This window comes from Poecile atricapillus, chromosome 4 (genome assembly GCF_030490865.1).
Source record: "Poecile atricapillus isolate bPoeAtr1 chromosome 4, bPoeAtr1.hap1, whole genome shotgun sequence".
Lineage (NCBI taxonomy): Eukaryota > Metazoa > Chordata > Aves > Passeriformes > Paridae > Poecile > Poecile atricapillus.
In genome coordinates this window covers 27,243,983-27,532,340 of record NC_081252.1, presented here as the reverse complement: position 1 = coordinate 27,532,340, position 288,358 = coordinate 27,243,983, and the positions used below count along the sequence as shown (strand labels likewise).

General features: G+C 39.7%; 1 protein-coding gene across 1 annotated transcript; it reads left to right on the top strand.

Annotated features, from left to right (window-relative positions):
* Positions 1 to 65,471: 65,471 nt before the first annotated feature.
* PPP3CA (protein phosphatase 3 catalytic subunit alpha) lies at positions 65,472 to 238,605 on the top strand. The gene is made up of 13 exons (XM_058838219.1): positions 65,472 to 66,130; positions 137,763 to 137,963; positions 187,909 to 188,033; positions 196,611 to 196,722; positions 197,924 to 198,069; positions 199,978 to 200,117; positions 206,540 to 206,617; positions 208,442 to 208,536; positions 216,548 to 216,673; positions 219,312 to 219,386; positions 226,970 to 227,054; positions 230,851 to 230,948; positions 236,855 to 238,605. The coding sequence occupies exons 1-13, from the start codon at positions 66,073 to 66,075 to the stop codon at positions 237,046 to 237,048; spliced, it is 1,533 nt and encodes a 510-aa protein (XP_058694202.1). The 5' UTR covers positions 65,472 to 66,072; the 3' UTR covers positions 237,049 to 238,605.
* Positions 238,606 to 288,358: the final 49,753 nt, after the last annotated feature.

The following is a 288,358-nucleotide window of genomic DNA, read 5'->3' as shown; positions in this document are numbered from 1 at the left end:
ATGATTACTTCCTTCCGAAGTTTGCAAGACCAATAAAGTTCACTTTAGCAGTTTTTATCATGAGGCACTTACATGAGGGCTGAAAAGGAAACAACCATCTTCCTACTGATTTACATTTACATTGCTGATGCTGTCCACATTTCTTTTGCATCTGCTATTATGCTTTGCAGAGCTGGAAAGTTTAGTGAGTTTAGTCATTTAGATTCCATATCAGTACATTTGAATGTTTGTCCTTTGCTTTGAATGGTGGCTGTGTGGACCACACACAACCCTTTTTTTTCTTTCCTGTTTGGGGTAGACTGTGAGAGGGATCCAGGATGAGCCCTCATTTGTTCAGTTTGCAGTACAGATAAGACATGATTAATAAAGCAGGGCATTGCAATATTGACCAGAATAAACCTCTCAGGGCATCTTGAATGCTTTCATTTCTACAGGACATTGTTCTAACATTTTGTTCTTTGTACATTTTTTCTTGTGTTATGTAAGTTTTAACAGCAGAGTTCAAAGTCTGAATCTAAATTATGAACCACTTCTTTGTGTTTTTAGGCTAATTCAGTGTCTATTAACATCAGTGGTCCTCATCAAAAGTAAATCATTCTCTTATATAACATATTCAAAACAGAAAATAACACCTCCATTCATATTTTTAGAACTATAAAGTATGTTATTATTTTTCCTACAGTGATTTACTTTTACTCTTTGTATCTAGTAGTGTAGAAGTCAATGTTTCAGACCCTCTACCATACTGGAGTGTATCAACAGACATTTTGTTAATAACTATAAATGCTGTATTGGCAATTGTAACAGAAAAGAAATTCAGGCTTCAGATCAAGAAGTACATGTCATTCCAAAAAAATATGTCAGGAGTCCAAGGTACAAGAAAAGCAATTTAACCTAGTGAAAGGTATTTTGTAGTGGGTTTTTTATTGCTAGTTTTTTAATTTCCCTAAAAATGATGATGTTAGTCCATGTCCTACTAAGCACAGACTGGTGCTGCATTTCCTGTAGCTGGCACAGCCAGTGGAACAAGTCTGTAGCAGAGCACTTCTGGGAGAGGATGCTCAGCCTGCCCAGGGTGGGAGATGAGGGGAGCAGACTCAAGGGCATGACAGAACTGTCAGGAGACACTTGCACTCAGGCACTGCAAACCATGCTTGGGCACTGCACTGGCTACAGCTCTTTCAGAGCAGCACAAAATGTATGACTTTTGCCCATATTCAGTGGAATTCACCCCAGTGGTTGCCTGACAGCCAGGATCAGCAGCCTTGAGCCTGCAAGTTAGCACAGCACTTCATGGAGTGACATTGCTTTTGTGAGTGTGAGGACAACTCATCTACTTTTGCCATTATAACCATCCTTTCCTCCTGTCACTGTCATCTAGAAAAGCAAAAGCAAACGAGCAGACAAACAAATACAAAACCCCCTCACCAAAGCAAACAGCAATTGCCTCTTTTCATAATTTTGTTGTATAGGGCATCCACTGTAAATTGGTTACTTTGTATCACAAGTGATGTGAAAGCACATTTTACTTTGGTGTACACTGGCACGACTTCAGAGAGCTCATTTGTGAAATGACAGCAAAATTCTGATTGTGGTGAATCCACCAGGTATGAATAGACTATAAACCAGACTGAACAGTCCTGAGGTTTTCGTGAAACATACTTAAGAAGAAATTCTAGGGGGGAAATAACAAAACTGAAAGAGTATATATGACATTTTTAGTCTACATGCTGCAGTGTTTCTGTAATGTGTCTAGGTTTGTTTTATGAGAATTTTGCTTTGCTCCTAAACTCTATTTTTAATGAAGCACAAAGTATCATAAAAACAAACCTAGAACTATAGTGTTTTTTAAATTCTAGATTAATACTTAAGCATGGGCAATAATTCTGATGTACAAGGATGAATTCTGAACATTGCCAAAGCTTTTACTGTATGTTACAAGAAAGTTTTGTTTTCCAAGCATGTTAGATCTCTGGTTGGTTCGTAGACTATTTTGGAAAAATGAATGTATAAAGCCATTAAGTCCCAATGAGTTTAAAATAAAGGTAAATATTTCATCTCCTCCTTTCACTAAAACAAAGGAGACAGCAGCTTTGTGTGGCAAAGGATCATCTTCCATGGTGTCCATCAACGTGTTTCCATACTCACATGAAATCTGATCTGCATGTCGAAATAATTCAGATGATTTCCACCAATTTCAGCAGCTTCGGGACAGACGCCAAACCTCCTGGTTGAAACTTACTTTTTCACAATAATGGAGTTCTCCTGGCACTTAAAAGTCTGCTGGGATTAGTAAAATCTAACATATTTACTTCTATATTCAAAACGTTTAAAGAAACAGAGTGAACTCCAGAAAACCATCAGCCAGGGCCCACCTGAGCTTTTGTTTTTTACTTCTAGGTCCACAAAAATCTCATAAAGTAATGAGCTGGCTTGCCATAACCTATAAGAATCTGAATATGGCCTACAGATCTTAAGCAATTCAAAAAGGAACATTTCCAATACATCTTAAAGTCTCTTCCACATGCTGGCAGAGGAAGAGAAATTTCTTTGAAGGACTATATCTAATTCCTACTTTTGTGAGGGTTTATGAGGCTGAATGCTATCAGTTCCAGCTCTGCTAGGTGCAGTAACTTAATTTACTACTTTTGCAACACAAATCAAATTCAAATCAGAGTCCTGGTAGAGTGGGCATATCTTCTTTGATAATCTAATAAAAAAGTAATTTCCAGTGGAGATTAAAAAAAAACCAAAATTGTATGTGAGTTATACAGTTATACAGAAGGAAAACTCTTATCTATACTATGTTGAAACCTTTCTTAAGAAAACCCTGTGTGTGGCTGTAGTTCTTCGTTCTGTGAACAGAGATGTATTAAGAAGAAAGCAGGGGAAGTCACATCAAAACTGCCAGGAACAGCAGGAGGACTGAGACAATTTTGAAGCTAGTTTCATACACTCACTTCTTTTTTAATTGCTTTGATCTTTTGAAAAGTCCATGTTATGCCCTGAAAATCTGGAAGACAAAGCACCCTTAGCATGAATTTATCAGCTGTAGGAGAGCTGATCAGCACTGGTGTGTGTGTGTGTATACTTTATGAACAGAAGACCATGAAAAGGTGAAAGTAAATATACTTTTATTAGAAAGTTAGACTTTTTGTTTTATGCTGCATTATGAAAAATTATTTTCCTGACTGTAATGTGATTGGCTAGGAATGTGTTTTTTTATGAGATAGAAGAACAGGGACAAGAAGGGGATATAAATGCTAGTGTGTGCTGCTCCAATAGTATTTTCCCAGCAGCATAGCAGCACCACTTGGTTGCTGTAACTGGCACAGGGAGAAGCACTTCTGATTCCTGCATGGCCTCTGGAGTGGCATGGGAAAGAGAACGCTTGGTTAAGCAGCAGGCTGAGAGTATTTCTGAGACTTGCTGTGTGGCAGCTCCAGACTTACATGATGTACCAAAAATAATTGCTGTCAGAGTGTTTTACTGCTTGTTTGCTTTGCCCTCTACTATATCCTTGACTGAATTAACATTGTATGACAGGAAGGAAAAGGTGCCGCCTAACAGGTAGAGCACTGTTTATTAAAGGGAAAGGAGAGGCAGACATGGGTTCTTGTCCTTCTATCCAGAATTCTGTATTGTTTCATGAAGGTTTAATAGGAAACTGCAGAATGGGGCATTTGAGCGGGGTCTGGGCCTGTAACTGCTGCAGGATTGTGTTTGTTCCATAGTCTCTTTCTCTTGCTGTATTTTGAAGATGAGAGGCCATGCAGAAAGCAGTCAGCTATCAATACTGTAGTGATCAGCTCACTCTTAGGAGAGGGGAGCATCTGACAAGCTTTCCAGGCGTTCAAGAATGTAGGAGACTGCCACCAAATTTCCAACACACAATGGGACCAAGGTGTGAGGGAAGGCTGAAAAAGTATATACCATGTATTTTATGAATGATGTGCCCTAGGAGTGTATTATTTTAAGCAATGTACCTGCAGTAATGCTAATTAAAGACAGAAATTTGAGCAGAAATATCAGGCAGATAATAATTTGCCAGGATTTGTGATGGTAGCCTTAGAGTGCACAACTTACAGAAATGCATAATTACGATCAAAAACCTTTTTCTGCACTACACAGGTCTGAAGGCATTCTTGCATCACCTGAAAAAGCATTTCTTTCAAATGCCAAGCACTGACTGAAAGAATATAACCATTCAACATATTTTTGGGTCATTGTAGGGACCTATAAATCACAGCAGATAGGTCATGTGGAATTCTTGCTTGAATCACAACCTTTCCACTTCATATAAATCCTCTAACCACATGATTCCTGGCCAAAATCAGAGAACACATGAGCCAGGCTTAACAAGCAAAAGTTATGAGGGATCCTATTTCTTTCTCTAGGGAACAAACGAATAAGCCAAGAAAACAACTCAGCAGGTCGCAGGAGAGCAGAACCTGGAGGAGTTACCACCTGTCAGCAGATATCTTGGCTCACAGCTAGAAGTTGTAGCGTATGTGCAAGATCAGCATTTGGTAAGTTAGCCAGAAGACCACCTCATTCTCTGTCAGCAGTTGGATCACTGATTTAGCACAAGTAATTTATCAAGAGTACTTTAAGAAAACAGAGGAGCATTAGATCAGGAGAGAAAAAAGAAAAAAAAACAAGGTAAAATGGAGGTGTTGTGTAGCTTTTAGGCAAGATGCTAAGAGGGTGTTATCCTGCAAGGGGTGGTCTATGGAGCATGCTCACCTTGCAGGCCAAATAAATTGCAGAGAATTATCCCACAGGGAGCAGATGGTTTCCTCCAGAGAACAAATGAGAAGATAAGGACAAAACAGAGTTTCTAAAGAGGTAAAAAAGAATTCTCTAATGAAGAAATAAAACCAAAGATCTGACATTTCATGTGGATGTATAAATCTTTAGGACTGCTTACAGCTTATGCAATAGACAGCAACGCAAGCTAGCACGAAAAATAAGCCTTTTTGTAAAAAGGATGCCTTCTTGGATGCGCTCAACCACCTCATGAATCTGGGAGCACTAAGAGGAAATATTGCCAGCTAGTATTGCTGAGGCCTCCCATGTGCAAGGAAGGGGTTTGCAAGCCTGAGTATCTAAGTGTTGTCTTGCAGTGGCAGCTTTTTCTTATCTCTTCTCCATGGGCTCATGCTGGGAATGTTTTAGAGAAAGGAATGAGGTGTTTTATTGGCTCGAGTTTTTGGAATGCTTTAGAGGTTTTTGCTGTGGAATCCAAGCCCTGGCAAAGAGTTCTGTGTCAAGCTATGCTGAAGAGGTGATGATGCAAAGTGGAATGTGGACTCTACAGAAGGTTGGGGAGAAGTGCCATTTTCCTGCTAGATGAAGTAGGGGAGAGTACCACCCCTGCCTCATTGAGACATGGAATGAAAGTCTTTAGCCCCCATGGCTGTCATGAAGGTGTTCCTACAAGTCTCCCAAGCACATAAATGAAGAACAGCCTCTAAGTAAGGCACAACTTTGTGAAAGGTTGTGACAGGTTATAGGAGAATAATCACATTCACTACAGTTAGACATTCAGTATAATTCTTTGATCAGAATTAGTGATTACAATTCCAGGTTTGTGAAGCTAATTGAAACTGCAGCCTAGCTAGGTCTTGGTTGTTTTGTCTTCTTGCTCTGTTTGGCAAAATGAAATTTGCAAGATTAATTTGCCTCAAACATGCTAAATGTGCTTTGTTTTTGCACAGCTGGGCAGTTCCCGAATGGCTGAAGGCACTGAGCCCTCACTGCAGCACACACAAAATGTAAAGAGACAGCTGAGTAACAGGCAGCCCATTAGGCCTTGTTGCTGTGTTCTCTCCATGCACTGCAGTCATCCTAAGTACAAACCTTTGATAATGTTAGAGGGGCCAACATACAGTGCACAATTTCATTTTGGAAGGAACAGAAAGGAATCGTTCCTTTCAGAAAAAGGAGTAAGACTAATAAGTAAGACTAAATTGAGCTAGAATGGACTTTTTTTTCTTTATTCCTTTATAAAAGAAGAACAATTAAAAAACATCCTTTCTGCAAATGAGTAAAATGATATTGTAATTTACATTCATTATTAAGCTCATGCCAACTGGTATAATAACAAACTTTATAAAGTAGTCCTTTTGGAATTGTGTCACTGTTTTAATTACCAAACTCATCATGCATTTTGGTCATTTGTGTCTGTATTATATATCAGGAAAAATGGGCTTCATCTGAAATTGCATAACTGGTGATTGTTATCTATAATTATTTGTAGTAAAAACAACTAGTGGGCAGTTCCAGTCTGTTATTACTGTAAATCAGATTATTTCAGCTAGCACTCCTCTTGTTCTTGATCTCTGTATTTGGGATGAAGTTTTGGTGTGCTTTTTTTTCCAGAATAATTTCCAAAATACATGTTTGGGGCAGGGCATGAAATGATAATCCAACTATTTATAATAACAAAGAAGTAATGGTGTTAAACCTAACAGCGAAATTCATGAGAATGAATTGCAGTTTGCAAAAAACAGGACAACATTTCTTAAGCATGTGTTTAGAGGTCTTCATTCACTTCTACATGATTATAAATACACTGTATTCTGATGTTGTGATGTTTTCTGACAGAAGGTCTTAAAATCTGCAATATTAGGAAGATTCAGGAAGATCTGTGGGCTTCAACAACTTAGTAACAGCAGCTATTGTAAATAAACACAGTAGTGCTTATGTAGTGTAAAAGAGTAAGAATTAAGTTGAAATATATACCTCAATTATATTATAATACAAAGATACAATTTAAATTTATGGGAAGATACAGTTAAGTTCATGAAGTAAGGAGACACAAAACAGATCTGTGATCCTGCAGTGGATTCACTCAAGCCAAACAATGTTGCAGACATAAGCATTTGGAACTTTCCAGAGGTATGATAGCTTCTTGAAAGCTTGAACCTGACCTATTTTGTTCACTGCAATTTAAAACACTTGAGACTGCAGAGGCTAGATGAAAGGTTAGTGTTTTTTAAATGATAACATTCCAGAGCTGCTGAGACCAGCAGTAAAAGGTAGACCTTTAAGATAGGGCCTGTCAGGCTGCAAGAAGTTTCTTAGGGAGATCGTTTCCATTTTTGTCTGTCAAATTGCTTCTGCTGCTTCTGCTTCCCTCACTCAGCTCACCAGCTCCTGCAGGTACACGGACCTTTCTGGTGTAAGAGCTAAAACAAACTCCACACCTTGCCCCTCCTGAAACAAACTTGTATGAATGTAGGAACACATGGTATTAGTCTGTGTATGTTTGCTTTATGTCTGTGTTTAAAAGTAAGTGTAGAGATGAAATGGCAGACAGAAAGTAGGCATTTTAACCAGTCCAACCTGTAAGGAAAGAGCAGGTTCCTTGGAAGTGCAAGACAAGGAAACAAACATTAATGCTATGAATGCTCCCAGGCAAAGTGACCATGGTTTGTTTGCTTGTTTGTTTGCTTGCTTCTTTTATTGGACCTAAAGGGTTATTGAGGTGCTGGATACAGATAGATGTTTTCCTCAGCAGTTATGCCTCCAGAGAAAGGTTTTGGCTTATTCCCTCGCATGTTTTACAGCTTATAATCAAATTATATCACTGGTAGAAAACAGACCAAGCCTAGTTATCTCCAGTGGGGATCCTGTTGGCTTTAGCAGATGTGGTTGTTCTGGAGGCATAAAGGAAAATTCTTATTGGAGGCTTAGCTCAGGTTGGTGCAAGCTGATTGTCTGAACCAAAGAGTGTGATCTGGGAGGCACAATTTTCCATTTGGAAAAGGAAAATTTTCCTTTCAGCTTCAGAGAGCACAACCCTTGGTGCTCAAAACAGCCCAGTGCTGCCTACCAAGAACCATGCTTAGTGTTTCAGGGGAAGGAAATACAAAGCCTAATGCCTAACTTTTTCTATAGAAGTGTAAGTCAGTATTTTGTTGCAATTAAGAAAAATGTCTGACAGGAGCACTGTGATACAATCTGGGAGATAGTAATCCTAAAGCATTTTCATTTCAAGTTATGTATTTGGGTAAACTGAAATACCAAATATTCATCCAAAAAGAGAGAGAATTTGGAATTATTTAAATAAGGGATTTGTTACCTACACTTAGTTTTTATTCATCTCAGCTACTGATTTAATAGCTCAGTCAGAATTCTCTAACTTTAAAGATTTAGTGAATTTATGGATTAAAATATTAAACTAGAATGAAACAATCTACACACTTTGTAATTTCACATTGTCTGAGGGCAGGCTATTGCAAAAAGATTGGAGGTTTCTTTTGCTGCTTCACTCCTCAGGTGAGAAGCTGTGTTTTCAAAGTTTGTGACTTCGGATACACAGGATTGGTAGGGAGCTATTAGTAATAGTGAATAAAACTATCTTCTATCTGCTAAGCTAGCTCTTTCAAACACAGTACTGATCAATATACTTTTAATTCCTAGGCTGGGGTATTGATTATATGATTATACTATCACAACATTAAACTGTGAAACCTCAGTAACTCATGTCGCATCCAGAAGATGGATTATGTATCAATAAGCAGATTCCCTGGCAATGTCGATCTGGCTTTCTGGTTTCCAGTGTGCTCAAATACAATGAAAACTAAAACCTTAGTACTGATCTTTTAAACAAATCACCATCAAACCCAACACCAACAAACACCCCAAACCCCCAAAAAACTGCCCAGGGTGTCCCAAGTTGCCACGAGATGAAGAGAGAAGAAACCCATTGGTGGAGTGAAGTGGGAGTGTGTGTTTCAGGGTGTTTTCTGAAAAAGATATGTCAGCCTTCTGTAATGCCCTCTGGGCAAATATTTGGCCTCTGTAAGAACCTTTGGTTGTTGTAAGAATCGGTTGTAAAGAAAAGAGAGGAAAAAGAATGCTTCTGAAAAACATTCTAGTTCAGCCACATTTTCATCACTGTAAAAGGAAAGACCACCTATATGGTCCACCTAATTAGCTCTGAATTCAACAAATCCAGTTTGCCATCACAGATAACCAGTTCAAACACCTCAAGTTTAGGTAATTTATCTATGTGCAGGTATGAAACCAAGGCATCTTGTGCATTTTATATGTTTGGATGGATGCTCACTGTGTCACAAACCCAGCAAGGTTCTATGCCTTTCTGGACTGATTGCTAGAAGCTGTAGGAGAAGAATGGATATCCAGACACATCTAATGAGTATCTTTATACTGATCCTTAAACTTTGCTCTAGTGTTTGAGAAACTCGACTAAATCAACCAAATAGATGAACACAGAAGCTCTTTCCTTCTAGTGCATACAAACCAAAAGCATCTGGGAAATACTGGATCTCTGTGGGAAATGCACTCTGCTCCTCTTCCTTTGGAAAACATTTTCTGCTCTGCATAATCAAGAAGACATTAGGGCAGAAAGAAATAGTGGGATTATGTTCACTGGTATCCAGTGGTATCAGCTGTGTTCCATCAGTCAATGAAGTCAGAATTATCCTCTTTAAAATATCAAGGTACAGTTAACCCTTGTCATAGTCTCCCTTGTGTCAAAGCAAATCAAAGGCTTTTGACAGGACAGAGATCTAATTTGAAAATATAAGTCTGCACAAAGGAGTAAAATACCTGGTAAAATTGACATCTATGAATTTGTGTTTAATTGCTGCTTAATTGCTTTTTTTTTTTTTTTTTTAATAGACAGCTCTGTCTCTTGTAAACCTTTACAGTATAGGCTAAATTATATTAAGGAAAGGGTATTTTATATTTTCTCTTCCACCCCTGCCTTTCCATTAATTACACATTAAGTGTCATCCTTTGCACTTGCTGTTTCTGTTTGTCATAGACTGAATGTGATTATTGACATTTTAGGGCTCTGAATCTCAAACCATGGGTTTTGTTACTTATGTAGTGCAGTTAATATCTAGATGGGAGATTTTCAGTTCTGTTGTTGATGTTTTAACAGGGTTAGTCATGTATGCATGACTGAATCCATCTCCTTTCAGGTTAAATGCAACTAATATCACATCAAGGAACAGATTAACATCCCTAGTAGGGGGAAAAATGTAGAATTCAGCTCTTTAATAGAATTACACTGGAAATTCAAGATAATCCCTTTCATCAAGTTACATTTGAACAGATCTTTTTCTCCAGATCGGTGGATGAGTGCTTTATAAGAGCTGCATATTTACTTGTCCCATTTAAAAAGACTAATTTTAACAATGTGTGTATTTATGCTTCACTGGCCTACTAAACATGATTATCTTGCAGTTCAGTGACTTTTAGATGTGCATTACTCTAAGACACTTAATGGTAGAATTTGTTCAGTGAACTCTCAGTCCTTTATAAAACTTAGATACATGTCCTAATAACTTCCCCAAAATCAGCCTTATATCACACAAATCAAGGAAAGGTCGAGCAGTGAATACCTGGAATGGGTATTATGTGCATCCATGGTGTTTTGCAAGAATGACTGAGAGAAATTTATCCATCTATAGGTAATGTCTGTGGCCCAATATATGATGGAATAGCCATTTTTTGTTTATGATGATGCCCTAGTCTTTCTACATGCTTTGCTAGCTGCTAGTTTCTGTAGTCTAAAAAGAGCTATAAGGTGCATACTGCTGTGTATGCCTTATATAGACCATATCTATATTTGTCATTGTCTAAATTGCTTCTGGAAGCATCTCTGGCACTGTGTTAACACCTTCAACATCCCTCAAAATGCTTAGGAGAGCACAAGCTACTAAAAGGAAAATCCATGCTGGGTTCATTTTAGTTAATCATCTGTATAGATGAGAAAGAACCAGGCTTAAAAACATCCTTTGTCACTTCTTATTGTTTTTAGTATAGACTTAATATTTTAACGTTCTCATTGACCTGACAGGAAGATTGTGAAAATGTTCTGCCTCAAAAGAAGTCCAGTCTTCCCCATCAGCTTATGGGTGAGTTCAGAGAGTAGGGGAAAGACAGTCCCTGTATTTTTCTCATTCTTCTTTATGTTTTTTCATTATCTCATTTGATGGACTTATTTACTAAACTGCTTTAATCTGTGTAACATATACAGTCTAATGTGAAATGTCAAGATTCAACTGCAGTTGCAAGAGTTAGCAATATCTTCTAGTATTCAAGACATAAAATAGGGTTTATTTTTTTATGACTTGCCCAAGCCATGCTGATGGCAGAAGTTAGTACATTTACAATTAAGTAGATACTGAGAAGAATTGAAAGACTAAATAGCCACAGTTTTGAATAGTCCCTTGGAATTTCTGCAAAGAGGTAAAGACTCCTTCTTTCTTGTAGAATATTAATGTTTGAGCCTAACCTGTTCTTCCTCTTAAATTTTCTAATGGTGTTGTGCAGAGCTGACATGTCAAGCCCTAGGAGTTTACCCTTGCTGTTCCACATCTTTGTCAACAACTCAGTCTCTATCCAGGTACATTTACTTGTGTTACACTGTCTTTTCTATTTTCTTCCCCATCTTGAGGAAGAAGATAAAGATATGATAGTGGGTTCCTTCCTTTATATTCTGAATTTATTTTTGCAATCATCTTACGGGATAGACAGTCTTACTAGGAAACCAAAAAGAAAAGGAAGGCAAAGTTTCTTTGAACTATTTACCAAAGTTAGTAATAATCATAACAAAGTAAAGAAGGTGTTTAAACTTAAGTGAAAGTCTGTGAGTTTATAAAATCATGAAATAGTAAATATATTTAAGCATCAAAACCTTAAGCAACAAGCACAATTACTTGTCTACTCTTTATTCACAAAGTGCATACCAGATAAATGCCCTTACAATTTTAGGGGAAAAAAAATCTATGAAAATGTCATTATTTTCTTTTAATAAATTTACAACATGAGAAAGGTTCTAATATTAATAATTTAACTATCTTCCTACTGTAGAACTGTTCAAAATTCTGCTTGGTTTCTCTCCTGAACTTAAAATACTTTTCATGTCTTTTAGCTCACACACTATCTCAATTCCTACTGTTCCCTAAACCATACTCCTTGTTTTTTTCAAATTTATAAAAAGAACTGTAGTTTTATGGATAGATAGATATATTTACCTGGATATCAATCCTGGGTGTCATTTTTATTCCTTGCTCATTGGCTCTTTTGTCTTTAATTTGTCACAGTTTCTTCCACAATTTCTCCTAAAACTGGATGTTTGACATGATCACCAGGACCTTGGGTGAGTTCTCTCCCTTCTTGTTTCTGAAAGATTAAGAGGGAGGAATAATCAATCAAATATAGGGGTTAGAGTTCATAAGCAAAGCTGTTCAGTAGCATAAGCCTGATCCCTTGTACCAGCTAGCAGCCTTGAAGAGTGGTGGAGCAGTCAGGTACAGGCCAGATGGAGGGTGCCAGGCTCTTTCCAGAGCTATGTGGCTCTGCAGAGTAGTAAGTGAAGACTGTTGTTCCTGTCTTTCCTCTACAGTAGTTAATTACCCACTGCTTTTAGATCTGGCACAGAAAGCTGAAGCACTGCTTCAATATCAGTTTTAAGTCTTGTTTAGTTTTCACAGGGGTGTGATAACCTGTACAGAGGTTGTTTCCTGGGTGTTTGGATTTTTTTCTCTGACGATCAATAGAGGTCTGAAGGAATGTGTTGTTGAATCTAGCATTACTTCTGCACATCAGGAAGTGAAATACAGTTGGAAGCCTCATGACTGTGCTGCATGAAGCATGCAGGTGACACCCTTGCAGGTTTGAGAACAATTGTAAAAAATACAGGCACATACTCCTCATTCATTTTCTTATCCACAGACCAACTCAGAAAACAGTCTCCTTCAGAGAGTACCAACTGGTCTAGTCAAATCAAGAGATCACCTCTTGGGAATTTAGGCTAAGAGATTTTCTCTGTTCAGATTCTTTGGCAACATGAACATAAACTTCCCCAATAGACAAATTAAGAATTATTGGAATAAATGGCTTATAGTTGAGGTAACATTTCTTAAGATGTTTAGAGGGGAAATGAAAGCATAAATTAGTCATATTGCCAGTAAAGTTATTCCCTGTCACAGCCTTTCCATTTCTCCTCTAAACCACTAATGAACACTCTAGCTGTAGAAGAAGCACAAACATTGTACTCCCTAGTTTGTGCTTTTGGCAGTTCATAATATGTCAGTGTCTGCACTGTCAAATTCTGCTTCAGATCAGTTGGCCACAGATCTGGCACTAAGACAAATATGTTTAAATTGCACACAGTCCAAAGAAGTGGGGAAGTCTCTGCAGGCTTAGGTATGAATACAGCCCTTTCTTCTGTCAGGTGTTTTGAAATTAGAAGTTTTCACTAAAATTACCCGCATAATCCCTGCTACAAATAGTCTCTGTTTCCTCTCTGTACTGGTAAGGTGCTACTCCCAGTGTATAAACAAACAGTGATTCATTAGCACAATGACACAGAACAACAGATGACCTTGCATATGAATAGGTTATTCTTCTACTTCAGTTACCACAATGAATCATTTCCTTCTTGTGCTCCTCCTTCCCTTCTACTTGAGTACATTTCTTATTATTCAGAATTCTCATCTTGAAAGATCAGCTGTCCCTGGAGGTCAAGAGGGGAAGGATCTTCACTCACAGAGCGCAGAGGAACACAACTCTGCTGAGTCATCAGGAAGCCTCCTGGTTTTTCAGGCAGTTCTCTGCTTATCAGTGCTATATTTACTGCTTTACATTGGATCATACTTTCCTCTCAACAGTTTGTGTCCTCCTGACACAAGGTATGTTTCACAAGTGAAAGTATAAATTTTCTACCAAAATTCTTTTTTCTTCTGTGGAGATCTCATTGTCTACTGGAGACTGGGTGAATGTAAATTGAACATCAAGATTGTCCACTGGAAAATCCATTAGAATGAGTGACTTTTGTCAGTATTTAGAAAGCAGTTAGCACGTTTCAATTTTCTTATTCTCCACCCCATCTGAACACAGGGAATCCTTGTTCTGAACTTGCTATCCCAACAAGCCCTTATGCTTCTTAAAATACCTCTATATGAAGATTTCCTGTAGGGCTTCCAAAAACTGGTACTTAGTAGTATCTGGATAATTTTTCTGGAACTTTTTTGCTTTGGTAAATGTTAAAAACAATCTCACATCTATACAGTGATTTGGCACCTGGCCAATTGTCCCTGTTGCAGATCAGTGGTAGTCAGCTGAGTTGGCTGACTTTTACATACAAAAACATCCTGTTCTAGCTGAAGCTGCTGGTGAAAAGACATCTGAAAAGTCTGTTGGTAAAAGCTGGCAATTGCAACAATCCTGTTCCTAGAAGTACAATGGCTGATATTAACAATGGCTTTGTAGGGCCGAACACTCCCTTTGGCAAGGGGATATAAGTGTTGTGCCACCCAGATGGATGAAGCATGAGTTTACACACCTGGACTGTTTAAATAATGCTGAGGTTTGAGGTGAGAAGAGTGGAGAGTCACTGATATTCTTCAAATGCTTAGCGACTTGCTGCAAAAGAAGGACAGTATTTCAGAATCCATGCTGGATAAGACAAAAGTAACAGGCTTAAGTTATAGTAAGTAAGGCTTAGACATTAGGAGAAAAAGTGTCTTCCTAAAAATTTTCCAAAAGATAAGGATGAATTAATCATAGGAACCCAAGGGTAGATCAAGCCCATGGGACCTGATGAAATGCTAAGCCACTATTCAACATACTAGAGAAGTTGTGTCAGTCTGGTGAAGTTCCCACCAGCCGGAAAAGGGGAAACATAACCCCCATTTTGAATAAGGGAAAAAAGAAAGGCCTGGGGAACTACAGGCCGGTCAATCTCACCTGGTGCCAAGAAAGATAAGGGAGCAAATCCTTCTGGAATCTATGCTAAGACACAGGGAAAATAAGGAGGTGATTGGTGACAGCCAACATGGTTTCATTAAAGGCAAATCAAAGTAGTACCTCAGAGGCAAAGATCTTTCCTTACTTTCCATATATGAGTCACAAGCTGCAATAGTAATGAGCAAAGAGAAAGTTGTCATCACTGCTTCTACCAAGGACTTCCTTCAAGTGCTCCACTCATCCTCATTAATATTTTTTCATTTATGTTTATTTAATACTGATTATTCTGATACTGCAATTACAAGTCTGTAGACCCTGAGAAGAATGAAGTGCATCTGAAATGAAATACATGACTGTCATATTTTAATTTCTGGTAATTAGAATTATAATGATTTGTTGTAACTGTGGCTATCTAGCTATTAAAAATGTATTTACTGTCTATAATGCGAAAATTAGAAGGAAAAAAGTAGTTCTTGTCTACGTATCATAAATAAGGTAAAGTATATAGATTTATGTTGTACATATTGAAAACATTTCTCCAGAGTACCAGGATATCATTCTAAGCAGCTTAAACATGTGGCTACATAAATCAATGACATTCTTCTGAGAAACAGTTGGATGAAGCAATTTTTTATTTTTTAATATCATGTGCAGCCATTCCAAGAAAAAGAGTGTATTTAAATCAATTACAGGATTAATCTGAAGAGAAGCACATTAATAATCTGAGAAGAACCGACTAAACAAGTACTACTTTGATTGCCAGCATCAGGCTCAAATTCACTTTGCAATTACTTTGTCATCATTTAAAGGTTTCTATGGTCATACGGAGAGCTCTAGGCAGCTGCAGAACCCGACGTGTGAAAAAGAGTTAGACCAGTGGGTGGACTCAGTCACAGGAATTTTTTTTTCTGGTGATATATATAGTGTCCTAAAGCATCGCAGCTTAAAGTCAACAGATCCTTAAGAGACAAATTCTAATGGGTTCAGGTAAACAGACAAGAAAGCAGACACTGTGTCCAAACAACATGTCAGAATGATCAATAAAAGTCAACCTTTGACCCTGCTATTCATTTGTCTCTTTTTCTTATGAAGAGAGATTAATGGAAGAAGTTACAGACTGGACTGAAAGTATCGACACCTCTCTGTTTTTTCTGTAAGGTCATATGCACAGGTATCTGAAGGAAGAACAAATTAATTTAAAATCAGGTATGAGGAAAGTCCAGAAGATGAAGCTAGGAAAATAATTGAGGAATATAATGTGAAATTATGAGAAGAGCACAGAAATATCCCAAGTTCTGCTTTGACTTGCACCCCAGAAAAGCCAAATTGTTTAGTGAAACATGCATGGCAGTTTTGTCCCTAGAAGTAATGTTTATTTCAGTTCAGTAAAACATGTTTAAAGTATTATTTAAGTATTCAAGAAAAAAATAGGGAATTGTTCTGGGTTTTTTTTTTTCCTTTTTTCTTAAGCAGTCATTTTGTTCTGTGTAGAAAAGGAGTACCTTCAAAAGAGAAATATGCTGTAACAAGCAGAGAGTCAATTTAAAAATCAACTTGAGTCATACCTTCAGTTTTAGTAGGGTCCTGATTTAAAGTAATTTGACACTTGCCATGTTTATAGATCAAATATTTAGATTAAATGGTATGAGATGCAAAAGAAGATTATCCAAATATGTGTCAACCAGATCTGCTACATTTTGGAGGTTTTGCAGTGCTCACCCAACTCTGTTTACAGATAAGGAACATTTGCCATGTGTATTCCTTAAAGTCAACTTGTCCAATATTGAAACTCTCCCTCTGGTTTTCAAATATTCTGCATTTCCTCCAACTTCTGTGACCTACTCAATCAAACAGATTATCCCTTTTGTACTTCCACTTGCATTGGTTTTTCTTTTGTGGATTAAATATTCACCAAGGAACTTGACTCCCGTCAGATGAGGAGTTCCTTACTTGCAGGCTGAGCAGAGTAGGCAAACTCCAAATGCTGATCATGGTACAGGTAAATTGAAAAACTTCAGGAGACGTGCATGATTAGGTAGGTGACAAGTGGAGAGGTTGCTGGGATAGAAAAAGGGCATGGTTAAACAATGGACAGCAGATCCATCCTTTTCTCCCATGGTGGAATGCAAGACACTACAACTCAGAAGAGGTTCATGTGGAATATTTGGCCACAGAGAGTGTTTCTGGCTTTACCAAAACTCTAGGAAGTTAATTCCTGAAGATTATTCTGCATACCAAATGTTAATGTAAGAACATGAAATGCATGGGGGGGTTTGTGGGGGGGAAGAAAAGCACATTACTGTGACAAAAGTATTGGGAAAATCTGAAGTAGGTAAATATAGAATCAGTGCTGCAGTGGAATTATAGGTGCCATTCTAGGATGATGAACAGTTACCTGGGCTGCTGCTTAAGCTCAGAAAAATGAGAAGAAACTTTGTTTGTCACATCCAAGAGATCAAAGTGTATGCTTGGATGTAATCCAATCAGCAATAAAATCATTACAATTCTTTTTCTAGCAAATCCAGTCAATATGTCGATCATACAGATTAACACTCCTACGACAGCAGATGACAAAGATGCAGTTGATGAATTCTATCAACAGCTTGAAGAGACATTAATTAAAAATGAAGCAAAGCTATCACCCTTGCAAGTGAGGACCTAACTGTGGCAGTTTGGCTGTCAGATGTTTGGCTCGCCAAAAGAAATGGGAAATGACTACTTATTGTTGTTTTTAGAATGAAGGGGCATCTGGTTGAACTTTCTTGCCTTCATGTTCATTCCCTCTTCATTTAACACCTAAGCTGAATGTCCAAGATATTTGTATAGATGGTTATGGCACAATGAGTAAGAGCCAGGCAATGCTGAAGGATGAATATGCAACAAGCAAAGAACACCCTGAGTCCGAAGATAAATTTTTGGCTTCTAGGATGTCAAAATATGGATATTCAGCAGCGCATTGCTTCTTGTCCAGACACAGAAAAATCTATGTGATGTCTGTCCAAAAGAGGTTGGTTGCATTGGCATGAAGGAGCAGTCAGTTAACCCAAATGGGCTATGAAATAAAACTGCCAAGTACAACGTACCAGTAGACACATCCTGGTAAATCAGGACTGTGCTCTGAACATCTGTGAACAGCAGCAAGCAACCATTTCATAAGGCAGCATGTGAATAGTAACATATGCTGCCCAGACTTTTTCAAAATGTATAGAGGATTTTCTTTGAGAAAAGCTCTGAAAGAATTTGCGAACTAAAAAGGAAAGTCATGTCCCACTCCCATCCCACCCCAGGAAACAAGTCAGATGGGTCAATGAGATGACAAGGCAAGCTGCAGTCCTAGATAATCAGCAGCATATGCTGGAGTTAGTGGAAACCCATTAGTGGAAACCACATTACGGATATTAATGTAGGAGGGAATGAAATATCTCTATACTGACCAAAGAGCGGATGCAAGCAAACTTTGCCTAGTGATCAACTGCAGAAGAAATAGATAAGGCTCAGTTATTTGGAAACTTTTATATCCAACCACAAAGGTGTTCAAAAGGAAATGGAGGCAGAATTCCAATTCAGCTGTATCTTCTCACAGAAAAAAGCATAAGAAATCTTAGAAACATTTATTAAAGTACAAGGTTCAACTGGTGCAAATAGGAATGGTTGAGGGAGCTGGGATTGTTTAGCCTGGAGAAAAGGGGGCTTGGGGCGGGGGGATCTCATTGCTCTGTACAACAACCCAAAAGGAGGTTGCAGCCAGGTGGGGTCAGTCTCTTCTGCTGTGTCTCAAGTGAAAGGATGAGAGGAAATAGTCTTATTGCGCCAGAGGAGGTTCAGATTAGATACTAGAATTTTTTTTCACTGAAAGAGTGGTTAGGGATTGGAATAAGTTTCCCAGGGAGGTGGTGGAGTCACCATTTGAGGAAGTTTTAAGAGATGTGTAGATGTGGCACTTAGGGATATGGGTTAGAGGAAATTAATGTGGGTGCTGGGTTGATGGTTGGGCAAATGATCTTGAAGCTCTCTTCCAAAAAACCTTATTTTTAAGTCCAAGAGAATGAAGGGAAGAAAGCAGATAAATGCTTATTCTTCACCTAATTTTCTTCCCATTGTACATGGATCAATACCTTGATAGCTTAGCCTGTGTTCCAGGTCTATCTTCTAAAATATCAGCAAAAGTACTGCCACAAGCACTGACTTCACATAATTTATATAGATCTTACTCCAAATTACTTAAGCTGGCACTAGAAGGAAGTATTAATGTCATCAGGTGCAATATCCACCTTTTGGCAAATGTCCTCCCAGAGAATATCAGGTTAGTTATGTGCTACATGACTCTAATGGAGTAGTACTGGGAGGCAACAGTAGTTAGCCTTAACATGGATAAATCTCCTGTACTTTTAGATCTCTGAAATCCAGTTATTATTTTCTTTTTACCTCACTGCTTTTGCAACCTTTTTATATTGCCCAGTTGTATTTTTCTGAGCCATACCTACAGTAATTTAAAAAAAAAAACCCAAACAAACAAAACAACTAGTTAAAAAAAAAACTAGTTTTGCTTTTGATGGAAAATCTAAATAGATCAAAATACAGCACATCTCTGCGCTCTGCTGCTTTTATATCCAAACTTTGAGCTACAGTCACTGAGTTTATCATGCTCATTACATTTTTTTTCTACTTCCATGCATTTCATGTCCTACAGACTTAAATACTACCCCTAAGTTCAAGAAACCATAAAGATATCTGAACTCACAGATTCAATAGGATAAACTAGCTCTTGTAGTACTTTTTTCCCTGCACACCCTCCCCATCAAAGTAAAACCCCCAAACCACCTATTCTATTTCTGAGTTCTGCAGTATCTTCATCCACCATTTCTTTTATGCATTTAATTGTGCTCTTTTCCTTCTTTTGATGCACAGAGAGATCAATTTAAACTGAGCATTATGTAGTCAAGGCAGTGTTGGTCTTTGTTCTATTTGTTTCATTTGAAGCTGATCCCATATTCACAGAATCACAGAAAATTTACTCAGTAGTTGGAAGGAACCCACAAGGATCATCAAATATAATCCTCAACCCATCACCCATCACCTTGGCACTATTAGCACCCTTTTCTAACCAACTGAGCCAATCTCAGGGCTGATGTTCATTGCTTATGGTTCAATCTAGACAATCACTTTTTTTTAAATATCAAACTATTTTCATGCTGTGAGAAAGGAATCTCTAGATTGGAATTCTCCCTCCCAGTCCTTGTTTTCTACATCCTAAATTGCTGGTTTCATGCTGAATTACAGAAATAGCTGGAGAAGGCTTCATGGTCTCCAGAATGTAATGCAGGATATTAATTCTCTGCTCCTTCCTCTTACATTTATGATTTTTCAGTCTTTGAAATACAATGCAGCAGTCATTTTGATGTTATTCATGCTCCTCTCTTGTGTGTTTTATAGGTGAAAAAACCACCACCAACTGCTTTTTCTGCATTTATTCTTGAAAAATTAAAACAGCATAATACCACAAAAGGGAAAAAAAGACAATGTTTGATGAGCAGATCAAATGCACAAAATGATAACTTGGGATTTTTCCAAAGGACATTTTCCTTTACCCAGACATGCTTTTTCTCCTTGTTGCTGTCATGATTGATTAGTGAAGCACCAAACAATCCATGTAATTATTCACCAACTGCAGACCATCTGGAGTTAGGAATTTGCAGTCTCTTTCTAGAAATGTATCTGCACTGGGTTTGCTGCACGCTTTTGAGCCTAGTACTTAATCACTACATGTGGGAGGTGTTAACTAGGGAATTGCCTTTCCAGTCTAACTACATTATCATTTATATTGTGCTGTAAATGTCTGTAATATTTAAAATCCTTTTCAAAGGGTTAGAAGTGCAACACACATAACAGCTTATACCCCAAAGAGCATCGAGTTGAAGTGCACAAGTGGATCCCACAAAATAAAAGGCAAATTATGGGGTAAGAGTGGCTGCAAGAGAGGTAAAGGAACAGATGTCAGAAATTTTTTTGGAGGAGGAGGTGAGTGAGGAGGAGGGAAGTTGTTCCCATGTGAAAGATGATCTAAAACGGGGAGTGGGCGAAGGAAATGATTTGGAGTTTCTTACAAGTATGTCTACTGTCCTATCAAGAAGTGTTTGCGCTTTTGAAAGGATGGCTAAATTTGACAGGAAAAATAAACCTTTTAAACATACTAGCGTAAAAAGAAATGTAAAACTGTTGCCCATTGCATGGTTTAGACATCCTATGCACTACAAAATAGCTGTCATCAAAATAATGCATGTCTAACAACCAGAAACTTGTAAACTCAACCTGAACTGTATCTCTCATCCTTCAGAGACCAGGAAAAACAGCACAGCCTTAAGAAAGACCCGAAGGTCAACAATTTGAACAGCAAGGTAAATATTCTGGCTTTGTGGAGATTAGGCAGGAAGGAGGGAGGCTTGTTCCTCCACTGGGAATACCATTGTGAGTGCCAGACTCTGGCCATTTACAGTTAAACCAGCGACTGCCCACGTTTTTCACTGTGGTGCTTCACATATGCCCAGTTATGACTGGGAATGCCACACCTTAGCAATATGGTCTTTTTGGCTGAGACTTGAGAAACAGCTCTGTCGTTATTGTTGAAGCTATAAATAGATGTTCAGAAGGAAACATTAAATGTGAAAGGACATCTATGTCTGGGATAATGTCTCAATTTTCCAGGGGGAAACATCCACCCTGCTTCATGCACTAATATGCTTCTTCAGAGCTGGTTTCTGCAGCTCCTATAACACATATAGTGGGGCTACTGTCTCTGTGGTCTTAAGTATGTTGTTAGTATCTCAGTACAGTATCTGTTCCTCCTTCCAAGACCCAACAACAACTTTATTTTACAAAGAGGGGGTATGGGGGAAGTTTGTTGCATATGCAGTTTGCCTCCAAAGGCATGCCACGATGCACACGTATGGGCTGCATCTCTTTATGCTAATCAACATCATAAAGCCATGGCCTGGGCTCTGGCAGAGTTTTAACTATATAACTAAGGTCTCCTCCTATAATCTGTCCTTGCTACTCAAGAAAAATGGACCTTGTCCTAGTGCTGAGCCATGCTGTGTCATTGTCTGGGGGAGCGCCAATTCCTCTGGACCAAATTCAAACCAGACCGTGCTAACAATTCAACAAGATAAATGGTAATGTGCTGAAATTCATTCCCTGTTTAGACACTTGGTCCACTGGCATAGGCATAACAATAGCCTATGTATATTATGAATAACAATTCATAACCATTTTTAGGCAGCAGATAATGATCAGGAAGCCTCCCTAACACCCCTTTTTCCTGGTTTCTTACAAACTGTACCTAAGAAATAGGAGCCACCAAGCAGGCTGGAATAATCTATCTCTTATTGGGATGTCAACTACTCCCCATATTTTGCCCCACTCATTGTGTCTGGTTCTGTCATTCATTCACCGTGATGCACTTTAATCTTATCCTTAAATAATTTTCCATCCCTTCCCAGCTTGGAGCTTCTTGAGTTTTTTCTCAACAATTTCCATCCCATATAAAAATAATTAAAAATAGTCATTAATATTAGTCTCAGATCCCTGTGGAATCAGTCTTGATGCTGGGCCACAGTTAATGAGCAGATTTTTGTAACTACTTGCATATGGCAAATGAAGGGGCAGGCAAATTAGGTGAGGAATGATTCTTTCTACAAATCCTGTAATTAAGAAAAGGTGAGAACCAGTAAATATCACCAAAATTGTCATATAAGTCTTAGCAATATTTTACATTCTATCACACTTATTCTGTCTCTCTGAGCAGGCAGCTGCTAGACTTAACTACAGTAAGATAATGTCAGAAAACAGAAGCAAAATATTTTGATCTGGGGACTGCAGAGCTGTGGGTGGTGTTAACTGTGGCCTCCTTGTAGATCAGAGACAAACCAGGAAGAACTTCTAGAAGAGTGAGAAGCTAAACTATGCTGTTACCAAATTAATGTGCTTTTCTTGCTTAAGTCACTGCAAGGTTCATTATAGTCTCCAGTGGAGTCAGAATTTCCTCTCCAGTACTTAAAATTCTACCAGGTTAACAGAAAAAGACACAAAGAATGACTTGCTGTTCATTTTTGGAGACTAGATATATTTAGATGTGTAGTTGGTGTACTCCACTTAGCCACATCCCAGCTCCATGTTGTAGAATACTCAACATTCTTTAAGTTTTCCACTGTTTGGTGCCTTAATTTCTACTAGCTGGGAATCTTGGCATATGTAATGGATAGAAATCCTGGTCTGTGCTGAGCTTGTCTCTAGTCTGGATGATCACAGGATACCCAAGAACATCATGGCGCATATCCACACATCACTTCAGATGCAGCCCAAGAAAGTCTCTGTCTTCAGAATGAAAGAGGTAGGTACCAACAGATGGACAAGTCTATTTACTTCCAGTCAAAGCTCAGTCTTTTTACCTGGAGATCCTGCTGTTTCATTAAATAATGCTCATTGTGTCATGCTACTTAACACAATATGAAAGTGCTTTAACCGGGCTGGAAGGTGAACAGTAGAATGATCTGCATTAGAAAGACAGTGGAAATCATTTGGTATTACCTTGTCTGATTCAGTCTATTCTTCCTATGTAATTTTTATTACTTTTTTGTTAAATTAACACAGGTCCAGCATGAAAAGGAAAGAGGGGAATGAGAAGGAGAAACAATTGGCCTGTCAGGTAAGAGGAATCCCACCTCTATTACCCCTCCAGGATGTTTCTTCCCGAATACATTTAGAAGTCCCATATGCCAAGGAAACAGATGACTGTTGGGGATATATCTGGGCTGTGTATTTGCCAAGTTGGGAAAAAAAAGGGATTTTATAATCAGGTCTACCAAAATCCATGTTTTAGAGGAAAACTTCATCACAAGCAAATTAGGTGGTAAGGCAAAATTGCCTTCATGTTTTCCAGAAGCACCCTACATAGCCCTTAAAGCAAGTAAGTCCTGTAGTTTGGTGTTACTCATTCCTAAAGGAGAACTTTTCTTCCTAGCACCCAGGAGTGTCCTCAGGAAGAAGGGAGAGTTTGTAATCTGACCCGTAGTCAGTAGCTCTGTCCTGCACCTTTTGCATACCCAGTAAGTGACATGGTCACTTTGTCACCTTGGCAAGCTGTGATGAGGCTGTATGGCCACTGACATTTTGTCTGTCCAGTCTCTTGAAGGACTCTGTATCTGTGCCATGCTGATCCATACACATGAGAGATGATTTCATGAGTAAGGGACAAGGAAGGCAGGCAAAGATTTTTAAAATTGGGATGTTTTCCTGCTTCCATCTGAACTAAGACTAGTTATCAAATTAGTTCATAAACAAATCAGCTGCTGACAGTTACTTGCTGCTTCCAGATTAAACAGAATTCAGATCAATCACCAAGAGGCGAAGGGTCTCTCACTCACTAACAACCCTGGGAGCCATCAGTTTCCCAAGAGCACCAGGTTTTATAGGAATGTCAGGAAGTACGCAGTAGTCATGGTATAGTGTATGCTTGAAATATTAATGAATTTTCTAGCTTAAATGTACTTGACTTACTGTAATTAAACAGCAGAAGACTTCTTTAAGATGCATTCCTAGAGCAAGTTAAATACTGTTTCTGTTACATGTCATTCTTCAAAGACAGCATCTGAAATAGGTATCTGAAGTGTAGCATTTGAACAGTATTTCATTTACCCCAGACTTCACTGTAGCAGCCTTCCCTGAATTTAATAAGTCTGCATTAGAATGAGCACTGTCCAGAGTCACCTGAGTCAATGAAAAGCAATTTAATTCACTGTATGGAGAGGCACAAGGTGTCTCTCTCTCCCCCTGCCCCCAAAGTAGATTAAATGAAAAGCTTTCTTAGGCACTGAATGAATGCTTTCAGGATTGTGTATCATACTCTGATCTCTACAAAATCTTGTGTAAATGTGTATATTTGGGTCACTGTGTATTTGTTCAACGATGGAAAGGTGATCTGAACATAAATTAATACACTACTCTTATCATACAGAAAGACAACTATTTAATTCACTGAAATGGAATAAAAATAAAAGGAGCAAAATATCTGAAGCGCAAGTAGTATAAATACGATGGCTGTGATAATCTATGCATATGTGGTTTTATTCTTTGCAGCTCAGTAACACCTTCAATGTCACTTATACAGGGCATGCACTAGGAGATCGTGACACTATTGGGCTCTTTGGTGACATGGCAAAGTGAAATATCCTTGGCTGGTGTAAATACATGAGACATGTTATTTAACATGGCAGTAATACTATTTCTGATGACTGTACATTAATGAAGACCATGAAGAGTGGGCCTGTACCTCACCATCCAGCCACAGCACAAGTTGGTGTTCTTAGCAGAGGTCACCAACAGATACCATCCTTCGCTGCAGGTACAGAAGCTGTGTGTTTGTAACAGTGTTTTAATCTCCTTTGAGCTACAGAAATTGTAGTAGGTTGTAAGATGCGCTTTTTTTTCATGTTGGTATTTGATGTCATCTGTTATGTCTATTTCATATATTCTGGTTTTCATGTTAAGGTTTCTGATAGCAGTTTGCATCTTCTTGAAGTGTAAATGTTACAATCATATGTCCGAGTGTAGAGGTCAGCATTTGTTATTATCTGATTTGGCCTGTACATGTTAACATTTAACAACAAAACTGAAATACATAGGATGGAGCACTAAGTAGTTTAGTTCTTCTGGCCTAGAGGGCAACTCTACTTCATTTTTTTGTTACCAAGACAACAGTTTAGCTTCAGAAAACAACTCATGAAGTTACTGTACATGCTCATAGGAGATTAAGCTTCTTCAGAAAATCAAACTATGGCACCATGTGATTAGTCTTAAGAATGAATTAATGTAAGAATTGCAAAGCTAAACATAATCTCTGTAACACTAAGTTTACTTCTGTCTCTAATAAACTAAGTTCACATTTGAGAGACAAATTAAAAATCAACAAGCTTAACTTCTCTGGCAGTAGAAAAAAGGTCAGGAGAAAAGTGAGATTTATTCAAACAGATGTCCATACTTTTCTTATAAGTAGGTTTATAGGGACAATATATCACATTTGTATTCAGTATTTGTTCATCAGAAACTATCTCACAATTCAGAGTACATAATTCCAGGTATTGTTAACATCTGTACATGCTATAAACAACTAATGTATAGTTAAATCATACCTTCTGCTGTTAGAAATTGTTATGGATCAAGTTTGATTAGCTATTTTGGAAGATATACAAGGTTTATGCATCAGATGTGGCTACCCTACTCCAATCTGCTGTGAAATCCATGGCTAGAAAATGGAAAAAATATTTGCCATGTGCTGGGAATAGGTGAATTATTTAAATAAGAAATAATGGGCTGGAATATTGCACTGTGCATGTGCATGAAAAAGATAGCAGTACTTATCTGTGGAAAGAACTCCCAGCAGCTATTTACTGATTAAATTGGTTTGTGAGTCAGTCAGGACTTTTACTGCTAGCGTGCCATACAGCTACAGTGCTTGGGAATCTCTATAACTTTTTGTTTGTTTGTTTGTTTGTTTTATTTGTGAAGATGAGCTTCCAAACCAGTCCTGTGTGTGCTGTGCAGGACTTGAGCAATGTTTGGGCAATGTGTGGGCAGCCCTCAGGGGAGGCTGAGAACAGGGCAGGGCACAAGAGTATGGTGTTCTGTAGTGTGGTTGTGTGGGGCTGGTTGCTGTGCAATGTGAAGGAGCCACATCCTTTTGCAGCAACAAAACTCCAGGCAGTGTGCTGGTGGGGACCCTGAGCTCCTGCTTTCTTTTGCATACTTCTGCCTGCATATTCCATGGGGAAAGGATCTTTGTGACTTATCTTTTTCATATTTTATTTCAGGTAGAGCTGAAGCAAAGTTAGCAGGAAGAACCTCGCAGTATATATGTGCATATATACACACAAACATACATATTTTCTTTTAGACATTCTGTATTGAGCTACTGCTCCCTAGAACTAGAATTCAGTTTAATGGCTCACATCCTCTCTTACTTAGCCCCATGTCTTCTGTGATGAAAGAGCAAATTCTTTCACAGACAAGAAGCATTCCCATCAATAAAAGAATTGGGACAACTTTCAGCAGACATGATTTTTACCCTGGCTTTCTAGCCACCAGAAAAAAAACCAAACCAGAAAGACAACTCTGTGTCATCCCCATCATCACCTTTGTACCTTTTTTCCCATCCAGTTTTATTTAAGAGACCTAAGTGGAACTTTGTAGGAGTGGGTAGACAAATATAATAAAACATAATAGCACAGAGACAACAGGGACAGATGATGGAGAGTGTGGGCTGACTGTTCATTCTCCCTTTTATCTTTGTGAGAAAATCTTTAACAGTATCCGAATAGCAGGAAAGTATTAAGAAAGTTCAACAGCAAAAGAGAGGCAGTCAACATTTGAAAAAAAACTTGAAATTTATAATTATGTTGAACCAGCTTAATGTGTCTCAATGTACATATGCATCCTGGGAGAACTACCAGATTATATTTGGAATTATCATCCCTCTCAGCCTGGCCTCTACAAAAGGATTTAAACCTTGAATAATTCACCCCTTCTCCACATCAGAGTCTGCAGTAATATTTTCATTATAATATTTATATGAGAACGTACATGAGCTGATCCACTATTCTTGTCACCTGGGATCTCCCATGCAGGACCTTCTTCAGTCAATTCAGCTTCCAAATATATTTTGTGACTCAAAATATTTCAGTATGAGAAGCCTATCCTTATCTGATTTGTTCTCCCTTCTGGTCAAAGAACAGCTCCAGGAGAGATATTCATTGAAGATTCTTTGGACCAGATACTCTCTCCATTCCATCACACACAATTCTGTGGACCACACTAGGCAAAAATTTTTTTTCAGGTGCTTTTGGCTGTCCTTCCAGCCTTTCCTTCTTGGAATGGAGTTTAAGCCTCACCTTTCATAAGTACTCCATGAAGTTTCAGACACTCTTGGTGTGCTGTGATAAACAGAAACTCTCTCACTTGCCCTGAAATGAATTCAAGATTCTTAAGTTTGATTCTACTAAAAATTCTCATAGTCACTGAATCCTACAGAATTTTAACGGGAAGCATAATTTATTATACCCCTTATTACTCTAAAAAACATGACTACAGCAGAGATCATCACACATTTGCCTGTGATTTCTTCTGGTTTTACCCCACAGTAACTAGATTAGAAGAATTTGTCTCCCTTGTTAGATCCATATCTGTGGCAAAATCTCTTGTTGCAGATAAAACCTCTCTGAGGATATTAATCAATGATTCAATTAACCTTCCTCTGAAAAGTTTGTTGGTAGCATAGCGAATTAACCTATCACATCTAAATTAGGATTTCTCTTCATCCTATTCTACTTTTGACTTCTAATGAGTCAAAAGTTACTCTCTTTAGATAACTTTTTGGATTCTATGGCTCTAATAAAATATTAGAATATCTATTTGCCCTCTTTTGAGTAAACAAAAAAAATATTTCACCTGCCTCTTATGACAAATCCTTTGCTAAAGAAGATAATGCTTTAAATCCAGTAGAAAAAAAGAGGATGTCTTCAAAGAGGAGTTTTTGGTTGCTTACTCTCTCTTGATTCCCAGACTGTGGACAATATGTGTATGTCATATAGAATGCACTTATACCTCATTTTTAAAATCAAGGGGAATGATCTTCCTTGTTTAATTCTTTAAGTACATATTCTTCTTTGTATCTGATAATATGTCTGTTAGAATTTTTGTGGAAATTGTTGGAGTTTTTTTCCTCCAAGAATTAAAATTCCTCATGATATTAAGCAAGAGTCTTGTTTTTATCATCATTGTCTGGTTCAGAATTGAATCAGGTCTGAGAAGTCCTGCTTAATGATGAAACGAATGTTGAATTTTGGACATGAAGATTTTAGTAATTTCAGTTGCTACTGATTTGTATGCAAAGACAAGACTACTAAAGAAATGAAAATTTGACATTTATCTCCTCATATAAATTGAATGATTTATTCTTTAAATCAAAGTAACCTACTTTGGTTACTTTGAAAGCCTTTCTTCATTCTATTCCAGCATCTGATTAAGGTACCTTTTTCTTTAGCAAAGAATTTTATGTTCAGTGAGTTCAAGTTTGCTCAGTCCTGACCTTAGAAACTCATTTCTGCCTAGAAAGTTATATTTCTGAAAATAAAGGTTGACTGCCAGTAGAAACCATGGGTAAATCTTAACAGATGGCAGTACATGCTGGAATTATATGAAATTCCTGCGCAGAAGTGTACATACAACTTATTATGCATAGTTGTTGGGATCTGTGCAACTGAGTATGAATACATAGTGTGTGGGATTAGTTCTGCATAGAAAGAAGAGCTTGTGTGAACTGACATGGTGACACAACTGCATGTGGTTTTCACATGTGCCTGAACCTTGGAAAAAATTCCACAGAGCCTGCGAGGCAATCCAAGGAGTGTAAGTGTACAGTGTTTCCTGCCATGGCCCTGTGATGTGTTTCTGAGATGGTTCATGCGCTCATATCCATGAGCTGAGCCTGTTTCAATGGTATTTTATACTGAGATGTGTGTACAGATGGACAGAAGCATCTGTGGAAAATTTGGTCAACAAGAGAGCAAGTAAAGAGCTATAGGTTCTTAATAAGGTATCTGTCCTTTTTAAGGAATTTGACTTGTTCTGTTCTGCTAGGGTTCTATTATGTTCCGTGTCCCCAAGACAAGGTTCAGGTAGTATAAAATTACCTTATGTTCCCTCTGAAAATATTCTTTTTACAAGAACTCTGCTACCTGATTCATCGCCAAGAACCTACTCTACCAGATATTGTGGCAGCTGGACCAGAAGGACAGTGTCTCGCTCACTTTATTTCCTTGGAAATTATTTCTGTCTGGCTAGGGAAAGAGCTGGATGTGACTTGCTGTGGTAAAATATAATCAATCTTGAACTCCAGAGGAAGCTTGAGTAGATTTTCAGAAGCTTAGGTGGATCAAATCAGCACATCCAAGCGTGTAAAACTTTTCTGTTTTGTGAAGTATGGGGGAACACTCAATACAGAAAAACAGATATTAGCTGAAAATATCTAAGAGGAAAAAAGGTTTAAAGTGTTTAAACAACCTCTCTGCAAACTAAATAGTTGCTGGCTAGCATAAAAGAGTTAATTACAGCTCACTTTTCAGTAAGTAAGGACTTACTAATACCTGCAGGTGTCCAGTAGATTCTTTTATATCAGCTAGCCATAAGGGGTAACGTGATCCTCCACTGTATCCTTTTGAGTGGAGGTAGGTGCATTTTGTAAGGTAATAGAGAAGATTAATAACTACATCTTTATTGAAAAGAAAATGAACACCACACAGAAAAGCCTTTCAACTCTTTGCAAGTTCAAACTGGGTTCCAGCAGGGCTCTAATCTGCCTTTTAACTCAAACTGAAACACTCAAATTGGAGCTGCTTTGTATGTTTGGATCATTGCTATACAGCTGAGCTTCAGCCCTGTCCTGTTGGAAATCCCCATGCCCTGTTGGTCTCTGCCTGCTGTATCCTCACTGTTGGATATGGCAATCAGCCTTGGCAGCCCTCAGTAAAAGCCAGCTACCAGCTGTTTCCTGTGACAGAATGAAGCCAGTGCTCACTGCTGATGCTTTCTTTAGGGCTTTAATGCCTTTTGTCAAGAGTTTTCTTTTTATTAAGAAGACTACTATGGCAGTGCACATACAAAATTCAAATAGCTTTAAGTAAGGAAGAGACTTCAAATGTTTGGTATCTTGGTGTCAAAATGAGGACAGCAGTGACAAGTGCATTCAAAAGCTATTCTGAGGTAATGCTTTTGCTGTTCTAATTGTGAGCCCATTAAATCATTTGCAGAGGACTGCATTCCCTCTGCTATATCCTGACACTTTTGGAGAAATGAGGGATTGAATGAAAAAACCTTTCTTCCCCAGCAGCTACATATCTTTTGCTGAGATACTTCTTTCTCTTGTCGATGTTCCTGACCACAAGGAACACCTCTTGACTCTCAGATGTCCAATGTCCTTAGAAAACAGGCTAATAGCACTAACCAAAATACTGCCAGTACATTTTCATCTGAAGATATATTCAAATACAGCATTGCTAAATTGTACTATAAACTCACTTTGAGAACCTTCTATCAGCAAATGGCCTGATACAGTAATCATGGAACTAAAAGCTATAAAAAGTAATTTTATCAGTCATTAAGCAGTTCTAGGGAGGCAGCACATAGCAAAAACCTCAGTAATGCTAGGATAGCCATCCTACATAACAGTGTAGAAATTACTAAATTTCCTCTTTATGAAAAGCACAAACTGAAACACAAAAAAGAGAGGTGCTCTTCTACATCAGGAGTCTGTTTTCCTTTTGCATTGTCTTTTTGGCCTGTGTTCACACATTATACTGTTAATTATTTTGTCCTATATGTAAAGTATCTATGAAGTGCAGATGCTTGCAGAAGCACTTCTTAAAATTCAGGATTTTATTTAATTAGTGAGATAGACTTACACATGCTAATGCTGTGTGCATACCCACAGCCATTGGGAAACACTTCAATACAAGAGGGACCTATGATCAATATCCCAGGTATGTTGTCATTATTGACCTAAATGAATAAAGTCAAAAATCTTCAGACAACTCTACAGCAATTCTCCCTTTTCTTGAATGTTGCAACACCGACTAAAGGCAGGAAACCTATGAGGTACCAGGACCTGATTCACAGAAGGCATCTAAACAAAGAGTCATACAGAGGTCTAGTTGACTCTTCAGAGTACGTAACATTCTGTAGGTTACAACATTATAAGCTGTCACAGAGATTCCAGCTCGTCTTCTCTCCAGAACACTTCTCTCCAGCTCCTTCAAAAACTACCAGACATGGAGAATTCACTACAGCCCTTGACAATTTGTTCCAGTGCTTAGTTATCACCTGCAGAAATACAACTTTATTCCCCATCTAGACCAGTCCATCTGCCTCTTTTCTCCTGTTACACTCATGTCTACTAATCCAAATGGCCTTTTACTTCTCATGGTATTACTCACAGAGAGGGGTTAAATTGCTTCTTAACCTTTTCCACTGTAAGCTAAATAGACCAAGCTTTTAGTTCTTCACTGAGGCAGGATATTTTGTAATCCTTTAAAAATTCTCATGGCTCTTCTCTAAATTTTTTTGCATCATTTGCATTATCCTCCTTAAATTGTCAGTATCACAACTGGAGATATTCAGCCTGTAACTGCAGCAGGAATGCCAAATGAAGGGGTTATACAAGCTTTCTGCTCCTACTAGTTTCTCCTCATTATCTACCCAGTCTGTTTCATATATTGATACTTTTTGACAAAGGGAAGTTAGAAATCTTCTATCTATCGTGAAAGCTCTCTATGAGCCTGAACCATTTCTACTCAGTGCTGTGCGCTTTGCTCATAAAATGAGTGAGGGAGTCGCAGGCTTTTGCAAATGCAAGCCAGCCACCAACACAGAAGATCCCACTTTGGGCATGTTTTAAAGAAACAGTTGTTTTAGGGTCTGATGATTCATCTTTTCCTTTACCTATTAAAAAGCCTGATGACAAATATGTGTTAGATTCCCAAGGATATGGTCTCAACATCAAGCGATGAATTGCAATAATATGAAAGGTAGATCTTGAAAGCAGACAGTGAAGAACACATGCCGTAGCTGTGTTCATCCCATCGTGCAGGGGGCAGCTGGCCAGGTGTGCCAGAGATGAACATTCTTTGTGCCTCCTGTGTAGGGATCATGTTTCTGGATGCATCATGTGGCTGTGTGGGGTGGCCTTTCAGTCCCAGCTGTGTCCATCTCTCAGGATAGATACTGAGTCGCACATCCATTCCTGCACATGCATCTCATATGCACAAGCCAGTATGCAGGCCAGTAATGCTAATGCAAAGTCGATGGCTGTTAACAGGTAAACCTGGCACATTTAGAGCCAGGTTAGGATAACAAACCCATACTGTGCACCACTGCATTCTGATAATTAATCTTGGAGATGGGCTGTGTGATTACCCCCATGTACCAGTCTGTTTCAAATCGTGCTGATACTTTGAGAATTCTGAGTTTTGGAGACATTCTCAGGGCTGGAGCACAGCCTGTGGTTTGAAAGAAGGCAGTGGGAAAGCAAAAAAAGATGGAATAAAGTAGATTTTTGGTTCAGTTGGCAGGTTTATTTTCGTTTGTTGGTTGATTCACCCTTTTTTTTTTGAAGCCCTTTGCCTTAGTTACTTTTTTACACCTCCTACACTGTGGCATCTTCACAAACATAAGACAAATTGTGAAGTATAACGCAGCAAAATTATGAAGCATGTGACATCAGATAAGATATACAAATGAAAAACACTGAAATTACTCATTTTGTAGCTCATACACACTTATGTCAGCAAGGGATATATGAGTCTATGTTTGTGTGTGTGGTTTTAAACAAGTTCCAGAATCTTACTCTTAACTTTGCTTCTATTGTTTTCTGTAGAGGCATTCTAGCTTTGGTAATACTTGGGAAATGTTAACCTTGTGTTATTTGGGAAATAGCCACAAAATTAATCTGATGCATCTAGAGTATAAATAGGAAGTCCAGTACTCCACTGCACTTAAACTAGGCTGAGGTGATGGTCTAAGAAAAAGAGTTCAAAAATACCATGGAGATGTAATAGGACATTTAATCTCTACAACAAAGTGTCTAACACTAGGTTTGGAGCATGAGGCTGAAATGAATACCAAGAGGACAGGTTGAGTTTCCTAAGTGGATAGTATTCAGGAGTTTAAATTAATTCAAATAAACTGACCAGGTGAGAAATAATTAAAAAGAGAAAGATATATTGATCATAATTATGGACAGTTATGGCTGTATACACAATTTAGAAGTTTCCATTTCTCTTTCTAATAGGGAGGGAGGCAATGGGTAAAACTGGTAAAAGAATTTCTAGAATGAAGCCCTTTGGAGAGGAAGAGAGATGCAAAAACAGTTATTTAGCCTTTATCACAGAAACTGGCAAAAATTCTGGGAAAATTTTGTTGTAAATAACCTGAAAGTTCCAGAGTAAATTGTATTTCCCATGGACTTAGGGATTTTAGAGTTTCATTTCATCCTTTCATTGGTCACCCCATAAGCATTTTGGTTTCTACTTTCCATATGATAACATTCTCACTACATCCAAGAGATTTAAATGATGAGTTTACTATTGACTTTTGCAAAGATGGTCTTTGAGGAAATATTTTAAAAAGCCAATGTAGATGTCATTTTTCAATTAATGAGAGAAATTATTATATGATAGAGGCACATGCAGAGGAAGTATGAGTAGCAACCATCCTCCTTTTATATGTCCAATTTGTCATTCTGATGCCAGATGTCTTTTAAGAAAGATGTTCATTAACACTGAATCTCATTCTCCGTTTCCACATCCACAGCAAAACCAGCGTGCTTACATTTTTCTTCTTGCATATGTGAGCTGAATGTGCCTTTGAATGAGCATTACTGAGCTAGTGCATAATCTTTGTGAACTCTTGCTGTAAATACAGACAGGCTTTTAACTTCTACATTGTAAAGGAAACCTGAGTGTAATTTTAGGAGAAGTTTCATCAGGTGACTTCTGCCTGCACAGAGCAGAAGGCAGCTCTGTATAGGTCAGTGTGGGCAGAAGCCAAAGCAGGTACTGCTGCTGCTGCAGAAATCTTGAGGTGATTCACAAGCATTGGATTCAGTCCGTCATGGAAGCTCACCCCATTCCCTGTCTGTGGAGGAGGGCCCCTCTAACCTTGCCATGAAGAAGTCATGCTGGGTTTACCATTGAGGACTCTACTGTCAGCCTTTTAAAGAAGTCTGAGAAAAATGCAGACAGCGGGAGTAAGGATAAGGAGACTGAGAACAGAATTCCAGAAGCATACTCCACATATAATTGGTTTTGGCTTTTTAGAAAGTGTTAGAAAATGAATGAACTTGCACAGAAACTGTTAGAAAATGAGTGAATTTCCACAGAAAACTGTCAGCATAAATAAAACCCATTAGCACTGCTAATGTAGATGCCTTATTGTCAGCCTCAGCAAGAGGGACTGATGGCAAACTTTCAGTCTTAGTCTGACCACGGTTCTTCCACAGATGTCTGTGCAGCTGGTGTTGTGCCCACCAGACGAACGTCATTCTCCAGTACTTTCAAACCAACCTCTCCTAAAAACTCTATGTTTAGCTCTAAAAATTACATGGAGTTAAATACAACCAAATTCCAGAACTGTACAAAGTATATGCTCTTAGAGATATAACCCAAAGTTTTATATATGTATATAAAGTTTGGTTTTAATTTGCTATAAGTTTAAGGAAGTTGATCTGGTCTGGTTTGTTATGTTATTTTAGTAAACAAATGCAAAATGTTTATTTAACTTAGAGCAGCTCTGAAACTTGCCTACTGTAACCCATAATCCTCTGATATTTATAGATAAATGCTTGTAGCCCAGACACCATGAATGCAACAGATTCTACATAGCCTTCTGTGGTTTTGTAGCATAAAAATAATCTAGGACTAAACAAACAGTAAGGGAAAAAAAAATAAAAAAATAAAACCCAAAACCACAGAACAGAACTATTTCTACAACTAGAAGAATTGTGTCATGTTGTTAAAAAAAGTTCATGATTTCATTTTTGTCATATGGAACTTTTCTTAGCAAGGATCATCTAACACTACTACTAGAACTAACATGCCATCTTGCCTGTGTGGTATCGAAGTACCTCTGTGCAGCTAAGTACAGCTGCCTCTCACAGAGATTCACAAAAAAATACTGAGTCCTTTATCCAGCTTACATTTTTAAAGGCTGGACTTGCTCACTTGAATAACAAGAACAATATCTAGCCAAATAGGATAAAAATTTAGGAAAACACTCTCCCTGCCAAGAGTGCCAAAAATCTGGAGGTGCCATCAATAACTCTGTCATCACTGAAATGTATCAACAACTCAGAATATGAAAACACACATCTTATACATTTCTATTCACTAGTCTTCAATGCCCTGTTATGTATTTTCCCTTTCTTATTTCCTCTTCCCCCATCACCCCTCCTTGCCTCTCCCCTTCCCCTGCTTTGCAGCTCTCAGGAACAGTCCAGTCATCATAACACACACCATTTTTTTTTATTTCCTTTCCCAAAACCTGCATTTCACCTACAAGTCTTTTGCATCTGTGTAGCTGTATAATTAACTGGCAGTCTCAATTTTTATTTATGAAAATGAAGTCATGTTTCTGCTCATTACGGTTGTAAAAATATATAAACCTCAAAGGTTTTAGGTCCAAAACAAATATTAAGAGAACCCTCCAAAGTTCAAGAATTGTCATTTTTGAAGCCAACTTTTGTATGTCAGGCACCTTTTACTCATGTTTTCAATGTTCATATTTAGAAGTACTACAATCAGGAAAATTAAAGGTTATCAGAGGAGCATTTTTTAAAAAAAATTCAATGCATGGCTGTATCAATGCTGAGACCTGGGAAGGTTTCTTTCTACCCCTATAAGTTTCTGTTTGGAAATCTCCAACCTCCAGAAAACACAAAAACAAAACCCACAGATTTGGAAACAGAAGGCACTCTATGCAGAAAAAAAAAATGTTTTCTAATCTAATAAAACTATTTTTGTGCATTTAAAAGCAACTGAAGATGTAGATTAGCACATACTAATACAAAAGAAAATACAGTAAAGACATGCTCCAAAGAGGGAGTGGAAGGTTTTCCATTGAAAATAGAGAGTATGAACAACTTTATCAAATATGTTGAACTGAGGATTTGTTCTATTACTGTCTCATCATGGCCTATCTGCATAGCACAATATCCATCGATAAAAAACCTCACTTATACTGCTATTGTGTGTCGCCCTGAGAATCAGACCTTTCGATATTGTTTTCATAATTTCTAGACACTTTCCCAGGAAAGTAACTATAAACATAGGTATTTATACATTCCATTAAAGATATGTCTTTTGGTGGACGTTTCTCTCGACTAGTGTGGTTGGGAAGGTGGTAACCTGACTATCCAATCCCTGGCCGTTGTTGAAAACCTATAAATACTGAAAGAACAAATAAACCTTCTTCTTCTTTCATCTCACTTCGAGCTGCATCTGTGTAAATCATTTCGTGTCCGACAGTGACAATTGTGTATTGCCTATTTATGTTGAAATTTCCCTAGAATAGTCAGTTTTTCTGCTTCACTGTTCAAACCACACATGGTTTAATCTTTCAGTAACATTCAGAGGAAACACACATTTTCAGCATAAAATTGGCCTCATGCACCTCTTACATGCATGGAAGAAAAATCTACATACAGACTTCAGGCCTATCATATAAAATACAGTGAAACATTTTTATTTCTATGAAAATACATGGGAATGCAAGGTGTATATACGGTGTATATAAGGCATAAAGGTGTATATAAGAAATATCCTACACAGTGTGATCCAGTGTTTTTATGGACACATAGTCATGATAGACTTAGCAAAGTCCTGCTAACATGACTGCTGATTAAGCTCCCACTTCTTTACTAGTCTCAGGCATCTCAAAGAACTGTAAGGTACTTCACAAGCTGCTGAATTTCAAAAACCTAATGAAATATACTTGCTCCATCAATACAAGAGGCAGTAAGTGCTCATTCATAGGCACACCCTTATTCCAAGACTTACAATGTTGTGCACAATGTCAAAAGGCTTTAATTTTGATTCTCCTGGCACAATTATTTTTTCCTCATAATTAACCAACTGGGTATTTAGACATTTACCCTGATTTGTTCTGGCACAGAACCAGATTCAGCACAGATTTGATTGAAAAATTAATCCCCTAGTTACCCATCTGGACTACAACACTGTAAACTACCAGAAAAATATGGATCAATACTATACTCAAGTCCATTCTGATGTCCAGCCTGATGACACAATGCATTGATTGAGCAGAAAACATTGACAAAATAAAGCAATTAGTTTAAATCTTGAAATGAAATTTCCAGTGTTTTTCTTCTCATCACTCTCAACAACTCACTTGTGTGTGTTTTCTGTGGAAAAGTGTCACATTCCTCTAAGTATTTAGGTGCTAAACATATTGTGAAAAAATGCAGTGGGGCTCTTTCCCTGGGGCTCTTTGCTGAGCTCTTTCTATCTGTAATGAAGCATTTACACATAAAACATTAGAAACCCAGGTAAAACAATTTCTAGTACCCATATTTCAAGAATGTCTGACTGAAAATGTACTGCTGTAGGTCTGATCTGCAGAACCAATGTTCCACTCTTGTCAGGTCAACATTTGCTTTACTAATTACTGTTTTCAACAAAATGTTCACATCAAGATCTTAGAATGGTTTTAGGAAGTAGAACAGGAATTCCAGTGTACTCTGAAATACTGGCAAGGCAGGAAAATGCCATTAGTAGTGCTCCTAGATTTATGCAATGTATTAAAGTTAAATAAATTAATGTTAATATAAAAATAAATCGTAAGTTTGTTTCTTATGAAATTACTTGTTAACAAAGTACAGAATCATGTCATTTTTTATGTACCCTTTTTTCAGCTGATCATGAAATCTGAGTCTATAGCATTGCAAGTAATTGCCCCAAAGGATTTAACATTTTTTATAAAACAATGGAAAAAACAAAAAAAACCCAAGAAGATGCCTTATGTTACACTGTTATTCAGCACTTGTTTATAGTACCACCTCAGTATCTCTTAAGATTTGACCACATACTTTCAATTCTGCTAGCACTGCCTGTCTCTGGCTCTGTTGGAGCAGGGCAGCTTCCATGACACACCTTGCAGCCCTGCCTCTGTCACCAAGCTCCTTTCGGCTCCTGCCTGCCAACTGCATGTAGGTTTGCTCTGCAGGGAGTCAGAGTGCAAAGGGCTGGGAAGAGGGTGTGAGTCTGAACACACACTCTTTGCCCTTGTGTGCCTGGAGGCCAGGAAGTACTCTGGTTCCAATAGGACAGTGGGAGATTTTAGTCTATTTATACAAAGGCTGACATTTCTGGGACAAAGTTGCATCAAATTAGGAAGAGCAAGGAGGCAGAGATGCTAAGAATCAGGGACTGAGCGAAGTTTGAAAACTTAGTCAAGAAATGATAATTATTATCTCCTATTACTGAGAGTTTATAATGGCCTAAAGACAAAGATTTAAAAAGTGTCCACGTACAACTTTCCTTGCTTTGATGATGGTTTTGCTGCATAGATCTTACTGGCTGTAGTAGGAGTTAGGCAACTCTGGGGCATGGAGCTTTCTGCAGCAGTATTTTACAATCTCTCTTGAAATATGGATAGAAACATAAACTACTATTGCTTTAGTTATATAAATTTGGTGTTAAAATTTAGCAGTCATCCTTCTCCTAAATGAAATGACTGACTGCTCTTTGAGGCCTGCAGACCCTGAGATAGACCAGTGCGCTCAGATGTTTTGCAAGAAGAATTCCTTGACCACAGATTCTTCTGTAATTACTGTCCTGCTGTAAAATGAGATTGTGCACACCTGGCTCACACATGAATCGCACAATCTTCTTTGACTTCTCTAGGCCTTGATGAAAAGATAGACATATTGCTACAGTTCCCATGTCTAAAAGACTACTGAAGTTATTTAGGGAGTGTTATGCAAGTTATGATTTATCTGGAAGATAGCATAGAAGTATCAGCTTATTTTGCAAGGAGCAGGGTAGGGCAGGAGCCTGGCTTGCATTTACAAACATTATCTCTATTCTGTTGGAAATTTTCTTTCAGTTGGAAATATATTGATGTGACATGGGAAAAAAGGGGAAAACCAACCTCATTAACAGTTGTGGCATGGTTGCCTTTATTATGAAAAAGAGGTGACTAAGGGAGGTATGACACAGGCCTGTAAAATGATAGATGGTTCAGAGAAAGAATGTAGGCAGTGATTACTCACTATTTCTTACAGTATAAGGCTTCTTCAACACTTGTGCTATGATGTGACTTCAAAATAAACAAAAAGGAAAGAGTTGTGCAGGCAACACAGTGTTAATTCATGCAGCATGCTAATCCATGGCATTATGAAGACAAGGAACTAAGAATGCCAAAGTAAGGACTGGAATTTCTGTGGGAGACAGATCAGTCAGTGGCTATTAAAAGGTATTTCCAGGTGCAGTTTTCAGCTTGGGAAGGTGGTTAGGCATTTGGTTAGGAAGGTGGTTGAATATTGAGAATTGCTGTTCATCTCATATTTCTTCTGTAGATAAATGCTAATGGCCACTGGCACAGAGTGAATAGTGGAGCAGCCTTTATGTCCCTTTTTCCCAAACTTTGTTGTTTTCCATAATGTAAGCTGTTCACAACAGTAAAAAAAAACTTTAATTTTTCATGGCATTTTCTTGGCTTTTACCATCTGATAGGACTCTTATTCATGCCAGCACCTGGATTCTGATTTTGCCTATGTACTGGCATTTGTGATGAGCTTGAGGGACTGTCCTGTCAAAGTCACTCTTTCTGTAAGCAGCAGTCAGATACTTGCAGTTCTAAAGGAAGCCTTCTCATAAATTGAGACTTGTGTGAGGAAACCTGATTCAGATTTCAAATGCTCCCGTAAACTGGGATTAAATACCAAATTTTCTGTGGACATCGTGATAAAGTTGTGCTATAAACTGGAGCAGTTTTGTCATCAGTCTTCTAATCCAGAAAGGACTTCAGAATTCCTTCCTGTGATGGTGAACCACTAGGAATGGATACATTTTCTAGTGCTACAACAATGTTGTTAAAGTGGATAGTATATTTTTTCGCCACTTCTAAGGTTAAGTTCATTTGCTGCTTAGCGAACTCTTTAAAAATGAACCAAAGTAGGTATTTAAGGTATTTAATTACTTGGCAGTAGGTAGTAGTAGGTAATGGGCTTTAGAATGAGCAATGGTAGAAAAACTGAAGAGAAATATTTTTTTCATTTGTAGGGCTTCTGCTTCCTGCTCCTTAATTTACGTACAGAAAATGAAATGTTAACCGACTATGAAAATGTATGCTAGAAGCTAAATATTGGGTGCAGGATGTACAGAAGATATTTAAGTAATTACTTCCTGGAAAGCCAGTTTTTTAGTAAGTATACATGCTTAAATGTGAAAGTTAATGCCTCAGCATTGTACATTTTAATGCATGATGACCTTCCTTGAAACTCCCAAAGCAGCTCTAGATTACTTTTTTACGTACACATTTCCCCAGCTTCAAGATTCAACATGGACCCAGAAAATGATAAATATATATACTTACATCAATTTTTCATGGCCATTAAGCATTAAATAATACAAGTGACTATTAACTCCTTTGTTACCCAATTTATATACCCTGTACATAAGAGATTTTGTGCATACAAAGTTTTTAATGTATTTCTGCCACCACTGTATTTCTTCAAGTTTAGGCTTATATTTCCAGATTTCAACAACATGCCCATGAACAGACCAGTGTGGAATTCTGTCTGATACTGTGCCTGAGAGTCTGAAGATACATTATATTAGAAATCCATGGGAGAAAATCAATGCTATGATTGGGAACTATACACTATAGATTAATTAAGGCCAGAGGAAAGGGATTAAACCCAGCACAATTCTTTATTCGGTTTGATTGCAAACACAGTTGTGAGCAAACTTCTCTGAGACTGTTCAAAGTTGAAGGTCCTGTTGGACAGCATTGACAAGGCTTTTTGTCCACCAGAATTTCAGAGCATCTCTCAGTCTCTCTATGTAGCAAGATACTGTGATGCTGCAGTCATGTGAAAAACTGCCAGTGTTCCCTGTGCTGCTCTGATGTGGAATGGCATGCCATTTGTGTGGTAATTTTCTCCAGATTGGCAATTACATTTTGCATTTATAAATCCCTAGATGTATATCATGGTAAATCATTGTTATCAGTGCACAGATCCCCTATGAGGGAACCTTTCCCTGCTGGACTGAGAATTCTACATTATTACTTGTCTGTATGACTTCTTATGGTAACTAGAAGAACAGTTCTAAGTAAGTAGTACAAAAAGTGACAGAGGGATTGATTTGGTTCTTCCTTGGACAGTTACCAACACAATCCCTCCTGCATCCTGCACAGAATGCCCTGCTGTCATCCTGCCTCATTGCTCAGATGTGGCAAAACTACTTGCAGCATTTAACCCAATGACCAGTAACATCTTTAATTAATGCAGCAAAATGTTGAGGTTAGAAGCTTGTTTTTTTTTTTAAAAAAAAAGGTAAAACCAAAAAAGAGTTGAAGACTTTTTCCAGCTTCAGTCCATTTGAAGCAATGCTCAGCTGGCAGGGCGGCCAGACCCACTAGAGTAAGGGAAAACACATATGGTGTGAGCATGAATGTTCTGATAAAGCAAATAAAATCCCAGCTGCAAGCACATGGCAAACCCTTCATTACCGACCTGATCATCTTCATTTCATGGAAAACACCAACTGCTACAAATCTAGTTAATGATTGTTATGGCCAATTAAAGTGCACAAAGTCATCTATTGTTATAATCCAACGCAACTAGGAGCAACTCTGTATATGTAACATTTCCAATGTCTCAATGAAAATGAAGCATCTCAAAGCAAGTGCTGTTCCTCTGATGCTTGAAATGCAGCTTTCCAGAACTACATTCTCTGCTGAATGTTTTTGATGATGGTGGAAAAACGATCTTTGATTTTAAGAACTTTATCAGCACATCCCTGTGCAATTTTAGTGCATTGCTCATACTCCATATAAAGTAGAAGCATTTCTATCTTTACACATCTCACACCTACTGTAATTCCAAAATATCTTCCAATTTACAGAGCTTCTGTAAAAATTACTCTCTGCATAGTCTTTTCCGGGTCAAGCAGTTCTTTTAAAATAATTAATTAGCTCTGTTTTGGCTAAACAATTATTCATGACCGAGTCTCAGTTTCCCTTTGCTTTTTTCATTAATTGTAATGCTTACCCAGATAGTCCCACTAAAAACTATGGTTTGCTTGGGAATCACTCGCCTTCACTGTGCTTTTATATTTGTTACCAGTGCTAGTCACCTCAATTATCATGGGATGTTTTTTATTTTCTGATTATGTAGTTGACATTTTTATGCAAGGCTTTCACAAATGAGTTCTGCTGTGGGAGATGGGGATATAATTATGTTGCTGAAACTATGGGGAGGCTAATGGGGACAAGCATTTAATTAGCAACTAGAAATAGTTTGAATACTTCAAAATAAGAAAGTTTTGCATTGCTTACTTCAAACAAAATACATTGTTTTGTTAAAAATGCATTATCAAATTGAGGATTAGACTTGTGTTTTTATGAGGAGGTTGAGACTGTCAGTCACACCTGTGACACATGCAGGCACATAATCACAGCATTACTGTGTTGCTCAGTGATGTCTGAGGACAACACAGAGTACTGAACAAATTTTACCTGCAGCACAGGAGGGGCCAGAAACCACTGTCAGCTTAACTGAGTGCATAAAACCAGGAATTCTTGAATATATGGGAAAGGAACAGCATAAATAAAATGTTATTTCCTAGGAGAGAAAGTGGAATATATCAAACAAACTTTGAGTGAGAATGAAACAATCATACTATGGAATCTCCCAGGAAAAGAAAAGGAATTTAGCTTCCCAAGATTGTTCCAGTTGGTGTTAAACTCTTATTACAGTGCATCATTTTACCCAGCTGTCTTCATAAATAAATCAGCACTGTAACTTCTTGGGATCCAGTCTGACTGGTCTAGAAATACCTTTATCTTGTACTCTGCCTTTTTTTTTAATTGGACAATGTGCTTGGCTGTCATCATCTTTGTTTACAATAGCTCACTGGGGACCAAGCACCATTAACATCCCTCTGTGGTTTGATTCCCAGAGCTTGTGTCTGTCAATTTAGTTCCAGAGACTTTGCAGTCACTTTTGCTATTTTGTCAGATGTGGCTCCAGAAATCTCTTCACCTCTCTGCCCCTTTGCCTTTCCAGTCTCCAGCTACTAAGGAGCCTCTGGACATCAGAATTAACTTTGCCATGTCCCATTAAACACAGTTATTTTAGCTGTCTTGTAATGTTTCTACTGAGTCTGTTTAAGCTGATGCATAAGGATCTCTTCAGACACCTACTGATTGTGTCCCGGTAGGTTTTGCTGGTTTGTTTAAGCCTTAATAGTAAAGTCCTAATCTTGGGCCATGCAGATAGTGCAGGGCAGTTCTGGACTGCATCAGGACTGTGGGGCTGCAGAACGTGTGCCCAGCTGGGGTAGGAAGCACAGCTTTCTCCTGGGCCTGTCCCCTGCCACAGGAACCCTGGCAGGTGCACCCCCAGCTATCTCTGTGTAAGGCATAAAGGGCATATGCTGTTCCTAATAGAGTGAGGAACGTTTTTATGCTAAGGAAAACACAGATTTTCCAACGGTAGGGACTTGTTGAAAGTGTAAGGAAGAGACATACTTTGCACATTCATCAACATAAATGTGCAAGCATTTTCTACCTGCATGCGCAATAATGGATACAGTAAAATTAAAGCTATTTAATGGCTTCTTTTGTAAGGTACCATCTGCTTCAGTGCAGTATTTAGCATTCAGGACTCTATTTATAAACAGGAAGAGGTGTAGACTTCAAAGCTGGATTTGCACATCCCAGCACTGTGGCCACCTCACAAGCTATATATATATTTAACATGATACAGCTCTACAGGCCAAGCCTTGGATGTTTAGCTGAAGGAACAGAATGTGAAAGTGAAGGCTTATACACCCTCCTCCCCAAGCTTAAACTAGAAGCAATCAGTGGGCGATAATTCTTCTTATCATTCTATTTCCATTAAATAGTCACCAGCATGTGAAAGTATATTGGCAAAATAGAAATTACATAACTGCTTTGCTATGATATGGATGTATTTATAAATAGACACCACAAAATAATTACTATTATATTGATCTAACAGTTTGGTTTTAGTCTTTCCACCAGAAATTGTTCTTTACTGGTCAAAATATAAAACTGGTTGTCCAGGACATGTTTGCACTTAAGGTATTTGGATTTTAACCAGTTTCTGCCTAAACCAAGTAGCTGAAAGAGTGAAGGAACAGTCCAGAGAGATTTGTGGCTATCTTTCAGAGCTAAGCTATGAAGCAAAGCAAGCCAAGGTTTGCCTGTTTTCTACATGAAGGCAAGAGAGGAGGCTAATACTTATCAGCAAAGTAGATTTGGGGTTATGTTATGTCTTTGTATGCTAAAGATAAATTTTTCTGTGAAGAAAGGACCTTTAAAGAACACGGTCATGGTTTTTGCATCCCTGCTTTGTGAAACAGCCTGCCAGGCATGTCAAAATATTCACTGAAATAAGTAGCAATTTCTTTAATTTTTTTGGTAAAAATGATTTCTCAGAATCTCCGTCTGTTTTTTTCTGGAATAGCTTTAGAATTGGGAAACACGGCTATAAATTTTTGTTTCAGATATGACCCGGGGAAAAATGAGTAACTTATACAGGTTTACAAAAAAAATTAAATTCTTAAGTATGTTCTCATGGTTGCCAGGAGTATCATCTGCTAGCAGGTTTGGTTTCAACCTCTTAAGTCAGACAGAACTCTTGGATCACTGAAAGAATGGTAAGCATTGGAAGGCTCCTCAGGGAAGTTGTGGATACACCATCCCTGGAAATGTTCAAAAAATTAGTAAATATAGAACTTTGCAATATGGTTTAGTGGTCATGCTAGTACTCAGTCAAAGATTGGATTTGATAATCTTGATGGTCTTTTCCAACCTTAATGCTTCTGTGATCCATGTAAAAAAATTAAGCTTTTATTACAAATTCAAATGGGTTGCAGATGTGAAAAAACCCACCTTTTTGATACACCCACAAATAAACTTAAGATGAAATCTAAGTGCAAACAAATGCAATAATTTTTTGGATAGAGAATATGAGAGCAAAACTGCCTGAATTTTAATGGATTTATTTTCAGAACTTATGTTTGACATTCTTGTCTGAAAATGAAAAGTAATTTTGACACTCACGTTGAAAAGGTACATTTGCTTCCTGCCATGGTTGGCTTACACTGCCATCAATGTGAACTACATTTTCCCTCAGGAAGCAATGGACAGTGCAGACCTCCTGCTTCAAACCTCCCTCTCAATAGAACCATGAATCTGGGCCTTTATGTAGATTTGGAACCGGAAATGATGTAGAATTGCTTTGTTAAAGTGTTATATTTTAATGTGTCTTTCATAAAGAAAATTACATGGACATTTAATCAAAAGTTTGAAGAGGAAGGAGGAGGTGGCTATAAACTTACCCGTGCATATGTTTACTTTGAATCTCATTGGATTGTAAACCAGACAAGAACAAATCCGTGTTCCAAGGAGTTAAAACATTAAGTAATGATGAATTTAATTGTTAAGATGACATAATCTCTCCACACTGTGTATATTCTGTCTGTCCTAACTGAATCATGATATTTGTCCACAAAAACATTGAGGTATAAAAGTGATTTCCTTGGAAATAAGGATTGTATCTTCATACAATTGTGATATGATTAAAGACTATAAAATTGTTGCTAAATGCAAAGAAAATTGCCACCAAGCTAGGAAAACAGAAATACCTAAACACTTCAGACTAACTTCCCATATTTGACAGCACAGGTTATTTATCTCCTATTTTATATGCCAGAATTGTGTATGTGCATGTTTATGGGTATGTACTAATCCGTTTATGAAGAATGAAAGCTATTTATTGCCACTAAGATGAACATAAAGATAAGATCCCTGCTCAGTGACTCAAAGGTCTTATATGCGAGGTTTTGAATGCACAGAAGAGATGGGGAGTGTCTCCAAGTCTCTCCCATTGAATCAGTGGGAGGGAGAAGCTTCTTTAATTGCCTTGGAATCTGCTCAGGTTGTTGCAGATCCTAATAGGAAAGACATTAATATATATTCAATTCCACAGGTGTACTAAGTCTACAGACACATTGGCTGAGGAATAAACCTTTTCACAGGTTTGGGGGTTTTATGCATCTGGTGATAGACATCAGTGAGCCAAGGTTGATTGGATTATTACAAATAATTCCTGAAGGAAATTTGAGTCTGCTGAGTAAGACCTGGGTACAGATGCTTTTTCTGGAAAACTTTCTGCATACATATATATTATATATATATATACATATATATATATATGTATACATAATTTGGGGGGAGGGTTAGAAATGCCCTTATATTGAAAAAAAATCTAAAAAAACCACAAAGAAATGTTAATTTTATTCAGATAAGACATTTGGCCAAGGGATGAGCAAGATTCATTGCAACTGAACAAATGTAAATGCAGAACTGATGGAAAGATTGCTCTTTCCTTGCAAATATTTAGATCACTGGTTTCAACAGTGGAAGCTATATTCAGGGTCAGTCTCTTTATCTGGGTACAAAAGAGAATACTTTAAAATTCTTCAAAAACCCCAAATATATTCAGAGCTTTTATATATTAAAATTATAATATAATATAATATAATATAATATAATATAATATAATATAATATAATATAATATAATATAATATAATATAATATAATATAATATAATATAATATAATATAATATAATATAATATAATATAATATAATATATAATATATTAAAAGCACAGGAAATACATAATCAACTCAAATTTCAGAGAACCAATAAATTTCGAATTGCTAAATTTTGGGAGGAATTTTTTTCTGGAGATATGTCACAGAAATTGACCACTGTGTAATTTTTTTGCCTGTATTAATAGAAAAATTCTATATTAGATGAACAACAGCATGTCTTGATTACTCAAATAGCCCAAAGCTTTAGAGTAGATAGCATGCCTTAATTTTTTTAAGTACTTGAGAGTCTAAGATTGGTGAAATCTTCTAAACTGCTGGAACATCCAATAAATAAAAAAAAACAGTAAAAAATTAAAGGGATTGTTTTCTGCAATGTTCTGCTTCTGGGATATCTAAAACAATATTGAAAGCTGATGTAAATTACAAAAATACTACAAATTGTCCACAATTCCTGCTAACGCTTATGAATTACTATTGTTTGGTCATGGTCCTGTTGTACTTAGATCTAAGCCTAAGATATCCACACACATACATGTATCATGAATCATTTTTCTTGATTCAGCTCTTTCCAAATGCTGCATGAAATCCTTTCCCCTTTCAGGAAAAACCTCTGACATCAGTAGACAAGGAATTCACCCACCTCATTAGTGCAGAACTACTACTGAATGTCTAAATTCTAATTAAAAAAAAAAAAAGTAACAGAGTTAATTTTACCATGAAGAGCACTTGCACATACATGCATATACATATATATGCAGGCACAAGTATCACACAGGTTCATGAGATACATGAGAAAGGTTTTGTCCAATTGTTTGTACACCCAGTCTTTTCAAATTGGTACTTGATCATGAGGTAGATACCACAAAAGTTCTACGGCTGTAAATAATGACCAACTCAGTTTCACAATGATGACACTTCATGTATAATTTATCTCCATCATCACTTTTCCTTGCATCCATAGCTATCCTTTTTTCAAGTTTTGGCACCTGGATAGCTGGTAGTAATTTATAATGAAGAAAGACTAACTAAGAAATGCTCCCATGTACAAGGAGAACTCGAGTAATGATTTAAATGTGAAACACAAGTGGTACAATGATAATTCTGGTCATCTAAAATTTCTTGTTTTAAAATTAAATCACTTGCTAACTCAGTCTGACATAATAGGCCAAATTTTGCCTCTCTTATTTATCCTATATATGTGGAATGTGAAGTTTGATTAGCAATGAATGGAGAAAGGATAAATCTTAGGTGAGATATTGTGCAGTCTTTACCTGAAAGAGATGTTATGGGCCTTCTATGGAATAACACAGACTTATGAACACCCAGTAGTTGTATTTCTACACTTAATCATATGTTTAGAGGCCATATTCTTAGAAATCCAATTAGAATATTTAAGAACCATATTAATTGATAAAAATGTGTCCTTGGACCATTATTATTTGCTTTACCACATAATACATCCAGTTCTTGCTCATGGTTTGTTTCATCACTTGACAGTCACTATCCTGGGAGTGCACTGTATCGGGCTCACATTTTCTCTCTACCACTCCCTGACAGGAGGCTGTGCCCAGTGGGGGTCAGCATCTCCTCCTGGCAACTGGTGACAGGATGAGGAGTGACCTCAAGCTGCACCAGGGAAGTTTCAGGTTGGACATCAGGATTATTTTTTTCCACTGAAAGGGTGGTCAGGCATTGGAACAGGCTGCCCGGGGAAATGGTGGAGTCATCATCCCTGGAATTGCTGTAGGTGATTGGATATGGAACTTAGTTCTGTGGCTTAGTTGGGATGGTGGTGTTCAGTCAGAGGTTGGACTCCATGATTTTGGATGTATTTTCCAACCTTAATAGTTCTATGATTAGTTTAGTTTTATAGCAGCACACTTTTTGATTTACAAGTGGTGAATCTCCATTGAAACCTCCTGATTGCTAAATTTATAATACCATCTGATCCTGACAATTATTTTTGCTAATACTGGCCCTCGAAGCCAGTCAGCCTCCTCTGTCCTATCCTTTCTGGCTGCCAAATCCCCATTTTTTACTAAATGTTGACAAAACACTGGTGCTACTGAGTGTCTATTTAATTTTGACTGATTTTCCTGCTGTATGAGATCACTGGCAACTGCTAGAACACATTCTTGCTTTCCCAAACTTTGTGTTTATTTCCCTGAAGATCTTGCCATCTGCTGTGCTCAGCTGCCCAAATAAGTAAAATTTTCAATGTCTTATAATTTTTTCCTTAAAATATTGTCTGATATCTCAATATTTCCAGTTTTCTTCAGGTTCTTTATGATCAGGTTGCCTCTAAATACCATGTATCATAACAGGCCATGTTACCAAAACCAGGAATATTGATTTTGTCAGAAAGACAGAGGTTGTTGAAGCAACATTCAGTAAGTGGCATTCGTGATATTATCTAGAGGTCAGCCAACAGAACTGCGCACAAGAGGTTCATATATGATGCTGTTCATGCAGTGTATATTTCTTTGGCCTTACATAGCATTCACACCTCATTTATTTTGACTGGCCTACTGTTGCCAGCCCTGAGTGCTCAAAATCATGAAATTGGCTTGAAAGTGATAATGCTTTAACCAATAATACATTTAGAAGTTCTTAACCCAGAGTGCTTGCACTTTAAGCATTCTTCTATAGCTAGCAGGAAATGTGCTTTCTTGGGGGGAGGGCAGAAGTGACAGGAGGTACTCACACAAAATACTGTGAACCCCTCTGATCTGAGAAAACACAAAATATCTCACTTTTGAGAACTCCTTCATGCTGGCTGAGTGGCTGAGTTACACTTGATTTATAATATCATAAGTAAATCAGAATACTGCATAAATAAGTAACAAAATGTATGCAACAAAAATAATGCATTTTTTTCACCTGTTAGAACTTATATGATCACTGCCCCCTCCTACTGGCTCCATATTATTTTTTTACTTCAAGAATCAAGAAAAGCTCTTGGAGACAAAAATGCACACAGTGCAATTACATAGAGAACTGAGGCAGTGAAGACATCTGTGCTGCTAGACTGGTTAGTTCTCATGTTAATCTGTTTATGCCCATCATCTCTACTGCTTAATGACATCACAACAATACTCTGAGCGTACCTTGGGTCAACCTCACACTTGAAGCCTTTGCACTATCAAAATGGGAATTGGCTTTGATTGAATGAAAGTACTCTGAACCTTTGCCTTGACATGTGTTCAGAAATAGAAATGTGGCATTGCAAGGCAGGAGAAACAAACAAACAAACAAACAAGCAAACAAACACCCCAAATTTTGAATAGGTTACAGTCAACCCTTTGAAAACTAGAACTGGGACACAGAGCAGAGATTTCTTGTGAGTTTAAACTCTATTTTTTTAAACTCTATTTTGTCAGTAGCTTCACCAAGCAAGAGTTTCACATTCTTATACCCGGGTCCTGATGTATTTTTCTCTCTTTGGTGATTTCTAGTGGGATGAGAGTGGGTGGTTAAGGGAAAGAGCAGTACAAAGAATGAATGAGTATTGCTCCATGAGGATCCTGGGGACTCCCATAAAATCTAAAAAAGAAACAGTGGAGGAGGAAGTTGCTGGCTGCTGAAATGCACTGTGGGCTACATCCTGTCTGTGTGGCTGAGGCAGAACTTGCACACCCTTTTGGTTTGTGTGTGTGCGCTGGGTACTGAAATGACATTGGCCACAGCAGCATGTGCAGCTCATACAGAGGCTGTGCCTTGGCACTGCACCCTCCTGCCCATGTGCACACACAGAGCACACCTGGTTTGGGAATCATCTGCATTATACAAATGGAAGGCTCACGTGAACCATCACCTTGTTATAAAGATGAACTTTCCCAGGTGAAGGCTTTTCCTCCAAGACAATGTTGAATTTTTTGTCCTACAGTGCAGCATTTTCCTCCAGCTCTGTAAAACTTTTCTGAAATGTCTTTATATCATTTTGTGTAGTTCAGCAGAGTGCAAAATAACCTCTTGGTGTTTGCTTTAGTTCTGTCATATTCTGTTTACAAATTCAAAAGGACCTAACATAAATAGCTGTCAACACTTAGATATTACTGTGATTCACTGACTTCACTACAAGAATTTTCGTATAGTGGCAGAAAGAGCATCAGTATAAAAATCTTATCTTGAAAGCCACTGCAGTTGTTCATCTGTCTTTCAGTGAGTGTGTGCACAGTGAATCTAATTATGCTACTTGAGATATAATTACACAGCTGCCAGAACAGGACATCAAAATGATACCTCAGCAGTAGTGTGTGGGCCTAAACAACTGAGAGTGAAGGGCTTTATTTTTCCTGTACTGCTACCATACATATTGCTTTGATCGTCTAGATTTAAAAACTCATATAAATGGGGGACAAGAGAGAGAAAAAAAGAAATCTGTAAAATCAAAGGATGTATGTCTCTTCTTCTGTAACTTTCTTATACTAATAGGTTAATATTTCCTAAATTTCTGCTGAATTTTTTTGATGGGGGATCAAAACTAAATCCTACACTGCAGATTTCAGGATGGAGGAGTTACACTTTAAGGAAAGATGGTTTGGAGTCTGTTGTTTGTTATAGCTATTTAATATCTAGCCATAGACTAGGCAATCTTGCAGCACTGATATCTAGCTGCCTATCTGTGGTCCTGTGGCCTATGACATCTCAAACCTTTCATGTGGAAAGACATCAGCACACAGCAAACCTCGCAGACTGGGATTTAGATCATGTCTGCTGTGCCATGGGAAAGGAGAAGCAGAGAGACTTGTTGAGCCGCCCTTACATAACCATGCGGTGGACAAATATGCATCTGGCATGTATTACGTTTTGAAAAATCACTGAGCTCCAGGCTTCTCAATTCTCAAAATCAAAAATGTAGAAACACTAGAGCAGAGTTTGTATTGCAAAACAATGAACAGCTATCTCACTGCTAGAGAAAGACTATGCAGCCAGGACTGTGATGTCCCCAGATAGTTCAGTTTAGTATTACTGTCTGGAAATGCAATTCTGGGGACCTCAGTTTGACATCTGTTGGGGGTTAGGTATCCTTCCTTTTGTTCCTTCTCACCTACAGAATTCTCCCCATTAGTTTCGGCGGGGAGGGGGAGGGAGGGGGGAAACATGACTGCAGGTAATTATTGGGTGCTTGAGAAGACAAAGAGTTTGGATGGGCCCAGGGGAAGAGGGGCAGGTAAAAGAGAGGGTGGGACAGCTGTGTGCTGGCTCTTCTTCTTCTTCTTCTTCTTCTTCTTCTTCTTCTTCTTCTTCTGCTTCTTCTGCTTCTTCTGCTTCTTCTGCTTCTTCTTCTGCTTCTTCTTCTGCTTCTTCTTCTGCTTCTTCTTCTTCTTCTTCTTCTTCTTCTGCTTCTTCTGCTTCTGCTTCTGCTGCTTCTGCTTCTGCTTCTTCTGCTTCTTCTAATGCTTCTTCTAATGCTTCCTCTAATGCTTCTTCTAATGCTTCTTCTTCTTCTAATGCTTCTTCTTCTTCTAATGCTTCTGCTGCTTCTGCTTCTGCTTCCGCTTCCCCTTCCTCTTCCCCTTCCCCTTCCCCTTCCCCATCTCCTCTTACTCCTTCTCCTTCTTCTGTGGATCCTGCACCCCCTGTCCTGCCAGGACATCCTGCAGTGCCAGCCACCACCATGGAGCTTCTGATACATCTCGTCTACTGGCCCGGGATCTCTGCTCATTCCTGCTGTTCCAGCTGAGTATTCAGCAGTCCTGCTGGATACCAGCACTGACTGCCCTCAGGGGGTTTGTGAAGCAAAGCCTCTCCTCCATCCTTTCCAGCAGAGAAAGCTGTCACAGAGTCCCTGGTTCTGTTTTGTTATTGATGCCAGTTATTGTTGTTTGTTTGCCTCGTTATACATACTGGTAGAGAACTGTTATTCCTATCCCCAGATCTTTGCCTGAGGGCCCCTTGATTTCAAAATTATAGAAATTCAGAGTGGGGGGGTTTACATCTTTCATTCCAAGGGAGGCTCTCCTGCCTTCCCTAGCAGACACCTGTCTTCCAAACCAAGACAACATCTCACCTAAGAGGTTTGGTTTCTCAGAAATCACCATGGTATCTTCTTTCAGTGGCAGCCCAGGGCACTCTGAATTGCACAAGGACTATTCCCAACAGTAAAAATATACTGGGAGACATATTTAGCTCTTGTGGAAGATTGTGGAGCTTCACTGAAATAAATGGACTAATTGAGAAGTAAGGTAAAACCACTGACTTTTAATGGCTTGAATATGGCTTGAATGTTTCCTTCCTTTTTTTTTTTTTCTTTCCTGATAAAATTGTAAACAAGGTGCAATTTAGGGCAAAGTTCTGGCTAAAATATTCCATCTAGCTAGTCTAATCGGTGAAATTCATCTGATAAATGAATGACAATATTCAAATGAATAGCTGGATAAAGTTAAGCAAAGTCATGATGGGCTATGACCAATAACTTGTATTAGTATCACTAGAAATATGTCCTAAGTGTCAGTACCATGAAGCAGCCAATAAAGAGACTTTGTCACTGAACTGCTAAGAAAGTGTGCTGTGCTTTCATGCACAGCATCTTTTACTTGTCTACAGATACTCAGTGTGGAGTATTTAGAAGAAGACTCGCATAGTCAGCAGGCTGAATTGATAAATTTGCTGGCATAAAATGCCATAAAGAACTTTCTGAATTAATTGGAGGTGGCAGGGCATTCAGCATTCAAATATATGATTCCTTGGAATGAGAAGCTGCCATGGATTCTAGCTCTTTGGATAAAAGCCAAACTTTTATGCAAACCAACAAGGCATGAGCTGTGCAAACTGCTTCACTGCATTCCTGCTGCCTGGTCTTGGTGACCGATGCTCCAAGGGAAAGCTCCATCAGTGGGGGCTGAAGTTTCTTTCTGGCAATGGCTGATGAGAGCAAAGTGGAGTTTTTCTCTTTATGCTGGGGGACAAGGATTTTGCTTTGCAGGGCACTAAGACTGACAGAACTGTAATTATACTCAGGTTTACTGTGGATTATACAAATTAAATGATGAAGAAATATAGGTATCTCAGAAAGAATTGCAGACTGTGCTGCTTGGAAGTCTCAACAGCTTGGTGTTGGTGAATGCAGGGTTAAGCAGTGCTTTCCTGAGCTGATACCCTTTCATTCTCTAGCTGTAGCTAGTCACTGTGTTATTTTTACTGGAATACAGTTCTTCATTTCCAGGCTATTAAAAGAAGTGATTTGAAAAAATGAATGCATAAACAAAAATGTGCAAACACAGGGTTCACATTTAATTGGAATTTCGGTTTGGTTGCACTTGAAGCCACACTTTCTTCCTCTTGCATACATTCTGTCCTACAGTACGACTAGTGCAACCACAGTGGGCTAACTCTAAATTTGAGTGCTCTATGTTCTCAGCACACATGAATTTGTAAATTGTGTGCATTAGCAGTATTTGTGTAAATTGGGTTTTACACTCGGATGTGTTCCTGAGTGTATTTCCTAATCACTACAGCCCTTGGGACCATCTAGTCCAACCTTCTTCATAGCAGGGCCAATTTCTACACTGAGTTCAGTATCTTACAACTGAAGCAGACAGCATCTTTTTATAGACACCCTGATGTGATTTAAAAGCTCCAAGTGTCCCAGCATATTCCAGGGCAAGCAATCCCACTGGTTAATTACTCACAGTGTAAAAAATGGTGTGTCTTGTTTCCAGTGTGAATTTTGCTGAGTTCAGCTTCCAAGATCTGCATCTTTGAATGTGAAATATGAAACTTCTTGTTGTTTATTTCCCATATAGCTTGTCTGCACAAGGAAAGGAAATGATACTTGCAATTGGCAAGTAGGATGGACAGAAGGGTATTAGTATTCTTTCCTCTTCTTCCTCCGTTTGGGAAATCAGCATACTCTTAGTTGAAATTCAGTGTAATGTTTTTAGCATTACTTCATACAAGTTTTCCTATATGCTCTTCATAGAATGGGAATATTTATATATGAATGATATGCAGAATATGAAGAACTTTGAGGTGAAAGGCCAGTGTCTACTCCTAGTATGTCAGCAGTTTCTTCTTCCTCAGTTGTGTGCTAGTATTTATTTCATTGGCCTCCCTGATTAATTTCATTGTTATTCTGGATTGTCTTGCCACCACCAATCTTCTGATTATTGCCAAGGCTTAGTAGTTTCTGGAGTGATATTATACAGCTTGTCTGGGAAATCTCAATGCAGATGGAAGCTGGCTGCTATGTGTGTTACTGTTGGCAGTGACTGCATATTTAGTGCAGTATTAGCAATTTCTCTAAATAGGAAAAATCCAGATTTACTAAGCTCATCTTTGTTTGTGAGTGACATAGTCAGAGTTTACCCTAATTTATTTTGGTAGATAGTTCAAAGACTGTGGCCAGAGAAACCTTGAGGACATTCAAAGTACACACTGATTGGGAGAAATTGGTGACCACTTAAAATAATGGAGTTTAAAATTAAAAATCACCATAATACTTTGGAAAATGCTTCTGGACACTATGAGAGTATTTGCTGTGAGTCTGTGAAATGGTTCATTCCTGGGAAAGAATCACTGCAAACTGTCACAGCAGTGTCTTAATCATCCCTCCCCATCACTGCCCACCATGGGCTACAACAGAGCTAAGAAGATGAGGGGGAAAAGAAGAAGAGGGATGAGGGGAGGGAAGGCAGGAAAGGCAGCTTTAATGCAAAGGTTCTTCTAGAAGAAGAATGTGTATGGTTACTGCAAGGTGCAATCTACATCCTTAAAGGGAAACATGCTGTTATAAAACTTTTCTGAAATACTGTTCCAGGCACTTCCAAAATGAGGGAGGAGGGGGAATAAAAAATCCAAACTAAAAAGAGAGAAAAAAAGGGAAAAGAAGAAAATTTTGAGGACACAGAAATTGAAGGAGGTGAACCAATCATTCCCCACTGCATATTCTCCATCTGAGCCCATGTATATGCAAGTGAATATCTGAACAAACATTATCACTGACAAAGATTCCCTTCCACAGCATATTTGTGTTGCCATGCATATGAATAATTGCATTAGTAAGGCAGAAGGTCTGGTTCTCATATTTTACATGCATCTGTATTTTATCTGTGACTATGCTTTGCACTCTAATTATATGGTGCTGGAAGCATCCATTTGTCTTGTTTCTTTCCAGTGAACAACACTTTTTTCCCCCCAGTTGACCCAATGACTGAAAAAAATTGGAGCAAGAATAAAAAGTGACAGCTCAAGCTAAGTCTGGACAGGAAAGAGGCAAAAGGAAAGCATTTTAGTGAAGAGATGGAGTTCAGGTCATCTGCCATCTGCTAGACCTCATTTAATTGTATGTCTGCACAGCAGTAATCACTTTCCTCTGTCTCATCTCCCTTCCTTTTCTCTTCCTGTAAGCTCCATTACTAAAATAGGTAGATTCAGACATGAAATGGCATGACACTCTTTCCCAATTGGGGGGAACACGGCACAAGCACATGGTTCTAGCACTCTCTGTGTTTGGCACAAGTCACGGTGCCAGGGCTGCTCCCAGCCTTCAAGTATCCAGGGCCCAGTGTATTGTAACAGCATCCAGATCCTTCACTGGTATAGTTGTCATCAGCCCTCTCCTTAGGTGGAAAACTCCCAAGAATCTGGCAGAGCATTCATGTCCTGAGCTACTCAATTTTGCAAGTCTCACCAATCCCACTCTGAGGTCAGGATAAGCACTTGTCAATTTTTTAACTCAGAGCAAACCCATTTTTGCAGATATTAGATTAATTCACTACTGAGTAGAAGGCCAGCACTGCAGTACTTAAATGTCATTTATGCCTTATCTGAAGATTTTAATGGGACTTATTTGGTATATGATCTTGGCCCGGCCTTGGCACAAGGGTTATTTTCACCCGAAATGAACTACTGAAGGGCTGACAGCATCCTTTGGATGACAACCAGCAAGAAGTCATTACTCTTGGGATAGCTGTGAACTCCAGGAGAGTTAGAGAAATATTTCCTTCTTAGGCAGAAAGCAGTGTCATATAAAGGAACAAACGCAAGTGCTGGGTTTATTGGCAAAGCTAAGATAGCAGGAATAACTGAAAAGTGTTTGCTTCCACTCAATATGAAACATCCTAATAGTTTTGAATAGTGTTAATGTCTGCTCCTTGCCTTAAGTTTAAATATTTTCACCAACCATTAAAGTCAAGATAATGAAATTTTCCCATTATATAGAGCACATCTATTTACAGGATGGATGTGTTCTGTACCAAGAAGAATCATAGAATCATTTCGGTTGTAAAAGACCTTTAAGGCCATGAAGTCCAACTGGCAACCCAGCACCACCAAGTCCATCACTAAACCACATCCCTAATGCCCCATTTACAAGTCTTCTAAATTCCTCCAGGGATGGTGATTCCACCACTTCTCTGGGCAGTTTGTTCCAATATTTGACAACCCCAGCTCTTCACCTTGTTGACCCTCATACAATTGGCCTCAGCCATGGATCCAACCTGTCCAGATCCTTGCAGAGGGTTCCTACCTCCAACAGATCAACACTCCCACTGTCATTAAGCTCCAGACAATCCAACCACTGTCTAACATACAGGGTTACCCCACCACCTCTCTGTCTTGCCTATCCCTACACACATTGTAGTATCCATTACAACACTCCAGCTGTGTGACTCAGCCCACACTGTTGCCATGATGGCAACTTACATCATACTTTTCCTGCTCACCTTGGTTTCCAGCTCCTCCTTTATGTGTGTACACATACACTGATGTAGATGCACTTCAGCTGAGCTATTGATCCTGCCACCTTTCAAGGAATGAAACCTGAATTCCTACATGATCATTCCCAGGCACTTCTGTTGTTTCTAACACATCAGTGACCCTCACATCTCTGCTGTTAAGGATACTTTAAAAGTAAAATTTATTATTTTAAACTGTGTTCTCCAGTCCTGTGGATTCGATTGTGATCATCTAGAGCCAAAAGAGCCTCTGGTTACCACTTTTTTAGCAATTCAGAAGATTTATGCATCTCTTGCTATGCTGAATGCCATTCTTTGAGTAAGCACAGAGCACTGAAACTTTCTTTTAAGAAATGAGGGAGGAGGAGGAAAGATTAAAGGGGCTCATATGCTTCTTACATAAAATTTGCGGAGCAGATGAAAAGCAATTTGATTAAAATATGATTGAAAGGATGTTCTGTGGCATGCCTGAGGCTGATGTTTTTAAATGACATAGGTGCATGGGGGAGAATGGGAAGAGAATGGTTGTCAATATTTATTGGGCTTTTTTAATGAGATTAATACCTAATCTTGCAAGCTGCCCTGCAGGAAAGCTTCATGGGACTAGTAGGGTGCTACTACAGTGACAGAATCCCTTTGCTGCAGTTGGTTAAGACAGCAGCACTGAATTTGCATCCCTGGTTGAGAATGTTTGTAGTCAATTAGAAACCAGGTTTCCCTTACATTAGGGCTGCTCTACATCACCCTGGGAACATAAAATGTATTTTAAATGAGTGTAAGTGTAACTTAAAACCATTAAGAAGCAACTTTGCATTGTACAGCAGTTTAAAGCCTTGGGGTAAGTGAGAATCTGGATTTCCGATGCGTAAATTATGGTCAGTCTGAAAATTAATTGAAGACTTTATTTTTGTAGTGCCACCACTAAGCCAACCTGAGTTATTTACATCTAATCCAATGCTGCAGTTACATTAATTAGAGCTCCTTAAACTGTATGGTTATCTCTAGTTTTCATTATATTGCTTTGAAAATATTTGGGAAATTTACAAACACACATTCAGAGGTTACGTTTTTCTGTCCTTTTTTATCCATTCTCAAGTTCCTCAGAAAAGACACAGCACAAGAGGTCAGTTTGGAAAACACTTTCTAGTCCATTGCTCCTTTTCATATTCACTATGCTTCTTTAAATAATACATCATGAGACACTTTACATTCTGAGACTTTTGGCAACTAAATCAAAGTTTTCAGTCTTTGGTCCTTGAGTATCAACTTATTGTGATTAATTATCTTACTCTTAGCACCAGTTATGGTCTGTTACCACTGAGCCCTCAGCTGGCACTGATGGTACTTGAATAAATCATTTACTCCAGGATGTGTTCCATGCATGTTACCTTTAAAGTGGCAGTGATTTAATCTATACTGTTTTCAGGCCTTAAAGACAGCAAAACTAAATTATAAATCATGGCATCTCCATGAAAACAAATAAGGCTTACTCTTGCAAAAGTAATTGCACACATTCCTCTTTGTTCTTGTGTCTCTGTCATCAGCGTTACTTCTGAAAAAGGAGGCAGAAAAGCATTCTGGGTATTAAACATCCTGGGCATCATGTCTTACTTCACAATCTGTTCATCTGCTTCTGTCACTAGTAGTTCTCAATAACACACCAGAGGTAAATCAGTTATATATAGATACTTATAATATAAAATTAATATACATCTTGTTATTTTGCTGTTCCCATTTCCTTCAAATATTGTTCCTATCTCTCAACAGGCATTGGTCTGTCATGATGTTTGCTACTTCAAGAACATCTTTAAAATGCAGTGAGCTTTCCTTCTATTCCTTTCTTAATTTATATTTTCTGGAAGATTTTAATATTCACTGGGATAACATCCTAAAGCCCCTTGCAAAATCTGTATTCTGTAGACTCCCATTAAAAGCAATGTCTAATTAACAACCAAAGTCGGCAGGATGAACTCCCTGGGAGCAAATGACTAATTCTTGATAGCGGGACTGTGTTTTTAAGCTGTTGCCAACATCTTGAGAACAGTTCCATGCTGGAAGCTGCTCCCAAGGGTCCTTTCTTTCAGTTTCACAACGTACTGGCATAGGCAGAGGCTCGGGGACGGGCACACCAGTAGGGGGAGATGAGGGGATGTCTTTCCACTTCTGGGAACCTTGGCACTGTTGCCTGCCTTCAGACACAGCTTTTTGTTTTTTCTACAGTAACACATTTTCACTGCACAAACTTGCAGTGCTTAATTAAAGCAATAATTTTAAACACATTTAGGCAAATCAGTGCAGTATTCTACTGGATACATAAATTGAGTTAAATCTGCTGCTTGCACCAGTAAATTTATAGGGACAAGCTACTCCTGCAGATCAAGTTTTAAGTCAGTGAATGTTTAACCACACTGTTGGGCTTTGCCTGGGCTACTGGCCCTGCAGCTGGATGCAATAGGGCAACTGGGACTGTGGCCCAGCTGTGCAGGAGCTAAAGCTTGGCTAATTTCCTCTAATAGCAGATGTGTCAGGCAACTCCACCAGTTGTTCTTGGCAGTCTGCAGTGCCATTTGGCTGTAGTTTTGCTTCTGACTCTTTTGCCTTTCATTCGTGTTTGCTTAGTCTTGATTCCTGGTTCCTGCTTCCTTTGTGCTATGCTCCTATACCTCACCTTGTCCCAGTCCAGATTTGACATAGAATAGGGACTCTGGTTTTCAAACACCTGGCTCTGTGACTTTCTGACTGTTCTTCTCAGTTTGAGATGATTCTTTCCATCTCTGGTATTTTGATTTATTCTTACGTTGGCTTCACTTTTACCCAAATTCAGTTCTTATCTGGTCTTCACCTTTGGTCTCACTGGAGTAGTCTGATGAAAGTACATGCCTCTTAGGAAATCTGGAGCTGCAGTGGAAGAAACTTGTGTTAGGCTGTTTCTCAGCAGTATTGGAATGGTGACAGATATGGAAGTCCTTTGCATGATTTCTCTTGAGTCTGCATGCTGTGAGGGATTACTTGTGGATCAGTTTTGCATCAGAGGCTTAATCTGAATGCAAATATTCATTTGCAGCCTTAGATGTCCACATTTATACTTCTTTCATATTGAAACCTGTTCTGGGCAGACCAGTTTTGGCATGGGGTAAGCAATTTTCAGGGCTCAAGGTTATTTTCTCTCACTTGTGTTCTCTTTTACTATTTGTTGACTTTTCAAATGTCAGTCAAGCTCTGCATAACTGCTCATGGCACCGGTTGTTACTGTTTTCCATGTTGATTCAGCATCTTGGAATTTGTAGCTAACCTTTCTCTCTTCTTTATTCCAGATGCCATTGCTTCCATTTTATTGCAACACAATTAATTTTGGTATCATCCATTCCATGACTCTCTATAGAATTATCTGTTTAGCTTTGCTTTCTAAACCAGGCACAGTATCATTAACACTGCACATAAATTCTGCTAAAAGCTTCAGGATCAAACCCAGAACCTGCATAATTAGCCAAGCCAAAAGCCCAACACACGTATGCTGGAAAAAATGTGCAAAGCTCCAGAGAGGCTGATGATCAATAGCTTAAGTGCCCACAGTGGATGCATGAAGACCATGTGTGAAGAAAGAAGAGGATACATTTAGTGATGTGTCTGTGTTTTCCACCTGAACTTTCCATCTCCTTGCAAATGTAACCAGAAAGCATTTTGATGATACAAAGAATTTAATTGCTACAGGCCCTTTATCTATCTTCCTCTTGTGTACTCAGGTAGAACAAGAGGGGGAAAAACTATTGTCAAAAGATCCTCAGACAGTGCCCCTTGATGGTGATCTAAATTGCTATGTGGTCTTTTGTATAGGCTCTCTACACTGGGGTGAATTTCTTCTCTTGGATATGATGGAGTACTGATAAATAATATTGCCTATCCAAGGCTAGTGCACAACCCTTGGTATCAAATTTATTTTACTTAAATGTAGGTGAATCTAGTTCTTTTGAAAGTTTTAGGTGGTTATTGTCACTGTTGTGACTGTGAGCTGTAACAGAACGTTGAGTTCACTATGGAGCATCTCCTCAAGACACACTGTCAATGTATATTAGTATGGAGTGGTTTTAATCTTGTACACAGTGATGCTACAAAGAGGCTGTAGCCTAGGCAATAGACATAGATTCACAGATCTTGAGACTCCCCAGTAATTTTTATATTATATACTTATATTGAAGTATTTTATATTGAAGTAAACCAAAACAATTGCACATCTACCTTGAAAGAAAAATCACGAAAATCATTAGTTAAGGCAGCTCCAATATCCAGACTAACCTTGTTGCACATATTTTCCGTTCAGCCATCACAGTACTTAAGGGCCCTCGCTAATTCCCCTGTACTTCCCGAGATACTGTCAAACTTATATTTATTACAAGTGAAGCCAGAAGTTCCAGAGGCTAACAGTAATACAGGAAGGACACCCCTGTAGCTAGAACAGTCTTTCTCTAATGATTAAAATTTTAAACACTATCTCTTGCAAACAATACTTTAGAACAGTGTCTTAACTAGTTGAGTCAGCATGCAAAAGTATAGCTACATGTCTGTAAAATAGTCCTCACCTTGCTGCTGAAATAGAGTCAAGACAACTTAATTGCTAATTTTTCATGGGATCTATGATACAGTTTGAAATCCCCCAGTCTGTGTGTCCTTATGAAAGTCTGGCTTAAAATTGCTGGCTTCTCTTTGTATGGACATTTATTCCTCCTTCCACTTCAGCTGGATGCTGTGCTTAAATGAATTGTCATGTCTCAGCTAAAATGGAAAAGAATTGTTCATCTGAGGCAAAGAGGTACTAACTTATTCTGGACTTGAAAAAAAATCTCTCCCCCAGCTCTTACAGAGCTTGTCCTCAAAAATCAGTAATCAGGAGTGACTGCTCTTTGGAAGATCAGAGCTTCCAATGTATCATGCTGGGCTTCTGTTCTACTAGGGGATGAAATGACTAACAGTGCTACGAGGGATTAGTGATGCAAGAGGTCAAATCAGTGTTAGAATTTTTCCAGAATCCACTGACTTGTGTTCTTTTCATTCAAATATGTGATCTTCATATTGTCCTCCTGCTGTTAAATGAGAAAAAGGAATTTAGTAGGACTCAGATCCCATGAAAAATAAATCCTTCTGTGACCAAGGAGTGTGAGCAAAACCTGAAGGACCACCTGTGTGGGTGGATTTGAATAACAGAATTAAGTCATAAGGAATGCCTATACTACTAACACAAATCTGAAACAGAGTATCTCTAGTTTTTTACCATTATCAAAGAGCTAAGATGATGTTTGGTGATTCCTCTCTCTCTTCCTTTCCCTCCATCACATCAAGGACAAGGATTTTGCTACTGAAACAAGTAAGGGCTAGGATTTCACCACACCATGACAGAGTAGTTATGAGGTCTTACACCTGTGATCTGAATCTTGGCTGTATCATACCTTGCAGAAATGGCATGATACATGGTATTTAGCTGTGGTACTGACCTTTGTTTTATGAAAGCTCACCTGAATGCTCCTAAAGAAGAGATGACCTGAAATGGGGATTCTTCCTTGGAAAGGAAACCAGACACATTCAAGAGATGAATAATCAAGACCCTCCACAAGATAAAATGAAAGAGCTTTACATAGCCTGAATGGCCTATTAAAATTGAAAACAAGAAGGAAAGGAAAACCATTAAAAAAAAAGAACTCCTACATAGCCTTCAGAATTAATACAGTCATGCTGGAGTTGTGACACGGGATGTCCTTATATAAGCAGCAGCAACAATGATATTTTGTGTTAAAAAATCAGAGCTGAAGTCTTGTCCTGTGATTAATGGGGGAGCAAATGTAAACTCGAGAGACCCAGCATCTCTGCTATTCCAGCCTATGAAGACAAATCCAGATGACTCATGCAAACAGCCTGCAGTCACAGAAGAACGGATCCAAACTGGTCTTCCACACCTCATGAAGCTGGGGCCCACAACTGTAGGCAATACTGGCCATGCTGCATTCCTCACATGCTACTTCTCCTTCCGTGTCCAAGCACCAAATGCCACTGGGTAGTGTTTCCCAGCAGTGGGGATGAAGATGTAGGGTTTTTTTCTGTCCAGATTCTTCTGTTCACTTTATGCTTCATGAAGTATGCCTACCGCATGATGTCTGCTTATTTGTCATGGGCTTCAGGATTTTTCTGGGCATACATAAGACACCCTCGCTTGAGCCCTAGCTCTGTTTCACATTCTCATGTTACCACTGCAATAGGAATCTTAGATGGCAACTTTATTACCCAGCTAGTCTGTGCTCCTGGGACAAGAGGATGGTCACAGCACATGGAGTTTACCACAGTTGTTGGAACAGGCTGAGAACTCATGCTGTTCTACTAAATGTCAGTCACATACAATGTCTTCCCATGCTCAGAGAAAATACCACAAGGACAGCCAAAAAAACGTCCCCTAAAAATGTCAGGCAAATCAAAGCAGAGAGTATGTGTCCCAACTGCCATCTTATACTCTTTGTGGCTTTCTAAAGCAATAGTATCTGCTAAGCAAGAAACTCGTACATCACCCCAGGGGGAAATGGGAAGCCGGGTTAGGTGTCTTTTTATTCTTGGCTCGTCTACACAAAAGTTTTTCAACAACAAATCCATAAACATCCCACTTCCAGAACAGGTGTGCCCTATTTTCCTCTTTAATTAAAACTCACAGTGTTAAACTAAACCAGAACAGCTCAGCCTTATTCTGGAAATTAGTCATGAAATTAGTCAGGAATAGCTCCTCCTGAACAACATGTATAAACATGCCCATAACAACATTTATGTTGTCTGGAATGGTGGATGACACCTTCACAAATGTAAATTACTTTCCAATCCTCTAAGAAACATGAAGCAAGAGTTGTTGTCTTCCAGCTGGGGGCGGCGAACACTTCTCACCCATGTTCGGCCGTTCCGTTTCTCCTCGCAGGCCCATTTGAGGGGACGGTGGTGCCCCAGCGTTGAGGCCGAGCGCTGCAGCGCGCACCACCATGCCCCAGGCTGGAGTGTGACAAGTGCGCCGGGCAAGACCCACAGCTAGGGGCGATGGATGTATTTTTCCTCTATCCGAGGAGATGGATCAGCAACCCCCCGGCTCAGGATGCTATGTAAGATTTCCCGTTCGCGCAGTCCAGCCCCAGCTGCGCTCGTGCCGCTACCTGCGAGTCGCCTCTCCGGGGACGCCCAGCTCGGGGCGGGCTCCCCGCGGGGCAGGCGCTCGGAGCGGCCGGCGCTCCGCACCCGCGCGGGGTGGCCGGGCACGCAGGCGCGTTTCCCGGCGCGTAGCCGCCGCCCCCGTGAGCGGCAGGTAGCAGCCTCTCTCCCGCGGCCACAGGCGGGCCGTGCCGTGCAGGATCGGGCCGGGCCGGGCCGGGCCGGGCCGTGCGGCCGCTCGGCGGGGGCTGCGCGGCCCCGGCGCTCCGCGCGGCGCGGCGGGCGGGCGCACCTGGGCGGTTCGGCGCGCGCGGGGCGGGGCCGCTGGCAGTGAGTGGCAGCGCGGCGCGGGCCAATGGCGGCGCGCGGGAGCGGGAGCCGGGCGGGCGGGGCCGGGCGGCGCGCGGGGGCTGCGCGGCGGAGCGTGTGCAGCGGCGCGCGGGGCCGCGGCCGGTGTCGGTGCGAGCCGGGGAGAGACCCTGCGGGGGGCGGCGGGGAAGACACGGATCCGGATCCCCATCCAGTGCGGCGGCGGCGGCCGTGGTGGTGGTGGCGGCGGCGGGAGGAGCCGGAGCGGCGCGCCGTGGAGGAAGGAAGCGCAGGGCTGGCCGCTGCGTGTGCAACCTGGCTGTTCCTGCTGCCCGCGTCCACTCGCGGCTTTTCCTGCCGGCGCTGCCTGACAGCCGCCCGCCGCGGGTGTTGTCGCCGGGGTCTTTGGCGGGGGGGGGAAGAGCGAGCCGTCCTGCACAGCCCGGAGGCGTGATTGAAAGCGAGCAATAATTAACTGGAGGAGGAAGAGGAGGACGGGGGTGGAGGAAGACGAAGGAGGAAGGCACCGCGCGGCAGAGCCCAGCCGAGCCAGCGAGCGGCGGCGGGACGCGGCAACTTCGGCCGCAGCGGAGGAGCCGGAGCCGTGACCGCAGCGGCCGCCGCCGCCTCAGCCCGCGCCTGCCCTGCCCGAAGGGGGAGAGCCTCGCCGCCTCCCCGGCCGCCGGACATGTCGGAGCATAAGGCCTCTGATCCCAAGTTATCGACGACGGACAGGGTGGTGAAAGGTGGGTGCTGCGCCCCCGCCGCCCTTTCGGCCGGGTCCTCCCGCCGGGCCCCCTGCTGCCGTCCCCCCTTCCCCGCCCCGGGCAGGTACCGCGGGGCTGCCGGTGGCGCGGCGGCTGGGAGGGGTGGGCTCGTCCCGGGGGCTTGCGCCGGGCCCCAGTGGAGGGTTTGCGGCTTCCCTCGCCTGCCTGCCCGGCGCTACATTGCAGCATTTCCCCCCCTTCCTCCCCCCGCCGCCTCCCCCCCTCCGCCTCGAAGGCGCTGCACAGGGCTGGCGTGAGAGAGAGGGGGAGCCCCAGCTTCCTCCCCCGCCCCGGTGCCTGGGGGAGAGGAGGGCAGGCTCGGCCCCCTCCCCCAGCCCGCCAGCTCCTCTGGGTATCCCCCATTCCTCCCTCTCCTCCGGTCCGCGCTCCCCGGAGCCCCCCCCGCAGGCTGCGCCGCCGCCGCTTGTCACTGCCGTTCTGCTCCCCGCATGCAGCAGGGATGCCTGGAAACCTCCCCGCGCCAGCAGCCGGGGCTCCGCTCCCACACCGAGCGCCGCTGCTGGGGGGGACCGGTTGCGCCGCCCGGCTCCCCCGTGCCCCGCTCCCTCAGGGCCGCCCCCGCGGCACCCGCGGCGGGGATGCCGGGCGAGGGGGAGCGCGCCGTGGGCGCGGGCCGCGGGCGTTGTGGGAGGCGGCGAAGGCAGCTTCCTCCTCCTCCTTCTTCTCCTCCTCCTTCTCCTCCTCCTGCATCGCCGTCTCTAGCTGACGGCCCGGCCTGCTAGGATGTGAAGTTATCCAGCGGGCGTACCGTGGCCGTGCTCCCGCGTGTGCGTGCAGATGTGCGTGAGGGTGCTCGGCACAAACACGCGTGGGCTCCATGGTTTTTTCTCTTTCGGAGGTACGAGTGTGCTGCCAGCCTCGGCCGTATAAACAAATTAGAGTTTGGGTTAACAACACGTTGTACCCCGCAGTACAGACCAAGGTTTTATTTACTGGGGTGATGATGCCTGATGTAAATTGCACGTGTGCATTTCTCGGTGTGTAGGAAGTGCACGTGTATTTATTTAGTGGTCTGGGGTTTTTTTTGTTTGTTTGCTTTTTGTTTGTTTCTTTCCTTCCGCACTTGGCTCACGGCCAAGTGTACCCAGGTCTAGTGTATTTCACCCGGTTAAGTTATAACCCGTATGCTACGGTGGACAGCACAAATCCTAGGTGCAGCATGCATGTGTCCAGATCCTGGGAAGCTAGAAATGGAAATGGCCTTGAAATATGTACACTTCTGTATTTACATGAGTGTATGCCAGAGTGAAACACTCAGTGTAAATATTATTTGGGAAGATGTGTTATCTATGCTTTTGTGTTTATATTTACATTTACCTTCATATGCCTTTTTCCCCTCTTAGTTCGTTTTATGCCCCTCCAAAGGGAATTGTAGATACTCAGATATTGTAAGAAACATAATTGCAAGATTTTTTAGAAAATCACTCGTAAATTCACCTTTACCTTGTAATATCTGGAGTATTTACAATTTAAGTTGCAGTCTGTTACATCACACCAAGAGTAGGCTTTAAAGCCTGTGTTTAGCTGGTACTTTTCTCTTGTAGAAACAACAAATGGCCATCTTATTAGGAGAACTTAATTTTTTTGGTTTTTTATTTCCTTAATCTGCTTGGCTCTAATACATGGCCAAATGTCCTGATCTTTGCTGTGGCAGAACTTCCTTTCGCTTAAGACAGTGTTTGTCAGGAATTGGAATTATTTCAGTATTTACAAAACCTTCAATGCTTTCAGCTCATCTAAATGTGTTTTGTCAGAAATTGCTCTTTGAATTTTTCACACATGTAAATGTCTCAAGCATCTAAAACCATTATTTCTAAGAAAAGTTAGCAGTATGTGTAGTTAAATACTTTTATAATGCAACTCAAAGAGAAATCAGCTTGGTTAAACTGAGCTCAAGTCTTGAAAGAAAAGGACATAAGTGCTGCTTGGGTGTCCATTGCCCCTGCTAAATGTTTGTCTCAGAATGTCAGTGTTTCAGTGTAGATCTGAAGATCTTGTTCAGGCCTCTATTAAATATTGAAATCCTTTTAAGGTCTTAAAATAGCATCTGAAGAGTGTAGCACACAGTAAACTGATTGTTAATAGGATTATTCTTTGCTGCATCATAGGCACTTCACACTGCCTTCATATGGATGTTAAGGAAATCAAGAAGACGGTGGTAATAAAGGAAAGATCACTTTGTTGTTTCTATCCTATAGGATGTGATTTGTACCCTCTTGAAATGAACAACTGAAATAGACTTGCAGTGTTAAATTAATAAAGAATAATTAAATAGAAAGGTACATTGTGAGCACCTATATAAGTAGTTGAAATCTTGCTATTTTAGAGAGAAAAAACAGGTATTGTAACACTGGTAAGGTGTAACCTGAGAAAGCAAGTTAGTTAAGTTCTTTTAAGTTAGAATACCATGTAAGACCTTGAAAAGAAAATGCCTTTAACATGGATGTATTCTCTGTATTAAATTTTTTCCCTTGCTTGCCTGTGTGCGAGTTTTTGGTTTGATTTTATTGTGTTTTGTTGATTTATTTATTTTTTTTAAAACCCACTCTACTGCTGGTGTGTGAGAAGAGACGTTTCCTTCTAACAGTAACTCTGAGCTGGCTGGTGAAAAATCCTGGTTTGGCACTGTTACGTAACGATGGGACGGGCTTGGGGGATTACAGTTCCAGCAGCTTTGTGCAAATTGCTTGTGGCTGAGAGCTGCTTCTTTAGGGGGTTCCTGTGGGTTTGGTTTTGTTTTTTGCTTTTCGTGCTTAAAAAGCTCAAATACACGGAGAAGTGGAGTATTTCCATAGGCGAGGAATTATCCTCACACTCATTTTGCTTTGCTTTTTAAATTGTCTGTACTGTACTTAAACTGATTTGACTCAGAAATAAAACATGCTTTTGGGATATAGGGGAAAAAGGCTTGGAGCCCCTAATGTTTTTAATGTCTTGGTCTTTTGACTTTGTTATGCAGATCTTACACTGTCATATGATGAGCAGTGTAAAGATGAAATTCAAGTTTGTGTGTAATGTTAACTTTCCAGAAGCGAATTAACTCCTGTTAAAGTTGACAAAACCATCAGTTTTGTTGAGCTGAATGAAAAAGTAAAATGAATCCAGAGAATGCAGTTATGGTTTGAGGGGGTACTTTCAAATTTATTCCCGTGAGATGGTGTGTGTGTTGTGCAAATTCACAATTCATCTTTACTCTGGATTTTGTTATGCTGTAGAGGAGCAACACTTTGGTCTGTTGACTGCAAGTATGATAAACTGTATGTTCAGGTGTATTCAGAAGTTTGTGGGATCAAGGCTCAGGACTGTTGCAGGAGTTGCTGACTCGATATAGTTATGAATTGAAATTCCTTGTCTTTTTCTTAGCTGTAAGGGGTAGCTTTTACTTGAACAGAACTGTCTTAAAAGTCTTTGTTCTTCTTCAGGACCGAGGAAGTTACTCCTTATCCATGCTGCTTCTGATTCCTGAGACTTGCCAGCCAGAGTGTGGGTGTGGTTGTTCTTATGAAGTTAGGAATACCTGTCCAGGAAAAACTGGACTGAGGATAGTAGCTCATTCCACGTGGCTCAGCTGCCTGATGTCAATAGCTTTGGCTCACTACTGACATTCGCAAGATTTGAACCCCACCCATGGGGAAGGAAAAGCCTTGTATCATGTTTCTTGACCTCCTCAACATATTTAGTGTTTTATTAGTGCCTCTGAGGAATACTGCACTAAAGCATAGTAAATATATAAATAAATGAATAAATAAAAGCTTTGAAGGTCAGCTGGGGTAGTTGTACAAAAAAGTGAAGTCGGTATTTCTTGGAAATCCTGCAGTTAGTTAGGTACAATAATTGTTTCAATTTTTTTCTGGGCAGGTCAGATGGCTGTATGCTTTTGTGTGGGGTTTTTTTTGTTTGGTGCTTTTTTCTTGGAAGTAGAGTTACAGTGAAATAATTGTCTCAGCTGTTTAGAAGGGCTGTAGCCATGGCTTGTGATCCTTGATGTTGGCAGTCTTTCCTCTTGTGTGTTGCATGGAGAGGCGTACATGATTATATTTGCAATTGACAACATGCAGTAAAACCAGACACCGCTCTCTGCTGTCTTCGAATTTCAGACTGTGTCATTGTTAATGCTTTCCTAAAGTGCAGGCTGACAGTTGTTTGTAATATAATATGAATGCCAGCTCATGATCGATATGTAGCCATCAGTGTTAATTTCAGATTTGTGAGAGGTAAAATTGCTGTCAATAATGGAAACTCTAAACTTCATTGCTAATTCCCATTAGTCCACGGAGACCTGTGTGTATTCACCAAAGGCTCGTGCTCCAGGCTGGAATCTAGCATTGGTGAATTGCAGAAGCCTGCCTCTATAACTGTCTAATACAGTAAAGGATATGCCTCTCTTTTGAGGATGCTGAAGATTGTGTCTACCCAATCCTCAGGAGGGAAAAGAAAGAGTTGCTTTGTAGCTGTTCCTATTGGCACAGAAAAGCTGAGTTCAGTTTACTTGTAATTAATTTATTGTTGTACTACTTAGGAATATACTGCTTGTTCTGAGGATTAGTGCATCTGGGTTCAAGGTGTATTACTAACTAGAGAATCCACCCACAGCTATGCCAGAAAGGTGACACTGGTACAGCTGGGGATTGATTACCTTCTCTTCCTTATCCACTTTTGCCTTCATTTGAAGGAACAGGTGTACATCCACCTCAGATTTAGTAACTCCATAGCTGAAAATCTCCTGGTACCTTTATGAAACAAGCTGTGTGAGAGGCACCTAAGAGCAGAAAACAATTGAATATACTTGAAGAGATATTATGGTTGTTTAGGAAAGAAAACAAGGTTGCAGTGTTAGTTTTTTTTTAATGTATGTAACTGATTTGTTCTTACCTTATGTCAAAACTAAATTAATACTTGTAAGACCAGTAAATTTGATCAACTGGATGACACTTAGGTGTTTCAGTCTTTGTATGTTTTACATGGTGTAAACCTGTGTGTGTATGTGGTACGTGTGCAATGCTCGTGAGCGATTATGAATGTGGTGCTGAGAAACTGAAACAAAACCAAAGTACAGTCTTTGACTATGTGTAATAAAGCTGGTGATTTGTTTTGATTTATGAACTCACTGAGCCTCTTAGTCATTAAGACCATTTTGTAAATAAGCCCTTTAGTGAAGCAAATCTTTTGCTGTATAGGGGGAAAATTGTGCACATGCTGAAGGGTGCATTTCTTACAGAGTTACTGCTGCCCTGTATAGGTGGGAGGCTTTTCTCATGCTCTGTATGATGAGAGTGGCTTGCTGAGTGTGCTGAGTCGTAGGACTGATATGAAGTGAGACATAAAATTGCCTTGTTTCTGTGTTAAAAGCCTTTTGTATGCTTCTGAATTACATGTTGGCTAAACCTGCCTTGTGTTGCTTGCTCTTTTTGACTGAGTCTCGCTAGGGAGCTGGTGGTTTTAATACCACTGTTGGTAATCTTGAAAGAGGAGTACATACTGGATGATATCAGCATTTAACTTAATTGGAAAATATGAGCTAGTTGAGGTCATTTTCCATAGGGGGATGTTGTAGAGAACAGTTGTTTTCTCTCTGCTATCCATATCCAAATTGAATGGTATTTTCTTCCATCACGTGTATCTCACTTAGAGATGATAGCTGTTGCATAGATATGTTTGCATTTCAGTGCAAGTTGTGGTAGGAAGATCACGTGCAAAATACATTTACCTTTGATTATATAACTTGATATTTTAAATTATCTTTTTGTAGTTCTAGGCTTCTAGAACTTTTTCTGTCTGGTATTTCTAAATGGATTTTCTATCAAAAGTAGTCTTGGATAATGTCAATAAATAAATATCTGTAGCTTGGATGCTCACAACTCAACTGTTTTTTTTCCAGTTTCTTCTGTTTTGCTGGGTGGCTCCTACTTATAGTACAAAAGCAGGACTATAAGTTAAATTTGGTACTCCATTTAAGTGTAAATATTAATTTATCTTAGGCTTCTCAGTGATGTTGAAGCAGTATATAGTGGGGATTACTTTCTTCTTCATAGCTTCAAGGAATGTGGAAGAAAGTACTTCCTTAAGAGTATTTTGAGATGGGGAGATACTGCTTAACACTTACTGTAAGCATGCCATAAAAGAAGCCACAAGTTTCTGAAGTAAAAGCCACTTCAAATCATCTTCATGAAAAGGTTCTTTCTTATATTCTTTTGTATGTGGTTTCATGAATCAAATATAGGCTATGATTTCACAATGGTTCTTCAGCGGAGTACTGAAATAATTTCCTCTTCTGATAATCAGTCATTTACCTTGACTTTCCCCCATAAAAGATCATTTTATGTCTGCTCAGTAATGGTGGAAAGTGTCATCTCAGTTTTGAAAACCATTATAATGCATGTGCAGCCTAAGGGTGTATGTTCACCTAAGTGTGTGGCTCACTGAGTGGTCTGCCACTTGGGTTGTAGATTGAGATATAGAATTGCTGGAGGTGGTACTCCAGGTACATACTTACTATTTTCCTATAATTACTGAAAGAAGGAAGAGACTGGAGATCACATGTGAAAAAACAGGGAAATGGTAAGTGCTATGATAGTAAATCATTCTTTTCAAGGTAAAAACCTTACCCAATTCCTGCTCTATTTCCTTGTCCGCCAGAAAGCTGCCACTGTTGAAATAACACCTCCAGATAGTACCTCCTTGATAGTCGTCTATGTGTGTTTTGAACGGACTGATATCTCTATTTATAAGAGAGCTTAGACATGGTGACATTGATACAGCAACACTGCTGTATGAGGAGAGCATGACTTTCTTCCTTAAGATTGATTTAGAATGCCAGCATCATCTCCAGCTAACTTCCAATTAACGCCATTTATGTTTGGAGCTGGAGAGGAAAAGAAGCGGAGTGGAAAGGCACAACATATTAAAAATGTTAGTTTAAATTGGAAGTTAGTTCTTGTGTGTCTGGGGGTGCATGTGTCTAAGGTGTAGATGGCATCCTTTCACTTTAGCATGTATTCAAACAGTTTTTGAAAACATTTTATTTGAAAACTGTCTATCGCTCAGACTTCTTTCTACTTGTAATTAAAAGCTGTGCTGATCTTCTGTTGTAGTTCCTATTTCTTCTCAGCAAGTTGGGTTTTTAATTCTTTCTCCCTCTCATGTTTCCAAATGCCCTTTGTTTTCCTATCTATTCCTGTCCTGCATTTCTGCAAACTCTTCTCTCCTTATTGTGCTCTAGTGCTTATTTGCTTATTGCTAAATATGATGAGCAGCCGAAGGTGCTGCCTGGTAGATTTGGGTGCATTTAATGGAAGAGGTTCATAGAACACTGTGTCTTTTGGTGCATCTGTAGGTGCCTGGGGAATCCTGTGAGAACAGGGGAAGTATATTCTGCCTCTTCTCAGACTTCTGTTGTAACTCTGCAGCCAGCTGCTGACTGTAGCTTTCTTTTCAGTGAATAGCTCCACTGTCAGTGTGCTGCTCAAGCTCTACCCAGCTTGTCACAGAAGGATGTCTCTATTCTGCAGCTCAGCTGCCACTTGCAGGTTTCTTAGTGGTTTATGTTGAACACTCTGATTGTGACTGTTTCAACTTGTGTAGTTTGCAAAACTAGCGTGGACAGCGTGTTCTTGGTTAATTTGCAAGGGAGGTAGTATGGGCCCTCGTGCTTTCGTGCTTTTATAATCAGACGTGGAAATTAGTTAGCAGTGAAAGATAAGACTTGAATAAGTTGGTAATACTTGAGAAGAATCCTGAGGCTCGCCACAGATGAGTGAATTTTAAAACCCTCACCTTAAACTTTAGGTGTAGAAGGTGCAGAACCTAGTCTGTATGGAGGCTGTACCAAACTTTTGTGGAACGGGGGGGAAAAACCATGCTAAAAAAGCAAAAATCTTTGAAAAAAGCAGCACCTATTTTTTCATCTTTCAGATAGGCATATCTGGGTTAATAAAATAAAGCTTTCAAAGTTAAAAAGTGCTGTAATGTGATTAAACATGTACTGATGGCGACAGCTATTGTTATAACAGTATTCTATCCTATCTCCTTTTTCTCCATTCCATCTTTTAGAGGCGTTCTGTTTAGACCTTTTATTGCATCAGATTCCTCTTGGCCAAAATCCTTTGAGTTATCTTGACTGTTGCACAATGTAGAGCTGATGGAGCAAGGAAAAAAAACAAAACAAAATTGCTATAGAGCAAATTCTGCTACAGTGTTTGTCCAATACTTCCTAATTGTGCAGACTTGATCTTTTTGTACAATGCTGCCATAAGAAAGGAAGTGCACTTTGAACTTCTGATTGGAATGGTGAAAATAGCATGTGTTACTAATGGCTTACGCATATGTGATGCTACACAGAGTCTTATAACAGTCACTCTGGGCATTGTTCAGTAGGCTTAATTTATAAAATCCAAACTAAAGAGTTTTGGCCTCATGTAGACTAGATTAGATGTGATTAGATTTTTATTTTTAATTTAGACTTTTATGAGTGTCTTTGAAGGTAGGGTGTACAATTTTACTTTTTTATTATTTTTTAATTTGCTGATAGTGACAGATGAGTAACTGTGTGGCTGCATAAAGTTTCAGAGTTGTTTGTGTTTTGAAGTGACCATCATTTAGAAAGAAATCCTTTCCATTCTAGATAGATGTCCCAAAGTGAGGAAAATAGGCTCAGCTTCTAACTTGTTTTCTGTTGCTATGTTTGGTTATAAGTACATGTTTAACAATTTTTTTCTTTCTTTGGGATAAGGAACCTTCATTATCACAGGTATTTTGTTTCAGCTGTGTAACAGTCCCACACTGGTGCTAGAAAATGGGTCGAAGCAGTGTATGTTTAGGTGGTCTTCTTTCTAGAGTATTTGCAATTTCTCTGGCAGTGTTTTTATGTCTTACAGTGGTAAAATGGCTTCTAGTTTTCATCATGAATTATTGATTTTCTTGATAACTGTAGGGAAGTTAAAAAGCAGTTCAGGATTGTGATTTCTTTGCGGTCTATAGATCTATATGGATGATCCTGGAGGGCAAAACGCATGGCTAGAGAGGAACCAATACTCTCTAATTTTCTTGAGAAATTACATGAAGTTACTTGAAATAGTATGTTTCAGGTTTTGTGGAGATTTTATGTGGGAACACATGCTTTCCCCTAGCTTTTCCTCCATATGTTAAGGAGTAATGCTCCATTAGACAGACTTGTATCTGAAAATTCTTTCAGCATCTATATATATATATATATATATATAGGTTTTTCTATTTTAACCTTTTCTTTGCATTTGTGTACTTGAATCTTTATGAAAAAATCTGATTTGGTTCATGTATAGTTCAGTTAACAATAAAATTAAAAGCTTCTTGATGGTGAAGCCTACCCTTGGTTCCAGAGAAAAGATGTTTCATCACTGTCTTTGAACTTGAGACTTTTAGTCACACACCTCTTTTCAATGAAAAAAAAAAACCCCAGGATTTATTAGTTGAATTCTCTTTTTATTACTGGAAAAGACAATTTTGATAATTTAATACATGGTATTTACCATGTTTTTTTAATGTAGGTTAACATAATCAACATTTTGAATAAAGAATCATTCATACAAAACCCCTTCCTATCCCCCCAAAACACTCAAAACCAACCCATGAACAGAAATTGAGAAATAAAATTCGGCAGTATCTAAATAATTTCTTAGTCTTTTTTCCATGATGCTTGCCAAGTTTCAGTTTAATGTAGATTACAATGGTCATACTGTGTTACAATCTTTTAAAAAGTGCAACTGGTCATTAGCTGCAATGACACGAACAGCTGTAGTACTTTATGACAACAGCTGGGAACAATCTAGTTCTCTTCAATAACTTTCTTTTGTTGTTTCTTTCATATCATTTTAAAAATGAGAAAGCGAGATTATTGTATTTGTTCTCTATTTTACACCAGGGATTTCTTCATAAGCAGTGGTGGCAATTACATATCAAAATACGACATTGCTGTTTGTGACTTGGAACATTTCCCTCTGCAGGACCTGTTTCATAATCCGCTGAAATCTGTGGGAGTTGGAGTCTTTCATTAACTTGAGTAAACTGTGAATCAAGTTGTCATCCTAGGATTTCTTTTTCTGGCCTTCCTTTTTCAGTGCTTGATTTCTCTTTGGTTTAAACTACTTTGTTATATCTGATCCTTCACAGCATTAGCTCTTACTTTAAGAGTGAGCTAAGTGCTTTTCTACTTTGCAATGCTCATTTACCAACTGAGGATGAACTTGTCTGTTTGAAGGTCGCTGGTTTGCCAAGAAAATTTGCCTTGCTGTTGCTGTCTCTTCAGAAGTGTAGTCTAAAATGTTTCCTGTGTAAGCGTATATGGTTGTTCTTTATTACTGGAAAAACAAGCAGAAGACTTTGTGTATACATTTTCTTTCTGTAACTCTTTACAAAGAAGTTTTCTTCAGTAATGAACACATTTGGGTCACCTTAAATAAAATCTGTTTAACTTATTTTTCAGATATAATAGAGTAACTCTTAAAATCACACGGGTAGTACTAAAGATGTACATACCAGACAGGTGTGGGAGCATTATTTACTTCCCTGAGAAATCTGCTATCCTGTGTCACCCAAGCAGTGGTGTCTGTGATTACTAGAGGGGAGCCTAATGGCATAACATGGTGTATTTGGACTACAGATGGGGCGTTTGGGTAGAAGAAATGAAGAGCATAGTGGCGAGGGGGTGTGTGTTTAGTGCAGTGAAGTGTTACTAAGGGAATTTAGAACTAAGGTAGTTTAGAAAGCCAAAGCAGAGAGCTGTTCTGGTACGGCTTTGCCTCACGAGCCCTGTTGGCTCAGGTGAGTATCGTGGAGGTGCCTGTGCAGTAGGGCAGGAAGCTGAGTGGTAGCTTCTGAAGAACTTGACTCTCAACAAGCAGAGAACTGGCAAAGGCAGTTGGTGAAAGTTTGGTTTAGATTATCAGAGAAAGAACCTTCTGCATATTAAAAAAAAAAAAAAGTTTGCTGAGATAAAGTATTTATAGCTTTTGTTAACCATAACAATTTTTAATCTGTCCTTATGTTATCAGTAATTAGGAGGTGAAAATGACTTTAGGATGCTGTGTTTGGAGCATCCTGAGATAAGGTTACTTTTGGTTATTGGAAGAAAGAAGTGAACTCAAAAAAATACGATACTTGTATTACAAAATGGGAAGAACCTGCACTCATCAAGTTTTAACTTCTGGGCTGTTGACTGCCTCATCAGGTATGGTTTGATTTGGTTTGTTTTTTTTCTCCTCCCTTTATCATTTAATCTTCTGCTTTCCACTTCGGTGCATAAATAGTATATCTGTAATTTTTATGAATGATTTGTCGAAGTACCTTTGTCAATCACTCTCAGTGAAAAAGCACAAGCTCTGACAGCTTCACAGAAGCCCAGAATGGTTAGCTTGGAGGGACCTCTGGAGATCATCTGGTCCTGCCCCAGCTTTCTCGGCCTTTAACCATAGGAGATGTGCCTTGGTCCCTTAAGTCATCTTTGTTGCACTTTGCTGGGCTCTTAGTAATTGGTCCATATCTCACAGTTTGTGTGACATGTGGAAGTATATGAAAGTTAATTTATACATACAGAGAGCTTGTACATTAGGGAATAGCATAATTCTATCCTTTTAACAAGGTACTGTTCCTTCCCTGGAGCTCTGAATCTCAGGCGACACCTCACATGTAAATACTGCTTGTTTACCACAGAGAAGATGAGGGATATCACTGTCATTAAAGTCTTAATTAAGAAGTCTTAAATGCATGTGAATTTTTTGTGCACTATTAACCTCACATCTTGTATCCTATTGTAACAGACATATCTTGCTGTAGGTTATTTGTATAACCTTGGGTAATCTCAGACGTACTGTCCATCAGTGAGTTACTCTGAGGTATCTTTTTGATTATAATCCGGTTGCTATGGCTTCTGAAAGTATGTTAGACTCTTAGCCTTCACCCCTTGATTTATGGAGACAGGTTTTTATGGGTTGTATTAGAGAATTTGCCAAGAGCTTTTAGGGCTGCGTAAGGAGAATTGTTCCCAGCAGGTTGATAGAGGTGTATCCTCTCCTCAGCACTGGTGAGGCCACACCTGAAGTGCTGGATTCAGTTCTGGTCCCCCCAGTATGAGAAAAACATGGATATACTGGAACAAGTTCAGTGCTGGTGCACAGAGATGGCCCTGTGGCATCTTTCATTTGAGGAAGCCTGAGAGAGCTGGGGCCACTGAGTGTGGCGAAGACAAGGCTCAGAGGGGCCTTATCTGGGTGTATGAAAGCTGGTTTTAAGGAATGGAGAAGGGGCAGCCAAGCTCTTGTCAGTGGTGCCCAGTGACAGGGCAAGAGGTAACAGGTGCTAATTGACCGCTCTCAGTGAGTTTCTGCTTTTCAAACACTAGCACAGGTTGCCCAGAGAGGTTGTGGAGTTCCATCCTTGGAGTCATTCAAAAGCCGTCTTGATGGGGCCCTGTGCAGCTGGCTCTAACTGGCCCTGCTTGAGCACAGGCATTGGTTGGAGCAGCTGACCAAGAGGTCCCCTTTCAACCTCAACTCTTCTGTGATCACCTTTTACTCAACTCTCTTAAATGGATAATTAAAACACTTGATGAATTCAGAGATCTTTTGATCCAGCATGAAATACAGAAATCTCCCTTAAAATGCACTTATTTTTGCTAATAAGGTGTTCTACAGGAAGAATGCTTTGTGTGTTTGAGGGTCCACCATGTAAATAATTATCTTGGCATAGCGGCAAGGTACGTTGCATTGAGAAGATAGGTACATATTTTTTTGAGTTAATGCATCCATATGTAGCTAGTAGTGTTGCTGGCAAAATATTTGCACCTATCACTCTTGAGAAGTTTCAGAATCTCCCAAGCATGTGCAGCTCTGGAGTTTGGTGTAGCTTGAAAGCAGGACAGATAGTATGACCACTGTACTTTGCTTGGGGCACCTGTAAGAAGAAGGGAAAGAATTTTACATAAATCTTCCATAGTTACTGACAGTGCCTCTAATAGGACCATCAGAAAGGTCCCTTTTCTAATTACTGGAAGGAAGTAGTTGTCTTTCCCTAGTCCTTGGTTCATCTGATTTTTTCACAGTGGCATGACAGTTGAAGTTGGGAGGGGTGGCAATTGTCTTTCAGCTCAGACACATTTCACTGGCACATTTTTTCTCTCTGCTTTCTCATGTTTGTTTCCTTATGAGGGTGGATGTTGCTCTTTAAACCTGACTGGGAAATACCTGAATCTTGCATGAGTAAAATGAAAATCAAACCTGAGATAAGGGAATCTCTTGATGTTGTATCAGAAAATGAAATGAAAATAGCATCTGGAAGTTGCAACAGTTCAGAGTATGACAAAATTATGTTGACTGCTTTAGAAAAGTTAGTAGAGCAACCGTTCTAGAAGTTTTGAGCAGTAGTAGATGGCATCACCTTCATGGGTAAGTTTTCTGGATAATGGAGGTAGTATTTTGTTTTGGAAGTGTAGCTTCCAGGGTTGCTCAGTTGAATAGATACATTTGAAGAAAAAGATAGATACTGTAATTTAAAGCATGAATTGCCTTGGTGTATTTTAAATCATAATGTAAATGAAAATTTAGGGCAAACATACCATCCCTATGAAAGATGTTTAAATGCATTTAGTGTCTTTGCAACACATTGAACAATAACTGGGGAGAGGGCTTTCTAGTGCCTTTGACTTAATTTCAAAAGCTTTGATTTAATTATCTGTAATTAAAAAAACGTAGTTCTCGAGAACTTACTGGTTGCCCAAAAGCAAGTAGTGTCAAAGATTTACCTTAAATGAAAAAAAACAAAAAAAAAAAGAAAAGAAAGAGATAGGTTTAACATAGATACCATGACGTGGAAAGATGTTCCTGGCAAATCAACTCAACAAAGGAGCTGAGGAGGTGCTTTGAATACATGGGAACGAAGAGCAGATGGGAAAGCGCAACAAGCTGCAGGTGCTGTTAGTAGCATGTGTTCACCTACCTGAAGCATGAATGGCTATTCCAGGGATATCTGTCTAGTTGTGTTCCAGGACATTTCTCTTGAAGTGGTTATGTCATCATCTTCTGCTCAGCTACAGCCATGCAGAGACAGCTTTTTTAGCACAGTGGGCACCTCTATAGTTGTAAGTCACCAGAGGAAGTTGTTTCTATGGATTCTATTAATGAGATGATATTTGACTATGGAGGAAAGGTTAATGTATAGCTGTTGAAATGTTATATTGAAATAATATAATTTATTTCTGGTGGAAGATATGTGGTGCTGGGATTTGTTGTTGGGAATCCTCTGTATCCTGATGCTCTGTTAAGCTGAACATGATTAAAAGTGACTTCAGTTTGTGCCTTAGCTTTATCAGAACAGATGATTCAAGCTGCTTCTAATAAATAATTTTATCATCAAATACTAACAAATTACTATGGTTTCATAAGACTTGAGGCAAAAAAGAAGCTTTAATATAACAAAACTGGAAAAAAAAAACCTTGGTTCCATAATGATTCTCAAAAAATAAAGTGCTGTGGGAGAGCAGTGGATTCTTTCTGTGCCTTGATGCAGGGCCAGGATTTCAACTGCCTCCCTAAAGGTTCGGCAGAAACAATTTTTGGCTTAAAAAACTCAGGTTTTATCTTTATTCAAAGATAACTGGTGGCAATAATACTACTTTTTCTAATGTGCAGAGCACCTGAATCAATGGTGAGATTAGATCACCTGTCTAGCCAGAGAATGCTACAAAATCCTTTCACAATTATATTTTAACTACAAAGTGAATAATTTTTGCTTGATTTCATGTTAATCCAGTACCATAGATTATTGTGGTGAAAAAAGTTTCTTTCAAAGTGTTTTTTTATTTCCTATGCATCACTCTTCTGGAAAAAATACCCTTTAAAAAAGGCTAAAAGGGCATTTGTAAATAATAATCTATAAACATGGGAATAATACATGGCACCTGTTTAACTGCTGGAGTCCTTGTTGAAAGCAGTGTGTTGGGGGTTTTTTGTCCTTTTTGTTGATCCCCGCTTTCACCTTCTGGTCATGCAAAAATCATATTTCTTGATGAGTACCTGCTAAGCTTTATCAGATGCCTTCTAAGTGAGGTGAGTCTTCAGAAAGTTTCAGTGTAGTAGGGGCCTAGGAAGGAGCAAGATGGGCTGGCTCTGAAATATTCTGTTGTTGCAGGAGGCTGGAAAAGCAACAGGCTGAATTTATTACCAGTTCAGTATACAACAACTGTCAGAAAGGATGCTGCTTGAAGCTAGGGAAAAGTCACAAGAAGACTTTGAAATACCTTTTGTTTTCTGCTTCAGCATCTATACATTTAAGTACTTCAAAGGAGAAAGAAGTATTCACCTTCGGTAGCGAGAGCAGCTGAGTATGATAAATGAACCAGAGAGGATAGTTAGTTACTTATTCATGATTGTGTATCTGTGGAAGTCTCTGTTAAAGGTCTAGTTTCTCTTCAAAGAAACCACCAGAAAAAAAGGTCCATATAGGCAATGTGTTTGTACACAGTAGGACTGTAATATCCTACAAACATCTTCCTGAGATCAGCATGTGCACTTAAACTTTGCTGTAGAATTGGAAATAGAAAAGACCTGTATATTTGCTATTGAATGGTTAATACAAGGCATGCTGCTAGTTAGTTTCTGACAGAACAGCATCCCCTTTTTGTGTAAGTGTGCCTGTTTCTGGTTGAGTGGCACTGCAGCAGGAGAGGAGTGTGTGAACCAGAACCATTCTAGGAGGGAAAGGCTAGTGTTAAAAGCTTTCTTCTTGAAACCCCACCAATTCCCTCTGTAGCATTTAACTTCCCATTCAGATAGGGAAGGAGCTGTGGGTAGTTGTGTCGCCGGGCAGGTGTTGCAGAGGCAAAAGCATTAATACTTTGTGCTATGTACTGAAAAGATTCTGAAGCTTTAGAAGACTTTTTGCTGTTTTCAATCGTGTAAGAGCTTTAGGTCACAGATTACTAACTCTAATTCCTGAGTTTACCAAAATGAGTGCCTTTTGATTTTTAAAAAAATAAATAAATAGCCAACCTAAGAAAAACAAACCTGTCTCCCCAAATCAACAAACATCTTAGAAAAATGTATGCATCTGTATGTGACTTTTTTTCTTCTTTCTCTTTATAAGCAAATTTGGAGTTTCCATAAAAATAAAGGATGTTTTCTTGCATTGGTGGCCTAACTGCTATAAAACCTGTGTTAATATGGACTGTTTAATGTCATGCCTTTCTTCTGTACCAAGAAAATGGTGATGACTGGAATGCATGTCATCAACTTCTGTAATCAGGGTACTTGAAATATTTACATTACTGTGATTACAGTAAAGCTTCTTATGTACACATGCACGCACACTGCAGCTGCCTTGTATATTTTGGCCTTTCAAGTTTACATCCTCATTTGTCTCCTAATCTTGTATGGGGTTTGTTTGTTTTTTATCTAAGATGCTTGGCAAATATGAATAAAATACAAACTTCTTTATCAGCCATGTGAGGTTTGCCATGTGAACACTTAAAAAATATCCTAGTGAAATGAAACAGGAGAAAAGAACAAAGTTTGAAGCTTTTCACAGGCCAAAGCCAAACACTCCAATGTCTGCTGAAGCTGCCAAATTCTGTTTTAGGGGGTTGTCTGTCAAGAGTCTAAAACCTTCTTGTGGATCCAGTGAATGGAATTGACCAGCAGGGGAATAAATCTGGAACAGATTTGCTGTAAAGGCCTCGGTTTGGAAGGACACCTCAAATGGCCAGAACCAGCCTACAGAGAAGTACCCATCCATGTTACTTTCTGTAGGTATGAGATGTGGAGGAGTTTCAGGGCAAGACATACTGGTCTGATTTGTTTTGCTTCCTTTGTGTGCAAGAGCTGTGACCTGTTGGTGCCATGCTTAGCTAAAAAGCCAGTTCTTTGTAGACACTACTCCTACTTCTTGTTTCAGATCCTGATAGACAGTCCAGTGGGAAATAATAAGGTATCCCAGAATAATTACAGCTGTAGTATTTCCTGTCTGATGGGTGAAGTTCACAGAAAACCTTCTAAACCATGACTGCAGACTCATTTAGTTGAATCTCATATTCTAAACTGAGCATACCTGGACTGAGTCCAGGGCATGAAACTGGAGAGGATTTGGTGGCACTAATAGACGGTGTTCTCCTGTAACTGGATTGCCAGGCGTCTGCTGCCTGTGCAGGAGGCATGAGAGAATGTGCCCACCCAGTGGTAGCTGAAGAAACTTGGATTACTCCTTGCTGGGGATCTTGTAGAATGTTTTATGCTAGTGCCTGGAGCTCCAAAATGTGGCTGTCATAAGTGCTTTCCTGGCATGAGGGCAATAGCCACAGCAAGAGAATATGGATTTTTGTTTGATTGTTGGACTGAAGTTGTGGAATAAAGTCCTCCTTTTTCCTGCTGGGATGAAGGGTGATCGTAGATCTTATGCTCTGTGCACCTGGGTAAAACATTTATGTTTGACCTTTCCTTTTCTCAGCCAGTCTATAGTCTGTTTAAACCTGGCTGGTTTCATGTAACTTGTACCAAAAGTGAAGTGCCTTTTTTTATTGCTTGCCCCTTTTCCTGTGGAAAAGGAAAGAGTTCAGGCCTCACATTGCAGATGCTGATGGTTGATGTTTAATTCAATTCATGTTCTTTGTGAAAAGAGGACGATATAAGAATTAGAAGTGAAAACAAATACTGCTAGAAAATTATGCCCTCATGTGCAGATGTGTGGTTCTGTAGCCTTTATCTTCCTTCAGAACTGGGGGTTTCTCTTTCATGCCTGGCTGACTGATGTACCCTGCCCTGCTGGCCTGTGCAGTCTGTCTTCCCTAACAGGCTGCAACAGATTTTTTTAATCTCTCCTTGAGAATTTCCGATTTTGCTGGTTTTTTTTCCTTTTTTTGGTGTTCAGTCTCCTCCCCTAAAGGTTGCCTTTTGTATGCTGATGTACATAAACTACCTCAAGGTTTTCTTAAAGAATAGTGGAAGCAAGCCCACTAGTCCTCCCTGGAGAAAAGTGCAGTGAGGTCAGTGGTATTCCTTTTACTTCCCTTTTGGTTTTGTTCACTCCTATGCCTTGTAAAACAGCCAGGAAGATTTGTCACGAATCATGTTTATTTCTTCTTGTGCAGAATATAATCCAATATTGACTTTTATTTTCCTTACAATAAGTGTTCCAAAATCCCAACAGCAGAGTCACAAATGGCAATCTATTCTTCTCATTTGGAATCTAGTGCCCCAATCTGTCACATCAATATGGATCTCAAAATAGTGCCACTCAGTATTACCTGGGTGGGGAAAGCATTGGATTTGGCATGCATATATGTGTGTTCTTCTTGTACAGTTTTGTCTTTTTCTTAACTTAGACTATATATATTCCCTGCCATCTCCCCTCAGGTATAAGAAGCATGATCTCCACAACTAGGATTCTGGAAGAAAAGTAAGGTTTAATCTTTAAATGAGAGTATGAATTGTTACTCTGGAGCCTTGACTCCAAATATAGTCAGTTGTCATATTTTCAGTAGCAAATCTCTTCTTCTCTAGAGGAGTCACAACTTCCCCTTTTTGTCTCTTTTTTAACTGGAATATTTGTTACCTTTTATTAACTTTACTTGAATTGTTATGGACGGAACGTAATGAACCTGCCTGCAGAATAATATTTAAAAGTTTACAGTGAGAAAAACTTAGGAGTCTGTTGCTTTTGTAGCACTTTCTGGTTTTGATTCGTCTTCTCTCTGTTACAACTTCACTGAAATCCAGAGTCTCTCTGGCACTGGGAAGTGTGTGAAAGGCCAAAATATCTCATTCAGACAATGACTCAGATGTGCAGTCACTTAACTCTCCAAAGGCTTTGTTGTATCTTAAAACAGAGTGTACACTGCTCTGGTATATCCTCAGACCTGGAGGATATTCATGGGCACTCAGCCAAATACAGATTATCCTGACCCTTGCAAAGTGCTTGGATCCCAGTATAGTTTGCAGTAATTTGTTTTTCTATAGCAGTGATTAATTAAGACAAATACTCTCTGAAAAGCCTCTTAAAATTTTAGAAAGGTGAGGTTTTATTTTCTCTGATACATACCTTCCTTAGGCAAAGTGATTATTTTTTAACATCTGAATCTCCTGTGGTAATTTTTCTCCCCCAAGAAAATCTGTGTGGAATTAATACAAGAGCTGTATATAGAGAATAAATTGCTTGCAATTTCTCAGAGAAAATGTTGTAAAAAATTGAAAGCATCATAAGTTTACAGCATTAGGGAGGGCTACTAAGAAATAATTGTTCATGTTTTTACCTTGATCAGGTGGCAACAATTAAAAAAGTAGTTTTGCATTTCAAGTAGAAGTTCACATTGCTATTCATAAAGGCTTATGACTTGTGCATTTAATGAGAAGAAGGACCAAGATTTGTCCTGTCTGCAGAACAGCTCGTTCTGTGGGTTAGAAATGATGGCTTGCAGAGGGAGTGGTGGTGGTGTCTAGAGAGGAGACCTGTCCCACTTTATCTTTCTTTTCACTTTTATCCCTTGCTTCTTCCCCTCCTCCTCCCACTTTTTTCTTTTTACTGAACTGTGTCAATTTGTGACATGATCCAATGACGATGAAAACAAAGTGTGTTGAAAGGTTGGTGTTCTTGGAGATCTGGTGCCAGCACTAGCAAGTACAGAAAATCAGATCAAATATTATGTGAGAGACTACTTCCATTTTGGTCACTGCTAAAGAGGAGAAAATTATACTCTTAGAGCCCTTTTCTAGCTGAGGTGGGCTGTCAGGAGAATCATCCTCATGGGGATATTTTCATACAGAAGTGAAAAAGACGGGTTGTGTAGTTCTAAGTTGGGATTCCTTCTATATATGTGTCACTTTTAAATTATTTTCGCTTTTTTACAAAAACCAACTTTCCATCTAAACTAAATTAGATTAAGAGAAGCTGAAGGGGATATTTGTGGATGTTTATAGAATTTTTCCAGTATTTCATACTGGAGCAGCATTCCTAAGCTTCCCCAAACTGCACTGGACATGAGCAGAAGTGGACCACATTCAGTCTTGTCTAATAATGTACTTGCTTCAGCTATACAGAGACTATTTTTCTTTTTATTCAGCTAATGTCAGAAGTAAGTAGTTCACCTAACCAGTGAAGGTTGTCAAGTGGTTGCATATCTGCAAGAAGCAGTGGTTTGGCTGCTGAACGTGCAGAGCAGTCGCAAGCATGGGTTGCTTATGACAGCCCTTGTGGCTCATCTGGACTTTGCACAAGAAAAACTCTCTGGGGAAGGGTGACAAACTTATGCTTGAGTTTGTGCCTGAGCCAGCTAACTGAAGTGACGAGTGCAGCACTGAAGTGACTTCTTTCTTTACCCCTTTCCCCTTCTAAAATATTTATTTGCTGATGCAGGTTTGCAGTATGGCTGAAGAACCATTGATTCCACATTGTCTGTGGTGCTCTCTGTACCAGCAGTCAGTCCTTTCTAAATGTATCAGATAAGCAAAACAGTTTATAGAGGGCCGAGCAAATTCACTTAAAGACTAGTAAACACTGTTTGCCTTATCTCTGTTAACCTAAACAGTTTCTGTAAATGGCTGCTGGTAAATGATCTTCACTAAGTTCTATGAAAAGGAAGTATTTAGTTTTAGATTAGTTCAAGAGGCCAAAAGGAGTTTACTTGTCTGTAATGGTAAGTTCTCAAACAAATCACAAAATCATAGATGGGTGGTCTTGAGACAGGCTAATTAAATGTAGTAGGAATCTTAAATTCAAAGACCAGGTCTTCTCTTTTAGTTTTCCTGTTTTTAAAAGATTAGTTATTTTTTCCAAAATTATGTAATTTGGTTTTTTATGGAAGTTATTACCTAAAATATTTGTATGCACTTAGAATGATTAAAATAACAGTTTCAGTGTAGTGCTGTTCTAAACAACTGTGAGAGCTGGAGTTTGATCCTTTGTTGTTTTGTAGAAGTGGAGTTGGACTAAAATGCTTTTCACAGCTGATATCTCATTTTCTGTTCCATGGTCAGCTGCAAGATAATTTAAGAGGCATGGTATCCTGTCTGTGAGAGAGGTGCAACCCTTGACATTTTCTTGCAAAGCCTAGAAGATGTCCTGTTTTCTCAGGGTTTTGCCTAAAGCCATGTGCAAAATGCTAGTTTAGTAACTTAATGATGTATTTCAGGTACTGGTGCCAGGTCTTACTTATCTTATGATGTCTTGCTGATTAATATAAAAGTTGCAGTTCTTTTCAAACTTTGTCATCTTCTTGCTTTAATTTGGTGCTGTAAATTACTAGGAATATCTCTGATATCTGTTTTCTCTTGATCTGTGAAATGCTTTTGGTTTTATTATTTGCAAAAAAGTATGTTTTAAATGAGTTCTGCTGCCACCTATCCTTCTGCGGGGGATGGAAGGGGACTGCCCAGGGTTTCTGAACTACTGAATACCGGTAACCTCTGCTTGCCAAGGGTGTCTTGGTTGTTGTTCCCCTCCATGTGAGAGCACGACTTGCTGCTCATGGCCTGGTTCCTTCTGTAGTCTCCCACCACTGAGACAGAGCAGCTTCAGCGTTTCTGGTGCTGTTGCCATGATTCCTGTAACATAACACAGGTCAGGAACTCTCACCTCATGTTAGGAAGGACCTGTGATCCTCAGCATGGTGTAGGATTCTTAAAAGCCTCTGTGCCAGTTTAAAATGTTTTTCTTTCTGTAGAAGGAGAAAAGGGAGAAGCTGAGGGTTTCTGCTTTTTGCTTCCCAATGTGAAGCTTATTAGCTGGTTGCTAAAACTTAGCATTACTTCATCTGTGCTGCAAGGCACAAGTAACTATTTAACCAGCTAAGTAACTAACTAGAATAACTAAGTTACTGTTAAATATCTATTCTAAAATGAAGAAACATAGACCATTTTGTAAAACCTCTCATAGCACATCTGAAAATTGTAAAGTCCAGCTATGGATGTGCTTGTCCCTTTTTGTTGACTTTTGCATGTGAAAAACTGCAGTAACGTCTTAAAAAGGGTTCACTGGGTTGAGCTTTTTAAATTTCAGCTATTTAAATGACCATGTGTAGTATATGAACTATAATTTTCTCCAAAGATGAAGTGTAACAAAGTCATGTGCATTTTTTTTAAATCAAAGGAGGAAGTAGACTTGCTGTATTGCCTTTTGAATAGAATATTATGTACATTTTGAATTCATACAGAAATCTTTTTCCTATACTGGAAACTGCTGAACTAACACAGAGCTGCCCTTGCACTGGAACATTTGTCTGTGTGTAGGGACATTTCCTTGCAAATCTCATTACCAGAGTTGTTGTAGCAGAACTTTTTTCTAGCTGTGTTCTGAGTATAGGCTCATGTGACTTTAAAATATAATCCTTACTGTTTATGAATGCAACACTGAGAATGAGGCCTCTGTAAATAGATCCAAATCCATATTTGTGGGTGGGAACATGTGAGGTTTTATGGTGTTTTTTTAATCTGATATCTTGAGACAAGCAGCTGCGGTGCCTCTAACATCACTCCAAGGGCTGCAAAATTGAATTAATTAGACACGCTTCTTTGACTGATATTTAGAAACTAATAGCAACCCCGTCAGTGTCCGTGATCAGCTGAATTTCACCCACCTGGAAACCACAGTGCTGTTCTCTGTTCATAGTGGAGAAAGCTGAGCCACAGGCCAGACCTTAGCCTGTTGACTTTCTGCAGTGATTTCTTCTTTCCCTGGGGAAAGGCTTTCCTGCTCAATGAGGGGTGAATTATTTGGGCCCTGTGTTTGAAGGGGTCATTTGTCATTCTGGATATCCTGATTTAGTGATTAGAGCATGGAAGATTATAGACCTGGGCTTCCAGGTTGATCTTTTTTGCATCCATCTCTTGTTTATTGGGACCAAATAATCCAGGCTGAGCAGAAGTTACATTTGGCCTGATGATTTGTGCCTCATTAGGATCATACTTTTTTTTAAAATACAGAATCTGCATGTCATTCATATGTTGGATATATAGCAAGGGAACTCCAAAGCAGACCCACCAAAAATGAAACTAGCTAATCACAAAAGACCAGCACTGTTTTCTGCTGGAATTACAGTGCTGGGAAAACTTCTTATAGTCTCTATAGATGAGTCAGCAGTGCCTTGGCAGCCAGGAGGGCCACCCATGTCTTGGGGTACATCAGGCACAGCATCGCTGGCCAGGCCAGGGAAGGGATTTTCCCGCTCTGCTCTGCAGCGGCCTCACCTCAAGTCCTGGGGGCGGTTTTGGGCACCACAGTATAAGAAAGACATGAAGCTATTAGAGAGCATCCATAGAAGGGTAATGAGGCTGGTGAATGTCTGGACGGGAAACCTTACGAGAAGCAGGTGAGGTCACCTGGTTTGGTTCAGCCTGGAGGAGACTGAGGGCAGACCTCATTGCAGTCTTCAGCATTGCCACAAGGGAAAGCAGAGAGGCAGGTACCGATCTCTTCACTCTTGTGGCCAATGACAGGACCCAAGGGAATGTTTGGATGTCAGGAAGATCTCTTGCAGGTGGTTGGGCACTGGAACAGGCTGCCCAGGGAAGTGGTGGCTGCAGCAAGCCTGTCTGAGTTCAAGGAGTGTTCGGATAATGCTCTTGAGCACATAATGTGGTTCTTTGGGTGTTCTGTGCATGGCCAGGAGTTAGACTTGATGATCCTGATGGGTCCCTTCCAACTCTGCATATTCTATGATTTTAGTCACTGACTTGTCCTTTAAAGTTCAGAAAAAATAATGACAATACTTGAATTGTCTACAGGTGCAGTATGAATATATTTCATATAATGTTCTAAAGTTTACCAGGTTTCCTGTGGGTAGTATATTTGCTGTTTTTTCTGACTTTATATATAAAGCTTGTAAGACATGAATCTGATGGATAAAAGGTCTTGCTCCTTATTTCTGTATCAAATTATTTAAAGATCCATTGGAGTTTTGTAACCACAAAGCAGAAACAAAGACATTTATCCCTGGCTAACGTACCATCGGTTATATGTACAACATACTGTAACCTTCCAAACAAGCATGAAAAGTGCAAAACTTTTGAAAGGCTGGAAGATACATGTCAGGTATGGGATGGTGACCACCTTCCACTGTATCCCTGTGCTTTCTGCTGGTCTGGCACTGGGATGGAAAGCTCCTCCAGGAATGGTGTAGTGGCTATTGAGTACTGTCCAGGTGCTCCCAGGCATCTCCCATCCTTCTCTGGGCACGATACTCTGGTGCCTGGCCGGGTATCCACGGTCATGAAGTCAGAAGACACAAATATTTCCCACACCTGGGTTGTGTGGATGATGCCTCAGTAGAGTTCCTCACTTGTTTTCCATTTAAATGTGAAGATACCTGCCTGTGTCACAGATTGAAAAGTACACTGTGTTTCTTGGTGCATGGCTTCATGTCTTCTTGAGCTGTGGCTGTAATTACAGTGTGGATGTAAAAGTTAGGGAGGGAGAGCTTCTCCCATGCAGTGTAACGTACCATAGGGCTCACCGGTGGTGCCAGTAGCGTCGGTGCCTTTTGCCTTGGGTATTTATGGCAGGAGGTGTCAAGCTGAGGGTTCTGTGCCCCAAGGGGTGAGCAGCACAGTGACAGTGGGGTATGGTTCTGCTGGTAGCACAGCAAGAGCCTCTTGCTGGATATTTTCTTGAGGATATTTTCAGCTACCTGACCTGTTGAACATTTTGTCTGTCAGCCTTTTAGATTAATGCAGATGGTAATGTGCTCTCAGAGCAGTTTTGGATATTATTAGCTGCTCATTTGTGAAAGCTTTCTCCTTGATAAATTTTTACTATGTGTGTTTCACAACTGGGGTGTAAAGCCCAGGCTCCCCCTCAAGCCTTAGGGAGCCTTGGCATGAAGCACGTAACAAATGAAAAACTTGGCTTGATCCAAAAAATGGGGTTTCATTTCTTTTCAGATGGCTGTCTTGCTGCTCCTTCTGTATAAATGTTGTCTCTCACCATAAAAGTAAAATAAATAAAATCTGAATAATTAATGCAATTAGTGGTTGACAAGAAGAAGCAGTGATCTTGGAGTTTTTGTGATTGCTTAGGTGGCTACTTGTTAACGATTAAAAGAAAGTTGCTAGAAACTGAGAATAGAAAATTTATTTAAATGCTAAGCATGCTTTTGTTAGATGTTTTTTCTTTTGTTTTTGCAAGTGGTCTTCCAAACTTTGTTAAACAGAAGCATAGTGATGTGAAATAGAAACCATTGAAAAGGAAGACCAGTGTTCATGTGTTTCCTGTTTTACCATTATGTTGTGTTTAACTTGTCAGTGGCAAGATTCACGTGACCTAAAACATCCTTTTGAAGAAAATTTGCCAACTAGTATGACTGTGCTTATTTGTTCTGCATTTTGAAGAACTCCTGAGTGTGTTCATGGAAAGGCTTACTTTTATTATAATACATGATATTGTGAATTATCAAATACTGCTTTATTTTACCTCACTCACAGGAAATGAAGTATGGATGACCTTAATTTAGTTAATTAGAGGTAGGTGATCCTTGAACTTTTTGGTATTTAACTTATAGAAAAGCATGTATGACTGAAGTGTGAGAAATGTGCATTTCTCTTTTGTATGCATAAATAAGGATTTAATTGCTCCTCTAAGGAACAGGATTTAGTTTATATGTATATGCCTCCTTCTAGAATGTAGCAGATACATTACTGTTCTCCCTTGGTCAGTCTTGCATGAAACAGGAAAAAGAAGTACAAAGCTTTTGCTTTTCTTCAATCTACAAAATTACTACACTATATAAAAGCTGTTAAAAACACTGATGTGGCTTGTAAGTTAGGTTTTCAGTTTTGGAGACTTTGGGCAGTCTGCAAAACGACAGTGAAGGTTTAGTGGTGAGGTGGAAGAATGAGGAGGTGAATTGTGCCTGGACTCATCCAAAGTGGTGGGAACAAGGCAGCTTCCCAGGTCCACATACGTGTTTCAGTTACACCATGACTCCATCTTGGGATGAGAAATTATGGCTAGTGTATTTTTTCCTCTGCCAGGCTCTCTGTTGTCGTATTTTCCAACAAGAGGAAGCTTGTGCGTGGTGTCTGGCAGGATGCCTGGGTGCCATGCAGCCTTGCCCTGGCCAGAGCTGCTGGATCCTGGGTGGGCTGCAGAAGGCACCTGCAGCTGGGCTCCTCACAAGCTCTCCTGGTTCAAGAAGAGGTGCTTGAGTGTATCCAATGTATAAAATTCAGGATGTGAGGGAATTCACAGATGGGGTTTTGAGCTATGAGAAGGGATATTATTCATTATCTTCTTGTTTTAAACCCAGAAGCAAGTCTAAGGGGTTATAGAGTTAAGAAATGGTGCCAATAATGGGCATTGGAAGGAGAACTGAGCACTTGTGTGCCAAACAGAGCAACAGGAAGATAAGCGTAGCTCCTGAAAAGCCTGGCACATCTCCTGCTAAAGCAATCTGTATAATGTTACAGTTGACTGCTGATGCTACAAAATTCTGATAGATTAAACAGTAGTTTATTTATATGGATTTTTCTCCCAGGTTCTGTGATTTAAATTGAAGATGTAGGTCTTTAATTAAATAAAATTATTTTGATGTGTTGATAAAGCTGAAGCTAGCATATTTTTCTGGCTGAAGAATAGTTGGTCTTTCGGGACTTAAGCAGTAAGCTTTTGTATACCTTTGCAAACATTAAATAGTTTCTCAGGCAAGTGCATTGTCTTTTAACCCACATAGGTGTGTTTCTGCTTTATTTGAAGCACATGAATCATTTGCTTTTATTATCTGTGTCTTCATATGTGCTTGGGGAGGGCAGGTGGTTTTTGGTTTTTCCCCCCTTAGAGAGAGGGAGCACATGGTTTTGGAAACATTGTCTTACATCTGAAAACTTGGCAAGGGGTCTCCAGCTTGTGCAGTTAGATTCATTCCTTAAATAGTGACTTTTTTGCGGTATTTTTTTGGTTCCTTCTTAGTTACATACTTTTGGAGATGATAATGTTCTTTAGGAGAGTAAATAGGTATATGATTGTAAAAATAGGCTCTGTTCAAACTCTGACCACCAAACTAAATGTTAGCATATAAAACTCCATCTACAAACTGAGAGGAAAAAAGCATTCACAGAAATGAGATTACATTAGCTTGGTTAAAGCAAATGCCAGAGAAATGATTTCTTTTGAATGCCTGGATGATGACAGGCAATGCTTCAGTCCACTGAGAAATCAGTCTGAAATGTTGAGCTAGGCTCAGTTGTTTGCTCTCAGACTATTAAGTTAATTCCTGGAGGAGGCGGGCTTAAGTTGTTTACTAGTTGATATTCTCAGTATTCATCATCCATTTATCACTGTTGAAGAGGATAATTTGAGTATTTTTGGAAGATGAAGCGGGAAGGGATTATAAACAGTTAGGATGACAGATTTAGAATTTCATATGATGAATTGGAAAAATGGTTTGAAATCAATGAGGTGAAATTTCATAAAGGCAGCTGTAAAGTGTTATGCTTAGGAGAAATCAAATGCACAGATATAAACGGGCTAGGCAGCATGCTGGCCAGGAAGAACCCAGGAATCACAGTGGCTTTGCAAACTGAACTTGTCAGGGGTGGTGTGCATTACTCTGAGATTTCATTAGGGCTGTGTAAGTGATGAAACATGTCAGATAATTGGCAGAGGAGATAATTATTCTTCTCTGCTTAACAGTGTGCTTTTAGCCTCTGGTTTAGACTTATAATTAAAGGAGGATGTGGTAGATAAAGGGGCAGGGTCTCATTGGCACCAACAAGGCTTGGACAGGAGGTTTGAAAAACTCAGCCTGTAGGGAATATGTGAACGTGTTGAAGATTTTCAGCCTAGAAAACAAAAAAGTTTGAGAATGTCTGAGTCTTCAATGATACAGAAAGATGCTGTAAGAAAGCTACAGATCAACTATTCTATATTCTTCAGTCTTCTGAAGCTAAAATAAATTATTTTAATTTGCTTTAGAAATTAAAGTGGAGCTTTAGATTACCCAAGATTGAAATTCTCCAATTACAAATGTTTCACAGTCTGAAAAAAATACTCCAGAGACTTACAAGAGGTAGATGAAACATTGGTATCATTGCAAAGATGCACAAATAAAAGCTGACCTTCCCCATTCAGAAGTTCTCTCCCAAATTTACCCTAAATCAAGACAGTAGGGAGCCATTGGTCCCCAACTGTGGTGTACAGCATGGAAATGGAGGTCATAGCTGGACTATGAAAGCAAGAGAGCAGCGAGTTAACCCTTCTGAGAGCTTGTGAGCTCAGCCTTAGAGCTACACTGATGTATCCAGGGATATGTATCTGCTTCTGTTCAAATAGCTGCCTGCAATGCTTCTGCAGAGAAATTACGCTGTGCGTGGTAGAGATGGTCTAAAGATGGCAGAGTGTGCAGGGGCTGGTATTAGTCAGGGTTTCTCAGCTTTTTCTAGTCCATATCTAATTTTTACTATTGAAAATTCTTGGCTTATTATAGTATGTGGTTCTTGGAGTGGGAAGGTTCTTCGTGCCTCACTTGTTCTCTGCAGTGTTTCAAGGGTGAGTTACACCTCTCAAGTTGGGAAGAACAGGCTCGGATGATTGCCAGGGGCTGTCACTAGCCGGCTCAGAAGCAGGTAAAATAACAAAGCAGGCTGGAGTGTAAGCATCCGAGTCAGCACAGGGTTAGCTGCTCAGCTGGGTACATTCACCTACCGGAGGCTCTGTGCTACAAGAGCTAAATTGGTTCTTGTACCCGAGCTAATGTGCTGAGAAGTGGCCTGGGAGTCTCTGCTGCAGTGACCTAGCTGAGTCTCAGGCATGTTCCCCAGTCCTGTGGTACAGCCAAAAGCAGTCTTTCCTCTGCTCTGTATTTGGCAGGACTACTCATTTTGAGCCAGCCTGACGGTGTTAACTACTGTGTTTGGAGAAGTATTAGGTTGTAGCTAGAGTCAGAATGTTTCTTCTTTTCTGTCCTGATCTATCCAGCTGCACAGAGCCCTGGACTTGGAGAAATGGTGTACTTGCCTTTTGATGTGACTTGTAGTAGGGGCTGCTTGCACTGATGAGTGAGAGATCCTACAGAGCCGCATGACTCTTTTGCTTTTTACATACCATATTTTGAAACTGGTATCTTGACACTTGCACAAAAATGGGGGAATGAGACTTTTTTTTGGGGAAAAGGAAATTAATAGCTCTTATAGAAGGTATGGAGCTTCTAGTTTGAGGCATGCTTGAGATTGGCTTTTGGGCTCAGTGAAGATGCTTTCAATTCGGGTGGTAATGTAAAGGAGAAGAATGCTTATTTTGGTAAATTTGGGAGGGGAAGATTAATCTGAGCCTTCTGTGAAATTAATTTATTCTTGGAGGGAGGGAAGTGCATAAAAGTGAAATGAGGTTTATACTCAGTCATTATACTCTGATTATGCAATTTGTAGGGGCTAAAATTTTAAAACTCTAATATTTGTGTGAGTTTGTCACTTTGTGAGTGATTGTCCCAGTGCTACAAACATGAAATTCCATCCTCTCTTCTTTTATTTTAGTTAAATGAAAATGGACAAACCCAAAACATTGACTTTCAACATTGAGGCCGTTTGCCGTTTCATTCTCAGGGAAGTCAAATTAAAATGTCAGGTGTGGAAGGGACGTGTTCCGGATAATTTACAGACGATGACTATTTTATTTTAGTGCAGTGCAATCCCCATGCTGCTGCTGTTAATTCATTACTCAGGTGCTTCTTGTGAAGAAGGGAACATTTACTTTGGAAAACCTTGTTAATTTGGCAGCTGGACCTGGTGATATTCAGACTGCATGACTTCTGGCATGAAATGAAGACTAGTGTTAATCCCCACATTTTCTCGTTATTGGGGTCTGTATCTCAGCTCCAGATCTGAGATAGAACACTTGATGTAGTTGCCTCTTCAGTGTGTTCCAGGATTTCACTGAAATTCCACTTCATTGCTCAGAGTAAAATGAATAATGCAGATATTTTCTCAGGTAGGCTTAGATTTGTTTTGTGACAGTCATTGAGATATGCAGATTAAATGATAAAATGGCAGTCGTCTTCTAATGAGCTCTTTTGGTTCACTTTGTCAGCAGCAAGTGGTTTCACTCGAATTGACGCCTTCGTTTAGCAGCTTGCATTAGCCTAGTCTGTTTTAATTTCATTTCCTTCCTTGACAGAATACCTACAGAAGTTTCTCATGCAGTTTTTCTCCAGTGAAAATAGCTTTGTTAATTAGCTAACATCACTGTGAGGGTTCCCTTTGCTTCTGGTCATTTCTTTTTTCTTCACTGTGTGAAAGTATTAGCTTCACTGTTTGCCATAGTATAGTAATGTTTTTTCAGAAAAACTCAAATATTTAGACAGCTGTTTCCTTCAGTCAGTACAGCACTGAAGAGGATATTTTTACTACCCTGACACTGTGCTCTTAAGCTAACTCATTAATTCATTTGGCTTGTTTTGCCAATTCTTTGCCAAGACAATTGGTTTGTGGTAGTCTATTCTCTTATTTCTTTATGACACTTTCTGCTCTCAAGCTGCAGCACGTATTTATTTCATCAAGGGATTTGGCAGGTGTAATTTTGAATGGTGTCAGAGATGAACTTGACTTCCCTGAAAACCTGAAGTAATAATTTTCAGTGTTGTAAATTAAGGCTTCAAAAATATTTTATGTGCATCTGACATAGGCCTGTTGCACTAAAATGAGACCACTTTTCTCTTTCCAGCCTAGGCAGAGCTCTGCATGAGTTTCTGCACACCAGCACTTGTGAAAATCCCCCTAAAACACTCTGAACACTTCTCACCTTAGGTGAAAGGCATGTGTTACTTATCATCTGATAGGCTTGTATGTACCGGCAGTGCCTGCTACTTTCGCAGGATGTAAATATACTACTTAAATGTCACATGCCTTGATACACTGATTTAAACTTGATGCTTGAGACACTGTGTTTTCAATGTATATCTTTGTACGTCTTGGAGTCTTACAAATCTGAGGCCCTTCCTGGAGGAAATTTGCTGAAATTCTTTGTGATTTGCATTTACTTTAAGTCCCACTTTGAATATAATGTATTTAACAAGAATTTGTAATCACCTAAACAGTTGCATAGGAGAGCTTTTAAACCTGTAATTCTATGTAGTTCTCTGTAGAATGTCTTCCAGGCTTTCTGAATTACCAAAACCTTATATATTTTGAGTGAAATTTTCCTATGTTTACAGTTCTATAGAACTTCCTAAATACTCTTGAAGACATGCAGAGCCAGTGTTTGAAATTTACGCCATGCTGGGAAAACAGTACAGAACTTGCCTAAATGAGGCTTTTCTGTCTACAGCTTTGTGTTTCGCCATTGTGAAGCATGGACTGATGTTTCTCAGTATGCACTATCCTTGTTTGTTAGCGATTGTTCTGAATAGCAGATTCATATGACAGAAGTACATTTATGTGAATATTACTTTGTGTATGTTCATATTGCTTCTATTTCTGGGATCCTTTTAGGAATAGTGGCAAATTTAGATGAAAAATTTTGTAGAGTTATCACACGGCAAATGTGTTCTCCCAAAAGTTCTCTTCTTTTCATAAGAATTTTAACTATTGATGTTCAGAGGTGAAGAACAGTCTCTTTTAAAATGTGTGTTTTTTGGGGGTTTTTTAGGTCTTCATTATTTCTTGTTTTCCTCACAATTCCCTAGCTAACCTTGTTTTCACCAGATAACTGATATTTATAGCCAGTGTCTCTGTTACTGGGAGGACTGAGCTGGCAAGGCTTGAGGGGGATTCCGGGAGGTGACATCATCTCATCTGCACAGCAGTCTCCTGATGGCACAGCAAGAAGGGAAAACCCCTTTACTACAGATGAGATGAGAGAGCTTGCAAAATGCCTTTTATAGAGAATACATGCAAAGATGTAGTGTCTTACCTGCTTCTTTCTGCCTGCAGAAATAATGTCTCGAAACTCTTGTTGCAGGCTTGGTCTTGAATTTTTAAACTGTCCACCCACTCTTTTCCGTCCTGAAGACTCTTTTGTATTTCTTTTCAAGTGGAACTGAAAAGCTTTTTGAAGCAAAAGGAAGAAGATATTTTAATTTCCTTGTTTTCCAGATGGATGGCACTTTGAGAAGTCTCACTCTGACAATAAATGTGCTTTCAGTTGCAAGTATGGCAAAGGGGAATATGTGTTTTACTGGGTCTTGGTCCTCTTGGATACTGAGCATCTCTCCTTTTGCATATCCACTTAGATTGTATCATTAGGGGAAGTTAGTGTACATGAAGCCCATATGTAGCTGTTTCCCACCTACATTTTTTTTTTTTATTTGAGGAAGAAAAGGCTTTGTATGGGGGAAAAGGGAAATCAGCATTTTTTCTTATTCATGGTATGTAATAACATATTTTTTTGACAAGAGGTATGTATGGGCCTCATTTTCAGGGAAAGTTCAAGTACCTGAAGATGAAGGATAAGCCACCTTGTCCTGTTTTGAAGATAAGGTTTTGGAGTGGACAAATCCATGGACATTTTATTTTTTCAAAGAATGATTCTATTTGCCTAAATGCTGTAAGATACAGATTTCTGCATTTGATGTTTGCCTTTGTTGCAGCCCTGAGCACAGGTAGCAGAGCTGAGCAGTGAGACAGTGACCACTCAGCAAAAGCAGCACTTGGGCACCCCAGAATGCTTTTTGATTTGCAGCGTGGCAGGGCTGGAGTTACTGAACTTGACCAGCTGTATCCTTGATTCACTTGCCTGAGTGCCAGAACATTTGAATTCCAATCCACCTTCCTGTTTGTTGTCCCACAGTGGTCCAGCAATTTCAAGTTCAGGATAGTGCTTGCTCTAGAGATACTGGTTTTGATAAATCAGGTTAGGGATAAAACTAGCTAAAACAGAGACAACCAGTTTTTTTTTTAAATAATATACCTACAGTGACCTGTGCATTTCGGAAATGCAGGTGAGGAAAAAGTAGTTTGGGAGAGGTGCTTTTTAAAAAACAAACTGTTCTTTTTCTGATTGATGTTATAACACTTATTGTTGCTGGCAGGATCAGAAAAGTATAGATAAGTATAAAATGGAGAAGTATTTAGGCAGTTACTTGAAATAGCAATGACTTCCCTCCCCAGTTTGGTTCCATTTTGAGGCACAAAGCGACCTAAGGGAAGAAAAAATAGTGTGTTGTTAGGATGTGTTTTCAAGCTTGAAAATACCGGCTATGTTTGTTTTTGTTTGCTTTGAAATGATGTATTCTTGCATCTTGATTCTTGTGCAAAGCAGATGGCTAAAGGTGGGTAGGGGGAGAGGTGGTCAATGCTGCATCTGGAATGCTCCTCCAGCTGCCATCTTTCTCTTACAAAACCAGGGGGGAAAGAAAGTGAATTTCTTGGCTGAAAAATACGCAGGGGTTTTCTAAAGGCAAAAAGATTTCAGTCTCAGCTGTCGAAAACTGATCCTGAGATAGGATTGATAAAGTACTCTTGTATGAGAAGCTTGAACCCCGTCGCAGGTGGCAGCTGACCTACTTAGTCCAGCCGTGTGGAGAAGCAGTGGCCTGCCCTGGTGCCCAACAGGGACACACAGCTGCCCCTTGGGGACCCTGCCCTGGCTGTCTGCCCTACAAGAAATCATCTGTCTCCAGTGTAATTAGTGGCAGTGTTTAAACCAGCATACTGGCAACAGTTCGGTGCTTTTAATAAAAGCCCTTACCCAAGGGAGGAGAGATAAATGGGACGCAGTTCACAAAATGCCTGTGTGGTTTAAGCGCGTGCAAAAGAAAGGTGTCTGCTGACTGAAAGTTGATAGAATCTGCTGTGTAGATTATACCTCTTAACACCATGATTTGCACATCCTTTAAAAAAAAAAAGTGTTTCTTAAATGTCAGAATAAAAAAGCCTCGCTTTTAAATGCTTCAAAATAATATTTACTTGTGTAAGGTGAAGTCTATTCAGGCTCTTCTACTTTCAGTCATGATTAACTCTTGTCTCTTAACTTGCTAATTGCTTCAATGAATGTATTAATTCCCTTAAATGTTACTAGAGCTCTATCACTCTGGGATTCTAATTTACTTGTTTTCAGAATTGCAGGGGGAGGGAGGGAGAAGGAACAAGTGAGCACATCAGTGGGAGTTTCATTTATTTCTACTTGTATGTGGGTCTTTAAAGTCAAGTGAAATTGTAAATGTGTTGCATGCCTTGCACTCTGGCAACCTTCCTGAGGAGGGAAAACAATTAACTCCTCTTCATCTCACTGGGCCATGAGTATGAGCTGGGAGCTGAGTGCTTTCTTCAGCCAGGGCCATTAGTCATACTGTGCAGCCCAATCCTTTGCTCTGTGAGGAAACTGATGTTTTTATGAACCTTAAAATGAAGAGAATAATGGGTCATGTATAGTGCAGCTTCTTAAAATTTTTTTAGTTAGGCTTTTATCATAGATCTTCAAGAAGAGGTAAAGAATGAAAGAAAGAAGAGACAAATGTAACTGCCCAAAGCACAGCTTTTATTGGTGCAAAGGCCAGCATTCCCCTGCTGGGACCTGAAAATGTGTGGAAACCAGGTAATTATGCTTTCTAACAAAACACAGGTGTCTCTTTATGCATCTGTCTGTTTTAAAAATACGCCTTTAATGTATATATTCTATTAGATATGAAATATTTGTTTCTTTAAAAAACTTCTGTTAGTGGCCCTTTTATCCTTGATGACAATTTTGTGGAGTCAAAATTTTGTGGGTTTGACCAACTTGAAAACAATGCAAGGCAAACATTTGTCAATTGAAGAGGAAAAGCAAGAGGGCTAAATATTTTCAATGTGCTTTAAAGGCAGCTCTTCAGGTAGCTGCTTTGGTTAATGAAAGCATTATGTCAAGTGAGGCAGCTCATGTTGGTGTTGAGATGCAAGCTGCTGGTGTGGACTCCTGAATTCATGGTATGACATACTAATTTATGACTGTTCAAAGGGTGGATGTCAAGTAGTTTGGAGATATGTAGGACTTAAAGTTTCCACTTATTGAAGCAATGGCATGGGGGATTTTGTTGTTGTTTCAGTTTGGGCTTTTTGGTGTGTTTTTGTTTTTTGGTTGTTTGGTTTCTTTGAGTGAAGTTAAAAACCATAATAAAACAGATTTTAAGGGTCAGTTTACCTTTAGAATTAAGGTTGCATTTTCATTGCTATATCAGTTTTGGTGTAGAAGTTCATAGTTTTCTTTTAATTTAAAACAAATGCTGTATGTCATATCAAGACATCAGGTTGTGATTTTCTGCAAGTCACACAGAAGCTGCCATTTTTGTCCATGGAAGCTGAATACCATGTGTAATATGCAGTGTATATATTTGTGGGAGCTCTGGTAGAATCCTCTAATGACCAAGGCCGTCACACTCTCATCATTCACATCTCTAATACCCCACTTCACAGTGACATTATGTAATGGGTCCTCTGCAGCCCTGAATCCAGTGTTTGCCTTCTCCAAATTCCTTGTACACGGTGCAGCGTTGAAAACCTGTAAACTATCAAATTGCTGTATCTTGACATGATTTTTCATCCTGTTTCCTGGAAAAATAAGAGGTGTTTTTTTCTGCAGAGCTGTTGGTTTTGATTATGAAACTGTATAATGTGAGTGCAATTAATAGTACTAAGTAAGCTTTTAGCTGTTGTTATTAACGTATTATTTGCAATCTGAAATACAGTAGTTAACTTCTGACCCTCAGACATATTTATAGAGTTGAATTATTTTTGTGTGAGTCAAACCTACTTTTAGCCAAATAGCTGTGTTTGAAGCCCTGTAGTCATTATCAAGGCACTGGCTTCTAGTTTTCCACATCCTGTAGTATTACATTAACCTTTTAATTTGTGCTGGAGGTTGAAAAATCTGCATAGAATTTCTGATAATTGTTAGCCCACACATTTTGGACCATCAGGAGTAGCCTCACCACCTTTCAGTAAGTATCTTACTGTAGTTCTGGGCATATTGCTGAAAATAAGCTAACTTGTAAAGAGTATTAATAAATAATTTTTAAAAGCATTCTAATTGCAACTAAGTTACCTCTATTTAAGAGTTATTGTAGAATCATGAAATGGTTTAAGTTAGAAGGGACCTTAAAGATCATATAGTTCCAACCCTTGTGCCATGGGCAGGAGCACCTTCCACTAGCCCACACTGCAAAGGCCCATCCGGCATGGCCTTGGACACTGGCAGGGATGAGGCATTCACAGCTTTCCTGGGCAGCCTGTGACAGCATCTTAAAGAGCAGAGCAATAAAAAATACTTTTTAACTGGTTTCTAAATACTTTTTAACTGGTTTCTCTGGTTGGGCAAAACTGAACTTTCGAGTGCAGACAGAATAAGACGGGGAGCATCTCTAACAGTGCTAGTGTCCTTCAGACATCAGGTTTTCAGATTCTTGAGACACTTTATTGACTAACAATTACAGGGAATAATAGGTTCAACTATTTTGTATTTGAGGACTTGTAAATATAGCACACTACACCTACATTAGTGAAGGTGAAAAAAAGCAAAACTGCTTTCTAGAATTTTTTCAAAGCACCAGGTTTCATTTCCTATATGAGCAAACGCTCTTTTTTCCCAAGTGTGTAATGGGAAAAGGGATGTCAGAGAGCAGCGCTGCTGCTGTTTGCAACAGCATCCTTGGAAAACCTGCACAGCTGCACTACCAGCTGCTAAAAATTGGCAAGGTGGGGGGAGAGGATATTCCTTACCTTGACAAGGACACAAACACTGTCTAACAGTGCCACCCAGTGATGTCTGCCATAACAGCACAGCAGAGCAAGGCACTCCGTGTGCCCGTGGTGGGGGGTCCAAGGCCCAGGGACATTCAGCCGCGAGCACAACCAGCTCTGCTCATGCCAAGCAACCTTCTGAGCTGCTTGTTTGGGCTGAGGGACAAGATACATCTCCTTCCTGCTTGAGAGGGGCATCTTAAGTGCAAACGTATGGGATGGAGTGCTGGGCCTCAGGAGAGATGTTTTGTGGGGTGTACGAAATGTATTTAGTTTAGCACGCCTTGTTCACACGCAGTGGTGTTAAACTCACAGCGCAGTTCTGTTGCTGGGATTGCAGTAGGAGCTCAGTGTAGCTCTTTGACCTCTTTCTAGTCCATATGTACTAAGAACACTGTTGGAGAACAGGAAAATACAAAAGGTTGCAAATCAACTTTCAAGTGCAGAGTACAGGGCTGGAATTAGGCAGAATTGTAATTCTCAGCCTCTGGAAGGCATGCAGAGAGGTGGAAAAGTGACTAAGCTCTGCACAGGCAGGCTTAGCATTTTAATATGGTAACAGCAGCGAAGGTATTTTTAGGAAGGTAACACAGATAAATCGGGCTTCTCACAATCAAGCCATTTGTATTCAAAACTGTAAGGGAAGATATTACATAAACACCCCCCCCCCCCATGTGTTTAAAAGAAAAAAACTCTATAGTGTGGTACGAGTCTGAAACTAAAACCAATAGCTTTTATTATTATTCAGCACTTATCAAGCCAGATGGAGTCAATAAAAGCTACTTCAAGGCCACAGAAGATGAGCTGCCATCTTTTATAGCTTACACTTCTTAATTGTATCTGGCCCCAAAACATTTTGGAAAAAAACTGAAGCATTCAGAGTCCTGATGATGATATTGATTTGTTACTTTGTATTCTTTAAAATATGAAATTAAGGTGTTACTGCTTCTAAATATAGAAGGCTTAAAGGCATTTTGAAGATAAAAGTAGTTGTTGAATGTTCATGCATTATCATACCTCCTAGAAATAATTTGAGGAGAGGAGGGATAAAGTATTTACCTTTTTCCTGAATGTCAGTAGTGAAGCTGCCACCTCATTTTTTTAATATGAAATACGCAGGATGGTAAAAATACATGTAAAAATATTTCCCCAGCTCACAAAAATGATAGTCCTTTGTGCTGGAAGGAAAATGATGCAAGTGATCTCTTGATAATGTATTTTTTCAGACTAGTCTCTTACAGAATCAAATGCTTAGAATTTACTTGGTCCCGCTGTGTGAGTGCTAGTGCTTAGCTTTCTTTTGGCATTTGTTCTAATATTTTCTATAACTAAAGTTAACCAAATTTTCCCCCCTTGGTTTCTTAATGTCACATTTGCAGTAACATGCTGTGCATGTACCAGGACATGAATGTGTGGGTGTTTTGATCTGTGTTCGTTCTTTACTCAGATAATTGTTAACACTATTTAAGTATTTGCTTTCCTAGCTTAGATTTGCTTGTTCCTGTTGCGTTTGAAAAAAATAGACTGATGCCATCTGTTAGTTTCAGACTTCTGTGTAGTTTGACCTTTGTAATCTTTGTCACATGTATCACAGAGCTGCCCTTGCAGGAAAGTATTTCACAAGGGAGGCCCCTTCTCCTCCTTATCCATTTAGAAACAAACCTGGATGATCTCATTATTTTGTGAGGTTTTGTTGTTATTGTATGTTTTCTGAAAACTTTTCCCACAGAAGAGACTTGATCAGTGTGTAGGCTTCAAACCTGTATCTGCTTACTGTTTGTGGCTGCATGCAGGCCATCATTTTGGTCTGCCATTTCTTTTAGTTCATAGAACTGTGCAAAATATGAGAATATACAGAAAGCTTGTTCAGTTGTTCTGCAGACATATGGTTTGTTTTCCTTTCTTAAACTGGTAAACCATTAACTTTTTAACCCTTAACCCAAAACAGGGAAAATCTTTTATTATAAATCTACATGCAGTCTTTCCTAGTGAAAAGGGAAGGAGAAAAAGGAACTAAAGGGGAGCTAAAGGAAATGTGTGAACTGTCAACACAGAAATGCTCAATTCTCAGCGATTTCTGTTTTCTCTCTTGTCATCTTATTAAGGGACTCACCTCAATTTTACTGGAAGGTTCATCAACATTTCAGTTCAGAAAGTGAACTCTCAAATCACTGTGATGCAGTGTCAAATATATGCCACTATTAAAAATTCAGTTAGAATTATTTTGGGTATTATAGTGATGATACATTGCTAAGAAAAAGAAAACAGCTGAAAAGTCTAACAAAAGGAAAGTCTTAAGATGCCTGCATTTTCAAATAGGATGTATTAGGGAACTCGACATGCTTAAACATAGAGAAAGAAACTATTGGTGTGAACAGTCTTTAAATACTTAATAGTGGTGTTTCCTAAACCCAAGGTGTTCAGTATGCTTCAAGCTGTTGAATGAATCTTCCTGGTAAAAAGTAAGGTGCCTACAAAACAAAGTAAACCCCCCCCCCCCCCCCCAATCCTAAACTAACTACTCTCAGAGAAACATGGCAGTATGTTTGCTATCCAATGCAAAAAATTTTGTCCTCCCAAGATAAATAGTAGAACATTGGACTTCGGTTTTATTTATTAAGATTTTTAAGCTCACATCTCTTGAAATGTTCTTTGTTCTCATAGTTAAGTGTGACAAAATGTATAGTGATAGAAGATGTTCCAAAATGTTAGACTTGAATACAAGCTGTAAGCAGTCAGTTTTATAAACAAACACCTGTATGAAAATGCTGGTCTTAAGATCTCTCCCCGTGTCTGTGTGTTAAATTGCAGACATAACTCGTGATAAAATGAAAGTAGGAATAATTGTCCTCTTACATCAGATGAGTTTTTTGAAGTGGCAGTACCTAACACATGGCAGGATTTCATAACAGAAACAGTAGAAAAGTATCTCTGAGGGTAACATATTATAAACAGAAAGAAAAAAGACAGTGGTTGGAAAAATTATTCTGACTTTTTGAGCTACAAGAGACTTGCTGGCTCAAAAAGCAAGTGTCTCAACAAAATGTATTCCTTTATAGAAAACACTCAAAGGAAAGGTATACCAGGCATAATATTATTTAAACTACATTGTAAAACTATCTATAACTTATTTGTACTTTTGTACCTCATATAAGATTTCTTCTTTCAGTAAAACTGTATGTGAACAGTCTTCAGGCTGTAAAGAGGTTACTATACACTATTATTTTCCTATATTAACTTTTCCTGTATTAATTAACTCCAATATTTATTAACTTTTGGATAAGAATGCTTTATATATATATACACACATATATAAATATATAAAGTCATTGCATGTGTATCCACACTATGATATTATTAAAATCAGATGTAGGAAATACTTATAAAATTAAACACAAAGATAGTGACTATCAAGTAAAGCTGTTAGTGACGGCTGCCTAAGAGTTGCCTGTCCTGGGCAATGTTGCTGCAGCCAGACTGTATCTCTAAATGTTGATTTCCAAAGAAATTCCTGCCTCTAAATCTGGAGCTTCTGTCCTTTCTGTTGTAGCAGTGCTGCCTTTAAATTTATTTTTGAAAAAATTTAAATGGCTTGGGTTGGAAGGGACCTTGAAGATCACTTGTTTCCAACTCCCCTGCTGTGGGCACCTTTAACTACACCAGGTTGCTCAAAGCTCCATCCGGCTTGGCCTTGAACATCTCCAGGGATGGGACATCCACAACTTCCCTGAGTAACCTGTTCCAGTGCCTTACCAGCCTTATGGCTTACGGCTGTTAGGGCTCTTCCTCTGTTTCTGCATGTAAGTCATTGGCTGATAATGAACAAGCAGGTGCCAGTCCTCTGGGAAGCTGCTGATGTGAACTCTGGGGCTGATTTGCAGAATCAGAGCACTGTATGCATGACACCAGTGATGAAATCAGCAGAGCAGTTAGTGGCAGCTGCTAAGTCTGGAGGGATTGTTTTGAAATTGCAGAAAGGAGGAGCTTCAGAAGTGGGAAGGACCTCTCCTGGAGCGCTGAGTCCTCTCATCTGTCACTTCTAGCATTCTTGCAGCCCTCTCCAGAAATGGTTCAAGCTCCACTTTAATTAACACTATTGAGATTTATTTCTCAGTCTACCTGGACTCAAAGACTATGTGAGACCTCTTCAGTGGTCATGTCTGGCAAGCTTCTTACTGATGACCCAATTAATACCCATTTGTTCCTGGTCAGTGCTTTCCACACAGATTTCCTATATTTCTCTCTCTCCTTTTGTTGCCTGCTCCAGGGACAACACAGCCATCTTCTCCCTCCTTATTCCCCGCCCCCCCCCCCCCCCCCTTCATTTTTGCCTAGCCAAAGGAGGCAAACTCTTTTAGCTTCTCATAAAACAGACCCAGGATTGCTGCTGTAATCTTCACAGCCCAGCTCTGCTAACCCTGTTCTGTATATTTCTTAATTGCAGGTCACCAGGGCTGTGTATGGTATCCCACTGCTTGCTCATCACAAGCTTCCCAATTACAATATCTCCAATTTTCCCCATAAACATTAGACTTAATCTTGGAGGTCCATCCAACCTTAATAATTCTGTTATGTTCCAGGGTTGTGCACATTAAATAATTTATGCTGTGTGCTACCTGTCTTTCTCCTAAGTGTATTTAGAAACTGAAAGGCTGAATGGATATAGCTAACTTCATGAGGAATAACTTGATGCTGAGTGTGTGGAACCAAGGAATGTTTTGAAATTAGAACGTTTAAGAACTAAGGAATATAAAACTTTGACTAATGAAATTAATAATTTCACTGAAGTCAGTCAAGAAGAAATAGAGGACCCTCAGAGAAACCTCTCCTGATAAATTGATACCAGTGACAAGAATAATTTCAAAAGTTACTGCCTGATATTTTTTAATTCAACTGTGCAAAACAGCTGAAATCGTGCCCTGTCTGGAGAATGCTTTGAGTGATGTAATCAGCATTTCCTTTTTTAACCGCAATATTTCTCTAAGATATCATTGATATTCACTTCAGGAAATCTTCAGAGACAGCATGAACTAAATAGACTGCAATGGAAACACAGCTTAAAAAATTATCTTAGATGTGATACACCAAGTCTCTTAGTGCAGTGACCAGCTTGAGGGGAATGACCAACTGATTTTTACTGGGATAGTTATTTTTTTTTTCAGAGTAATTGGTATGAAGCTGGTTTTGGGATTTGGTCTGGAAAAAATGTTGATAATGTCTTCACCCAGGACTGAGCTCAACACCTAATACCAATTGATCTGACTTTTCTGTTGGTATTTGTGGCAGAAAGTGCAATTTTAGAAATACTAAAGCACTCCTGGGCTTTTTTTGATTTTGTGCAGTAGTTTACTTCTTACAGAGAGATATTTTAAAAGTTGGGGAGAATTTAATGGTGGCATTTAGAAATGAAATATTTAAACACAAAATTTCCATTGGTTCAACTTTTCCTAGTTGAAACAAAAGAGTGTTTTACCCAAATCAGGCTCCCTAAAGTCCAGTTTGCCCTGTTTCCTGTGTAAGTCTCACAGGAGGTAAGCTTCAGTGAAATGCTGGTGAACAAAAGCCATGCTGCCATGATGCTCCCACAACTTGTTCTGAAAATTTTTACTGCTTCAAAAATGAGAAGAAAGAAAGAATTACTGTCATTTAATTATAAAATTATAATTTTAATTATAATAATTTTATATTATTATAATCAATATATTCTATATAATCAATAGATACAATATAATTGTATTATATATTATAATATAATTATAATTCTATATAATTAATACTATATTGCTATATTAATTACAATAAATTTAATTATAAAATAATTTTCTTTTTATAATTTTAATTATAAAAAGCGCAATTGTTTGCAATCTACAGAAGTAGTCTGTTTCTAGTATAATTACTCTTCAGTAATTATCTCTCATTCCTTCACCAGCTCCTGGTTGTTGGGGAGAGGACAGAGTTTGCCATTTTTTCATCTCATAGCCTGTTCCTGCTCTGTCCCCCAGCCTTCTCCAAGCTGGCTCCCCATCTTTGAGTCTCTTTCGTGCCCCTGCAGCCTGGCAGTTGTGATGTTTCCATAGATCGCTCTCCAGCTGGCTGAGGAGCGCTGAGCAGCAGCAGGCAGGGGCAGCTGGCAGTCGGCATCCCGGGGAGCTCAGCTCCACCAGCACTACTGTCCCTGGCAGCCAGCCACAGTGAGCTGCTGTGCAGCAGCCTGGTGAGCTTTTGGACTTGGCACAGCTCAGCTGCACGCTCAGGTAGCAGAGGAAACAGAGCAGAGCTTTCCGACCCGTTCTGAAACACCAGGCTCGGGTTACTGCTCGTAAGAGTTGAGCGGGAACCTTTGCTTCATACACCTGAGTCAGCATCTTGGGAGGACTTGCTGCACCCTTTCCAGTTTTGTATCTTTTTGTTGTTATTTTCCAGCTCTGTTAGAAAAGTTCAGTAAATGAGGGGGAGGCAGCTGAAGAAGGCTATAGAGAAGAGGGTCTGGGAGCCCTAAGGAGGGGGGGTGGTATTCTAACATGAGCTGGTTCTTGCTGAAGCAGCGTAGGAGATGTAGACTGGATGACAGGAAGGTAACCTGTTACCAATATAGTAACGCAAGGGACCCATCAGGGTCATCTTAATCCTCATTCACCCTTAATTAAATATTACTTGATTAAACATGTATGTAATAAAAGGTAGAAGATGTTACTAGTTGACTATTTTTTTTCTCTGTCTATTGTTCTCTGTAGCCCTTTCTACAAGAGTCTTTCAGTTCTAACTTCTGTTTCTTACTGATAGACTTTTTCCTGAATAGGGTTTTGTGTGGCCTGGTGTGATTGTGCTATTCTGAAAAAGTTGACATGATTTTAGTAACTTTTTTCAATTAAAATAGAAGATACAGAGGTATTTTATGAGTGGAAGTTGTTGCCCTTATGATGTTGCAGATTTGTGGTTGTGTTGGAGTGAGTGGGAACAACCTACCCAAGTTAGTTTACAATCATACCAGGAAAGAAGATGGCTCTTTGCTTCAACAGTGTTGGTCTTTGCTTTTAATCTTTAATTAAGTCTGAATTTTACTAGATCTGCAAATAGCAGATGGTGAAGTATTGCCAAATTGCTGCTCATCATCTGCTTCTCACATACATAATTTGTGAGAATGTAAGTATAAAGAAAATACATGAGAAGTCCTCAGTACAGTGTTCCCCAATAGCAGGAAGTTGCATTTGTTTTTCTTTTGGCATTTAACAAAGAGCAAGTAATTAAATAAAGCTTTTACGCAAAAGAAGACTTTCATAATTGATGTTTGAGAAACAAGCAAATAGGGTCGCTATTCCAAAACTTGGCATTGTACTAAACCAAATGAATAAAGTCTCTTTAACTTTGTGATGTACAAATGAAATGGAGAGTTGCCTACATATAAAGTATTTTGCTTGTTTCAGGTGCTGATAAATGATGCCTTTTGTTACTTGCACTGGTGCTTCTGAAGTCTGACTGGGCTTTAGTAACTGAACACCAAAAGGGGAAGAAGGGCTTGTTAAGTTAAAGAATTCTTATGGGAGGCTGGGGTGACTCTAATTTTGTTAGAAGTACACAAGATTTCTCCTGTCAGCTCTGAGGAAATCTGGAAATGTAGACTGTTGTCTTGACACCCTCTGTAAAAACTCTCCCTTGTTGCTGAATGTCTGTTATTACCTTTAAAAGAAAAAAAACCAACACAGGTCTGAAAGTAAAGCTGAAATACTGAGAAAACTTGCTGCTTGTCTAGTCATGCATCTCCTGATGTAAAAATATTTCATATGCAAGGCTAGTTTTGTTTTGTTTTCAAGGCATTAGCCTGTAAATTGTACAGTCCTCAACTTGAACATTACACTTGCTGTAATTCAAATATGGGTTGCATCAGCAGGTCTTTTTAAAGCAGTGATTTGGAGGTTAAGTGTAGGCTTGACTGTACTGCTTCTACAGTTCTTCACCATCCTCTTTCTGAAGGGTCATTTAGAGTCCTGCAGCTGGGAGGTGTCTGTGAAAATCAATGAGGTAGGACAGAAAGCTGCCTCTGCCCTCTTAGAATTTATTTTGTTGAAGTTTTTTATACCAGAAGAAATCAGCTCAGATTTTTAACCTAGGAGCAAAAGCCTTACAGCACTCAGCATTTAGGAAATGCACGACTAAGTAAAACGTGTCTGTAAAAAATAAAGCAACAGACTTCAGAGAAAGACTTGAGTGAAGGAGTAGGGAGAAAAAGAGTAGGGTTGTGTTTTTTATCCATTATCTATTCTTTTTGACAATATTTTATTCATGGGGTTTTTTTATGGCTTCTTAACTTGTCAATTCTATTCTAATTAAGTTTGCATTTAGATTGTACCCATAACCTCAAAATGATATTTATCATACTGTCAGGGTTTTATACTTACTTTTGCTGTCTAGTAGAAGACATGGAAAACTACATCCTGAGTATATGGGTTGAAACTTAGGGCATTAATTTTGCCTTCCTCACAGATCAGTCTGTCATGTCATTTGAAAAAAATCTGTTTTCAAAAGAGCTAGTCACTCTGAGCAGTGTTCTAAAGCCTTGGGAGGGGAGAAGGAATTCCTGAAAGGGAAAAAGTAAAATATATTTTGCTGAGTGTGGTTCAGGAGGTTGGTTAACTTGAATCGGATTAAACCTCAGAGCTCAGATGGTGTCAGTTGTGCTGGTGGGAGGCTGGTGGAAATTGACACTTTCTTCAGCTTGTAGGCATTATGCATGTGGGTAGTGTGGTTGCCATCTTCAAAAGAAATTCACAGAAAGATCCATGCATAGGAGAAAAATGGTTTCTAATTTCTCCTTACTGTCATGCAAGTCTTCAAACCAAATGGGTGGACAGCCCAGCTTCTACCTTTAGAGTTGTATGTGTACTCCTGTCACATTGTATATAGCCAGAGGATGGACTGTGACTGGTGGGGTTTTGTTTTTCTTTAGTATCTTTTAACTGACTTGACTGTGGAAAATGTATGATGGTAGCTCCTTAGCTGAGAGGAGAGGTGATTTTATGTGGGGTGTGTAGAGACTTGGGGTCTGCTTTAAGTTGATCTTTTGCCTCTACCTTAGTTAATTGCCTTCATCTCCTTTTCTAGGCCATGGAGAGCAACACGCTGTGGGGAGCAAATATAACCTATTTAAGATTCATACCATAGAAAGAGCTCAATTGTGCTGTCAAAATTCTGGTAGAGGAAGTCTAAAGATACTGGGTTAGTCATGCACATTTGTTGGCAGTTGTATGTTAGGAATGAGATTTGCCTGGATGGTCTTGTGGTTGAAGTCTCTGCTCTGGAACATGTTTCACTTTAGGACCAGTGTCTCAGCGTTTATTGCGTCAGTGGAAAATTCAAAGAGACTTGAAGAGATCTTTAACGTAGTTCTGTCTGTTATGGTCACCCAGATGGTTTTGTGATCTGGATTATGGGTTTCTTGAGTTCTTACACAAAATGCAGAGTAGGCAAAGAAGGAGCGTCTGGCAAAGGGGTGAAATGTGCTTGCTGTCATGGAGCAGCTTCGTGTCAGAGTCAGAAATGTTTAGAGCATATGACATCCAGTCCTCTGACTGAACAAACTTCTAGGTTCATCTAACAAAGCATAAAGAAACAGGTTGATTTTTCTGTTCATTAGGTCATCTCTGAAACTCTAAATATGATCTAACTATAATTTCATATCAGGAAAGTTAGAGGAGTTATTTTTTCATCCTAGTTTAGAGGAGTTATTTTTTCATCCTAGTTTAATAAACTGAATGTAAAGAAGTCTTCAGTAAAATAAGGGAGGTCCAACATTTTAAGAAAAAACCCTGAGTGCATCCCTTTACTCCTCTTTTCTAAGTAAAAGAGCTCGGACCAAACCCTTATTTCCTCTGCATTTCACTTGGAAATGAACATATCTGGTATGTTCATCTGAGTTTCAGCTGCTTTCTCCTGAGTGCTGTGAAAAGATGGTAATGCTGCTTATGCTAATCTGTAGATTAAATGCATAATTTTGTATATTTTGTCTCCAAACACAGAAAACAGACAGCTTTTGCTACTGTTAGACATAAACCCAAACTGGAAACCTGCACTTACAAGACAGTCATGGAGATAGCAACAAGCTAAACGGATTTACAGTGACGAAAGCATGTTGAAACCAGTGTACAGCTGTAATTTTTAAAACCTGACATTTAATTTGTGCTTTGTAAATCCCTGTCTCTAATGGGGGAATAACAAGAGATTTAAGAGATAGGAAGACATCTTGCTGGTAGATTCAGGTGTAGTTGGGGTTTGGGCTAAAACCTTATTTTCTGTTAGCTTGCCTTTCATCCCACTCCCAAAAATTCTGACAAGGAAAAAGAAATGTGTCAAAAAAATCTGGCTGGAATGAACACTATGTTAGATGAAATATTTTTGTTTGTGCCTTTGTGATTTGTTGCATGATCCAAACCTAATTTTAAATGCTAATGTTTGGCAAGAGTTGCTGATGGAAGTGGGTTGTCCTAATCCCTTGCATGTGGGAATGTTACAGAAGTACATGGGAGTGGAAGAGAACCCCTGGCAAGATCAAACCCTCATGTCAGGCTATGGAAGGCAGCAAACAGCTGTGTCTGAACAGAATTGCATAAGGACATGAAGATTATCCACTTCTTTTTCTCTTTATCCCTTGGCTCGAAACCAATGACTCTGACTCCAGTACAGTCTTACAGTGGCACGAGAGGACGGGTAGCAGTAGGTTATTGCTTTTCCTGTTACCTTTTAAATTTGCCATTGTGCGATTGTAACCCTGCTGGGTTGCACACCATGCCTTTATCTTGGCAACTGCTTTGTTTGCTGTAAAGCAGATAAAAAGCTGTGTAATCTATGCGATTGGCACTTGCAGGAGATTTTTAAAGTAGATGTGAGGTAGCTGCCAGAGGTCTCCCAGACAGCTTTTTCTCCCCTTTCCTGGCTGCAGCATTGGGAAGGGCAGGTGGGCACACCGTTCCTCATTCCTCTCAGTATTGATTTCTGATGGTGGCCAAGTGAAGGGCATGTGCCAGGATTTGTTTTATTGATTGTTAACAAGGGCCAGTGCTCAAATGAATGAAGTTTCTCATGGCTTCTTGCAGCTGTCTATTCCATTTAAAGAGAATTTTATGGTATATGGGTAGTAATAATAAATATGATTGGGAAGGCCAGTGATGGTAGTCACTGAAGATTAAGGATTTTGGAGGGAGTGACTGTGTAAAGGCTAAGGATTCAAGTAATAAAGCTCTTCTGTCTTTTATGTGCATGTTTGTCATCCAGTTTTTTGATTACAAGTCATCAGTGTTGAAGAGAGAGGTTTTGGAAGACCACATTTTACTCTCTTGATAATTCCTAGAAAGTGGGGCAGTAAGGAATACAGCTCTGTGAAATGGTTCAATAGATCTTTTCATTCTCGCTGTAACTGACTGGAAGGATATGTTAAAACAGGGAATGAGAAATACTGATTGGCCTTCTTCTTTTGGAGGCAGCGGTATCACACCTGAAACCTGTCATTACCTAATTTTAATTTCCAAGAACATGCTTGTTGGTTTTTTATTTCAGAAATAGTACTCCCTTTGCTTCATTCTTCTGTAGGTATATTTAAACTAAAGTGTCTCTCTCTCTCTGAATTAATTCCTCCCTCAGTCATGCTGAGTGTGGTGTAGTTTGGCTTTTGATACCCATCTAGGGTTTCTGGTCCCCTTGGAATGAGAGCATGGTAAAGAGAGTCTCCATCCTTGGAGATGCTCAGTACCCAATTGTCCACACAGTCCTTAGCTTCAGAACTTTTCCCACCTGTGAGACTTTGAAGATATAAATGATAAATAAAGCAAGATTAATGAAATGTTAGACTAAGGTTCAAAATTAGAGTAGTACAAGTTTCTGCTTTAGGTTTAGTTGTTTAGTCACATTTTTCGGTTAATGCTGTTGCATAGGCTTTTCTGCAGTTACTTTATTTGGCATGACAGGAGACTGGAGCACAAGCTGCTGCTTCTTCTGGTTTGCTTTCCTCCTGTTTGACCTCTGTGTCTTCCACTGCAGTCTCCCTTAGCCGATGTTCCCCTCACTACTGGACTAAAGTGGCATATTGGAGTTGCTAGGGCTGTTTCAATCCACATGCAAATGAACAGGCGTCACTGGGTGACTGTCAGAAGCCTCATACTTTGAGTGAAGAGGGAGAGAACTGTGCAGACACTGCGCCTCTGACAAGCCAAGGTCTGGATACCCTGTGCTGCTTGTGTCCCTTGTACTGTGTGCTTGCAGCTCTGATTTCTTCTCCCTTCCTCCCAGTCCTGAATTGCTGAAAATACTCTGCCTGTGAAGATGCATTGTCAGTGAAAGACTGCAAATGTGTGATGTGTGAGGAGATTTTTAATGATAAGCACGTTTCAGTGGGTTGAGAAGTCATTAAAATAGGTGGTTTGGCAACCAACTGTTTCATACAGGCCTCTGAAATGTTCCTGAGTATGAGTCTGAAACACCATTAGTTAAATGGGAAAAGGGCACCCAGACGTGTAGGACCACTCCTGTCTTTTGTAATTAAGGAGCGGGGGGAAAAAATGAAAGATAAATTATCTGTGTGAAGAAGTTAGACCAAAACTGATGTACAGCTCAGAGTTAGAGGAGGAAAAACAGACTTCCTCAAAACCAATCTTTGAATTTCTAATTGAGGTCTTGCACTGTCTCTCTTGCATTCTAGTACAAGCAGCAGTGTCTTAAAATCTGAAAAGGCAGATGAAACTGAAAAACCACTAAGAAAATCACAGAAGGAAGAGATTTTTTAGGAACTATTAAATTAACTAACTTGTAACTTACGATGGTTGCTTATATTTTCCTGTATCTTCTATCCCACATTGCCATTATCCTCCCCTTTAAATATTTCAGGAAATCTCTGCCAATGAATTATGCTAAATGGCTACAATACAGGGAGATTCATTTCATGTTTCAGTCTTCAAACCAGTTTCTAGCTGTAAGACATGGTAAGCCATAGGGAGTTGGACCCCAGCCCTCCTATGTTGGCCTCTCATATTTTCTTCTGAAATGTTTGTGTAGTGTGAAGAGACAGTAGGAACAGTTGGGATTCTTCCCTGTACAGGAGAATAATCACCCCCTTGATTTCCCCCTCACACCCATGACTTATGCAGATACCTGAGAGGGTATTTACTTATGTGCTCAAAATTTGCCTTTTCTCAGTTCATCTGAGACCTGTTTTCCTCCTGGCTTGGCTTCTATAGCATGTAATATGCACCTTTTGCTGTTGTGCTTCTGGTAAACCTCTTACTGCTCTGCAGATTGTCACTTCCCATATTGTTTTTATAATTAGACCCAGTTTTTAGTTTCTATCTGCTCTTTATTGTGTTAAAAATCAGTTGCTGAAACTGATGTGCACAGAGGTAAATCCATTATTACCTAGGATATTGTATGAAACCAAGATATGCTGACCGGAAATTTTATTCCTGAATTTGGTGCCTGTCAATTCATCTTCTGTCTGTTAGGTCTAAGGCATTAGTCTAAGCTTTGGCCATGTACTTCAAGTTTATGAGAAATTCCTCCTTTATTAATCTTCAGTAACTGAATTGCAGGTCTCTCACTGTCTCCTTACTAGGCATAAGCTGCTAAGTTAGATTTCTTTACAAATGTAAGCACTCAACTGTTTCACTGCTTTTCCTCCCTCCTCTTACCTACTACCTTGCTTAAATGTGTGAAGTCTCACCAGGTCTGCATTCTGTGTTTTGTTAACTCTTGTTAGCTCTTCAGAATAAATCCCTGTGCTTCAGCGGTCATCAGGACAGGAGGCCCACCAGATTGTTAGTTTATCTTGCAGTGAAGCTGCGGTAGCAGGTTGACTTGAAATTTTATAAAACGGGATGTTAGCAAAAACCAAAATGGGTGTTATAAACATGGAAAAAGCTTTTTGTGTACTGAAATGACATTTAAATGAGCCTACTCTAGTTTTCTAAGCAGCATGGTGCAGTACTTATCCTGAAGTTGGAGTTGCTTTTTTTACATTCCCTTTGAGCCAGGTCCCTGATAATAGATCAAACTGTCATTCTTAATGGACTCAAGAGCAATGAAATAAGGACAAAGTGTGATGTGTTGTAACAGTGTGAAACTGGAATCAGGTCTGTTACTGCAAGAGTCATAATGGCACATAACTCATTCCTGCACACAGGCTGCATCATCTCAGGATAATGATCTCTGTGATGAGACAAAGTGTTTCTGAGAGAGACTGCCAAAAATGAAGAATATGAGTAAGACAGTGGGGTGTTTTTCCCCTGCAGAAAAGCACTGTGTTCTGTAGCCCTAAATGTCAAATTAAACAGTAACTTTCAAGTATAAATAAATTCTGAAATAGGCAGTATCAACTGTGGAAAGCTGGAAACAGTGTAATAACATACTGGAAAAAATGAAATTTCTACTCCCTGTTGTGTTGGCTGTATAAATGATTTGGAAGAGCAGGTGAACAGTGAGGTAATGAAGTACTAATTTATTCAGGGTAGTTAAAGGCCAGCTCTGAAGAATTGTGCAACACTCTTACAATCCTGCTTAACTAAGCCACAAAATTGTAAATGAAGTTTGATGTAGATAAATGTGAGTGCGCCCATGGGAATGGAAGACATGAGAAAATTACAATTCTACCATGCTAGGTTCTGACCTGGCTCTTGTCCCTTGTGTTTCCAGAACCATAATCCCATGGGTCACTGTGGGAAGGCAGGAGCCTGATGCTCAGTAGGCCTAAGTAGTGCCCAGCAAATGGAGTGGCAGGTGTCACTAGGGAAAAGACAAAGGACAAGTCCCAAGACATTGCTGTACAGTGTGTGCCTACATCTCGTGTGTTTGGGGCAGCTCTGGATTACCAAACAGCGTAGTTAAACTATAAAGCCATTCTGAATGCTGTGGTAAACCATGAGGAAAGTTTGCAGGAATTCAAAACGTGAATCTGGGAGAAATCCATCGATAGCAAGTACAAAAAATATACTTCTCTCAGAAAGTTCCTCAACTTCAGGTTGTTCTAGTCTTCTGTTTTTAAAAGCAGGAATTAGTCCTAATCTACGAAAAAGCTTGGCTGTATTATGATGATGATTCTTGTTTATATAAATGTAGTGAGATACTAGATGTTTTGTTTTGAAATGTTAGAACACAAAAAACACACCCCCCTCAAAAAAACCCAAACAAACCTCATCCAAACCCCAGCTATTCTCACACTGTGAGAGATATAAAGTCCTGCAGGCTGACATGCAATATTACAAATTTTTGTTCCTAAGAAGAAAAATACTCTACTTGAAATCCTTGTATTAAGGGGGAAGAAATCATTGAGAATTTTCTTGGTGGAGCCTGTGAGGGTGAATGTTGCCTGGCTCTGTGGCAAACCTTGAAGGGCTGAGCTAATGCAGTCTACCAGATGTTGGGGTTATTTTCAATTCTGTAAATGAGTAAGCCTTTCCTTGGGCCCAAGCCTTCATGGAAAGGAATTAAGGGAAGGAAAAAAAACATCAATAGTAAAAAGGCAAAGCAGGCAATACAGCCTCCTCTTTGAATGAGAGTCTTGTCTGTGCATCATGGATAACTTTTTAACTTTATAGAGCTCCTCAGTATTTGTTTGGAAATAGTGTGTTGTCTGTTACTGCTTCAGGAGAAGTTTTGTTGTTTGTGGGTGTGGTTTTAGTTTGTCCTTTTCTATTTTTAATTAATTGTACCAGCCTATTATTCAGAGAAACTTCCACATCCCTGCACATCTGTGCCTCATAGATGCATTTACTCTGTTCTTGTGTTTTCCCATTAGGGTTTTTCAAATGTGTGCTTCTGAACACTGGGAGGCCAAGACTGCCTTCCAAATACTGTATCTGAAATGTCATTTCTTAGGTAACCAGGTAGAGTTAAATGATGTGAATGGCAGACTTCGTAGTGATGGAAAAAGAAAACGGAATGCAGTGTGACTGCTGGTTCATTTTGAATTCTAGAAAAGAGGGTTTTAAGCTGTTTACATTAACATATGTATGTATATATGAGTATATAAATTGCTTTTTAACATTCATTATTTTCCCTGTGGCAAGATTTTTGCAATAAATGCATCTTCAGTGTGTTTCTGTCTTGTATTCTGCTGGAAAATGTAAGAAGTTTGTTGAGTTAAGTGAATTGTTAAGTATTTCATGCAAGGCATCTCTTGCATACTCAATGAAAAGTCATGCTTTATTCCTTGCTTATAGACCTGGTTCCTTGCACAGAGAAGCAACCCTTCCATGATAAAATGTCTTTACATCTAACTCATTTTGAAGTTGCTGTATTTGAGCCTTGCTGGAGTTGTGATTTCACAATGTTTAATCTCATTATTGAATCTGCAATTCCAAAGAGAAGAGCAAATTTGGAAGCAGTCCAGCATGCATCCCAAAAATTTCAGGGTGAAGCTTGAGGTAAGAGGGACTGCTATGGAAACTAGATCAGTTCTTTTTTTGCAGGATCTCTGCCAAGGCCCTTCATTTGTAGAGGAAGGCAATAATATGTTTTATCTATGTTGTCTCAATATATAAAAAAAAAAAACCACAGTCCCGCATATGGAAAAGATGGATATTCAATTTTTTTTTTTTTCATTTTCTGGTACATTGTGAACCTCAAAAAGCCCATTCATCATCCCCTGCCTTGCATTTACTCTGAAGAGCAACATTTTTTTCTTGCTTGCTGGATTAGCCCAAACAATTTTGTTGGATTTTTTTTTTTTTTTCTCCTCTTGAAAACATAGCTTCATACATAGCTTCTAGCCAGGAAACATTCTGGGATTCCATTTGGAAGGTTTTAAGCTTGGGGTGGATGGGGAAGAGACAAACAAGTTAACTTGTTTGACATCTGCTGCTAAAGTTGATGTACATAAATGTGTCAAAATTATTTTGGCTGCCTGCAAAAGAGGGAAATACTAAGATCATAAATTCAGTAGTGTTTTGTTTCTCCTGTCAGCCAGGATTGCTGATTCAACTGATGGTTGCTGGTTAAGAATTTGGATTAATGGGTTTCCTATGTATTTGGCCCTGACTATAAGCAGGGTAGATTCTGACAGTGATATCACCAACATAGAAAGTATGAACATAGGACTAGAGTAATTTAGAAATTGCTTTTTTTGTAATACTGGGATTCCAGAAAGTAGGTGGGGTTTTTCCCCCAAAGGAGTTAAATCAGAAACAATTAAGTTTGATTGTAAAGCTTTAAATGTAGAATTTATCCTTCTGAGTTTGCCATTACATATTCATTTTAATATTTAAATATCTTTAAATTATTAGGGCAGGAACATGGGTTTTAAGATATTTTGATAATGAAAAAAGACTGGATAGCTGTGTACTGTTTTTCTTTAATGTATCCCACAGAACACAACCATTAAATAGGTTTCAGTCTGAACTCAGTGGCCTTAAAAGTGTGGTAACTGCCTTTGTGCAGCTCAGTCTTGGTTTTCATATTTTCTCCACAGGCTTTCAGTAAGATTAAACCTGTACCAGATAACATCAAGGCAGGGATCTTGAGATGATGCAGATTCTGCCAAAGCACATGTCTAATGGTACCTCAGGTAGAAAACAGTAAGAATGCAAGAGCCAAAATTTAATATTATTAAATTAAATATAATTGATATTTCATAAATATTATTATTAATAAATATTATTAAAATAATGTGTTCATTTAAATTCTAAAGTTTGATTAGGACATGCTATACTGAAACTAGCATGAGGAAGGTTGAAAACTATAACATCATGTGCATCTAGGGGAGCAGGGGAATAGATATTTTAGACCCATATTACTCCTTTATGGATGATGTTGCAATTAACCCAGAATCTTTGTGGTTATTGTTAGTCTAATCTTTAAACCATGAGAAATGGTTTAAAACAGAAAGTTGTTCTGTGACAAGATGATTGACAGTGATAAAACCTGAGAAACTGGAGTTAGAGCTTTCTGACTTGTGTCTGGATAAGGCGTGGATTCTTTGGTGCTTTGGGAAATTCCCAGCGGCAGTCTTGGACTTTGTTAATACACATTCAAGAAATTAAGCACAAAGGATTTTGTTTCTTGTGTGATAAATCCTACTTAGTAAACATTAGTATCTTTATGTTCTTAATGCTAAGATAATATTAATCATAGAAAAGCCTTTGTGTCATATGAATATAATATATAATACATTTGTACTTGCTTTTCACTTAGATGTGGGATTTTCTACTCAATTTTATCAAGTTGCAAAGCAATTTGAGACTGCTTGATTCTGCAGAAAATGATTCAGTTGAAGTGCACTTAATTTAATCTCCTCTGTTTCACTGAGTATTTGATAAAAGATAATTGAAAATGCTTCAACTTGTACTCAGAAAGTTGTTAGATCAGACTTTGGTTTGCTCTTTTTTCCTGTACCCACTTAAAGGTCAGTGGATCTTATTTGTAATGTGAATTATGCTGGAGAGTAAGCCATTTACAGCCTCAGTTCATAACTGATGGCACACTCAGTTAAACATGCATCTAGAATGTGTTTGTTGTGTTAATTTCTGTCTTACAGTGGGAAGACTGAATTGGTAATACAAGGAAGATATTGCTGGCTGCCAGGTGGTTAACAGTTGATTCAGTATCCGATGAATTCTAGATTTTCCTAATCAGCTTCTTTTAATTCATTTATAAAAGTAACTCTGAGAGGTTGGAAGAACACATGAAAGGTTGGGATTGGTTTTGCTGCAAATTCAATAGACAATAGTTTGCAGGAAGGTGAACTGGTGGTGGTTCTGACTTAACAGTTATTATCTCAGTCATTACCATCATCTTGGCAGCAGAAAGAGTGAAAAAGATAACTCTTGTCTTACTTGCATGTCAACAATTTGTTTTGTTTTGCTTTGCTTTGTTTTTCCTCAGGGCTTTTTTAGTGACTAATTCAGTGTAAAGTGTTCTGTGTTTTTTCCTCAAGAAGAAAACACTAGAAATATTAACCTACCTTCAACTGAGCAAATTTTTTCCCTTTTGTTTACTGCTATTTTTGTTGTGAAGTAGTCTCAGTCTTGTCTAACAAAATGGTGATAATTTTATTAAAGTATGTTCTTTAAAGCTATTCATGATAACTAAATGTCTCACAAAAAAAAATTAGATATGGTTTTAGCAGAACAGTCAAAGATTAACAAAGTTTGAAGATGCAAGATAGGGAAAAGAAAAAACTTTTAAGCAAATAATGACTAATTAAATCTATACTTTTCTAGTTTAAATTAAATCTAATTTTTTTGCCCATTGAGGTGAAACGTATTCTTCCTCACGTGGGAAAAAAAAGCCCCAAAGCAAGAAAAGCAAAACCACCCCACCAGCAACTTTCTTTTCACAGACTCCAACAGATTAAGTGGCCACCAGTGGGTGGTAGGTGGAATTCATGGAACAAGTTGCATTTTGAGTGCTAGCTGGATTTTGGAGTATAATCGCTACACACACCTCCACACACACAACCCCAGGTCACAGCAGTTTATTGCATTGTAATAAAAAGATGTAAATCAGAATTCAGTGTTCAGGAGATACACAGTGCCATGTTTTCAAAACCAAATTAGATGAAAATCACTTAGGCATTTGCAGCTCCCATTGAGATTTTCTGTGTTAGGTGACAGGAATCAGTCCTGATGCAATACAGTATAAGTATTGTGAATAATACAACTTCCTTCTATAGTAATTTTGATGTTTTAGTATATGGGGAAGGGAGGAAGCAGAATAAGAGAGGCAGATTTTGCTGTTGTTTTAGATGAATATTACTAGGAAAGTATGAAGTGAATGGTAAAAGATAGGCTCTACTCTGTATTAAAACTGGAACCTGATTAATGGACTGGGGACATTTTGGTCTCAAACAGTCGTCTTTTTTGTTCTGACATTTACTGCAGAGTCTACAAGGAGTTAGTTTTAACAAATACAGAAAAATGGTTTTGTGTATCTGGTCATAACAGGGTTTAAGGAAAAAACTTCTTTTCAGTGCAGAGGTTATTATTGATCTCTGTTGACTAATTATAAATTTATTTATCCTTAAGCTATTTTCTCTTTATATGGAATATTTTATCTTTTTTTGTAATTTGCATACAATAGATTAATAATGCAACTTTTCAGGTGCATTTGCAAGGTGCATTTGTGGGCCGTGCTGGAAAGCTGCAGATAAGTCAGGAAAAGCAGACCTTTCACTCACTCTGCTTAGTATCTGTTCTGTCACAAATATTAAAAAAGCTATAAAAAAGTGTTGAAGCAAGTTTAAATATTGTTTTAGCTCTCCAGTGGTATTCCTGAGGAGCAGTTAGCAGAATGGGAGGGCTGGGAACTGCTACCATCTCACTAATTTGTTCTGTGCTGGAAAACTTATTAAAACACTAGATTATTAAGTTGGAAACAAAAGCTATCTGTACGTTTTTGATTGTGTTTTGAAGACCTTCATAACAGGGCAACGTTTTATACCTGATAAACAATTAGCCCTTAGGGTGGGGAGGAGACAAGCATCTGTCCCTCAGTGGGCCCTTACCTACAATGTCTGCCTGGGTTTAATTTGTTTGTAAGCGCTTTTTTTGTGGAACAGGGAGGGCTTTTGCAAGACCTATTTTCTCCCTCAAGTCCTCTGGTGATAAAAGATAGCATTTCAGTACTTCAGGCTTGGAGCTGCCCACTGGCTGCCTATAAAACATGAGAGACTCCTGTGTTCTCCTCTTGGAGCAATATTGCTTTGGGAGATAATGGCTTTGCTGAAGATAACTATGAACGGTGGCAAGGCTGCTCTAGTGATTAGGGTCCCGGTGAATGTAGCCTGGACTGCGGAGTTTCTTCTGGTATACACTTCAGGTATAATGCATTATATAGGAAGGTTCTGAGAATCCAAATTGCCTGGGATACTCACTGCCCTGAAATGCATTTCATTTGAACTATTTCCTCAAAACGTCTTACGTGGAATAGATGTTCCTGGTGGTTATGAGCTTTTGGGGGTTTGTGCTTGTATTTGTATTGGTCAAGTGTTAGTATAGTTTAGAAGCCTTGCAGCCATTTGGTGTGTTTGCTAAGTATGATCCTTGAGGCTTTTGGGGGCATATGGGTTAGTGTCCATTACCTTTTGAATTCAGATGGAATTTTGTGTGAAGTGGTGAGACTTTTAAGACACATACCCAAACTTCTACAAAACTAGTTTAATTTCTTAGAGCAGCGCTGTCAGAAGTGACAAATTGTTCACATTGGTGCAGTGTAATACTACCTATCAGCAAACCTGGAGAAGCTTTCTAACTTTTTCAGCTGTGTGTGATGTGGATTGTTCTGTGTGAAGAGGAAATACAAGTCAGTATATCCTTTGGTACTTCTTTCTAGTTCTGTATAGCTTTAATAGATAAAGTCTGTAATCTGTAGTGTTTTCTCTTGTGTGCACGCAAACACAGACTGGTGAGTATTTAAGTTCATTTCAATTTCTGTAATCATAATTCACTCCTTTATTATTAAACATGTAAGAGTGTTTAACAAGGGCGTCAGCAATCTGTCTTGATACCACCATGGTGTGTATTATTTTCTTGATAGATTGTCTGTTAAATACAAAACATATCAGGGAGTTTTGTTTAGAATAATTGTGTATAGATAAGTGTTATAAATACTTAATGTCTGTGTGCTGTCTCTGTCCTCCACACAAGTACTAATGCTGTTGCTGCAAATAGTGCGGGGTAGAAAGTTGGAAATCACTTCAGCAAGTGTAATCACTGTAATTTTTGCAATTATTTTTAATGGAGCAGAGCTGAATGTATTTGAAAAAACCCTCCACAAACCCACAAAACCTCTTGATAAAGGAAATTTGTAAGGTACTGTGCTCAGTTTGGGATACCTCTGCAGTTTGTGAAGGTTTTTCCTTTGTTAGGCTGGTCCCCAGAGTAACTGCTGCCTTGGTCACAGCACATGCAGAGAAGTGGTACTGGCTGTGCAAATCACCAGGTACCTTTCAGGTCACTAAGGCATAGATTTTGACTCTGCCTTCCACAGGTTGAGTTTACAACCCAGTGAGGCCCTGCCAGGGGTTTTGAATGTGTGCTGCATTAGAAATTTGCCTTTAAAACAGAATGTGAGAGGAGACAGTTCCAAAGTGCTAAATATTCTTAAATTTTGAATGCCTTGGGAATGATCCATATTTATGTGGGTGCTGTTACTTCATTTGATTTTGCAGGCCAGCAGTACATCACAGGTCTTAGAGATGGTTTTGTGTAGAAGTCTATAAGAAGTAATTTTATTGATCATTGTTTCCTTAGGCTTTATTGAAACCGTTACATAAAACTGCAGAAGAGTTGAGCAAACAGCAGGAGAAAGTCTTGTGTATGTGGTTACAGGTCTGTTTCAGGTAGTGTTGTGCAACCAGAATACTTTTTGTTTCCTACTGCTTGTTAAGGCTACAGAGTGTTCTTTTCCCTGAGCATCTCTGACCTTCCTGCAGCCTCTCTTGTAATAGTGAGAGATCTGCATGAAGCAAGAGCTGGTGAATTCTGTCCTCATACCCCATCATTTGGTTCATGAAATGTGCCTTTTACCTGCAGGTCTTTATTAGATACTTAGTGCAAGCCCATTGCTCGGCATGAGAAGTAACCGTGCTCTTGGAAAGATGCTGTTTTGATTTGCAAGTAGCAGGAACTAGACCTTTGAATCTATTTGAAGGAAACAGCCCCATGTTCTACTTAAGTCAGAACTGTTTTCCTTGGGTCAGGATGATGCACTGAAATGAAGTAATGCATCTAACAGAACAGTGCAGCACTCTCTGAGTGAGAAAAGCGAAGTGGCACATCACGGATTTTACATGCCAGATGGCTTTTTGGGGCTAGGTTGTGATTATGGCATGTTTCTCCAGGTCCTGCGTTTCTTCATTATAATAATATATAATAATGTAGCAGGTCAGCTATATTAGTTAAATCAGTAATGTCGATACAGTGATATATGATACAGGTAAAGTCCTGTTTCTTGCTAGGGTGATTAAATAAAAAAATTCTGATGACCCTTACAGATAAGCTCGTCTCTTGATAATACAGCAAGTGACTGGACTTGAGACATTAAGAGCCAGTGAAATGTGTAGGCTGTGTCTTGTCATTTGCAATCCATTGGTGAATGGACCTGCTTATGTATTTCCATGATAAATACCATCTGAGACTTCTCCTCTGGCTAATGGTTCTTAATTTAATGTATAAGCAGAAACCTGCAAAACTTGAGTTATTTTCTAGAGCACTTGAATTGTGTTTTCTGCTTTTACTTTTTATGGCTCCTCATGTGAAAAAATATCATAATTTTGTCTAAACATTCATTATTAATACTAATCTCTATTGATGTTAATACTGCCATGTTGCAGCAAAAACTTGCACAGTTGTCCCTCTGTTCTTCTCCCCATCTTAATCTTGTAGCCATACCTTCCTCTCTGACTGGATAAAACTTGAGTTCAAGGAGGAGAAAAAGTTCTTACCGCTGGGAAGGTGCATTAATCATACTCTATTACTTCTTCCTGGAGGAAAAAAGTGTCCTCAGCTTGTCTCAAAAAGTTAACTGCTTAGTGTAAAAGAAGAATTTGGACTCCTTAGGACCAAAGAAAAGTTATTCATGCAGTAGGGATATGTTGCCATAAAAATTCCTGACCCTGCAACAGATGAGGCCATTTTTATATCTAGGGACCCAGTGAATGTCAAATGTGGCAGTGCCCTTTGTAGCCAGTCATGAGTTTAGTTTCCCTGATGCCTGCATCTGCCTAGGCTGCAGCATCACATTTCTTTTCTTGTTGTCTGATCCAGGGCTTTTGAGTAATGTGTGGAAAAATGATTTGGTCTCAGTCAAGGTAGGGGAAGATGGTATTTTGAGCTAAGGTGATTCAGCCAGCTGAATAAATGGCTTCACTGGATAAATGGCTGATTAAAATCTCTCTTTATCTTGTTTTGAAATAATAGTGACCTGTTCTACATTAAAGGATTTGAGACCCAAGATGTGACCGAAAGTGCTTGATAGCACCTTGCCATTAGCAAATGAGAGAGTCCCATTTTCCTGGTGTCTCTCTGTTAAGTGTGCTGCTCTGATGACCTTTTTATTTTTGGGGGGAGGAGGTATGCTGGGAGTCCTGTTGTGCTGTGCTGGTCTTCACTGAGGCATCACAGAGTCACCATGACTAACACACGATGGTGCATGACAGAACTGAGCACCCCAGTGCTGAGCTCTTTCTGTGTGTTCTGTATGTTTAGTCACTGGGAAAAAAATTAATTGCTTTTACACAACAGATCTGGTAATAAAGCACAGGTGTCTGATTCTCTCACTTCTTCATTAAGCTGGTTTTTTTTAAACTCCAGTGTTCTGCTTAAGAACAGGATGTTTCAGAGAGTATGAGCAAAATGATAAATTTAGACAGATTTATTTTTATCTAACATTTATTAAGCAGCAGTTGAGATTTGAGGGAAGATATGGTTTACAAAAGATATAAAAGCATCTGTAATAAAAAAAGGAGGATTTGGGTTAAATATGCTTTTAAATACAGGACTAGAAGCTTTTACTGAGAGCTTTGAAACTATTGCTGCCACATGTACCCAGAAAAAAAGTGTTTTTTTAAAGAAGTGCCTATCAAAGTACATAATGTTCCAATCAATAAAAACTTGGCTTTTAAAAATGTTAATTTTTTTCTTAAAAATTCTGCTTTTGTTACTTTTAAAATAAAAGCAACTTTTTACAGAGGTCCAGGTTAGTTGATGGAAATGAATGTGCTTTGATGATGAATCCAAGGCAGAAGTTCCATGTGGATGTTCCGTGATACAAGTGTCGGTAGAGGCAAGCCATGAAAACCAAACAAAAATACCAGAGCTGATTTACAGCCACATTGCTTGAGATTAATGTCAGTGTCATTGGGTTTGGTTTGGTAAGTTTTATTTAGATCCTGTGAGCAGGCTGAACCCAGTTTCAGAGCTCAGTGTGATCTGTTAATGCTGGATTAGAAAGGACATTTGTTTAATGGCATTACAGCATAGCACAGTGGTGAATGTGGTCCATAATCTTTAGTATTGATCTGTGTGAACTCTAATAACATCACAGGAAAGCTAGTCCTTTGAGCATGTTGGAAGAAGAACAAGTTGTATGTGAAACTACTCTTAACAGTCTCATGGAAGAGTTTAAATTCTTTGCATCAGGAGAGAAAGGCACCATTGCGTACAGGGCCTGTGGAGGGCTGACATTGCCTTCCACTCATGCCCCTTCTGTAAACAAAGGCTTGAATTCCCCTATTAAATTGGACTTAAACTGAAATTAAGTTGAATTGAATTCCCCTCGTTTGAACTGGGGTAGTAGTTTGTATATGGCAACCAGTATCTCTGATATCAGGCAAGAAGAAACCAATAGTACTAAGCGTTTGCTGAGTTCCAGGAGAAACCAGCCTCTGAGTATAGTGAAGACTGAGGTGGGGATTTTGTTTGTTCGTTTAAAATATGACTCTGTGTAACATGACATGTATGTCCCTAAATCCTAATGCAGACAAAGCCAGACCATGCTGTGAGGACTAGTTGGTATGTAGACATTAAACTGCATATGAAAAAAATAATGACTAGTACCTCTTTATGTTGCTGTTTTTCCAAGTATATTACCTGACCCCTTGTGGTGGTTTCACACCTCATAAGAAGGGGCTGTTATTGGATCAATAATACATGTAGCCTAGTGGAAATTAGTTTTATTATATAATCAGGTACAGATTTTATTTTTTTTTTAATGCCTGTGTGTTTCCTGTTGATTATGGCTGAACAAGTGGAATTCAGTTTTAGTGGAATTCTGAAATGATGTTTTTCACACTAGCATGTGCAGAGTTTGGCCAGTTCCTTGTACACCATAAATCAGTGTGAGTCAGTATAGATTGACTCATCCAGAAGTATGCTGATTTAAAACTTCTGTCAAAGGCTAGAATGCTACTAAAACAAGCAAAGCTCTTTGGGATTAAAAAAAAAGAAAATCCCAAAATTCAGACAAAACCTGAAACAAACAAAACACTCGCACATCAACTGCTCTTTTCAACTTCTTCTGAAGGTTAATTTGGCTCCAGCTACACTTGGTCCTTACACTACTTATATTTGTAAGGCTTATTCCTTAGACTTGTCTGACTGATTTATGAGGTGCTGGTGTATATCTGCTACTTACTACATGCCTCATGATCAGTAAAATAATAAACGAGATTAATATTTACAGGTCAGCATGTCTTTTTGATTTAGTTCGCAGGGCATAGTTCAGACATTAACGTTGTAAATGTTTTTCACATCCTGATATTTATTGACTTCGGTAAGGTGTTTGAGTTTTTTATTTGTTTTTTTTCTTAAAACTTTGCTTTTTAAAAAAAATTAAAATAAAATAAAATTTACATGATTCTAAGATGCTATTTGCAAGTCCTTTGGTCAGCATTCAACAGCTTAGAACCTGGAAGAGACGGGCAGTAAAGTACCTTGGTCAGTTAGCATCCCTAACCCCTTGTCTTTGTCCTTTGTCCTTCTGCTGCACATTCTTTGGGAAGGTTTGCAATTGCTAGGTGCCAAATAGCCCTAAATTTGAAATGTGAGATATATATTTTTAAATGCTTACTTAGTAATGCTAGCAGGAATTTTCATTTCTTCTGCCTAGTGAACTTTGTAGCAGCAAGAGATATCCTGGTGTTTCTTGTTCTAGGAATCAACCTCTGCAGGGTTGACATTTAAGCAGAGCAGTTTCCATAATGTGGCATTTAAGGAGTGTTAGCAAACAGAATATCTCCAAATAAAGGCTGATTTACTTGCATTTACTCACCTCCGCTTTTAGGAGTTCAAAGCCAGGCTGCATGGGGCTCTGGGCAACCTGGTCTAGTGGAAGGTGTCCCTGCCCATGGCAGAGGGGTTGGAACTTGATGCTGTTTAAGGGCCTTTCTGACCCAAACTATTCTATGAGTCTGTGACTTGTTTTAACAAATTTGTCTGATGCGTGCCAGACTGTGTACAGTAGTCAATTTTTGGAAGCTAAAGCCTGGTTGTATTTAAACCTTGCCCTGATAGAACAGCTTTGGAAAGGAGATGGTGTTTACTTCCCTGCCCTTTTGCATGTCACTGGAAACTTTGAGTTCTCCAAGCTAAGCTGATTTCTGACCAAATTTGGTAAAGGTACCTCATTATGCTCAGAAGGTTGGAGAGGGAATTCAGTTTGTAGGTGAGGAATTATTTGCAGTAGTCCCTCTTTTAGGTTCCTTTGTCATATAAGAAACTGAAATTTGGTAGTGTCAACTGACTCAAGTTAAATCAAAAAATCAGAAGAAAGTGGTGCCATAAATTTGGAGGTTACCTGAAGGCTTGAAGGTTTAACTGAAGGTTTTTCAGGTCCTAGAATTGAATATTTGGGTTTTTTTCCCTGTAGATTGAAATAATTTCATGTGCAATCACTTCCTAATTGCCTCTAATTAGGACCAATAGTGAAGCTTTACCATAGAAAAGAAATTATCCATCACTCAAGTATTTTCGGGGATGGAGGACTGTGCCTGATTCCTTATCTAAGTCTTGGAAGAGCTTTGGTATTTTCCATTGTTACAAGGTTCTTTTTCCCCTGACTTTTCTCCAAATGAATTGTTCCCCTAAAGGAATTTAAACTCTGCGTAATTATTGTTCTCTGTTCCAAAAGTTAATAAAAACAAAGCTCAACAGTTTTCAGTTTGAGGCCTATGGAACAACTTGGGTGTAACAAAGTAGAAAAACAAACTTTTCTGATGAGGCCAGGAAGCTACAATCACATTTTCCAGTTTTTTCTGTATGTGTTGGTCCAAACTGGGAATGTTTCCTGTTGAACTGAATTTTTCCTCTCTATATTGTAGTTGATTTTTTATCCAGGAGCTGTGGGCAAGAGTGAATAGTAAATGTCAAAGATATTTGTATATGATCTCAAACACAAGGAAAGAATACTCTTCTGTAATATTTTGTAGGGATGTGTGTTGTTTTGTGCTCTTTAAGACTGATAGGATTTGTTTGTTTATTCCAGTAGCTGGCCAGAATATACTCTGGGAATGCTGCCAGTGTATAGCCACATACACTACAATTTGATATTTCATACAGACCTATTTCTTTGAATTAGGAGTATTTTCTTTCATGTTGATTTTTAGAAGTGTACCTCCTTCCCTTCCCCTTTCCAGCCTGTACCTCCTCCTAGGTTCTCAGGGTTCCGATGCTCTCTGTTGGTGTCTGCTGCCTGTAAATGTTCTGGAAAAGTTCTGATGTAATTTTTTTTCTCTAACTTTTCCTAAAAAACTGAAAACCATTTTTATGGGTAATTTCTTGATTGAAAATTAGATTTAGATTTGGCTTGTTACAGAAATACATATTTATCTATGTTACTGGTATCAATGCTTCAGTTCATTACAAAAGTGTTCAGAGTGGTTTAGATGGGTACATGTCAATCAGTTCACCGTCAGTCATCAGTCAAGAGTTAAACCACCAAGGGAATCTTGTGTGTTTATCCAGGCCTTGGTGGTTTTTATAATTATTCTTAATTTGAGCCCTGAGTAAGAATAATGGGCCACTGCTCTAACCTCTTGGAAGAACCTCTTTGTGTAAATTCTTCTTTAGGGTTTTAAAGCTTCCTGTGGTGAATATAAAGAAAATCAAATCCTGAAGTTGTGGGTGTTGTTTTTAATGGATTTTTTTGTAAAGTGACTGAAGGAGCCATAGCTGCTTACAGTGGTTCTTTCCAAGTATAATTTGACCTGCGTTTATGAGGAGATTGGTTATGCTCTTTTAAAGAGTTGAAGAAAAGCTTTGCTATATACTTTTCTTATTGTTAGGTACTGTGTATTCTGGAGGAGGCCAGTAACGCCATGAAAAGGCCACAGCAGTTCCTGAAGTGGTAGTACTGTAGCCTTTCACCCCTTAAGAACAGGCACCTGGCATTCATCCAGGGACAATCCATCATACTTCAGCTTGGTAATTAGGCAGAAATGACAGGATTTCATCCCCTTTCTGTGGTTCCAAGTTAATGGTGTCTTTCATTGTCCATCCTCTCTGCTGTGCCACTTGTGTGTTTACAAAAAGTTCCCTGTATGTTCATTAAAATGGCAGAGGCATTTGAGAGGAGATCATCCTGTCAAAAACTTACCTGTATGGTGGAGATGTACGTACGTAACTCATGGCACAGTGTGCGAGTAAGTCCCAGCTCCACAGCTGGTCAGAGGCAGCCCTCTCCTGTGAAGTGACAAGGTGCACAGGGGTGAGACTTCATCCTTGCCTTTTAAGTTTGAGGCTCAAATCATGCAAAGATATTTTGCTTCCTAAGGTATCATGGAGTTAGGGTGCATGAGGACTGCTTGTGGTGTGCTGGAATGGGCTGTCTTAGAGAGGGACATTTCACTGGAGGAGGGAAGGGGCAGTGGAGCACACTTATTAGAAGGCCACAGAGTTGGTGGCTGGAAACAGCATGGCAGTGTTGGGATTAGTACATGATTGACACAGCCCTTCCTTTTACAAACACTGTGTCCTATCATAGCTTTTGTCCAAAGCTAGGCACACTTCTCTGAGGCAATTATGTCTTTTATGTTCCCCAGTTCTGACTGAAGTGTCAGATTATATTAAAAATAGTCATTGGAACTGGGATATTTGATGAAGCGTCTTTTGTTACTTTTTAAAATTTTTATAGTTTGAGTTTTTATACATCAAAAAATAACGCTAGCATGGCTCATCTCAGTCTTGTGAGAAGCAGTTTCCTTGCCAACCTGTAGTACCTTCTGTTTTTTCTAGGCCACAGGTGTTATTGCCTCATGTGAAGTGGCCTGCTTTCTGTGTTGTCAGCTGAGATATCTGTGGAAGGAACTCCTTTCTCTCTAAATTTGGTATATGTGGGTTTTGTTGAGGTGTGACTCTATTGTCTGCTCCTAATTCGGTTCACATACAGGTGCTGTTACTTAAAGGTGTCTTCATGCAACATATTTTTTGATGGACTCTTTCTTTATGCAGTATTGACTAGCTTTCCCAGTGAAAACCTCAGCTTTCTTTAAGGCAAAGTGCCTTGCTCGTGAGTGATGTTAATTTAATTACGTCTTTTAGCAAATACGGTTGTGAGCACTTACGATTACACTGTGAGAACTTGTTGGCAATGAAGAATAATTCATGTTAAATTTCTATAGGAATCCTTATAGCTGCTTCTTATTTTATACTGTAGTTTTATTTTCCAGATTCTAATTTCCAACACTTTCACCATCTGGTGAGCAGATTTAGTAAAAACAGTCCTCAAATACGTCATGTCTTAAAATAGCAGGTGAAAGCTTGATCTTTTAGAGAGAGATTGCCAATTCCAGTGCCTACTCTAATGACAGTAGCTAATGTAAAATGAAACCTGATAGTTTTTGTTAGAAAACATCAGAACATGTGTTCCACTTTTAGCTCCTCTGAGATGATTTTTGTTTGGCTCTTTTGCTGTCATATAAATAGTTGGATTTTTTTTAATCAGGTATAGACATATTTTCCTGCCAAGTACATAAAAAGCTAATAAGAACTTGCACATGTTATGAATGCTGTAGTACAAAATTTTATATTGAAAAGAGATTTTGTCTTCTGAATAACTCACCCTTCTGCTTGGTACTCTTTTCTAAAAAATACCTGCTAAGGGGGTAATGTGCAGGTTAAAGAAGAGGTTGCAGTGATTCAGTGTGTTTGTATGGTTGTATTTGTCTCCAGAAAACCTGTGTATGGAGATGAAGGCATTATCCATGTGGTGCCTGAGGAAATCTGTCGAGGGAGGGATGTTTTTCATGTGAGAACTCCATGTCTTGCATGGCTGAGCATCTTTGGCAGTGCCCTTTCCTTTTTCCACTGCTTTGGTGAGCCCTGCAGTGCCTGGGGGATTCCACTCTGTTCCCCTTTAGCAGCTGCAGAAGGTGGTGAATCATCTTCTTGTTTCAGTCTGTCACCTGAGCTAAGCAGAGTTCCTGGAAAAAAAAAATTCATCGTTCCTTCCCCTTAGGTTCATAGAAACCAAGTAAGCTAGAAGTTCATAGGCAACTGCACAGGAATTAGGTAATGTTCAACTAATGTCTTTAGGTTGAAAAGTTGGTCTTTGGCTGTTTCTTTGTGTTGCTGCGTAGGTTTTGTCAGACCCAGTGGTCATGGTGCAGAAATGCAGAACTCAAATTAAATAGTAAAAACTCCAGTATGGGAGTTATTGGTCAGCAAGAATGCTCAAGATTATGCTATATGTTCAAACACATTATAAAATGGGTGTAGATTTTCAAAGCCAGACTGCAATACCTGTTTGTTAACTATTAAAAATGTCCTGTCTTTAAAAAATACAGTTTTCTTGAAGTTTCTGAGATTATTTTTGTCACAGTTTTAGGAAACTAATGTACATACCGAGTCTGAAGGTTATGAAGAGGTAGATGTTAAAAACCCAAAGCTGCAGAGTGACCTTTTAAAATTTTTTTGTGCCTATGGCTTAAGTGCCAATGTGTTTAATAACTTGTGCTCTAGACACTGCTGTAGTGCAAACATTTCTCAAAATGGAGAATTGCAAACTGCCATCAGACAAATGCAGTGCATTGGGTTATTGCAATGTTAGCAGTTATTGGTGTGTTTTCCGTACAAATAAAAAGGCAAACATTTATTTGTCATACAAGTATGGTGTGCTATAAACATAGTTATGTACAGCCATACAGCATAAGTTATATAAAATTACAGGACAAGCATTACAGGGGGAGATAATTTGGGAACTTGAATGTTGATGAAAGAGAGTTTTTCTTATGGGCAGCCTCCTCTGAGAGTATTAATTTAGTGTACAGCTTCATTTTAAAATGAATAACATATAAACAAAATAATGCTTGCTTTGCCACATACTTGTATTTTATTTATGCGTGCACACATGGTCCACTCTAATTAAGCAGAGCTCTTTATGGTTTATTTATTTGTTCCAGAGAGGCTGCTTAATATTTGAGAGAAGCAGTAATGATGTCTGACCTTTGCAGTGGCTGTGTTAACGATGAGATGGGTTTTGCAGGAGCCTGCAAGAACAGTAAAAGAACAGGTTGATCTTTTCCTCCATTTGCTGGAACATGCTCAAGAGACCTGAAAGCACAAGTGGAAAAATCCCCACTACTAAGTGGTTAAAGAGTATTTTCTTGTGTTTTCAGATCTCAGGAGAATGTTACTGGCAGGCTGAGGGCAAGGGTTTAAAACTTTGTTTCTCTGCATTTATTGTGGTCCATATTTTATGACCAAACCTCCAGGGTAGTATTTCACTTGGTGAATAATTGTTTTGGTTTTTTATGCCGATACAAAGAAAATAATGTAAATGAGGTGGACACCCGTCCAGGTTTTAAGTTTTACAGAGTGTGATTAAGCATGCATGAGTCGTGTGGTGGTCTTGTAGTGAGATTTGTCACTAAACTTCTAACAATACGTCTTATATGTAGATGCACGTTTTATTGCCTCTCCCCTTTTTATGGCCTTTGCTTAATACAGATTCCTGCCTGTTTTTACAAAAACATCCCCTGGGCGTGTGCCATGGCCAGGAGGTCAATGCTGGCAGTTCAGTTCCCCACTCCTTCCTCTTCCTGCCTTTCCCTGGTGGTCTCCTCTCCCAGTTCCGTGCTCTCCCTTGTTGCATGTTCGAGATTTTAGGGTTTATTTCTGATAAGAATCAAGTTTATTGCATTTTTTGTTTTTTACTTATAAATGTTGATACCATAGATGTAAAAAAGCAGAAAAAGAAAAATAAGGAATGGAGAAACAGATACCCGTGTATTCAGATGGTAACATTGCTCTCTATAAAGCAATGAAAATTAAATGTTTGTTGTATTTATAAAAGGATTTTGGTTAATACAGGCATTTGTTATGTGTTATTAGTAAAAATGATGTTTAACTGACTTCTGCATGAACGTGATCATTTCTTATGTTGTTCTTCTGTGGAAGCTTTGTGTATGTGTACATTCAAAGTTAATATTCTCATAATGGAAGATGCAATTTGTGGTCTATTCAGTCAGTCATGTTTTTGCTAATTAATCATGAATCATCTGCTATTGGAACAGTATCTTTTTTTCTTTAATTAGGTACGGGTACATCTTTGTTAGAGCTCTGCCTGCAGAACTCTTAGAGTGCTGCAGCATATGTCATTTTTTTCTATATCAGTAGATTTTATGTCATACCTTTTGTTTGCTGTTGTCATTGCATGTGTTTTGCTCTGTCTTTATAAATGTAAAAATCTCCTTTCAGCATACAAACAAATGTGGTAGTTACCTCAAAGTACTGGTGCACTGCATAGGTTTATGCATTATCATGCCTTTGAGGGGGAACAGTGGCTGTTGTCTTGCTAAGGAATGCAAGCTAATGGTATTTGCTTCTTCCAGCCAAAGTGATTGCATATACTTACCAACTTTTCCCTTTCCTCCTTTTTCCATGCTCAAAATGCAGAACCATTAGGACTAGGTAGCCTTCCAGGATTTTGTTTTCGTAAGAAGAGGATGGATGCTTGGAAAAGTACTGAGCTATCACTCACCTTGTTTTGTAGGAAAGATTATCCTTTTTCTGTGTTGCATAATAATTTGTTTAGTTTATAAGTTTTCACCTTCTCCCCTTTTTGCCCCATGTTTAAATCTGAGAGCAGTCAGGCTTCAGTGTATTTCAGACACCCACATTCATAAATCCCCATCAGATTATTCCTGTGAATGGACTGCAGCAGCAAAAAAGGGAAAAAAGAAATTAAAAAAAAAAAAAATGGGAGTGGGGGGAAAGGCATTTTCTGAAGGTGTTCGTGTTAAAAATATCAATGGAAAATAACTGCGTAAAGTGATTTTTTTTCTTTTCTGCTGTTACTTCTGGTAGTGTAAGAGAAGAGTGCTTGGTTTGAACTTTAAATACACAGTGTGAGTTAAGGGTTTTTGAAGTCTGCTGATGGTGAAATTAGAAGAAAACTGAAGCTAACAGATATATTGATGTGCTGTGTTGGGGTTTAATATCTTATGATGGGGCAAAGCTGCCAGTAACACACTGCACAGGGGACAAGACCCTTTGGCGGGGACAGGGTTGCACTGCAGATGTGACCAGCTGAAACTGGCCCTGTGGCCATGTGCTGTCCCTGCTTGGAGCTCCAGAACAACCTGACCCTCTGGCAGCTGTGGCAGGGATCAGGATAATTACCCTGTGGCTGGTGAGGCGGGCGCTGCCTAATGCCACTTGGACTGAACTGTGAGGGAAAGGGGGTTAAGCTGGGATAATGTTCCAGCCTCATCCTGGCAACTGACAGCATCACCTCCGAGCCTTCTTGCTCCAGCTGGCTCCAGGAGAGCAGGAACGTACAAGTTCACACCTCTGACCTTATGTGAGGACAGTATGCAGCTTGCTGGTTGCTGCCATGTTGCCAGGACAACATTCATGTTTATCCATTTATTTCCAACTTCAGTCTGATGCATCCTCTGTCCTGTCCATGCTGGCATGATCTATTCAGCACTGGTGGGTTTCAGATGTATCTTGTGTAACAAACTATTACTTATATGGGGAAAACATCTTACATCCCTCTACCCAAAGGCATTAGAGAGAGCTCTGTCTTGGATTTAGAATTTTAATTGGAGTGTATCTATGCATGTCCACGCACAGATATTAAATGTTGCACTTGTTTGTGCGTTTTGTGCTGTTAATGGAAGGGGCATCAATGTTCTCTAGTTCTACTAGAGCAGTTTAAGATCTGTTCCCTCCTTTTCCTGATATTCCCATGCTTTTTGGGGGATTTGCTTGAATGTATCTACCTGTAATTGTGGTCTAAATACTCCTCTCATTTTTTTATAAGCATGAATTACTTCTTGTGTGTGTTAACAATATATCTTGCAGAATACATGCACTTTACTGGTATCTTTGGGAATCTATGTACAATTTATACCGCAAATTCTAAGAGGCAGTAGAAGATATTGGTAACATTGTTTTGCAGCAAAGATGTGTTTTGAAACGTGTCAGTAATGTGTTTTCTGTAAAGAGTGACCACATATTTTTTGGTTTTTTTCCATCCAGCTGTCCCATTTCCTCCAAGTCACCGTCTCACAGCTAAGGAAGTGTTTGATAATGATGGGAAACCTCGTGTGGATATCTTAAAGGCACACCTTATGAAAGAAGGGAGACTGGAAGAGAGTGTCGCTTTGAGAATAATAACAGAGGGAGCTTCGATTCTCCGCCAGGAAAAAAATTTGCTGGACATAGATGCACCTGTTACAGGTTAGTGTGGAGTTATGGTGATGGAGAGGAATGGTTGCTGGCTGGGACATGTTTGGTAATGCATTAATTTATGTGGCTTCCTAAGGCACTGAAAGGCAGCTTGAAAGTCAGTTGTTCTCTCCCACTACTTGATTCCCACTTTGTCTGCTAGCACTGGATAATGGAGGCCATCAAGCAGCTTGTAATTTAAAGGAAAGGATTACATCTGCTGAGCCCTTTCTGTTTCTAAGGCAGAGAACATTCTTAGTCTTTAGGAGAAAATTGGAACTACTTTCTGAAACTTGATAAGTTACCTGGCCTTTTGCACCAGGTATTTATTCTGTAATTTTATAGATGTTACTTACCATAGTAGGTCTGTTCAGACATACAGACAGCATTGGGCTCTGGATGTCATGCAGTTTGACGAGGCTGAGTGTAAGGACCTGTACATGGCTTGGGGCAATCCCAAGCACAAATAAAAGCTGTGCAGACGATGGACTGAGAGCAGAGGTGATGAGAAGGACTTAGGAATGTTGGTGGATGAGAAGCTCATCCTGTCTTGGCAATGTGCTCTTGCAGCCCAGAAAGCCAGCTGTGTTTAGGGCTACATCAAAAGCAGCATGGGCAGCAGAGCAAGGGAAGGGATTCTGCCCCTCTGCACTGGTGAGACTTCACCTGGCCTGCTGCATCCAGTTCTGGGGCTCCTGACATACAAAGCCCATGAACCTGTTTGAGCAAGTCCAGAGGAGGTCCACGAAGATGCTCAGCATGCTGGAGCACTTCTCCTCTGCAGACAGGCTGAGAGATCTGGGGCTGTTCAGCCTGGAAAAGGCTTGGTGAGACCATACAATACCTTCCACATGAAGGGAGCCTAAAGGAAAGTGAAAGAGGGAATTCTTACAAAAGCATATAGTGACAAGGCAAGGGGGAATGTCCTCAAACTGGTACATGGTGGGTTTAGATGAGACATTAGGAAGAAATTCTTTACTATGAGGGTGGTGAGGCACAGGTTGCCCAGAGAAGTTGTGGATCCCCCATCCCTGGAAGTGTTGAAGGCCAGGCTGGATGGGGCTTTGAGCAATCTGGTCCAGTGAGACTTGCCCTGCCCATGATAGAGGGGTTGGAACTAGATGATATTTAAGGTCTCTTCCAAACCAGACCATTCAGTGATTCTGTGAGGGAATGATGGTGTCAGATTTACTGGAAATTTTAATTAGATGTTAAGGAAAATAAGAAGTGCAGAAAAAAAATTAGCAGTTTGTGTTGCCTGGGGGATTAATGAATTGTGCCGGTTGCAGAGCCCATCCTGCCCTTGACTATCAAACACTACCACCCACTCATTAATCCTCAGGAAATGCCTTATTTCTGAATTTCCTTTTCTAATTGTCTCCTGCCTCTGCCTGCATTCTGAATATATGAATGCATTTGCTTGCTCTAATGTGTCTCCTCCCATATTTTGTTGTTGCTATTGGATATGAATGCGTTTTTGACAACTAATTGATCTGTGGCATAGAAAGTTATCTGGGGGGGGAAAGATATCTAATTCCAGCCAGTTTAAACCATGAAGCCAAAGTATAAAACTTGGTTTAAGAAGTCAGGTCCTTTCATTACTTTTGCTTCTTGAGAGCCCTGATTAAAGTACAAGAAATAGTCATCTGCTGCAGAGGAAGGGTTACCAGTTTTTATTAGCAATGCTGGTAGCAGTCACTAAAAACCACATAGAAATAATAAAACCTTCATTTTCAGGAAACCTTGTCTGAAACTGAGTGTAGTGTCTCGACTAGAATGATGCAGAATTTATTAAAGCTTGTAATTTTAAAAATTACATCCAACTAGAGGATTGTAGCTTGACCTGGAGAGGTAATGTGTATCATTTTTTATATAATAATTAGCTTGTCATGCTGCTGTACTGTTCTGATAGAAAAGATGTCAATCATGTTACAGCTCGGATGAACAAAGAAAATAGAATGAATAAAAGGACCCTTAGGTGAATGAGTATAAAGTTCTACAGATATTTTTTTTGACACTTCAGGATAAATGGAAGAAATTGTAGAGGTGCAGTACCCTTGTCCATAAACGAGTGGCAGACACACAGAAAATGCTACCATTTTTTGGTGTTTTTTCTTTTTTGAGTGTGATTTTTAATCCACTGAGAGATGTAGACTGTAGGAGGACAGCTCTGGTGTGTTGTGTCCCAGCTGATCTCCATAAACCTGTGTTTAATGTTCTCACTCTCTCTCCCTCTCTTTTTATTTTTTTTCTAATTTATTTTTTTTCTAAAATTCATTTGAAGGCATTGGAATTCTTCTGAATTATATTTTTGGGATTACTCTCCAGAAGTTTACCCCATTGTATAACACTGGTATAATACAAGTCTTTGATTCTTTTTTCAGTTAAGCCTACACCTTGCTTTGTTCCTGCTTTTGAAATTATTCTCATGCAGTGATTGTGATACTGCAGCATTCTTCAGGGTGGCTGGTAGCTACTTCCTTTTAAGCCAGTGTAGGAAAGCTGGGCTCCTGATGCGTTTATCCAGGGTAGCTGAGAAGTGTTAATCTTCCGTATGAGCAAACATGAAAGCTGTAGTTATGAAAGTGATCATCAAAAGAAGGAAGAACTTAAATTGTGAGGGGGAGGTTGAGAAAGCTTGTGAGGCATGTTGCTGTGGGCCTGACAATTTTCTTTGTATGAGTAGTATGACAGCAGGTGACTGGATAAAGAGAATATCAATTGACTGATGATGTAGTGGAAGTGCCAGGTATACAGGCAGTCAGGAAATAGCTATGCAGTAGAGGAAAGCCTTTTTCAAACATTGGGAAGAACAAACAAAACCACTGATAGAGTGGATAAGAAAATAAATTTTAGGTTTCATACAAGAGAAGCAATCTTGTTGAAGAATGACAGTCATAAACCACTCATAAACCCCCCTGATACGGGATTCTTTGTGGGAGAGGCATTCATCTTTTAGAAATATATTTCTGTTGTTTGTTTATAAGATGGTGATCATCAAAAAGAAGAAAAATAGAAGCATGTAACTGCGGAAGTAATCACATTGTGGATTATTAGAGTGATATACTTTGATAAACATTAAAGAATATGAAAAATTCTTTCTTAAAGCCTTGTGCAGCCATCCAATCATTTGAAATTTCACTTTTGTTTATTTTAAGGGGTGATAAAATTGTCCTCAGAAGAAGTACCAAAGTTTTGTTTATAAGTCATGTGCAATGAAGCGGGTACATACAAAGCCTGAATTTGAGCGAGAAAATGATGATTGGGTGCGAGTCATGCCAACAGCTTAAATGTGAAGTGCACAATCAATTATTTTGCATTTATGTATAAAACTTTGTGGTTAGTTGGAACCATAATGTGATTGCCATTTGAATTAATACATTTTATTTTCAAATTTTGCAAGGTTATAAGCCTTTTGAAGTATTCCTGATGAACCCATTTGTGAGCATAGCTCAAATTCTCATCATTTGCTCCATGCATACACGCATGCAGAGCTCACTCCAGGTCTGGCTTACAGACATGGTGAGCTGTTCCTGCAGTTACGCTGGGCTGCTGCTCATCGGGTAGGAATATGGACAGAGCCTGAAATAAGAGACTCCAGGTGCTCTGCTGTCAGTACTCTTCTTACATCTGGGAAGTGTTGATGCAATGTTGTCTTGACTGACTTAATCTGTAACCTCTTGGAGAGATGTGAACTTCATTTGAAGCTTGCGTGTTTAATGAGGTTGATCTGCCACTAAACCACTATTCAGTGGAAAGATGTCTTTGTGGCAGCCTTGGAATTTCCACTCCTGTATTATATTCAAAACAGTATAATGACACATGGAGAAATTGGCTCATTTTAAATGTTTGGGTTTGTTTTTTTTCCCCAGAAGGCTAAGGAAGTATATCTCTGAACCACTCTGATGACAATATTCACTGAAGTCACTCTCCAAAGTACACTTGGGAATTCCAGATTTATAATTGACTGGGTAGCCTTATTACAGAAGTTCATTACTATACAGAGTGATTTTGAGCAAGTGATACACACTGTCCTTTGTTTGTATGACTGACTGCATGGTTTTATGGGCTCTCACTTCCAAATCTAAAATATGCTGCTTGGGTACTGTCCGTTCTTAACTGCATGCCAAGCATGTGTCCCTTTGACTTCAGTGCAGGGGTGACTTTCTCTTTATAGTTAAATGTATACATTCTTAAATGACACACATAGTACAGGATAGACCTGGAACTGTAAAGTGATATATTTATCTATCATTGCACATCTTTGCTTATACCTTTTAGATTATTTTCCTTGAGGATATTGTTAGATTTACAGATCCTGAATGAAAATAGCATGATACCTTTTGCACATACGACTGCATAAGTGAACAAACTTGTAAGGTGTATATTGGTGCTTTAAGATAAGTATTTTTTCCCTATTGATATCTATTTTAAAAGAAATTAACGTGTGCCCTTTTTTCTTGTCACATTTGACGTATCTCATGTTTTGTGCTCAGTGTGCAGTCCTTTTAGATAGTTCTGCCCATCAGTACTAACAAGAGTGTCCTCCAGTAAACCAAGAATGTGAAAACCTATCTCATATACATCTTTATAAAACTGTGCTTTTTAGTATATGTACTGAAGTGTGATACATTAATATTACTAAGGCAGCTGTCTGTGTATAGGTGTTCTCAACTCAGTGTAGATTGCCCCCAAGCAGTGTCCATGACAGTGGTTTCCAGCTTGGTGGCTGTAGTCAGGCTATGCGCAGGCACAGGGCCCAGCATCTCTTACTCCTTCGTTTAGAAAAAATGGAAAATAGGTAAAAATGACATATACTTTTGTTCTAAACCTTCACATGCTTCATTGAAGTCCTGACTGTGCTAGCCCACGTGCAAAGCTTTTTGAACTGCCAGGTGCATGCAGCTTGGTAGGTGAAAAGAGGAAAGCATTGGGGAAGACAGAATGAAAGTTTATTCTTGTAGTGTAGAAAGTGTCTCAGTCTCTGCAGAACTCCTCACCCATATTGTTTTTCTGTACTAATCCTGTTTTTTGCCATGTTTATGGCTGTGGTAGGTGCAAGGAAAATGCTGTTTGCAGAGCCTTCCTTGCTATTATCTTTGCATCACATAATATAAGGTAGGGTGTTTGTATCCATTAGGTTTGGAAATACTAACCTTGTGCATGCTAAGGGGAGATACACCCACTTGTATTATTCTTACAGTGTCTTTGGGTAAAAAGTTCCATTGGCTTGGTTGATGCCACAGCATTATGGAGATCCAACTTAAATACTTGAATTGCTTGTAATGTTTGTGTCTTTGTGAACACAGAGTTTTTGCAATTCAGACTCTAAATTGATGAGAGGGGAAAAGGTTGTAGGCATTTATGGACAAGCCTGTGTGGGAAAAACTGTGACAACTTGGGTGACCTTTGGAAACTTTTGTGCATTACAGGTCCATAAAAACTAGAGGGAAAGCCCTTTCCTGCCAGCATGTGCCTTTATGATCTCTGAGGTTTCCAGATATTCTCTGGGTACATTATTCCATGGAATAGTAGGGTGTATGGGCCTGATTTTTTCCTCATGTTCCACATATATTTTTCCTTTGCCCAATTTCTCTCATTTGGTAGCAGGAAATAATATTAGTAGGTTGCTGGTGCTGTGCAAACTGAAACTTTGTAAACAGCAGGGGTTTCTAGCTAAAGTGATCAACGTTGAGGTAATAAAAGTATTTATGCCCACATTATAGTAATAGAGAATATTGAGAAATATTGAACAATATAAGAGAAAAATAACATTGATTTGTAGCATGCATGTGAATGATCTGATCCAATCTGAGAGTCAACCTACACCAGTTCTTTCTGACTTCTGCCTTTGATGCAGTTTAAGATAAAATTTCAGCATGGAAAATAGGCAAGATTGCTTATTGGAGACCTACAAGTATTAGGTCTATCCATATTTGCGCAGCAGTTTGTTTGAAATTAACAGTTCAGTAAAAGTAATTATAATTAAAATTTCCTTATTTCACACTTAGGGTTAAACACTATGTACTGTGATCACTGTTGAAGAAATCATTGAATTCTTGAATATACAGGACATGTATAACTAAAATATTTACATATGTGCCATGAAAAAAATCACATACATGATCAAATTGTAAAGTGTTTCTGAATGGCTGGTGTCTTCAGACACACAACTCTTAAAGCTTAATTGCTGGTTTGAAGTCTAGATGCCTGCAGTTTCTGACAGATAGGAATTGCACTTTTCCCTTCTTTGTCATAAGACATTCAGCACAGTTATCTTTAAAAAGCATCTTTAATTTTGTTTGTAGTACTAGGAGTGAGCGTGTGATGGGGTCCACCCTCAGAACAGGATGCTGGTTACAGTACAACGCTTTTTTCTGTATCTTGGAGATGCATGAGGGTTGCAAATGTTCCTGGTATAACAATATCAGTTTGAGTTGCTGTGTAACACCTGAGACCTGGACACATTTCTGCAAATTAGTCGTGCTCGCAGATTTAATGGCCTGTAGTTAGTTCTCCTTCATCATAGGAAAGTTAACTTTGCCTGGAGTGAGGTAAATGTTTGAAGTGAACTTTGACTTGTTTCTTTCTTAATATCCATTCACACTCTCATTTGCATAGATGAGATTTCAGCAGGACAGGTTGGAACTGGGAAGTGGAGGAAAGGGAAAGTATTAATAGCACCACATACTCTTGTGTCTTGAAAACAAATGATAGTCCAGTTCTTTTTACATGGTTTTACTGTATAAGGCAGATTTGCTTTCTCGAATTAGACTTTATGAAGAAATGTTTGCCATAGTTTTTTAGAATGTGTTAGATACCTTCTTTTCTCAATGTAGCATAAACAGTTTGCTGTTGCATTTATTTTCCATTACTTTATCACTGTTGAGTGTCATTAAACTACAGAAAACCTGCATTTAAACTTATGTTAAAAATAATTTACCATATAAACATACTGTTGAGCAGCTAAAGTGAACTTGATTGGATCCTTTATTTGGGTTGCTGATTAAAACTGACACTACTCCAGATATTTTGCATGCTTTATTGAGAACTCATAATGCATCCAATCACTTATGGCTTAAGATCTGTGGCTTCTGTGAGAAGGTAAAGATGTAAGGCTGTATATATTCAGATTATTTTTATCTGTTCCTTCCCTAAGTGCTTCTGTTGGTTCCAGGTATAGATTGAAATATGTCTGCCTGCATCCCTGGTATAACAAAGCAGTTGTGCCTTGTAACTTAATTGAGCCGCTTCAGCCATTAGAATCTGATATTTTGGCAGAGTTGATGTTTTCTAGTAGCAGCTGCTTAAATCTATCATTATTGCCAAGATAGTGGATACTACTGGTGGTATTCTTTACAACTACCTCAGTTGTTCTTATAAATGATGTATCTGTCGTTCACTTTATTTGGTGCAAAAACTGTAGTCAAATAAGCCAAACTGAAATTGTTGAATCTGAGATTCCTTTCAGATATGCAGCTTAATTTGATGCTGTGAAATGGAAGATCAAATATATTTTGGGCTTCAAGTCAGTACAGAAATTGCATTGATTAAAAAAATAACCACCAGCAAAATACAAAAACAACTGCTTGCAAATACCTAAGCCTTTAGGACTTTGTTCTTGCCATCTTTTATTTAGCATGTGGGTGGTTCATCATGTAAATACTGACAGCACAGTATAGCACATTAGCATTTCTTCTAGGACTGTTCCAAGCAGACAGGGTACATCACAGCAGCGCTGTTTATTATAGCTTCTCAGATATTTTTCTGAATCTTGTAAATCAGGGTTTTTACTTGCTTTGCAATTTTGTAGTCAGTGGAAAATCTTGAATTAGAACTGGGTCTTTGACACATGGATTCTTTTTTGAAAATAACCATGATATTTGTACTGTGTAATCCTCATTAAGAGGAAAGAACCTTTGTTCTTGCCTTTTGTGTTCTCTTAGCTTTGCCCAGTTATTTTTCCTTTTGATTCTCACCTCGGTTAATTTAACTAAGTCTTAGGTAATTTTCTATATTAGTAAGGGATGTGGGAATGCAGTGGGATCACTGCTGAAATCACAGCCACCCATGTTCCTCCTTCCATCCATTTTGGATGGAGGAGCTACTGAAATGAGTAAGAACTAGAAGGAGAACAGAGGGAAATTCCAGCCTATGTTTGCCTTCCCTCTTGAAAAATAAAAAATCTACCAGTCACAGGTGAATGAACCAGAGTTCCCCATTTTGTTTGTGAAATAATTATAGAGTCATGATTTATATGTGTGTGAGGTTGAAAGGGGGATTAATTTGGTCTTAATCACACTGTACCTGCAACAGCTGTAGCGTGGCTGCAGTGGAAAAATCAAGAAAAGGAGTCAGAGGAGTATGAGGGGGTGGACTAAGAGTAAGTCAGAGACAAACAGCATTTTGTGTCAGCTGATTGTTGCCACTGGAGGTACCACTGTGTTAATCTGATTTGGGAATCGCTGTGCAGAGGTGTGCCTCTATTGTTCAGACTCTGATTGTGCATTTGGACCTAACACCAGCTGTCTCTTGCCTTCATCTGTGCCCTATTTTTGTGTCTAACCTTTCACCAAAACCTGCTGAGAAGCACTGACAAGTGCAAAGGAGATAACTAATAGGTTCCTTCTTAAAGACATACTATAAACATACCTGTCATCACTTAGAGCATAAATCACAGAACATTAGAAGTTGGAAATGATACTTAGAGAAGGACATTATTCTGGGGTGTGTAATTCTTCTACTTCTTCCTGCCTTTACATGCTTTTGCATTAGCATTTTAATTATTCTACGAAATACTACCAGAGCTGAGACATGCTTTCTCTGTTTTTCTGCATTTATCCAGAGAAAATATTTATAGAATAGTTTCTAGGTGTATATAATATCCTCTGTGAAGACACTGCCTTTTTAAATGAAAAGGAAAGTTGTTGTAGTTCAAAACATTTTAATTAGTTTTTTCAAAATAATATTTTAAAATGTTCTTTGCAGCCTAAAAAATCCATGATCTCCAAATAAATGTACCAATTATGAAGATCAGTTTTGCTGAACAGGAACATCTTTTCAATCTGCAGTTGATTCCAGAAAGTCATGGAAAGTGTCAAAGGCAATTCTGGTAATAATGTACATGATTTGTACTGGTGGTGTATCAAAACATAACATTTTCTTTTGACACAGGGGTCATTATGTGCATCTTTAGGGCATTAAAATGTTAAATGGTGAGTTTCAAATTATTCTTTGGTGCTCTCTCTGCATTGACTGTGCTTGCTCCTGCTTCTCTCTTCTCTTAGCTTTGGGCATCTAAATCTAGTTGAAATTCATGTATTGATACCACTTGGGGTGCTAATTGCTTCTAGATAAAATGTTCTTGAGAAGTGAGGAGGATCTTGCTTCTCTTCCACTAAAGAAGATTCAGCACGAACTGAATTTTCAAGAGGAGTCTATGTCCTATGACATTTTGCCTTTGCCTTTCTTTATTGCGTATTGAGCTTAGCAGTTGTGTTGAACTTTGTGGATTGCTTGGCTTAAGTCAGTGTTGTTCCTTCCTGTGAGATTTTTATAGATCCAGCTAGGTCATCTTTAAAGCAGGCAACCCGAGGGCAAATGGCAAAGGGCTAAGCTCCAGTTTCAGAGTCTCTGTGTGAGTCAAAACCAGCCAAGGGAAGGCGCTGTGGAAAATCCTTCTTGCTCGTTAGGTGTACCAGCATTAGTGCTTTCAGATGGTACTTCTGAAAGTTGCCATGTTGAGTTTTTGACAGTCATTCTTACACCCCTTCTCACTCCAAATTTACTTATAAAAAAAATTTTACAAGTGGAAAACACCCCAAAAGTATTGCTTCAATCAGAATAGGTTGAATTTAGATGTCAAAATGAATGGCCTATGAGAGTTCATTATGGGAGTTTATTCATCAAAAAAAAAAACCAAAAAAAACCTGAATAAACAAGGAGATAAAATTCAGTGAACTGTGTCAGATTTATTCTTTATTAACCTGCATTAATTAAGAAAGAACACTTAATTGTATCAATTTAGAAAACCTGAAGAAAACAACACATAACACATTTAATTTCATTTTTCATGCATGTTCTTCTTTGTATTTGGTGCCCCCTCTACATACAGGTCAAGAGCTTAGTGTGGCAGCAGGGGTTGGGGACATTGCTAGTGGCCCTAGAAATGAATCCCGCGACTTCAGCTGTTGACAAAGTGACAGAACACTTTCATTTGCTTTCTGCTTGGCTTGATTCCTGTCATAGGCAATAGTTGGAGTTGTCTAGAGCAATAAATTATGAAAGCTAATGTAGCTTCTTTGTTCCACTTCATTTCCTTTGGTTCTCATCAGACTTTAAGAGGGGGGAAAAAAGCTAGCCTCAGCGCAGGGTACACAACTGAAAGTATAGAGAGGAAGACCAAAGAGCTGCTTGTGAGATCAGCCTGCATACATAAAACTAGGTTATCTTTTTTCCTCAAACAGTCTAAAAAACTTCAGTTGAAAAGGTAAATCTCCTTTGAAGAGAAAATCATGTTTTCATTCTAAACAAATAAGAAAATATTTGTCTCTAAAAGGCATTTAATTAGCACTGCCGATGGCAGGAAATAGCCAAAAATTGTACTTAAAGGGAGAAGTGCATGGGAAGAGTGGTGAGGTGAGACTGTTTTGCTCTCTAAGTACAATAAAGCAAGCATTGTTATAGATCTGGATGTGGTTTGTATGCTAAATTTGTTACTGGAATGACTGATAGCAGCAGATTAAGAATAGGCTTGTAGTCTGTTGTTTCTTGTAGAATTACTTGGAGTTAGGGGTGGTTTTTTGTTTGTTTTGTTTTCATTAAGGTAAGGTTTTCAATCATGCAGTGTTTTCATTATAGTGGAAAAAGTGAAATTTCCAAATACATTAGGTTAGTTATGGCCAAAACCACCTCTTACCAGGGGGCCAGTATCAAATGTAATTTTTAAATCCTGTGTATTGAGTAGTTCCTCTTTGAAAATCCAGTGCATTGAACCTGGATTTTATTGTAAAATTAGGGAGATATCATTAAGGAGATGCGGGGGGAGAAGACATCAGCATGGTGCAGAATAGTGCTATACAACAGAACTCTTGCTGAGGGAACAAATACATCCTCAGTAAAATGATCATTTTAGCAATGAAAAATGACTTACAGATCACTGATGCCAATCTCGGTCTTCACTAGTGCTTCTGCTTTTTCTGGTCTAGAAGCTTGAGGCTTCAGAATATCAAGGCTCTTATCAAATGCAGGATCTCCTCTTGAAGGCATGATCTTAAAATGTAACTGGTTGAAGATGCCATCTGGTGGTGTGTGTTTGGTGTGTCTGGTTGCTTCCTGATGCACCTGCCATCAAGGCCATGTGTTCTTCAATGTGCAAGAGGGGAAGAGTAACCACAGTGATAAGGCCAGAACAAGGAGGTCTCCAGCTGTTGCTAGGGGACCAGGCTGGAAGATGACCACAACTGTGGGAGACCAGGTAAGTATAAGCAATTAATTCAAGTCAGCTTTTACTTTGAAGTCTCATTTTCCAAATAAGCATTTGGGAAAAATTTTGGGTTATCTTACTTGGGGAGGCAGTGAAGAATAAACTGGATTTCTGTTGGATTGAGGCAGCAATGAAATTACAAAGGTCTGAAGCCTTTGCTTGCTGCAGATGTTTATGGTGGAAGGATGTATTTCAACTGCATAAACAAAACTTGGGTGTGCATGTGGGGGTGTGTTCTAAAACCTCAAGGTCTGTATATTCTTTTATCTTTAAGAATATCTGGAATATGAATATCACTTTTCCTAATTTTTCAGTGGAGCTTTTTTCTTTGAGGAAAGCTTTTCAGGTCTAACATTAATTGAATGGGGAAAGGTTAAAACTTTATAGCAGTAGCAGTTATTCACTGTGCTGTTGAAGCTAAGTTACTCACTTTAGCTAGTTTAAACAAAATCAAAGCATTAGTCTGCCAAAAGACATCTATCTTCTCATAACATTTTCAGGTTCTTTGGCGCTTAATTCATCACACTCTTTCCCTAGGCACCAGTGACCTACTCTCCAGACTGCAGCTTTTTTCAGCATAGGTTTCATTCAGTAATGAAGATAATGTTATTTTTGTTTTTTTCTTCCCACATTAAGCCCTTTTCTTAAAATTATTTAGGTTGATAGTACCTTTGAAAATCACATTACACTGTGTCTTCTTCAAAACAGGGCCTGGTTCAAATGCAGATCAGACTAAATTCTGCTACTTCTTTTCTTAACTAATCCATCTTCTTATTTCCAACTTACACACATTCATCGTTCCTCGTAACATGATGTTTCTGAACAGACCTCCTACTATTCCAACTGTCTTCTGAGGGAGGTTAGCACCTCACAAAAGCTATCATATTCTTCAAGCATCATGACTGTCCCTCATGACTATGCTTCTTACTGTCTGTCCCTGTTTTATCAATTATCCATATTGTCTGTTTTGTTCCAAGAACCCCAGTGACTCATCTGAGCTCAAATGGTTTCATTCTAAGCCTCTGAAACATTTCTTTGATTCTTCATAGAAGAAGGACCATATGCAGTTCCTTTTACCTTTTTGTTCTTCTCCCATGTTGATTTTGTACTTGAAAAATCTGGCCTTGGAAGAGTCGTTGTCTGAGCACTGAGATGTCTCTTATCTGAAGACCAAGTCCTTTCACGCTTCATGGGAAAGGCCACGTTGACATTTAAGCCATCATCGGAAGCTATTGCTCTGCAATGTGCAACTGATGATTCTTCCCCATTACCAGAGTGTATGGAGGAGAGCCTGGTGTTTGGAGGCTGTTCTGGGTGCAGCAGCTGTTTTATCTGCACCTTCCTTGAGTACCTACCCTGTAGGTACAGTCTGGCTTTGCACTCACAGACCATTGCTGATGCAAGCATGACTTTGAAGAAGGAATAATAGTGAAGAAGATGTGTTCAGCTGATATGTCACCATCCCAACTGACTCTGTCTCAGGGACAAATATTATTTAAAATATTAGTTCTGTGTCCTCAGGGATACACTGATTCTGTCTTACAAAGTATATAACTGGTACCTTAATTCCATTCTGAGGTGACACAAATCTCTTAAAACTTTTGGAAGTGAGGTATTTGGTTCAACTCCTGTTAGTATATTGGGATATGAGGGTACAAAAAAAGGACTTCCCAAAAGTATCTTATTCACAGAAAAAACATGGAAAAAGGTATTTCAGTAGGAAGAACATGTTTCTAGTTGCAGAAATTGAATTAATATAGACAAGAATTTAATGGAAAATACAGATGCTAATGGTTAGAATTTTTTATTTAGTGTCTGTTCTGCTGCATTTTACATTTTTTCTTGTGAACTAGAAACCTTTTTCAGTAAACAAGTATTTATATCTAGAGCATGTATCATATGTGATCTCAAAGCACAGTTGTTACAGCTGATAAATGTGTTGTGTGGGTGCTGTATTGGTTGTGAGGCTCTGGTGTATTTGCATGCATAGGGGCTATAGTGTAATTAACCACATTAAACTGAATAACACACAGCCTCCCCATTGTTTCTCTTTATGGAAGTAATTAGATGCTGAGAGAACTATAGCAGGAAATAGGAACAGTTTCCTCCTGCCACCCCTCAAACAGGTTTTCAGTTCCAATTAAAATAAACTACATTTTCAACCAGAAGAGATTACTCACATGATATCTATGTCATTTATAAACATCATGGAAAGCCTCTTGTAGAAGTAAATAATAGAAAGGAGAAAGAAAGGAGAATAATTCAGAAAACCTAACCAATAGGAATTCAAAAACTGATTCTTTGAATTGCTCAGTTAATTTTCATTGAGAAATCTACCAGAGGTTGAAAAATGGGGCTTGAAAGCCTCATCACAAAATTTTGGGTACTAGAGGTTTCTGTAGTTAAACTATATGATGTGCTTTGAAACTTTGACTAAAGAGCAAAGTTTCATAGTTTTATATATTTTTTCTAAAAGCCCTTTATTCTGTGAGACTTCTTGCAGAAGTTGTAAGTTTCTGCCAGGCTCCTTCGAATTTTGATCTATCTGATGTTCCCAGTGTGTATTCCTCTCTGCTGTGACAACAGAATTTATGAAACAGAAGAAAGCTCTTCATTATGATCCAGTTAGGTGGAAGGATAGGATTTTTTAATCGTTATTTTTGCTGAAATCCCATGTGTTTTATGTAAAAATAAACCAGTTTTTTTTTTGGTTTTGAAAGAATCAGTAAGAAATAAGAAGAAAAAACACATAGTGAAAATCACGTGAAAAAGGAAAACCCTAGTCTTTTCAGTCATGAAAATGTTTTAAAACAAAGTCTATATTTTCATTCTTAATAAACTATGTAAGGGAAACCTGCAATTCACTTGCTAAATGTTGTCTTGTACATGAGCCTCTTATCCGCTTCCTGAGATAGAAGGATAAGTAAGATGGTCCAAGAAAGATTGAGAGATGAGGAATTTTTAATTCTCTATTATCATCATACAATTCCAGTGACTTGAAAATCTTTTGATAGACTTATGATAAGTGATGGCTGTCTTTTTAGCTTAATCATGCAGAAAAGGTTAATACAATCACAGGGAAGAAAAATGCTGTTTCCTGCTCTTTCCTTAATTATTCTGACTGTTTGGGAAGGTTTAAATATCATTGTGAAAAAATAATTAGTATATTAGTACCATTGGTTTCCACATGTTGGAAGTCTTAATTTCTGTGGCTCCTTAATCTGGGTCTCCATGGTACCTGCTGTTTACATTATTTCAATACATTAATCAAACTGAGGGGAGTGTGGTGTGGGGAAGATTCTTGGATCAAGCAGAAGGGAGCAAGTATATTTTTTAAATACCATGTGCAGGTGTGTCAAGTGGAGGAGGATTTTGACAGTGCTAATGCTTGATGTTCTTTTATTGTTATCCCTCCGTGCTTTTTTCTCCATTGCGTAAATACACTTTTGAAGCACTTCATGCAATGCATTTTTCTGTCCAAATTCAGTAGACTTTTTGCAGGAGAGAGAGCTCCATCCTCCAAAACATAATTTGATCTACAGTAATTTGATGGTTATGGTTGGTAGACTGTGTCTTGATTTTAGATATAGAAAAGAAAAAAACAAAACAGCTCAGTTTTGGATAGAAAAAGCAGAGAAAGAAACTAGCTGATCAATAAATGATTGTCACATTAGGGTTTGGAGCAACCTCACCTTTCTGTGAGTTTTCAGAACGGCTTATTTTGTGATTAATATAAAGATGATTGTGTTTAATATAAAGATGATAATGAATTTTGGACTGAAAATCTGAGCTGCATTTGGCAGATGTGATAGCTGTTCATGTCTCTGCAAATGTGTGGTAAACTTTCAAGTAAAAGCATTGCAATGACAATTCAATTGGGACATTAACGGCACAATGGGGAAAATATCTCGTTCCCCTCCCACTTCTTCCCCATCCTTTCATCTACCAGAGTAGTCTAATTCCTGGCAATCTTCTTATTTTCTCTGCAATTTTCCAGTGTCCTTGATGATATCAGAAAAAGTACAAGTCTTAATTGCTTCCTTTTTTGAGATGTATGAAGAGATTGCTCTCCGTACTTGTTTTCTTTTTTTTTTTTTTTTTTTGTGTGATACATGCTTTTTTGGAGTTTGAAGTTAAAATGCTGAGACAGTTTTATAAAACTGTTTGTAGTAGTAAATTCAGCTCATTACATAAGGAATTTAGAGCACGTTCTTGTACTGTCACTGCTGTTAGTTTGCCAGACACATAACTGTTAATACCTTTTTTTGGTCTGATGCAATCACTTAGTTATTGTAATACAATTATACATATTGTTGGTTGAAAAGAGCAACCTAAGGCCTGAAGAACAAGTTTCCTCAGCTGAGCAGAACTGGGCATATAGGTCCACCATTTTCCTTTCACCTCCTGAAATGCTGAGCCAATTTAAGTGACTCTTTCCTCCAGCATGGCTGTTGACTTCTTGAGTGGCATTTGTGGCCAGCTGAGCAGCAGCTGTGGCAGCAGCCTGAACTGCCCACCAGCTAGCCTGTACCCCTGGGCTGGGGAGGTCCCCTCGACCCAATTGTGTTCAGCTCTTCCAGCTTGCTAAGCCCACTGAAGTCTGAGTTGGCAGAAGTCATGTAATTCAGTGTAGTGCCTGGCTTTTTGCTGGTTTAGTGTGCTTAAACAGTTCATTTCACTAGAGGATATCTGAGACCAGGAGCTGAAGTAAGGGAGCAAGGGGCACTGCAGTGGCCAGGAGCATGATTGGCTGCTGCTGCCACAGACCCCAGGGCTGAAATGACATTTTCTTTTTAGGGAAGTTGAAGGTACTCTGTTATTTCTTTGAAATAAAGTGTTTTTCTCTGTGCTTGAGAAAGAATACCTGGTAGTCAGTATCAGTACCTGGTAAAGTCAAATGTATAGTCTGGGCATGTTCAATATACTTTGGCTGTGCATAATTTAAAGGTAATGCTTTTTATGATATTATAATACCTTTAAATAAAAGGTAATGCTTTTAAAATTTTCCTATGTTATGATAGTGAAATTATAGGAGTAGTGCAACATTTCTTGAAAAGAAATTAGCTATAATCCTTAAATTGCTATTAAATGGAAAATCTGATGATACTTTTTTGAATATTTGCAGAATTATACTAAACTCGATATTTGAGTCATCCTGTGTCAAATGAACTGTAATGCTTTTGTCATCAAGAAAATTCAGTACAGCATGACACTTCTTTGCTATGATTTCTGTCTGGTAAATACACCAAAATTGTACTTGTGAAATTTGCTCAAAACATGAAAAGGCTGAATATGCTTTCATGGAAATAATTGTCTGTGGAACCAGTATAAAGGAGAAGCTGTTCATTTCTAGGCTTAAAGAAAATCAAATCGGGGTGGTGTGTGTGTGAATACACAAGATACAAAGCTTACAAACTTTGAGTTGGGTTTCACGCACTTGCCTGTATATGTGCACACATGCTGCACTCTATTGTGGTGAAGCATCAGATAATGTATACATTTGACATTTGAAAGTTACTTTAAATGGATCTGTTAGAATGGGTCCAGAGCAGGCCATGAAGATGCTCAGAGTGCTGGAGCACCTCTCCTGTGCAGACAGGCTGGGAGAGCTGGGGCCAGTCAGCCCAGGAGAAGAGAAGGCTCTGGGGAGACCTTCCAGCACCTTCCAGTACCTGAAGGGGGGTTATAAAAAGGAGGGGGAAGGAATTTTTATATTGGCATATTAGGACAAGGAGCAGTGATTTTAAACTGAAAGAGGGCAGGTTTAGATTAGGTATCAGGAAGAAATTCTTTGTTCAGAGGATGGTGAGGCACTGGAACAGGCTGCCCAGCAAAGTTGTGGATATCCCATCTAGTGGGGGCGGTCCCTCTCCATGGTAGTGGGACTGGAGCCATGTGATTCCTAACACCCCTTCCAACCCTATTCTGTGAGTCTGTGATTCTATACTTGCGCTTGCAGAAAAAAAGTTAACATTTTTCTTCACAAGAAACAACACTTCATGTGTCAGTGCTCAAAATTATGGTGTGGATTGCAATTGTGTTTGTTACTTGTGTACTAAATACTAGCTGATTATATATTAGATGCATCTCTTGATGAGGCATGCCCATATTTTGCTGCGATTTTCCCAGCATTTTGAATAACATCCTTGCAAGTTTCATTTTGTGATACTCCAAGGAGTATCAGTTTAAAAAGTAATTTTTGGTGTCTTAGCACCCATTTGCTCCTTTTTCTCCTTTTCAAAGATTATGAAGACTTTTCATCTCTGGTAATAAAGAATATGCTTGCTCTAGGTTGTATCCTCTTTATCACAGAATGAGAGAATTGTTTAGGTTGGAAAATACCTCTAAGATAATCGAGTTCAACCAGTAACCCAGCAATACTGTGTTCTAATGCTAAGCCATGTCCCCAAGTGCCACATCCACACATTTTTTGAACATTTCAAGGGATGATGATTTCACAAACCTGGCAACCTATCCTAATGCTTGACCATCCTTTCAATGAAGAATTTTCTAATATCTAGTCTAAACCTCTTGTGGCACATCCTGCTTTCAGGCATTCATAGAGAGCGACAAGGAGCTCTGAGCCTCCTTTCCTCTATGTTAAACCATCCCAGCGCCCCCAGCTGCTTCTCATCAGATTTCCTCTCTAGATCATTCACCAGCTTCGTTGCCCTTCTCTGGACACACTCCAGCACCTCAGTGTCTTTCTTGTAGGGAGGGGCCCCAAAACTGAACACAGGATTTGAGGGGTGGCCTCCCCAGTGCCGAGTACAGGGGGATGATCCCTTCCTTGTCCTGCTGGACACACTATTGCTCATACAGGTCAGGATGCCCTTAACTTGCCAGCTAACCTTATCTAAAGAATGCCAAGATGTATTTAACTTTGTATTCAGTTCTGGTGGGAAGCCTTATGCTATAATTCTGATCTAGGCTGTGGAAACTTGAAGTAATTTTTTTTTTTTTTTTTTTTTTATGTTGTCTCCTCTCTGTCTTCTTCTTTTGCAGAATCATAAGCAGTTATTGTGATGTTCCCAGCCTTCCTGGGACAGGCATTCAGCATTGTCTGTTTCTATTTCATGTCTGGGTGAAGACTGTTTAAAATACCTAGACTGAGAACTATATAACTCTGTTTAAATTTATTTATTAAATTCTATTTTCTTTCACCAGAACCTCTTGCTTGACAGTATGGTGGCAGGAGGAAAGTTTAACTTGTCTTTCTGGAGAGAACTTGATGCACATTGTCTCAAGTGCTCTCACAGTGTCTCTCAGACAGGAAAATCTAAATCACTCAGAAATACCTGCTTCTGAAAGTATCATGCAACATGTTTTTGGAGCAATTTGTGTTGCACTAAGTTATTTCATATTGAAAGCAGAACAGTGCCTTTGCCTGGTCAAAAGCCCCATACAAATTCATATCTAGTTGTCTTCTTCCACATCTCCCTCCTGCATCAGCTTTCAAAGCTAAAACCTTCTGTTCACATCATCTCTCTGCTTCCTCAGTGCATCTGTACTTGGCTGTTTCTCTTTGCTCTCGCTGGAGCTCTCTTCCTCTCCTGGTCACTTCCTTTCCTCAGAAACATGTGGAATCTGTGCAAGTTCTCACTTTATCTCAGCTGCCTTGTAAAGGCTTTGTCTCTGGACTGATATATAGATAATGTAGAACTTCGTCTGAAAGGTTTTTAGAGTAGTGAAACTTGAGTTGCAGATTTTTGATACCAGTGTGCTAGTCCTTTATCAGCTGTTGTGGTCCATATGTGAGATTTAAAACATTGGAGTCCCCACAGGGAAGGTGAAAATCTTTCGCCTACAAAGCTCGGTAGTCTAAAGTCAGAGCAAAGCAGTAAGTTGTGCCCTGCCCCAGAAAGTCAGGTCTGCCCTTTGAAGTCTGGGGAATGTCTTTAGAGGCAAGGTGGAAGGCAGATAGCTGAGACACCCTTTTCCTGGATGTAGGCAGGTGCCTTGTGAAGCCTCAAGGCACACGACAACTCTCCACTGCAGGAGAAAAGTTCCAGCCACCACCTATGACTTGGACCTTATGCAAGGCAGCTAGTTATAAGTGCAGCAATTTCTACCTTTATTTTTTGGGGTTTTTTTTTGTTTCTTTGTTTTTGTTTTTGGGGTTTTTTTTGGTGGTTTTTTTTTTTTTTGGTTGGTTTTGTTTTATGGATTTTTGCCAAGGTTCATTATAAACAGAATTGAAAGTACTTGCATTTTAAAAAGAAAAGAAACCTCTTTTTAGTTCTGCCTTTAATCCAGGTCACCTCAATAGACTCACAGTGAATCTCACAGAGCTGCCCTAGTACCTGTTGAATATTCATCTGCATGAAGGAAACGCAAAGTTTCAGTTTAACAAACTGTTTAAATTGAGTCCCAGGGTGTGAGGAAATGTGAAGATGCATTACTTAATCTCAAGTGTTTGTTAAAAATTTTTAGTATATTCTGTAGAAAGATGCATCATTTAAAAGAAAAAAAAAAAAAAAAGCTGGCAAAATCATAATGTGAAGGAGAATGCCTGTCTCTTCCCTCCAGGAAAATGGATCCTGCTTTAGATGTCCCTGAATTAGGGATAATTAGAGGTCTTTGTGGGTTTGAGGTTTTTTTTTTTAAGTTCAATTAAAATACTTCTGTTTACAAAGGAGCTTAAATTTACTACAATTTTCATCTCAGACTTTTTTTACAACTTGTGCAGTTTTGGAATTAAACAGGTAAACTGCATTAGCTCCTGGTTTCAAAGCCTTTAGGCCTTTTTTTGTGTCTTCAGTCCCATAGTATGAAATACGGTTTTCTGCATTTGGTAATGCAAATAGTAGTACTGCAGAAAGTGCTGGAATAATCCTACGTAGTGATTTTAGACACTACATCCAGGATAGACTTAAGTAACAGATGTGACACCACAGAAACACCTAGAATAACTCATTTAAAGGAATGCTAAATGTCTTTTCTCATCTGGAATTAGATGTTAAAAGACCTTTTTTCCCCTCTTGGAAATTGGGCTTTTGTGTTCTTTTCTTCCATCTGAGGAAGAATGAACTTCTAATTCACTTAGTGAGGTTGATTTTTCAAATAAGAATGACAGCAAGCACTGTTTGCTGTGGTTCTCAAAGGAAACATAAAGCTTGGCCCCCTGCTTAATGGATGGCTGCTGTTAGTCCTGAGCAATGAGTTTTGCTGTAGTTAATATTTCATAACCAGGCAGAGTGTTTGCTGGAGTGTTTTAATGTCGTGGGCTCTGGTCTTGGGAACAGCTTAAGGGCTCTGTGCCCATGTGAACTCTGTGTCACTGCTGATGCTTGCAGAGCTTTCAGCTGTGCTTTTATTTGTTTATTAACATTTTATTCCCAATATTTTTCTGTCAAACATCTTTTAGGTGTCTCCTAATTTTGTAATAGCATACACACAAACTTGAAGTAAGTATTCTTTAAGTTATTTCTGTCCCAAGCTACAGTAGCAGTACAAACTTCCTGCTTGGTGTTTCTAGAACTTGGAGAAAGTTATACTGAGTTCTCTTAATTCTTTTATTCCATGAAGTGGCTGCAGTATGTAGCAGGAAATATATCATAAGAGACCTTGGTGTTAACACTGTTTTGGTTCTTACATTAGTAGCAACTTTTTCCAGAATCTAATTTGCCTTTTCCAGTCCTTATTTTGTTCAGCAACATATATATATCTATAGCTCAATACATACTGTCTGGGCAGACTGATAGCTCTTGGCAGCTGTTTGGTGTTCTTAGCATAAGCAGCTCATAGGCAGCCACTAATTTTTTGCTTTGCCACAGTATCCTCTGTGGAGGTGACCACTTGGGTTGGTCCCTAACAGTTTTGGGTCGCTGTATTACTGAACATCTTTTCTGTAATGATGTTTTTGTCACTGGATTGTCTCTCAAAGAAGGAAACAGTTACTTCTCATAGGCTGAGTTAAGCCTGTGGTGGCTGTGAGTTCCAGAAGCTGTAGGGGGGAACAGTGGCTGAAGACTGTTGTGGTTGTGTCAGTGAGACTGCATCTTAATGCAGCCATTTCTGGGGAAGGGCAGCAGTACAGGTGCATAGTCATCACTGAGAAAATTAATGTTTGCTTAATAAACTAACTTGAAGTTCTCTAAGAAAAGCCAAAAAAAGCAAAACATTATTTTATTTGTGAGTTGACCTAAGAAGAACATGTCAACCTGTTAATTCCTTAGTCTAAACATATCTGGTAATATTGCTCTTTGACATGTTGCTAGTCCCCTTCTTTAATGTTGGGGTCAAGCACAGTCAGAGGTTGCAAATATTTTGCATTGTTCAGAACAGATGACCCCTCAGTGGTATTTAACCTCTAGTTTTTATTAAGTTTCCTCTAGTATGTGTGCATCTCTCCCCGCTTCTACTAGTTCTGTTCATTTAAGCTGATTTTTCTTACCAGCAGAGATGAGTAAGGGCTAAAAACAGAACCAGTTCAGATGCTGTGATGGAAATAAAAAGGAACATGTACCTCTGGGGAACAGCAGGACATGTTTTCTCTTTAGCATAGCTAAATATGTTGCTCCAGTCTTTGTGCTGAAGACTTAAAAACCCTCATATGTTAAAAAAACCTGGGAAATTAGATGTAATTTGTATTCTCTTGAAGCATGTGAAGGTTTGAGGCTTTATTCTTTGAAAAGGTATGTCAATTTGGTGCTTGTCGGAAAGGTTATTTGAGGAGCTGGCCCACATGTAGTACTCTCTGAAGGCAATGGGGTATGGATGAAATATGTAGTTTGCTTATTTACTGTTCAGAAGAACACAATGTCAAACAAGCAATACAAATTCCAATGGTAGCATTCCAGAAAACAGAATATTTTGGGAGTTAAAAAGGTAAATTGAAATGGATTATGAACTCCCAGAAAACAACATCCCAGCAAATGGTAGGATATGAGGACTGAGTTAATTTTCTTGTACTCTATTTTTTTATTTCACCCCGAGGATTTGTGTATAATGATGTGTGCAGTGGGCTGTCTGTAGCCAAAGGCTTTTTAGAAAGTAGTCTGCCTAGGTCTTTGTCTCATCCTACTGAAATGGATAAGGATTTACAAGGGACAGAATCAGACAGATGTTAAAAGGTTTTGAAAAGCTCCCCATTCATTCATGCTGACAAGATTAATGAGGCACTTCCCAGCTCAGGGCATAATTTTTATATGCAGTTTATGCTTCTCAACTGAAAAAAAAAAGTTCCCTTTTTAATTCCTTCTCTTTAACACAAATATTTTGTTTACTTGTTGAGACTCCACTATTGACTATACCTTAGGAATTCTAGATTAATTTAGAGCATTCATATGTGTATTTTCTATCTGCTTCAATGAGAAGCTAGTGGTGCTGATGTGAAAAGAGCCATCAAACTTCTGCAGAAGTTTAAAGCACTGTAGAAAAATATAGTAAATTGAACCAAAATAAACTGAGAACTCCTTCATTACTAAACACTGTAGTCACAAGAAAGTGTGTATGTAATACATTAAGAACAGAGTGTGTATGTGTGTGTTTGTTCTACAGGTGCATCCTAAATGAATAGAAGTACTGTGCAGAAATAATTTTTTTTTTTTTTTTTTTTGTCTTAAATATTTAATGAAGTTGCTTCCACTCAGGTGGGCAGCATCTAAAATCTGTAGACCAGATGGTTCTCTCCAGGAGAGTGAAATGCAGAATTGCAGAGTGCAATCTAATGGTGCCAGACCATGCAGGACAATCTGCTGCCTGAGCTTGCCTTAAAAGCAGAACAGGAGTGACCCAGAATTAACAGATGAAAAGTGGTCACAGGCCAAACTGGGGCAGAACATAATTTACTGGATTATTTCTTGGGGAACACAAAGCAACTTGAATAGCAGCAGGTGAAATTTAAATGAATTTTAAATACATAATTGTGCTTGAGGCTAATTTGCTGCTTTTACCTATTGAGTTGCTAAACAATACAGTGGGGAAGGACAACTGCTTTTAAAATCCATGCCCCCTATTCTGTGATAAACCCATAAATATGTGACTTGCTGAGTATCAGCAAATAGCAGGAATACCTCCCTTCCTGGTCTTAGAGCAATCCCTGTAAATCTTGTGGTTTTTTTCTTTCTTCTCTCTCTAGAAGGCAGAATCCAGAGATTTTCTGAAGTCACATGTTCATTTATGTGAGGGATTTCTTTCCTACTGTTTCTGTTGTAATCTAAACTGCCAAATTTCCTGCAGATAATGTAACTGTGCCTTGTATCAAAATGGTGGTTGTTTCTTTCTCAATGTGGGAGCATCTTTTTCTTTAGCCTTTGAGGAAATTTCCTTTCTCCTTAGCAGACATACAAGTATAACTTGAAAGCCTCTGTGTGAGAAATTCGGGCTTGCTTGCATAAGCTGCTGCTTTCATCTCCTTCAGCACATCTGCATCATACTTTCCCTCAGGGGGCTTACAGTGTCCTGTCTAAGAGGAGGGATGGGTTTGCATCTCAGAGAATAGGCAACAAATGCAGGCAAGCATTAATTTAACATTTCTATAGCAAGTAGCTAGGTGTGGTAAAAGTTTGGCAGCAGATGGACACTCAACTAGGAGTGAAAGCAAGAAGGAATGTGTCTTACACCATCCCTGGCTGGAGAGAATTTCTTGATGAAAATTAAAATGGATGGTTTTTCTATCCTAAAATGTAAGATGAGTGGGGTGATTTTCCTTTTGAATTAATTCTCTTGGCAGCAATGAAATTCTGGTGTATAACAGACTGCTTTGATGGTGGGAATAATATAATTATTCTATAAGCATGTGTTGTCTTTTACTTGAGGGATTTTTTAATATTTTGCTTTTATGTATCCTTTTGCTCATGCATATGTGAGACTGTCAGAAAGAAATCTGAGTTTTTATTGTATTGTTTAGGATAAGACTTTTTCATTTTCCTATACGGAAACATTTGAGAGAGCAGGTACCAATATTTATTTTCTCCCAGGACTGAACTTGGGGCCATCTGTGCTCTTCATTCATGGGATGTATGGGATTCTTGTCAAAGCTTTGCTGGGGGTGGCCTATTTTTCTGGCTGTAGGTGACTGTGGCAAAAGGCAGTGGGGCTAAATGCAGTGTCGAAACACAAGCATCTCCCTTGGGGGTTTCTGGTGCATGCACTGGGTCGGGATGCTCCTTTTCAACAGACCTTTAACTTCTGCCCTGGGGCTCCACAGTGCCCAGCCTCTGGCTGACTGTCAAGGGGAGGGCTTGGGATGATGAGTGGGCTTCATTTTATCTAGCTATCCACTGCAGAGGAGGGTTGTTGCTAGGTGTTTGTGTGTCACCATGTCAGTGAGATAGCCAAAATGGGGGTAAGGCAACAGGGGTTACTGACCGTGATGTGAGGAGTACACACTGCTGACACAGTGGTGAATTCAGAGGAGGAGACTCCTGATAGTCACATGACATATCACAAAAACTCTTCTAAGAATCAAATTTGGGCATGTATTTAGTACCACCTGAATTTACTATAATATTGAATTATTTTAATCTCTGTCATCAGAGGGTTATTGTAAATTATTATTTAATAAAATAAGTAGTGAGCCATGCTAATCAGATTGCAGTAGCATTATGCCAAGCTCTCTGTAGTCATCTAGTAAAAGACAATTTCTGCTTTACAAATCAATCTCTTCCACTAAGTCCAGTCCCCTCTGTTGTTGTAGGCTGGGAGCACTAAGTAATCGGGATAAGAATCTGAGTTAAACAGCATTTGGAGCAAAACACTTTTTGTACTACGTTACTCATCAGATTTTGGTGCAGTTGCCAACATTATTCTCACACTAAATTCAAATACAGCATTATACCAGCTACTAAGAAGAAAATTAAGTGAATCCCAGCTGGAGCCAGGACAAATAGTTATGCAATTTTTTCAGGTTCAGCTGTGAGACTATAGTAATCTGTGATGCTGACAATGTCACAGCAGAGGAAACTCTGCTTTGGGATCATTACATGAATGAGAAAGATAAATCTGCAGTAGTATAAAGCCAGCAAAAAGACACATATAGCATATATGTAACGGTTCAATTTCATATTTTCTAGAAAATATATTTTATTCATCTTTGACATGATTTTTGCAAATTTTTGATTTGCAAATATTTCCACTGTCTCAATCAGATTTTAGATCTAGAGTTTCAATATATGCAGTATTGTGAAAACTATGTCAAGATTATAGTATATGGAACTTATGACCATTTTGGTTCTACAGATGTGTAGGGCAACTTTTGCAAGGCTGGTATAGCTGGTACAGGCACAGAACGTCAAAGAACTGGATATGGAGATTATAGAGATCTTAAAAATGGAATTAAAAGGAGAAGTTAGTTCCAGCTCTTTATCCCCAGACACCTATCACAGTAGGAAGCTACTGGAATGACTGACAGTGCATAATTGAGCCTCACAGTTTTTAATGTGCATCTTCAAGCAAAGATTTTTTTCAAGAGTCCATTACTGAAGATGATGATTTTTACTTGCATCAAGATACATTACATTTCTACAGGGTAATTGAGCATCTGCAAACAAGGTTTAGAGGAATCAAGGAATTTTAAGGGGGCTGTTGTGGAAACTAGCAATAATCTGTCTCAGCAAAATGCATGTATATGAAAGTGACCTGAGGGATTTCTGAATGTGATGGAAAAAATAAATATGCTCTTCTTGGAATGTTGTTTTACATCACTCTCATACTAATTGCTAGCGCACACTGTGTTACTGCGTTTGGATATGTACACCAAATATTTATGACTAGTCTCTTGAAACTGAAACAATTAAACGTGCTGTTCTTGGAAAAATATCTAAGATCCATACAAACAGTTGAACAGTCATTGCTAGCACTTTCTTTGAGGAGCACAACTTAGATCCTAGGTGTCTAGTTGAGGTTGCAGGGGGTACCCCAGAGTATTGGTAGCATGTTGCTAGGGCAGGATGCCCACTACCTGGTACAGATACAAGTGAGGGGTTTTTGAGAGACTGGCACAGTACCTACTGAAAACAGTAACTGGAATCATAGAGTCATAAAACGGTTTGGGTCAGAAAGGACCTTAAAGATCATGAGCAGGGACACCTTCCACTAGACTGTGTTACTGAAATGCCAGCGGAAGAATCCCTTGTCCGTGACTCCACCTGTGTGGAAGGGCCAGTGTGCCTATCTGAACATTCACCAGCCAGGTCTAGCCAAACAATGGGATCTAAAATAGCACTGTGTTAGCTATGGGAAGTGTTTGGGTTTTTGACAAGAATATGGCAGTGTCTTGGAGCAGGTGCCTCTTGTAAGTTTTTATATTTCAGTGCAAGCTTCTTTCTAGAAGGGTTAAACTGCTTCTAAGCAGTTGTGAGCTCAGTGGTGGGGGTGGGTGGCCTGTGCTGCTTATTGCTGCAGAGAGGTTGTCTGTGCTGTGAGGTGGTTTCCATGCAGAGTGGGGGTGAAGATAGAGTTTGAAATTCTGTGCCTGGGTGTCAATGTTAAGAAGAACAAACCAACCTTTATTTACTCTCTTGAGTCACCTACAGAGGTGCCTGATATGTAGCTGCTGCTTTTGTCAAATAGGTAACAGGTCATTGCTGGTGAACAGTACTTTCCCTTGCCAGGGAAAGAACTTGGGCGCTATGCTGAGTTTGCCCCGTTTCTGTATGGTGGCTGTGTCATGCCAGATGGCAGATGTGCTGCTAGGGAATCACAGAATCATAGAATAAGCTGAGTTGGAAGGGACCTTCAAGGATCACTGAGTCCAGCTTCTGGCCCTGCACAGGACCATCCCCAAGAGTCACACCATGTGCCTGAGAGCATTGTCCAAACACTTACTGAGCTCTGTCAGGCTGGTTCTGTGCCCACTGCCCTGGGGAGCCTGTTCCAGTGCCCGAACACCCTCTGGGTGAAGAACCTTTTTCCAATATTCAACCTAAACCTTACCTGACACAATTTTAGGCCTGGCTGGAGATGCTGTGCCTGATGCACCCCAGGACATGGTTGGCCTTCTTGACTGCCAAGACACTGCTGATTCATAGCCAACTTTCAGTTAAGCAGGACCCTCAGGTCCCTTTCCACAGTGCTGCTTTCCAACCTCTCATTCCCCAGTCTGTACATCCAGGGCTGCCCCATCCCAGCGCAGAGTCCAGCACTTTCCCTGGTTGAATTCCATATGAACTTGACCAGCAGGTCTGGCAGCAATGTCTCTTGTCTAAGGTTGCACCAAACAGAAATAAGGTTAAAAGGGTTAACCAGCTGTCGAGAGTTGCAGCCATCTTCTTGGGCAAAGCCTCTCCCCTGTGATGAGTGTTGATTGACAGGAGCAGAGTATGTGTCAAACCTGGGATGATCTAGAGTATATGGGTTACAGACATTTGGGTAACAAGGTACTTTTCTCTGAAGAGACTGAGAGAGACCCCAGGACACTGCAGCAGTATGCAATTAGGAAACCACCTTGCAGGGTGTTTTGAAGAAGGATGTGGCTTTTGCTGCCCATCTGGACTTTTGCCACAACTTTGCTCATCCTAATGAACCGTTAGCTGATGAACCGTATGCAACCAACCAGGTGCAGGCCTTTGCGTAGGAGCTTTGAGCTGCCGTAAAAGAGTGCTGTCAGTGCATCTTTGAAACCTTGCTGGTCTTCAAGGTACAATTAATAATTTTGTGTGTGCTTGAGCTAAAGCAAGCTGCTAATATTTTCTGGGTGCAGATATCTGGCAGGCAGATGAGAAAAAATGGGAGCTCATTCATTCTGCTTCATTGTAGCTGCTGTGGTTCACTGGAATTTATATGCTGCTGAAGTTTTCCTGAGACTTGCTTTGATTTTTATTTTTATTACTTTTTCCTCTATGTATGGTACTCAGTCTGTAGTACCACGGCTTGTAAAGCTTTTTATTGAGCCAAAGCTGTGTTGGCAGCACCATGCTGTTTCCAAAGACAAAGGGACTGATGGTCAGTAGTTAGAGGGCCTGTGGCTGCCAGTTTTAGGCATCTGAGATGTCACAGCTGTACTATGTTTCTAGAGCAAATGGGAGGAGGGGGGATGAAGAGGCAAAATTTCAGGCGTTTCTCAGACATTTTGGGCATCCTGCTCTCATGCTGCCACAGAATTGCTGAGGTTGGAGAGGACCTCTGAAGGTTACCTGGGCCAGCACCCCTACTAATTTAGGCTTACTGTATGTAGGTGGTTTTTCGTGGTAGCATTAGGAGGTTAACCACCTTTGTGTTTTGTGAGTAGCTGTGGGGACTACAGGTTTCCTACCTACAGTTTCAGAACTGACAGGATGCTTTACAGACCTTTCCTTATGTTATGTCCTTGTTCAGGCATGTGTTGAGGGGAGGGTAACCCAGCAATTTTGCACTGATGATTGTATTGTATGCTTTCAGTGAACGCAGTTGTGTGATCTCATTTTTCTGTTGTTTGGACACAGGTGACATCTTAATTAAGGACAGGATGCTGAGGACAATGTTGATCACAGATTGCAGTTATGGAGAAAAGATGTTGAAGTATGAGGTTGGCCATCAGGGTGGTCTGTTACAAAGCTGGCTGCACCATTCTTGCTAAGTATGAAATGATTGCCTTTGCAGTATGTAACAGGGGGGTAACAAAGAGGGAAAGGAGAAAGAAGAGTGAAGCCAGGCAGAAAAAGTGAACAGGCATAGTGGCTGATAACTTTGCAAAATGCAGTCTATCTGCTTTGTTCTCTCCATGTGCAAGTGCAGGTGTTGCAGACAGCTCTGAGGAAGCACAATAGCAACAGAAGAAGCTGCTATGTCACATCCTTCCGAGCTGGAGCTTAGTACTGGGCATAACAATTCATTTCAGGAGAGTATCACAGGATACCACCATTTAGGGTAAAGATACTCCCTTTGTAATATTGCATGACAGCAATAGGCCTGTATAACAGCTTCAGTGTAGACTGAGCATCTAGGAGGTCAAGTCATCGCTGAGGTCACCAGGGTTGTGGCTCTCACCAAAACCTGACAACCTTGCAATGCTAAAATGAGGTGCCCTGAGCCCTGTTGAAGGAGGTGCCACTTTCCAGAAGGCTTAGAGCTTCATCAGGAGGCAAATTGTATATAATATTTTCATTAATTATCTTGGCATAAGAGAGTGGGCATGTGCTAATAAATTCTGCTGAGGACACTCTGTGGGAGGCACTGTCAAATAGAGGACTGGAAATGAGGGAAGAACTGGAATGTATTAAAGGTTGAAGTAGTAAAAATGGGATGAAGTCCTTAGTTTTGTTCACGAAGCTGAGTGATTCTGTTGTTAGCATCCTGCTCATCATCTTGTCTGTGGAGGAGAAAGTCCTGGCTTTCACAGTTAATGGCAGAATGGCTGTAAGTGTGAAAATGATAAATTTTGTCTTGTCTGAGAAGACATTTCTAATGAACACAGGCAAGTGTTGTATTGATTTTCATCCACGTGTGGTTAGAAGTCCTGGTTAAACTTTCCTGGAATAACAAACATAATTCTGATTGTATTCAAGTTGAAATGCAACAAAAGCAAATACAGACAAAGTGCTCCAAGGGTGAAGGATGCAGAAGCAGTAGAACAATGCATACTGAAAAGGTTGCCAAGAAAAGCCAGAGGAACAATGGCTTTTTAATGTCTTTCTTTAAAAGCCAGTGGTGGTACAAAAACAAGTGGTCACCTATTAATAACAATAAAAGGGCAGCTTGGAATTGGAAGAAAAGTTACCTGTCTATGATGAGAGGCCCAGCTGACTGAACTGTTCTCAATGCATGCATGATATCTTCCCATAGTGTGATATCACTGGAAAGTCTTTAGCTAGCCCTCTGAGGGCTTCAAAAAATCAACATTTGGGTAGAGGTAGCCACATGATTTTTTTTTGTTTGTTTGTTGTTTTGTTGTTTTTTTTTTAATTAACACATTAGCCAGAATTCTTGGTGGGGTTTTTTTGAGATTCCATATTGCAGTATAAAGGTGGAACTGTATATAGATTCTGAAAAAAAAAAAAAATTGAAAAGCCTCTTTAAAGTATCTCCGAGATAGAGTATGGTGAGAAAAGGGCCTGTTGAAGAACAACAAATCTTAAATTTGCTTCAATATATTGAAAATTTAGGAGTACAAGTCTATTCTTGTGAAGTCTTCCAGTTGTAGATGCTGGTGGAGTTGGTGCTTCTGCCTGACTTACAGGGTTTCACTGGAGATGGAGCAAAATTAAGAAGAAAAACAGGAATCCAAGAGCTATTGATTTAATTTAGTAGGATTTGCTTTTCAAAACTGGTGGTATACTTAGGGAGTTGAACGTTTATTGTACAGAAAACTATAGTTTAAGGCACTGGAGGTATATTAAAAGACTAGGTCAGTTGCATTATTTTTGTTTACTCTTGTCTCTGTTGGCAGTACATACCCAGCGAAGGAACAGTAGTGCCTTGTCAGCGGAAAATGAGAGGAGCCTACGTATCGTGTATATCACGGATATTTGGCTCCTGCAACATGACTGAGTGGGCCAGGTAACTGAAGTGGGCAAATTGAGCACATGGGTAGTAGTGCTGGCAGCCAAACCTATCCCATCACTTAAGAATATTGAGCATGCTGGGAAGAGGAGGCTGGGCTTGCAGGGGGGAATAGGAGACCCTGTTGGGAATGTCCATCTGTTCTTCATGCTGATGAGGTTACGTGCCTATGATTTCTTGGCTAGAGAAACTTGACTTAATAAATAAATCTTAAAAAAGCTTCTGTGACTAATAACAACAATTTGTGCCAGAAGAGGATGCTATCAATTTGGGAGTTAAAAAAAAGGAAAATGAGATGTCTTCACTGTGGATCATTCAGCATCCAAGTGAAATTATTTTTTTCCCTATTAAGATATTTTAACACTTTAGTATCATAATCAAACTAATAATTGCATGTTTTGAGTATGCTAGTGCACATGTTCTTACAGCTGCTGTTCTCATGTGGGAAAAGCAGTGCTATTAACCCAGCCTCCCGCTGGGGTTATAAACCTTGCTATTAAGTGTTGGGAGAATGAATTGCAAGGAGCTTATTTGAAGGAGATACAGATTCATTTCTGCGAGTGAATTGTGCTCTTGTTTTACTGTATCACCATGAGTCAGAAAGATGCAAAGTTGTCAAAGGTGGAAAGGTAGTCAGCTTTCTACAACCCATGAAGTAAATTACAGTTCTGGTACATAATTTGTTAAGTCAGTTCAGTAAGGAAAAAATTTAGGACAAATTCCAGTACAAGATTGCTTGCTGTTAAGTAACAGTGATTATGAGTAATTAAGAGTAGTAAGAAGATGGGTACTGGTATTTTTGAAGTATTTTTATTCATTTTATGAGGTTTTCAAAATTGTACTTTTCTAGGCTCTGTCTTGTCTCCTCTTTTGATTGTCAGTATCCTAAAGTCACAGGCACTTTCTTTACATTAACAGTATGGAAGAAGAAATGTTTTCTTTGGTACTTAGATATTTTTTTTTTTTTTTTTTTGTCCTTTACAGTAGTCTGCCTAGTCCTCTGTTAGGAGTCATTACACAACATACTGACTTTTTTTGAATCTTCTAGCTTTTGTTTTGGAAAGCCAGCATAGTCTACCAAGTCCTCTTTATGAATCCAAGCAGAAGTTATTACATGAGGATGTGGGTTAAGTCTTGGAAGTGAAAAAGATATTACTGAAATTCCTTTACACTTCTAGGGATATATAATTAGGAAATATCATCAAGTGAGGAATAGGTCTTTTTATTTATAGCTCTTTGTTTTTTTCTGTAATGTAGGAGTTTAGGTTAGTATATAATAATTTGTGTTATGTTTTGGCTTGATCCTGATAATGGAGAAATGTAAGTAACTGTTGCATCTGGTGAGTCAATAATTTTCTTTCCTGAGGAAATACATGAGGAGTACTCTAGAAGAATAAACTCTGCTGCAGCACACCATACAGTTATTGTACTTCTACGTAAGTGCAATGAAATGAACGCCTCCAGTAACATGTTGGAGGCATTTAATTATCAGAACCATTTGTTATTATTATTTGATTTGCTGTTAAGGAGAGTAACGAGGAAAAAAAGCCAAAACTCTCCTGGGAAACCAAATGCTTTTTAGATGTGTTTTGTGGTTGTTTCATGCTAGTTAACTCCAGGATTTGTTTTCAAAGCCCTTTTAATAGAAATGCTAATGGGTTTCTTCTCCATCTTAGAGTGTGCAATAAGAGATTTTTTTGTGGGAGTGCAACATGAGCTGCACAAAGCAAGATACCTTTCAGTAACACTGTCCAGATTTCCACAGAGCTGGTGTTACTGGGATAATATTTCATAAGACTGGGGGGAATGATTCCTCTCTAGTCATTCCTTATAGGCTTGTTTGGGGCTTGTCAGTTTGCTGGCAGTCTGCTCTGAACCATTTGCATAAACTTGTGTGTGTTCTCTAATAGTGAGTGTATGGGTAGGCAAAACCAAAATATCCCCACCACCACCCACTCGAGATAGGTTCCTCCCTCAGTGTGCACTTCTCACCTGTGAGTGAAAGCTCCCACCTGGAAAACTTTTTCTTCCTATCTGCAGTTGCAGTGATCTACTGCAGGGAAACCGGGAGTCATTGGCCAAACAGGTTAGCATGGACACCTGCCCTGGTTTGATTGCAGAGTTTGGAGCTTCAGGTGGGCTAATTTACCTTGTTTTTTGTGAGATTCTCTATTCCTGCTGGCCAGCTGCTGTTAATCTCTAATATGGCTTTGATCCATTCATGGATTAGAGCATCTGAGAGGCACTGACAGGACAAAGGAGATTGGAGCAGGAGGAGCTTGTTACCTCCTGTGAACTCTCTAGTTGTACAGTCTCTTGGTCTGTCTTCAGTTTGTGACAGCTCATCTTGGTAAGTACTTAATCCTGTGTGGTTTATTCCACTGATGATGTTAAATCTTTACTTTAGGAAAGCAGAATTTTACTATATGGGTCTTTCATTTTCTTTATTTCAAATCTATAAGATGATGTTTCTTCAGTATCTCAGGTCCTTCTGGGGGTTTTAGTCGTACCCACTGTAATTGTTACTAGTCTAGAATAATGCTGTTCTAAAGTTACTGGGCTATTCAGTAGATTGTATTTTGAGCTGTGGACTTCAGCTTTCTGACCAAAAGTTGACTCTAGGCTTGATGTAAGTGGATTTTTTTTCTCTTCCTTTTGCTGTCACCCTGCCAAAGGTAAACCCTTGAGATAAACAGCTGAGGTGAAGGAAAATGATCTAATGACACTTGTTGGTAATTAGCTGTAAAAATAGGTACTACTTGGGATGTTTCCCTTAATTCTTGTTCATGCCAAGGCATCTTGTAAACAGATTTTGTTTAGATTTAGTAATTTCTGGTTTACATTGTTTATTTTCAACTGGGAATGCTGTAAATCCTTTTCTAATGATGTGTCTATCTGATGCATTCCCATGCAGTATTAACATCAGGCATGCCCTCTCTAAACCTAATACAGCAGAAACTGCTTCCCCTGGAGGTGCAGAGAAGCAGAATTAGGTTTGAATGGGAAAATCAAATAAAGCTGAATTGAGAGGAAAAAGAATTTGCATGAGTTTCTGAAGTGAGGGCTGAGTGTATTGTATTATAGGCTGTACCCCTGCTCAATTCAGTGGCTAGTGTAAATGGGGCTCCTCAGTGTAGCACAGAACCTTTCCCTGCATTATACTGCCCATCACAATCCTTAAAAATGAATTTGAAGTGCAGCCAGCAGATAGTGCCTTACTATATTGTAGAGTAGCCGCCTAATGCTTGACAGCCATTTTGCATTGTGAGTGCTATGCATTGATTAACAGCACAAAGTCTTTCTGAAAAAGCACTTTCATTTCTTTAAACAAGAAAAAAGCAGATGTAGATGGTTATGGAAAGGAATACCACCTGCTTTAGGCCATTAGACATTTTTCAGCAGTACCTGAGTCTACTGGCCATTCATTCTGGTTCTTGCTCAGCCTGGCAGCACAAGGCAGGATGACTTGGCTCCACATCAATCATTGCAGTGCCACCATGAATATGTCAGCTTAAGTCCAGTGCAAGAGGGGATGCTGCCTTCATGAGGAGGTCTTGGTGCTGACTTACACAGATGCTTGATTCATACCAAATCAGAGTCTGAGCTGATGCAGCTTTCCTTGATAGATAAAGTATAAAAATTACAGGATTTAGCAGAGTGTAAAGGCTTGGAGAGAGTATTAAACTTCAATGCTGTTTTGCAGCCTCACAGGCGTTTTTTCTGTGTTGGGAACCTGCTATTTTTCATCTTTTTTTTCCTGATGGTTTTCACTAAAAACAGCAATATACTTCCCTTTTTGTTTTGTTTTCTGTTGAAATAAGTATCTGTCTAATAATACAGCAGCAATGAGGGAGAATTTTTGTCTGGGATGCAGAATCTATATATGACTCATGTACATGGGAAGCATTAGACTGACAATTACAGAGGACCCATTTTCTGGAAAAAATGCCTTGAACTAAGCATGAAACTTGATTCTGACTTTGAATATACACTGGTTTTGTTTACTTGTTCCTTTCAGAATGGCAGATTTCTTCTGGCTTACATTATTTAAAAAATAAAATACAGTGGCAGATTATTAGATGACAACTGTTGTCTTAAAATTCTATTCAGGAATGTTGTTTTTTTTTATCATCTGTACTTCATTTATTCTTGATCTTTCAGTTAAGTGTGAACTCACTCTAGCATTGAGACGGGGAATCAATTCTGTGTGTTGCAGGTTTTGTTGCAGTCCCAGTGTCAGGACAAGCAAGGGCCTAGAAAACTGTGTTCCCTTCCTTCTTTCCTGCTGTAGCTCTGCTGTCTTTGTCCTGCCATATTGAAAAATAGGGTGAAATGAAGCACAAGGGGAAGAGCAAAGCTAAAGTAGGAAATCACAGTTCTAAAGGATATATTCAGAACAGTTATAACACTGTGCCTATACTTAATTTCTAAAGTTTATAGGTGTATTTGCATGATAATATTTTTTTGCTTAATGTTGCTCTTTATGTAATTTGTTGTGAAGTCTTCATTTGTTACACCGTGCCCCTCACTGTCTCCATCCCTAAACAGTCACGCCAACTAAGGACAGCTAAACTGTGATTAAATCAATATATTTTCTCTCTTTTTGTATTTAGGCACTCTTTTTATCCTGTAATGATTACCTAACCAGGTAGCAGAAACAAATGTTTTTACTTGTGGTATTTAGTATGTATATTAAGTACACCAGGATACACATGGTCTTTGAAGAAGAATACAACCTTTTTTATTTCCTCCTGAATGCAGAAAACTACATTCTTTTTTGTAGAATGATCACATTGTTTATGAAGGGAGTTTGAAGATCAGGAAAGTGGCCTTGCAGCTTAGAAATTGTTCCTCTTACACCCTGTGCTCTCCTCATCTCTTGACACTCCATTTCTCTGATTTGAGGAATGTATCACTAGGTGAATTAGTGTATTTTAAAACCAATGTACACTCTTAATATTAAATAGCTTTCTGGTCTTACAGATGCTAAGAAAATAACTTCATGCTGGTAAGCAGCTAAAAAACTGCATCAGCCAATAAAGAGTATTGCAGTACTGTAGATAAGAATTATAAAAACTAAAGTGAAGGTACAAGGAATAGAAATGGCCTTTTAAGTTAGCAAATAAACTCTTTTGCTCTTACCATTTACAACAGAGAAATATCTCCTGATTGCCCAGTACCAAAGTAACAAAAGAGGCAGGCACTGATTCTTCTATTCAATTTTGGATTTGACAGAAAAGCCAGGTTTTGCAGCCTGCCACTTGCTTGCATTGTCGCTAATTGGGTTTTAAATGTTGCACTGTTTCCTGCTGTAATGATGATTTATATCTTTCTAGTTAATGAGCTTAGATAATTACAGCGTCCATCTTCAAGGGCTGCCTTGAAAACCACAGCAGTGCTTCAGTCCACTGAAAAATTATCTTAAATGATGGTTCCTTACCCTTTTACTTAAAAAGGAGCTTCATAGAATACTGTTCTTGTAGGTTGCAAATAAAAACCTCTGTTAAAGACAGAACCTCAATATAGAAAAACATTTTGGATAGTCAGGTGTGAAATAATCCCATAAATCATTATGATGAATGATCTACAGAAAGATGACACGGTTAGTCCAGTTCTTAACGATGCTGTCTTTTAATGCCTTTACATGGGTGTGAGACTTTCGGCATTTTACAAGATCATCCTCTGTGCCCAAAAGGACAGTATCATTAAAGCAAAGCAAGAAAGACAGTGATATTTACTAACTTTGAGTACCAAACCCACAAAGAAAACAACAGTAAGTGTTTATTTAGATGTTTTGTTCTTTTTTGCAAGCGTTTGTGGAGGTGTTTTTTTTCTGAGACAGTAGTCTGTAAATGAGATCTATGTGACAGGGAGTACAGGGAGTATTGAGAATCTTTGCTCCAGTGCAAATCACATCTGATCCTTGTTGTTATCCAGGCTGATAGTTTGCTAAGAATGTGAGGTTTAAATAGCATTAAATAGATTTTTTGTGTTGTTGTTTTTTATTGGGTTTTTTGTTTGTTTTGTTGGTTTGGGATTTTTTAGCAGAGGTATGAATACCTGTAGTAGAGCTTTGTTGTAATAATTTTAAAAGGAAAAAAAGGAGAAAACTGCTTCCTGGACTTGCAAGATTTGTGCCTGGTGCAGAAGGCTTACTAGGCTGATGTGGCTTTGTTCTTTCAGTTCCCTTATTGCTGCTCTTTGTTTCTAAGAGCAGATCAATGAGAGTGGCTCAAAAATAGTCCTGAGTCCTTTCCTACTGAAGCTTAGGACTGCAAATGGTTCCTTACTCAGGTTGGAAGGGACAGCTCAGATACTTCCAAAATTGTTGGAGGATCTTCTAGACCCTGCCCTTGTAGCTGCATGCTTGGCCATCTCTTCCTCGATGGAAGAGGTGACTGTTGTCCACTGTTGATGGAAGTAATGTTGTCCATGGCAAGTTTCTAATCCTCAATCCTCTACAAGATACTGTCAAAACATTTCCAGAGTTTCAGGTTTTTCCTGTTTGATCCAGTTTCAGTGAGCCTTTAATCAAAGCTGAAAAAGTATTCAAGATTAGCAAAATATTACTTTTTTCATGTATTTAATTCTTAAAATAGTCTTTTAGACTTTCATAGTTTTTAAACAAAGGATTAACTTATAAATGTCTGTTTTTTGTTGGAAAACCTGAAGTATTTCCTAGCTGTATGTGCATTCTTTTGAGGTAAGAGAATTAGTTGTTGGTGTGGTTTTAATTTATTTTTTTTATTTTAGAATTGTCTGTTGTCTGAGACAGCATGAAAAAGAAGAAAAATGGGTTGAAAGCCTGTTCTTTTCTACGTGCGTTATTTCATAGCACATTCATCAGCTCTGCTTCCTGTGATGCATAGATACCCCTGCTTTGCTTGGTCACCAAAAAGAGACACAGACAATTATCTTTTTTTGTGGGTGATGATCTTCTAAAACCTGATTGCCTTACTTGTGTGTTTTCTGAAGATAAGGTCCTGTCTGCACTGACTCATATGTTTTTGTCACAATGATGTGTCTTCCTTTTTTTATAAGAAGCTTCTGTTGATTTTGTTGCTTTTTTTTCCTTTCGGTCACATGCTTTTCAGCTTTCTAGCAGTCTATTTATAGTAGACAGACTGTTGAAGGTCTTTAGTGAAATTTCTTTACCAAGTTCAGTAGTAAATATTTCAATTTGAAATATAGATACACAAGACTATTGTATGAAATTTTCAATGAATATATAGGTTATAAAACTTCTGGAGTACATGAAAACTTTTGGATGCAATAAATACAGGTTTATGATCCAGTAAGTGGGTTTTTTTATTACTTGGCCAGTTACAAGAGGTTAAAAAAGAGACTGCCAAGCAATTTCTGCAGTTTCACTGAAGCACAGGCAAGCTCTAACAAACATATGAATACATTAGAATTTTATTATTTTTATGTGCCTGAAAGGTTTCGGCCTTTAGGTCACTTCAAATAACCAGGTTATTGCAGTCCAAAAGAGAAGCAAGCAGTCTGGAAAGTCCATGAAGTGCAAATAGCATTTTTTTTATTTTTATTTTTTTCTTAGTACACATTTTTCACTTGACAGTATCAAATCCACAAAAGAACTGTTTCCCTAAAATTGCTGGACTGTTGAGAGCTAAATTTGATTGATCAAACCATTACAAGGGAGAAGCAGCAGCAGATACCTGTACTTCATAAAGGAATGTATAAAGAGGGAAAAGGGTTTGGTTTCATTAAGTCAAGGCAGCATGCTCTTGTGAATAAAGCCCCATGCCTGTTTGCAAGCTAGGAATAGAATAGCTACAGATATGCAGTAAAAATAATATTAATGCTATCAGTTTAGAAGATACCAGGTTCACTATTCTTCTTCTGTAAAAAAGACAGTTAGTTACTCATTACAGAAAACAAAGGGAATTAGACATTAATTAAAAAAAATGAATGAATAGGAAATCTGGGTGGATCTGCTCCTTGTAGCGAAGATCTGTTGGAGTTATGATTTCTTTCAAGGCGCTGGAGTCCAGACTTTCTGACAATATGTGGATATATAAGCAGCAGTGTAAAATTCAAACATCCCTAAGTATCAATGGATCCATACAGCCTTATAAATGCAGGGTAGAAGCAGATTGCTTAAAAACACAGTGGCATCTTGTCTGTCGGCTGTTTTCCACACCAGTGATAGCAATTTTGTTGCAAAAGAATGAGTAACGCTGCTGAGTTTACCGCATTTGCCTTGGCTGTGTGGGAAAGTTGACTCTCTTCATTTGGCGTTTGGGTTTTGAGGGTTTTTTTGGGTAATAGTAACTTTTGTTTTAGGGAATGTTCAATTCAGCTTTCCCATGATGTTTTGGTTGATGATTTCATTGTTCTAGTGAAGTACTCTGGTCTGAGAGACTCCTGGAGCTGCCTTGATAAGGGTCCGTGGTTTTGAGCACTTCCTTGGGTTTGAATCTGCTTTGTTAAACAGAAACGCATACAGCAGAGGTCAGTTTGTCACCAGCCCTCATGGGATGGAACCTCATAGCCTGTAAGAGGTGGTGAAAAGTGGCATTTATCTCTGAAATTTAGTGGTTATGAGGAGTCACGAACACCACACGGATTAATAATACACTAGATGAAGAATTCCAAGTAAAAAAGATATTCTTTCTGTGAGCATTTCCAGCTGATGGCTTTTGTCAAATCATTTTTCACCAGGAATGTTTTCATGGTCCTTGTTTCTTACAGTTGTGAGCTGAATTTCAAGCTGCAGGAACTGCCTGCTAAAGAGAGATGAGGAAGATAGATGCAATTTTTTTAATACCATGAAAAGGATTTTTTCTTTTTTTTCAGGACACAAGTAAACTAATCTGTGGCTGGTTTGGGGATTTGTATTCTAGTATATTATAGTTGGAAAGAACATTTTCTGTAATGATTTAAAATGATAATGTATTTGATCTTAGCCAAAAGCAGACAATGTTCTTTCTGAAAAGTGAGTCATTCTAGGCAGTAAGAGAGTTAAAGAGAAAAGTTCTTCTGAAATAAGGAATTAACTTCTTCAATCCCTGCATGAACATAGTGTTGTGTTTAAAAAAAAAAAAAAATCACCATTATGCAACTTGCATAAAATGGGAACAGAGAAATGCTCATCTCTTACTGCTCCATTCAAGTTTGTTGGTTTTTTCTGGGGTTGTTTTTTTTTTTTTCCCCTCTTTTCTGTGTGCTCTGGTGGGACTGTGTTACCTAGAATTTGTATTATCTGTTTGACTAGGGCTGATTCAAGCAGCAGAGTCTTTTATCCTGCAAGTGGAAAGTATAAGGTGTGGAGATCCTTGGTTAGAGATGCTGAATTCATATACATGAATTCACTTACCAAATGCCACTGAAATCTTGTTTGACTGATAGGCATCATGTGAAACACTTGCTTATCCCCCCTTGGAATATCTGGTCTGTAATCATTAAAAATATATTTACTAACTGTGTGTTAGAAGCCTGAAAGGATGTCGTATCTGAGGTTACTGGTAGACTACAGAACAGAAGAGTGCCATAAATGCCACTTCAGTGTAACAGATTTTTTTCTTCAGTTTTTTTCACCTGATACTCTCTTTGCAAGTTGGTGGCCTTTTCTTCTTACCTCTTCTTCTGAATAGCACTACTTTCTTACCTCCCAGAACAACTTACTGCATGTGATGTGGTTGGTGGCTGTCTGCTAAAATAATATTTCTTTCCTTTCACTCTCCTCTTCTGACTTTTTGGGTTTTTTTCCGTCTTCAGCCAGACATTAGGACGACAATTCTTAATATAGTGTGAGGGCCTGGTTAGCTTGCTTGAGGAGCATGGAGCAAGAGCTAGCCCAAATCTGCCTGCCTGCCACCCTAGTGCTGCCCTGAGTCCCTTCTAATTTGCTTGCACTCATTAGGTGCCTAATAACAAGGTTATACAAAGAAACATAATTAAGGCTATTCAGTTCATCAACATGACTTCTTTGTGTTTATTTTCATAATCATTGTTAAGTGATAGCAGTTTGTTTCTGGAACTAGGTATTCTTAAAGATGCCTTTTAACCTCAACCATTCTATGATTCATGTTGATTTAGGACCTGCATATATTTAACCATCTACTCAAGATCATGTTTATGTTTTCATCAAGGGGAAATCGGGATGGTCAACTACTCCTTGCAGTGGCTCTCCTAACTAATCCTGTGAGCTTTTACCAGGACAAAAAATTACTTTGGAGAGCTTTCTCTTGAAAGCACTTTCCTCAGAGGTTAAGCATTTTTCAGTAGAATTAGATTTGTGTAAGACTTTGGTTACGTAATTTAGATTCTGTAATTTCAAAAAGTCACTTTCTGTGTTTTAAACTAGAACTGGGGAAACTTGCACGTTGCTTGCTTTTCTTTACATTATACCCATATCCTATCACATGAACACCCATGCTACAGAAGGGCTGGATTACAGTAATGGCTCAAACCCAGTAAGACGAGTGCAAAAACTGAGATTAAAAGCTCAGTAGTCTTTGCTGCTGGTTCTTTTCATTCATGGCTCTGAATAAAGTCCAAATGCTGCACTTCACTGAATTTCGTTAAGTTGATTGTGCTGGCTCTTCCAACTCAGGATGCATGCATCTATGTTGATACTGATGGTTGCTAATTAAGAGCACAGGAATTTGAGAAATACTATTTTTGTTTTCCCTTCTGTTTCTGGGAAGTACAGAGTGCTACAGATACAAAGGTAACAAACAAATGCAGTTTTTTCTGGTGAGCAAATGTTTGTTTTCCACTGATAAGACAAATCATTGGGCTGAAGGAAGGAGGATGCTCTTTGTTATAGTGTTGCTTCTGATTCTTAATAAAACACTTAGTGGGGGTGGGATGAAGCATATAGTAGGGCTGTGATGGCACAGAATGTGGAAACCATGACAGAAAATGTTATCCCCAGGTAAATATGGAAAACCTGTATTACCAGCCAACATGAAGGTTTTATGGCTGGGTTTTTAGACATCAGGCATTCATATACCAAAGCTTGACATGCTGTTATGCTACCTGTAAAATCTTGTATATTGTTGTGTGCTTGGAAGGTGATTGGATTGCAGTCTGTAATACTGCTGTAAAATTCTGCAGTAAGACAAGCAAACAAGGATACTATCCATCATGCCCCTGTGAATAACTGAGGCTTTCTTTGGGCTTTGTGTAGCTGCCACTGTATCCATGTAATACTAGTGCCTGTGTTTTAACTTTACTGGGGTTGGGCTTAGTGCTGCTGAGAGAAATACTGATTGTAGAGAAACCTATTCCTAAGACTTGAATTAAATCATCAGCAAAAATAATTATCCTGCTCTTTGGACTTTGCTTTAAAAGTCCTTTTTGTATTTTGCCTTGTTTCACCTTCTCTAAATTTTATTTGGAGGATTGTGTTTAAAGCCAAGGCTGTGCCTGCTTCTTCTGCATGATCTTCCTTCCTCCTTGAAAGGGCTGTCTGCTTCTGGTGTATTGAATCAGATGCAGCAATATAAGGATGCATTGCACCCTCTCAGGCTGTCCCTGCCTTCCTGCTGACCAAACCTGTGACCTTATAAACTGTTAAAATTCCTTGGGCCTTTGTTTTTCACATCTGTAAAAGCTGAGGTTAAGAGAATTTTCCTATTGCTATAAATAACCTTGATCTCAGGAAATGAGCTGGAAATCCTGACCCAAACACCAATGAAGCACTTTCCTCACAAGTAATCCTATTGATGGGGTTATTTGTGGAATATGCATTGCTCCCTGATGCTAAGGGTACATTAACAGGAGATAATGACAGTATACTTGCTTTTACATTTGCTAAGGAGGATGCTCAGGGGCAGTGCTGACCTTGGGAGGGTGGCAGAGGAAGAGTTTCTTTGATGGGAATGAATGCTGATTTAGTCCTTTCACGTTTTGTTTCTCCCTCTGTGACCTAGTTCAGCACCTTTTGGTATATGTGATGAAAGCACCTACCTCTGTTGATCTTGGGAAAAAAGATCTGTAAAACGTTCACATCTTCTTTCTACTACCACTCCATTATGTGGCTTTGATCCGGAATTGAAAATTTTCATTTGGCACCTCACTGCTGTGATACCAACTTATTCTTCTGAAAAATTCAGCTGGGTTAGGAGCATGGAGAGAAGGGATTTTTCTCTGCCAGTGTAGGTTTTACAGCACTTGCTAGAGCCTGTTTCCTGTGACTTGTTTCTGGTATCTCCTGTATACACAAAGGTACTCCTCAGCTGCCTAAGCATATGTACCTGGTTTTTGTTTTGTTTTGAGACACTGCAAATAATATTGTGACATGGAAATAATATTGTAGGGCTATTTTTAAAATCTTTGTGCTGAAGATATTTTTCTAGGCTTGACATTTTGAAGGGCTTCTGCCACATGGGTTAGGGTTTGGGGCTTTTTTTGCTTCCTCCTTCACCAGAGAATATTAATGACTGTTGTCCTGAAGGTCTTTTCTGATGTGATGTTTTCCCTTCTCTACTCTTTTTCACTCTGCCTCTTCAAATCAAGTGTCATTAATTTGTTCTAGCCTTCAGGGGATGGTGGGAGAAAACTAACTCCTATTAGAAGGAGTGAGCGTGGGTGATCTTTACAGACACTAGAGCTGCAAGTGTTGGCAGAGCAGAACACAGTATAGTGTCCTCATGTGTTGCACAGAAAACAGATTTTCCCAAGATGCTCTTTGTCTTTTTTTTCCTCTATGCAAAGAAGGAAAGTTGTCAGTCAAATAACACTGGCAAATCTGGCCTTGATGCTTCATTTGTTGTTTCCTTTGCTGTACCTGTATGGCCAATGGTTTCTGGATTTATCTTTGGTTAACCAGGCCTCTTTATGAAAATACGTAATTGCAGTTTTCTGTTAATGCCAGTTCACTCTGGTAGTATAAACTCATCAATTTGCATGCAGTGACTGAAGGGAAAAGATAGATGAAAGCCTATTATAATCACGTTAGATAACCAGATATGAATATGAATGAGATCATGCTTCTTTTGGAAGTAGAGCTGTGTTGTTCAATAGACTTAGTATAACAAACATTTCTATTAAAGCCCATTATGTTGAGTCTTGTAGTTGTTTTCTTAGGACAAGTTACTTAGTGAGCTGTCTATGTGATTCTGACCTTAATTTCTGTAAGCAATGAAGTCTGCAAGTTCTTTAAACAGCTCACGAACAGGAACAGAACTACATGGCAATGGAACAATGTATGTAACTTAACCAAAAACTTTGTGTCTTGAGCTGCCCTTTAATGAGCAAATGTAAATAAAAATTTCTGGAGTTTCTTCTTTTATTTTGTACCTCTTCCTTGTTGTTCTCCAGAAAATAAGGAAGAAAAATGCCCTTTCTTTAGTGATTAAAAAAATAAATATATATGGACTAAAACTGTGATGTTCTGAACATTTCATATTGCTATGGCAATATATAATGTTCCTCAGATATGCACTTACACACAAACCTCATTCAAGCTGTAAGATTGTATAATCAAAGACATGTGACTCTTATACGTGACTTTGTTATTAAATTTTGAGGAAAATCAGAGCCTTCTGGTTAATAGTTGAATTCTCCAAAAACAGTGCAGTAGTTGTTCTCAAAGCACGTGAGAATTTCATGCATATAGCTCTTGTAGTTGTTTTCCCTCATATTCATGAGTCTCTGAGGAAGCCCAGTCTTTGATGACTCAGCTATGAAAGTTGGTCTAGTTGATTTTGCTTTGCCTTTGTGTATCCACTGTAAGTACTCCTTCCCACTTGGCTTCTTCACTTCGCCTTTTGTAACTTTTCATTCCTTCAAACCACTTGCCCAGAGAAATCTTTAGGACATACTTCTCATTGGACATGCAGCCTCCTTACTATGTTGTTTTGTAGATCTGTACAAATGACCAGCCACGAGTCTCCTCAGACACGTGCAGGTTTACATGGTACAATTGTTTCTTTGTCAGTAAGGCTTTGTAAGTACCAGGTGTCTTTGAAAAGCAGTAAGGCTATTGGAAGCCTGTGCTCACTGATGGAATAGTAAGCAGCTAAATGCTTCCAAAACATTGTACAAAGCAACCTCCTTTGGGATTTGCAGTCTACATTCTGCAGTGTAACTCAATAGGGTGTTTTCTTCCCTTAGGTATTTTAGTATTGTGTGCTGCTTTGCTCAAGCACAGTCTCTTGGAACTCAGTGCAAAACCAGTGAATATAAAGAACAAGTTGTCAAGAGGTGGATATTATTCCCTACACAGTGGTGTAAAAGATATATTTGCTTGATTGTTGCTAACTGTCATACATGTATGAGTTTGCAAATGTTGCTTCTGGAGCTGTTAGATATCTGGAGTGTTACATATCTGCTCCTAATACCTGATGGCATTTGAAGATGGGTATATAATCTTGCAATACATGGAATGAAAATACACTTGAAACAGTAACTATATTTTAGTATCAGCCTATAATGTTACACCATTTAAGTACGTACCTGATAAATGAGAAAATAAATGCAGCATGCAAACTGTTGCAGATAAAACATTTTTGAATTGACAGTATTTAATGTAGTATGGATATAAATTTTGTTCTTAATGCCCATTTGGAGTGGGAAACTATACAGAATATTCTTGGGACTGAGTTTGTACATAGTAGAGAGCATTTAGTTATCTGAAGAAAGGTATGTGAAGAGAATTCACAGACTTTTTATTTGTGCCAATAGACACAGCACTTTAAGTCACTGTTATACCCCTTTGTCATCTATCAATAAACTGGCAAATGAACTGCTCAGGTTTGAATTTCCTTCACTGCTAGTACCACAATGGCTACTGTTTCAGTATTTCTTGTTCCTTTGACATAAAGAAAAATCCTCACAGTGAAGCCAGCAGAAACGTAAGTTAATTTGTATTAGGATGACAAAAAACATTTCTCCTGTGTCTACCCATGACCAATTGCTATTTTTATAATAAAATGATATTTTATAGACAGTTAATTTGGAAAAAAATCTTCTTCTATGGGTTAAGGTTGTGTAGTGGATCAAAGTACCCATCATAACAAGTAGAAAAATCTGCTCAGAAACACGATTTCTCAGGAATTGCAAGGGCAGTCCTATGAACTTGAATCTTGTGAAGGGGCCAGTGTCTACCTTGAAAACTTCCTCAACAGAGATAAATTTCTAAGGAGTCCACAAACAACTAGTGTTTCTCAAACTTTGTGATTGTACCAACAGTTAATTTGTTGGCCATCAGGACATTAGTTTCAAATAACTTAAAAATTTCTTTACATTTGAAACATTTCTAGTGTGTTGTGCAGTTCTGGAGCTTGCTGCCCTGAGAGTTTAGGTTAGGATGTTGACAGGCTCAGATAGACAAATTCTTAAGCAACAAATTTGATGTCTGAACTGATCGGTGGAAATAGTGAATAGAAAAAATTTTATTGTCCAGCTGGCAATTTTAGAATACAAAGGAAGTTGAAAAGCACTGGGTAAATTAAGCAGTGCTGTCTTCTTAGGGGAGAAAAAAATTGCTGTCAGGTTACTTTTTTATTATAAATAAATGAGTGTACAAAGGCCATGACTTGATGGCACTTTCAGGAAATCACTTGATATTGGAAAATATGTGAATGCCTCCTCTGGATTTTTTTATTTTTTTAATATGAACACAGCTGCTTTAAATGCTAGTCCTGCACACATAGAAACCAAGCTTTACGTTCGCTGTGTTCATAGTTTAAATCCATAAATACATCAATCCTGGAGATCTTCATTAAAAATTGAATTTCCTGCTTTACTGTGCTTGGGATGTTTTTTTTTGTTATTATTTGATGAAAAAATGTTCATATCTCTTTGCATGTGTTGTTTAATAGTAAGAGCTCCAGTACCAAAAGAGGGCCTGTGCAGGTGTAACGAAACAGAATGTGTCTGGCAAAATTAACAGGAACAACAGATCCAGTGCTAATGCTTGTAAGAGAATAAACCTGAATATATAATAACTGGTGTGCTTTTAATTTTATTTTTTTTCCTGTAACAAGAAGGACAAAGGTAGTGGACTTAGCACTATGTGGAGTGGATATGGAACCTCTCCTGTGGGCTTTTGGTGGGACAGCAGTGCAGGTTCTTTCTTAGTGATGTGAAGCTGCAGCATGACGTGAAGACTGTGGCAGAGTTACTGGCTGGTGGATGTTTCTGTCTTTATGAATGGAAATATAATGCTGGATCTCTTTTGCCCCCACCTGATGAAAGATAAAGCATTGATTCTGCTGCCTGGGAAATCTTCCAGATCTGAGATTCATAGGAATTTAAAGTTGGAAAAGAAAGGTGGCAGAACTATAGCTTTAGAAGCAGTTGCAGTTCTTTTCAAACGATAAATGGAGCATAGTACTGTATGCATGCAAAATTTCCCCTTTAATTCATTTGTAAATCAGGCTATTCATGAGAATATGTTTATATGGGTTTTACAGTGTAAAGTCTGTAAGCCATTCCATCCTATTCCAGGCAAAATACTAATTCAATTAACTGTATGTGACACTGTAGTTTTCCAGTAGTAATTCTGGGATTTGACAGTAATAAATTAAACCATACTAATTCTTTATTTTGAGCATCTTCCTCCCTCTGATTTTACCTGCTGATTTTAAGCTTCTCTTTTGGAGCTACTTAATTTGACAAGGTTAATTTTGAGTGCTGGGCTTTTAGGGGGGTTTTGTTTTTCCTGCATACTTTTTGGCATCTATTGCTAAGTATAAAAGAAGTAGGCTGCTCTGTGCAAAGTGCCTAGAATATCCATCAAGTACCCATTTTCGAGACCAATTCAGACTTTTGCAACTTGTGGGATTGCAGAGCTTCGGACTTTTTATTTCTGTCCTGTTCACTGATTTGCGTACTGCTTTTCTGACTTCTGACAAATTCAGGGACAATGCAGCTCCTTTGCAGAAAGCTTTCTAACCTTTCTGGTTTCTCTGTAATGGGCCCAGTATATTTACCTGTTCAGACATGTCTGCATACCAAAAGGAAAAAAATAAAAAAAGTGTAGTCTCTTTGTGCTTTAAGTGAAAGTAAAAAAGTTAAATCCATTTTGAAATCTTTCAGTCTTGTTCAACTTCAGGTTTTTGCAGTTGGAGCAAATGGGGGCGGGCGATAATTGGTAGAGCTGTACAGTTATGTAACTAAAAGCTTTTCTGTTGCAAGTTAGGAGAGCAGATTGCCTGGCCATCAAATTGTGACACGTGTTTTTAATCTTCCCACAGTGTCCATGCAGAGGAGTACAGTCAAGAAGTATGTATTGGTTTGGTAGATTAATGCATTCAAAGAAAGATGTTACAAAATAATTTCTTTTGGGGTACAAACTTTTTTTTTTAGAAAAACAGTGGTGGTGTTATACCACTTAGGGATTTAAATAGTATTTATTTTGCATAATTAATGGAAGATATTATTCTTAGGTTGTCATTGTAATTGTTGATGGCTTTTAGCATGAAAGTTGTCATCTACAACTCACAGTGGGGAATCAACTAGTAAAAAGATTATACAGTGTATCACAGTGGTGATAAGATAAAATATGATATTTTATGGGGAAAATATCACATTACTATCACGGAAGGAATGGTCAGCTAGCCAGAAATCATGAATTGTGTCACAAATTTCACATAAATATTCATGAAAACAGTGACAGATATCAGTGGGCTTTTTCTGTACCCAGAGGGTGAGTGGTTGGTTTGGTTTGGATGGGGGTTCTTTCTGGCTTTTGTATTTAGTTTTTTTGATGGAATGACACTATATGGGTTTTATTGTTAGTGTATACATTCAGGGAAAAGGGGTACAAGTATAAAACTATAATGTGAACTGGACTGAGATGAAAGACAATAGCATATGAACATTTTGCACTGTAAGTTTGTTGGATTTGGTACTGCAGCTGTTGTGTATATAGTGCTTTTTTTGTAGAGTTGTGACTTCAGCTTCTTCATGGCATGTTGACAAATATGAAGTCTGCATATCTGTAGTGGGACAAAGCTTTACCTGAAAGAGAGCATCTGAATTGTACTTAAGGTGGGCTGTTGCTGCATGATAAGGCCTATCTGTGAAAATAAGATTTTTTTGTTGGGTTGGGTTTTGGGCCACTGAAGGGCCAGTTTAACCTGACCTCAGCACCAGTCAAGGCTTTTAACATCACCTTGGTTAATGATCATTGCCATAAAAACTCCAGGCTTGACCCTAAATTGGATGTGTGGGGGGCAAGTTCTCTTTTGAGTAGCAGAAACAAAGCAGGTTTTGACACTGCACTCTTAGGCATCCATGGGCTTCTCCAAAAGCATTGCCTGCTTTGCTGCAGATGCTTGCAGTCACCCACCAGGGAGCCTGCAGTTTCACAAGAGAGCAGAGCCAAATATTGTGCCCCAAGGCACAGACAGAGGCATCCCAGCCTAGCCCAGGATTCGTGTCACTTGTGCTTGGTCTGTCATGTTTATTTGGGCTGCTCCTTCTAGGGAAACAGCCTCTTAGATTGGCTTCATTGCAATGAAGGTGAACAAATCGTAATTATGGGAGGTTAAATAAAAGAGTAGAGGTTGAAGTGTGAAACACCAGTGTCCTCTAGTGTAAGGCATGGTTTGGGAAAGCAAGCAGGATGTTTCTCTGTTTGGAAAGCAGAAGTCAGAAATGTGTCAGTTTAATGAGACAGGTGTGCTTTGCATTTTATGGAAAGCCTGTTGCTGTTCCTCTGGGTTTAAGACGAGGAAGAATAGAGAAGTAATTTTAAAAGAAAGAGTAGCCTTTCTTGAACATGTTCTTTTTTTCATGGCAGCTTTGGTTTGTCTTATTACCGTTGCCAGTATTGTGTGCTCTAGTGGCAGTACCAGGAATGGACAGATATCTATAAAAATCATTATAGACCGGATTTACCTGATGACTCTCCTTTAGTTACTTGCTAGCCTTTTGCACACACATGTATGGATGTACATTATAGAAAACAGCTTCTGCTTAGCAGCTGCCAGTGCTCAGCTGCTGATTAACTAGTGGATGATGCACAGAATTGTCATAACACATCTTACAACGCAGTGACTTTGGATTGTGCGTACCTAAGATGATTTTTGCATGGTGAATCTAAATATTGCTCCTCTTCTGTTCTAGTTTGTGGAGACATCCATGGTCAGTTCTTTGACTTGATGAAACTGTTTGAAGTGGGAGGTTCTCCTGCCAACACGCGGTACCTCTTCCTGGGGGACTACGTGGACAGAGGGTACTTCAGCATTGAAGTAAGTTTCTAATTTCTGGGTTTGGGTGCAAAACTGCTTGCAGCGTATTACGTATATTTACCATCATATCTTAACTAGTTCAGGAATACGGAGGCTCTTCACAAATAGCATGTTAATGTTGCTGGTGGTGTTTTTATAAAGGTTCCTTGGAATCTAGCCAAATCCCGCTATATCTGTGCTGGAAAGCTGACACAGAATGGTGCTAACTAGTGGCCATCTAAAGGCAGAAGGCAGCCTGCAAAAGCTAAATAGCATGAATAGACGTGAGCTGTTAGAAAATAGACATAACAGAAAAACTTAACCTGTGACCCATAGTTTAGTTTGACTTTTAGGTTTATTTGATCTGAGTTTCCTGGATGTGAAATTTTAGGAGAATGGAAGGGCTAGATGAGAGGTAAATGGGACAAAAAGACAGCACACAGCATGCTGTGCTGGAGAAGATGAGTAAGTTCTGTTTAGATATGGCATGCAGGAGTGCATGATCTCTGGCTTTTGATGCAGCACTTGAATCCACAGAGAAGTGATGCATGAGCGCCCTGTTGGTGGTGCTGAGACCTGGTATAGTCTCTAGGTCAGGCCATAGAATGTGGAGGTTAAATGACATCTTCAGCTGGCTTGTGAAAGAAAGTGTCCTGTCCAACCTGCCAGCTTTGACTAGATAAGAATCAAATACCAAACCCAAATCCTCTGTTCCAGTGCTCGTAAAACAAACTGGATGTTTCCTTCTGTTCTGTGCTATTGTTTGATTTTACAAACTGACAAAATGAAGCGTGCAACTATTGAATAAAACGTGATGTGGATTTGTTTGTCCAGATTATAGCTGATCTAGTCATTGAACAGTCAATCAGAAACACTTGCTGAACGATCTACAGCTTGACTGTTTCTGTGAGAAGTTGAGACTCGAACTCCCTCTGAGTCAGGGCAGAATGCCCATTACCTGTTGGAAACAATATAGACGCTATGATACATGTCTGTGTGTCTGTAACTGGATTAGATGGCATCATGTGAGAACACATCTACTGCTGTTTCATTCTACATCGCACATCAAAGTACACTGTTGCCATATTGGTATACAAGTATATAAGGCCAAACAGCTGAGTTGTTTATGGTGTTTGGAAAACAGATCAGTATATTATCTTGCCAGTGTTATGTTTAAAGTGAGAAGTTTCTGAAAAATTAGATTCAGTAAAATTACTTTTGTTTTATTAGTTCAGTTTTAAAATTTCAAGTGTTAACAGAATCTTTTGGTACATTTTACAAATAGAAATATGTTATTCCAAGTACAGATGTGCTAAAAACATAAAAATTGCAAGGTTCTTTCACCCCCATGCTAAAAGTCAATATAGTCAGGATTTAGTCTCATACTGAAGTCAGAACTTTGATTGCGATTTTTTTTTAGCTTGAGTTCATGATTTTCTTGAGAACTGATCCACAGTGAGCTGTGAGCTAAATCACTGCTATGGATTCTCATGCTGGATTGCTTGGGGAAGATTGGGAAGGAGCAGGAAGAGCTTCACAGACTTAAACCATTGTGCAGCTCTGTCTTGAACTACCATTTTTGAGTTGTATTAACCTCATTCATATCTTCTGTAGTCTTTGATTGAGACAAGATGTGTTTGGAAGAGGAAGGTTTTGTCTTCACTTCTATATACACAGGCTTTTAATAAAAGAAATAGAACAAGTGGATTTGCTACAGCTTTCAAGTACTTCTCTGACAGTTTACCAAGATCTGTTTCAGGGCTATTACCAATTAAAGAAATAGCAAGACATAGAAAACAGTCTGTGTATAGGCAATAATCCCCTTAAAATTTCTTATTAGCAACCTGTGCATACATACTTAGCACATTCAATTCATTGAATTCAGTTTTTCCATTCAGGAACATGGCTTTTTCACTGGAAGTAGTATTGGCTTCCACCAGTGCCAAGGAAATATCTCAGCTGTCACTTCTATTACTTCTTTTGTATGTTAGGTTCTCAAATCACTACTTTTCTTTTTTTTTGGTCACATAACTGATTTTCCCCACCTGTCACCTTGATTAAAGAATGTCTTTGAAAGGGAAGGCAAGTTTCAGTTTCATAAGTGTGTTTAGATGTAGAGCTGTGCAGTCAGGCATGAACTCAGCACAATAAGTAGTGACAAGGAAAGGAAATTTGTGAAGAATGCAGCTTGGCATTTAGAGGGGGAGAATGTTTTTGGTGGAGAAGGGGACCTAAGTACATAGATCAAGCACCAGCTCTTGTCAGTACTTTATGCTGGGGAAGTCATGCTGATAAACAGCCCTAGCCTCAGTTCATATTTCTACCACGCCAATCACATACTGATCTTTCTTCCATCCATCTGCTGGCTCCCCTTTCTGCTATGGAGACAAGAGACTGTTGCAGTTCTGGGGTCTTTCCAAAAGAATTAAGTAGCTGGTCCAAGGTACTAATCATGAGTAATGCAAGCTTTAAAAAATATTCCCCTTGACTGCCGTGTGATCTCCAGTGTAAAAGTGACACCATTGAGCTTAGACCAAGCTGAGTTCTGATAGTGGGCGAGATAATCCTTCTCTGTGGGCTGCAAAGCATTTGGGATTCTTCTGGATGAAAGGTAGTACATAATGCAAGCTATTATCATTAAGAACAGAGAAAGAAATTGCATAAAGTAGGTGGAAGGCATTTGATAATTCAGAGGGAAAAAGAGAAAAGTATTTGTATAAGGCACTCAGCAGAAATGTCAATCCTTGCCCTATGGAGCTTTTGATCCAAGGGCTCAATTTTTAATGTGCATGTTCCATTTTTGCTGGAGTTAGCTTCACTCCTTGAAGAGAGGGGTGTGTGTTTTGTGTCTTTTATATTAGTTCTAACCAACGAGTCAAAGGATGAGAGACTGATAGAGAAGTTACAGCAGGTAAAATTAAAAAATGTCAAATTGTAGGTAGAATGAGACGAAGTTTCTTGTGACAGACGGAATGTTTATTCCAGATCTGTGTTCTCTTTTCCATTTGACCTTTTGGCAGAGCTGGACATTTCTTCACTTTAAAACAACACATTTCTGCAATTTAATACAGTGCATTTGTTTCCTTACCTATATAACTGATAACATTTCCCTCTTGTGCTTGTGCACTGTTCCAGGGGTTTGACTCCAAAGTAGAAGAAACCCCTTGGTTTTGGCTTTCAAATGAGTTTTATGGTCATGGAGAGTAGAAACACAAATGATCAAAACAGAGAACTATTTTTAAATCTGAAGAATAGTTAGAGCCTAAGTGGTTCTGCAGGAATATGTTGTAAGCAAGAATGACTAATCTCTTTACCTGAGTCTGAAAACTCTTTTTTGAAAAGCAGACAAATGCTGTGCTGTGTAGGGAAGAGCACATACAGACTGTTTTTCATCTCAGTCTTAGGAAAATTACAGAGTAAAAGCCAACTATAATGCATTATTAATAATAATATATAAAGCAACTGTTGGACCTATTTTATTGCTCAATTCCATATAACAACATACTGTTTTATATGTCACTTGACCATCATAAGGTAGTAGTGATAATTTTTGGCAGAGGAAAGAGTTAAAATACGGAGAGTTGTACCAATGTGCAAAACTAACAAAGCTGGAGTTGTGTTTTAAAATTCAGAACATGCATACATTTCCCTTCCTGAATGCACAGACTGAAATTTCAGAAGGTGAAACTGGTTTTGTGGTATTTCCAGCAAGAACAAAGTGAGGTGTTTGGATTGAGTCTGGAATTTGACCACTGGGTTTTGCACCAACTAAAAAAAAGCATCTGGTGCTTGAGATACTTCTGAACTCAGTGAACTGTTGGAAATTAAATGGTCTCTCCCAAGAAAAGAATTACACATATATAAATTTATGTTAGTAAATGGTGGGTGAAATTAATGCTGGTGAAGTTGTGTGTTTATTATCTCTCAAGTCTCTGTGAACTTTTAAGGACTTAGTTGGAAGAATAAACACCTTTCAGCATCCTCTGTTATTGTAGTGTGTTAATGTTTTCCAGTAAACAGCTTGATTTAAAATAATTTGGGCTGGTCAGGAATACTTCACCAGTGAAGTCAACAGTTTTTTCAATTCTCTTAGAGCAAAGAAAATCCTAGGACTTTAATTGTCCTGAATTTCCTTGTCCTTTTCTTCTGTAGACTAGTAGCAAATATCTTTTTTCATAGCAACAATTTGCATCTTGTGAGATGTCATTTTTGTATAGCAGTGCTCCTCAGAGCTGTGAATATTCAGTAACTCAGCAAATTTGGGTTATTTTTATATATATTAGATTTCCAGGCTGGAACATCTGTATGTGTCAGGGCTGTCCTTGCAGCTTGACTGGTACTGTGCCAGCTGTTCCCAGTGTGAGTTCCCAGCATGCCAAGAACCCCTTTTTCAGGGGGAGAACATGTGATGGCACCATTGCCCCTGTACTGATGCCATCTCTCTGTGGGACACATCTCAGAGAACAGGTGTGGCCTAGACACAAGGTCCCAAAAATGAGTTAGGAGCCATCACTTGAATACCTGTTTAGAAAGTACTAGCTATAAGGATTAGAGGAACATTTATGAAAAATAATTTCCTAGTCACTTTTTGGTTGAAAAAGAGGTAGTTCTTTTTGGATATTTTTTATCTTTTCAGATATTATTTCTAAAGGCTGAAAGGGGAGTAATGTGATACAAACATTAGCAAACAGTATATTGCGATTTTGCTGCAATCCTACTCGTGGTGAAGGCAGTATGACTTTTTCTTTTTCTGCAGTAGTGTTCAGAATTTTCTTTGTGCTCAAGGGATAGTAGTTCAGAAATGGCGGTAAGCTGCATCTCATATGAGCATTCTGGTTACAGCTGCAATGTATCTTTATTTGTCTCTGAAATTCTGCCATAATAAATAGTCACCCCAGTAGCATGAATGCAGCTACGTGTGTGAAAAGGTACATGGTTTCCATTGCGATACTTACTCCATTTTAGAAAGCTGTATCTCTACTAGGTATTGTGATGGCATCATTATTTCAGTGCACCTAAAGTAATCCAATTTTTGTATTCAGGTGAGGTGTGTGTTAGTGCAAGAGCTATGCCAGTTCCGCAGGTCACAGAGCATCGGTGTGTGGCTCAAATTATTCTTTCAAGTGTGAATTACCTCACACTTACACTTTATTTTCTCTGCTGGAGGAGTGCCCAGTGCTGTCCATCATTTGGAGGGGTAGTTCATCTTTTGTGGTCCATGCGAAGCCACACAGCTGGCAGCGAGCTGCATCTTTCTCGTCCTTGGCACTACCAATGCTGGAGCACCCAGAAGTGAGCACTGTGATGCTGTGGTTGTACTCAAGCAGCCATGGTGATGATTTTTCAAGGCTCCTTGCTTTAATACATAGCTTGAGATGCATAGAAGAGCTGTGGGGCCTTTGGTTTTATTTTCCAGGATGGGCTGAGATATGGAATTGTGCAGGTGTTCAAATTCAGCATGCAACAGTGGAGTTAAATCCCAAGTCTGTTTTGAAAATGTGGGCCTTTGGCTTACACAGTGCTTAATTGCACAGACCTTTTCTTTCCTGAAGCTGAGGCTGCCAGAACCTCAGCAGGAAAACAGCTTGACTAGGGGAGCTAAGAGGTGGACAGATTACCTCTTTGTTACAAACTTAACATATCTGCAATTTCAACAGCTGAGAGACACAAAACAAGTAAGAGGGGTTTGAGGATCCTCAGTTAAGAACTATATTATATATATATATTCTTTTATATATATATAGTTTTTTTGATAGGCTGAAATGAGACAGGGAAAAATACCTTACAGATGTCTAGATCGCAAGGTGCTCACTGTATGTTTTGCATAGAGGTACAGCAGAGCTGATGTTCAGTATGATCTTAATGAAAAAGTTGAAGGAAGAAAGGTATTTTAAAATTCTATGTCAGGGAAGCAGTATTACAAAATACTTAAAGTTTTGTAGCTTAGATTTTTAACAAGGACAATTTATCATAAATCTTCTGTCTCCGGTAAGAATTATGGTATGTGAAGCACAGTTAGGAAAAAAATCAAAACCAGAATGTTTGATCATGATTTGTTGTTTGAACATAAGGGTTTTTTGTATGTAAATGACTAAGTTGAAAAGCCATGAAAATCATTGCCCTCATATTTTCTCATTAGTTTGCATGGAAAAAACTCTTCCAATTAGTTCTTATTTACTCTTACAACATCACTGAACTACTGAAAAGAAAAGGGAGAAAATTAAAGGAATCATCTAAACAAAATAAATGCTTGATATAGTACTGCTGAAAACAAAAAATGTAAATAGTGGGCTTACCTCGCTTGAATAGTGGCAGAGAATTAGAACTTTCTGGACTGTATTAATCCTCTGTTACCTTCTGTCTTGTTCGTATGAGTACTTCAAAGGAATCATAGAAAAAAAAAAAAAAGAAAAAATGAATCTATGATAGGCAAATAAAGAGCTATCAACCTGTAAACAAATACCTAATGCCAAAAAGTTAATTCTGTCTCTGTTTTCCTGCTTTCCAGATCTGGACAATATTTTAAATATGTAGTGCTTGTTTAAATCTTGCCAGAGCTTTGGGAAAGCGAAAAACTTAATTACAAGTGCAATGTAAATTACTTTTTCTTTTTTTTTAATATGCCATTTAATTTAATCACTAATTGTGCTTTTCTAAAGGTGTTTTGGCAGGATTAGAAGCTCTAATGTAACTTGGATATGACTTTAAAAGCTGGAGCTTTTCTTGCATGGGTGGGGATGTCTCTTTAAACTTCTCTCACAACATTTACATCAAATTTTTGCATGAGTCTGTAAGTTTCAAGTGGAAGGTTCTGTAAATGGTTGGAGAAATGAAGGAGTCATCATCAAAAAGAGAGAGAATTACTCTGGTGGTGTGGACAAATTCAGGTTTCTTGCCCCATTGGAGTGAAACCCTCAAACCCAAGTCTGCTGGAGTTTACAGTGGGACAGAAGACTTTATCCAGGCACACCCTTTGTGGTTGTTTTGAGCCACAACAGATGATTCCTGTGACCTAACACTGTAATTCCACGGTGGATTACATTAGCATGATTTCCCTGGCATTGTGACATCTCTTTCTTGCTTCCTGCAGTGGCAGTAGTGCCAGGGAGGTGGAAGAATTGGAAGAGCTGGGAGGCTTTCCATGTGTTTTCAAGGGGGAGAATTAATTTTACAATTCCTCGAATATACTGCCTATATTTTTTGCTGTTTTCCTCTGTCTGTAGGCCCTCTGAGTAGAAGAACAGAAATTACAGATAAAGAACAGACAGAGCATTCAGATGTTTACATGTAATAAATTCAAGGCAATGAGGAGTAGTATTAAACTCCTGCTGCTGTGTGATTATCTATGGATAGTGTGAGCACAGATATTATAATACTGGATCCCGTCTTTTCCTTTTTTTCTTATGAGTTGACTGTGTAGCAAAAAAGGTAGCTGAAATCTACATGTTGAGATGATTAAAGTTTCTATTCACCTGTTTTTTCAAGGCACTCTGAATTGCAGAAGGGAATCCACACTATAATGTAGAGGCATTACATTTACAGCAATGCTGATGTTGTTCTAATCCAAAACAACAGAATGCATTCTGAGTTTCCAATCTATTGGTTATTAAGTTAAATTATTTTGTTTTCCAGTGGAACAGAGAAGAGTCTTGGGAAGCAGATGTAAATTAAAGTGGGGGGTTTTGACACCTTTTGTTTCTTGTACAGCATTTCTGCAGTTCATGGTTATATAAGCAAGGAAAGGATGGAGGAAAAAACATTCAGACAGTTCTTCTAGGTTTCTTGTTTTTGAGAGGAGTCTGTGATCTCTACAGTGTCCTTGCTGGTAGTGGGCTCATCTCATGGGATGAGTGGGTTTTATTTCCATCAACTTCCTTGGAGCTGTGAGCTCGTTTTTGAAACAAATATTTTTAATTGGGTGGTTTAGCGAGGTCTGAGCAGAGCTTAGCCTCTCCAAGTTTTTTTTTTTTAATCTTTAAAAACATGTCTAGAAGAAATGTCACCTCAAATAGAAATCTTTAGGAAAGAGAAAAGGCATCATAAAAGCTTGGTAGTAACTTCATTTCATGCATGAGCTTTGTGGATCTTTTTACTCGATTGTATATAGAGAACAATGTTAAGTGAAAAATGAGCAAGCTTTCATGTAAAAACAGTGTAATTCTGAAAGCTGCGGTATTTCCTGAAGTGTGAGTTAAATTGTTTTGAGGCAGATTTTCCTTAAGCCAGGAAATGCAGGTCTTCCGGTGAAATTGTTTCCACTGAAGGTTTCTGCACGACCTTCCAGGTGGAGAGTGTGCACTTCATTGTAGAGATGCACAGTAATTGCTGTGTGAGAGCTGGGGCTGCTGAAGGCAGTGTCACTCAGCAAAAAGTGTAAAACTCTATCAGAATATACCCACATGGGCTTCAGTTATTCCAGGCTGAAGTGCAGAGAAGTGTTTGAATGTAGTATACGAAGAATGAAGTTCATCAGTTGAAAATAAATGCTTTGCACAAATTACTTTTACTTTTTCTGCTGTTTTTTTGTGATGAAGGGGAATGTAAATTGTTCTGTCATTAATTATGAATTCTGTTTTTCTTTCTTGTTCTGATTCACAGTGTGTGCTGTACTTGTGGGCCTTGAAAATCCTTTACCCCAAAACACTGTTTTTACTTCGTGGGAACCATGAATGTAGACATTTAACAGAGTATTTCACATTTAAGCAAGAATGTAAGTCTATCTTACCTTTCTCCTCTTAACTCCTTTTTCAGCAACTTAATTTGTAATTTTACAAATACTTGATACTGGTTCACTATTAGTAATTTTTCATGTACTTTTCATGTTAACTGCCATTAATTTTAAATTGTTGTTAAATCCCTGTTCCCTGAGAGCGCAGTCGCCTCTCAGTGGTGTGGAATGGAAGGGCTTAGAGCCCCCCACATGTGAGCTTTCCAGCCCGGTGTGGGAGCATCCTGGGGCTGTTGTGGGTCCGTCTGGGCCTGGATGCTCTTGGTAAATGTGTTCTGCTGCTGACGCTTTTTGCAGCAGCTGAGGGTTTGCTGCCCACGCAGCAACCTGGCAGGCAAAACCTGCTGGCACACCAGCCCTGGCACCTGTGTCAGGTTCCTGACTGCTAGTTAAGGAGGGCCTTATCTCATGGAGCAGGAGAAAAATACAGGGAATCTTTATTTTAGTTTTTCCTTTAGGTATAGCATTTTCTCATTTATCCTCTGTGTATGCTTAAACTTCTCAATGTGCTGTTTTTATATTAATTCATTTCTGTGTTGCAAGAAAGGATGCAGTGACACATAAAAGCTCATTAGATGTAGACCTTTACCTGCACATTGAAGCTTTTTTCCCCCTGTGACACTGTAAGATAAAACTGTGGCCGTAAGTGTGTATTTTTTATTTACACAGGGGATAAAGGAAATGTCAATTGGCTCAAAGGCTTCATGGTTTACTGAGTTTAATATGCATATTGGTAAATTAACATTTCAGCTTCATTGTACCACCTCGTTCATTTCATAATGGCATTTCTGTAGATAATTAATTATAAGGGACTGGGCTAAAGTTCTGACTATTTCATAGAGAGTATATTGAGTGATAATGATGATAACAATTCAGCAGATGTTTTAAGGCTTGCTCTACAGATTTCATACTGAGTAAAAATGGTAGACTGTAATGGAATATTCAGTTGTTTGTTTACAGTTTTTTAGAAAAAATATGATAAAGTTTTATTAATTTCACCTTAGAACAGGAAGAGTTTTTCCAGCAGTGGATTCCTGAAGATATTTTTGTAAGAAGCAAGAGTTTGGGTACAGTCCTCAACACCAGATAGAATAGTGAGAGAAAAAGTTTGGGATATTAAGCATATTCCTTTTTCCTCTTAAATATTGATGGTGCTTTCTGTTACCATCTTATTTTTTAAAAGGTAAAATCAAATATTCAGAACGTGTATATGATGCCTGCATGGATGCCTTTGACTGCCTTCCCTTGGCTGCTCTGATGAACCAACAATTCCTGTGTGTACATGGTGGCTTGTCTCCGGAGATCAACACCTTAGATGACATCAGAAAAGTAAGTCTTTGAGGTATTACGTATTAGCACAATGTAAGCACCATTGGACAACTCCTTGTGCCATGTTAAGTGTTGTGCTTTCTTGGAGAAGATACAAAAGAGGTCTAGAAGAACCTCACAATATACAAAGATATAACAAATAAAGTTCATGTGATTGCAATCAATAGAGTTGGTATTTTTTTTAAATAGTCAAGAGCTTCATTCTCAATAAGTCCAGCCATATTTTTGGTATTTGAGTGCCCAGCAGGTTGTCTGATTGAGCCTTAGTAAGTTCATGCTTGTGTACTCTTATGTTCTGAGAAGTTTCTCAGAAATGTCATGGAAGTTCAGAGAGCAATGTCAAACGACTACTTCACATGTTCCAGTGTTATTGCGTGTTATCAAGGATTAATTTTTTATTCACATGTTTTGTACAAGAGATCTCAGTTGATATTTCTAAGAAGGGATATTTAAACCATTCATTCTTAGTTGTTTTCAGAAAAAAAAATACATCTTGTTTGCTGTTTGAGACTTTCAAACACAGATATATATTTCTGAGCTTTCAAGTTAGTAAAAGGTAATTTATATTCTGAGGTTAATTTGTAGTCTACTGAGAAATGAATATAGTTAAAAACAACAACAAATTGAGCCAGTAATTACATGTTTTGGTTTAAAAGCAATTAGCTTAAGATATTAACTGCACTTTAAAAAATTACTGAATGCAAAGTTTTGTTTCTGAGGTAAAGGTTCACTATCTCAGTAAACAAAAATACTCTGCATAAAAATTAGCTGGCTTTGCAACAGCATAATGGCAGAGTAGAGTTGTTTAGCTCTCAGATTCTAGATTGGGTTCATTAACACCTTCCCTTCCCCCTGCCCAACCCCGCAGGTTTATTTATCTTTGGCAATCAGCAGAAATTGGGTTTGCATATTTATGAATTTTTGTTTAATTTAAATGAATTGTAATTACACAAGTATTAATTGGAGAGGGCTGAAATAAGACATGTAGATATGCTGTGAATATGTCAAGATGAAAACGCGAAGGTAAAATTGTAGAGATCTCTTCTTAGAACTTTGAGTGTTGGAAACTTAAAAAACCAATTTGTTCTCTGAAATTTTTTTGGAGTGGAGAAGGTATCTACTAGCTACTGAATCATTGCTTGATCTTTCCAGTCAAAATAGAGAATGTTTCAGATTGCAAGCCTTATTCATACTCCATCTTAACAGTACTGTTCTTATATGAAAGAATTCTTGAGATAACACATGGTGTTTTTATCTTAAAGAGCTCTTGCCAAAGAATACTGATTTTTATTACTTCATTATTTTGCTATACTTCATCTTATTTGTGGTACGATTCTATGTAATTTGAAGTTTTAAATACCTATAGTAAGACCAAAAAGAGAAGTTTTTAGCTTCTTAATTATGGTTGAGGTCACGGGAGCAACAGGAATGTCATGCCAAAATGCTGTAATGCAGAGATATTGTCTTGATATTTAGATACAATTTTTTGTGGAAGTGTACATAAATGTAAATGGGAACTTGCTTTGAAATAACTACTGTATATTTTGAGGTGCCCTACTTACATAAATTGAATGCTCTAAGGTTTGAAAAATCATGAAATACAGAACTATTATATTCTCCCTTGTCAACTGGAATGCTTGCAAAAACAAAACCCCAAAAAATTAATATAGAATGGAAATCCACTGTATCTCTTAATTTTCAGTTGCATCTGTTCCCTCTATCCCCTCTCAGTGTTTGCAAGGAGTGTTTTGCTGTTACTCAAACTCCATTGTTTTAAGGCTGAAGAACAGATTGCTATGAGTCTCTTTTTCGCCTGCTCATGCAATGAAAAACAGTAATTTTGCTTCAGTGTTTCTGTGATACATAGTTGAAAGAAGTTAGTATTTCTTTGTCTCCTATTTTTCTTAGTTAGATCGATTCAAGGAACCACCTGCATATGGACCTATGTGTGATATCCTGTGGTCAGACCCGTTGGAGGACTTTGGAAATGAGAAGACTCAGGAACACTTTACTCACAACACAGTCAGGGGGTGCTCGTACTTCTACAGGTGATTTTTACTACTTTGAGTAGTTTTCTGTTGGTGAACTGGTTCTGGTTTTGCAGTATAAATGTTTGCTTGAACTTTGTGGCACTACTTAGGTAATTAGGCCTTTTTTTCTGCAGGCTAGCCTTGTTTTCAGAAAAAAAAATCATGCTTGCTTTATTTGAATCTCTTCTCTTATGCCACACTGGGGAAATTCTAAATCACTTAAATTTAATTTTCACCAAAGCCTGTGTATTTTGTTTATTTCTGTTCTTTTAAGTTAGAGATTGAATGTGTCACTTTTAAAAAGGGGTACATAACTGCATTTCTAGTTTGAAAATCAAAACCTAATTTCCAGTGAAAGGTGCCAGCATTGGAAAACTGATTACCTATTGTTCTGCAGGGTAAATAAAAACAGTGATTTCCCCCACAGAGGTACGTTTTTTTTCTCTCAGTTTGAACAATTTTTTTTCCTTTTTTTTTGTTTGGGAATAATTCTTCTTAAGAAATTCAGAATTTGAAGAGCATTTGTTAAATGGGATGTAATAATATCTGAAATGCAGACAAGTGCCTGTATCATTCTTGCAGAAACATATATCTACCTTCCTTTGGCAGTGTGGGGATTTTAAGGAATTTGGACTTTTTTTTTTTTATTTATTCTGGTAAAGAACAACATACAGGGATGCCAGTAGAAGGGGAGAAGGTTAAATGGCAAAATTAGCAATGTATTCAGTGAAATATTAATTAAAAACTCCATTTTTGTTCAGGAGCAATGTGAAGATGCTATTGAAATGTTAAGAGGTTGTTGAACTTTTTGAAGTGAAGCAGTTCTGCTTCAGCCCATGCTAGTTACACACAAATTTAAGTTTTCTCTACAAACTCAGCAGAAGGGAGGAATCCAGCTCTTTCACTTGTCTTAGAAAATCTCACCTTGAACGCTGACTGTAGCTGTTCGGTAACATGTCAAAAGTAAATCAATGGCTTCCACCAGCAGCTAGGTGACAGAGCCACTGGAATCAGCCTCCTTGTTGGTAGCGTTACCAGGAAGGTAGCAGATGGTTTGATGTTCAGAAATGAGATTTCCTGCTCCCTTCTTGGAGCTGTAGTTGCTGTAGTGTGGGGCCAGCAAAGAACAGAGCAGTTTGCTCCACAGCCTGGGCTGCTGGAACCGTCTCCGCTGGGGAAGTCCGACAGCCGTGCTCGGGTCCGTGATGTCTGGAAGGTGCTCAGCAGATGTGTTTGGGCTCATCACGAAAGGAATGGCAAACTGCTGCAACCAATTGATCAGTGCAGAAATGGGCTGAGACTGAGGGGTAAAATCATTGCTTATGATTTTTATGATTAGCAGCAGCAAATGCTGGTGTGTACCTGAGACTTCCAGGCACTGCACATACAGGGAGTAATAGTGATTTCCTGTCATGAATAGCCTGGCAGACATGGCTTGTGCTTAAATACAGAGCTGCGTATCTACTGGAAAAACCTCTAGATTTTAGGTTGGGGTTTTTTCAGATGTCTGCTCCGTACAGTTGCCATAAAATTCCCTTAATATGTATATCAGTTTCCTCCAGAGAATGTATCAGACCTAGTCAGTGTCCTGACGCATATTCAGAAAAGTGCATGTTTCAGGAGAAGAGGAAATACTCAGAAGACAGCTAATTATCAGATCATGTGTGAGGACATGTAACTGTTTAATGATTCAATTAGAAGGCTAGCTTGGAGTCACGTTATCTGAGATTATATAAAGACAAGCATTCCTTTTAAAAGAAGTACCTAGTTGCCCTGGAAGATGACTAATTGCTTGCCTAATGATTATACCTGGTAAAAAAGCTATCCATCAGTGTGGAATGTCTAATTTTCCTTGCCTTTTCTAGTTACTTCCTGATTAAAGGAACAAATTTCCCTAAACAGGCAGCTCAGCTTGTAAAGGAAGGACTGAATTACTCAGTCCTCCTTCAAGAATGCCTATTGATAGAATGATTGTGTTTATTCTGCACTGAATAAAATTTCTTAAGTTTCTTCAGTCATTTCCAGAACAGGAAGTTAAAAGATGATAACAATGAGGATTTTGAATTAAGGTCAGGAAGATTTCAGTCATGTCTGCAAATCAGTGAAAGTATTTCTAGATTATTAAGATCTCCTAATTAATTGCAAGAAATATCTGTCATAAAGAACTTTTATTTATCAGAGATGTTCATTATAATGACAAGTTGCAAATTACTTTGCTCTGACTTAGTTATTTCCAAATACAAAAATGCTGTGAGGAAAATAACAGTAATGTGGCTTTCTAACTGTGCATGCATCATGTTAATTGGAACTTCCATCTCAGAAGTGCATGAAATCCTATGCATTCAGCCAAAACCCATTTGTGAAATGTTGGTTTTTCAAAATCCATTTGAAATGTTGGGCTGTTTCTATGAGAAAGTATAAAGACTGTAGCTTACAGTAGTCTGACAGGCTTCTCACTGCATTTCTATCATGATCACTCTCATACAGCCTATTGAATTTCAAACTGATCCAGTATTTCTTCAAGAAACGTCCTTTTATGTAAGAATTCTTGAAGCTGCTGTGGCTAGTTGTAAAATGTCAGATCTTGAGACCATAGGCATACCCTGTCATTTAGAGATGTAAAAGATAGTCAGCATGATTTTCAGAAGTGCTCAGTCAACACTTAATGCACACCTTTAGCATCTAGCAGCATTTTCTACTGTGGATTGTCAAAATAGCACAGTGCCAAAGTGAAACATTAACTGTGAAATATAAGGAACTCATGAAACTATATTAAAGTTTCTGTACCTTAAAGAGAACAAAAAGTGATATGGATGGGATTTCATTTTCCTTATCTGAAGTTTAAAATTGTATGTCCTTTGTAGTCATGGTCATGTTTGATGCAATTTTGTGAAAAAGTAGAAATAATTAATGGAGTGCAGGTTGCTTAATTTGTTCTTTTATTATGAGTTAAGCTTTTCTTTCATCCATACCCAAAATAATGTTGTGTTCAGGGTGTATTACAAACAAGAGGGAACTAATTTGTCACAGAGTGATATTAGACCCGCAGGCAAACAGTTTTGATCTATATAGTAAAGAAGTTTTCCTGTTTACCAGATTATCTAGTTCTTACCTTGAATTTTGCTAGCAAATATTTATTTGCACTTCGCAATTTGTACTGATCTTGCCAATGACCCTTTGCACTTCTTAGGCTATTGGTACAGAAACTCTCAGGCATTCTTATAAGAAACAGGTTGGACACCAGGAAGAACTTCTTCACTGAAGGGATGGTCAGGCATTGGAATGACTGCCCAGAGAGGTGGTGGAGTCACTCTCCCTGTAGGTGTTCAAGAAACATTTGCCAGCCTTAGATAGCAATGAAATGCTTACAGATATTCTGGGCTAGAGTAATAATTTTGACCCTAGGAGCACATGATTTCAGTGGTGTGCTTGATGTGCAAGTTCAGTTTGTCAATATGCAAAGATTAAAGAAATGTCTGCTGAAAGCTTTTGAAGACTGTAGTGTGCTTCAGCTCAGGGTGGGAGGCACAGTTGTATGAATTTTTTATTTTTTTTTTTTAAGTACTAACATTTTAAACAGATTCTTTTGCCCACTTCTCTACTCTTCTTTCTCCCAGGCCAGAAGCTTTTTGCTGCCCTCACATGGTCTGCCCAGATGTACTGGCAGAATTGCTTGTGTGCTCCATCAGGCATGGGAAAGCATACAGTTTTAAAAAAATGACTCCGCAAAAAAGATGTTTATTTGTTCTAATCCTATGCAGTTCCCTGTTCCACTTCTCAGTGCAGCTCTGCAGACAGCACAGCTAAGAGCAAGCGAAAGCTGGTGGAAGGGGATGTTCTGAGAGTTGCTTAGGACAGCAGCAAAAGCATTTGCCTTTGGAGACTCAAGTGCAAGGCCAATGGATTTTGCAGGAAACCTGTTTTATATGTGCATGTAATGTTGCAGAAGCTTTTGGACTAAATTTGAATGTTCTCTTTTGAAGGAAATACTTATGCCTCTCTTTCAATGGCATGATGAGGGATATGAAAAAAATTATGTTAATTCCATCTGTTTTTTCCAGTTATTGGTGGAAAAACAATTTGAAGACATTTACCATTTTGGTTCATGTTAGCAGAGAATTGCTTCTCTTTTAAAACTGCCCAGAAGTAATCAGTGTTCATGCAAAAGAGACCTCAGAGCTGGTAAACTGTGCATGAGGCATGTTAATGAAAGAAGATGCCCAAGTAGGGAGTATCACAGTCACGTACTCCATGGGGAATAACATCTCTCTAGCTTGGGAGAGGGGTGTTTTGTTTTCTCTCTGAGTCACCGCTCCTGCGTGATTCAGCATGAAGGCAGGAGGCTGGGTCGCTCTGGAAAAGCCTGTTGCGTGGGGGATTCCTGTTTGTTTGTTTTCCCTCTTGGCCAACTGCTTTATTTCTGGATCATCTGAATTGCAGTCTGGGCTCTGCAAAGCAGGGCAAGCAGAAGAGTGTTTCTGGAGGGATAGTGCTGTGAAAAACTAGTAGGGAATTTGATTGCAAGTCAGTGGTTTTAATAAAAAAGATAAGAAAAAAGATTTCCTAGCAGAAATAATTTCTGTAAAAGTTTATTTCTGATAACTTTTGCCATAATGTTGGTTTTGTTGGCTCTTTGTAGAAGAGCTCTTATTTTTACCTGCTTTTTATGATATGTACTTTTGTGTTAAGGAATATTGTTTAATCTAAAGCAAACAGATACTAAAGAAATGTTGGATAGCATATGTGATAACTGCAAATGATGGAAAGTTCGCTTCTCCCCAGCCCCTGCTTCAAAAAGAAGCTCAAGAAAAATGCCTGCAAGCTGCTTTGCCTTTTTCAAAATGAAATATCCAGACAGACTGTTCATGGGTTGTGGTGGTCTGGGTAATAGGGCAGCTGGCACTTTGATGGTCCCATGCTATTCACTTGTAAGAAGAGAAGGCAGGCAAATTGGTTTTTTAGTAAATTTGCATGGAGCACTGTGTGACTTCTCTGCCTTTGTAGGTGTGGGCCCTGTAGAATCAGCCAAATTCTGCTAGAAGTCTTATTTTACACAGGTTTATGAAGAGCACGATAATTAAGCAATAAAAAACCCCATGACTTTTGTACTTGAAATGGGAAGAAGAACGTATCTATTTAAGAGCATTTTTTGCCACTTCATTTTATCTTCTTTAAAAGCTGTACCTAACACTGGGTGAAAAGAATACTATGGAGGAAAAAAAAGTAATAGCCTAGACATTTTGAGCAGCTGCACTGATAATGAACATAGTCAACTGTCTATCAGATTTTCATGACAGACCCCAGTTTTCAGAAGTTAATGTAAAAATTTCTAAACAAAATGTACCATAAGTCTACATTTAGTCACAATTAATTATGAAAAGAAATGTATGCAAATCAGTTCTCATTTGCCAGTGGTTTGAATGGCAGCCTGTCAGCATTTGAGATCATTGCAGTTGCCAAAACGATACCCCACGTAATCTGGGAATTGAAATTGTTTTATAATGACAATCCTTTTAGACAATTCCAAATATGAGACCTGCATCTGAGAATATATGCTGGGTGGCTCAAGTCCAGAAACAGCAATGTAGCATTCCACTGCATTTGTAGTTTCTAGCTGCAAGTGACATTTCAGCTTCAAAATATCCAGGAAGGTTTGGAAGCAAGTACTATAATTTCTCTTGGATAAACTAAAGGAAGATGATACTTTAGATTGGGGGAGGGGCTGTATAAGTTGTCATCTTTTTCATGCATGAAATTAGAAACTGATTGCAAGTGGACTAAGGTGGTCCATGAAATCATTCCTGGGACAGCAGTTTTTTCTATAATGTATAGTTGAAATTTTTTACTTTTTTTTATCTTGCTCAGCATGTTTAGCTCAGATGTATTTTGTGAGCACATTTTTGGGGTTTCAGAAGTCACAGGATTTTAAGTTGCCAAGGGGAAAGATAATTTGTTTATCAAGGAGATAAAGCTCTGGAAGATAAACATCCCCAGTTTGAAGATTGATTTGCCTTTCTTCTTTCTGTCTCTTTCCCTCTCTTTCCACTTAACCACCTTATTTTCTGGTGTCACAAGCAGCCACTGCATAGAGTAGTCAGTGGGGGAAGTTTTCTGTTGCAAGCAACTGTTGTATTACATTTTGCTTTTTTGGAGTACATTAAATCTTATAGTAATAAGAGAAAGTACCTTTTTTCTGACAAGCCATAGGCTGATTGTTGTTATGTAATGAATTGCAGATTGTAGCATTCCTTTTCAAGCAGTTATGGGGTGGCATTAAAAAGCCACTGCTGGTGATGTTGTCTCTACTGAAATCTGCCTGCGGAGCAGGCGCTGATTTCATGAATGATGCATGTTTTATGATACATTTTTTGAAAGCTAGAGCTCTGTGTGCTGCTTCTGATAATGCCATAACAGGTGCTATTAATTTTTTTTTCTGACAGTTACCCTGCTGTATGTGAATTCCTACAGCACAATAACTTGTTATCCATACTCCGAGCTCATGAAGCCCAGGACGCTGGGTAAGTGTGTGTGGAGAGGGGGCAATAATAATAATTATGTGAAATGGCCTACCATTCCCAAACAGAGCACAAAAAGGAAGAGCAGCTGAGTTGAACTGAGAATGAACTGGAAAATATAAGTTGCAACAGCTCTCACATTTTACTAATGCTAAAAAAATGCACACTGGCATTACAATGTTTTTTATATTATTAGTGAGTTACAAGATTTAATGAATCCTTATATAGGCCATGTACTTTTAGCCTGGTTGATTTTAAGTGATATAAAATGACCAAAATTTTTTGGATGCTGCATATGGAAAGAAAAAAAAATTCATGTCAGAAAAAGGTTTGCAAATATGGGAGAGTCTTTTGACACATTGATTGCCATGATGCCAGAGAAGTTATTTGGCTCATAAAGGCCAGAACTGCCATCTTTTAGGACTTTCTCCGCTACTTGAAACTTTTGGGCCTACTGGTTTTATACTTCCTAAAAAAAAAAAAAAATAATTGTGGAACTCAGTAGGCACATACATTTTCCTGCAAAGTATCATTAATGAATTCAAGAAGTCTAAGCCATTGCATGAAAAAACAGTACAGGTCAAATATCAGGTAGTGGTGATGATTCCCCATAAAACTATTGTCATTTTAAAGGTAGAATCTTTTGTGCTGCTTTAAAAAATTACTTTAAAAATTCCTCTTATTTGAAATGTACCATACCTGTGAGGTATTAATGAAGGATTGGAATCTGAATAAACAGCTTTGGATATAATGCATTTATTATTATTGTTGTTGATGTTATTATTATTATTATTATGTTTGGAGGTTAAAACTTTACGCAGCTTGAATGGCAATAAAATATAAATTAGTGACATTGTAGGAATAAGGTCAGTATTCACAATGCATGTAAAAAGGCGTTCTGAATATTTGTATTGTCATGACTTCAAAATGGTAATGCAATTAAAGCAAACTATTACTATGCCAGAAATACCTAGCATGAAATATGCAAGGGTAACAAAATTTCATTTTTCTTGTATTGCTTTCCAATAAAGGATGAAAAATAAAATTTTGTGGAAGAGATTGCATTGAAACTATACAACAGTTTCAGTGCAACTTTTGTGGAAGTTTGCTAAATTCTTAGGTTTCTTGTAGCTGAGACTAAAGAATGATGATCAGTGTACTTGTGTCTAAGTACTGTTTGGTTGTTTTCTTTCCAATTACTTTTAGGTTTAATGTTTGATTATTTGTTGGTCCAATAAGCCTTTATTTTTCATGAGGACATAAGGTTAGGTAATGAAAACATGCAGACATTAATAAACTGACTAACAGAGTGAATAAGATTAGACACAGCACTGAAAGTTTCATATGCCCTGTTTCCCCTTCCCTTCTCACACCACCTGTGTCCCCTGGCCTTGCTATTGCTTCCATGCCTGGAGAGGGCAGGCAGTGGGAGGGTCAGGGGGGATGCACACTTCTCTTCTGAAGGCAGGACCCTCCCCAGGCACCTGCTGGTGCTTGCTTCACACACAGTCCCACAGAGGGAAACTCTGGGAATGTCCTGGGCGCTGAGCGAATTCACAGCAAGACCCACCTCTGGCTCACTGAATTTCAGACAGAGACGCACCTTTGAAGCATGCATCCCTGGTCATATCAAGTGGTTATAATGAGAAGGTTTGCAGGAAATACTTCCTTCCTGTGACTTTTAAATAGCTCATGTATGTGTTTTTCAGTCTTGGCATTTGTTAACAGCCAGAGCACTAAGGTACTAGACGATTTTTTGCGCTGTATGTGGTCAGTGACAAATATACATTCAACACTGGGCAGTAATTGGTATCTTTTCTTTCTTAGGTATCGTATGTACAGGAAAAGCCAAACAACAGGCTTCCCTTCACTAATCACAATTTTTTCAGCACCAAACTATCTAGATGTATACAATAACAAAGGTAAGAATTTAATTCCTGTTAATGTACAGTAGACTTTTCTTCTGTTTACTCGATTATGTTGGTGTCTTTTCATTCCTTTATTTATCAGTTCATGCCCATTCCACTTATTATATAATACAAATCTAATTAAATTCGTTGCTGGCAGATGTATACCTCTGGACATAACTGTATTTTAATATGCCTTAGGATATTTCTGTATTTTGACTGCAAGTTATTAAGTAAATGTTACATGGGAAGCAAAACTTAAAACAGCTCTATTAACTAAGAGAAGTGTATTAAGAAATGCTCTAAGTGAGATTTTTAGAGCCTAGTGTTCCTTATAATTAATTGTCTATTTCTTGCTTCTTTCCAATAAAATTATTGGAGTTTGTAGGTGCAAACTGTCTAGACGGTTAAACTTTGACAGATCATGAGTGGATAAAGCATGGGATGGATGTCTGTGTTCTTTTATATTTTGGGTTTTTTAATCCTTGACCACTGAAGTGTAGAAAGCTAAATATAAATAGCCCAAAAAATAAAAAAAAGTTACTACAGAAATTAGAGTCACTGGTCACTGTGACTAGGCTTCACTGAATAAAAGTCTTTGCAGATTCTCGGAATTTATTAATTTATTGCATTTCCAGAAATCTCTAATAAACTGGAAAAAAAGAATCATGTTTCTAAAAATTAAGTTTTCTAGTAAACCTGTCTTCCTGTATCTTGAAATGAGCAATATTGTTTACTTTCTCCTAGTCCCCATAATGATAAAATAATTTGTGTTCCTCTATGAACAAAGTAAAATAATTCTTTCAGTTATATTATTGAAAGTTGCTCCCTTGCAAAGAGATCATTTTCTCTTAAGTGATGTTTTTAATTTGCTTGTTTGCAGAGGAAGCAAGCAATACTTCTTTTTTAACTTGCAAAAGAAAGCTTCTTCAGGCATGATTTTGTTTTATAAAATTTATAGTCTAAAAGCTTTTACGCCATGAGCTGTATGCCAGGGAAGGAAACACTTCACTGGTACATAATGGGGTTGTACACCTCAAATTTCTCATTATGCCTGTTAACTTGTGGAAAAATTAATGTGTTATTCTGCAAAACCATGCAGGCAGAACTGTCAGTAGCTACTTCTGAAAAAGTTAATGATATAGGGGCTCTGCTAGCAACTTAAGAAGTGCGGGATGAAGTAAGAAATATGCTCATTTTCTTGGTAAGATCATTGCTATTGGCGGAGAAGTGTGTTTACTCTCCTGGTTGGCTGCTTTGGGTCAGAGGGTGAGCCGTCACAAGTCTGTACAAGGAAGGTGGTAGAAAGTGTTCACCTTTTGTTTCATAGGCATGGAAGCAGTTCTCTGCAGTGCAGGCAGTAGGTGAATTATGTGAAACTTTGTCTCAAAGGCAAATGTTAAAAAGGAAAGTAATGATTTACAATGTTCAAAGCCTTGAATTTGAAACTACAGTTTGCATGGTAGAGAAGTGCCTCTGTTATCTCCCTTTCCCTTGTTCCAGGATGCTCCATTGTCGCAGGCAGGTCTTATACGTGGTGGAAAGCCTATTCTGATGGACAGCTGTACACCATTTACTGAGAGGTGCTGGTTATCTGTGGCCACAGCTGGAGTTGGTGTGCACTGCCAGCCATACCTGGTCAGAGAGCTCAGGCAATTGAGCAGTGATGTGGCATCAGCACCCGTGCGCCACTCCTTAATATAGAACTTGTAAATTCAGAGGCTGACCTTTAACAGCTTTGTAATGGATCTCCATTGAGTTTATCTGCCTCCTTTTCTCTCATTAGAAGTTTTGACACATTCTTTCATGTGACTGATTGCACTGGCTCTTGGCATTTAAAGTACATCATGCACAGTTTTTCATGCTGCGTTGCTCATACATCTTTATCTGGACAGTCTCTGGGTGCTTGCTTCCCTCTTCAAGGAAAAAACCCACTATCATATAGCATGAGCCCAAAACATAGCTATTTGTTGGCTTCCTTGGTTTGCAGCAAATGGAATAACTGAGAGCACAGTTTCTGACTGATTTCAGGAGAAAAAGGAAGATATTTCCATCCAGAGGTGTTGTCAGGGCAGTTGCTCTAGCTGACTCATCATGCAGTGATGATTGATTTTTACAGGTCATCTGGAGGTTTGGTTACTGTCAGTCCTTGAAAAAGGAGTTACTCTCCTACTAGTAAGCACCTTCCTTTCTAGTATGCATTCTCAGTGTTCCTCTGGTTGTCAGCCAACAAAATCACCCTGAAAAAATTCCTGAGAGGTTCCAGCTCTCGCTGACATGAAATGGGTTATTTTTAAGTGCAGTATTGTTTAAGGTAAGTACATTTTTTGAAAAGCTGCAAAAGGCTAAGAATGCTCATTTTTTACCCCAGGTTGATAGTTCTCACACCCATTAAAGCAGATGCTCTGAGCTTCTTCAAAGCACTTTGTGAGTAGACCTGTTTGCCAACTTTATCCTGGGGCTCCTTCAGTCCCTGCTGGAGGGCAGCCATGGGATCAGATATGTCCTCAAAGAACAATAGGAAGGCAGCGGTCTCAGTGCAAAAGAAGGCTTGACAGGAATGGCTGAAGATACCCAAATAAGCCCATGTTCAGCATATTTGCTGCTAATAATGCTGCCATGGAGCCTCTGCTTGGGCTGTCTCACAGTGCTGACCCACCGTGGGGACCTCTTGTGGCTTTGCACTGCTGGATTCTGGCACAAAAGGGAGTTTTCTGTATCCCTTTGGTTCCTGGCTGTTGCCTTGTGCAGGCTGTGTGTTACTCACACACCACGTGGATGCGGGTGCTGTCACAGCCCCGGGCCACACACACAGAGCTTCGGGTGCCAAAGTGAGGTTTTCCAATTAGGAGGCTCCTGTCAGGGCTTCGCTCTGTAGTTAATGGCGACAGAGACTTCAGGAGGTGATTCACAGACTCAGAAACTGCCTCAGTATTGGGAGCCTTGTGTCCTCCTTTTTCCATAATTATCCTTCTCCATTACTGTTATTAATTCCTTCCATATTCATTATAATGGTGAGCATTGGAAAAGGGAAGGAATTTTTATATGGTTTTTGGCAACTTCTGAGCTACTGTTCAGTGTCTTCATAGCTTTCTCAAACATTTCTGCTTTCATTAATTTTATTAAAAGGCATAAAGATATTTTAAGATTATTATTAATACTCATTACAAGAAATACCAGTGATTCTTCTATGACTACTGTTTCTGGGGAGAAAGTTTATGCAAGAAGATAAATGTTAATTGGATTTTGGTAGTTTCCAGTGACTTCAGAAATCATCTGTGCTGATCAAGAAACTCTGAGAAAGTTGTGTAAGTACAGATTTACCCCTGGGTTCCAGGGTGCCCCATAACTAGGAGAAATTCTCAATAGCAACAGAATAAGAGGGTGCCAAAAATTACCATGTGGTATGATCTGGCCTTGTATCATATCTAAACTTTCATTCCTGCATTCAGTATTTCTTAATGCCTTAATTAGGGCTTGCTGTAATGCTGTTTATGCGTACACACACACCCCAAAAATAAAAAAAAAAAATCAAGTGAAAGATTCTACAGAAATTCTGCAGAGGCAGAAAAGTTACTTGTGAAACACTCATAGTATTGGCATTTTCGTGTCTGGCTGTCACTTCAGTAAGTGTGTGCTTTTTGGCTGAATGAGCAGTTTTGACTTGCTGTTTAAAGACTATTATCTTTTGAACACTTTTAAAATACTAGGTTTTGTAGTGGAGAAGGAGCCACCAGAGAATCCAAAGTTATTAAAAAAAATCTCAGCATGAAGTTTCTTCCAACATGCTGCAATATATGCATGTGTTGTTTCTGAAAGGGAAAGCAGGAAAAGAAAGTCAGTATGCAGGAGAGTTTGGGACGGTAGAAAAAGGAAAACCATCTGTAAATCTGTATGCTTCTTCATGTATCATAAATAATATGTCAGTGTAATGTGTATAAAGTATCAACATGAAGCATGACATGGATGATACACGTGAAGAAATGTACCTGATCCAGACGGATCTAACAGGAAAATTATTTTCACCTGGAAAAAGACTGAGTAGTATAGCTGGAAGACAAGGATGATCTGTGAGAAATATTAGCACTTTGAGAGGAAGAAAAGAGGTGTAACCTCTGTTTGCTCTATCAGTTTTCTTTAATGCCTTATCTCTGCTGCTGTGATGAATTCTTGTCACAGAAACAAAAGCTTTTAAAGAAGAGTTGTCAGGGTATCTAGGCCTTCTCATTGCTGAAGCAGAGAAGTTTGCCAAAAGTGATTTTTGCATTGTGTTGATAAAATCTTGAATGTTTCTTTGCAAGATGCAGTTGCACACATAAAATAAAAGTCTTCAAAATTTTATAAAGAGAGGTGTTTCCACCTACAAAGATCTTCACTTCTGTACTGGATTATTTAGACCATTACCTTGTATGGTAAATAATTTTTGTCCTTTGAGAATATTTAAACTCCTTGAGCATTTTACTAACCCTTATCCCTGACCGGACTTGGGCAGAAAATGCTGCGGTTACTTAGCAACTCTTCTTGAGAAGACATTGTTCCCAGTTGCACAATTAATGCTGAAGTTAATTTGGCATTAAATCAGAGATTGAAATTTTTTCATAGGTGTGAAGAATTTGAGGGACTTTCACTGATTCATTTTCTAAATGCAGAATGATTTTTCTGAAAGAGAATTACAAGAAAATTAGTTAAATTGTTCGCTAAAAATATTTACGTTGTTCATCTAAAAATATTCTGGGCTGGTCTTTCTACCAAGCTCATTATTTTTTTCCTCTAATTATTTTTTGTCTGATGGGAATGTTTTCAATTAATTTACACCAATAAATGATTCAGCAGATTGTGAAGCAGGATATGTATGGTCTTTGAGAAATTCTGAACTATCTGTCACACAGTTAAATGCTGTTCAGGCCTTAACCTACCTCCAAATATATAATCTTTTAAAGCACCATTTTAGATGCCAGAGGGTCTGAGACATCCACTCATGTCTGACAGGTGTGACACAGTTGTTCCGGGCTCGTCTTTAACTGAGGGAGACCAAAGAGGTACAGCACTAGCTGCTGTATATAACCCTGAAAAGACTAGAAGGGCTGTCTCTGTTTCTAGCCAAAGGAAGGAGGTTTCTTACCTCTACAGTTTTCAATACCCGTATTTCCAGCCTTAGAGTAGCTGTTAAATGCTTCAGCTAAACAGTACAAATGCCCTTTCTTTGCCTGCTGCATTAGTGTTTTGTTTCACGCTGATGTGATTTCAGCATCCAGTATCTCAGTTTACTAGCATTGGAAAGAAGTGTAATGTTATTTGGGCTATCTGCACATCTTCACTTTACAAAACATTAGTTTTTATAACATATTTACAACAAATATCAAAATTAGGTTAAAATGTGTGTGTGTTTTAAGAATAATAAGATTCTTGCTCTGGTTGGTGATTATACATGATAATGGCTGGTGGCTTGATCTGCTAGCATCTGTCTGTGTGTTTGGAAAGAAAAGTATTGAGGTTGCAGCCTGGAATAATAAGCAAACGTTGGAGAGAGTAGTGTTTTCCTCTCTTACGGGTTTCATAACCAAAGGAGCCCATCCCACTTCTGTACCCTCCATCAGCGGTTGTGAGACCTCCACTCTGAGAACCTTCAAAAGCTGCATACTCTTTCAGGGCTGCTGCTTCTCCTGTAGCTTCTTAGGCATCAAGATAACGTGGACAAAGGAATGAAGAAGTGAAATCCCCAATCTTTTCTGAGCCAACAGAGAGGAAAAAGAAAACACAAAGAAAAGGGGGTAGAGAAGCTCAGAGAAACACCTACTGTTACCTGAGAAGCATTTTCTGCTTGATCCTGAGGAAGTTTCCCTCTTCTGACTACTAAGTAGTAATCAGAACTGTACAATCATAACAAGAGCTGATTTGCTTCACGTCAAATATCATCTTCATTACTTACCTAATGAAAATATTTTGTGTACATTGTGCTTGTAAATTACAGATTTTTAATTTAAAATGCCAGAAAGTATTTGTGATGCTGGTAACTACCCTACTTTATTTAATTCTTTCAAGAGGAGAGTTATTTTAGAAGGTTTCTTTGTTATTACCCTGCTTTATTGTATAAAGTTACTTTGAAGTAATTTGTTGAGGAGATGTACAGGTTATTTACAGGGGAGAATTTTTTAAAGTACTATTATCGGGATGTTCTTTTGTAAGGTATTCAGGTATACAAATTAATAAGGTGTTGTGAGGATATTTTTATTATAGTAATCTTAAATTATCTTCCTTTCAAAGAAAACAACCCAACTAAATCTGTTTTTATTTAATTTTATGTTTTGCAACTGTTCTGCATAGGGTTCAGGCTTTTTCAGAGGCCAGTTTTAAAAGTTCCCTGTAAAAATTATTTTTTTATTCAAATATCACAGAATTTAGAAATAGACTTAATAGATAAGTTGAAGAGGTAGTGGGAAGGGGAACTACCTCAGCTTACTAAGATGATGAATTTGGAGTTTCAGTACTTCTAAATGAATCTTTACAACCATTAAGTGGTCCTTTTTGTGTGGTTTTGACTCATTTTTTTGTGTAAAGCCACAAACTATTTATTTTTATTATGCAATTGTGTCACTGTAATAGAGGAAGAATGAATTTCGATCTGCTGCATGTGATTCCAGCCAAAGACTGTTGGAAATATTCAGAGCATTGACACTAGTTTTCTCATTTTCGCTAATAGCAGTATTAAGCCATTTTTTTCTTCTGCTGAGCAGCAGAATGACTGCCAGTTGTCAGACTGGGATGGGCAAGAGTCAAATGTGGTTTATTTAAATGGAGGGTGTCTGCCTGGCAAATGTTGACATTATTGCTAGCAAGCTGTTTTCTGTGTCTGTCAGTGAGAATGTTTCAGAAACTCCCAGGTCACTCTGGACTCTGTCATTGACCATGAAATGGAAGACATTTAACATCCTATTAAGTATCTGTGAAGCAACAGCCTAGAGCATAAAAAAAGGTTTCTTCTCTGATTGACATGCAGTCAGTGAAAAGAAAGGAATAATCAGAAGAAATTGTTCAGCCCCTTCAGCCAACACTGTATTTCCTACAATGCTGCCTCACATTGCAGTTGTGCAACTTTATTGCTGGCTATTAAGTGATAACCAGTCCCTGGAACTATATTCCTCCATGGGGAGCCAGAAGTGGGAAGGCTGGAGAAAAGGGGAAAGCATAGAATAGTACTCCTTCTTCTTGTGTTGCCTGTTTTTGTTGCTTGTGTTGCTTAAATATCCTCCATGCAGTCTCCTGTAACTGCACTGTTTAAAGAATTTCATGTCTTTAAGTCACTTTGGTGGTAATCTCAAAATTAGCTTTTTGGATTACCATTTCAGATATGTGGCTAAAGTCCATTAACAAAAGTTAACATTGAACTTGGTGCAGTGCTTTAAAAAGCGGGTGTGGCATAAATATCTGTATTTCTGCCTATGAACAGACATAGTCTGTGTGTTTCTGTGTTGATAAGAATGATGAGAATGTTAAATGGTGCAAGACAAATTGTATTAGTATTGATTCATATTATAGGGAGCACAGTCTGCTGTGCCTAGAGTTTGCATAATGTGAGAAGCGAGTGTCATCTCTTATACAATACTGTGAATGAAATATGTTGAAAATGCCCATCAGAAGAGCAGCATTCAGACTGAGTCAAAAATGCTTTTTTCTGTTATCTCCAAGGCATGGTTGTGAGGAGCTCAGATAACTGTGTGAAATGGGGGGCTCTGAATGCTCTGCTTCATTCCTCACTGGTAGCAGATCCCAGAGCTCACATTCTTGACTGCTCAGAGATATTCACTTACCAGCCCATCTTTGTGGCAGGGAAAGCTGTTGACACTGCTTTCAGATGGAAAATGGCTTTCCACTTCAGAGAGGCTTTATCCTACTGTAACTAGCATACAGGTAGATAAAGTGGGTGGAAGCTGGTGAACAGCTCTGTGGGCTGTGCATGCTGTCAGTGTTCCTGGTCTGATAGCCAGTCACACACATGGCTGATGTCTCTTGTATTTCTCCCTTCTAGCTGCAGTATTGAAATATGAGAACAACGTTATGAACATCAGGCAGTTCAACTGCTCCCCTCATCCGTATTGGCTTCCAAACTTCATGGATGTGTTTACCTGGTCCTTGCCGTTTGTTGGTGAAAAGGGTATGTATGTAAATCACTTCTGTTCATAAAAACTAAAATTGTTTCTTAGTCACTGTGCATGTGGCCTCATTTATTTTAAAGGGCAAGAATAATTTGAAGACAGATGTCTTGCTTTTGAAGACAAAGTTGTAGAAATGGACCTTACCAAGGCAAGCAATTACCAGTGGTTAATCACACTTCTCATATTTTTTTATAATTTCCACTCTTTCCAGGTGATTATGCCATTATCTTTCTGCTGCACAAATAGATTTTATGGCATTGCATCCCAGAGGTGCATTCACTAAACAATATTCAGATTTGTTTTTCCATTGTAAGCTCTTGAACATTCCCTTGGATATTGCTTACTGCTGAATGGACATCTGAACAAACTTCACTAAATGGGGTTACATCTTTACTCACATTACCTTTATGTGAGTAAAGGTAATGGGTTGCTTTTTCATCAGCAAGCACAGAGCTGGTGATATTAAGACCCAGTCTGGCTAACTGTTCCTGGAGAGAGTAGAGGGATGCCAGTAGGAAGGAAAACCTGCTCCTCAGCCCCTTCTCTGCACAGGACATGTGGTGCCCCATCACTGGCAAGGAGAGTCTAAAGAGGACAGATGATACTTTATTGAAACCTGATGCTCTTGGTGTTGACTAAATGAGCAGCTTCATGCTATGAATGGCAAGCACACAAAAGGCATGAAAATACTTGGGTCTAGCATATTAAGTGAATCCAGAATACAAACTGCCTAAACCCCAAGTCATTTATTCGGTGCCCGAGATGAAGCTTCCTTTGATCCATCCATTATAGAGTATTGCTGCAACAGCAATTACTGCCAGAAAACTCTAATAAACTCTTAAAAGCTGCTTGGAATAACAGTTCTCTCTTCATAGGCAACTGGAAATACAGCCAGCTGTGTCTCGTACCTGCAGTCATGACCAGCTTTGTTTTGAGCTACTCTTTTGTTTGAGGAAAGCTGCTGGTGAGACGCCTGAGGTCCCCGTGAACAAAGCAGATAGACAATGAAACAGGGATTAACAAAGACTAGGCAGCTGTTTGCACTAATGGAGACATTACATAATCCTCACTGACGTGTGTTGCAGACTCTTGTGAAGCAGATGAAACGCTTTCATTTTCTTTGGCTGTAAAGGCCTCGGCCAGGCTGTTTTTAGGTTGGGCGTGTTCCCCGCACACGTTGCAGTCCTGTAAGATGTTCTGTAAGGTCACTTTTTCAGAGGCTTCCCATCAGCAGCATGCTCAGGCGGAGCTGCAGGATGCAGGGTCAGAATTGATGAGGTTCTGAAACCATGGTGCTCCTCATTCTTCTTATGTCTTGGGGGTGTTTTCTCCTTCATGTCTTCCACTTGTCACACTTACCAATTTCTTGGAAATTTTAGAGCCCAAAGAAGTGAAATCAGTATTTTCCTTTCTAAGCAAAACAATACTCAAGGATGTAAGAGTTGGTGTTCTACACAACTTGTTATTTATTTTCTTTTTTTTTAATATAGATTTTTTCCCTCAAAGGCCAACCAAGGTAGGAAGCTGTTAGCTTCACTGGTTGTTGTTAATGTGGAAAGTCTTTCCACTAATACTGTCAGAGGAAAATATTAAATCCTTCACTAAAGTAGGAAAAAATCTAGCTTCGTCCCACCCTTCTAATTTTCCAAGCCTTCATAGCAGTCACAGAAGAGGATTTTAATAACTACTTGACTAAAAAATTTAAAATTTCAACCTGTATATAGCTAGTACAAGGCTAGACAAGCCTGGTAACACTTATAATGTTGCTTACTACGTGTAGGTGTAGTGAAGTTTTTCTTAATCTACTAATTGCTTTGCATTTTACCTCGTAACTTTGGCTTTTTTTGTTCTCTAAGGTGTGTCTCCTTGGTCTTGATTTTAGGTGGGGTTGGTTTTTTTTTCCCCTGTTCTTACTCTGTGTGCTCTCTGCTTAGTGTCTCACAGTTTTCTCTCTGGAAAGAAATGAGACCAGGGTAGGGACAGCCTGTGGCTGCCCCTTCCATGCCCAAGTTGCAAAGTAAGCAAGCTGAATATGGTCTAAATTCTCCAATAATGATGTATCTGAATATAGAATAGTTCCACCTCAAAGGAATGTACGCTGTCTGGTCTAGTTGTCCAGGAATTCAAGGGACACCGAGGATGTCTTACAATGGTTAATGTCTTGTTGAACTGGAAGTAGTGTCCAAAACCTGGATAAATAAAGAAATTCTCTATGATCCCTCTTGTTGTACCTTCTTCTACTGGAATGTTGTTCCCATTCACTGGGCAGGGAAATCAAATCCTATTGCAATTTAGAAGAGGAGAGGGGTCAGTTTGTTAGCCAAGTTGAATGAAAGGCAAAAAATGTGTTGAGGGGGAGAAAAAAAATCACCGACAGCTGCAAAAGGTGAGATCATTAGCAGATATTTTTAAGTCTGTTTGCTGGGTTCATTGTATTTGGAAAAATATTTCTGGAAACTTGTACTTTTTGTTAGCTACGCAGGACACTTTCACCTTCTATTACTACAGGTCCTGTTGTTTAAAAAGAGGGTCCCATTATTGCGCTGAATTTTTGTTCACACTACTACAGCTAGAGCTGGCTCTCTGACAGACCAGGGAAGCTTAATATCAACATTTTGCACTTGTTTTCCATTTTAGTGACAGAGATGCTGGTAAACGTGCTGAACATCTGCTCAGATGATGAACTGGGAACAGAGGAAGATGGTTTTGATGGTAAGAGCTTCTACCCTTGGTTGAGATTGTTTGCTTTGGAATTACTTGAAAAGTTTATTTACTAACCGTGAAATAATTTTCTGAGTCCCAGTTGAGTTCTGTGCCACTGAAAGCAACCGTTGTGCTAGACTACAATGGATTTGCTTCCCATGTGCTTTAGAAAGAATTAATGGATCTGCCGTGTTCTAACCCTTTTCTTCATCTCAGTCTTCTGGTTAAAAAACCTGAATTTCCGTCCATGAAATCTGGGTTGTGTTGAAACAAATGAGTCAGACGATTTCATGCAAAAGATCACAGGTATTCTCATAGCAAGTTTAATTATGTCAGTGAAATATTCTTCCTGCAATTAAGAAAGCTTCCTGCAGAGCTCCTTCCCAAAATGTTGGTACTGCAACTTTAGAAGATTTGTGCTTGAGGTATTTCTTTGGTCACTTCTTTTGATGTGTTTGAGTGTCTAAAAGGCTTGAAAGAGCAATACAATCATTAAAAATAAGCATGTAAACACAGAAAGTTTTAACCTGACATTTCTGCTAAGAGAGAAGTGGTCAGTTTTGTTATCGTTTGGGTTGAAGTTTATATGATGATTAGCTGCCTTGTACCAGTTGGTTTGACTGCAAATGATACTTTGTAGTTTACAACTTGTAGATTCTTAATAGTCAATTTATTTTATTAGTCATAATTTTCTGTTAGGCTATGCGAGAATAAATAGCTGCTCACCAAAATGTCCTTTTTCAACTGAGAAAAGCTGAAAAAAATCCTGTGCAGCCCTGACATTCTTACTCTGAATGCTTTCAGTATTTTTAAAAGATCTATTGAAAGTAATAATAGATAATCTGTCTAAGGAAAAAAAAAATGTGAAAAGAACAGAAATATTAAAAAATAACCTGGAAAAATCTAGTGCTACTGAATATTCTCAAGATGTTTTTAGGCAGAACGAATGAACGAGGAGAATGGAGAACTTTCAAGTAAGACAAATATTTAATGAAGTTGTAATTAATAATTAAGATTCTCTTTCAAAGTATTTATTTTCAGTCTTTGGAACAGGAAGCTAGATCAGAGGTTTTGCAAAATGTTTCCTTTGTGATGGAGAAGACTGGTGTGAATGATAGTACTTTGATTTTATCCTGAAAAAACAGATGGAATTCCCTGTTCTGCATCGGCCACAGAGTGTGGACACGAACAATTATCTTGCAGGACTTGGGACAAAGGCTGAATTATTGAAACCAGTAATCAGTGAAGGGAAGAAAACACCTGTTTGAATATTGTGCCCATTTTTTTCCTCATGAAATTTAAATAAGTCACTACTGTGTAATTAAAGTAGTGTGTGAAATTGTATGGAGGCATACGATGAGTAAAAACTGTGTCAAGTTAAATGCAGTAGCAACAAACCATGTGCTTAAAAACCTTGGCTCAGGAAAGCTCTTAAGCACAGGCTGAAATCCCCCTGATTACAATGCCAAAGCAGCAAAGACTTTATGGGAAGGATTTTTAAATTAATTCAGCCTTGGCCTAATGCTTTCTTTTAAAGTTGTACTGTAAGCTTCCATTGGGCATAGACAGGCCAATGCCTGTACTCTTTTTCTAAAACTTAGAGTGTCATCATTCCCATCCCTAAGTTACAGATCAGGAGCACGTTTTCAAATGCAAAATCAGAAATAGGGAGGTGTTAGGGGTCTTGAGGAACAGCAGCCCTCTCCAGCTGAAGCTGTAGGAAGTCTCTGTATCTACTGTGTTTTTTCTGAGAGGAGAGTGAACCCTCATCCCAGCTCCCTGGGAGTTTTACCACAGCACTTCTCCAGACTTGGAGTTTGCAGCATTGCAGGTGTCTAAGCAGGGAGACAGGCTGAAATCCTCTGGGCTCGCATGTGTGTGTACTGTATAACAATAACTAACAGCAGTAAAGTTTCTAGTTGAGGAATAACTAAACCATTCCTATTGCTGTAAAACTAATACTGTTACCTAAATCTCTTATCAGTTTTTTCTGTGCAAAATTATTTTCTGTGTAAAGCATTATGGTAAGGAAGATATTAGAAATGTAGTTGTCTTTAGCATGTGCAACTAAAAACCAGAGCTGGCATATGTTCATGTCTGCTTTCCCAGGTAATCAGTCCCCTTAGAGCTGTAGAATGGGCTCTGTGGCAGTGTTGCTGCAGCTTGCTGTGGGCTCACTTCTGCCTGCAGCCCACTGGACATGTTGGGCTCATGGGGGTGGTACACATGGAAGAGACTGAAGGATTCAGACATAGAAGTAAATTTGAGATTGGTTTAAATTTAAATACAAGCGGATATCTATTCTGATTTCTTATCTGTACAGCAAACAAAAATCTTCTTTCAAGTTGAGTTTCCTCTCTTTTATTTTTTTTCACTGAAAGCCTTGCCTTCTGGGGGAGAGAAGTACAAGATATGTTTCGTTTGTGTTCTCAGTGAAACAGACCAGAATGATTACCAGCTCAATCAAAACTGTAAGGACAGTCTACTGACAGTCTTGTAGTGGCTTAATATTTCCACTGTTCTTCAGTAATTTCTGTCCAGCTCCCTTGGAGGACTTGTCCTGTTTACCTGGTGACATTTTTTTTTAGCAGTATTTCCCTTAGAAGGAAATGCCTGATATCTGCAATAGCAGATGCGTTTTGTTTTATGGAATGATTTTTAAAAATCATTGCTATTTTTAGATCATCTATAGTTTTCAGGGCTCACTGCTGATTTCCTTTCTCTCCTTGCAGTTTGAACATGCCCTGACCTGGGTTCCCACATGTAGTGAGAATGGTCCATCACTATGGTTTGCACTGATCATTCATTACCTTCTTTTACACTTTCTTGCCTTCTGTCTTCTCCTCTCATTCTTTCCTTCAAAATAAAGCCCCGCCAGTATTGCCTGACTTCACTGCATGGTGTTCTTGTGAACCCTTTTTATTTATTATTATTTTTAGTTCTGAGTCATGTATGTTGCATCTAGCCATGAGCAGGATGCTCAACAGCATGTATTCCTTTTTTTTCTTCCTGCCCCCTCACCGTTCTTTTTCCTCCCTAAGGAAACACATCATGGGGATCTGATCAATTTGTTGTAGGCAGTTTCTGTGTAAGCTTACTGTGAAAAAAAGCCTAAATATCATAATGCCCTTTATCCCATATGTCCCTGCTGGCCTGTATTGGCCTTTTGGTTTCATTCGCTTTAAGAATGAGACAACATGATAGGTCAAATTTCCTCATCTCTGATAGTTTCTTCTTGCTGTACTTTCTCTTTACTATTTGCTGTGGTGGTTGCAATATAATCTGATCCAGAAAAAAATGTCTTGGGCAAATGTTAGTTCATGTGCTGTATGTTTGTGCATCAAACATATCACTTAGCAACAGGAGCTGCAAATACCTCTACCTAGCCAGCGTACAGTCAGAGTTCTGTTTTGTTTTAATTAGCAACATTTCTGGCCTCTGATTTCTGATTGAATAAACTTAAACTGCTAATTAAAAGGGTACAATAATGCAATAAAACATCTGACACAAATATACTGCTTGCTTTGTATGCATCCTTATCATGATTTGGCATGAAGACACTCCTAAATTACCTACTTTATTTTTTGTATTGCCTCCAACACTGTAGCTCTCAGCCTTCTCACAGAAAAGCTAGTCAGAGCTATTAGCTAGAGTATTTATTCCTTAGTTGGAAAACAGCTTCCCAATACAGTGCTGTAGTTCCAGCCTAAGGAGAATTCCCAAGTCAAACATCTCCTTCCAATCATATCCTGGTTCTGCTGTGAACAGTAATATGTGACATTTGCCACATCTCCTCAGTACAGTAAACTGCCTAGAGCCAGCTCAGCAGCAACTAACAGAGACTGATAGAGCAAAAGCAAGGGCCTTATCCTTAGGTCTGTTACCAGTGCCTTGATTCAGATGTTCATGGTACTGCCTGATTAGAGTGTCTTAGCTTGGCAATGAGTTGATTTTTAGCTGAGAGAAAATGGAGGGGTTTTCCCAGTGGTTTGTATTTGTTCTTCCTCCAAAGCAGCAAGGCTGGACTGCAAGTGCATACTTAATTTCTGTGAGCTGGTGACAGAGTGGCATTTTAATGTGCTCTTTGTATTTATTATTCACTCTATGATTTGGCCAGATGTGTTTGTTTCCATGCCCAAAGCATTTTTCCTGTGAGCCGTATTATGGCACCTCCATGTGCTCTGCCTCTGGACCAACCTAGCAGCATGCCCTAGATGACCAGTGTCCCTGGAACATGTGCCATGGTGCAGTTGTGCCTGGGCACCAAGTGCTGCATTTGTCTTGCCCTCAAACAGTTGATTTTAAAATGCAGTACCTTGCACAGTGGTGGCATTTGAATTTGCTCACTGAGAGCTGCTGGAGCATTGGGAGGAAGGCAGGCGTGCAGCGGGTAGCACAGATGCTGGTAGGAGCAGCAGACTTGGCTGTGACAGTAAGCAACCCTGTGAGATATCAGGTGTAAATAAATTGGAGGAATTACTTTGACCCTTTTAACAAAAGAGGCATCATGACGCAGGCACACCCTATATGGCCAGGGTTTTGAGAAGTGACGAAGCCTTTCTCATGTAGGAGAAAGTCTGTGTTGGAGAGGTGGTAACACCACTGCTGGTCTCCTGCATGCATGTCGATTTCCTGCAAAACCTACTAACAAGGCTTTAAGCTGAAAAGGTTTCAGCTTTGGGGTTTTTTCCCTACTATTGTCAATCTCTTTCTTTCCTTTTGGATGTTCTCTGCTTAATTTGTTTCTTTTCTGTTTTTCAGACTTTACTTAAACATTACATTTCCATTGATGTTTTCAAATGTTCTGTATTATTTTTTATTTTCATTCAACAAACATCACTGATCTTTTTCTTCCCCCCTCTTTGGAATTCATAAGAAGATCCCATTTATGCACAGAAGAAAGGTATTCAATAAGTTGGAAGGCTTAAGTTTTAATAATTTTCCTAATGCTTAACTACATAATATATATTAGGATACCAGTGAGAGATTTGGGGTTGACTTTTTTACTCAGCACTCTTTTAAATCTGTTAATCCTACATCCCAGAGTATTGTCAGCATTTATAGTCTTTTTTTTTTCCTTCTTGTGCTTCTTAATCTGAATGTTTAAATTACATTTCATATAAATCCTTCATACCCAGCTTGCAGATTCTGTTTTGATACCAATCCAAAATCTAATAGAACTTGTTAAATTACTGAAGTAAGATCCAAAACTTTAATTTTACCCTCCAAATAATTTTTACACTTCAGTCTTGAACTTTATTTTCAAGTTCCTTCATTCAAAAAAAGGTTTGTTTTGTTATTGGAAGATCTTTTAAAGATATTTTACAGCCTAAATGTGTTTATGATTCTAAGAATTGAAGGTAAAATCTTGAGAGGCTATCGGGCAATGTTTGCAAGGGCTAAAATTAACCCTTTTACCTATAGCCAGTTCTCAGGTTTTCACCCATTTACTTTCACATAGGTGTGTGCTTAAGTATAGCTCAAGTAATTCATCAGGATTTGCAGTAATAGTGAATTTCAGAATATTAAACTAGACACACTTGAAATGTGAATCTAAGGTTTATGTATAAATAGTTAAGAAATCCACATACTGTGAGGTTGGTGATATTCAGTCAAAACTAACAGAGCAGTAAAACATTGTATCAGGTGCATTATTTAGAAAATTATGTTAATAAAACCAGAGAGGATAAATGAAATTAATATTTATATTAATATATTTATATATATTAATATTTATTAATATTTATTGAACATACGTAATTTTCACAGATTTGTTACATTAGGAAATTCAGTGGTGACCAAAATCTTTTAAGTACATTTTTTGGTAACCTTTATGTGTATCAATGAGATACAAAATAGTCTCTTTGACACCGTTGTGTTTTATGATTAAGGAAGGGTTGTTTTGGTTTTTTTTCTTTTCTTATTTTGTATTTAAGTGTAGGACATTATATTTCACTTCAGTCATAAATTATATTTTCAGTTTTCAGTTCTCAAATATTCTAGACTGTAATCTTAGTTGCTGTTCAACTTTTTGAACATCCTCATAAGATATACCAGAGCAGTGTGGACTCGTAATAAACAAGTAGGGATTGTGATGCTTAGGGGGGAGAAGAGAAGACAAATCATACTTAAGTGTTTTCAGGATATGAAAGGCTGAAAACCATGTCTTGTCTATCTTGAGAGTACAGTTCTGTGAGATCACAGTAACTGAGGCAGGAAGGTACTGCCTTCTATTCCTGGAGAACTCAGCTGAATCAGTATTATTTTATTTAAATTTTTCATTAAGCTGTTAAAAGTATATTACATTAATTCAGTTACAGCTGAACTACAGCTGTTTCTCCCACTCTTTATTGTCTAGAATTAGACATTTATGCCCAAGTGTTCATATCTTTTTTTATCTTCAGATGTTTTAATATTTGCTTTATATTTTTGTCTTTATATGTGGGAGATTTGAAAGCCATCATTCTAAGTATCTTTTAAGGAGAAAGCTAACTTTATTCCACCCAAAACCAGGACAGTATCCTGGTATGTATCATATCAGGTCCCACATTTTCCAATACACCATCACTTTTCCTGTTTTTGGTAGATAAACACATAGATATCGTTCCCCTTAGTCTGTGGGCTATGCCTAAAAAGCCCATTGAGTTTGTTAATTCCATGATCTTGAGCTCCTGTCATAACAGTTTTTCAGGGCAGGAAAGATGGTGTGTGGTGTTGTGAGATGTTGGATTGTTGTTGCATGCTGAAGCCAGTTCTGATGCCATCGCCACTTGTCCAGTTTCATCAAAACATATTCTTCACAAATGCTGCCCTCCTCATTTTTGCCCCTTTCTGCTGATTAAGCTTCCCTGATGGGCTCTACAAAATGGATCAATTCGCTAGGATTTGAAAGCAGAAATTTTCATTTTGTCCTTGAATTCTGGAGTAACAAAGAAGGAAGTGTTACTGTGATGTGTAGTGATGTCAGGCAGCAGTTGTCAGGCAGCATCCACACAAGTCAAGGTTAGCTGTCCTGCAGGAACCTTTAGGAGAAATCTTTGTGATGTATGTGGTTATGATCCTGAAAATCAATGAAACTGGTTTTCTGAGTATAACAGAACATTTTCTTGGGGATGTGGGGGATCCTTTGTAATAAGTACTGTTTGCTTTTTCCATTCATGTGGTTCTCTCTTGCGTGTACAGATTTTGATGATATCCAAGTAACAAATGCACCTCAAACTCAGCCAAATCGTAGTCTGTGTTGCACTATACTTTTTTTTAAGGCAGAGTGCTGTGTGAGTTTACAAATTTCAAAGCAGTTGTAATTTTGAGCAAGCCATAGCAGTGATTAGAAGGAGGTTGCTCTGTGGAACTCTCTTAGCCACTGCCAGCCAGCACAATCCCTACCATCTCATGCTCGTTTCCAGGATTCTGCCCTTAGGTTTTATTATCTCTTAAATAATTTTTAACTAGGAATAAGAAAAATAGTGTTTTCAGTTTTGACTACAAATGTGGCTTAGTTTGACAAACTGTAGCATTAATATGATGTTTCTTGTATTTAGTGATGAATTGTTTACAAATCCCTATAACTGTTTTTAATGTCTTTTCCATAGGAGCAACAGCTGCTGCTCGAAAGGAGGTTATAAGAAACAAGATACGAGCAATAGGAAAAATGGCTAGAGTTTTCTCAGTGTTAAGGTAAGGTTTTGTGCTGATTTAGGTTTTTTTTTAGTGTTGAAGGATCTCTTTGAATGGTTACTTAGAGCACTCGACTGTTAATCAAACAGCAAATTTGCTATTCTAGTATACCACCCAACTGAGTTCTACTGCAACGTTTTAGAGATTGTTTTATTTATACAATGCTGCCATTTCTTTTGGCTCTGAATAGTCTTCCTCAGGGCTTTTGCTGAATATAAAACAGACAAACAAAAGACACTAGCAAAAAAAAATTCCAATTACCATTTTTAAAGACTTTTGTTCACTGGGTGTACTAATTAGCTTTTAGCCACTGTGAGGCAAGTGTTAAATGTGGAGAAAGGCTATGTTATACATCACCTCTCATTAAAAAAGAAGTCTGCTGTCACACTTAGTCACCCACAGATGTTGCTAGAGCCACAAAAAAAGATGACTAAAGATGAAAGCATTAGGGTCATTTACCTAGAAATCCAGGAAATGGTTGTGCAGGCAACAGCAGCTTGTTCCTTTGGGCTGCACTTCCCCAAACACATGAACATGAGTAACTAATTGCTACCCAATGTTTAGAGCTCTCCATTTGATGTCTCTGAGCAGAAGAGAAAACATGCTGTACTGTGCTGAAGTCTAAATATAGAAAATACAGTTCTCCTTCCCTTTCAGCAGAGGGATTTTTTTCCTCAGGAAGCTGTATGTTGGTCTGCTGTAGTCAGTTGATGGCTATTATGCTTAGTGAAAAATCAAGGGTGTTCTAAAACAATTACTGTTATGATTACATGATTGATGTGAGAAGAATAAATAAAATAGTTTATTGAAGAATATGCTATTTAATTTCTGTAGAAACTGTCCAACTTGCTTGCTTTGAATGCAGCATGCCAGCAGGTGGGCAGGTTTTCTGTAGGACTTTGCATGGGCACAGCAGCTCACCTACGCCTTGCAGATTGCAGCAGCATAGCTTTAAATAGCAAACTGAGATGGAGGACTTTGTACCTGGGGTTCCCAAAGTGTTACGAGTGACTTAGTGGTGATGCATGAGCTACTTCAAAGTGGTGCCCATAAAAAAATAAAAGTTGGCATCATGCCTTTTCCCTAAACAAGATGGGGGAGCAATCAAATGTTTCCACCTGCTCTGTACCAAGTCTGGCAGAGAGCCTGGAGGTGGCTGCTACCACCTAAAAAAGCACAACTATTTTTCTCTAATGATAGTTAAGCAAACAAAGTTTGGGAAACTTGGCTTTCTCCCATAACCTTGAACCACAGCTTTTGAATTGACTGTATTCTGCTATGAACCACCTTTTTAAATATAGGATTAATTCACAAGAATTAATTCTGCTTTAATAAGCAGAAGGATCGGAAATTGGATGATCAGCTGATAAATTTATTTGGGGTTTTACAACTCACAGATGATTGACATCAGCCATGTGTCAGACTTTTTCAAAGGGATCTCTAGGGCAGAAGCTTTTCAATGGTTTCAAGGGTGGAAGAGGGATACAGAATAATTCCTGCAGGTGCTCTGTCTACAAAGATATGTATAAGCCTCATATCTTAAGTCTACCCCAGGCAAAACCAGCTCAGCCTTTTACAGCTCTTGATTATTGATGGTCCTGAAAACTTTGCAGGGAAGACTGAAGATGAAGAGCAGATTTGTTCTCCTCCCTTATCTTTAACTAGCAAATACAGCACATCCTCACTGTGATGCAAGGCATATTGGATAATTCAGTAAATAAACAGGTACCTGCAATGCCTGGTTTTGGTGCCCAGTCTTCCAGAGGGATGAGTGACATTTCATCCCAGCCACCACTGGGAATACCTGTTCCCTTTTTTCTGAGAAAGGCTGATTCTCCTCAGCTAGGTGGCAGGCTGCTGGACAGCAAAAATTTCACAAGGTAATCTTGCAAGCACTGTTTCTATAGAAAAGCCTGGGGTATTTTTTCTGTCTTGCCAGCATAGTCCATGTAAGACACGAGTGGAAGTAATTGTGTGTAACCCTAAGACTGCAGCAGCACCATCTTCTATCATCTATCTATGTACCAACCTGTTCTGGAAACCTTTGAAGTTCCTATTTGAGTCATTGTATTTTATGGAGTTTATTTCACTAATTCTTGAAAAGCTTCTGGCTTTCTGAATGACTAGCACTTAATCTGGCCATCTGCAAAGGACTTAGTCATCTCTTCTTTGGGCTGGAGTGGTCCCTTTCCTTGGGGATGTAACTTGAATGTAAAGCTGAAATAATTTCAGCCATTTTAATGTAAAAATTAGATATCAAAATAATGTTGTATTGAGTTTCAAATGTTATAAATGAGATTTGATGAAAATAGATACTGTAGAAAGATTTGCTTTAGCTAAATGGAAGTCTTCATGATTCCTTGTCATTGCCTGTCTCCAGCTTTCTTTCTCAAGTGTGACTTTTCTTTTGGTATATTTAGATTGGAGAGAGGTAAATAAAATACTTAATCAGTCTATTACCCTTTTTTTTAAATAGAAATAAATTACATCAAATAGAAATTAAGGAACACTGAAGGCTAAAACATCTTGATATTTGCGACACACATCTTGTGGATATACAGTTTAAAGATAATAAAAATACAGTCAGTAAATTTAGCCCATGAGGGTGAAGCTAAAAGTGCCATTGCAGTTTAATTAAAAAAAAATTCATATATATATATATATATATTTGTAATGTACTGAATAACTGAGAGAAAGCGAAAGCTTTGCTGGGTAACTGTTGATGATAAAAATACTGTGTTAATTCTGAAAATATTTTGCTCTTGAATTAGCAACTTCCAAGCAAAATGATCACAATTTGATTTTGACTATTATATCATGAAAAGCGAGTGCAAGCAGAATTATTTTCAAACTAAAAATAGAACTTGAAGAGTATATGTAGTAGGTAAACAAGAATTGTTTAAAATACGTGAGTCATTCAGGCCATGTAGATCCAAAGAAAATTTTAAGTAGTAGAATTGCTGAGAGACAGTTTTTATAGACAAAACCACATTATCCTCAAGTGAATGTGCGGCTAAATTCTGTCTTTGTATTTGCTTCCTCCAGCTTAATGGAATTATATACTTCAAAGTAAAGCACTTCAAAATGGGTTCCTCTTAAGGAATTGGGGTCAATTTTGCTGCTGAGAAAGTATGTCATCACAGGCAGCATTACAGTCCTTGTAGCCTTACTTAAAGGCTTCTCTGGATAGAGCTGTTGTATTCCAATTGCAATGTATTTAAAAACTCTATATATTTGGAGACCAGCAAAGCATATTTCAGTTTCCTAAAGCAATTGTCTTGAATTCATATTATTTTTAGCATGCAAAATTATTAAGGACAGTACTAGCAAGGATGGAAGTGCTTATTAATTTTAATGAGCTTTTAGCTGCCTTTCTTTAAGTGGATGGTGATCATCAATAAATAATGCACCTGCCTGCTAGTGTAGACAAGAGCAAACTAACAGTTCAACTTGATTTTGGACCACACAGTGAAAAATGCCTAAATGCATTGTTGGAAATATCTGATCCTTCTTGTCCTCCTCCTGTCAGATTTGGGTTTACAGACATACTGTTCCATAGGTTCAGGTTATAGTGTTAACTACAGTAGGGGAGTTGCACATGGTGTGATGCAAAGGTTAACCACTTGTTGATGTGATCAACAAATTCAGTCTGTCTTAGCAAGGAGATTGGAGATGACAAAATCGTTGCAGGGCATGTATAGTTTAAGATGTCTAAAATGTGCCCTATGTCTTTTTAAAAAGACATTTGCTTAATTTTGGTGGTTTTATTTTTCATTTCTTTTTTTAACTTTTGCAGAGAAGAGAGTGAGAGTGTGCTGACGCTGAAAGGTTTGACTCCAACAGGAATGCTGCCCAGTGGTGTGCTCTCTGGAGGAAAACAAACACTGCAAAGTGGTAAGCCTGTTTGCCTGTGTGTCTTGTCCTGTGTAAAAAATACAAGTGGTTTTCAACTGCAGAACCTAAGAAAAGTAGCCATAGCTGTCTCAAAACTAAAACAACAAAGGACAGAAAAAAACCCCAGGCAGTTTGTTGTGCTGGAGCATTTGTGAGCAATTCATCTAAGGCCACTTCTCAAGACTTACTACATACCATCAATTTTCAGAGAAGAGGGGGGGAGGGGGGGACCCCCTGAAAATCAACTGTCTATAATGGTGGCTCAGCATTGTATATGAAGTGTACTCTTTTCAGAGTTTGGAGCATCTTTTGGGGTTGTTGTTTTTTTTTTTTTTAAGAGCAGCCCTTGATACATGGAGTACTGAAGGTTCAGCTCAGCTAATGACACTCAAACTCTTATTTTATCTGATTTGTTCTTCCTGACAGAGAATCACCAATGGAAAATAGCTCTAGAATTAGATTTTTCTCTCCTAGAAATTCTAGGTGACAGCATGAGAACAATTCCACTCTGGTTTAAGCCCAAGTGAAGGGAGGCTCTTACACTGTGCTTGCCTTGTACACAAACACAATACAGTGTCAGTTTTATACCAAGTGCTTCTTGTTACAGGAAATTGGTAAGTCTATAGTAGGGCTGCCTTTGTTTTCTTTTGGAATAAGGAGTGCAAATTATTCAGTTTATTACTGGAAGCTCTCCTTTTTTTTTCTGTGTGTATTGCTGTAGAGTATATTGCAGGTACATATAAAGGTCTTTCATTTATTGAGGTTCTGTTGGCAGTAGATGTAAGAAATAGAAATGCTTTATAACCTTGACACAGTCTCAGCCTCTTGTTTTCCTGTTTCTTTCTTGGAGCGTTCTTCCTCTGTATTTTTCCCTTTACTGTCTCTTTTATCTAGAAGATTCAAGTATATTGTGGTAACCGTCCTTTTCCTCTTTTTTCCCTTCTCTTTTTTCTTGTTGATGACTTTGTGTGTTATGGACATAGTAACGTTCTGCTTTGAAAATGCTGCAATATGATTTCACAGGAGGCATTTCTCAATGGGTTTGTGGTTTTCACCTAGGCTTTTCTCCTCGTAGTTGCTTTACATTTTTCAGAAAATTTGGTCCAAGGAAACTGCTATTGTTGCCCTGGCAAAATATTAGGAATAGAAATGAATTTGAGAAAATTGCCAAATGTTCAATTTTTACAATGGCTAAAAGGAAACTCCTCATACTGCAGTGTTCTGGCTCAGTAAAGCATTACTATACACAAGCTTCTGCATCAGTTAACACATAGTACCCCATTCACCAAATACTCTGAAGTTCACATAGTTTCTGTTAAGCTCACATATTGCCATATGTATTAACAGAAAATATGAGTAGTATGTTCTGTTGTGGAAGTATACATTTTAGTTATCATTTTTTCTAATGTTTCAGTGCTGGTTTGGATCTGGTTATTCATTTTAATTTCTCATCCTAGTTATCATGTTTCCTTTTCTTTTGTGTTGGTTTTGTTCCTTGTTTTTTGGCCATCTCTCTTGCTCTGCTGCCTGAGAGGCATAGGCTTACCTTGGTGCATGAGGGTTAAATCCTCTCATTTCCCCATGCAGCAAGATAATAGTATAGATATTTTAGAATATATCTTAATCCATATTTAACATTTTAACTGGGGTGGGAGAAAAAAAAAAAGTTCAGGTTTTATGTATGGGAAAACAAGACAAAAAAGAAGAGAAGACTTCCTAAAAACTTTACTTCTTGAGCTATTCTCTAAACCAGAGAAACTCTTGAAAATCAAAATGACTTTAAAATATTTGCTATATTGGATTACATTTAATGATTTGCATCAGCTTCTAAATCTCTGTAAAAAAAATGCATACCAAAGCTGGTGGGTAAAATTCAAATGAAAGTATGTGTTTAAGAACAATTAATAGTTTCACAACAGTGGTAGCATGGTATTCATAACATTGCAGCAATCTCCCGGTTACAAGCTCTGCTCTCCCTGACCAGGCTTTGCAACTTTGGAGGTCCAACAGTCAATCTTGCATCTACATCCATTGATTTAAATAAAATATTAGCTACATGTTGTTTTTCAGAGACTGGCTTGACAAAAAGAAAGTTTACAGATGGAGAAGACTGGGCAAGGTTGCAAGCAAAGGCAAAGCTTTCTGAGAATCCCATGCTGTGGGGATGTTTCTTTTAGTCAGGAGAGAAAAAAAAAATAATTCTATAAAGTTGTATGTAGAATTCCTTTGCCTTGTACTGGCATTGGTACTTTTCAGGCTAATATTGCAAGTTGTATGAATTTTGTGCAATGGCTTTATGCCATTTTCTGTTCTCTCTTGAAGGGCAAGTCAAGCTGCTCTTACTGAGAGCTGGGACAATTATATAATGACCTTTTCAGGTCAGATGTGCACTATGGAAGATATTTACCTTTTGTAGTTCTTTTGAGTCAGAAGAAAACTTCTTAAATGTGTCTTTAACTTTCAGTTTGTGGAACTTCTGCTTTAAAACAAACTCTAGCTTAATTCAATTTGCAAATTATTGTTTTTGTGTAAACATTTCTCTGTGTGTCTGTTTTGCCAAAATCCAGCACTTACAGTAACATTAGTGTTGTAGCTCCTTTGCTATTCACTGACTTGTTCTTAGAGTTAAAATCCTCTGCTCATTTTTTCTCATTCGTTTTGCTACCCCTTTCTTCTCTTCAGCTACTGTTGAGGCTATTGAGGCTGATGAAGGTAAATTGGCCAGTCCCCTTTCTGTTGGTGCCACAACAGATAAGGGCTCTGCTGGGTGTATTCATTTTGCTGTAGCTTGTACAGATTGTGTGGGTGTTGGGCTAACAATTGTGGCTCGGTATTAACAAAAATGTAATTGCTTTAAAGGGGAAAGTGTTTTTTGGTTTTTCTTTCTGTTGCTGCTGTTGAGGTTTTTTTCTTTCTGTAAGTCAGAAACACGTTGGAATTGCTGTATGTTGAACTAAGCACTGAGTAATGTCACAGGAGAAGATCAGGGAACTTGGATTTCACGGGACATAACTTGGCAGCAGCTCATAAATGCTTTGTGACACATAGCTCAAAAGCTGTGCGCTGGAGGCTGGCTCAAACTATCCTCAGCAATTTCTGGTCAAGGAAAACACATAGCTTTTTATATATTCTCTCCTTCTGTTATTGTTTCTTTTCCCTTTTTTCTTTATTTATGCTTCAGTTTGTTTCCTTGCTTTTAGGTCACTAATAAAAAAAATTTATTGGTCTTTTGTTATAGTACAGCATGTTTCTGTTTCCCTTTAAAAGTAAAACAACATGAGACATTTGTCTGCAAGATGTCTGCTTCTTTTGGTAGTGGCAGTTTACACACTGGATATTTACATTAGAGCAGCCATTAACACAGGCACCATTTTAGCTGCATATAAAGTGACTGGGTGCCTTGGAAGATTTCTGAATGTTGAAGTATTGAAAACTGGTGTTTTGTTGACAGACCTCTAATTTAACCCTTAACAATTTTTAACACTTCAGTTAAAATCTAAGTAGCCATGTATTGCAATGCAGATGTACAATATTTGTTCAGTATTATAAAGTTTTGGAAGACGAATTTTCAGAATTCCCCTTTAAAACAAAATTCTTCAGTTGTATTTTGTTCTTGCCCCTCTCAAATTTTCTGTGGGTATTTTTTTTTTAGTTATTTAAAAAAAAAAAATCCGGTTATTGTTGTCCTTTGGTGAGATGTGCCCTTTCGGCCAGTTGAATTTGTTTTTGAATTTTGTAAAGCAGTGAATAAAATTACCGAACAAGCAAGTAAGAGAAAATACAACTGCTTTCTAAATAGCAGTGAGTAAGCTGCTATTTATGTTGGAATTATCTATTCCTATCGGCAATCTCTAATCTGCAGTGTGCATTCTTGTTGACAGTTTGGCTGTTTTCTGTGATTTTCTGTGACTATGTGTTGTGTTTTAGTAGACTCTCAATGTAACCTGCTAATATTCGTTGTCTGACCAGCAACTACAGCAGAGCACCTTCCTTAGTGTTACAGACAATAATGTGTCTACTGGAAATACAATCCCTTAACATGCCCCCGTGCCGGCAATATGCACCCCTCAAGTTAATTCTTGATTTGCCATTCTTGCTAGTTAGACACCGTCACCATAGTCACAGCTACTGCTCTACACAGGTGAAGCTTCTGATGGAGGAGAAGTTTCACGCTTTACCAGTTGTCCTTCAGGGCCAATAACACCAACTGGGCTGTGCTGCTGGCAAGCTCTAGGACACGGAAACTGCTTCAGCTTCAATGCAGCCATCCATTAAAGTATTGCTTTAAGGGATTGGCATGGGTGCTTGTTAGACATCTTCATTTTGTAGTAGAAGGTAAATAAAATAAAATAAAAAAGCCAATCAAAAAGGCAAACCTTAAGAAAACTCACTGTACAACCTGTTCTGTTTTCACTGCTCTGTCCCTGCTCACTTGACTAATCACCATTATGTTGTTGTTTTTCTGAGTTGAAGTATAATACATGTTAAAAGCCATGCACTTCACAAAGTTCCAATATAGCATTTTTGAAACTAGCTAAAGAACTAAATCCTGAGGCAAACAGGATCTATCAATTTTCACAGGAAAGGTTGACACAATCAGCATGAAAATGCCTTTTCTTGCTCCCCACTAAATACAAGGAGTGGTAGCTTGGTACCAGGGATGTTCTGGAGTTTGGGGTGTGTTAGCTTTTTTTTAACAGAAGTTACCAGCTTGTCCAGAATTGGGACTTCATATTGGAAGGAGAGTATTTGGGGGTAAAGAGAAGAGAAAAGGGGAGAAGGAATACTGAATTCGATCTCAGAAACTCTCCTACCATTTCTCTTTGGGGAGTTTGCAGTTTCCTGGTACTAACGCACCATTTCTGCTCTATGGCACATTATGATAGAGGCCTGGCAGAAATTCCAGTTCTGGAAGTGCAGTGCGTTGATTTGGTACCGATAAGAGAAAAAACACACAGAAGCCTGTGACAAATTATCTACAAGGCTGTGAGCTGCTGTTTGCCTACAGTGCTTTTTTTCTTTTTTGCTTTAAATCTGAAGATCTTCAACACTTCAATTAGAGAATAAAATTAAATAAAAATCACAGTCTGTGAATACGTCTCTCAGCCTTTGGCTTCCTTCTGAGGTTGGTGTGGCCTCACCAATGTTGCTGCTAAAAGGCGGATCAAAACTCCTCAGGATCAGTTGAAAGTTTGGTCCTTTGTCAGTGTGTTTCCTAAGCTAAACTGTATAGCTGTTCCAAAATGACAGTATCCCTGATCTGTGTTGCACAGTGTTCCTGCTGTTTGACTCAAGCTGCTTTCTAGAAGTCCAGGGTTGTATCAGGGAGGATAACTGCCCCAAAAAATCAATAAGCAGCTCACCTGTGTTGAGAACAGAAGGCAACTTGTTGTAGGGTAACCCCAGATCTTCCCTAGCTTTAATGTATGTCCCACAAAGTGGCCTCACAGTGTTGTCACCATCTGGAAGTAGCCAGCACTTTTTGCATGATCTTTGAAAGTCAGGTGGGTGTTTTGCCTGATGAAGGGGCATTAGGGCAAGGCATGGTGTCCTTAAGGCTGTAAATGATGACAGCAAATGCCAAGTCACCAGCTCATGGCTATGCCCTCAGCACGGTTCCAAAGTGCAAACTGTAGTTTCATGTCAGCGTCTTGGTGTTCTAAACTGAGCCCCAGTGGACAAAAAAATACTGGAAGTTGATCGTGTTCAGAACAACAGTTGTGTTGGAAGGGATGGTGGTGGTGAGCCCCCAGCTCTTTCTGAGTGTGGTAAGGAGTTGGTGGTGGTGTCAGAACTTCTCATTGCCGCCTTCCCAAGAAGGACTCTCGCACTTGTTGCTAAATTGGGGTAAAAGCTGCTGAGAGTTTTATCTTGCTAATTTTATTTCTCAATAATCCTTTATTTAGCTATCAAAGGATTTTCACCCCAGCATAAGATCACTAGCTTCGAAGAGGCCAAAGGCTTAGATCGAATTAATGAGCGAATGCCTCCGCGCAGAGACGTGCCATCCGATGCCAACCTTAACTCCATCAACAAGGCAATCTCCACAGAGACTAATGGCACGGACAGCAACGGCAGTAATAGCAGCAATATCCAGTGACCACTGTCCGGGAGGGGGGTTGAGCTGCAGGGCGCGATGGGGTTGCTGCACGTCAGCAGTGGGATGTTCTTGCCTCTGATAATAGCTTACTTGCTCTGGGGGCCAGGTGTTGGATTCAGTTTACAAAAATCATCAACAAAGAGATCGTCAACTTTAATTTGGTGGGAGGGCGGGTGGGGGAGAGACACCTCCTTTGGATATGCCTTTAAATGCTTGTAGAAAAACGGAAGCTCATGCTGGTATATATTGCAAAGTTAGGGGAATGAACATGTTTTCCTACTACATTGGGAACGTCTAGCTATGTTACTGAAAGGCCTTTTATTATGTTACTGGACATGAAAACTTTGTTTAATTTCTTACTAACTATTGTACGTTTACAGTTGCAGCACTCAACATCTACAACATCGAAACATTTTTAACAAAATGTACAAACTAAATAAGGACTATTTATTGATAATGTTTTGCTACTCTTGTCAGACAATGGCTATGAAATAAATTAGGCACTCTTTAAAAATATAGAGAAAAAAAAGAAAAAAAAAAGTTGGAAATTTGTTTAAAATGCCAAAAAAAAAAAAAAAGAGAGAGAGAGTGAGAGAGAGCGAGCGAGAGCGACAGTTTAATTTTGTACAGATTATGCTTACCTCAGGTTTCTTTAGTGTGCTTCAATGCCCTTCTTTAAATATAACACCTTACTAATTTGGCAGCAATTATCTTTTTCTTTGTTAAAAAAAAAAACTGGAATAATAACATTTATCTTTTTTTGCTGTTTATATTTAGGGGGGTTTGGTTTGGGAGGTTTTCTGGGGTTTTTTTGGTAAAACAAGTCTTGGTTGTGGCTTGCTGAATTTAAATATTTATGAGTGGTGCATTTTTAAGTATAGTGAACAAGACACCATATTAAGTGCAGTGAAAAGCATCTATATTCTGTAAAAATCTGCCTATGCATGTTTTTTAAGAAAAAAATGGCTGTATAGGCCTGTATGGGACTGTAATGCGCTTAGTGGTCTGACTTATACTGGAAATGTATGTATACTGGCGTACTTTATATTCTCTAAAAAGAAAATGCTTAATGCCTTTGAAATTTTGTAATCAAAAAAAAGCTTTGAAAAATCTAAGGGGGGAGAGTATTCTTAAAGTTTTTAACATAAGCTTGTCAGTGCACATATAGATGGGTAGCATGTTTAGCAAACCTTGTGAAATTTAAATAAGTTTGTAGTTACATGTGAAATTCTAAATGCATGATAACTGTTAATGTCATAATGGTTTAGTCATTTTGTTCTGTTTTGTCATGTGCCACAAAATGTGTAATTTTTTCACTTTTTTCCCTTTGTATATCAGTTACGGGTTTCAACTGGTTCATTCTAAAAAAGAAAAGGAAACAAAACAAACAGTCCATTGATATTTTTTAACAATTGTATAAGTGCCCAAGTAATTCACTACAGCCTACAGCCTTGCCTTTGTAATTTGACTTCGAAATGTTGGCAATCAAAGCATGCACTTGTAACAATGAAAGAAGCATTTTATATTACTACTCAATAAAAATGTGCATGAACTTAAGCATTCTTCCCTTTCTTGCTGTCTCAGTGGCAGAAGCGCGCAGACACCACATGCGTGTGCTTCTTGTTCTCTTTTGCTTTGGACAGGAGAAGACCGCTGGTGTAAGATGAGTGACTTGTTTCACGATTCAAGGTCAGTTCTTTAGTAAGAAATGAAGCCATGTATTACCCAGCTGCTGTAGCCTACTGAATGTCTGCAGACTTCCCCCAAGGTCTGGTTAGAACATTGGGTAAAATGAGTTGGATGTAACCCACAAGTAGAGTGCACAAGAAAACAAGCCCTCTGTGTGCTTTCCCCTTATCTGAAGTGTTTGAAAAGGTCGAGTGTCATTTACAATTACAATTTTATTTCAAATGCTCTCTCTTTTAGTCAGAGAAGAACTGTCAAAGCTCAGCCTTCTCACTTTCTCCCTAACTGTGCTCAGCATCCTTCCCAAGTCCATCATCCTGCGAAGAACTGACAGATGATGCCAAATAGTGCACTGATGTGGCTATTGCCTCAGTCCTTCTTTCAGGTACCATTATTAAATATAGGCTCACTGCCTGCTTTCTTACATGTTTTTCCCACTTTAGCTCTTGCTAATTTTGACAAAATATGACAGGTGGCAAAAATAAAGAGGTTTCATAATATCTGGGACTGTTTTGGATGTAATTTCTCATTTCAGATGGTGTAGAGGTACAGCACAAACACATAAAGTCTGTGTGTTCATCTGCCGGGCGGAGCTGTTTGTCCCTCTGGTTCACGGGCATGGTGACAATTTGCGTGAGCACTTTGCTTGCCCGCTGAGCCCTGTGTGCGTGCTCTCTGAGCACCGCAGGTCACCTGAGGTAAGTTCTTCTCTGAGACGCCCTGTGCCGCACACAGCAGCACTGCTGGGGAGCACAGCAGCGTCTGCTGTCTGCTTGCATTTCATTTGGGCCCTGGCAGCTCCACCAGCCAGTCTGACAGTAAGAAAGGGGGTTTTCTGCTCAGCAGTGACTGTGCGTAGGCCTCTCAGTTGGTAGATTTAACCCAAAAGATCCGTGCTACAAATCGGAGGTGGGGATGGAAATGTCTGTTGTAGTTGCTGGAGAGTTCATTAGATAGGCAAGTGTCTTGTGTTTGAAAAGACAGGTGTCTGCTAAGGAAGGCAGAAACCTCCCTTGAAATATAAAAAATATAACCACCCTTCCTTCCCCAAAGAATTATTATAATCGTGAAATCAAGGCTCTCAGGCAAGGATATGGGAATAGGAATAACAGTTCATTACTAAGAAAATTTAAAAAATGCAGTAGTACAAAAAAGAAAACCAACAAAAAACCAACTCACTGACAGAGGTTGAATACAACCTGACACCCTGTTGGTCAGGGTGTTGGTAGCAGTCCAATTAAATGGTGGCTGCAGTGCTCCTGCAGTGACAGGTGTGGTTCTGTTCAAGCAATGATCCCATAGAAGGGTGTAGTTTTCTTCTGAAGGTCCAGGGCTGTAGATGGGTCTGGGAATCCAGTGGAGAAAGGCTGCCTGTGGTGTTCTGAGTCTCAGATTATATCCAGGTAGGAATGCTTGGCTCCTCCCCCTGGGTGGAACATCTCACAACGGGATGATGTAATTTTATCAGTCATGCAGTGAGACTCAATGGATCATTAACAGAAGAGATCCCCCTGGAGGGAGGATGGGTCATGGAAGAGATAAAGAACACTGCCCCACCTGGTTTTAACAGATGGTAATAGAATGCTTACTTTTGATTGCATCTTGCATTGCTACCCAAGACAGCAAGTCAGCCCAGGATGGGTGATCCACTAGGTAATGTACAAAGTGTCTGGTCACAACAGAGATTATGGACCTTTTTATATCTGAGAAGAATGAAGAATGTCTGGAGGAGGCAAAATAGCAGTGTCCTGTGTATCCAGGTAGGATGGCGTGGCTCCTTTGTGAAGCAAGCCCTGCCATCCTACTGTGGGGCAGTTTCTAGATGGCTCCAAGGGATAGTCTAAGCTCTACTCAAATGTTCCTGGAAGGACCAAAAACAATTTCCAAAGCTTGTATAGTTTCAGGGCATCCGATCTCTTCCACCTTTCCTTCTTTTTTTCCTAATGCAGAAGAAACTGTAGATGAATTTGAAGAAAAACCCTGCTGTCACCGAAGGCTGAGTTTTGGATTCTGTGGCCTCATCAGTGACGTGTCACACAGTGGACTGTGTTTCCCAGTACAGATTCTTTCCTTCTTACTGAATTCCCCACCTTAATTCCAAAACTACCACTGGTGCCTACTTGAGAGATTTAAATGTATTTTTTAACCACTTAAATCTTGCTGTGTGAGATAGCGTTTGATACATGTCTTATATTTTATGCACTACCATAATTTTTTTTTAAACAAATATTAAGCTATTAAGCATGAACTGCATTAGCTCTTAGTGTATATTTTCTGCAGAAGACAGCATTCAGATTTTGTCTGGGTTTTCCTCCAAAACTGCAGTAAATTTAACCCTGCTTAAGTTGGTGCTAGTGTTGCCAGCTGTTGGGCACAGGCAGGAATTCTTTCAGCATTTTCCTCTTCTGAAGCCTATGGAGGAGTCCTGATCTCTCTCCTTCCTAGCTTTAGTTTTTAGCAAAGTGGCATTCAGAGTGTAAAATAATGAAAATTTGGGGTGATTTTCTGGGCACAAGCTGAATTTACAATTTTAGTCCTTAGAAATCAGTTTCCCTTCTTTTTTCAAGATACTGTTGCTCAGATTAGTCAGATTGTTGAGTCTTCCCACTTCTTTGACTAAGAGAGAGATGTGAGAATCAGCTACTCCCAATGTTAAAAAACCACAAGTGCCAAAACAACCATTTTGAAAAATAGTTTTCAGTTTGCTTTCTTAGTTGCTTTTGGAGTGATGTTTAATCCCCTTAAAAGTGGCCATTTTGGGCATGCAAAAGGATGAGCTTTCTTGGTCTTCAATGACTTAGGGAAAAATGTATCTACAGTCACATTTTCATATGTAAATGTTCATACTGTAGGCATTTTTACGGCAGTAAAAAAAAGATGAGCTGATGGAGCTAGAGACAGGGGTTGGGGTTTTGTGTCTTGCTGAGCTGACTTTACAGTATCAGGCCTGTTAAACTTTTATCTTATAAAGTTTTATGGGGCCTGATTATTTTTTAATATATTTTTTAAATAACTCAAGAGCAGTTTCAGTTTTACATGTGACACCAGGTTTCATCTGAGAGCTGTGTGCTCTGGGCAGTATTCTGCCAATGATTGCAAAGGCAAGGGCTGCCTTGGCTCTGTCATCCCTGTCAGAATCTTGTTTTAGGTAAAGTAATTTGGCAAAGAACGTGCTAAAGGACTGATTGAGACACCAGTGGGAAGCCTGCAGGCATAGTGACAGACATGACAGTGTCTGCTTTTTTGTGAAGCCCCACTTGTGGCCATCACTAGTTGCTCTAGGATTCCCCAGAGCCCCCTTCCCTATTGGGCAAAGCCTGGCATGGCTGGAAGTTTGGGTCTGGACACCCAGTTAGGCAATTCTTACAACAACAAGACTTGAACAAGGGGTGGTTGTTTCATATTTTAGCTTTTGCATTCCTGGGGCAGTTGATTCTGATGACCATGCTGTGATTGAGCAAGCCCATTGCTCTCAACATTTGGCTAGTTAATAATCTCTTTTGCTTTAGATGAGCAGTTGAACACTGTGACCTGGGCTAATTTCCCAGTGTTCTGTGCCAGACGAGACTGGCATAGAACATAACTGCTGTTAGGTTACAGCATTGAGAATCACTGAGGCCAGCAGGCACTCCTGAGATCTGCTCCTCCAACCTCCCCAATGGCTCACACAGGATCAGCTGGAGCAGGTTGACTGGGACCAAGTACAGTCAGGTCTTTGGTATCTGCAAGGATGAATACTTTGCAACCTCTCTGGACAAGCTGTGCCAGTGCTTGAGAGCTCTTAAGAGTAGAAGAGACTTTTTCTCACCTTTAAAAATTTGCTGTTATTTCAGTTTGTGTCCAATGGCTTTTGTCCTGTTGCCAGCCTCACCAAGAAGAGCTTGGCTCTTTCCTTTTACTCCCCCATCAAGTACTCACACACCTTTCCTCCAGGCTGAGCAGTCCCAGCTCTCTCCATCTCTTTGGGTCTTCCAGTCCCTTAATCCACCTTCATGGTCCTTTGTTGAACTCACTCCATTAAGTCCATGTCTTTCTTGTGCTGGGGAGCCCAGACTTGGATACAGCTCTCCAGGTGTGTCTCACCAGTGGAGAGTGAGGGAGGGAAAAGTCTTGACCTGGTTATGTGCCATTAAAGTTCTACAATGTATGCCAGTAATTTGAGACAAGTGAAGACATTTCTGGCATTGTCAGATGAAGGGATGAGATCCATACCTCAGAAAGTGGAAGAAGCAGAGGGACATTGCGAGTGCAGAACTGAGATGTACTAAGGTACAGATCCAAGAAGGTAAGAGAAAATTAATGTCTTGCCAGGCTGAGAGTACAGTGAAAGACTGGAATAATAGTTGTTTGCCAGTTTTGGTAATAAATTTGATTTCCAGATTATCCAGGTAAGTATTGATGGCAAGAGGGAGGACCCTCTTCCCTCTTTTCCCTATGTCCTACCTGTTGCTGATCCTTCAGAAGATGAAGTAGTCACAAAAAAATCTTACCAAATTTGTACAGAGGGTAGTAGTCCCTTCCTGCATTCAGAAGCAAGTGGCTGAAGCCCTGAAGCATGTGATGTGTATAAAGTCATTATTGTGGTGCAGATCTGCACATTATCCAGACATCACATAAATGAGAGATCTGGTGCCTCTCTGGGGAGGGAGAAGTAACCTTCTGACAAGGTTGCCTGAGGAGGCGGTAATTTGTTTATCTGTCACTTGGTGGTTTATTGTTTTCAGTACATATTTAATAAGCTTTGTTCTCAGACTGCATTTTTTAAGAAGAGCAAGCACTCTGAAGGGAATATGGGTCTGACACTCTGGCTGAGCTTAAATAAAGCTGCAGAGCTGACAGACTGAGAAGGCCCTGCAGCCATGGACCAGAGTGCCAGAGAAAGGAAAGGAATGAGTAGTGGAACTGAGAGGAGAGATTGGGTTATTTATTTCCTTCCTTTTTCAAGGTAGCTAAGGGAGGAGAAGATGGTAGCAGCGCTACACTGTGAGTCTGAGATGATGAGATAAGGAAGCTGTACCAAGCTCCCAGGGCTTTGGGTAGCCCATGACAAAACTAGGCTGATAAAATTCACCTTAGACTAGATGTGCACTTAAACATTACAGTGGAGTTCAGGCACTGACCTGAAAGCAGTCCTGTAGAAAAGGAAAGCAGGCAATGGCATGGGAAATAAAGGTTTGGAGAGCAGACCTATGATAAGGAACGAGCTGGGATTCAGAGCCCTGGCAGAGGAAGAAGCACAGGTTGTGGGGCAGAGTGATGCACTTCTTACACGCTGAAGAGTTGAATCAGTTCAGCCTTAGTGCAATGATGCCTATTGCCAAGGAGTTTGGACCTTGAACAAGGGAGTTGCCATGAAGTTAGCTGGGATGGCTGGCTAAAGCCTGGGCTCTCTGCAGGATAAGAGGGCAGGAATTATGAGGACCTTAAATATCAACTAGCCTTGTAAGGTAGAGCTTGCAACTAACCATCTCAGAGAAAAATAAAAAGCTAACAAGGAATGGAAAAACTATCTGTTATCTAAGTAAGTTGGACATGGCCAGTAAAGTCTAGGAATACGGTAAAAACCAGCATGAGTCCAGCTAACTTATCTTTGCTGATCGTGGTTGAAAAGCAGCAGAAAACTTTTCCAGGCACTTGAATAGAAAAACCAAGGTTAAATAAGTGGGAAATGATGCAATGAGGATAAGGGAGAGGTCTAAAGTATTGGCTAAAGGACTATGGAAGGAAAGCCAAGAATGAGATTTAGGATATGGAAACTACAGGAGTCGAGACAGAAGCAAGTTAAGAGTTGAAAGCACTTATTCCAGGAAATTGCAGAAGTTTCTTTCCTAGTCACAATAGAAAATACCACATTTGCTTGCTTGTCAAATAGCAATGCTCTTTAACAGCTCTCTGAATGGGTGGTATGTTTTGAAAATATACTTGGAGAATATGTAAGTACAGAAATATATATAAATCAGGAGCCACCACAGGGTGATTGGTCTGAGTGTAATGATATGCAAGGATTTAAATCTTGAAGGAACTACTGACCACAATGTGTGCAAGGGGCTGTTTGCTGCAGTACTGTGTGGCAAACAGACACAAATTATGAACGTTAGGAACATGTACACAAAGGCTGAAGAGGAAAGGAGCCAGATGGAGAGAAGATCACAACTGTCAGTGTTGGAGAAGAAGTTACAGATACCAAAAAGGTTCCTCAGATGCAGCAGACAGAAATTTAGCAAAGCAAGAAATGCTTGTGGCATTGTAAATTGTTTCATGCTTCCTTTTTTTTGCATCTGCTTCTCCATCCACTTCCAGCTTTCCTTGGGAGACTAGGATTACTGATGGGCATCAGGATTCCTAGGAGATATTGCTGCTGGAGAAGGGAAGTTCTTCCACATGTTTCTCTTTCCCTTCCTTATTTTCTTCCCCTCTTGTCCCTTTTTCTTTTCTGTCCCTTGTTCTTTTCCTTTATCACAGCCACCATTTTACCCCTGGTTCCTTTTCCCAGATCCCTGGGGTGCTGCCACTGCCTGTGTGCTGGGCTCAAGCTTTCTGTTCCTATTAACAGAGTTAGGACTGTTCCTTGGGAATAGGTGGTAGGAAAACATTGGTATTTGTGGGGAAAAGGTGACTGGACAGGAGAAGAATATTTTTCTCTTAGCAGATGGGAAAATAATACTGGTAACAAGCTTATAGATAGATTATGAAAAGTGCTGACATTGCTGCAGAAGTAGGTTGGCATCAGTAGATGATAGTGCTGATCCTTGCTGAGGAGCTGGTGGGGAAAACAAGCACAGGGATCAGCTCTGGGTAGGGGGAGAAAGGGGGCTTCTGGCTTTTTCTGCCCTCTGTGTTAGTGTTATTTTAGTTATAGTGGAGGGAAAAAAAATGGTTTTGCCTTCACTATCTCCCAGCAAAATCTGTCTTGGCCCTTTCACCCCTACAGCTTTTTCTTGTAAGGAGTGATTCATGCGTGTGCTTGCATATAGAAATAGATTTGCAAGACTTGCCAAACAACGCACCTCCTAAAAGCACAGCTGGGTGCTGACACCGCAGTGTTTCCCTCAGTCCAGAAAGTTAAATCCAGAAATAACCTTCCATCTCTCACAGCTTGATGACTCACGCAGGCTTTGGGGGGTGCAGGGATTCCCGTCCCCAGAAAGCCCCGCTGCTGCTGCTGCTGCCAGGGGGCTCGGGGAGAGTCACTGCCAGGGAAGCAGATTCTGGCAGAGCTTGCACCATGAGATGCCATCCAGCCCATCAAGTCAGAGTAAATTCTTTCTGTGGGGACACAGAGTTTTACACCCAAAGCGGTATAAAAGCAGGCATGCCCTGGCCCAGGCTCCCTGGGGATGTGGGTCTGCAGCTTCCCGATGGGGAATGGGGGGAGTGATGTCAGTACCCGTGGTCCTGATTCACCCCAGCTTCCCAGCCACAGCTCCCACTGTGGCTCGGCTGGTGGCTCCTAAATGACACCAAAACCATCATGTGGTTTGTCTCAAACTCGAGGGCTTCATCCTTGTGACCGAGCACCTCTGGGGTGGTCTTCCATAATGACAGAATATATGCTATGACATCTACTGGAATCTAATTCCAACCTCCCCCCATCATGGTAGGGGTTGGAACTATTGAGTTTCCTTCCAACCCAGGCCATTCTATGATTCTGTGATCTACAGTAATTATTCTATTAAGATACAGATAGCACTAAGATAAATATACCTGTGCACTAGTTATAGTTCCTGTGCACTGCCTGGAATTTCTTGCTGGGCTGGTCTTTGGCATCTTTGCTCCCATGCCAGTCCAAGAGTACGAAGATTAAAGTAAAACTACCTATGGAAACACTTTACTTTCTACACTACCTGTGGATTGTGCTTTTATTATTGTTTTTTAACACAGTTAACCCAAGTTCATCTTTGTATGTTGTGCATCAGAATCACTCCTAGCTCTTCACAGCTTCATCAGGAGTGTGAATATAGCGTCAGCACAGGCTCTGCCTCCAAGAAGTTACATGCATAGACGTGTGTGTGTATAAATATATATGTATGTTAGCTAGCACAGGTGTTTTGGGGAAAGAATATGATCTTTTTTCAGCATTTAGATTGTTTCAGTATCACACAGTTATCAAAAGACAAGGTGTAAAAGTGGGATATTGCCATGTCTGCCTTTCCCCCCGCCCTTGCTGTGTCTGCATGTGTAACCTGGCCCTTCCTCCGGGTTTCTTCACTGCTTTTTCCCAGAAAGACCAAGGGACTTTCTTGTCCCTCTCTGGGAAAGCTGAAGCACAGAGATGACCCAGTGATGGCTTAAAGCCTCACAGCCTGTGTGGCAATACCACCAGCACCAAGAGCACCTGCAGCCCATCCCCACAGCACCAGGTCCAAGGGGACTGGGGCTGGGAGGAATAACTGCAGCTCCCTAAGCCAGAATTTCTCAGGAATCAGTGCACAGCCCAGCAAACAGCACTTCAGAGCTGAAAAATCTATCTGTGGGTAACATTATTGTTTCTTTTCCTACCGTTGCTGGGCTGGCAGTTTTGCCTGCCCTTACCTGCACTTCCTTCAGGTGAAGCAGGAGGCCAGAGATGACCCCGTGAGGTGAGGAGCCAAAGCCAGCAGCCAGGTCAGGAGCTCGCCTGCTCAGAGCACATTGCACGTGTTTGCAGAAAACATGAGCCTGTGGGAGTTCAGGGGCAGCCTGGCCAGTCACTGGGATTCACATCAGGATGACGAGAGCACCTGTGTTAGGGCGAAAATATTCTGTGCAGTTCAGCAAACTTGATGCCAGAGCATTCTCAGGGGAAGAGAGCAATACAGTGCAGAGCAGCAGGACAAAGGGATATCTGGGCTGCTTAGAGTTGGAAGGGAGTTTTGGGTAATATTATTAACAGTGTGATGGGGTTTTTTTAATGAAGCTTGTGGAGAAATATCTTTGTATCTAATGGAATAACTGTCATTATTTCCTGGCTCTGAAATATTTCCAGTCTCCTGCAGTATCACATGTACTGGAGAGGTCTCAAGGATTGCCTCTTTGCAAGGGCAGTGAAAGGCCAAGGCTCAGGGAATGGAAGGAAATAAGAGAGCAATGAGAGAAAATATGATTTTAATAGCAGAAAAGGCATTTTTTTCCAAAACTCCTATTCTTCTTTTTATAACAAAGATTAATTAAAGATAAAAATCCCTGAAATATACATCATTTGAAAGAGATCAGCTGGGAATGAAGCTTTAGCAAAATTGTCAAGACTAAACACACCATTTATCTCTGCAACACAGCTGAGATGCAACAAAAAATGCATTCTGCTGAGCACTGAAAATTAAAGTAAGTCATGCTTGTGTGAGCATTTGTACATCACTGGAATAAAACCCTGGGGTTCTGTTACTGGCTTTGATGCTAAAGTCTTTGGGATGTCTCGTATAGGATGGGCTTGCCTGGTTACAGGCAGGCTGCTGCTCCATCGGTGGATCACCATGAGTACATCCACAGTGGCTGCCGAGAACTGAGGGATGCCATGCCTTGGAAATCACCATCCCTGGAAGGGTTCAAAAGCCATGTGGATGTGGCACTTAGGGATGTGGTTTAGGGGTGAACACGGTGGTGCTGGATTAGTGATTAGACTCTATGATCTTAGAGCTCTTTTCCAACCTTAATAATCCCTGCTGATCACCCAGACTTCCAGGCCTCTGGGGAGGACCTTGTCCTCCTCAAAAGCTGCCACCATCCCTAGTGATGTGCAGAGTGCTTGGTGGCTGCCTGATGTCTTCCAGAGCCTTCTCCTGGAGCTGCAGCTCCACAGTGTAGCTCAGAACAACAAAGGCTTGCAAAGTACATCCTTCAAAGGGGTCCTTATGGAACCTTCCCTGAGCTGAATTGCACCTCCTGGGAAAAAAAGAACTAATTCCTTTCTCTTTTTCCTTTTTTCCATGGCAGGCAATTCATTCAAACATCCAGCAAGAACACTCAGAGAGGCTAGACTATTTATGGGCACCTCCTCACCCCGCTGCAGGGTGAGCAGCAGCACGGTCTCGCTGAGGAGCTGGCGGTGCCATCCCCCCCTGCCAGGCGAGGTTCGGAGCATCCAGGCCTGTGCATCCCTACATTTAAGCAAAACCAGTTGCCATGGTGACAGCAGGGCTTACTAAATATGGCCTCTGATGCCCAAAATCTCGTGGGTGGTAAGAGCTCAGGTGTGTGCAGGGTTCCTGCCGACGCCAGAAACCTGCTGGTGTGGCTCACCACAGGGGAAGGCGTTTTGCTGGTGAGTGAGCGAAGGCCCTGCTCTGGTGGTGCTGTTAGTTACGGGTTGCTGATTTTTGTCTTCCGCAGCACCCTGGGTGGTCCCCAGGCCATGCAGGCTGGCTCAGGGACCCTGGGCTGCAGCTGGTGAGAGGCTGCAGTTGATTTATCTCGCAAGTGCAGGGAGGACTTGGAATTTCACTCCTTGACGTGGCACGGTCCCTTGCTTAAAGCGGCATAGCTATCCCCGTGCTTATCTGTACAGGGCTGCATGGAGGGAGGGCGAGATTACACCTGATACAATTATCAGTCTTGTAATTACATGCAGCAGCCCCAGACACCCTCTTGGGCTTACTGTACGAGTCTAGGCATGGGAGTATTACAGGCTAAGGAAAACTGTGTTTGCCAGACCTTTTCCTGCAGCTTTCATGGGGAACTGTGAAGTGCAGCAGTGTGGGTGAGGCTGGAGGGCTGGCCGTGCATGTGCCCATCCAGCTCACCCACTGAGGAGAGGCAGGAGGTTCACACACTGGTGGTCCCCATGGTGCTTGTCCCTCCCAGGCACGGGGGTGGCGTTTGCTTGCAGGAGGTGGGAGCTTTTCTGTTCTGTCTGCCCATCTGCACAGCTCTCACACTGAGCTGGGGGTTGTTGGAGCAGTAGGACGTGAGTCCACAGTGCTCCCAGCTCCCTGCGACAGCCTGGGCAGCTTCTGGGCTCCCCTCCCAAGAGATTTCAGTGCAAGGCTCCCCACAGTGTGGGGCAGGACATGGGGCTCCAGCCCCCACTGACAAAAAGCTCTCCTCAGGTTTTGGAGCCAGCAAGGCAGCCCAGCAGGAGCCATGCACTCATCTCTGCAAGCTGTGGGAGATGCACATGGAATGAGATGGAGCTGGAGCATACAGGGAAGAGGTGCAAGGTGAGGATCCCACTATGCCTCGCGGCATGCAGAGGAGGAAAAGGGAATACATCAGAGGCTACAGCTCCTGCTTGAGCTGTCTCCTAGAGTTTCCCAGCTTCTTGGAGCAGCCAAAACCTTTCTAAGACAGATTTCCTGAAAAATGACAAATAGCTCATTCTTGAGGTATGAGGCATTGGGAGAAAAAGGGCAAAGAGTGAGAAATACGATGCTGCAAAGCTTCCAGAAGCCATTGCAGCTGATACATAAGAAAACTGGAAGCAAAGGCAGAGAGCGAGGGAAGACTGTGAGACAGCCCTGCAATGGACAGCTGCTTGCTAGAAAAGCAGAGACAGGAAAGGGGGGGCCAAGCACTCCAGTTTTGCAGATGAAAAGCATGTATACATACAGAGAGGAATTACAGCAACAGGAATTACTGGGATGGTATAAAGGCTATTGGGAACATCCACCCTCAGCAGGTGCCCCAGTACAAGACTGGTGGTGTCTGTGCTGGATCTGGTCTCCAGTTTGGTCCAAGGCACTCAGACAAGTCTGGGGCACATGGGCCTGGGGCTGAGCTGGAGCTGGTAGCATCCAAGGGGGCAAAGAATTTAGTGAGAATCAGGGAGGGAGCCTAGAAGATGGGAATCACACATCACCCTCATTTCCATTTCACAATGGAGGCGAGGAGGTGTCTTTTGGAGGTTGGAGGTGGTTGTACTTTTTAAATAGTGAGTAAAATGTGAAAAATAAAATTGTTCTTGGTCCTACACCCTCGGAATGATTTATGTTGGTATTTAATCCCGCTTGTGTTTCCCTACCCACCACATTCTGGTTTTCCTCTGTGCTTTTGGGAAAGCAGTGGGAAAGCAGCACGCTGCTAATTACAACCCAGGGTTGTTTGGGCATGGAGGAGAGAGAGCGAAGAGAAATAAATAAATGAAAATTCCCATCACCATAATCCATTAACATGGGTCCCACTCTTTGCAAAGCCCACAGTTGTATTCCAGGGAGATTGCAAGTTACTGGCAGCAATTTTTTGGAGTTTGGCTTGCTCGGGGTTGGACTGGTGGCAACATTTGCTCTCCATCGTTTGCACTGCTGAAACAAGATAAAATGTGTCAGTGTTAGAGTCTTATTTGGGGAGATCTGCATAGCCAGGGTTGTGCATCTGCCCCAGCCCTGCAGGGGATGAAGGAGTTTTTTGGGGTTGTTGCAGGGTGGGACAGGTGACTGCTGGGGGATGCCCAGGGAAGCACCATGCTCAGGGATGTTTGCTTTTATGGCAAGCATATCTCAGGAGCTTATGTTTCAACTTCCAGGCTCTCTGTGCATCCATATGCTGTTGGACTGCACAGTTGTTTCCTCCATTAAAAACAAATGTGAAGGCACCTGTGCTGCCTCTGGGCAGGGACTCAAGCCTTGATAACAGGAGCAGTGGTGGGCATGTGCATCCCCAGGATGCTCCTTTTGCTTCCTCCCTGGTGTCTTGGCTGGTGGGACTGGCAAGAGGGAGCTGTCAGTGGATGCAGGTAGGGGCTGCTGCTCTCCACATGATTCCCACTGCCAGTCAATTAATTAATAAAGCTTTCTGGCACTTTATCAGATCCACAATTCAGTCAGTTTAGGCTCCCTGCGGCAAGTCATCCGTGACTGCTTTTATTCACTTTTCTTTCTGGCTGCAGGTCCCTCAGCAGGCTGCCTCAGGGCAGTGAAAAATCAGGCAAGCTGTTCTCAAAATGGGGGTGATATTTCCCCTGCTCAATGCCCTGCCTTGCAAGTTTGGCTGAGCTCTCTGCATCATCTCCATGAGCCCATCACCATGGCATGCTTCAGAGCAATTGTGCAGTGGTCAGCTGCCAGCAGGGTTTTTCCTCCTTCGGTGGGGTTCTTTTGCTTTGTTTCAGGTTTTGGGGGGCTTTTGGTTTATTTTCACGAGGGTGACATTCACACAAGTGGCTGGTGGATGAGAGGAGAACACCCATTCCTGAGGCACGTTCTGTGGGACAGCATCTGCTCTCTTCCCTGTATCAGGGACAAGAGTTCTGGGGTTAATGGAGCTTTTCCACACACACCTTCCCCCATGCCTGGTAGTTTTTGTAGAAACAGTCCTTTCCTTTGGAAAGGAGCTGTGCAAAAGCTATGCTCCTTGGGGATGTGCTGGTGATGCCCATTTCCATTTCTGCCTCGGTGCCAGATCCAGAGGCAGCCTGGGAGCTGGTACCTGGCTGGTTCCTCTGATGCCCCCTTAGACCTGATGGCTCCTAATGAATGAAATAAAAGTGAGGGGAAAAAACCCTCCTCCTGCTTTTGAAAATTGAGGTACTCCTTTTGTTTCATCTTCAGAAGGCAGAGCACTGGGAAGTATTAGATTATTGTTCCTCCATCAGCCTTTGTCTTTCCAGAGAACGAAAGTGTTGGAGGAGAGAAATCAAAGTCAGTGTTTGTATTTTTCAATGGAAGATCAGAGTCCAAATCCCTCCAACCTTTGACATGTAGAGTTATTCTTTCCACATCATAAAATCTCGGAGGGTTGAAACTACCAACGCTTATGATCATTAATGTTGTTACTAATTGCTTGTCTTCCTTTAGGTATTACAAGTGCACTCAAGGCTCACCCTTCTGACCCAAAAAAAGCGCCACATTTTGCTTTCCAGGCCCTGCTTTTTTCCATTGCAGTTGCCCTTACCTCAGCTGTGCCACTACAGGATTTGGTTTGAAGAGTTTCCATGCAGTCACACACAGTGCAAACCCCAACATCTCCTCTCCCCTCTCATTCTCATCCTCCTCTCACTGACCTTGTGGTCCCACAGGTTTCAACATGCAGGGACACACATCCAGAAGTGTGATCTGAGAATTTACAAGCAGTTAAATAATCACTGGTTTACCTTCAAAAGCAAATTAACGTTATTTAAAATGAAACAAATTTGCCTTGAAACTGGCAGATTTGTATTCTAGGGCATATGAAGAAACTCAGGGATTTAGTTAACTTGCATGGAAAAAAAACCAAAACCCAAACAAAAACCAAAGGGAAAAAAAGCCCTGCTGCAAGCAGTATTAGCTGCCAAAGCCATAATTGTGCAAAGCTGGAAATCCCTTGCTCAGCTGAACCTAGCACACTGGTATAGCATCTTAAGTGAATTAGCTGGCATTGGAAAGCTAGCATTTCTTATAAATAATAGACCAAATGTTTTTTTCAAGTCATCCTGACAGTTTTCTTGGAAATCTGAAAATACAATACTTATGTTAACCAGCTGTGTCATCTGGATCAGCATGTCAGTTTTTCAATGGGAATTATAAGAGGTAACATCTGTAAAGCAGCACAATTCATATAGATTATGAAATACTGCCTCTAATGCAGAAATACATCAGCTATGAAGTGATGACTTAAAAATCATTATCCCTGTAATTTATTAATATGTTTGTATTACATAGTAATTTATGCTGTTATTTTGTCACTTCTTGTTGTTGTTTGGCTTCTATTTTTACATGTTAATCTTCTCTGCACAGACAGACTACTCAGCTGCCTGCCCAAAAGCCAGGACACTCATGCATGCTGCGGGTGGGACTCCCTGGTCTGTGTTTCGGGATGATCCCAATTGCTCCTGTAAGCTTGGGTGTATTCATAAATGTTAAGATCAGACCAAAAGAGGAGGCAAGGCAGTGTGATCATTGTGTTGACTGAAGGAAAGCTGTTTGGTTATCTTGTTCTTCCAAGTGTTTTTAGGCTGCGAGGAGTGAGGCTGTTTGGCCAGCACAACCTTTCTTAAGGGAGATCTTTCTACTTCTACCACCCACACCTTTGGTACCCTCTGATCCCTTCTGCAGTCACTGGGGCTTTCAAATTTTGCCACACTGGGTAGTGACAAACTGCCCTAAACCCCTTCCTTGTCTGAGACTTAAAAAAACCCAGAGAAGGGCTCTATGATGAACACTGCTGGTGGTTTATTTCCCCTTCTCTGTCTGGTGGAACTGTTCTCCAGGACATGCCTGTCCGAACTCCAAAAACCCATCTCTCATGTCTGTGTGTCTCAAACCTCAGATAACAGGACTGAAGAAGTAGGCACAGAGGAGAAATGCCAAAAAGGCCCACAGTGTGGCTCAGTCAGGTGCTCTGGTGTCTCATTTTCTCATCAAGAGCATCCCCATGGCCAGATGAAGTCCCAGGGTGATCTGTAAGTGACTGTGGTTTCCAGAGCCTGGCTAGAAGAACTGAGGTTCAGGCACTGAGATCCCTTTTAAATCTTGAGATTGGAAAATGGCCATGGAAAGGGAGGCCCCAGAGCAAAGCATCAGGGTTATCCCGTACAGGGTGGTGACGACAGCTGTTAGTAACCATGGAAGATTTAAATTTAATTCCATACCCACGTACATTGTCACCACTCAAATTAGAACAGCTATCCCACAGCGACGTGAGAAATCACAGGGCTTTAAAAATACATGGTAATTAAAACTATTAGAAAAATTAAACATTTTTATACCCTCATTTTCCCAGTTCCCCAGTGGGATTGTGGTACTGGTAATTTAAGAATGGGGGGGAGGAGAGGAGAAGATGCACGTATCTTGGAAAGTTAATCTGGGTCTGAAGTGAAGGAATCCATCCTGTGCTACAAAAATTGTCAGCAACTGCAGCTGAAGGAAGCAGAAACCACTCTATCCCACTTGTCATACAATTGTCCATATGGAAACACTTATTTGAGAAGGAGTAATTGAGAGCCTTAATATGAAAATCATTTCAGATTTGCCTCTGAGCCAAAAGGTCTTCCTCCTTCAAGATTAAAATTTTGCATTAAATATTAACAAAAGAACGAAAGCAATTTCTGCTGAGCATTCCTGGTGCGCCTGTGAAGCCATCAGGAGGGTGTTCACAGGGGGTTGCAGTTGTGGGAGGCTGTGTGCCCAGGGCAGGGCACTCCCAGCCTCATGGAAGGCAACTGGACCCTGGCAGGGCTGAGATTGCAGCCAGAAAGTCAGCCTGGCTCAAAAAATTTGAAAATGAAAAGCGAGTTTTCAGAGCACAGACTGAAAGAAAAGCAGTTCCCCTCTTAGGAGGCTTGCAGTTTAAACAAAGTGTTTTGGGGTTCAGCTCTTTGCTGAAAACCTCTGTATGCCCGTGGTTTTGCACAGGGTCACTGCAGTGTTGTCAGGATTCAGTCTTCTCCCTTCCTCCTCCTTCTCCTGCTTTGACAAAGAGGCAATTGTAAATAATTTAAGTGTGTAAATTGTCCAAGTCAACGGCTGCCCTTTTAAGAGAGAGTCTTTAAGTGCACTAATGTCATTTGTGCAGTAGTTTGGCGTTCAGGATTATGGACGCCAGGTAAGGTTTTAGTTTAGGGTGTTTCTGGCTAGAGTAGCCTGGTTATTGGAGAAAGATTAAAAAAGCGTATTTCCATCTCTGCCTAGTTTTAGGAATGGCTGGATCTCGATTCGGTCCATCTTCCTCTCCACATGCTCTTTGGCTATAAAATTCTCCCTGTGCAAGGGTGTTGCCCTGGCTCACGGGTGCTGGAACACTCCTAGATGGTCCCACCAGCTTCCCACCTTCCCCCTCTGCCCTTAAACTAAGTGTTGGAAGAGAGGACGACGAGCTCCAAAAAAATGAAGGGCAAAAACTCCAAGCACACCGTCTGTCTAATGCCTGGCACAGAGCCAGGCTTCCATGCACTTAGAGCAAAGGATACAAGCAAGTATTTATTTATTGATTGAGAAACGGTGCAGTGTTTCTCCGACTCGCTATCGGTTTCCAAATCTGATTTAAATAAACTCTTCCAGTGCATAAATCCAGGCAAAATGTCATTCACCATATGTTTATTACTAAAACTTGGCGCTTGCTTGCATCAAAGTAGTTTTCACACGCAGGCTGTTTGTTACAAAACCTCAGTGAGGCAGGTATAATTAGCACTAGCGCTTGAGGGGGAAAACTGGGGCTGAGAGCAGAGAAAATAATTTCCTTGCTGCTGCAGAGGGAGTCGGCGTGGGGATTTGGATTAGAAACAGCCTCTCCTACCTTCCCATTCTCTTCATGCAGATGACTAGATTTGCATCTTTTATTAATTTATAACAATTGGACAAATTTTACCTTGCTCATTTCTTAAAGAAAGAGCTTTAAATGCTTGTAAGACTAGCTTAGAAATACCCAAAAATATGGGCTTCCTCCCTGAATGGCCACAGCTACCTTAAAAGAAAGAGGTGTGATTAGTTGCTGTATGCCATTTTGCATACAATTAATGCTTATCAAGTGGAACACAAAACGCTCTCTGAATACATCATTTATATGAGCTTTATAGACAATCCACTCTCATAAAGCCAGCATAACTCATTCTGATGAAGCCGCGCAAAGAGCCTCACAGAAATAAGTAGCTAAAGCAAGATCATTTTGTATGAAACTTCTCCAACCTTTTACATATCACCACTAGGATTATTATCAAGTGTTCAGAGATGCTGGAGTTTCAAATGAAGTTTGTGAGCTCTAAGTGGCAAAAATGACAGATCCTTTTTTTCCTTTCTTCTCACTTTAGTGTTCATACGTAAGCAAACAAAATCATAGGCTGATTATTTTATATTTTCTTGTCTGCAGAACAGACCTATGAAAAGATTGAATTCGTGTCCAGGTATCCCCTTTTAAGTAAATTCCTAATAAATATGAATCCTACCCCTAACCATTTGGAGGCACTTAAGTTATAAAATAAGAAAACATTTTCCTGCTACACATATTGTGGGTGTCCTTCAGCATGTGCTCAGGGAATTAGAGCTCCTGGTTTGTGGCTTCAAAACAGGCACCTGTGTGGTGCAATTCCTACCTTGCAATATACTTTATGTCTTTCAGAGTTCCCATCGTGTGTTGGCTGCTCCTGTTGGATCTGGCAGGGTGGCTTTTTGGATCATGCTCAGATGGAGGAAAGGTATTGCAGCCCCAGGTTAACTGGTAGCAATTGCAAGTGCAGCGGGATGGTGCAGTTGGTGTAACACATATGATGTACACAACATCACTCAGGTGTTTCCCTGGGTCTTAGTGCAGTATCAAAGTTAAATTAATCTAGTTCCCATTCCCAAGAAGAACTGGGAGCATTATCAGTAAATTTAAGGAATGATGCTACTGTAATTTGGTTATAGAGCATACTATTTTAAAAGCCCTTATGTTACTATTTCACAAAAGCGTTTTTAGTGCATCCGAAGAGCTACTTGTGCCTTTAGACAAAGGACATGATCCGTCTTGTTTTCATCATTGTGCAAAAAAAGAAATAAAAGCTAGATAAATTATATTTTCAAAGGGTTTGTTTCCCTCCTTTTGCACATGCCCTCTGGGGAATTTTCGGCAGCCTAGAAATGAACCTGCTGGTTGGGCTAAAAACCAAACAGCATGTCAGGCTTACGTGGCAAATGGCTCTGATGCTTTTAGGCTTAGCCCATTGCCAGCACCGGTTTCCACACAGCACCTGCTGGGCTTGGTTATCTTTGCTCTTGGCTGATACTGCAGTCACACGGGGAAGAGCCTGGAGCCAGCCCATGAAGCGCAGGGTAAACACCCCAAATACTCCAGCAGACGGGAAGGCGGGCACAGAGAGTGGGTAATGTCTGGGTGGGCAGCTGGGCTCTCCTGGCAGGCACAGCGCTGGCCAGGCAGGTGCTGCCCCTCTGATACACTTCTGCAAGGGCAGCTGAGGTTATTCATCAACCCCATTTCCTTCTTTCCAACTTCTTTACTGCTGCTTCGTTTTGTTATGGGGGCTTTTTTTTCCTTTGAGGCCTTGAAAGTGGCAAAGCTGTCGCTGTTCCATTGCTACTGCTTTGGGTTAGCAGGTTAGAGAAAACCAAGTGCAGGGGAAGCACCTGGAGTGCAGGTTGTGCTGTCAGCACCAGGGTGGGTAATGGAAGAACAGAGAGAAAAGATCATTCTCCACCTTCCTCTGCGTCAGGCCCGGGGTGGGAGGAAAGGGCTGCTCCTGGGTCCCCTGCGCACATGAAGATGCCTTGGCATCTTCAGCAGGAGCAGCCTGTGGAAGGCACAGCTCCAGAGGGCTGCAGGGAACTTTGTACCCTCCTGCCCATGGCTGTGGCACAGGACTCAGCCCCCACCCACCACCACTGTCCCCACATGCAGCAAGGACGGGGAAGCGGAAAAGAGAGGAAGCGCAAAAAAACCCAAAATTTTGACAGAGGTGTCGGTTTAAATATTTTATCTTTTAGAATCACTTTAAAAATCACAGCTCTGAAATGAACCATAGAGTAAAACCCTGAGCCAGAAAACAATTATCTCCCCACATCAGCCCACTGGGACTATTACAGAAGATGGGTTGATTTCAGAACGGCACTCTATGGAAATTAGAGTTTTACAAAGTCTCAAAGGGAAGGAATCAAAAGATGTAGAAAATGTTTTTTTAAAGTGTATCTTGTGATAAGAACTGGAAATTTTGGAGCAAGACAATTGATTTTTCTTGAGAAATTGGTTACTATTTTGGTAGGGGAAACTGAAATTGAGGAGAGGATGCCAGATTCTGCCAGCATGGTTGAGGCTGCAGTGTGCCATCTCTTGGATGTCTTTCTTTTCCTGGCTGCTGTCAGCATGGCTGAGATGATGGGTCATCTTCACTTGGGCTTTGGCTGGGTATTTTCACTTCTTGGAAGTTCTGTTTTGGTTATTCATCAAGATACAGGAGTTAAGTAAATCCTACCACCCTAGGACAACATTTCCCTAAGCAACAAAGTTGTTTAGAAAGGAAAATAAAATAAGCCCATGTTAGATGATGCACTGAAATGCAAATAGCTGTTGACTCAAATGTGCAGGGATGAAATAACCAATTTCACATCAGCAGGGTCAAAAAAAAGAAGGTTTCAAACAAAATAGAAACAGGGTTGGGCAGAGGCAGAATAAAGGCTTTGAAAATGGTCAGAGAAGGTGCAGTGCTCCCCTCTCCCCCCCGAGTAAGCTGTGCTGGAAAAATGACAACAATGGATGAGGAGAAGGCTAAGGTACTCAAGAACTTTTTGCCTCAGTCTTCAATGGCAACCTCTCTTCCCACACCTCTCAAGTGGATGGAGAGCAGGATGGGCACTAGGGAGCAAAGTCCCTCCCACGGTAAGCAAAGATCTGATTCCTGACAGTGTGAGGAACCTGAATGTACTTAAGTCTGTGGGGTCTGATGAGATGCATCCCAGAGTCCTGAGGGCATTGGCTGATGTAGCTTCCAGGTCACTCTCCATGACATTTGAAAAGTCATGGCATCAGGTGATGTCCTGGTCATGTCCATCCACAAGTCCCAGGTGACTGGAAAAAGGGGAGCACTGTACTCATCTTTAAAAAGGGTAGAAAAGAGGAGCCTGGGAACTACTGGCCTGTCAGCCTCACCTCTGTGTCTGAGAGATCATGGAACATATCCTTCTAGAAGGTCTGCTCAAGCACATGGAAAACAGGGAGGTGATTTGGGACAGCTAGGACAGCTTCACCAAGGGAAAGTCCTGCCTGACCAACCCAGCAGCCTTCTGTGATGGATTGACTGCATCAGTGGACAAGGGAAGGGTTGCAGATGCCATTTATCTGGACTTCTGACCCTTACAGGGTTCCCCACATCCTTCTCTCTAAACTGGAGAGAGAGGGATTTGATGTGTGGACTGTTAGATGGATGTGAAAGTGGCTGGATGGTCACATCAGAGTGGTCAGTGGATGTCAGAGTCAGGTGTCTGAGTTGGGACCAGTGCTATTTAATATCTTCATTAATGGCATAGACAGGGGGATTGGGTGCACCTTCCGCGTATCTGCAGATGACACCAGGCTGAGTGGTGCTGCTGACACACCTGAAGGGATGGGGTACCATGCAGAGGGAGATGGACAAGCTGGAGAAGTGGGCTCATGGAAATCTCATGAGCATGACCCAGGCTCATGCACCTGGGTCAGAGCAACCCTGGTACCAACACAGGTTGGGGATGGACAGACCAAGAGCAGCCCTTCAGAGAAGGAATTGGGGGTGCTGGTGGGTGAGAGGATGGACAGATCACAAGAAAGGTGGAGGGGGTCTTTTTACAGGATTGACAGGACAAGGGCGAATGGATTCAAACTAGAAGAGAGTAGGTTTAGATCAGGCATAAGGAAAAACGTTTTTTCTGTGAGGGTGGTGGGGCACTGAAAAGGCTGCCCAGAGAAGCTGTGGATGCCCCATCCCTGGCTGTGTTCAAGCCAGGCTGGATGGAGCCCTGAGCAACCTTGTCCAGTGGAAGGTGTCCTTGCCCATGGCAAAGGGGTTGGAACTGGATGATCTTTAAAGTCCCTGTCAACTCAAACCATTCTATGACTCTATGAAAATAAGATTTCACAACAGCCCTGTAGTAGGCATATATGAATGGAGATGATGGCAAGCTGAATGGGGTTAATTAGGAAGGTAATTTTGCAGACAATTACATTATTTGTTTGAAATGCTGGATACACGCATTTAAGCTTATTTCAGTTGCCATAACAACCTGATACAAGCATCATATAATCTTTTATCACATTATCTTGGATATGATTACATTATTTTACAACTTCGGTTGCTAGGAGAGCACAGTACTTTCCTGCATGCTCCAAACAATTCTCACTTTGCAGAGACATCAGCTTCTGGCAGCCGGCCTCTGAGATAGCTTATAGAATCATTAGCAAGGCAAGGAACTGAGTTACATGCGTAGGCGTGAGTTGCACTGGGAAAACTCTCTGTGAGAGGATGGATGGGATTTTCTCCTGCCACGGTGCTGGCAGGGGAGGCTCTTTTTGAAGAGCTGGGAACCAAGGAGGCAGAAGTCCAGGGGCCAGCCTTGGAGGGAGCTTCATTTGAGAGTTAGCTTAAGTTGATGAGCTGATGAGCTTCCTGTGCTCTTGTTTTGATGAGTCTGTATTATAGAGTAGAAGCTGCATTTCATGCTATCGGTTTCTTTAGATGAAAAGGCCAATAAATGTGTAGTTATGCCTCCCCAGTTGCTTCTGACATGACAGCAGTAGCCAGCTCCCTACCAGCAATGCTTCTCTACCTCTGATATGTCCAGAGGGTTTGCAGATTCTGGAGTTTAACACCTTATTAGGTCTGTGTGTGGATGGTGGTTACAAGAGGTAATATGGAGGTCTGAAATTAAAAAGAACCTGAGAAGAACACTGAAATATTTTTAAAATGTGTTTAAAATCCAGGAATGTTAGCAGAAACATAACTGTTATTTTCTTGTCCATTTTAGATTTATTTATTATTACAGAAGCTCTCTCTGAAGACTTTGTTCTTACACCACACTTAATAGCAAGAAAGGGAAGAAAATTAGGTTTTCTTTTTCGCCTTCGATCTCCCTCCATCCTGTGCCTTAAATTGAGATTGCAATTAAAACAAAACCCCAGCTGCCCAAGAAACAAAACAGAAATTCACAAGGTGGCCTAAATATCAGGCTCATCTTGTTTTCCTTTAGCCTTCTGCTTTGAGAGTTACAGCAGCTGGGCAATACAGGCGGCAGTGTGAAGACAGGGATTTGAATAACAGCACGCATGTCTTACAAAGAAAACATGGAAACATCATGCTTACTGGTCCTGGTGATGGCTCCACCTCCCAGAGGTGTGGAGGGGCAGAGATTATGGGCACAGGCCTGCAGAAGAAGGGTCTGATCTCCCAGACCACGGTGTGCTTGGCAAAGCTGCCAAACTCCCATGTCTCAGCAGCAGGGGACCCTTCCTCCCCCCGCACAGAAATGTCAGGCTTTGGCACCTGCAGAGTACCTTGCTGCTCTGGAATGAAAGCATGGCTCTCCAAAGTGCCACCAATGACCCAGTCCCCAATTAACAGCATGGCTTTGTGGGTTTCTGACACTATTCTTAAAGCTTCTGTGGGCTGCTGCAGCCTACAAGCCAAGGATCATTTCTGCTTTGCAAGACTCAAAGGAGAGGAAGGGAAAAAAGTTGGGAAGGGAAAGCTATGGTTTCATTATTCCATGCTAGCAGGATAACAGAATACATTTCCTTTATTACTAAAATGTGTCATTTGAGAAAAGATCCTGCTGTCTGATCAAGCTCTCCATTAGTTATTTTTGCATGTGCATGCACAAATCCAGCAGCTAAGCCTAGAGCACTGCTGTATATTGGAAACCAGAAAATGCTGCAGGGTGTTTCTAAAGAATAGCAATTTGGAGGTTGTGGGTGGTTTGTGGGTGTAATCAAAAAGGCTGCATACCGAGGCATCTGAATTAGGCTTCTCTTTAGACTGCTTACAGCCTCTATCAAGATTGTTAAGAACCTCATTCTGCCACTCTTGCCCTCACCCAGTAGAATTTTCTCCTGTGAGCAATTTTATTGGCGTACCACCCATTGTATGAGGAGGCCTAGCACAGAAGCTGAGCTCCAGTGTGGCTGAACACAAGTGGAAAACCACCGAGCTTTACCATTCAGACCGCTGCTCCCCTTATTTTAGCACCTGCTGAGAGCTGAGATCAGCTGGTGAGCAAGCCATGGTGCACTGGTGACACCCCGTGTGTGTTTCCCCTCCACAATCAGCATCCTGGGGGCTGCAAGGCCACCAGGGTCACCATCAACAAGGAGGGTGAAAACTGTGTGCTCACTTTCTGCTCTCCTGACTTGTGCTACCCCCTACCCACCATGCCACAGCAGTGGCTCAACCTCCTGCTGCCCCAGCAGGCTTCCTCCACTCCTACCCATGGTGAGCTGCCACAGCCACCACTGTTTGAGACCCTCAATAGCTCTTATCTTCCAATTTTTTATTGTTGTTGTTGTTTTATATTGGGTGTTTTCTTGGTTGTGTTGGAGAGATCATTTTGCAGAAGGCCCCTCCTCTTCCCCCTGATGATCCTTGTTCTTGCTTGCCCTGAAGGGACCCAGCAGAATGTCACCTGAGTATCTTGCACCGCAGGTAGGCTCGTGCCCTGTGGGCAGCCAGCCCACTGCAGAGGCAGCTGACTCCAGCCTTGCCTAATCTGGTTGATCAGTTACTGTGGAGGTAAAAAGACCCAATCTTTAGTCTCTCTGCAGCTAAAGTTTCTCCTGGCTTTTACCTGCTCTAGCAGCACGCTTCCTGGCCTGCACGCTCCCACTATGCGCCAGCGCCAGAGCAGCACATGAGCCAGCTCAGCCCAAACCGAGTGCAAGAGCACGTCTAGCAAGTTCCCCCAGTCATTTACAGCCCTGATTTGCTAATGGAAAGTTAATCATTGGTTCAAAACTGTGCAAAAGTGTTAAGGGAAAAAAATCACAAGATCACAGGAAGAACTCTAATGTGTTTCCTAGTATGTCCCTTTCATTTCCCTCCACAGATTGCAGTTCTAAATACCTTGGGGAGGAATGTGTCCGAGCATTTCAACACCTGGCAAATATTAACTATCTCACAGCAGGCTCAGACAAGTGGGTTTGGGGGATGCTGAGGTCTGTGGAAATAGTCACTTTCAAAATCTGCCCTTCATTTCAGTATTTTTCTAAATGACCACCACAGGACAAAGTAAAGCCACAAAAACACTCACAGTATTCAAAGATCCTTCAGTGCTTAACAAATATTACTTCATTAAGCTTTTTGATACCCTTCCAAGGTAATTATGGCATTGTTATCTCTTCCTGCTTTTAGAAGAAGAGAAATTAGGTATTCTCAGAGAGTAATGCAGAGTGAAACTCAGTAAAACTGGCTTGTGATGTCCTGATAGTTCTTTGCAGATGCTCTCACTGCTCCCTGTGCTCCTGACCTGTGGTGCAGAGGAGCTCACCTGTGTACCCTAGCTAAGAAAGGTAAACACCCTGCTAGATGAGCTCTTTTTTTTTGTAAAAAGGGGTTGGGGGGGAAGAGGTAGGAAGTCTGTGCTCATTAATGCTGAACAATTTTCTTTCTGAAATCTACTTTTCCTGCTTAAAAGTGGTATTGAATTGACTGCCCATTGGAAGCAAACAATACCATGAACAGCAGCCCGCGTATGAGGAAATTGACCACAGAGGATTTCTTATAGGTATGCTTTTTCTTATTCCCTAACATTCATTTCTGTCCTTCCCAGGGAATAGTGGATAGTGGGCTGGATGGACTTCATCAATTTTATGTATGTATCAATTTTATCAATATGTATCAATTTTAGTGACCTGTGTGTTTAGTGACCAAAGGAAATATGAAAACAAACATACAAAGTCTTGAAATGTCCTTCTTGGTTGATCAGGGGGACCAGTCCTGTGAACCACACCTGATCATGTATTTCTCCAACAATAAAAAGCAAACTGTCTTTGCACCCTCTATTTTTTTTCCATGCAATGTCTTCTAAAACAGGAATGATATACAGCTGGTTAAAAATGCATATGGCAGAGAGAAAAACAAAATTCTACTGTTTATACAGAATAAGCAAGCAGAGAATGTGAAATTGCTTACATGCCTGTCGGTAATTTTTTTTGTGAGGTTAGGGTTTTTTGGATGTTTTTTAGAGAATATAGTCTGGCCACCCATAGAGAACAAACTTGAGCCATGGTGGACGAGCGTGTTTGCCTGGCAGCAATGCAGCTGTGCTCTTTAAGGAGCAGCATCCCATAGAAATAGAGCCCACAAAGCAAAACAGTCTGGCCTTTTTTCTCTGCTCAGACTTGAACCACTTGAACAAATAAACTACAGGAGAAGGAAGTGCACCCTAGACAGGATATTGCACACCTGGATCCACAGGCTGGCAGACATCCCAGACCTCGGGTGTTGCTGCTCCTGCCCACAGGATTTTTGTAGTCATGTCCCTACCCACAGCTCCCCTCAGTACATGTCCAGTGAGATGTTTGTCAGGGAAATAGCACAGCTGTGGTGGCCTTGACAGCTGTCTCTCCCTCAAGCAACCAGTTTTGTCTCTGCAGCAACGTGCATGGTGGAAGAGTGGCGTTAGCATGTTTGCATTTTAGCTCGCTTGCTTTACTGATTTAGTATAAATTACCATGATTTCTAACAAACCTGAATGCTTATAAAATTAATGAGGCAAGAGGAGAGCACTATAGGTAAATGCCAGGGAGCAACCTGTACTTCTGTCTTTTATGGCTGTATTTTTCACTGTCTTCTGAAACCTCCCATTGAGGTACAAACTTCTCCATGCTGTAAAAATTTTAAGACCCTAATAAAAATAAGATTGAATACAATGGCCAAGAACTAGACATTTAAACAACACTTAAATACACTGAAACCAGGCACCGACTCACAAAAGAGTAATTATCCTCCCTGTACTGCTGTGCTCCTTTCTCTCTGGTGAGTCACACAAGGTGGCATGAGAGCAATCATCTTGCTCTCTGCCTGGATTTCATGGCAGCCTTCCTAGACAGGACGGGGGATTGATTGATTGTTTCAAAGAAACAACTAATGGGAAGCTTGTCCCTGAGAAGGCTTTATTTGCTGCTGAGCATCGGCCGCTGACACATGATGGTGAGTGTCCCAGGGCATGGTGATGTGGTTGGGCACACAGGCCACTGCCTGTGTCCTGAGCCAATGAAAGTGGAGCCAATTGCAACTCAGAAGCTGTATTAACTTGGGTCCCAGCCCCAAGCAGTAACCTGGTTTGTTGGCCAGCTGTTCTTCAGCACCACAACCAGCTTCCTTAGGTGGTCAGAGGGTTTGTGCCTTAGTGCTCTGTGCATCTCCACAACAGATACTCCTGGAGAACTTCAGTCTTGGTGTGACTCCTCATTTCTGTCGTTCAGGCACTGATGAAGGCAGATGTCTAGAGTCTCACCTGCCTGTACAGAACACTGGTTCAGTCCTTTTGGTAACAGCCCCCTCCTGTAAGCGAGCAGGCTAACCAGCACTGACTGCATAATGTACTCTTTCCATAGGTCACAAGCTATTTTTTTCAAGGGAGCTTTTGTCTTAGACCCAGACAGTAGATCAGTAGATTTTCCCTCACCTGTATGATCAGCACAAAGTCACAATCATGAGTCCAGAAGTAATTTCTCTGTCTGACAATGCCAAAATCTACAAGTGGAACAAATGCACTACATCATCTCATACAATGTTCCTAAGAAGTGGGCAGCCCAGATATGGTGGCCCTAGGTGTGACCAGCCAAGAAGGTACCTCACCTGGGAGTATATTTCCTGGTTTATAACTTTATCTCCTATTTTTTTTCCAGCTGCTGTGGTGCTGGTTGAAGCTGCCGTCCCTCACATGCTGTGACTGCCACCTCCGACATGACAGTGTGGGGGATCAGGTAGGTCCTCTCAAACCTCTTTCCATCCAAAGGAACTGAGAAAAGAGACGCAGCTGATTGTAACTGAGATATGAGGCTACTAATCTCAGAGGGCTGCAGCATCTGGCAGAGATCAGTGTTGTAGGAGAGATCCCAAACAATGTGGATGCCTGAGGTAAAACTCTGGTGGTTTTGGGACTATGATTTTCAGCCAAGAAACGTGCCTCACCCAAGGCAGCCCTTCATTCTTTTCTTCAGTGTTGGCAAAACAACCTCTTGGATCAAGTAATGCTTGGGTCTAAAGCAATTTGGTTTAGACAAACCATAGCTGCTATTTCATTACATCCTCTTGGTGTGACTTTCTAGAGATTTGTGTCTTTTATTTTATAGTAGGGTGTCAACGTTGCTGTGCAGCTGGTGCACCTACCTCTGAATTTAACTTGTTCTCATCTCATAATTGCCTCCCAGAGGAAATGATGAGTCTACTGTAGACAAACACAAGAGTACAGTTGCTATTCCAGGTCTGCCATATGCTTTGGCATTAAGAGGCCTCTGTGGATGCTCAGTTGCTCACAGAGCCTAAGCTATCCCTCTGATCTGATAACAGTTCCCAGTCCTTCTGCCTGAAGACCCCAGACTGCATTTCTGGACCATGCCAGACAGGTGCTTCAGATTAAGACCAGATAGTTACACTCCACAGGTGTATGAGCTGCTTAAATAGTGTTGGAGTTTCCTTACAGACTTTTTATTAACACCTGACTTCATGTCTGGATTCAGTCAGGAGATGTTTGCCAGTGTGGGTGGTGGTCCTTGATTCAGGGCCCTTGGATTTAGATGATGACTGGAGATGTTCAGCTTTTCTAGAACATCCAGTCCAGGTGTCCATCTGAAGCAGAGAACAATTAATTGCTCAGCTAGGGAGGCGTTAATTGCTGTGTTGTTACAGCTACAGCTGATTAGTTGAGGCTGCAGGCAAACTGTGCTGCAGTACCTTCCACCCCCAGGATGGTTCCTGGTGGCCATGTGGATTGCTGAAGCACAGAAACCTTTGCCATGGCAGAAGATCCACTGAAAGTACAGGTGGGATAGAAGGGGAGTGAGTGCCCCTCCAGGCTTGCTGGACTGGCTTTGCCAGGAGGTGTTTAGGCAGCCAGAAGGGAGGTGAGCTGCACTGGAATGAGCGGCAGGGGAGCCTGCTGAGCCTCTCCACCACAGTCTAGAGAACATAGCTCATGTCCTATTCTTTTTAGTGTTGAACTTTAAAGATTCTTCAGGTACTGAGCTCTGGGGCCCTCTATGCAGTTGGAAAGTTGTTCTCTCTTGTGGAGGCATCAGATTTTCTTTGGGGAGACAGCAGCACACAGGGCTTGCTGCTTGTTCAGCCTCACGGCCCCAGCCATGCTCTGGCTGCAAAATAATCTGCAAGTGCTGTCTCTGGCATGTTCCCTTTCCCCTCTGCTGTGTCACAGTGCAGAGCTGTAGCCAGCAGTGTGTATCTAAGGTGTTCACTTTGTCCTAATGGTTTCTTAATCGTGAGCAGGAGGGGAGCAGGGGTGGTGTGCTGACACCGTATGAGCAGCAGACAGCCCTGTCCTCAATACCTCAAGGTACTCTAAATTAATGCTGATAAAGCTGGCAGCCTATGCTAATCCTCAAGTAAATGCATGAAAACTGATTAATAAAACAAAGCTTCAAGCTCCAGCAGCTCCTGCATTCAGGTCACCGACCCTATTTTAAGAAACAGGGTTTTGTGCTTGTCCATGGCTCCCATTCCTAGGATGGGAAGGCAGAAGTGACAGCTAGGGCCACATGCTGGTGTCTGGTGTGGCATGGCTTCACCCAGGTGGTTCTTTCCTGAATAGAACCGAATTGCCATTACATACTCTTTCTTACTAAGTCCTTCTCCTAGTCCTAGGAAATGTTTCCTGATGTTTTGAACTAATGTTCTCAGTATTTAGTAGTGACAAAAGAATATATTCTGTTTCCAGGAGAGAAAAAGCCTTATTTTCTTACTGTGTTTATCTCACTTGGAAGTTTATTCAGAATGCAATGCTATTAAGACAGCATAAATTTAAGCCAGGAGTGGTTTATGACATACATAAAGTGTATCTCTAATTTGTTTATAGTGGTAAATTGGGCAGGAGGTAAAATGCATATTACTTCTTCTGACACAATCTGAGGGCTTAGCTATATCAAATTCAGCCAAAGCTAATGAAATATTTCAGTTCAAGAAGGCTCTGACTAAAGGAACTGCCCTCAGGGTGGGGTGAGGGATAATGAGAGTCTTTCCATTAATGCTTTCGGGGTGTTGGATTTGAAGAGTGGGGCCAGCAGCATCTTGCTGTGCCACCATGGTCTCTTGCCTGCAGAACAGCCAGGAAATAATAAATAGCTGCAGGTTTGCTGTATTTTAACGTCAACACATTTGTCACATACCCCTAAGAGCTAACCTCATGGCTGACTGTTTTGCCAGGATTAAGCTGCAAAGAATTTAGAGTTCCCACCAATCTCAGTGCTGGGATTTGCCTTTATCCTTAAAGAGGGCTGTTATTATTATCAAGTTCTTTGGCAGGACAAATTTGGTCAGAAGATTACAGATTGCCATCCCATCCCAAACAATCCAAGCTTGTAACCCATCACATGGACTCCCTCCATCTACCCTTTGGGTCTCACTCAGAGCCAACTGGAGCTTGCCAGCAGGCATGATACAAGGGACTCTCCAAGGATTAAACAAAGAAATTTGCTGGCCAGAACTTATATCAGCTGAAGGCTGAGCCTGCCCTCGTGAGCTGTTGTCTCAGCAGAGATCCCTACTTTTATGAAATGTTTAGAGGCACACATTACTCCTGAGCATGGGCATTCACAGCCATTTTCTTCAGCCTTTGCAGGGAACTATAAGCTGCAATTTGGATTCTCTGCAAAGCCCTCTGAGCACACAGCATTGCACCCATGACTAATGTTTACTCCTGCTGCAAACTGAAGGGTACATTTGCAAGCAATAGGGGCACAGAAAACATTCATCTCCTAGGCATTTCATAGGTGCAGCATCCTAGGTTCTGACTTCCAAGTGCATTCTTTCTTCAGTGCGACATTTGTGACAGAAAATTGGATTTCACTGAAGTATGAGGGGTTTGAAACACTCATTGTTCCTTTCTCACTTGAAAAACAGCTCTCTCTCAGCCCCTAATATATTAATATCCTTCCCCTGTCATTTCCCCCAAGTTAAGCTACAACAGGAATGAAATTCAGTGGAAGTTGAAATTACCAGATCATGTTTGGCTCCATGATGATGGAGATGCTCCATGATGATTTGTTGCCAAGTTGCATTTAATGAGCATTTTTCAGAGACTCAAGGACTGTTTTTTTTACCCCTACCTTCACTCACCAAAGTAAAATTAAGTTAATGCCAGGACTGGATAAACCTTCTGTGTTTGCTTAGTCTAGTTTTCACAGGGAAGTCTAAGTTAAAATAAAGTTGTGCTGGTCCTGAGCTTGAACCAAAGAAATTGAGAGGCCTAAGGGGTCTGTGCAAGGGAGAGAGCGCATCTCCATCCGATGTGGCATAGAGCTTATCCCTCACTCTCCCTGGGTCCTGGAGACTTCACTCTGTGCTGCTTTTCATGGGGACCAGCATGCAGCCCCTTGAGGAAGCTGTGGTGCAACTCATATTGCTCTGTTAGAAGTAAAATCTAAATTAAGATGGTGGAGGTGGTGGGTTTCCAGCCGAGGAGAGGAGCAGAAAGACCTGCCTCCAAGAGGAACATAACCAGCCGGGCTCTGTAGAAGGATTTTGGGACTTGCTAGACATTTCTTTTTTAAACCTACAAAATCTGAAAAGCAAATTAATAGGCTCTTTGAGTCATTCTGTGAAACCCATAAAAAACTGTGAAATTTCACTCAACAGCTAAACTTCTGTGTAGATTGTTTGGGCTATTTTTCCCCCATAGAGAGGGGAAGAGCGAGAGCAAGAAGTTACCAACTGGGAAGGATTAATGCCAAAAGAGACCCTATGCCAGAATTTAATTTCATTCCTCTCCATCATTTCAGTGGAAAACCTATGAATAGCTTTAGTCCCAGAAGGCTTAAATGGAGGACTGTATGTGATGCAGCAGTTTTGCACTGGACAGCTATGTAGAATGGTGAAAGTCATCTCAGAGAGCTGACCCTTGGCAAGGGGGATACAGTGACAAGCACATGTGTGTGTGACAAGGCATACATGTGTGCTGCATCCTCTGGAAAAACCAGGGCAGTGAAATATGGTGTTTGTGTAGAGCACAATGAGCATGGGTCGTCTCTGTTTTATGATCCTTTAGATCAAATCACCACTATATCATTTTGGCTTTTTTATCAGACCAAAATTTTGAGCACTGTGTGTCATTAATCATTTTACTCACATGCCAAAACTTTTCCTAGGATGAGAAATAATGAGACATAGTACTGCATCCTGGTGAAAGATGTCCTTGTGTTTTCCTGGGAAACTGGAGCACAAACAGGGACTAGCCCCTGTTCCTCTGATGTTTCCTTATGGCCTCTCTGCCTCCATCCTCTTCTCTTCTTTCAGGAAATCCAGCTTATCTGAGGGTCACTCAAGCATCTGCAGGTAGAACTCTCACAGTTGACAAGCTCCCCCCATTTAGCGCATTTTTTTCTTTTTCCCTAGGCCCTTCCACATTAAATTCACTTCAGGGCCAAAGAAACCTCATGTTCTTCAGAAACATACTGTGTGTTTTTTCTGGTCTAGCATTGACAGAAAGCCTGTGCTCTTCAAAACCTCCCTAGGGGCCTAGATGCTATTGCATGGGAGATTTGTATTACTCAGGCTACGAAACGTCCCAACCTCAGATCTCCACATTCTTTGAGGAAATGCAACTGTCTTCGGAAAGGAAAGAATTTTCTTCTACTGAAGGACAAAGTAGTATCTTCTGTGCTCAGGGCAAATTTCTCCTCTCAGAACAGCATGACAGATTGTATCTTGGGTTGGGAGCAGCTCAGACATATGGGGAACGGGATGGGGAGCTGTTTTCCATGCAGTGAGCCTGTAACCCTACAAGGCTGGTGTTAGCATGGCAAGCCACTAGTCATCCCCTTGAAGTTTAAGCTGAATAAGAATTCAGCAGCTCTAGTCATTATTTGAAATTCTTGAACTGGCAAGATTATTCTGATATTTCAACCTCCAGAACCCCAAGCTCAGTCCCCTAGGATTTCTGATACTCGTTATGTCCTTTACTAATGGAACACAGCAAATCGACAAAGCCAGGCATTCTGCTGTGACAAGGTCACAGCAACCCAAGATGAAACAAGATCTGTTCCAGGCTTTAACATAAGTAAAATTCAAATTTAGGTTTTAAAAAATATCAAGGATTGGAGAATCCTCTGTTCTTTTTCTCTCTTGCTTGTCCCATTACACTCATTATTCTGCTTTCCTGCATGACATCTGTAGGAGTCCAGCTACTAACCCAGGGGCACAGCAAATCTTTCCTGTCATGATACAGCAACATAGTATTGAAGAATTCTCTAAGCCAGATGGAACTGGTTCATTTTTAAATAAGTCTGAGAATAATGCTGCTCAGTTAACACAGAAAAACTTTTGTACTTTGCTATCAATATCTTTGTCCCTTTGTATATATATCATTATAGCATTTCGGTGCTGTATGTAAAGGCTCACCCTTACACACAGAAAAAACATTCTTCTACATTCTACAAAAATGTATTTTATTCCACTTGTGTCCTTCAGCTTGCTCTAACAAGTAGGAAAGTCATTAATATTGCACACTGTGGTGTTTAAGCAGTGTGAAATGCCACCTGAGCATAGATAGTGGGGCCCAGCTCACTGACAACCACAGTGGTGGCTGCTGAGAGCCTGAGCTTGGAGATTGCTTTGCCCCCAACACTCAGTCCTTCTGGAGATGCCCTCGTGCTGCACAGGGGACAGAAAGGCAAAACATTTCCATGTTTAGTAGAATAAGAACCTGCAGTTCAGGGCTTGTGCTTTCTGCCCAAAGTTTTACCAGAGCCTGTAGCAGATTTCCCTTCAGCACCTTCTGTTTCTCCCAGGGGCTGGGGAAGAAAATGTCCTGACGTTTCAGACACTGAAAACACAGTGTGAACCCACTGATCACTGCTCTGCATCACAGTAAGACTGAACCAGGGTGGCTAAAGGGTGGTCACACAGCTTGGTCTCCTGCCTTCCCTGCAAGGAAAATAACGCTTGCTGGGATGCAGCTGAGGATGGGAATACCTTTAAGCTTCGCATCTAAATCTTTCAGACTTTGGCTTTAATCACTCCTTGAAGAGGCTGAGTAGGAAGTTAAAACAGCTGGAGCCACCATTTAAGGGTACTCTTGAAGGTGATTAGTCTTTTGCAGGATTTTTTTAAAGGGTATAAATATATCCTGTGAAAATTCAAAAACCTTGCCATGGTGTGTTACAGACAAGGGAAAACAATTTTTTTCCCCAAAAAAGCCCACCTGAGCCTTAAATCAGAGCAAGCACTGTGACATGTTTACATTTGGGGGGGAAGGGGGTGTTGGAGGAAGCATAATTAATGCAAGAGAAGATTGTCTTGGCACTGCTCTCTTCTGACAGGAAACTCAGCACCTGAAAAGCCCTGGAGCCACTCTTATGCAGGAGAAGAGATGTTGCCATGCTGATGAGCTGTGACTTGTGGGGAAACAAGTCCAAGAGAGAAGTCTTCAAATCACCCTGAGTTTGAATCTGGTGTTAAGAAAAACAAAAGCAGCCTCAGGTATTTCTGCTAAAAAAGAATGGAAATGTAGTTATAGGGAAGGTGGGAGTAGGGGGAGATGAGAGCTATGAAATGCATTTATTTCAATCTTGTGAAGTACCATAGCATATTGAAGCACTTCAGTGAAAATCAGGAGAGATGGATTTTGACACAAATGTGTCTTCTAAATCAGCTAGATGCACGTCTCCCTGCCAAGATTATGCATAGGTGAACTTTGAAAAGTGCTAGCCTCATCAAAATGAAAAAAACAGATCTCTCCTTCCCATCTCCAGACAAGCTAAGCTCTGAAGGAAAATATATCGTTAGCTGCAGGAATATGAACTTGGATGAGCATCTAGGGCTGGATGGACCTCTGGAGATCAGCTACTGATTTTTTTTTTTTATTCTTTTTCCTGAGTCTGAGTAGCTCTACAAGGAAAATGTAATTTTGTGTTACTGAAATAAAATCAATTTCTCATTTCTTCCTTCTTCACAGAGGCCCTAACTTTACCAGCTACTGTTGCAAAAATAACTGGAGTGTTCATAACTGAGAATTTAAATGGAATGTGAGGTGCTATAATCCGTCAGCACACTCAGCTTTCCTTGCACACAGTGCAGGAGTGTTATCCGGAGTAGAGGCAGAACCTCTCTTCTAACACCGCCGGGATCCATTGTGCTGTTGTAAGCTAAATTATCTCAAACAAACTACAGGGCATCTTACTGGTGTCAGGAAAAACTTTCACCTTCTTATCTTTTCCCCTCCAGTTTTCCAAGTGGTTATTTTCTTTGGAGTCACTATCAAACATAACCACAGTACCACAGTAGTCAAAATGCTGTTGTGCTGCTCGAGCAGCAAAGAGCTGCGTAAGTGGTGTGGAGGAAGATTAGGAAGGAACTGAGGAAGTGGAGACCAAATCATCAGGAGCTTGGACACCATCTACAGCTACTCTGGCCTGATAGGATTGCCATGTATATGGGTAGAAACCATGGTCTGTCTTTGCCATTCTGTATTGTGTTGTGATGCTAGCAAGATTTGTGTTTGTCTGCACTTCCAATGTTTTCTTTTACTTTTTGGATGTTTCTGTGGATTAATTATAGTAGAAAGAGATAAATTATGAACTAGAATATTTTCTTATAAGCCTAGATCTCAGATAGATGAAATAATATATTTGAAAAATATGTAAGTAGATTTTGAGTCTGAAAAAATACCTTATTTTGCTATGAAAAGGATAAGTAACATTTCCCAAATATTTAATTTTGGTTCAAAACTCACAAAATCATGCTCTGATGTGGTGCAGAGGAAGGTTTGTAAGATGATCTTCTCTGATGTTCACAAGTGGAGTGGACCCGTAAGTAGCTAATGTTCACACAAACATCTTGTTGGCTTGCTGTTGCCCATTGGGCATGCTCCAATCTCCAGTGTACACATTTCCAGCCAAGATTGCACCCTAAGTGTGAAATTTAGGAAACTTCAGGCTCTTTTACCAAACCTAAAGAAAGGCCACATTAGTTTTTGGAAGCAGTGACCCTGTGTTCCCTCAAGGCTGTCTGGGAGCAATGACCCACCACCCCTGTCTTTGCTGACGTTCACGGTAAAAAAGAAAAACATTTTTCTGTTGACTTCAGCGAGGCAAGGAGTGGGCCCAGCTTCATTCACACCCACACTCTATGTTTAATTAGAAACTATTTTCCTCTAAGAGCAGGCATTTGAATTTCTTGAGATGTTGCAAGGAGCTTGAAGTAGGAGCTGCCGAGAGGTGGGGGTGTTTCATGTAGGAGGAGGCAAATAACTGTTGGAGAAAAAAAATAATTAGGGTCTTGGATCAGTGTAGTTTTGTAATGTTCCATAATTAAAGGCTGTTTGCATGTTCTTCATGAAACAGAAGAAGTGTTTTCTATCCCTTTCAGTATAAATTTGACCATTATCTGGCTAAATCTATTTTCTAACCAGAGTTACTGTGGGCTAGGACTGCCCCGCATCAGGGAAGGTACCACAGCCATGAGGAACAACCACTCTGAGCCAAAGCTCACTTTTCCTTAGATGTCCTTTTCTAGCCTGCCAGGACATTTTTCCATTGTGTGACTTCAGTCCTGTCCCAAAGGGTAATAGTTATTTATTAGTGTTGTAAAGAGAAGGTTTGTGCTTGACTAAATTCGCAGAGGCTGTGTCCATAGCCTCCTTACTGCTCGATCGTCAGGATTTAGGAAGGAGCCATTAACCGTTTGCCTTGTGTGTGCAGTTATATATGGAATAACTGCAGGTTACAGCCCCTGTGTGACAGCTTAATGGCAGCAGTAAAACACAGCTCAAGTCAGAGATTTCACCAGAGTCCTTCTAATTTTCGCCCTAAAGACATCCTTGGAAGTTGGCATTTGTAAACACCCTCATGGCTTGCACAATGTGCAAAACACAGAACTGGGGATTGAAAGTCAATCTCTGACCACAGGGAGATAATAAAAATACCCTCCTTACTATGGCAAACAATATCCAACCCCTACAATGGGAAGGTCACAACTGAGATGACCAAAGGCCTTTGAAAGCAGATAGTAATATTTACAGAAGTGCAAACATGGTCTGAAGTGTCTCCAAGGCTACTCCTTTCCTTGGGACATTCCTCTCTTGGGACTCCTTCTCTAAAGGAAAAATTGCCTTTGGCCTTCCAATGAAACCTTTCAACCCACCATGTCTATCTCAGCTGGTGGAACACAGGGGGGATCATCAGGGCTGACCAAGTGCAAGCACTGCTCTCAGTTAAAGGTGCGAGTGGAGCTTCCTGGGAGTTAATAGCAATTTCAAGCTGCCTTATTAGGCTCTTCAAAGCAGATAAAGACAGGCAGGCATGTGTGTGGAGCCATCCCACAGAGACAAGTTGGACTGACAGCTGTTTCTGAAACCTGGTGATAGGAGTGGCAGGAGGTGCTGGTTTCCTGGTGTTCTGGAGCTGCTCAGAGATGCTGTCTGATGGCAATGATGGGGAACCTGGGGGGATGATGATAAGAGGGAGCTGTGCAGTGACTCCCTGTAGCACTCCAGTGCCCACTGCTTTATTGGATCCTGGCACAGCCCTTCCTTCTGCAGCTTAATTCATTCTGATTACTTGATAGCTGACTAAAATTGAGTAAAACTGTCACTACCAGCAGTGAAAATTAAGATGTGCTCTGCTACTTGTGTTGATTTTCCTTTCAGTTTGGAGGATAATGTGGTGCTGAGGCACAGTGGTGCGGTGCCTGTGCTGCAGCCTTCCCGTTTTGCTCTGGGGGTCCCTTGGCTCCTCTTAGCCAAGAGGAGGAGAAGGAGGAGGAGGAACTGGTGGTGTGGCACAAGGAGTTACCCTCTGAGCATCTCTCTTCCGAGGGACAGGGTGTTTTAAACAAGCTGCTGTGGGCAATGCACTGTGTGCAGCTCGTAAAGTGGAAAATTACTGCTTCACACTGCAGGGTGGAGGCTACCTTAGAAAAGATGATGGTGTTATTATAGCCTCAGCATGCTGGCTGTGAGGTCTTTTGTAAGAGGAGCCAGGGAATGGGATGTTACTGAGGATATCAGGGAGGGTTTTAGGAGCACAAGTATTTCAAGGGAATGACCAAAAAAAATCTTTATTTGAGGGGCTGTGCAAGGGACTAGGAGCCAGTGCCACCTCACTCTGCAGTCTACCATCTATTTAACCCTCTTGCACTTGGTATTACTGCTCTGATTAACAATTTTTCATTATCTGTTACTAGATATTTTAACAGCTTAGTAACCCCTATTAGGCTCATTGCAGTCCTGTAATTTGCTTGTAAACACCCCTCATTAGGAATTTCACATTGAAATGTAGCTCTTCCACAGTCAAAATTTGACAAAGGAAGAGTTTTGGTTTTGTAGAAAGTAAAATGCAAATTAAATTTTTCATTTGCTGTAAGGTTAGCACTGACTGAAATTTCATGTCTGTGGCATAGAAAGAATCTCATTTCAGATTTTTGCCCACATACACTGTTACCACTGATGATTAGTTTGGGATACTAGGTTCTGAAAATCACTGTTTTTCTGTATCAGTGGCTCTGAAATATGTCTGCTACAAATAGTAGCAAACTCACTTTTGGGGAGGTAACTTTTAAATGAGTAGAGATTTTTTTTTTAGTGCCATTTTCTAGCCGAAAATGGGGACCAGGGTACAAGTTACTTTGGCTTTCTGACTTGCTCTAATGTTTTCTTCTGACTTGATCCAGAATTGTTCTTTTCCTCTCAATGACTTATTATATTGTGTTTTTTAATTATGTTTTTGTGTAATTACTACTTGAGAAAGGGCTCTATCCCTCTATTGTAAGGCTTCTGGCACAAAGGGAAGCTAAACATAATTGCAGCTTAAATACGTGATCATATTATAATAAGGGTTTTATAATCAGGAACCCATTATAGATAGAGGTGGAGTTTTATCAAGATACAGTTTAAAATGTCCCGGTTTCAAAAAAAGCTTAAAAAACAGTATTAAGGTGATCTGCTAGAATTTTGTTTTGGATAATACTAATTTCCAGTACCCCATAGCCAAGATCAACAGGCTCTTTTCATTTTGGGGAACCACATAATAAAGGGGGTAGCAGTGAGTTATGTGTCCTCTGTGGTGGTAGGCTGTGATTAAGGGGAGGTGGACTTCCTCCTCACACAACTGAGAGACCAGAAAAAAGCCATGCTTCTCACATGGAGCAATCTGATTTCTTGTTGTGCAGCACATTCATGACTAAGTAACCATTCCTGCTGATGCTGCAGTCCCAGGGGAAACCCAAAATGAAATCCCAGCCAGCAATCAATGTAGCTAATTTTCTTTTTACAGTTTTTTTCCTTTTTATTTTTCTTTTTGTGCAGTGGAAATAAATAATTGGATGCCATGGACAGCAGTTTGATCCAAGAGCTATATTCTTTTCCTCCCAATAAAGATAACAGTGAATTCCCTCCTTTTAAAAAAAATCTTTTATTGAGCTGCTCAGTGGGAAGTTCTGAATCCTTCACGCAGTATTAGGGAATTTATTCTAGTGGAAAATTTACCATTCCTAAGGACCAGAAGCGTAGCATTAAAAATCACTAAAGCAGTGCTGTTTACTCAAGACAATGAGTGTAGTCAAGTTTTACCTTCTCCTGCTCATGAGCAAATTCATGCAGAGACGATAAGGGGTCTGTCTAGGGAGTCTTCAGAGGGAAGCAAAGCCAAATGGACAACTAATGTCCTAAAAATTATGTTGCTCTCTGAAGATACTAATAATCCTCATTCTGGTGAGGTTTATTTTATTTTGTTACTGATACTTACTATGAAAACCTCGATTCAAAGGTTTAGTGCCATTCTAGATAAGGGAAAGATTTTGTGAATGCTTCTAAACTGACTCATCATTTGGTTAAGCCAACCTGTCAACCAACAACCTGACAGTCTTTGATAGGTCATTATCAAGTGATTCTTAAACTGATTTATCTAAGCTCCTCCAGTGTTTAGAAAACTCAGAATTTGAAGCTTGCTGCTGAATCTGGCTTGCTGAGTTACTGAACTTTGAGGAAGATGGCAGTGGAGACTGTATTGCTTATTGTCTTCTCACTCGAGGAGTTATGAAGGGGATTTTATAACAAAAGTCAAAATTACAAGTAGGAGTTTAAAATTAGGCATGAAAATGCAAATATATTATAAAAATGCAAGATTCGAGATAACAACCTGAGTGTAGGTTGGACAGATTCCTCAATCTAAAGAAACAGAACATTTTTAGACTGCTAAGGGTCCTTCAAAGTCAAATATCTGAAAAAAAAGGGGGAAAGAATGAGGATGCATTAAGAAAGGAGGATGGCAGCAAAGCTCAGAGAAATGGACCATTTAAGCAGCATTTATGTTTTTATAACAAATAAGGTACAGAAGATTCATGAGAAGAAAATTACTCTCTTTATATGATTTCTCCTAACTCAAAAAATAGGGTTGAACATGATGCTCGTTCCGCACAAGTAGCAGAGAAGAGGCTCCAGCCAGCTGTCCCAGCTGAGGAATCCAACAGTACTGTTTCCAAAGAGGAAATGAGAAAGGAAGTCTGAGGCATTATGGGAAAGTTGTATCTGGCAGTTAATTCTTTCAAATATGGCTCAAAACTTGTTTTCCATAGGACAACATTCCAGACATGAGAATTTCAAATCTATTTTTATTTAAGAGGCAGAGAACTGGTCTGTTTGTGGGGGTTTGTAAAATCTTCTGTCTGTCAGAAGGTAAGTCTGATGACAGAACACCAGGATAGTATTTGTATAGGATGTGGATAATTAGAAGTGCAAATTGGAGAGTATCCTGTGTCTTGGGTGAATGCCCTTCCAACTGGCAATTGCCACCTCTGTGGTTTGCCTCTCCCCTTCTTGAATGTCATGTAATTTCTTCTCTAGACTTGAGCAGAGTTGCCAGTGAGTTTCATCAAAACCAATATGTTACTGCAAAAAAGGTCAATTTTGACTTGTAATGCTTTTTTTTTTTTTAATTAAAATTTTTTGATAGAAAATACTCAAACCAGCTCTTATCTCAAATGTCAGTGTCATTCTTTCTGTAAAGGAAAAACTTTGTGGAAGCACAGCATATTTCCTCCAAATACACATTCCCAGAGACAGATCCCTTCAAATGAAAATGTTTATTCTGAGCCATCACAAACTTTATCCTAGATTTTTATGGCCGCCTTGTTTTGGAAACACACAGCAGTTGCTGGTAGTGATACAATAAAAGTCAGACTTTGGCACAGCTGAGTTTAAAGTCTGAACCACACTAAGGTAAAACTAAGAAATAGAAGTGCTTCAGGACAAATCTCTTGTATTTCTCTAGACACAGAGAAGGCAATGAAGTGAGCAATCCTGTACCCTCTTCCAGCTGGTACCCTCATATACTCTTCACATGCAGCACCAGGTAGAGCATGTTTGCAGATGAGTCACATGCATCAGGGTCACTGTGGGCAAACTCTCAAATGAGAGTTTGATCAGGGTTTCAAGACACTAAAAAAAAAGCTGCCTGGTCATCCAGGCTTTGTTGGGTCAAGTAGAAAATGTTCATTGCAAGACTCAGCCATGTGGAGAGGACAGGTGAATGTCTTCAGTTGTTCTCCAGTTTTCTTTTCCTCCTTTGATGGCTGGCTTGTCAACAAACTCACTTGAGTCAAGTGCTTTTCATTTCAAAGCTGACTTTTTGCAATCATTTTGACTTGTAAGGAATGGGATGGGACTTAAGCTTATAGACCTCTAAGAAGTTAATTTCTCTTAAAAAAGATCTTTTATTCTGGCAGAAAGCCCTTAATTGCTAATGAAAACAAACCTGAGCGTGTTGCCTGTACAAATGCTCTGCTTTGGAGAGAGCCTTGGTATGCAAACACTGTCACTCAGGTCTGTAATGATAGTGAACTATTGAGGGGAAAGGTGGGCAAAAGAAGATTTTATTGAAGACAGCAATAAAGATTGTTCTGTGTGACTATCACAGGTGGAAATCTGAATTATTTTCCCACCGAGTACTACAGCATCAGGTGTCTGATAGAGCACAGGAAGCAGATCTCCATGTAGTGGAGATCTTACATGGAAAATCCACCATGACTTTTGGCAGATTTTCATGTTTAATATAAAAATCCCCCAAACAACACATGGCCTTAAAATTTATAATTTAGAGCAAATCTAGACAACAACAGCCCTAGCAGTTTCACCAATTCAAAGGACAGTGCCCAGCTCATGGACACTGCTGCAGGTGCACTCTCAGGTATGAAGGTGCCAGTTACATTTTAGGAACAGCTTGGACAGAAATGGGAACCTGTTGTTGCAATCAGCATAGGTCTGTCAGTGAATGCTGAAGTTCTGCGTGACAAAACACAACATTTGAGTCACATATCCTCTTTCTGCTCCATCCTCAGCAATGAATCTGTCCTTAAGAGTGGTGTGTCTGTTCAGCATCCAGTGAATGGGGGTTGATGAGTTTGGGTTTTTAGCATTTGTAATGTGGAGAACGGAAATATAAAGCTTGGTAAATACTAAAAAATTAAAACGCACTGACGAATGTTCAATTGCTTTGAATTATGAAGTGTATCAGTCAGCAGGGTATACAACCAGTTGTTTAAACTTACTTTTTACAAGGGGGCAGAAATACAGACTGGAAAAGGAAGATAATAGATTGAAGAATATTCAGATAAGATGAATGTACTCCAGTCGGTAGGGCCTAATGAAATTCACCCCAGAGTACTTAAAGGTGCTGTCTGAAGCAATCGCTGAGCCATTAGTGATTATCTTTAAGAACTCACAGAGGAGAGAGGAGGTCCCTGAAGACAGGAGAAGGGCAAACACAGTGTATTACATATTTTAAAGAGAGGGAAAAGGAGGACCCAGGGAATTACAGACCTGTCAATCTAACTTAAGTCCTTGAAAGATTCAGGAACAAATCATTAAACAATCAATTTTGAAGTAGCCAGCTGATACAGGAAAACACAGGCTTGTCAAGAACGTTTGATGTCAAATCAATCTAATTTCCTCCTTTGTCACAGTAGCAGGTCTATGAATAAAAAGGAAGCAGCAAATGCACCGGTGCTTGATTTTTAGTAACGCTTTCTGACATATATGACAGACTAAAGAATATGGTATAGATATAATTACAATGGGGTAGGTGCAGAGCCTGTTGAAAAATAGCTCCTCAGCAACAGCTATCACTGGATCACTGTCAGGGGAGATATTTCAAGAAGGTCATTCAGCAGTTTACTTATACTCAGTTCTTTTAAATAGTTTTTTTATTGACAACTGAACAACAGGCAAATGAAGAAAATCTGTGGATGTCAAAATTAGGAGATAATAGAAGTCCTAGGAGGTCAGGATCTGAATTTTAAATTATCTTCCCAGCTTCCCTATCTTTCCCAGGGGGAGAAACTGCTCCCAAATATTTAAATTAAATTCCTTCAGGAACAGTCCAAAGCTCTGTGGTTGGGAAAGAGAGATGTATGTGGATACTAGGGGTGGATGAAAGGCAGGGAAATATTTGTGAAATATTGAAAATATGAAAGGCAGTGGCATATTTGTAGAAGACTTGAGTATTGAAGGGACTCAAGAATTTTTTGTTCTGGGTTATGGTTCAGGATCATCATCCTCAAGAAACAACCAGTATTTATTTTCCTCTCTTCACTGCACCTGTGGTACTGCAACCAGGTGCTCCCTTTCCCTGCAGATGAAGAGAAAGACAAAAACATCCAGGTAAATCAGACAGAACACAGGGCACTGAGAAGCACAAACTGTGAAGAGATGCCAAGGGAATTTGGTTTCTTCACTTTAGAAAAGGGAAGGCTGACAGTAACATGGCAGAAGATGTCCAGTGTAAAGGTGGGGGCTGTGAACAAAACAGCAATAAATTATTCTCTTTGGTTGTGGAGAGGACAGAAAGTAGAAATTGTCTAGATTTACCAGTTAATGTCAGGGTGAGAAGGGCTGGTGCAGTCATGCAAGGATGCTCTTTGCTGCTGGCTTTTTTCTTTTCCTTAGGACAAGTTATACAGTCCCTGTTGGGAACTCCTGGCTTTGTGTCAGTGTGGGGAACTCATGCCATGCAGTTTCTCCTACAGCTGCACATTTCTACTCACAAAATATATGTAAAAATGTTCTTATCTCTCAAGTTTCTATTTAAATGTTGCTTTGATTATATGCCAGAAATTGTTTGATTTGATGGTCTTGCATTGCTCACCATGAAAATGTCAACATTTATCCCCCATTACCATCCTCTGTATTGAAGATACTGCAGTATTTTAGTTCATAATAAGCCAGCTGGTCCATTACACATACCCTCTTTGAGAACATCAATTACTGGCTGCTTTAGACTCCCCTTCCTTCTCCATGGCAGCATCGCTCCAAACCTTATTTAGTGGAAATAAGAGACAAAACAGGCTTATATAAATATTAATTGACAGTGTTGTGAAAAAGATTATCTGAGACTCTGTCCCTTGGAGACAGCAGCAGAGCAGGCTGTTGCATTAAAAACACCTTAATGCAACTCTCCAGCAGAACAGACACCCCTAATGCCACCACCTACTGCAACCCAGACAGTCCCTTCTTTAAATGATACAAGGCTGTGAGAAGTCCTTGATTATAGGGTACATGAGCAATAACCCCACAGTTGATGTCTGCTGGTTTGTTAGAGTGGCAAACACCCTCAGATTTGCTTTCAGCTATTAATTAACCAACCAGTCATTAACTGCTGCTAACAATTGATTTACAGGGAATTACTGCTTAAATAGCAGGAGGTATTTAAGAGGAAAATAAATTAAAACAAAGAACTGTTGGATCCTTGGGCACAAAAAGGACTCCTTGTAATATAGAGCATGGCTGCTCCAGCACTGTAATTACAGAGTGATAAACAGTGATTGGGAAGTACGTTCCTTTCCAGAGACAATGACATTATGTCTCCTGGAAAGAGCCCTTTTGTCTACACTAATTGAATGATCTGAAATGAATGATGTTATCAGAAACCTAACTGAGGCAACTAATGTTATATTTATGGGTTATCAAAAATGTTTAATCACAGCTGCGGTCTCTCCAAGATGTGTCATGGACACTGCAGCATCCAAAAATATGATTGAGGGCCAGTGTGGCACATTATCTTAATTAGAAAAGAGAATTACAAGTTCTTCCATTGGTTCTGCCTCCCTCCACACTGGCAGAGCAAATGAGACCTGTTAACCTGAGCACAAGAAAACACTGCCTCCTAATGACATTTTTTCCTCTCCGTGGACAGGGAGCGAACAAGTGGCTGCATAAATTTTTCCTAGCAAGTAGTGACCCAATTCAATTTACGGAGCTTGCAACACGTGAAACCCTACTCACGACTCCTGCTGTTGAATTGACCCGTGTTTGTGCCGCCAAGGTCAGCGTTTGGGTTGACTAAGCAGGCGCTGCTGAGCAGTTCATGGGGCATTTGCCCTTTCCAGGACAAGTTAAACCGTATTTCACTGCCCTCTCCTGGAATGAGAGGCTGCCTGCTCTGCTGCCTTCTAGGCCTTTTTGGTACCCTAGTGCCAGCAAAAACGTATTTAGTACTGGGGGCACAGGGAGAGGACTGCTGCTTTTTCACACCTGAGGCTGCGATTTTGCCATTTCTCTTGCTCTGAGGCTCTGAGTGAGACAGATGGGAAAGGGATGGGAAGTATCACTGAAAAAAATAGATCCTGTCCTTCAACTTTTGACAATATTTGCTTTCATTGAATGTATGTTTCCCCTTCACCTGCATTTCTGAACGTTGGTTTCTTGTAAATGGGCTGGTAAAAGTGTGACCCATCCCATGTGGGCACTGAGGAATAATGCTGAAGGCGTTTTACTTGAGGATTAGGTTAATGAAGTAAATAGGAGCAAAGGAAAATATCTGACTTGCTGTAGTAAGAAAAGTCACATCTTGGTCATTTTTAGAAAGTAAATTGGCAAAGCCCTGAGTCCTGTTCTGCTGCTTCCTGCCAGCACCTGAGTCCTAACCTGTAGTCTTGCCTCTCTCACTTTCATTTGCACGGATAAATCAATGGAAATTCAATACCTAAGATGTGGGGACATGGAATCCCCCCAGGTTCCAAACCTCTGATTTTGTATCCAAGGTCCAGAAATGCTGTAAGGATTATTTCCTCAGCCTTGAAATGAATGCAGACACTTCTGAATAAAATCTTAAACTCACAAGCTTTCTCTTGTTCAGCTTCAGCTGGCTTGATGAGCACATATATACATATCTTTTTTTGGTTTAGCTTTGTTATGGATATCCTGTAAAGGAAAATCCATGGTAACCTCTTGTCTTTGACAGCTCCCCTGCCCTTTCTTTCAATACATACAGCTACAAAAGTATTTAACTTTTTGATTGCCTGTAGGATACATAGCTGTTTATAAAAGGCTGTAAAGAACAAAAAAAATATAAAGCAGGAAGAGAGGGTTGTGATAATTTGTGTTTCTTCATCCTACCATTCCTGAGTGGCTGGATCTCAGTATGTTTCTGTACCAGGAGGTGGCACTGATAATTGCAGGGATCTGCAGCAGACCCAAAGAGAAAACTGGCGGGTAAAACATCTCTGTTGATACAAAGTATGACTACAGTCATGTAAATCTTCAAAAAGGATGTACATGTGTGTTTTAGCTTTATTTAGCTGCCTGCAGAAGAATGGGAGACAGGCTGTCTCTAGCCAAAATTCTCAATTCAGTCTCAAAATGGCAGTGGAGGAGTTTTATGAGTTGCTATAGGATGTGCAAAAATGAGTAGCTGCTGGCAAGGAGAGTATCAGTAGCGGGGTTCCCTAATGCATTTATAGTATCTCAAAACATCATCAAACTGTTACCCAGACAGACATACTTACTCCTTCCAAAACATGCCTGAGAAAGTTCTGGTGCTCCTGGGGGCAGCAGAAGTAATACTGGCATGGTTTTTGGGCTGAAAACTCTTCCATGATGGTTGTAGAACTTGAGTGAAAACCATCCTAAATACTTCAGGCACTGCAGTACATGACTCCTAGATACCTGGGACAGGGTAAGTGCTTTTCATCTTGGTATGAATAAACAGATATCAGAGTAGAGAATCTTACTCAAGGTGTTTCTCACCTCATTTGATCCATGGATGGTGGTATTCTGTAAGATATCAAGATGCATCCTGTTACAAAGTTACAAAATTATTTTAGAACTCTCATATATGTGAGTTAGGAAAGGAACAAATTGGACAATTAAAGTAAGAAGTGAACAATCATGCCTGGGTTTTGGTTCTGATTGAAAATATTACAGTAACACTGTGCAGAGTAGTCCAAACAAATGTTTGTTTTTAATATATATTATCACTCTTGCTTCTATGGTGTCTTCTCAGGACTGGGAGGAATAACAGCAGCTTCCTGCCTCCCCTGAGGATGCAGCTTTTCCCCACTGGGTCTGTCAGAAAGCAGAGAGAGCTCTTCTTGTCTTGGAAAATATGAAGGGGGCTTGTAGTAATTCTTCCTTGAAGGCATTTTGGATATGCTAGAAGTGTGTCATTCAAATCTCCTGTCAGCCTAAGAAATTTTAAAGCCACATTTGTGATCTCCAAAGAGTTTTGTAACTGCAAAGCTGTAAGCATGAGAAAGGGATGTCTTCCTCAAAACTCATTCTGGAGCTTCCCTATTTAGTTTCCTAAGCCTGATGGAGGCATAAGCACGAGGTGCTAAATTACAGCAGCTGTGAACATGCCCAGATGTGAACTTCTCCTTGCACAAGGCTTGCTTCCAGTTCTTGGCTCAGCTCAGGCAGAGTTAGCTGGGCATCTCAAGCACAGCCCTCTGAAGGCTTACCCTGGAATGCCTGAGGAATAAGATGTAGCAGTAAAATGAAATAAATTGTGCTCTGTTGGAGAACTCAGTATTTTTAGACAGTTGATATAACTGGTTTTGGTGGGATATAAAGCCCAGTTCCTCTCATCAGACAGCCTATCCAACCAGAGCTGCAAATTTCCTCAGGCCAGGGAGCAAGCAGACTGTTTTCCAATTTTAGCTCTGTGTGTGAGTATGAAGGAGCCAATAAAACTAATAAAACAATGATTGATTTAGTTGGTCTAGTGATGTTTGCCTCAGACTGTATCACCAGCTCCTCTCTAAACAGTTACCACAGTAAGGAAAATATCTGTAAGGATTCAGAGGTTTTTAGGGACAACAAATGCATAATTTAGTCCAGGAAATATCCAAGAAAGAAATGATTAGGAGATCATCCTGGATTTCTTCTCTGCATGGTATTTCTCTGGCACATCAGGACATAGCCACAGTCCCTATCCATTTGCACACCTGTTCTTTGCTCTTACATCTACATCTCCCAAGATCAATAGGGATTGTTTATTGAACAAATTTGCTCCTTCTTTAACTAGGCTTAGACAAACTCAGAAGAATATGCCTTGCCTAAGCAGCACAGTTCACTTTTTATGCTGCAGGAATCATCGTGACATTTATTTAATGTCATCTCTCTTTTTTCTCACATTTAATCAATATTAATTGATCTCTAGTGGTCTTAGTTCAACTTAATGAAGTATTGCATGTTTGAAACAACCATAGAGCTAATGAGGTAGATACGGTAACTGCTTTGTTGGGTATTTTTTTTCCTGTTGTTATCTAATTAATGCTTTTTCTTCTTTTCCCTGATTTCCTCTTTCCTTTGGAATACAAATTCAAGGGACTTAATTCAGCGAGAATGATTCCATTGCTCCAATGCTGAACTAAAGTATTGGAAAAGCTGCCAGAGCATTAGTAGCAGCATTTGAAGTGAGCTTATTTTATGTTCTCTCCAGTCAAATGGAGGTTTTTTGATGACTATTAGAGAATTTAGGTCAAACTACAGTAAAAAGAGGCTCTGAATAGAGCCCATGAGCAATTTTAAGACCCTGATTAGTTTGTGGGTTTCAGGTACTTGAATGAGCTTTGTGTGAGGTGTTGCCTGCAGTCATGGATAATTCACAGACTGGTCATTATATTATCCCTTCTTCTTTTTATATTTGAAACACAGAAAAGCATTTATTCACTCTCTCAGGTTTTTTTAGAGGCTTGAGGTATCATTAAGTCCCTGTTTAAGAGTCCAAATAAATGTTTCAAGGGTTGTGTGTGTGCAGGAAAGGTCTGCAGCAAGGCCTGTGAGCAGCTCTGAAATTGCCTACAAAGGTTTTCCTTGCTCCGAGCTATGCAAAATATTTGAGCACAGGAAAGAGGGGAAGGCTGACATTTGGATTAAGAATTGTTGAGCACTGAGTGTTTTTGAGGCTGAAGATCTGGCAGCAAATAAGGTGAAACGAAGTGTAGCTTATCTGTTTGGCTGGATTTCCAGGATTAACAAAGTCCCTCATCCAGGAAGTGTAGTAATTCCCAGGGGAGGAGTGGGGATGGAAAAATATTTTTTTTCACTCAGGGTACTTTTACAGGTGCTCTTCCCTTTTGACAATTATTCCCAAGCAGCTTCTTTCCTTCAGCTGTGTGCAAGGCTCACCTGCACCTGGGTGTCCGAAATTTGCACTTGAAGGGCCATTTCTTGATGAAATATTAGGGCAGGGAGCTTCACAATAGCCTTGAGATTGGTCTGTAGCTGTCTGGACCTTTGATCCAGCATTTCTCCAACCAGAAGTTAATTCTGTTTCACCCACAGGATTTTGTTCACGTTGGTTTAATCCAGAACGTTTAAGATATTGACAAACAGTAAAGAATAACAACAAAGCACTGACTGAAAGCCTGAGAAAAAGAGTCTAGGGTGACCTTATGGTGTCCTTCCAGGGGGCCTACAGGAAAGCTTGAGAGGGATTTCTTACAAGGGCATGTAGTGATACAACAAGAGGGAATGGAATCAAACTGAGAGAGAAGGTTTAGTTTACACATTAGGAAGAAAATCTTTGCTGCAAGGCTGGTGAGGCACTGGCACAGGTTGCCCAGAGCAGTTGTAGGTGCCCCATCCCTGGGAGCGTTCACAGCCAGGCTGGATGGGGCTTTGAGCAACAAGTTCTAGTGGAAGGTGTCCCTGCCCAGGCAGAGGGGTGGAAACTGGATGGTCTTTAAGGTCCCTTTCAACCCAATCCATCCTATGGTTCTGTGAAAGAGGAAACATTTCTCTCAGCTGGTTTTATCTGAAACATCTGATGTTATTTCTGCCTAAGTGGAACCCCTCAATGAAGAAAACATTTCTTAAAGAAAAAGAAGTGTCACATGGTGTGAAAAGGA

What these genes read in the sequence shown, in the direction of transcription:
- PPP3CA (XM_058838219.1), top strand. Translation starts at nt 66,073, where the DNA reads ATGTCGGAGCATAAGGCCTCTGATCCCAAGTTATCGACGACGGACAGG. An exon ending in GACGGACAGGGTGGTGAAAG is followed by an intron (nt 66,131 to 137,762) that starts GTGGGTGCTGCG and finishes TTTTCCATCCAG; the next exon opens with CTGTCCCATTTCCTCCAAGT. An exon ending in AAAACAAACACTGCAAAGTG is followed by an intron (nt 230,949 to 236,854) that starts GTAAGCCTGTTT and finishes TCCTTTATTTAG; the next exon opens with CTATCAAAGGATTTTCACCC.